Here is a 287,627-nt window from a genome sequence, read left to right on the forward strand (position 1 = left end):
CTTAAGTAACATCGAAAACTATTTTGATCGGAAGGTGATTACGTCAAAAAGCAATTCGACTGGTAAATAAATTTAAAAATGGGATGTGATCCTATATTCGGACAGTATAAAGGGTGTCCACGATGAAATTGCCACACTATGAAATTGCTCTAACTTTTTAACCGTTGGGTAGAATTTAATGAAAATTTGGGTGGATTTAGTTCATAGTGCATTATTTACATCCTGCAAGTTTTAAAGTCCTGTGATCAAAACTCGCGGAAATGGAGTCGAAAGAACAGCTCGTGCGTGATAAAATCTTGCGCATTCATCACGAGAACAAGGATCTCTCGCATCGTTCCATCGCTAAAACGTTGGGAATCGCGAATTCCACGGTGTCGCGAGTGATTAAGCGGTTCGAGGAACGGTTGACCACCGATCGGAAGCCCAGAAGTGAAGGAAAAAGTATTCCGTACAACACCAAAAATCACAACCGCGTAGTTGGGGCCTTCAACCGAAATCCGAACGCCTCCGTTAGGGATGTGGCTAAGAAGCTGCACCTAAGCCGAAGTTTTGTCCAGAAGGCCAAAACTAAGGCTGGGCTTCGAACGTTCAAGGTACAAAAGGCCCCTAATCACGACGAGAAGCAGAACAAGTCCGCCAAAACCCGTGCCAGGAAGTTGTACCTCAACATGCTGACGAAAGTTGAATGCTGCATCATGGACGACGAAACATATGTGAAGGCTGACTTCAAACAGATCCCCGGCAACCTGTTTTTCACGGTCAAGGATAACTTCAGCGTTCCGGAGCATGTCCGCACTCAGAAGATGTCAAAATTTGCGAAGAAATTCCTGGTTTGGCAAGCCATCTGCACGTGCGGGAAGCGGAGTGCACCTTTCGTGACCCAGGACACGATGAACGGACGGCTGCTTCCTCTCCTGAAGGCCCACAACGTCCCAACAATCTTCTGGCCGGATTTGGCCTCATGCCACTACTCCAAGGACGTGCTGAAGTGGTATGCGGACAATAAGGTCAATTTCGTGCCGAAAATGTTCAACCCTCCCAACACTCCGGAGCTCCGCCCCATCGAGAAGTACTGGGCGATTATGAAGCAGCACCTTCTTAAACTACCTAAGGTATTGAAGACAGTCGAGGAACTGAAGAAAGTATGGGTTTACATGCAAAAAACGGTTGATTCACAGGTTGTGCAGAATCTTATGGCTGGGGTTAAGGCCAAGGTGCGGGCAATTGCGTATGGACTGTAAATAAAATACGAGTAAAATGGTAAAATGAAGTTTAATAGTTATTTCTCAATCCCTGAAAATTTGATGGCAATCGAATGAAAACTCGAATTTTGCGAATCAATTTTGTGTGTGGCAATTTCATCGTGGACACCCTTTATAGTGTAATAGCAGGAGCATCGATTGACACTGATAGCTCGACTTTGTTTACCTTTGTTACATTCGACGTAATGAAAATTTGCTCTTGATATATACTTTCCATTATTGCATTTCCATCATTCTCATTCACGTACAAATTACATGAAAAACATTTTAAACATAACGGAATGTCACGCAAAAGTTACCAGATGTCCAGTAGTTTTCACCCCGATTTCACGTAAGCAGTACGTGAAAATCAGGTCTTACCTGACTAATCACGTAGATAATTGAAGCTGAATTTTTATCGGCTACTTGCAATTCCGGTAAAAGTTACGTGAAAAATTGGGTGGACGAAAACCACCTATGTTTTCACGTCAATCGGACGTGAAGATTTTTCAGAGTGTACCGACGCCAGAGAGGCAGCTCCCACACCTGGACCCTACCTATCGACCCATCAACTCATGAAACGGAGACCAACGGCTTTACTACGGCGTGATCAGAGATGTTATGCCTCAAAACATCCCAGCGGCGCCGACTGGGGTTGAACCCAGGCCTGCTGGGGTGAGGGGCAATCACGCTTACCACTACACCACCGGCGCCGCTTAGTCCTTGATACTTGATATGTCCTTGAACCTCCTTATCACTATCGTGGAGGCCAGTTAAGGTTCCGAGTTTCTCCGGCTTCAATATTTTAAGTCGACATCCTGAAGAACTGTCCGTGAAGCAAACAACCCGGTAAGACAAGCTGTCGCGTTATGAGTTAGGTTGAATTCCTCTCGAAGATTGCACGGCGAATGAGAACGACCCAAATTTGAGTTTAGTTCACTCATAATCGCCAAAAGTGCAGGAACTCAGCGATGAGTTAATTTGCCTCATGTTTTCCCAGGTTTTTCCAAGATTTTCCAGCGAAAAATTCCCGAATTTGAGAAAAGTAAAGATTGGATTCACTCAGTCTATTGGTACTACTCCGAGACTGAATAAAATTTTCGTCAATTTCCTCATTTTCCGGCAGATTTTTTAGGTTTTCCACAGGAAACCATGGGACGAATTTTACTCATCGCTGAGTTCCTGCACTTTTGGCGATTATGAGTGAACTAAACTCAAATTTGAGTCGTTCTCATTCGCCGTGTGTGACGATTGTGCACAGTGAACCGCTTCCCAGGTGCGCTGAACCGGTCGTACACTCAGATAATTTTCACGTTAATGCTACGTGAAAACATACGTAGATTTTTTCCATCGTACTTTTCACATAAGAGCTACGTGATTCTCATATAGGGGCACTCATTTCATGAAACTTAACCGTCATAGGATTATCACATAGAAGCAGGGATGGAAAATCATTTGCATTCATTTCGTGCATTCATTTACATTCATTTGCCTCTAACTTTTTTCATCAACAGAATTCAGTAAAATAGTGTTTGAAGCTTTTGTAGGCTTTGATATTAGCTACATCTTTGGTAAACAACTCAAACCTGTTTCTCTTCTGCATGATGAAGCAGAGCGATAAGAAGCCACCATTGTTTTTCAGTGAATGTAAATTGCATTCACTGAAAAACAATAACATGTTCTGCCAGCTCTATTTCGTCATGCATAAGAGATTCAGACTTTAGTTATTAACAAAAGTTGTAGTTAATATCAAAAGCTACAAAAGTTTCAGACATCATTTTACGGTATTCTTTTTATGAAAAAAGTTTGGGGCAAATGAATGTAAATGAATGCACGAAATGAATGTAAATGATTTTCCATCCCTGCATAGAAGTTACGTGATTTGGTCGGTGACATTCATTGGGGGATTCTAGTATCAATATTTTGTATATTTTGGAGCAGTGATGGAAAAAAAAAAAAAAAATCCAAAATCAGGAACGGCCGAAAATCACTGCTGATCTTGAGAGAAGCAAAATCACACAGCAGAAAATCAAGGCTGATTTTGAGGTAAAAAAAAACGAAACGAAAAATCAATAGCTTGGTATTACAATCAAAGTAAAAAACCGACATCCACCGCCATTTTGAAATCCAAGATGGCGGACCAAAATCCAATATGGTGGCCCCCGGACAGGGAATATTCATCTTAACCCATGCAATATGGATATCTGCGGAATGGGCTCGATGAGTGGAAGTGGAAAATTGACAACCGCCGCCATTTTGGAATTCAAGATGGCGGCCCAAAATCCAATATGATGGCCCCCGGACAGGAAATATTCATCTAAACCCATGTAATATGGGTATCTACGGAATGGGCTCGATGAGGCGAAGTGGAAAATTGACATCCGCCGCCATTTTGGAATCCAAGATGGCGGACCAAAATCCAACATGGCGGCCCCCGCACAGGGAATATTCATCTAAACCCATGCAATATGGATATCTGCGGAATGGGCTCGATGAGTGGAAGTGGAAGCGCCATTTTGGAATTCAAGATGACGGCCCAAAATCCAATATGGTGGCCCCGGACAGGAAATATTCATCTAAACCCATGCAATATGGGTATCTACGGAATGGGCTCGATGAGGCGAAGTGGAAAATTGACATCCGCCGCCATTTTGGAATCCAACATGGCGGCCCCCGCACAGGGAATATTCATCTAAACCCATGCAATGGGCTCGATGAGTGGAAGTGGAAAATTGACATCCGCCGTCATTTTGGAATCCAAGATGGCGGACCAAAATCCAATATGTCGGCCTCTGGACAGGGAATATGCATCTAAACCCATGCAATATGGGTATCTGCGGAATGGGCTCGATGAGTGGAAGTGGAAAATTGACATCCACCGCCATTTTGGAAACCAAGGCAAAACACGATATATCATTAAATGATAACTTTATGAACAGTTGAAACAAACTTTCAGCACACAAGTTAATAAATTCAAGCAAACAATTTAAATTAATTCGCTGGTGAAAAAATACGCAGCAAACAAAACACGTCAGCTTACTGCCACCCACATGCGACACATCAAATTACATGATAATTCAAAAATATGATCATTGGTGGCCACATTAAGTACTGAAGACCACGCTGGCCAGATCCGAACATGTTCAAGTGAAACTTGAACCTACATCCTCATGTGACACACCAAACTATATAATAATTCAACAATAAGAACATTGGTGACCATATTAAGTACTCAGGACCACACTGGCCATACATGTTCCGGGTGCTCCCGCGGGAGTTTCACAAATTTCCCGAAATTTTCCTGAAGCCAACGGAACTTCTCTGGAGTTCTCGGTACTTCCACGAAATTCTCTTCAAAACTACACTGAAGTTCTCCTCAGAACTACCTTGAAACTCTCCACAGAAATACTCTGAAGTTCTCAACAGAACTATTCTGAAATTCTCCTCAGAACTTATTTGAAGTTCTCGTCAGAACTACTTTGAAGTTTTCCGCAGAATTACTTTGAACTTCTCATCAGAACTACTCTGAAGCTCTCTTCAGAATTACTTTGAAATTCTCCTCAGAACTAATGTCTCGTCAGAACTACTCTGAAGTTCTTCTAAAAACTACTCTAGATCTTCGATGAAGTTTTCAACATTTTCCTGAAATGAACAAAGTTGTCCGAATATTCTCCTTGAAGATCATTAAACTTTCTCGCTAGTCGGGACTTCCCTAAAGATATCTTTACTCCCCAGAAGTTCTTTTAACTTCTCAATAAATTAGAGTTGTCTGGATTTCCCTAAGATTCACGGAACTTTCCTTAAGCTCCCGCAGTTTTCCTGATATTCATAATTCTTCTCCGAAGCGCTTGATATTTCTCCACGGTTCAAGGTACTTCTTCAAAGTGCTCCCACATTTTGACGTAGGATTACGTCTTTAATTTTTATACCGGGGTTCACATTGAAAAAAAAAAAATCAAACTTCAGATATGTAACGAAAAATCCCAAACACGGACGCAACGATAGAGCGCAAATTGAACACACGACACATTGCGCATGCTTACATGAGCGAGCTCAATGCTCGGTTGACCACTCATCTTTTCACCAATCAAAGGAAGGGAGAAGAAAAGCAGCGGTAATTAAACCGCTTGCCAAATCGTTTTCTTCCTAATTCTTTGTTCGACTGTCGAGCTGTTCAGTCCGTATTTTCGCTCGAGTTCTCGATTCGATTTTGTTTCGTTTTGTGCTGTCGCGTTGCGCCGTGGAAGTGTCGCCACCTTCTCGCGTTCTGGCAAGTTTAATTGAACTTGCAAACACGAAACAAATGGTGCGTAAACGTGCCAATGAGCCAGCAGCGGGCCCTTCAAAGAAGGTGCTAATCAAGCCCAGCGCGTCGCAGGATGACGCCGCAAAACGAGTACTGCAAGCCAACCAGTATGCAGTACTTCCGGAAGAAAATGGCGATGGTGACGCTGTTCCCATTGCAAGACGTGAGCGGATTCCCCCGCTTTTCACGCCGGTGAAGGATGTTGCCAAGCTGGGTGCCGAACTGGCAAAACACAAGCTGCTGCCTCGCTTCAAGCTTTGCAGCATCGGTACAAAAATCATGTGCTCCAGCTTGGAGGAGTACAAACAAATAGGAAGTTTCCTGAAGAACAACAACGTGGACTTCTTCACGCATGATCTGCCATCGAGCAAGCCACTGAAGGTGGTTTTGCGTGGATTACCGTCATTCGAGGCTGCTGCGGTGAAGTCCGAGCTGGAGCGGCTTGGGCTCCAACCTGAGGCCGTGTTCCAGATGAACCGGCGTCCCAACCAAAACACCAGCTTCCGGGATCAGTTGTTCCTGGTGCATTTCACGAAGGGATCCACCAGTCTTGCGGCTCTGAGATCCAAAATCCGGGACCTGTTTCAGGTCATCATCAGTTGGGAGCATTACAAACCCCAACATCGTGATGTAACGCAGTGTATGAACTGCCTCTCATATGGCCATGGCACCAAAAACTGCCACATGAAGACAAACTGCGGCAAGTGTGCTGGAACTCACTCAACTGCGACCTGTGAGCAGTTCGATGACATCGAGCCAACGTGTGTCAACTGCGGTGGAAACCACCAAGCCTCCAATCGCGGATGTCCCAAGCGAGTGGAGTTCAATAATATCTGTCGGAAGGCCACAATCAACAACCAGCTCGGTCGCCTTCGTAATCATCGTTCGCCTCCTGTACTAACGGAAGTCCAGTACCGAGCTCTCCAGCCCCGTCGACATGTTCCGAACCTAGCCCCGCTTCCGCTCAACAACCAACAAGCCAATCCCGCGAGTATCCAAATGGTTCCCAACAGTCGGACAGTTCAGCATCGTCTCGCTGTTGCTGCGGCCCAGCCAATTCCAGGTTCATCCACCGCCCCTGGTTTATCATACGCTGGTGCTGTCTCAGGTGAATCTGTTGACGATTCTCCGTTCACTTCGGAGGAACTTGTGACGCTCGTGGCCGAGGTCATCATCATCATGCGTACCTGCAAGACTCGATCTGAACAGCTTCATGCTGCCTTGTCACTCGTCACCAAGTATGGACCGTGAAGCTATAAAAATTGCAAATTGGAACGCTTGCTCACTGACGAACAAGCATAGAGAGCTACTCGATTTCCTCAACGCCAAGGAGGTCGACATTGCTATCATCACCGAGACGCATCTGAAGCCCGAACTGAACGTATTCCTTGCCGACTTCCGGCTCGTCAGACTTGATCGCACCTGCTCTTGAGGTGGAGGAGTGGCCATCGCTGCAAGACGGAACATCAGTTGCCGGCTGCTACCAAACTTCCAGCTGAAAACAATAAAAGCCATCGGAGAGGAGGTGAGCACATCACTTGGCCCAATCACCATCATCGCGGCCTACTGCCCCAAGCAAACCAACATCAGGGACGGGTCGTCAGTGGCCCTCCGCAATGACATGATCAAACTCACCCGGAGGAGCGGGAACTTTATCATCGCTGGCGATCTGAACGCAAAACACCAAGCTTGGGGCAACGGTCGGAGCAATAGAAACGGCATCATCCTCAATGAAGACCTGCAAGAGGACCACTATACCATCTTGGCCCCGGACTCTCCCACCCGGTTGAGTCGGTCTGGGGTCCATGCGACCATCGACATCTTCGTAAGCAACATGGGACACAACGTCTCGCAACCGGTGGCATTCCAGGAGCTGAGCTCGGACCACTACCCGGTGGTGGCCGAAGTTGGATCCTCGGTAAACCGATTCGAAGCTTCCCGGCGCAACTACCATCGAGTCAACTGGGCGCAATATCAACACTGCGTCGACACAACCATCGACTACGATGTCCAACCGGGGACGTCGGAAGATGTTGACCGGTGTCTACAAACCATCGAGGAGGCGATTTCCCGGGCCAGGGAACAACACGTGCCAGTATCCAGACAGGTGAGTAACACTCTGAGCCTTGACAGCCCTACCAAAGAACTCATTAGACTCCGTAACACCATTCGTAGGCAGTACCAGCGTACTGGCCTGCCTAACTTGAAGACCAATTGTAATCGATTAACAAAGATCATTCAGGCCAGGATGGTGGATCTCAGAAATAACGATTTTGCTAGTAAGATCCGCTCTCTCCCAGATTGTGCTAAGCCGTTCTGGAAACTTACAAAAATTCTTAAAAACAAGCCTAGGCCCATTCCCCCACTGACCCCACTGGATCGTCCCGGCGATCCAGTGGTTCATCTGATAACTCCTGAAGAGAAGCCTGCCGCGATAGGTCAACACTTCGTCAGCTCCCATAATCTCGGACAAAACATCGTCAGCCCTCATGAATCTGAGGTTGCTGAAAATGAACCAATCTTCTTCAGATTCCTAACATTTTTCCAGAGGAATCCGAGATTACGGCTGACGAACTGTTGGCCTATATCAAATCATCTAAAAACATGAAGGCCCCAGGTTTCGACAACATCCTGAATCTGGAACTCAAACACTTGAGTTCCAGATTCTACAACCATCTGGCACTGATTTTTAATCAGTGCCTCAGACTTGGCTACTTCCCCTCGTGTTGGAAGTCAGCTAAAGTCATACCCATCCGGAAACCTGGGAAGGATCCGTCCTCTCCTTCAAGTTATCGACCAATCAGTTTTCTCTCAGGGTTATCAAAACTGTTCGAAAGAGCACTGTACCACCGGCTCCTAACATCTGCCGATGAAAACAACTTGTTACTCGAGGAACAGTTTGGTTTTCGGAAAGGTCGTTCGACCGTCCACCAGCTGACTCGAGTAACAAACATTCTCAGACAGAATAAGTCTGTTTCGAAAACATCTGCCATGGCGTTGTTGGACGTTGAAAAAGCATTCGACGATGTCTGGCATGATGGCCTGGTGTTCAAATTACAGCAGTACGGTCTTCCAATCTTCCTAGTGAAGATCATAAACAACTATCTATCAGACAGAACGTTCCGAGTCTCTCTGAATGGCATCTCATCGGATGCTTTCAACATCGGTGCCGGGGTTCCACAAGGAAGCATTCTTGGCCCCATCCTATTCAACCTATTCACCTCCGATATGCTGGCTCTCCCTGATGGTGGATCGTTGTCTCTGTTCGCAGATGACACATCCATCGTCTACAAGGGTTGGGTCATCGGAGCTCTGACTGCCAAACTTCAGAGAGGCCTAGACGTCCTGTCTGAATACTTCAACAGCTGGAAGATCCGTATCAACGCGGCAAAGACCCAGGTCATTATTTTTCCACACTCTAAATCTCTCAGACTTGTTCCGTCGGAGAATAACAAGATCTGCCTGAACGGCACAGTGGTGGAATGGTCCAAAGCGGTCGTGTACCTCGGGCTAACACTAGACATCAAGCTTCTTTGCGAAAACCAAGTGCATCATCTTGACAAGATCGTTGTATCCACTTATCAACAGGAAGTCAAGCCTGTCCCTGAAAAATAAGCTTGCTGTCTACAAACAAATCATCCTTCCTGTAATCGAGTACGGTATGCCAATCTGGGAGAGTTGCGCAAAATGCCATCACCTTAAACTCCAAAGGATCCAGAACAAGATCCTAAGGATGGTCCTAAACAGTCCCCCGCGAACTGGAAATTCTGAGATTCACCTCCTGGCTGGAATTCAGACATTAGAAGAACGGAGAGTATTCATCCTGGAAAGGTTCAGAGCCACCTGTCTGAGATAAAATCATCAGATCATACGTGTTCTAGCATGTTAGGTTAAGTTATACTCGTAGTTAGGTAGGTTATCACTTTTTTCAATTCAAATAAAACAAATCCCCAAAGGGGTATTCTGTAAACTAGTTGAAACCGAACGCAAATATTAAATTAGAATATCAAATTAAACAAAGATGAAGAGCCAAGTAGGCTAATCAATTAAAATGATACATCAATGTACTACCATAATCAACAGAAATAAACATAATTTTACTGAAGTAATGAAATTTCAATTTAATTCCACTTAATTATTTTTGGTATCCATGACAGATACGTATTTCGACTACAATGTGCAGTCTTCATCAGTGTCATTCCCACTAAAGAACTTATCAAAATCTAACCCCCTTAAGTACTCATCCCCTAGGTAAAAAAGTCAAGATCATAGGTATAAAAATGAAACTACAATGTGTTGAATCGGAACCTACCTAACTAATAAAAACCAAAGATTTAAGTAAGCTAAAGGACTTTTTTACCTAGGGGATGAGTACTTAAGGGGGTTAGATTTTGATAAGTTCTTTAGTGGGAATGACACTGATGAAGACTGCACATTGTAGTCGAAATACGTATCTGTCATGGATACCAAAATTAATTAAGTGGAATTAAATGGAAGATAACCTTTTTTGCTGTTTTATTTTACTACTAAGTTTTCTTCCTCATTTACCATCGAACTACAGACGGATAAGCGTCAGACACGACGTATGTATGAGTGGAACAGCACACATCGCACCAATAGGAAGACGACGGACGACGACGAAAACACCCACATCGACCGGAGGAAAGGCTTCCCGCAATAAGGCAGCATGACTAGGCCGCCGTCATACACTCGGCATCGACTTGCACTGGTGTGGCCACCATTTGAAAAACAACCGGCCCTTTTTAGGGCCACCAATTCAAAAAAGGAAAGAGTTATAGTACGTTCAGACCTGGCACAGACCCTTCTACTTTTTTTAAGTTAATGCAAATTCAGAGACGATCACTGAACTTCGGAGAATTTCAAAGCCCCTTGGATATGTTTACAAGATTTCAGATTGATTAATTATTCAGAAGACCTTCTGCTGATCTTTCAGAGATTATTCAAATAACAAATAATTCAAAACTGTTATCAGGGTTAGGTGATTGTCGCTCCCAAGACGGGTGGTCATCATTAGTTACAAAGAATTATATTCTTACAGTTATTGATTATTGAAGAATCAAAGTGTCGATTGACTCACAGATGGCGAGTGGGTGAAAATGGTAATGATGTTTTGATATCTGTCAAATTGCATGACATTTTTTTAAGTACGTCATCATCGTTTGTATTTACAGATTTGAAAACTAGGAGTCGCATGACCAGTTTTGGCTTTGCTTTGGTTAGCTAATAGCAAATTCTTATTACAAAGAGGGGATTTTTTTCATTCGGCATACTCTCATCGGTAGTTATTGAATGTTTCTTAATCATCTTTAGAATGTTCCATCTTAGGATCATTTTTTAAGGGTACGTATGTGTAGTCTTCAAAAATATAGGCAATTGAAGGGTGCTCCTCTTGCCCCGTTCTACCCTATTGTTTTATAATTTAAATGCCAATACATTATTATACAGATATCATCAAACGTGTTACCAGTTTCGAAGGAGTTTGAAATGTTAACCATACAGCATAAAAAAAAACACATATTACACATATAGTATCAACAATCAACAAATTTTGAAAAGCTGGGGGAGGACATATGTTTTGTTCCTGCCGGGTATTAAATTTCATGATATAATCTCACTTTCAAGCTGAGCTAGTTTCAAAGGTCAATATGATTTTATTAATTTTTTCGTGTGGTATTTTACACAACGCGAGTGCTCGAGGGTTAAGAATGTTTTTCAAAACTTTCCTCATAAATATCTCCTGTCCAGTTCAATGAATTTTTGATTATCACCATACCACCATAGAATCAATAAATACGCAACTTTCCGCTAATCAATTTTCGCAACTTAGTAGGCACTGAGTGAGTAATTGCAGCCGAAGCGAACTGAATGAATGAACCTGCCTGCTGCTGCTCTGCTATCGCCTCGTACCACGAGGGCGAACGAATAACGCATGGACTACTACTGTGCGCCGGTGCCGGTGAGTGCGAGCACGGTTCATCATCAGTATCATTCGAGCCGGTAGCGCGGTCGGTCGGATACGCACCGTTCTCCTTCATCCACCAACAACAAAGCTTGACCGGTTAATCGGTTCCGGAACGTGACCACGGTTCGCGCCCGCGTGTGTTCGTATTTGCATCATCGAATGATTAGGAATGGGGGAACACATGTGCCTCTAGACCACCCCGTCAAGTCCAGCGTGGTCAAAGTACGTATATCTGCGAGTGATTAGATTTTTTATGTATTAGCTGGGTCTGTTGTTTTTGCTCATGAGCAGTGTCATAATCGTGTGGTAGCCTCAGTTTTTGGGGGTAGAGTTTTCGCAATTACATCGGCGAAAAAGAAAAGAAGACAAAAATTGCAGAGTGAACTGTGATTGAAGTACGTACGTACATAAGCCTACAGATATGAAGCCCCATACAGAGTAAGGTACAAGCCGGTACGGTACCACTCTTCTTCTGCAACGTGAGTCATTTTTTGGCTTCGCGTAAATTATACGTGCTTTGCGAGTAAGGTCAGCTATCGATCCGCGACGTCGTCGTCGCGTTGACTTTCTGAGTTTGATTGAAGTGTTGAGAGTTGATTGAAACTTTTCGAGGAATAGTTTATCGCCGTGCTGATAAGGGGAACATTGAATCATCACCGGTCGGCGACCACCCATGTTCAGCGTAAAAATCGAAGTTCACATCGCGATTCTAATTGCGCCAGAGTAATTACACATGGTTGCTGCAGCAACGGTCAGGCATACTGAAAAGAGGGGGATTCGCGTGCCGAGAGCACAACGGGTCACAAACAAAACAATGAAGCCATTTGTTGTTCGGATTCTATTGGAAGGCGTGAAGATAGGCAATTATGTATGTGGAACACACTGCACTGCATTGGCGGAGACTTGAAATGGTGCAAATTGGTCTCAATTGGTCCAGCCGTGTCGCGACGTACGCAGATATGGATAGATAGCAGATGCAAAGGAAACATTTATGTAGCAATTCAAATCGCTACAAATGGATACTTGCTTGGTGGCAAACGCAGTGCAATTGTATCGCTTTCTCACCATGAAGAAAAACAGAACAAAACTAGTGTTCACAGATTAATCGTATCAGATAGTCGTAAATTTGTTTACCATCGTTTAGAATTTCCCATTCTCTGTTTTCGTTACAGATAATCGCCAATAATCCCATTTATTAGGAACCAAAGTGAGAACACATGCGAAACCCGCTTCGTGGGTTATCGCGAGTGACTGGAACAAGAAAAACACACGCAAATCGCTGCCTAGAAGAGAGATTAGTCCCGCTTTAAAACATAGCGCCTCACACATGGCCTTGCTTCCGGCCGGAGGCAACCAGCGGGGCGTACTGCGAAGCACTATCAGTCAGTCAGTCAGTTAGAAAGCACGATGAAAATATTCTTCCGCAAAAAGTGCGGCTTCCTGCTGATCCTGGTGTTCGGGTTGCTGTTCATCTTTTGGAACAACGTGTATCTGTTTCACGAGCCGCAGATCAAGCGAAAGGTGGACGACCTAAATCAAACCGGCAGTTTGGCGCTGATCTACAGCAATTGGAACGACCTGAGCAGGGATGCCACAGGCATCGGAAGGGGTGGCAATTCCAGTTCTCATACCGAGTCGCCTTTGCCGATCAACAACAAAAGCAGCACCTACCAGCGGCATTACTTCAATGTGGAGCTGAGCAATCGAATTGGCGTCGATCGAGCACTGCCCGACACGCGACACGCAAAGTAAGTAGCTGTATATGCCAATCGCTAGTGCCTTTGTCCGTGGTTTGATTTTTGACCAATTATACCGCTTCTACTTTAATCTCAGTCCTGAAAAAAAAAAAAAAAAAGTGATGAAGCAACTCATGATGGAGCTATTTCTGCCGTAGTAAAGAAAAACGTTTTCGTGCGAATTAGGTGCCTGCAAAGAAAAATTTGAATCAATAAGCTAAGACTGCATGCTTTTGTGAGATTGAACAAGGTCGGCACAGTCGTATAAATGGAGCTTACGCTAAGAAGTAAAGGGTGTATTCGTAAAAAAAAGTGCCACACAAATATGTCTTTATCTCCTGAACCACGATAGGTAGAAATCTATAAAATTAAGGGAAATTTGTCCTGTGTATTGTTTGCATGTGCCAAGTTCGTTTCCATACATTGAGCACATATCATTTTATAATCGAAATAAGAAAAAGTGCTCGAGCCGATTTTGTACAATAACAATAAAAATTGTATTGTTGCCCACAGATGGATCGCTAGAAAGCCTAGAATCGTTAACTGCTACGTATCGCGATTTTCATGTCTTTGAATTTGTCCTCATTTAGGATGAGTACAGAAACTTCAATACCGCCATATTTTTCTTTGATTTTTTAGCTAGTGAAGGTACCATGTGCAGTTAAGATTTTTCTTCTTCAGATAGTTGTACTAATTTAACTTAAAATCAGGTGAAAAAAAATTATTTTATTTCACCGATGCGGGGTGCCTAACTCTACGAACTATCTTGCGCAAGTTCCCAATTCTGCGCAGTTTTATTCCTAATTCTAGGCTCCTAAAAATAGAGATAAATGTTTGTGTCACGACGAGACCCCCCATCGCAATTCATCTGTGGCCGGCAGAGACAGATCGATCTACAGTGGCCGTGACGGACGATCTTCTGTCAACGACGGCACAAACAGAGAAAAACACTGAAGAGGCTGAATTTATAAAGAGACTTACTTACCTTACCAATCACGGCTTTGTTGTCCTCCTCTGCTGTCCGAAGAAGTCGTCTCCACTCTACTCGATCCATGGCCACAGTTCGCCAGCCTCGTAGTCTGCGAAGGGTCCGCAGGTCACCTTCTGCTTGGTCGATCCACCTTGCCTGCGCGCCTCTTCTTCTTTTTTCTGTTGGGTCGCTTTCTAGAACCATTTTCACTGGGTCGTCGTGCGGCATTCTTACGACGTGCCCAGCCCACCGTAGTTGCCCAATTTTTGCAATGTGGACAATGGATGGTTCTCCCAGCAGCTGGTGCAATTCGTGGTTCATTCGCCTCCTCCACGTTCCGTCATCCATCAGCACTCCACCGTAGATGGTACGCAACACCTTCCGTTCGAAAACACCAAGGGCGCGTTGGTCCTCCACGAGCATAGTCCAGGTCTCGTGGCCGTAGAGGACCACCGGTCTAATCAGCGTCTTGTAGCCAGTCAACTTCGTGCGGCGGCGAATTTTTTTTCGACCGGAGCGTCCTCCAGAGTCCAAAGTAGGCACGATTCCCTGCCATAATGCGTCTTTGAATTTCTCTGCTGGTATCATTTTCGGTGGTCACCAGTGAGCCCAAATACACGAACTCATCGACCACCTCGATTTCGTCACCGTCAATCTGAACTCGGGGTGGGAGGCTAACATTGTCTTCCCTAGAACCTCTTCCTTTCATGTATTTTGTCTTTGATGCGTTGATGGCAATTCCAATCCGCCTAGCTTCAGCCTTCAGTCTGATGTACGTTTCCGCCATCATCTCAAAGTTCCGTGCCATAATGTCAATGTCATCGGCGAAGCCAAGGAGCTGGATGGACTTCCTGAATATCGTGCCACTCGTGTCTATCCCAGCTCTTCTGATCACACCTTCTAACGCGATGTTGAACAGCAGACACGAGATTCAAAGGGACTCAAGAGTGTCCCCGATACTCGAACAACGCACATCACTCGATCCATCGCCGCCTTGACCAATCGCGTCAGTTTATCCGGAAATCCGTACTCGTGCATAATCTGCCATAGCTGATCTCGATCGATTGTGTCGTATGCGGATTTGAAATCGATGAACAAATGATGTGTGGGCACGTTGTATTCGCGGAATTTCTGCAGAACCTGCCGAATCGCGAAAATTTGGTCCGTGGTAGCGTGGGCACCCATGAATCCCGCCTGGTATTGCCCCACGAGCTCTCTTGCAAATGGTGGCAGACGGCGGCATAGAATTTGGGAGAGTACCTTGTAGGCGGCGCTCAGCAGTGTGATCGCGCGGTAGTTGCAGCAATCCAACTTGTCGCCCTTTTTGTAGATTGGGCATACGACACCTTCCATCCACTCCTCCGGTAATATCTCCTCCTCCCAAATCTTGGCAATTACCCAGTGCAGCGCTCTAGCCAGTGCTTCACCACCGTATTTTAATAGCTCACTTGGTAGTTGATCTACACCAGTTGCTTTGTTGTTCTTCAGCCGACCGATCTCCTCCTCAACTTCTTGAAGATCAGGGGCCAGTAGCCTGTCGTCTTCTGCGCGTTCTCCAAGGTCTGTTGCCGTGCCACCTTCGTTTTCTGCTGCTTCACCGTTGAGGTGCTCGCCATAGTGGCTCAATCACCTCACACTCGTTCGTGAGAAGGTTACCGTCCAAGACCTTGCTTATATCGGCTTGCGGCACATAGCCTTTGCGCGAACTATTTAGCTTCTCATGGAGCTTCCGTGTGTCGTTTACGCGGTACAGATTTTCTATCGTCTCGCGATCTCGGTCTTCCTGCTGATGCTTCTTCCTTCGGAAAACCGAGTTTTGTCTGTTCCGCGCTTGTCTGTATCGCTCCACATTCAATCTCGTGCGGTGTTGCAGCATTCTCGCCCGTGCTGCATTCTTCTCCTCTACTAACAGTTTGCATTCGCCGTCAAACCAGTCATTTCTTCGGTCCGGGATTGCAGTACCTAGTGCCGCTGCAGCAGTACTACCTATGGCTGAACGGATGTCCCTCCAGCCATCTTCAAAAGAAGCTGCGCCAAGCTGCGCCAAGCTGCTCTTCCGTGGGTAGTGCAACTTCCAGCTGCTGCGCGTAGTCCTGGGCAACTCCGGCGTCCCGTAGTTGCTCAATGTTGGGTCGCGGCGTTCGACTTCGACGTGTGTTATGCACCGTCGAGAGTTTTGAGCGCATGCATACTGCAACTAGGTAGTGGTCCGAATCTATGTTCGCACTGCGGTACGTGTGGTCGTTGATAATGTCGGAAAAGAATTTCCCGTCGATTAGAACGTGATCGATTTGGTTTTCTGTGTGTTGGTCAGGTGATCTCCAGGTGGCTTTGTGGATATCCTTGCGGGGGAAAAAGGTACTTCGAACTACCATACCCCGAGAGGCTGCAAAGTTCACGCATCGTTAGCCTTGTCGTTCGATACGGCATGCAGGCTGTTTGGCCCGATTGCCGATCTATACATTGCCTCCCGTCCTACCTGAGCGTTAATGTCGCCGATGACGATTTTGACGTCCCGTTGCGTCCTCAACTTGCACATCCTCGCGTTGATTGGCTGCCAACCAATCACGCGTTGGCGCATCTTACCCAGCACTACAAAGCCGGTTCCCAGCTCGTTGGTGGTGCCACAGCTCTGGTAGAAAGTAGAAACTCGATGCCCGCTTTTCCATACCTTTTGTCCCGTCCAGCAAAGTTCCTGCAGTGCTACGACTTCGAAGAGACGACATGTCAAAATTAGAGCAATCGATTATCTGTCAAAGTCATAGGAAAAGTTATTCCAATCGAGCAGAAGACCTGTCAAATGGATAAGATGTCGCCTCCTTACAAAATTCAGCCTCTTAAAGAAAAACCTAAACATCTACGTGGTGCGGAATCACTTTAAATGGTTGTCAAAAAATACAACGCTCAGGAACAACACGAAGGCTTACGTCCCTCAAACAGATTCGTTCGAAAGATAAAGTATTAGGATCGATTAGCAGGCAGCTATTAGCGGGCAGGAAAACGAACCGATCTGTTCAAGAGTACGAAAACTAATGACATATATTTCTTATCTATCTACATACAGCCTACTGTGATCGAATGATAGGTGCAGCTTCAATCATGGGTTGCTTGTACTCCTTCACTCCTCCTCTAGCTGTATCGATTGAAGTCCCATCTCTTTCCGGCAGGTCTCTAGCTTCACTCTCGCCAGTGGTTTGGTCTAGGCGTAGGCGATCATGGACCTTACCAAGTCTCGGATGAAGTTGAACCGCGTGTCGATGTGCTTGGTTCTTCGACTTTCTCCTTCAGCTCGCAGCATTGCTATGCAGCTCGGATTATCTTCGCAGACAACGATCGGCCCGGCAGCTTTCTCACCAACATCCTTCATTAGCTTCTGCAACCAGCGCAACTCCCGGCAGGCCTTGGCTAGGGCAACGTATTCCGCCTCGGTAAACGAAAGGGTTACACACTGTTGCTTCCGAGCAACCCAGGAAATCGATCCACCTAGATGGAAAACAAAGCCCGAGTTTGATTTGCGCATCAGCATCCACGTATGCTTGCAGTTGGCGAGGTCCACCGAGCTCCAGTTTCAAATCCGCAGTCGACATCAGGTACCGCAGAGTCCGCTTGGCTTCGGTTCAGTCAGCCTGGCTAGGGTTGCTTTCCTTGCACCCCAGAATGGTCGCACTGATGGCAATATTGGGCCACGTGTTTGCTTTGGGTAACCTGGGTCCATTGGTATACGGGATGGTTTGGCGTTTGCTTGTCCAAATCTTGCAGCGATTCTACGGATATACGAGTCCATCCTGTCCTCGCTCAATACGAAAACCAAGGTAGTTGCTAACATCTCCGAGGGTGGTTATCTTGAAGTGCTTCTTCAGTATCGCTTCGATTCTTCTGTACTCCGCTTCATCCCGGCAAGCTATAAACATGTCGTCCACGTTAAGCAGAACAAATGACGAACGACCATGCTTCGTCCTCACGAACAGACAAGGATCTGCTTCCGATGGCACGTACCCCAAGCTTTGCAGTACTTTGGTGATTCGTGGATTCCATAATCGTCCTGCCTGCTTCAGCCCGTACAAACTTTTTCACAGCAGGCACACGTCGCTCTTCGTACCGGTCGAGAATACAGGCGGCTGCCTCATGTAGATGGTTTCGGCTAGGTCCCCGTACAGGTAGGCCGATTTTACGTCCACGTGCTTCACGAGTAGCTTCCTCCTAGCGGCAATCAACAGCAGCGTGCGAAAGGTAGTCTGCTTCGCGACGGGGGCAAAAATGAGCGACAAGTCTTGCCTTGTATTGGGTGACATTACCGTCACCGCCCATCTTCCTTTTATACACCCATTTACAGCCAACAGGTTTGCGATCGTTGGGCAAAGGAACGACCTTCCAAGTGCCATTTTCGTGCAAGGATTGGATCTCCTCCTCCATAGCGCACTTCCACAAATCTCGCTCCGGGCACTTCATCGCCTCTTCGAACGAACGGGGCTCGCAGTACTCCTGGACAGTCAAGAACCTCTGTGGCGCGACGCGACTCCTTTGTTCGCGCGGCTGGATCGGCGAACGTTTGTGGTAGTGCCAAACTCCTCCTGTCCCTCGGTAGCGTGCTCGGTAGCCTGTGGTACTGCGTCACCTGGACGGATTGTGTCGTCCCGGTCATCTTCGTCGTTGGATGTGGCAGTTTCTAAACCGTTGAAGTCGCTGTATGCACCGTCGTCTTGATCATCATCGACCTCGGAGTCCGTTGCTACGGGAGCATCAGCATCGTCTTCCAACGGCTGTGCCACGAATGAATCGTCGCAGAAATTTCAGTAAAAGGATATGAAACGACACTTCCCTTGCGAAGGTTCGGTTTCCCGAACCTCCCGATGTGTCAGAAAGCGACAATATCTACTCGTGAGCATCTTGTGCGCTGAAACGGCAGAACTTATGGTGCAGCGAGTAGCCCACAAACAGCATCTTCTTGGATTTCGCCTCCAACTTCGAACGCTTCTCGGATGGAATCCACACGTAAGCCCACGAGCCGAAAATCTTGAGGTGACTGAGATCAGGCTTCTCTGCAGTCCAGAGCTCGTACAGTGTCTGCGATATGGGCTTGAACGATTTTGAAGGTATGTGGCCGTATTCACTGCTTCAGCCCAAAACTTGTACGGCAGCTGCGCGTCCAGAATCATGCAGCGGGCCATCTCCACCAAAGAACGATTCTTACGCTTCGAGACCCCGTTCTGCTGCTGTGGTAAACTGCTGGCTTATACCTTCTTGGTGGCAGAAACGGTCTAGGGCTTCATTCTGGTACTCACCGCCATTGTCTGACCGAATCACTTTGGGCGTTCTTCCGAAAAAAATCTTGACAAACTTCACGTACTCCTTGATCCGCTCAGTAACTTCCAACTTTTGAACGTAGACAGAACGCTGCAGAAGACATCTTCTTTTTTTCGTGCTGCTGCAGTCCTTCACAATGTACTCGTAGTTATGACACTCCTTACACACTTCGGTCCTTTCGAAACTAGCTTCAATTGGTTGCCGTAGTTCTGACTGCCGTTTTGCTGGTTACCTTGGTACTTGTTGCCAGATTACTATTACCTTTCGATAACACCGCCGCATCCATCGACGGAATTTGCACTTCTTGCAGCAGCTTCGTCTTTATGGCGTCGCCAGTGATTTTGATTCCGGAATTTTCCAGGGCCAGCAAGCAGGTCACCAATCCATTCATTCGAAATTTTAAGTCCCATTCCGTTGAGTTGATGAGCCGTGGAAATCACTCGATTTACGTACTCGCACATCGACGAACAGCTCATCAAATTGGTTTTCACCGGCTTGTAAAGGCGACCAACAATCCACCTAGATAGGCAGGAATCCTCCAACGCCTTCACCAAATTACTCCACACTTACTGCGCCTGCACATTCAATTGATGGCAATCGATGTCCGTCGGTGATTGGCACTAGATTGCGGAACAGAGACCGACGTTAAATAAAGGAAAAGAAAGAAATTCCTGCCGAGCAAAATCTAATCTCCTCTCTATCCCTTCACCTTCCAGCTGTAAGACCCGCGAGTTCCTAGTCTCACCAGGGCGCACCACATCTGTGATAATAACGTTCCACAACGAGGCCACCTCGACGCTGCTCCGGACCATCGCCAGCGTCCTGAAGCAAACTCCGGCCGACCTGCTGCGTGAAATCATCGTCATCGACGACTGCAGCACCGCGTTGGAGGACAATCTGGACTTCCTGAACCGAGTTCCGTTGGTGCGGTTCCATCGGAACTACGTACGGGAAGGTAAGAAGCATGCTGGGATGCCCCGGGGAGAACTTAGCCCCTCGATCACTGAAGCCAGGTTTGATTCGTTCCAGGAACATCGGAGTGGCCTACGCCACCGGAGATTACGTAATCTTTATGGACAGCCACTGCGAGGTGAACCGAGGTTGGTTGGAACCGCTGGTCGACCGGTTAGCGGTAGATTCGACGGTGGTGCTAAGCCCGATCATCGACATAATCGACGCGGACACTTTTGAGTATCGACCGAACTCGGCACGGTTGAGGGGCGGGTTCGATTGGAGTTTGCGGTTCCGTTGGCTTCCGGTTGCAGAGGAGGAATTGGAGCACCGAAAGCATGACGAATCGTTACCGTTCTTCAGTCCGGCTATCTCCGGCGGGGTGTTTATCGTTTCGAAGGCGCTCTTCCAACAGCTGGGTGGCTTCGATGGAGGACTGGAGATTTGGGGCGGCGAATCTTTGGAATTTTCGCTGAAATCGTGGCTTTGCGGTGCACACGTGGAAGTTGTTCCCTGCTCCCGGATAGGTCACGTGTTTCGACAAAAGCATCCGTACCGATTTCCTCAGGGGAGTGCAACTACTTATTTACGGTAAAGTATTAATTTGGTATTGCATGTTAGTGAAGTGAGTTTTACTTACATTGGGATTTTATTCAAACAGAAATACCAAGCGGATTGCGTCCGTGTGGATGGACGAGTTCCAGAACTTTTTCTACGAGACCCGACCGGAGGCGAATGCTCTGTCAGTGGGCTCTCTGCAGGACATGAAGGATCTGAAGCGGCGGTTGAACTGTCGCAAATTTAGCTGGTACCTACAGAATGTGTTCCTCGATCTGAAGCTGCCAAATGAGAACAACGCGGCCTTTGGACATCTGCGGCATGGCGAGCGGTGTCTGGACGTGAAACCAAAGTACAAGCGATCCCGGAAGCGTAGTCACCGTCAACAGTCGGCCAGGGGGAACGACGTCGTGCTGGTCGAGTGTAGCCGGGATGACGCGGACAGTGCCTCGAAGTGGTCGTTGAACAAGAAGAGCGGTCAACTGAGTACTGATTCGGGGGCCTGTTTGAGCGTGCGAGACGAGCTAGTGCAGTTGGAGCAGTGCGAGGATGCTGACGGGGATCAGCAGTCACAACGATGGGAACGGATAGGTGGGACGCTGGTACACAGTGAGACTGAAATGTGCCTAGAGAATCTGGTCAGGGCCGACGTGGGTGCGAGTGAGTGCAGGAGGGGGGCTCCTAGTCAGTTGTGGAATTTTTCCGTGGAAATACAGCATATGAGATGATATTTTTTAGGTAGAGTAATAAATTGTTTGAACTGTGAGTGTTTTGCGAATCTGTTCCGAAAAATATATATGTTTACATGAAGGACGGGGACTGGTGAGATTATTCAGCAGTTTATTATTAGATTAGCAGTTAAGTTATTCAAAAGTTTATTATTAGAGTTACACATTAAAATGAGCTGATAGCTCACGTTTGTCATTCATATTCAGTGCAGTGCAAGTTTTCCCGGTACTTACCCTTTACGCATTCACGAAGCATCACCATCGTCATCCAATGCCTCCTTCTTCCACTTCTGTACGTCTTTCTTCGAGGGCAACCGAAACCGGAACTCGTCGCTAAAATGGTCGTACACATTTTCGCCCAGGTTGTTCAGCTCTACAGCGAGTGTTTTCTCGTCTGCCTTCCACTGTCGTTCCGCCGAACCAGCAAACAATTCCATCCGCAGCATTGCCACCATCGTTGGATTGAGATACCGCTTGATGCCGTTGAACAATTGAACTTTGTTCATGTGAGGTCCCTTCTCCGCTTTTGGAGAGCTGTTACCGGAGGGTTCGGCTTGTGGTGCCGGTGTCGGCACCGGAACTGTTATAATTTGCGGTTCTGGGGGAGGCTTATTCAGAACATCTATGAGGATTTTTTTCAGCTCCTCGATTCCGGTCGATGCTTGTTCCAACTTTTCGACGTAGGATGGATCCGTAACGATTTGGACCACCGGAGACGCAGGTGGAGGTGGTAACTTCGGGGAAGCTGGTGGTTCTTTCATTTCCGGCTCAGATTTTTCCACTGAAACATCCGTCGACGAGGAAGGTGTAGCCACCGATGGGATTTCCTCTGCTACAGTTTCCTCTCTGTGTACCTCTGCTTTGGTGGGAGAATTCTTCGGTATTCGGTGAATCGAAAGCACCTGCATTTTCGATGGCCGGAGTGAATTGTTCCCGGATGGATTTTTACGTTTGATGACCACTTTACGAAGAACGGCATTGGACGGGGGCGTCATTGGAACAGTCTTTTTAGGCTTTTCGGCCAGTGACAGTTTAATCGGCACTGGACTCGAAGCTTTGTTCAGAATTTCCGGTGGCTCTTCGCAAACGGGAGTTATACTGAATTCTTCTTGATCCGAGTCGAGAAATTGAATCTACGCAAAAGAAAAGACGTTTATAAATTGTAGCAAATCATCTTCGCCTTTAGACCAAATTACCTCCATTCGAGTGGTCTGAGACTCCGATGGAGCAGAACCCGCATCACCATCGATGGAATCCTTGCCCGGCACCACCCACTCTTCCCGGTCGGTTATGGCGTTTGTTTCGATATTCCACACACGGCCATCGTCCAGGGTCTCCAACGTCGGAATGGCCGTTTTGACTAGCCCTTCCATGAGGTAGTTCATGAACATTCTATTCTCAAAATGGTCCTGACAAATGACTTTGTTCTTCAGTTTGCTCAGTGGGAGATTCTTGAACTCCAACTTATCGGCGTTGGATGCCCATATTTCCAGCCGATCCCAGTCTCGTATGGGGAAGTGGAAAAAGTGCATACCCGGTCGCGAACTGGTACTGTTCTCACAGTTCCGGAACGTGCACCGGCAGCCACCCATTTTTGCCGGATCAATTTTAAACACGGAATAACGCGAATTGGCACATGAAAACCGAAGAAAACAAGGTTTTTTTCTCCGTTGGAACGAAGAACGCAAACAACGCCAGTGCAAAGCAAATCGACTACTGTTTGTTTTTTTTTTTAAATATTTTTTGACAGTTCCACAACGCGCGGGTGCTTCCCATTACAGGGTGTATCTAAAGTTGTTGTTGGTAGCATTGAGTTTACGTTAGGAACGGTTTTGGTAGCAATTTTAAATTTATAATGCATCACTTGATGCTCCACGTGTAGGCACATTTTTTGACGATGAAGTGCATCTGCTGTTTGGAGAAATTTCGATAATTTATTTAGTCACTTCATTCGAGCAGTGTTAAATTACATATTCCGGGTAGAACAAATACCATAAGACCTTGTTCCACCTAGAAATAAATGACCTGATGAGATAATTTCACAGCTGAAATTTGCTCGTTGGTGCTTGCCCAAACAGTGCCAATGGGTGTGCCCAAGCTTGCCCTTGGTTTAGACCCAAGATTATCGCTATTTTACTTCGTGATTTTGAAAGTTTTCCAAGCCTAAGATGTCAAAAAAAGTGGTCTAGGAATATTTTCAAGCTCGACATTTTTTCAAAGGCCAGAAATTTCAAAAATATTTGATACCCGGTATCTTTCTGAGGAAGGCGACACATCTAAATCTCAATTCTAGATGCTCAAAAACTCTCACACTGGCGAATCAATATTCGAAAAATCTTCTTTCATTTCTCGCATCTACTTGCATCCCGCATCATCGTTTTGCAGGAAATCTTCATAATCGTCATCAATCTTCTTTCCACACCAAAACACAATCTTTTCTGCATCGTAGATAGAGTCGCCCCCTCGGTATCTTTAGTATTTGTCCAAACATCGAGACAAAATTCATATCACAGAATCTTGAGTTCCTTTATACCCCGTACAGACTATGGCTTATATCATGTAATATAGGCTGTCTTGCAATGAGCACTCATACATCTAGTTTTCACTGGAAATCCTATGTATGAGTGCTCATTGCAAGCCAGCCTATATTACATGATATAAGCCATAGTCTGTCCGGGGTATTAAATTGTATCGTTTTTTTTCGGACTTGTAATCCGGAATCAAAAAAATTCCAACTCCGGATTTTAGAAAAAAAAAAGTTATGTGACGTTTGATTCTTATGTCGTTAAATGCCGTCTTCAAACAGTCTCATGTAAAGAGCAGCTTGAATTGTTTTTTTTTTGGATCATGATCGATCCCATGCATTGTTTTTCTAGTAATCCATGATTTCAAACGATCCCACTCCTTGTGCAGAAGCATTGAATCAGTCATTAAATCCCAGTTTTGCGTTGCTATGCATGCCAAACAATCCTGTTTTCTGCATTTGTTATTTGTTAGTGGGTGGAGCTGGTGGAATTTTAAGTTCAACTGATTTATTCCACTGAAATTAGCTAGCCAGTTGATGTCTTTATTAATTCACCTAGACCTCGGCCAGGCCTCAGTAGGTTCGAAACCGAGCTCGAATCAAATAGAGGGAAACAGTCGAAAATGCATCCTGGGATAAAACGTCCCAAGCGGTTTTTCACAGGTATTTCATTCCAAATTCGTGAATTTGACAAACAGCAATTTGAACTTCTAGTAACCCACGGTGGGAGTTTGAGTTTCTATAATTATACCAACCCAGCGGTGGGAAATCGGGTTTTTCGGGTTGCTAAACTAAATAGAGCCCGATACGGGGCGTAATTTAACGACCGAAATGAGAACCAGCGGTGGAGATGCTTTGAGCAGCAGAAATCTTAAGAGGAAGAGGAGACCATACGGGGGCGATAACGAACCACTTTTCTATCAAACGCGAACCAGCTCGTGATTGGCCGATTTGAGCATGAGCATGATTGACCGCCCACGGTTGCTACTCTGTTATTGCCAGACCAGCTGTAATTACACAAAATAGACGATGCTTGGGACTAGTAATCATCCTCAATGTGTAAAAACTGGTGATCTAAAACTAGGCAATACCAGCGCCGGCCGCGCCCGAACACAGGTCAAGAAAGGAAGGGGTAGGAATGTGTTGACGTGACACTTGCTTTGATGGAAGCCGAGAACACCTCTGCACTTCCACGAGGAATCACTGGGATATTGGGTAATAGGGTTGGGTTTGCAGCAGGGTTCGTCTTGGTAAACGATAAGCTGAATTGATGTCCTAACAATCATATAACGCGAAGGAACTTGGGATTGAAACCACGGTCTTCTGCTCAGTAAGCAAAAACGTTTGCCACTAGGCAGACGAGCTCCTTTTTAATCATCGAGTTGCTGTTATTACCATGTAGTCATGTTAACAAATAAAACGATTGACGAATCTTGAATGTGGATGGGCTTGATATTAGACTCATGATGTTCTGCTCAGTAAGCAAAACCGGTTGCTCTAAGGCCACCGAGCCCCTCATATCCTATTATAGCGTTACTCAGGTTTTTATAACTATTCAAACCCGGCACCGACGACAACGAAAATTTTTACAAAATACACGATAAACAAGCGGTCTTACCATACATTTTTAATATGAAAGGACCTGGGACCGCGTTTTTCTGCTCAGTAAGCAAGCCACTGCAATCGACAATCTTTGAAATCCTAAAACTAAAAGCTACGAAAGAGTACTTAGGCCTTCATTAAGAACCACTTTCACGCGACGTTCAATGTTTCGATTTTCTCTTTGCGCATGGTTCAGGCAATTATAAGAAGCTATTTATGACCGACGTGAAGATTGTTTAAGACCTGGTTAAACAAGCTATTCAAATGAAATTACGTTCTCGAATTTCACTTGGCATGTATTGAACAACAGAAATACGCGATAATCCATATTTTCAGCGGTTGATGGTTAATTTTAAATATACTAACGGTACTGCCTACGACTACGACGGCGATTACGACAGCGACTACGATGGCGCCTACGACAACGACAACAGCGAATTTGTAACTTACCATTTGTCTAGGATAAACACCTTTGCCCGGCATCTTCACTGGTTCTTCATGTCCGCTATCTGTCACTGTTTTCAAAATATCTAATAGCAATCACCTTTGTTGTAATACTTAATGTATTTCCATGGTCATCTGGGATGAGGGTCGCATCTAGTGCTTTCCCTAGGAACGGTTCACGGCCACCAGCTACCGCCCGTTCAGTCTTGGGCGTATCCAGCTAGACATCCTTCAGCTTACTCACAATCTCCGACACTCAATCACAACAAACTGTACCGAAATCAGAACAGCTAAACTACTCGGTAAGTTTTTGGCATTTCTATTTAATTGTATTAAGCTATCTCACAGAGACCAGACGTCCAAGTTCGATCAGAAACTGTAAAGTTAAGTGGAAACGTTGCCGTTTAGTAGCGCTAGCATCTCCTGATTTCCTCTATAAATTTATCACTTTCGACCAATTTGGCGCTAGTATTGATAAATTATCTGCTGAAAATTTCCACTTGGCGCTACCAGCACTTAGTGTCTAGTGTAAGTTTTGCAACGCCAGCACCATCATGTTGTCAAAGAGGGTTTTTAAGTGGGGAAGTCGCAGTTAGTGGCGCTTAAGTCGAATAGGAATCTTTACAAAAGTTTTTAGAGAAATTCAACGTCTGTTCTCTGTGGCTATCTTATATCGAGCTCTTTTCAATAATTGCAACATGTGAATAATGCAGAGCAAGTTTAAAATTGTTCTAGAGCCAAATTGGTTTTGAATGAAGGTCAAACTACAAACAAACAGTTCAGCCGCTCTGAACCCTATGAAAATTATGCTTTCCTAATATGGTACATTCTCTCACTATAAACCTGTCATTCCTAACCTATCTGAACTATTTAATAAATGGAAACCATAACATGGGTTACGCTCCTCCTAAGCGGGCCCTCCGCATCCTATCTCTGTCTTATCTCAAATGCCAATGGTTTGAATGTATCAACACATTCCATGTGCTAGATGACGTTTCAGTAATAAATTTGTAATTTCCACAGCGTGCAGATTAACGGTTAACGGGGTTCAACTTAAAAACGATCAGATAACTGGGGGTCTACGGTATATAGTCAAGCAGCTTTAGTTTGTGAAGGATTGGATTTATGTTTGAATCCATGGAGAAAATCATGCATGCTGATATTGGAAAAATGCATCTTGGAGCAAAGGCATGCTCTTTGAAGACTGATCGAACGTTATGATATTTATCCGTACTGATTTTCAGAGCGACATGACGTTTGATTCTAATGTCATCGGATGTGATCCGATGTAAAATGTAACATTGTAATGACGTTTGATTCTAATGCAACGTTTAAAACTGATTTAGTTTTATGTACTTGAACGTCACACTGAGGTCTGAGTACATTAAGGATATACACGTTAAAATTTAACGTTTCGAAGATGTCTGCTAATGTTTTCAACGCTAGAATTTCTATTCGGGTGGGTAGCTACATTTTTCTAGAAAAAAAATCCGGAGAACTACAAGAGCAACAATTCTTAATTAATTCCCTACCAACTTTCTTAGACCATCAGTTTTTGACCAATTTCCCATCAACGGTCTACCAGTTCTCGTCCAATTTCCAACTAATTCTAAACTTATTTTTATTTGACGTTGCGAAAAGGCTTAGCAAAGGGCCTACCATTTCTGATGACAAGCACAACGGCTTAACAAAAAGGGCCTATCCATTGAAAGATTCACAAAAAAGGTTTATTAATTTATGAAATTATATTGTTATCGATTTTCATATATTTTTGAAAGATTTTCGCAAATTTTGGATGTTGTATACTGATACAGTTACTATTGTTATTGTGAACAATATAAATGCCTAAAATACTTCCATTTTCTTAAAAATGAATTGAATAGTGGCGGTCAAAATTTAAAATTCATTTTCTGGTTTGTTTACGTTTTGGACATAGGCTGTAAGTTGCGGCTTACTTGCCAGCCTATAGCTGGCCCGATTTACCCCGGCGGGGCGGCTACGAGCAGAGTACTTCCCCCAAAGATGTTCGGATTTGGATGGATTGTTAAAAAAGAAAGAAAAAATGCAATTTTAGACGTCTATTATAATCTGACCTTTCCCTATTTCTCCTCGTTTTCCTCGGTGTCACTCGGTGGGGCCCTTCGACGATAGCGGCGGCGGTTGCGGCTTGTTCACGTCGGCTCCAGACACGGACTGTGCCGAGCGTCTCCTACTTCACTTTAGCTGCGTAGCAGCGGTCCTTGGTGTTTAGCGGGGGGGATGAGCAAGGCTCCTTTATCGGAACCCCCTCGGCGACGATGGTGACGAATCACCGGACCAACTACTCGCCGTAGATGGTCCCGGTAGTCACCGCAGCGCACTACCCAGGCGAACGCTCCTTCGGTTCTGCCTGCTTCGTCCCTCCTTGGCTCTTACCTGCGGTGGCGAGACTGGCTCTACTGGCTGAGCCACCGCAGTGAGGACGGTGGGTGTTCGGGGATCCTTGGGGTTTAGCCGGGAAGCGGAAAAATCCTCGAAATTTAGCTTCCCTTGGCGGCGATCCGACACCCTTCACATCAGCTCACGAACCACGGCACTTTTCCAGGAAACGACGACACTTTCACGCGACGATGCTGGGAATTATCCCTCCAGCTGACACACGCCACGAAAACGGCACTCCAACTCTCGTTTTTACTGAAACGGACCGGGCAAAAAACCGCGTCGACTTCCAACCGTGGCTCGTAACTTTCTCTTCGCTGTACTACTTGACAATCACCGACAATACAACAACCGCCATCGTTCTCCTGCAACCGCGCTCGAATGTTGTGCTGGTTATGTTTTTCGCCTTATTTTGCAGCGGGAGGAGAAACGGGACCTAACTTCATTCTACACGCGAGACAATTTCAAACGATAATTTTTACACTATATTCTAATCCTAAAAACATGCCTACACGAATAAAATCTACGATGAAAATAACAAATTAAAATATTTACAAATAAAGCAGTGGTGAGTATGTTGCCGAGCGTGCGACCAAAACAAAAACAAATCATAACAGACAAGGCACACGCTCATGGCAAACACGTTAAAATGGTGGGTTATAAATTGTCACCCTAGACGAGGGTTACAAGGCCCATTTGAAATGTTACTCTAGAAATGCAGTAAATAGCATCATTATATTATAGAAATGTGCATGAGCTGCGAATTGAAAAAGCGAAATGGCTAATATTCTAATATTCTATAAAGGGGAAATGTCGGCTTCGGCAATACCTTAACCTATTATCGTCAGGGGGTAAACAAAGTCCTAGATCACTCAAATTTTGCCAATAGATGCTCTGAAACACAATGTATCCGATGTATCCACATGCCAAAATTAAGCTCGTATAAGGATGGGGGCGACCCCGGCGTAGTGGTTAACATCCATACCTCTCACGCCAAAGTCACGAGTTCAAATCTCACTCCCGGACAAGCCACGCATTCGTCTGTTAAAGTGACTATAATAATAAAAAAAGCTCGCAAGGACGTTGTTTACCCCCATGACGGTAATAGGTTAAGGTATTGCCGAAGCCGTGATTTACCCTAAATGAAAAACTGTTCAATATCCAGTTTTGGGAGCAACTTTTTCGAAATTTCAATCACAACGGCATGGTTTTCAATAGCATTTCTATCGATTATTAACGCTTTCGTGGTTCAATTGATTTATCGCTTTAAACATTTAAACCCCTTTTTAGTCAGAATTTTGTTTATTAGCCATATAAGCCAAATCTTTTATTTATGAGGTGTGTAAGCCCGTGAAAGCAAATCAAGCTGAACAATGCTTAGGTCCTCAGTAACGTTGATCGATCCTCTTCATCAACTTTCTCTTTCGTTAATAACTTTGATACTGAACCACCGACGAACCGACGTGACAGCTTCGTGCCCAAGACGCCATATTTAAAATACGTTAAACTCTACCGACATCTACTCATCGGATCGCGTCTCACCTCGTTTGACAGATCTGATCGCCCGTTTGAAAGTTCGAATCGTTCGTTTGACAATTCGAATTGTGGACAAACGAAATGCTCCTGTGGCATGTCGGTTCGTCGGTGACTGAACCGTGTCTTGTCGTGTTTGTCGTATAAAATGCTAGATGATAGCATGTTTGATTGAACGATCTGAGTGTATAAATTAGCTGGGAATGTCTTAACATGGCCGAGAGGATGCAAAGAGAAAGTCGACGACGAGAATCCGGCAATGTTACTTGGGACCTAATGCATTGTTCAGCTTGTAATGCCTACACTCTACGAGAACAGCGGTATGCTATTTCTTGCTGTATTGGTAAAGTTCCATGTGGAACAGAATGCTTGTCATCCTAAATGATTAGCCATAGTTTAAAACAATGTTAGCATTATTTGTGTTTATATTGTAGAAAATTCAATCTCTGCAGGAAACCTTGAACTTCTCTATCAATTTTGCTGCGACTGAGCCAAGAACTCCTTAAATACCGGGCTTATTTTTTCAATCACATCCTTATAGCCAACCAGTTCCTTCTTGCATGTGTCATACCAAGCCGCCACCTTCACATACTTGACCCGGTCAAAGCTGCAAAAGTCCAACGAGGTCACGCTGACGAAAACCGATATATCCGCAATGGTAAGATAGTCTGCTGCCACATATCGGGTTTTGGTCAAAAATGCTTCCAAAATTCCCAAGGCTTCCTGGACCTTCTCGCGATTTTTCTCTGTCCTGTCCAGGGATTCGCTATCCCACAGGGGAGAACAGTAGGTGTAGAATCGCGAGTAGAGCATTCCCAAGTCGAAATCCAACCGACTGTGAATGAGCCCACGCATCTTGGCATCTTTTGGGTACAGCGGATGTTCGCCACAAATGTTGGCAGCCTTCAACTCCATCAAGTAGACCATGATGGCACGTGATTCAGGCAGTGAGTAGTCGTCGCCATCTACCAACGTGGGAACCGCGTGTGCTGGGTTAATCTGTCAGAGATTCGTTGAAAAATTATAAGTTATTTGTTTAACTGATAAATATTATGCAAACATACCTTTAGGAAATCCTCCTTCAGGTGTTCTCCGGCATCGTAGTCGATTTCCTTCAAGTTCAAGGTTATACCGAGTTGAAGGCTTAACAGCTGCACCGTCCAGCATGGCGGAGAAATCGGTATGTAATATAGATTCATGATGGGTCAACGACGTCTGAACTGCTGAAACTGGTTGCGTGGCTAGTTGGTATTGTGTGGCTTTTATATTTATATCGTAAAGCGATAACGATGAGATAAGACAATTTCGGTCTGCATGAAATGATAAACGTAATATTTATTGTTCAGAAGTACGGTGCTAATTTTGGGTATTAAACAATTACAATGACATATATTTTTGAAGGAAATGTTAATCACTTTAAACCGAAAACTAAATTTCTAACGTAAATGCATTTGAGCGACAAAATTGAGTATGCAACATTGCAACAATCCTTGGATTCCCATAATACCCATCAAAATCATGATTGATTACTTGTTATCACACTTATTGGTGAAAGGGGGCACTTGATTAGGTGTTTCCACAGACAAACGTACTAGCACCAAGTTTAAGTAATAATCGGGAAGCACCAGATAATCAAACTCATCTCCTTTTATCACTGTCAATATATATTGGATATGTTCGACAAGACGTGCCCTTAAAACGGTCTGTTAGATCGTATATAAGCTGTATCCACCTCGCGATTACCAACGAGTCTACTTCGATCAGTCAAAATGGATCTCTACTACCACATCATTCCTCCGCCGAGCCGTGCAGTTCTAGTTTTGGCCAAAATGTTAAACATTAAGTTGAACCTGATTTCCATCGATACGAGAGATCCCAGCGAAATGGACATCTTGACCAAGGTAATTGTAATTTCAAATCAACAAGTCTTCAACATTGAACAACTTTCCAACTTCCAGGTCAATCCCCTGCAATCGCTCCCGACTTTGATCGACGATGGACAAATCGTGGGTGAGTCCCACACTGTTCTCATCCACCTGACTACCCAGTTTGACAAGAAAGGTACCCTCTACCCACCCGATCTCAAGATCCGCTCGGCCATCAACGAGTGTCTCTTCTTCGACACCAACATGTACAAATGTTTCGTGTCCTATTCGATGCCAACGGTGATCAAACGTCAGGAACCGAACCAGGAACTGCTGGAAAAACTTCTCGTTTGCATCAGAGCGCTGGATGTCTACCTGAAGGGTCGCACCTACGCCGCCGGCAATAGGTTCACCCTAGCCGACCTGTCCCTGGCCCACACCATAGCATCGCTCGAGGTAATCAAGGTCAAATTGGCTGACTTTCCAAACATCGAACGCTGGCTGCAAAAGGCACTTTCCGAGATGCCCGAATTCGGAGAATTGCATACACGTGCCGAGGAAGCTTTGCATACGTTCCTCGCTAAGCAATATGGAGCCAACCGTGCTTAAGCTTCAAGCGCTTTTCCCTTAGTGTGTATGGGATGACGTCAACCAGCAGCAAGGCAGTGACATGATTTGCTCTTTTTTTAATAATTTTATCTACAAACGATGCGGAATGAAGCTGAACATTGCATTAGGTCCTAAGTAACATTGATCGATTCTCTTCGTCGACTTTCTCTTTCGTTAATAACTTGATCACATATCCGTTTCTTAATGTGTTTGTCGTATTAGATGCTAGATAAAAGCTTCTTTTATCGATCTGTGCTGAAAATACCTGGGAATGTCTTTACATAGCCGTGGGGATGCAAAGAGAAAGTCGACGAAAAGAGTCTGTCAATGTTACTTAGGACCTAACGCAATGTTCAGCTTGAAATTTCAATTTTGGTGTTTCAATAGAGTTCTCCAGATGCACAAAAGTGATCGTGAGACCGCGTGCTACCTTTTTAAGCGTTGTGATATCGCGATACCTTTTTGATTATTCTTCTTCTTCATTTTTATACATGGATGTTCGTGGGATTGCGCTTGGAGATCTCTATAATAAATGTATTCGATGATTTTCTCCTAACAATATTAACTTCAGTAAATGTTAATATGTTTTTCAAGAATTATTCTCCCGTCACTTTTCATGTATACCACGATTCTCTCTTTCGTTAATAACCGTAATGGCTGTAATAACCCGACTCCAAGCCCGAAATATGAATGCAGCCAAATTATTAATGAAAGAGACAGTCGTTGAAGAGAATCGATTAATGTAGATTGGTCTAATGAAAGGTGACGCGAGAATTTCACAATGTTGCTGTATTTGTATTAACTAGCTGTAAGACGGAATATTAATACACATTAGTATACATATAATTTGTTAATTAATACCAATAAGTCCATAGACATTGCCACACAATTTAAAAGTACAATAAATGGTACATGCTTATTAAGCTTTCACTTAAGGTGATTCCTTGTAGAGCCCACAAATGGCCGCCACGTAGTAGGCTATACATGCACCTCCACTTCGAATTTTCAAGTACATACACAAATCTCGGAAATCAGTGCCCCATTTTTTCATTTGAAATTGCTACTTCATGCATGCTGCATTTGCTCGAGACGAGGGCGAGGCAAAGAAGAAGAGGGACAAACAAACAAAACCGATCGAATCCGCTTATTGTACGGATCCAAGCTAATTTTTTTCAAATAAATTTGAGCAACATCGTCTGCAATTTCGAGCTGCACCAACACCACTTTCGTCTCGATGATAACCTTGAAGCCAACCTTTATTGATTATTTCCAAAAATAATTCGATCCCAAATTTTAACACCACGAGTTTTTACGCAAATGGATTTGATTTGATTTAGTCTTGTACATACTTGGTCTGCATACGTTTTTCTTCTACATGTAGAAACTGAACAGGAATGAACAGGACCATTTGCGAAATATGTGACGGTTGGTAATTTTATTGGATTGATTAAATGACACTAATTTAAATTGATTAAACGACACACATACACACACACACATGAAACTTGAGCCCCGGAATATCTTTTTTGGATCAGATCGGAATTTTGCCTGTTCCTGGAGTTAGGACAAATTTTAACAGCAATGCCATAGCCGAAAAAAAATATTCTCATATTTTGGCAATCCGGAAGCCGCCATATTAGCAAGCACATAGAATATTTCACTCAGAAAAAGTAAATAGCATTGCAACTAACAACCGCAGCATGCTGTTAACAGTTGCTGTTTTTGTGTAATGTTACACTTATTTTTTCTCTTGATTGGTAACAATAAATCATAAACATAAAAAGAAAAGCACGTATTGAAACTCACCCTCGAAGCCTTTAAGATATGAATGGTTGGCCGGCTCGCTTGCCGGGCCGGGTGAAGGTCAACAATATTGACGTTGCCACCGGTGCTATTACTCTTTACTCCTATAGGAAAATTCAATTAACTGCTGTCATTCTCTGTGTGAAACATGCCGGTCTGTTCCTTACCCTTTCGCTCCACTGAAAAATCCTATTAGCAGCTACCAACACAACGGCTACCACTCTGCAATGAGTACAGAGAAAGGTGGAGCAGAATCGTCCAATGCAGTTGTATACACTGTACCAAAACATCTTTCGTTATTTTTTTTCTTTTCCCACAAGAAAAAGTGGCTGGATGGCGATTTGTTTATTCGACTCAGCTAAGAAAACAGTTTCTTCGGTTAAAATCTCTGTCGCGAAGTAGAACTGACGTGGCGCGTTTGACGTTAAGAATATTTAAAGAATATTCGGTTAAGTTTACCGAGTTTTCTCAGTTTTCACCTCGGTTTTCACCCTGGGTGCCCTAATAAAAATAACCATAAAAGAGAGCTTAACGACGTGTTCGGGGTATCATCCAAACCATTTGTGCGATAGTTTACCCATCCGGGATACAGTTCGTTTATTTTATTTATTTATTAGGGTGGCTACACACAAAAAACAAAATTGTTTCAATAAAAACCATGCATTTTCAAAATAAAAGTTTCTCAGCTTTGATAGTTTTAAGCACGAAAATTCTCAAAATGAAAGTATTCACTAGATAAACATTTCAAAAGGTCCTATCTGCATTGATCGATTCTCTTCATCGACTTTCTCTTTCGTCAATAACTCAGTTGCAAAACCTTTCCCTGTTGTATTTGATGTTTTGGACGCTAGATAAGAACCTCCTTTATCAATGGGATGGTCCATTAATTATCTCACGCAAATTTGGCTCATTTTCATACCCCACCTCCCCTATTTGTCACATTTTTTGTATGGACCTTAATTTTTTTTTGTATTGCTCGTCACAGTTTTCAAACCCCCCCCCCCCTGCCCCCTAAATGTGTGACATAATTAATGGACGACCCAATGTAGTAGAATGAACGCGAAATCTATTTGCATAGCAGTGGTTATGAAAAGAGAAAGTCGATTAAGAGAATCGATCAAAGCAGATAGGACCAGGGGGTGGAAACTAACGATTTTAAACTGATTCACTGCTTGAGTAGCCTATTGGTCCCAAGTACTTCTATGGCGTACCCCATTCTAGTTGAAATTCTATTACTACACTATGTTTGTTTTGATTCGCTATGAAAGTTTGACAGATAACATCAGGGGTGTGTGGATTCATGCAGAACATGCAGGGGTGAGTGAAATAGCTTGGGACTGCTTGGGACCGTTGTTCTGGTACTGAGTGAGCCAAAAATAATAATGATTTTCTTCGGGACCCAGTGGTCTTAGAGTTACCTCTATGATAGGACCATGTTATTTCAACTATAACAAACTTTCATGACAAAAGTTTGATTCGTTACAAAAATAATCCACTTTTAATTATATAACACTATCATGCTTTTCATTTGAAAGTTTCAACTTTTAAAAGTAGCATGCGTGCAACTTTTGAATGACAGCTAAGCCGAGTTAAGCTGACTTTTGTTTTGAAAGCTTCAGGCTTTCTACCAAAAAGAACCAACCAAAACTTTTAATTCTACCAAAGGTTTTTTTCATTTTTACTAACGATAATTTTGTGTGTGTATGAAGTTCGCTCATCCATCATCACAAAAACCACGCAGGAACGAAAATCGATAGAGCTGATAATGAGGTAAATTCTACACAGTGTTTTAAAGGAGCCAACTCTACGAGCACCCACACCAATGCGTTGCTATTCGGGCTGCTAGTTTGACAACTTCACCCATTGCTATTTTAGTTAGCAACTTGTTTACGCACCGGTCGTTGGTATCACGATTGTGAATTTACGTTTTCGGGTTTCGCACCGATAATTGCTAAAGTTATCGTCGAACTTCGAACTGAAATTGATCACAGAGTTTCGTGACTGTTTTTTTTCTCGATAATATTGATATACCTAACTACGAAGACTGAAGATTGAAAGGTAAGATTCAACTACTGACCCAGGTACTCAAGAAAAGGTCCACCGGAAGATCCGAATAAGACAGCGATTTTTTTTAAATCACTTGTTGTGATGCTACATGAATAAATTTGAATCTAGGACCAGAATGCGCACACTGGTGGTCACGAAACTGTCCTCTGGGAGATCCGAAACATCCATAAAAGCGGTCAATTCGTAAAAATGATCGAAATATCGATCTTCGTGTGCTCATCTTATAAAGGTTGCGCACCAAAATGCATGAAGGCATTTTTGGATGTCCACATTACTACACACAAAGAAAATTCATTAGCTAAATTAAAAAAGTCGTTGGTGAAATTAAAAGTTTGCATTGGTTCTTTTTGGTAGAAAGCAGAAACATTTTAAAGTAAAAGCTTCCACGTTCTTAAATCAAAAACGTCACTTATTCATATTTTTAAAAGTCGGAACTTTTAAACCGAATTGTAGAAATGTCAAACTCAAAATGTAGGACTGTCGAGGTAATTCTTGAAAGATTTTAATTCAAAAACAAGTATGTCTAATATTAAAGCTTCCATTTTCATTTTATAATCGATTTTATATGCTTTTAAATATTTCTTGAAAGTTTTTAACAACAGATTGAAAGATCCATAAACATGTTTATTAACATCAATAGCTGTTATTTTACATTTAATATCGTAGCTATGCTATGATGCTATTCCAGAGCTGTCTGCCAGTAAGAGTCAGAGAGTCAACGTCGGCGGATTATCTCTGGAAATGGAATGGGTTTCCGCTCCGGCCAATTAACATCCGTCACCCATGACATTTGAGTTGAGCAGTTTCTGTCTATCTCGGCAGCGGCACGGTTGACTTTCTTGACATGGTTAGTTAGCAAAAAACGAAGGATGAAGCACCGAAGACGGTCGTCATCCCGAAAAACCCTTTTTGGTCAGAACCGAGGGGGGCGACACATCTAAATCTCAAGTTAAGATGGTCAACAAATCTCACACTAGCGAATCAATCTTCGAGCAATCTTCTTTCATTTGTCGCATCTACTTGCATCGCTCATCAATTTTTTGCAGGAAATCTTCAGAATCGTCATCAATCTTCTTTCTATCTACTCAGCGTGCGCGCAGCTAGCCACAGCAAAACACAATCATTTTTGCATCGTAGATAGAGTCGTCCCCCTCGGTCAGAACAGAACAGCAAGAAAGTACTCCCGCAGAGAGAACCTGTGTATTATGAAAATCCTAGCAGGTGGTCGACATGACGATGCCCGGGCGTTGTACAAAGGGGAGCAATCTGCGCCTTCAAAATAGAATATTCCAAGCTTATACGTAGTACCAGTGCTATGATATCATTTTTTTTTTGAATATGCTTATATTTGTCGTACCTGGAAGTGAATAATTACAGTGAATTTAGTATTTTAGTACTATCAAAATGTTCAGAAACATACCTTGTTGACATTAACTAGGAGTAAACTATGGAAACGGTATGTTCATTAGCATTCCCGGGTGATGTGAAAACTGAGCTCATCCTTTGGGTTTCCTCATCTTTGCATCGTCATCCTCAGACCTAAAAGCAGAAAGCATATTTGTATGGTTGGTGCTGTGGTGTTTACTTTCATTTCGATTTGGAGGTCTTAACACTTACTGTAATGGTTGAATCCGGGTACATTATAGGCTCGTGGTCCCTTGGCAACGTTGGGCGTTCGTATATAACGGATAAGCTGGGTATATTTCACCATTTCACGAGAGGCAACTTCTGCACACTCGGATGAAGTACAGATCCCATTTAACACTTGATTTAACTATAATCTTATTAACTGCCCTGCTTGAGAGCTCTGTCAAATGTTTGAACAGAGTCGGGTAATATCACTCCATCATCCGAAATCATAAATTAAGACAAGCTTGAACGGATTCTAATCCAATGATAATATCGCTTGGAGCAAATCAAATACAGGAATGTCATACAAAGCTCGATACAAAGTTAATTTTGGCGCGAAACTGTCGGATGAAAGAAAACATACAGAGGTTATTTTGACAGTACAACCACAAACGAAGTGACAGACGACTTACTGGCGAAGAAATCCATTTAAATAATGTGGTTCACTGTAATAGAATTTTCTTGGAAGCTTGTGCCATCATCCACTAGATGGGTTAGTTTTTTTGTTTTGATTTGAACAAAGTTGATTTTGTGTACAATGATTCTTTGACAGTGTGCAAAGAGTGCGTATCATTTTGTCATTTTTTTATGCATTTCAGTTTTGAGTAGAGTGAATGAGATAGAACCAAAACATTCTAGTACATTTGGTGAAAATGCTAGTTCAATCTAATAGTAGTGTTGCCATGTGGTACAATCCAGTAGTAGTGGTGTTGCCGTGTGGTACACTGAAAAATTGCAATAGCAGGTTAGTCACCAAAGTTTTCGAGCCGCTCCGTCTGTCACTTCGTTTGTGGTACAACAACTTTTCTTTTGAAAGATCACACTTTTAAAAATAGCAAGTAGAATGTGAAAGATCAACTTTTAAACTAAAAGAACAACATTTGTGGTAAATATTTTCGTAGTTAATATCACGAAATTCGGGAAACTTTTAACTTAAAAATGTGATATTTTTACTAAAACAATTTTTATTTTTTGTGTGTAGATTACATATTTTAGTTTGTGAATTTATCAAGCTCGGTTGGTCGAATTTAATACGGTAGATCTAATCTCGGATCTAATAACATCAGAAAAAATTTGAAACCTTTAAGAAGTTCTGATTGATAGAAGTGTGAAGATCAAGAGCTTCAGGGCAGTTCCATTAAATTCAGGATGATTTAAACTTAAAGACCTATAAGTAAGTTACGTGAACTTCGGGTAAGTTCTGAAAATGTTAGGAAGTTCTATGAATATCAGGAAAACTGTGAGAACTTGAGGTACGTTCCTAAAACTTTAGGTTTGCTTCGAGAACTTTATTGCAAATCCATTTATTTCAGTAAAATAAAGGAAACCATCAAGTAGTTCCGAAAATTTAAGAATAGTATAAAAACTTCAGGGAATGAACTTTAAAACATTAAGAAAGCTACACAGAAGATCCATGTTTAAAGGGAAATTTAAAGATCTTCTTCCTGAGTTTAGTGCGTGGTTCTGAGTCGGCAGTGGATGCGTGAAACAAGTGACAATATCGAGAAGCAGCTGCATGAGCTGGAGGAGCTTTTCGATAAGCTGGCCTGTGCCGGTCAGGAAAGGGAAATGTAGCTCAAAATCGCCATGATCTACCAGAGCTCTTGGCACCTTGAGGTAGACCGATAAGAAGAAAGCGACAGTGAGCATTCATAAGGGCGAATACGCGATGATCGATTCTCTTCATCGATTTTCTCTTTGCATTGCTACAGCTAGGCGAAACAATTTTCTAGAATTTGTTCAATGCAGAGTAGTAACAGGTTGTATTGGCTATCAAAAGCAACAGCAAACGCACCGAGAAACGTTAAATCTAGTGAGTTATTAACAAAAGAGAAAATCGACGAAGAGAATCGATCATCGCGTATAGGCCCTTATCAAAGAAAGGAATAGCAACTTCATACAAACGCTGATTCAGAAAGTGTTTACTCTGACGATTGAAAAATCAACATCGATTTTTTCTTCCTTCAATCATTTTATATTTAGCGTGTTCGTTTATGCCAGCTTAATCTGACATAAAACGGTATAATTTCTGACTACGTTTTGAAATGACCGTTAGCGTAACAGTTCATCCTGCTTAATACGAACTGTTGTTTTAAAGCTCACAAAAATTTGTACAAACAAGTTTTTGTATTTATGCATATGCTGGCCATATCTAGATTAACATTTCAAGAGGTCCTGTCTGCATTTATCTATTAATTTCAGGATTCATTCGATATTCTAATTGAGTAACCACAGTTTTGCAAACATGCTTCATGCTATTTGTGCCAAATGGTTTAAAGAAAAAAAATGTAATCTTCTTCTTTTTCTTCTTTGGCTATTATGCCCCAACTAGAAGTTTACGCTTGCTCTCAAATGAGGGGATTAGAGGCAACGGGGTGCAAGTGATTTTGATTTATTCTCTTCATCGACTTCGTCTTTCGTTAATAATTCAGTGGCATACATATTACTTGATGCGGTTGCTATTCTCCATAAGCTCCTTTATCAAACTATGTAGCAGAAATAGTATGAATACATCTAAGGGAGGCTCTAAAAGATGTAATGTATTACATATCTACCACATATAATAACAATCACAACAGTGAATGTTTTTGCAACGATATAAAAAAATTGTGAAGACGACGAGAGCTGACAAAATCGAATTATGCAATATGTTGAATGTAAATTTATTTGTTAGTTTTCTGCACTCAAGAATTTGTGAAAAATTACATTAATGACCCGATTTTGTCAGCTCTTCCGCTCATACAACTTTCAACACTTTCAGTTAACCAATTCCTAGCAAACATAGAGTTACAATCTCGTCAATGTATGTTTTTCGGAAGTTGAGATTGGTGCTTTTGAAATTCTGAGGTTTAATTCCCGCATAAACGCGAACCATATCTTGACCTTACCGAAAATGGTTACAAATTGTTTATAATCCCTGCTAAACTTTAACTGAAATGGTTATGGAACTTTACATGAACGTTTGTGTGATAAAGTTTTAACCTTATGTATTATGGTTTTTTGGAAGTGAACCTTACAAATAATGGGTTGTTAAGAACCATTACCATTCTAAATTCTTGTTTTCTCCATACATTTTCTGAAAAAAAACTATATTAGAACCTTTTTACTTATGGTTTGAGAATTTTAATGGTAATGGTTATGGTAGTCAGTAAGGTCCATGGATGGTTTTGTATTGTCGGTCAGCTTTACGTGGAATATATCGCGAATAGGTTCCCTAATAAAAAATAACCATAAACGAACGATAACCCTAATCATTGAACTATTCCACAAATGGTTTGGATGATACCCAGAACACGTCGTTAAGCAAATTAACCATACAATTTTTATTAGGGTTGCCTGTAAATTAATGATTACCACTCAAACTAAGAATTATGTTGCATCTTGTTTTTGTTATTTACAAGAGAAAATAATAAACTTTTAGAACCGAGACTAGAAATAGGATCGTTTTCTTTGTGTAGTTAGACTTTTGTTTTCATAGTGCTTTCTTTTCGTCGATGGACTGTCAACTGCAGGATCAGGATCCAAAACAATATGCTCAGTTATTTGTGTTCTCGCAGCAAACCAGATTAATCCAGAGTAACTATGAGAAATCTGAATTCAAGAGGTACTCTAAGGAAAGCTGACTTCCCCTCGGTAAGATCCATTAAAAATTTCACACGGAAGTGGGAAGTTGTCAAGCCAGAAAATGTTGTATGCATCGTCACAGTTTCCAGACCCCCTCCCTCCTCCTTAAAATTTGAACATAAATAATGTTCTTTTTCAAACGTAATAATTAAATTTTATCGCATTGTAAAAAAATGTTTCCATGAATATTTTTCCATAAACTGGAAATAAAGATACCGTCAGACTTTTGGAACAAATATATTTTCTTCAAAGCTAGCTAACAGATTCCAAATTGGTAACCATGATCTCAAACTTGGTATGAGCAGAAGCGAGAGAAGATCCCAATTCTACATTAATGGCGGCAAACTCCAACTCGTATTAACTTTTAATACCGGCCCTGTTAGGAAAATCTGCTAAATGTTTGCTTATGATTGTATTGATTTACACCAATGTCGATACCAAATCAAACTGACGTTGACCACTTGAAAGCTGGTAAATCCGAAAGGCGATTCACTTGTGTATTTTGGATTAATTTTGCGTAATAATGTATTATATTATATTTTAATAGGAAAAGTTATTTTGTCTACATTAAAAAAACAAAAGTGTATTTTTCTTGAATGAATGTTTTGAAATCAGTTATGGCGGTAAACTCCAACCGGTACTATCCTCGGATTAAATCCCGATCCAGAGTGTAAGGTTGATTTGGTGTTGACGTCGGTGTTGATCAGTTCTATCTTAAACCAAAATTTGACAGATCTTCCAAACAGGGACGATATTAAAAGTTAAGCCGAAACATATACTGGAACCGAGGACAACAACTCAAATATGTTGTTGTTTTGATATTATTTGACGTTTTGTCTCGCGTTCTGTTTGACAAATGCATTAATCACACGCTAACTATAAAATACTCAGTGATGAGTAAAATTACATGCAGTTTGATAAATTCTTGTATCACACATATTCCATTAATAAGCTCGTGAACGAGCTCATGAATTAGTATGTGTTATGCACTCGGTTATCCATCGATGAACAATTTTTACTCATTTGTGGATTACAGTTACTGATTAATAGGCAATTTATTAATCATTTGTGGTGGTGAGCTCCAACCGTTATTATCCTCGGATAAAATCCCGATCAAGAATGTCTGGCTGCTTTGATGTTGACATCAGAATTGATCAACACGACTCTTAGAAGAAAAAAATTGCAAATCATCCACACAGGGACGGTATTAAAAGTTAATCCGAGTTGGAGCTTACCGTCATAATAGTGTTTTTCACAAAATGATAGAAATCCTACACATGAATGGGTACTATAAAGTTGCCAGGCAGTGAAAGAACGTCATTAATATATTTTAATGCATTTTTTTTGTGATTTGAGCTCGCATTTGTCTGTGTTTGGCAGTTTTATCGCATTTTTAGTATTTTTCTGTCAGTAGCGAATATTTGTGTATTTATTTTATTCGTCAAATATTTATGTATTTTTTTTTCGAATTTTACATTTTTATTGTTTTTTATTTATTTTGTACTGAGTAATGATGAATTTTTGTGTTTTTTTTTCACTTTCGTATTTTCGATTCAATAATCAAGAGCAGGGAATAGCCCTTCGGGAAAATCAGACTTGTGAAAATCGATTTGTTTTTTTCTTGTTTGTAATCACCCAATGATGCGTTTAACGTATAAAACAAAAGAAATAATTTTTTTTCGCGAGTCTTATCTTACAGCTTCCAAGTGGAATGACAATACTCGTTGAGGGTTACCGCCATAAGCATATTTCAATTCGACAGATTGTACAAATACAACGTTGTGCGAATACAGCGCATTTTGTCCGACGTTATGTTTTACATACAAATCGAGAGTAAAATCAATTGACCACTTTGTCAAGCAGTTTTTGTGTGACTTTCTACCAGCAATTTCACAAAACAGGACCAACAAATTACTATTTTTTTATGAAACACACAAATTTCGGCTACTTTTCTCGTTATTCTAGAAGAATTTTTTTTTTATTCTTCTATTACGAAGTTCAAGTGGTAGTAAACGTCATTTTAACTGCTCGAATGAAGTGGTTAATTGGCCCGTGTTGGAATTTTCGGTTTTCTACTTTGCCGTATACGTTACTATACGAATGAATTGTATTGGTAGAAAAATATTTCGTTTGTTATAAAACCGCTTTAAAGCAGTCAAGCTGTACTTATACCTGTCATTAAAACTGGTATAATGCTAACTATATTTTCCGTGTAAAAAGCGTACTATCCACCGCTAGGTGGCTTTCTAAAATACATTGATTTTTTTTCACTTTTCGAAGCAGAGATGAGCTTCCTTTCTTTGCTTGATGGTAAATTATCTAGAACTCCATTTCCTAAAACCGCGAGCAATCGGACCCAACGTGTTCTGGCAAACGTAACGAACGTGTAAACCTTGTCATTCAAGTGAGTTGATCAATTGATTTGAACTGAAAAAAAATGAATCGGGCTCAACTTTTCAAGCTAGTTGAATTCAAGTGAGTTGATCAATTCTAGAGTAACATATTAAAAGGGCGGAATTCCGAAATCACCAACATCATGGATCACTAAAAATAAAAAAAAAGTGTTTTTTGTCGTGATATTGTGAAGAAAGCTAAACTAACATTTGAAAACGGCGGAGTTTCAAAATCACCACATCGAGAAAATCGCTGCCAACACTGGTGATACGCCGTGGAAAAACATCCTCGGGATTTTTGTTTGTTGTTCTACCTTGGTTCTTCGTTCGCAAATTTTGTGAGAGTGGAATTACGCCCGGAGAGTTTTTTGTTCGTTGTTTACACGTGGAATTAATATCAATCGGATGCATTTCAGATGAATCGGGCGTGACTAAATACTACTGAATCAGTAAGTTTTGCATATTAAAACAATATAATTCGTTGTTCTGGTGCAAGGCGTAACAACCAGATGCATCATAGAGTTGAAAATTGCGTAACAAGGGCCCATGTCAAAAAAGTAAACAAACCTGGAAATGAATTGTAATGTTCACAATAACAATAATGCGAAAAGTTTTAATTCTAATGCGAGTTCTTATGGTTTGCTTAAGTAATTATCTCGACTAGATAGGAGGTTGTCGTCTTTAGTAAAATTGTTCAGATGATCAGTTCAGAATTCTCACACCAGGCAGCGGGAGTATACAATTTGAAATCTAATTACTTGCTTTAACTTGACAGCTCAACAAGATAGAAGGTTGCTGTTTTTGGCAAAGTTATTTTGAGGCATAAAACCTATTGTATATTGGGCAGTTTAGTTCGGAATTTCCTTACTAAGCGACGCTAGTGTACCAAGTGACTTGCTGCCTTTGGCAAATTTGTTCGGATAGACAAGACCTATTGTATATGCTGAACAGTTTAGATCAGAATTCTGTCACCAGGGATGTAAATATGCCTTTGATTTAATTATTCTTCAGTTCGAAATTTTGATTAGCTCTTCCTTCATATAGTTATTACGGCCCAACTGGAACATTGCGTTTTGGGACTGCATACGATATGCAACATTCATGGCATTCATCAGAAAAGTAAAGGTGAACAAGGAATAGTAATAGGTATCAATCAACATGGTAGCACAATGTTGGCAAATTTAAATATTGCCCTATGCCTTGTGTAAACGGGGATAGATCAGTTCTGTTGTGAGTTTAAATTATATTTCTATGAAACAATTGTGTGTGTGTGTGTGTGTGTATTCCCTCTAACCCCCACTGGCCGGCAGTGTTATTATGGAAGAACTCTCTCTACAATGTCGCATTTATGGTCATTGTAGACAGCTTTAGTCCGGGAGTTAGAAGGTGATAGCTCTATTGCAGATCCAGCAACCCATTTCAGAATGTCTGGAGAGTCACGCCCATTCCGAGGTTACTTTCACTCACAATAAGCCCCGCATGTATGCATCACCGTTATCAAATGGATATTGGTGATACATACACACTTCCAGGTTCGAAAATATTCTTTTCAACCCTGGCATGTATTTAGTGTAATTTTGATATTTTTTTTTTTTTTTTTTTTTTTTTATTAATAAATGGAAAGCTCTCACCATATTCTGCTCTTCCGCCGTCATTATTTGCTTCTTTTGGAATCCCTTGGACTTTTTCTCTAACGCTTCGTATTTCATTCCGTGCTTCACCGGCAATTTCCTTCCGTAGACCGTCCTTGGTTGGTTGGTTCTAATATGATTCCGCATTTTTTGGTCGGTTTGATGTCCACCATATGTTATTGAATTGCCATGGTGATCTGGGACGAGGCTCACGTCCAAAGTCACTGGTCCATCGAGCGCTCCGTTTGCGAAAGGAGAATGAAAGAAATACGAAAGGGATCAGTTTCAAGAAGTGACAGTTTCATCAGATTCCCCAACTAACCATACTCAAGCAAAGTAAGAATATACAAGCTATATTGCGACTATATGGTTACTTGGGTACTCATATGGCCGTCAGAATGGTTCATCGGTTGCGAAGTGAAGTATTTCTGAAAGTGATGCGTAATATTTCTCAATGTTTTGAATTTATCCTAACGTTACCTCAATGTTATTTCACAGACAAGCATACACAACACATTGAAAATTTATAATTATAAACCCTACCGCCATCTGTCGTATATACTTTAATGGGCAATACACTCAACAGATGGTTGTAGTGTGTAAACGTCAAACGCTAGGGAATTGATTATGTGCACCACAAATGGCAGTACTACCAACTAAGAAACATTTAAATTGACCGTTAAAAACGATTTTTATGAACGTTTTAAGAGTGTTATGTCTGCTTTTCTGTGATCATACCTTCACTATCGCAACTTCGGGTAATCTGCGGAAGTACTTGCATTTTTCTCAGGCACTTTTGAGCTAACTGCAATTACTCTCTCATACTCGAAATGTGCCACGACCAAATTGGCACAACGACGCCCTATACGCTCTCTGACCGAAGCGCAGGGTTATATTTCTATGAAACAATTACATTGAATTTCAATTGGTTAAACTACAGTGTTCGCTATTGGCATTCCCTTGACATTATGCTAAAGGGAAATCCTGTAAAGTTTTGTGCGAATTTTCATAAACAATTTGTGATGACTTCGAACGTGTGTCGCAGAATAAAATTCGAGATCCAGGAAAGATGCTGCTGTCTTAGAAATGACCCATTTAACCTAGTGATCTCATCGGTTCAATCGCATTCAGTTTTATGCTTACATAATTCAAATGTAAATCAAATTAACCAGGAAAATTTTCAAAATTCTGGGAAAAAAATGGAGAAATGACCGGTATATTTGCTAATCGAGAATTGCTGATCACCATGAAGATGTAGGAGAAGTTTAGGATTTTTTCCCCTAGGGCAAAGTCCTGAAACAGTCAGAAAAGAACTTTTAAGGGTGAATTGCCATGACAAAGACCCCTTTTCTCGTATCATGCAGTAGTTTGAGGTAAGATACGGATCATGAACTTGCTGAAAACTTTAAACCCTTTTTTGTAGAATTATATCGAGATGGCTGTAGTTTCGTTCACACGTCGCCATGAATATTTTTTTTAATTGGGGTTTAGGACTTTTCATCTACTGAGATACTGAGAGGCATGCACATATCATCGATAAGAGACATGTGTGAGTGAGTCTAATCTAAGGGCACCGGTGATCTTAATCATGGTGGGTATATAAATGGTGATACAGCTTTGTCACTATATAGGCGAGGAGGTCGCGGGGGGGAAGTGCGGTTTTAGTGCAAATTGTAAACAAACTCTGTCGCTGTCCCATACAAAAATCCAACATGGCTGAATCATGAATTTGACACATTAGAACACCTATATGTAGTCACCTTGATCTTAATTTTCATCACACACACACACGTACCTCTCAGTATCTTCTAACTTTGTCATAAAGCTATATCAATCATTGTAACATCACGGTCACTGCTTAAACTGATTACCTGGCGTTTGCCACTTTTTAAAATGGGTGTAGTCTCAAGAGGGGCATAGTGAACAGATGGGGCATGATGAGCATCAGTCCCAAACATCTAATTGTTCGTAACAAATTAATTGGTAGCAGGTTAAACCACAAACGAAGTGACAGACGGAGCGGCTCGAAAACTTTGGTGACTAACCTGCTATTGCAATTTTTCAGTGTACCACATGGCAACACCACTACTACTGGATTGTACCACATGGCAACACTACTATTGGATTGAACTAGCATTTTCACCAAATGTACTAGAATATTTTGGTTCTATCTCTTTCACTCTACTCAAAACTGAAATGCATAAAAAAATGACAAAATGATACGCACTCTTTGCACACTGTCAAAGAATCATTGTACACAAATCAACTTTGTTCAAATCAAAACAAAAAAAAAACTAACCCATCTGGTGGATGATGGCACAAGCTTCCAAGAAAATTCTATTACAGTGAACCACATTATTTAAGTGGATTTCTTCGCCAGTGAGTCGTCTGTCACTTCGTTTGTGGTTAAACATCACCATTTCCAATGAGTATTGATGAATTAATTTGTTTTGAACCATAAAGTGAACCCTACACGATTGCTTTTATTGACAATAATCGTATTGTCAATACATGCTATATTGACGTCAATATATCGAGATTGACAATATTTCTGAATTCACATCATCAATTTATTGTCAATAATTCCCCTTCGCGTCAATATATTGATGCGTGTGGGGTTTGCTTAAGAAATTCAAAGCTTAAGCACGGGCAACTCACTACGCCCCTCCTTCCCCTATTTAGAAAAGTGCGGTACCTTCCCGTTTTTGGCAACACGTAATTGTCTTTTTTGCATTCTATAAAATGTGTCGAACGCTTTATTCAATTTGAAATTGTACTGGACCAGTTTTCACGGGTTAGAAGTCCATGGTGTATGTCATGAGAAACTGTCCAGAAAGCACTAGTAATATCGGAGGAAAGTTATTGCTGATGGGGTCATATTGCCAAAAACGGGTAAGCACTGCAACTGGTATTTTTTTTTATTGAAAATGACTGGAAAATCAGGGAACATCAGGGATTTTTGATTTTATTGCGTCGACACCCTGTAAAAGACAAACTCAAATGAGATTCAGTTTATCTGTCATAATTCTACAACATCGAAATGTAAAATGGTGAATAGTTTTAAAACGTGTTTTTATGAAATGCATTCTAATTAACAAAATGCCGCTAATTTTGGATGGAAAAGGAACTTAATTTTAAATTTTTAACCCCCGTAATGCATTACCAAACATTAACATAGTGTTTCCAGGTCACAATTGACCATAATGCACTAGGAAGGTTAAAATTGAATCTTCAATTAAGGATGCTGAATGTCGTCTATTTTTATAACTTTGAGTATTGAATTGAATGTTTGTTTATTCTAGAATAATTAAGAATTGAGCAACAAAAACAATCTTGTTTCATTAATTCCTTTAGTTAACGTCGGTCTCTGTTCTGCAATCTAATGCCAATCACCGACGGACATCGATTGCCATCCATTGACGGCAATCGAATGTGCAGGAAGACAGCTTCCACACTTGGGTAGGATGTCGCACGCATTCAACACACATGGGCCGGGACCAACGGCTTAACTTCCCTTCCGAAGGAAGACGTGACCAACGTTTCATGCCTCAGAAAAATCCCACCGACCTCGGCTGGGCTTGAACCCAGACCCATTGGGGCTAGAAAGCAGTTACGCTTCCCACTACACCACCGGCGCCGTCTTGTAGTCCTACGTCAATAATTCAGTCGTGTTTAGGACACACTCCAGTACTTTTATTTTTATTTAAACTACGTGTAATTCTGAGAAACGATAACAATTTCGTTATTTCATAACAATTGTTTAACAAACAGCAAAGATACAATGTTTTTATTTTATGACAATACAATGTAATGTGGCTCTATTATCCTGATCGTTCCAGGAAGATTACCCACTTCAAATGACGATGCATATGGCTCCCTTGCTGCAGTCAACAGTGAATGCATATTATAATGCTATAATAGCCGGTAAGTACACAAACACTCATCGATGACTTTGCAAAAATTAACTGGATCGCAGTAAGCCTGATAAGACAGCTTTGATAACGTGCTAACGCGAACGCTCACATGTCAGCAGCCGTGCCACACCGCTCGCTCGGATCTTCTGAATTTGCAAGGCATTTCTTTCACTCCAATTAAACGCACACACAAACACACTGCCTCACATGTTCCGTCAAGATGAATCCGGACCCGGTGGCTTAGGCATTTCCCTGCTACAGCACGCCTCCTTTGGACCATTTATTTGCTCTAATTTGTACTGCCTTAAAGCTGCCAGTAGCTCCTTGGATTTGTCGTTCGCACCCTGTGTAATATCTCCGAAACTTTTGAATTCTTTCTTGCATTGCTGATACCAGCGGTGAACGTGCTCGTATCCGGTCAGATCGAATTTTAACACTCCTTCAAGGGCTGCCACGCTGATTACCACACTGAAATCCGCAATGGTTAGATGCTCTCCCGCCAACCACTTGTTACCATCTAGGAATTTGTTCAAAACGCATACGGCATCCTGAATTTTCCGGAAATCCTCCGGCTTACCCTCACCGAGTTCGGCTAGGATTGGATAGTAATAGGTAGACAGCGTTCGATGTAACGTGCCAAGTTGGAAAAACAGCAATCGATTCACTTTGGCACGCTCGCCAATATCGGTCGGGTAGTACCTTTTGTCGTCCTTGGCGTACTTTTCCGCCAAGTATATCAGTATAGCATTCGATTCCCAGACTACGATGTCACCGTCGACCAGCGTTGGAATACAATGCTGTGGATTGAGCTGCGACAGCAAAAGTCAACATCAGTTGGATATACCACACATCTATAGATCTTCAACAGTTCAAACAATCGCAGCAACCCGATTGTGACTCACCGCCACCGTCATCATTTGTCATCGTAGCACATGCCTGCTGCGATGATCAGTGCTTACTGATCGCTTGAAGCGTCCCACAAAAAACTCACCGCTAGAAATTCTGGTTTGAATTGTTCCTTTTTAAGCACGTTTACCTCGATGAAATTTAATTCCACTTCGAGAGCCTCCGCCAAAAGGACCACGGACCGACAGAACGGTACCACTATGTGGCAGTAAAGATCCAGTGGCATCGCAAATTATGGCAGCAAAATTGCTCGACTTTCGCTTTCAGAAACAGCTCCCACTGAACTGACGAGAGTAAATATTTTCGTCACAACTCACATTACGCTCGAGTACGGCCACAGGGAAACGTGCGCGATAACGAAGACTTATTCGAGGCAGAAAACGACGTTGGTCAGACCCTGTTAGACCGATGGTAATCACTTTTTTTTCGAAGCGATAAAACAAAACACGTTGGTCGGGTGATCCCTACATATGTAAAGGTAAGTTCCGTATCAATTGAAATACACACTCATCACACCTCGCTTATCTTATCACGAAAAAACCCCTCTGGGGTAACTTTATTTCAGCTAAACTCTATTCTTGCTCCTCGGCCGCCTTCTTGGCAGCTTGGAAGTGTGGCTGGAATCCCAGGGCCCCTTGGACGCAAACGTCATCATGATCGGCCACTTCTTCGGCGAGTTGCGCATACCAACGTTCGATGTTGCCGTACTTGGAAAAGTCTATCTCGGCACAGACCTTCATAGTGGTAATCGACGCCAAGATGCTGAAATCGGCAATGGTAATCTTGTCGCCCGCAACGTACGTATTTTGTCCCAGGTAGATTTCGAGAAAACCGAAAGCTTCCTCTAGCTTTTTGAAGTTTTCTTCATCGAATTTCTGACCTTCGAACACTAGCGGATAGTAGCAGTCAGCGAACCGGTCATACAGAGTTCCCAAGTCGAAGTACAACCGTTGGTTGATGACGGCTCGCTTCTTCGGGTCACGTGGGTAGAACTTGTCATTCTTGCCGTATTTTTCGCACAGGTAGATTAGGATGGCACGCGATTCCCACAGGACAAAGTCGTTGTCGACCAACGTTGGAATCACATGTTGTGGATTGAGCTGGACGTAGAGGAACAATCAAAGGTCACACGGGTGGTACAAATCGACGCTGAACGGGACACTTACCTTGAGAAACTGTGGTTTCATGTGTTCTTCTTTGGACAGATCCAAGTGGATCAGGTTGAGCTGCAATTTCATGGCCTTTGCCAGCAGGCGAACCGATTGGCAAGGTGCCGAAGCGGGCATATGATACAGGTCCAGTGCCATTGCTGTTCGATTGTGTAGATAAGTTGTGCGTCCGCTTGCTATCCCGACCAGTATTCGACTGATGGGCGCTTGCGATAAGATTGTTCCGAAAACGAACAATCTCCTACTTTATCAACATACACAGGTGGAGGATTTGGTGGTGCATAAGTTTCGTAACCACCAGATAGTGACGGATAGTCTAAATTGACTTCGATTTAAGGATGGATTGGAATTAGATAAATCAGTGGAACATTTTCTTCTTGAAAATAGGTATTTCTAACGTTGTCTGATCTGAATACGTTACTTCAAATTCATCTGGAGTTATTGTAGAAAAGTGAATAGGAACAAAATGCAGACCGAACACAAGCAAAAAGTTATTCAAGAAACACTCTTTTCCGACACTGATGTGCCGTGCCTAAAGTATACAAAGTTTATATATATTGCATTGTTTGGCAGATCACCCAAAAGCGTGAATCAATTGAAACACACTCGCTTATCTTATCTCTCGGGTAACTTTATTTCACACATTTCACATCAGTTAAACTCAACTATTGCTCCTCGGTTGCCTTACGGGCGGCTTGGAAAAATGGCAGAAATTCCTGTGCTCCCTGGACGCAAACCTCATCATGACCAGCCACTTCTTCAGCCAGTAGCGCATACCAACGTTCGATGTTGCCGTACTTGGAAAAGTCGATGCCAGCGGAGACTTTCATAGTGGTGATCGACGCCAAGCAGCAGAAATCGGCAATGGTGACCTTATCGCCCGCAACGTACGTATTCTGTCCGAGGTAGATTTCGAGAAAATCGAAAGCTTCCTCCAGTTTTTGGAACTTTTCCTCTTCGAACTTCTGACCCTCGAAAATTGCCGGATAGTAGTACTGGGAGAATCGCTGATACAGGGTTCCCATGTCGAAGTACAACCGCTGGTTGACGACGGCCCGCTTCTTCGGGTCACGCGGGTAGAACTTGTCATTCTTGCCGTACTTTTCGCACAGATAGATTAGGATGGCACGCGATTCCCACAGGACAAAGTCGTTGTCGACCAACGTTGGAATCACATGTTGTGGATTGATCTGAACGTAGAGGAACACCCAAACGTCACTATATTGACACTAATAGGTTGTGAAACACGACACTTACCTTGAGGAACTCCGGCTTCATGTGTTCGCCCTTGAAGAGATCCAAGAAGACCAAGTTCAGGTGCAAATTCATGCCCTTGGCCAAAAGGCGAATCGATTGGCAGGGAGCCGAAAGTGGCATGTAATACAAATCCAGTGCCATTGCTGTAGAGAATCTTTCCGTCCGCTTGTAAACCCAATCAGTACTCGACTGAGGACCGCTTTCGATAAGATTGTTCCCAACCATCCACATACACATAGGTTGTAGGTTTAGTGGTGCATAAGTTTCGTAATTATGAGATAGCGACCGGTCGATTGGTTGAATTGCTTTCGATTAAGGGGTGCCTTTGCGTGTGAATACAGAGACGATTTACTTGACAGCAGAGGTAATATCAGCCGAAAAGGTGTTTTTCGCTGCGCATCTGTAGTAGATTGTCTCTCAGCAGCGTTGTCATAATCTTTAAATATTTGTTTTGGCAATTGACCACCGAAGATGGCTGGTAAATAAATCCACCACAGCTTGCTTATAGCCAGGGTTGCCAATAGTTTTTCAAACATAACTGGTAAAATCTTGGGAACATGCACCCAAAAAACTGGACGAATTTTTTGAACTTTTTAAGATTTTTTATACTTAAGGTTTTTTGGTAAGACTCCACTGTTAAAAGAAAAAAAAAATAACTTTACGGAGTCGATAGTCTTTAAACCGATATTGACAGACAAAATTATGTTGTATTTCTCAACTAAACACAAAACAAATTTCTCTTATGGGGGAGAGGTAGCTCATCGATTTTTCCGGTTCGCCTCCTAGCATCGTGCTATAAGGTACCAGGCGATAACCAGGGTAGTTGATCGATAGCTCGATGACGTCATTTCGTTGGCGTCTGCAATGGGAAATTATCATAGCAGGCGTTGACGATGGGACGTTGTCGATGTTGAGAAACAAACTGCGGTGATATTATCACCATCGTCTTGTGGAGTAAACAATAACAATTTACCATTCAACTGATAGATCGGTACTGACACATCGGATGACAATTGTCAGTGTAAACATGAGAGATGCGAGCCGTAACTGTTATTCGCATATGGTATTGTATGCAATATTGAATGGAGAAGCTTTAGTGGTCAGCTAGAAGCTTTGCCTCTTGCATACAAACTTGCTAGTAGTATTTGAATGTGTGCTATCTCATATATAGGCAATAGGGAGATAGGGAGTGTGAGAATGTGAAGCAGAAATGAACTATTTAAATAATGAACTATCGATATTGTACCATGTCTTCGTAAGATAACCTGACGTATTGAGTTTCAATAAAATCAACCTTAAAACCAAAAGTATTCTCGAAGTGTTTATTGCAATTCTTGAATCACAACAGTCGAGTTGTTGAATAGCAACTATCGTGGTAACTCACCGATTACCTGTCGATCTGCCAAATTTGGAAAGACGTCTGCATTGAATTGTCTCATATAATAATATTCCGCCCACTATATCACAAGAAATTGCGAGTAGCTAAGTGGAATGGAGATAAGTTAAGCATTGGGTACAGGACCAAGTCTCCCCTGGGTGGTGCCAAAAGATGAGCGCAATAGAATCATCAAGTTGCCATAAGGCACGGAATGAGACTATTGCATGGCTGGGTAGTCAAAGTCTTCCATTCGTTAGTCATTTCAGGTGGATTAGAACAGGTTTAGGTGGGCGTTGGCCAGATTTGGATTTTTCAGATGTAATCCTGGATAGGACCCTGTCATTGAACGTCGCGTGAAAGTGGAACTTAATGAAGGCCTAAGTACTTTTTCGTAGTTTTTAGTTTTCGGATTTGAAAGATCGTCGGTTACAGTGGCCTGCTTACTGAGCAGAAAAACGCGGTCCCAGGTCCTTACATATCAAAGAGATTTATGGTAAAATCGCTTGTGTATCGTGTATTTTGCGAAACTCGTTGTTGTCGTTGGTTCCGGGTTTGAATGGATACACAAATTTGAGCACGGTATTATGTGATATGAGGGGCTCGGTGGCCTTAGAGCAACCGTTTTTGCTTACTGAGCAGAACATCATGAGTCTAATCTCAGGCCCATCCACATTCAAGATTCGTCAATCGTTTTATTTGTTAATATGACAGCAACTCGGTGATTAAAAAGGTGCTCGTCTGCCTAGTGGCAAACGTTTTTGCTTACTGAGCAGAAGACCTTGGGTTTAGTCCCAAGCTCCTTCGCGATATATGATCGTTAGGACATCAATTCAGCTTATCGTTTACCAAAACGAACCCTGCTGCAAACCCAACCCTCTTATCCAACATCCCAGTGATTCCTCGTGGAAGTGCAGAGGTGTTCTCGGCTTCCATCAAAGCGAGTGTCATGTCAACACAATCCTTCCCATTCCTTTCTTGACCTGTGTTCGGGCGCGGCCGGCGCTGGTATTGCCTAATTTAAGATCACCAGTTTTTACACATTGAGGATGATTGCTAGTCCCAAGCATCGTCTATTGGTTCTCTGCGTAATTACAGCTGATCTGGCAGTAACAGAGTAGCAACCGTGGGCGGTCAATCAAGCTCAAGCTCAAGCTCAAGCTCACAAAACAAATTTCTCTTACGTCCAATGGAAGGTTGGATTTATTACATCCTCTGCATAAGTTTCATTAAACAAATGTAATGGCAATTCTTGCATTGAATTGAAACCTTCACGAGATGATTTTCTAGACGAGATGACTTTGGAGAAACAAACTTTGTTCGAAAAATAAAAACTTAAAAATTACACAATTTTTTTTCGTGAGAACATAACGAGAATGCAGCCGGTGAATAACAATAATATTCCCTATCCAATTTCACTTTTAATACGCAAACTTAATTATAATTATTTAAATCTCAACAGTTAACCAGAGTCTGGCTGAAAATCGCCTTAATAAAGACAACCAACCTCAACAATTAAATTCAACCCCAATCTCAATACTTCTCACGCTTTTCTTCGTGAAGCGCTCGTGTTTATTTACATTGCTCAATTGGAACCGCGTTTGACGGTTCGATTGGAACTTTTGGCTTCAGTCTTCGCGCGTCTCTTATTTAACATCGTCGCTGCCCTCACCTACCAATCTTCCGTCCAGTTGGCAGCCGATCAGCTACTGGAAACATCCAACTTCTGGAATAATTCTTTAAGAACAGAACTAGAATTCACCCCCGGGGTCAAGTCAGCAAATCTGAATTCTCCTTTCCATTCCCAAATAGATCCGGCTTAAATACTCGTCCCCTCCCTCCTCTGTTTCTGGTCCATGACCATCGTCCCATTCTCTGACCCACACACTCCAATCGCTCTAATCTGCCTGAATATCAGCGACCTCGCAAATCCCCCTAACCACTCGCCGCACTCCGGTACTCCTCCTATACCGCTCCCAACCAACAAACTCTTTTCTCTTCCAAGCACCTCAGTCTCCCACCCGGAACCCAAGTAGCACAATTCTGTCCCAAAAAGTTGCAGTGATTCCCATTTGATTTACACGGTAATCACTTCACCGTGAGTGACAATTGCTCACTTCACTTCGTTTTCACCGTGAGGTGAAACCCGTAATAAGAACCCTTGTTTATAACTGAAATAAGTCGTATATAAGTTTCCAAGACCAATTTATAACAAGGGTGCTACTAGGGAAGATGCTCAATTTAATGATTCTCATCCGTGCAAGTATCCAAGCAAGTACCGCAAACCTGCTGCTGCTCGATCCGAAAGAACCCGTTATCCTGATTGTTATCGGTGTTCTCGAAGCACCCACATTCCTGATCGCACTCAACATCTCAGAGCGTTCATAAGGACCAATGTCGCAAACGTAAACAATGTCTTCTTTCGTAAAATTTCCCTATTTTAAAGTCTACCAATGTGAGCCACTAATTCTATCACAATCTACATAATCGTGTGGTAGTTTACTTGAGCGAGTTTGCATCTTCGAGAAATTCACAGAAGACGTAAATGTTTACGTTTGCGACATTGGTCCTTAGAAAGAACAGAAGAGAGTTTGTTAGTTGTTATGCGGTAAATAATCTTTCATGTGATAAATAGAATAGAGGATTCACTGGTGACCGCCGATAATGATACCAGCAGAGAAATTCAAAGACGCATTATGGCAGGGAATCGTGCCTACTTTGGACTCCGGAGGACGCTCCGGTCGAATAAAATTCGCCGCCGCACGAAGTTGACTGTCTACAAGACGCTGATTAGACCGGTGGTCCTCTACGGCCACGAGACCTGGACTATGCTCGTGGAGGACCAACGCGCCCTTGGTGTTTTCGAACGGAAGGTGTTGCGTACCATCTACGGTGGAGTGCCGATGGATGACGGATCGTGGAGGAGGCGGATGAACCACGAATTGCACCAGCTGCTGGGAGAACCAGGCAGGGGCCTCATAGCCTAGTCAGTAAAGGCACGGTATTACCAAACCGGAGGCGGAGGGTTCGATTCCCGGTCCGGTCGAGGGAATCTTTCGGGTTGGACATTTTCTCGACTTCCCTGGGCATAAAGTATAATTGTGCTTGCCACACAATTTTCGATCTCATTGGAGGATCTATAGATTGCCCTGAACTTCTCGCACAGATCCCGCTCAACATTCCTCCTCGACGGTTTCGGAGCTCAGCTTTAATAGCAGTCCCATACCACAGAACAAACTACGGCTACAACAACCCTTTCGATTCGTGTCTTCGCTTGTTCAATGTTGTCTGTGACGAATTCGATTTTAACTTGACTAAAAACGTTTTTAGAAATAGGATTAGTAGTAATTTCTAGTTTATAAGTAAAATAGTTCAGTCTGTACAACTAGTCGAAGACGGTGATAAAAACCGTATTATTCATCCCACATTTACTCAAAAATAATTATTTAAAGGGACGTATATGTTTTCACATATGAATTTTTCAATAAATTCTAGCTTTTAAACCGTTTATTGTATCAAAATTGTATCTAAAAAAAAGTTGTAGAGAATTGATTGGACTAGAGAATTGAGAAGTTGTAGAGAATTGATCGGAGAATTGATCGGGTGTTTGGTGACTTCAATCTCCCGGTGCTTTTATGAAAAAAAAAACATTACAACGGCTTCCTCTATACTGATATGGATCACTCTGTCATCCATTCCAACGCTTCGCTCCTTCTGGACAATTGCAGCTCGGCAACTGTTTCTCAAATCAATCATGATATTAACCAGAACAACCGCTGTTTGGATCTTTGTTTTGTACCCGCACAGGACATAGCCCCTTTCTTATGCGAGGCGCCCACTACTCTGGTGAGATTGGATCGGCACCACCCGCCGCTACTGGTGACGTTAAGTACTAAGCTGATGCATGATTTTAATATTTCACCTGCCACCTTTTCCTACGATTTTCGCAACGCCTACCATGGTGGTATCATAGAGGTAACTCTAAAGTGCACCCCACACGACAGAAGTTTTGTCAATGTTTCCATCAATACTTTCATGTCAATATTTTCTACAATATTTTCTGGGGTTCATCAATACAGGGTCGCTCCTCACTAACATTTATGTATCCGATGGAATATTGCGAGTCAAATCACAACCACCTTGACAAAAGTTGCCAAGAAACAGGCACCATCTGCTGCTGTAGTCAAACAGAAGGAGAAAATGAGGGGAAATATTGAAACATGAAATCAAACTTTTCTAATTTTACGTCAATATGTTCATCAATATTTCCGTCGTCAATATTTGTATCAATATGATTGTCAATACTTTTGAGTATTGACAATATTTTTGCCCGTGTGGTGCTTGCTTAAGACTAGAAGGTCCCGAAATAAGGTGCTCAACTTTTTGGCTCAGCTCTGGTACTCTCTTCGGTCCCAAGCTAATCGATTCACCCCTCGAAACATAGGAAAATCCACTAACCCCTCATTTTATCTGTCAAACTTTCATAGCGAATCAAAACAAACATTGCGTAGTACTAGAATTTTGACTAGAATGGGATACGTTAATCGTTTGCTTGGGACCAATAGGCTAGTCAAGTAGTGAGCCAATTTAAAATCGTTAGTTTCGTATTGATTGTTGGTAGTATCGCCGAGTTACTCTCCAGTTTAGATTGGGACGACTTATTAGACACCGTTGACAGTGAGTCCGCCGCTCAAACTATTTCCAATTTCTTGGCATATATCATTGATAGACACGTTCCGAAAAAGATTCATCATCATACGACCCATCCACCATGGCATACGAGCGAATTTCGTCAACAACTCTCTGGCCAAACCATGAGCAGAATTGACATCAATCCCGAGATGTTTTCCAGTGCTTCCTCGAAACTCAATTCGTCGTACAATCCTTAAAACGCACTTGGACAGTTTGCTGTCTCCTGCTGTCGTTGTTATGGAAACGTTACTCGCTCACTGTAAGCCGTATATTAGTATCGACCAGCATGGTTTCATGGCTGGTCGCTCCACTGCCACTAACTTGCTGTGCCTTACTTCCTACATCTCTAACAGTATGTTGGATCGTGCTCGGACGGATGTCATTTATACTAACTTATCTGCAGCCTTCGATAAATTGAATAAACGCATATCAATCGCAAAACTGGACAGGCTTGGTATCCATGACTGCCTTTTGCTATGGTTTCAGTAGTACCTCACCGATCGCTATCTTACTGTTGTCATTGGTGATCACCAGTCCCGTATGTTCGCTGCCACGTCCGGCATACCCCAAGGTAGTCACCTGGGACGACTGATTTTCCTGATTTACTTCAACGACGTGAATCTAGTAATTGAGGAACCACGATTACCTTACGTAGATGACCGTAAACTTTTCCTTAGAATTCACTCAAAAGAAGACTGTTACTTCCTTCCATGTCAGTTGAATGCTGTTGGTGATTGGTGTATTCTAAATCATATGGAGGTTAACCCTCGAGTTAACCCGTCCAAATGCTCGGTTATCTCTTTTTCGCACAAGAAAGAGACTATTATGTTTAAGTATGTTTTGATATGCACTGAAATTGAGCGCGTCAGCCAAATGAAGGACCTAGGTGTGATATAACGTCGATAGGTGTGATATAACGTCGATAGGATTAAGTACGAGATTAAGTATATGTTTTAGAAATAGTGAAATTTTTTAATCATAAATCATATTCCAAATCTCCTTTTCCCTCTCCCGATCCAAACAATTGTCATCCACTAACCTCGAGAAGACCGCGAGTAATCGGTCAAATTCTTTAATTTTAGATTGAAGACATTTATAATGCATAAAGAAAATGATAACTTGGCTCTGTAAAGTTTATTCGATGGAGCCTGTACCAATAAAATAATTAACAAAAAAAAAACAACTCTCTTTCAAGCAGCACATCTCGTATGCCGTCGACAAAGCTTCCAAGAAGTCTAGGATTTATCTTCAGGATTGCCAAAATATCTACTGCCTTAAATCGTTGTCTCGCTCCATATTAGAATACTGCTCGGTTATCTGGACTCCTCACTACAACAACGGTGTCGAAAGAGTTGAGTCTGTTCAGCGATGGTTCCTGAGATATGCGCTACGTAAACTGCCGTGGACGATTGCCTAGCTACGAAAGTCGTTTGCAACTTATCCATCTGGAGCCCCTGTCAGTCCGAAGAGATACAGCAAGGGCATTGCTAATTGCAGATATTTTGCAAGGACGCACCGATTGCCCTGTTCTCCTTGAGCAAATTGACATCAATGGTCAACCCAAAGCTCTACGGAATAATTCAATGCTGCGCAAACGGTGGTTTACAGCTCGGTTTACAGAGACTCTTCAATAGGGTCTCCGCACTATTTGACTTTGACCTGACTCGCCAGCTGCTTCGTCGGAGGTTTAGTTCGTTTTTTTTCTAGATCAGTTTAGTTTTAGTACTTTTCATGTTTAGTTTAGGTTACATCATTGGGGTCAATAACGCCTGTTGATGCTTAGTCATAAATAAATAAAGTGATTATGTTAAATTTTTCATTCCATAAATTAAATATTAAATGTAAATTTGTTAAATTTTAATCTGTTAAAAGAATAAAATGTAAGTTTGAAGTACATACGTACATTTTAACAATTAACATTAAAATATTAATTTATTTAGAATTAAATAAAAATAAGTTTTTCCAGTACAGTCCAGTGCGGTCGAACTCGGCGGTCGCAACAACTGCAGTCCCGTTCAAATTTATTATTTTAACCGCAATATACTGATTTGTGACCCCTAAAAAAATCGGCTGAGTATGGCTCAGTATGAGCTCAAGGAGTGGGTTTCAGCGAAACTGATGCTGTGTTCCATTTGGAGAGTTTTCACTTAAATTTGAAAGATGGAAAACTTTCAAATAATCCTACTACTCCACTAGACTTATTTCTGACCGACAAGAAATTCATTTTCACGAATACCTACTCGAAAAGTGGTCGATCAACAACAGAGGGATTTTTGAACCTTTATGGCTCCATAGGGATGACGCATTCATAATCTGGCTTCTCCTCTGCAGTTTGAGTATGGTCTTCTAATTACCACGTTTGATAGGGTTCCGGGGCCTTTCTCGTTTATTGAACTAAGCACACGTGTCGTACGGTTAAATACTCAGTACGCGAAACACATTTATTTACTACTACTTAACTCTAGTCCTTAGTGTAAAAAACTGCGTATGGTTCCCCCGATCGAACCGTTTTCACCGGCGCATCGATAGCCATTAGCTACATCTCCCCGCGACGATCAGGTTGAGCTGACGTGCGATGAATTTGGGATTCGCTAGTTCCATCCCGCTCCAACAGATCGATCACTCGGCCACGATCTCGATAAGAGATAACGGCTGATTATCCTCTCCCGCAGGCCGATCGTAGCTCACCACCACGTAGCCTATGTGTGTTTGGTAGATGTTGCTGAGATCACCACGCCGTAAACAACGAGCTCCTGCCTATCTGTTCTGGATATAGTGCAGTTGTAGTGTAGTCAACGACACAAGGAATAATGGACTGTATGCAAAGATGATGACCATTCCAGGGTTGTAGTGCGAGGGATTCAAGGTGATTTCCAACATTTCCAACAACAGTATCATTTTAAAGTAAATATTGATCAAATGGAACCAAGCCTGGGTAAGCGGAACTCAAATTGGAGTTAGATTTTATGGGCGTGTAGTGATCTTCGACTCTCATTCATAAGACGCAAATCGCCTTTAGTTATGCAAGCGCATTGCACGCATCAAGCTAATAAATATACTAATACAAAACGAAAGGAAATACGAGATGTCTGCGGTATCGTGCAAACCATACGTCGAATCGTTTAAATATTCTAGCGATCGTTCGCTTATGACATTCGGTTATCAGAGCTTGCATTTCATAATGATATTGAAACTATTCACCATTGCAGCATTGCTTTGGATTGTTTTACTTTTACAATTGAGCCACCCTATTCTGCGAGTCGGGTGATTCTCTGTCACTAGTGAGGTGACAAAAGTCACGTCGTATGAGGTGATTTGATTCGCACGGAGAGCAGAACCGTACTCAGGATTTTTATTTAGGTGGCGTACTCTCAGTTTACCGCCCTGACTCTATCATTTCTATGATACTCTCATGCTCTCATCATCCATAACGGTAGCATAAAAGAGAAAAAGGGACTTTCTTAGAAGTCAAGGGCAATTCGTGAAAGTTACGAGAACATTAATTTACGTCATACAACTTTGTAGATGCTAGAAGCTCAGAGAACTTCTTAAAAGTAAAGGAAGCGTTGTAGCACAAACGAAGTGACAGACGGAGCGGCTCGAAAACTTTGGTGACTAACCTGCTATTGCAATTTTTCAGTGTACCACATGGCAACACCACTACTACTGGATTGTACCACATGGCAACACTACTATTGGATTGAACTAGCATTTTCACCAAATGTACTAGAATGTTTTGGTTCTATCTCTTTCACTCTACTCAAAACTGGAATGCATAAAAAAATGACAAAATGATATACACTCTTTGCACACTGTCAAAGAATCATTGTACACAAAATCAACTTTGTGCAAAACCAAAACAAAAATACTATCCCACCTGGTGGATGATGGCACAAGCTTCTAAGAAAATTCTATTACAGCAAACCATAATATTTGAATTGATTTCTTCGCCAGTTAGTCGTCTGTCACTTGTGGTTGTAGTCTCCGTAACGTGGGTAGATCACCTTTTCGTGGTACGTTACGGGATGTAAGATCTACCACCGATTCCTAGTCCTGACTACTTCAACCTAGGGGAACAGGATTTTTCAGTAATCCAAGGAACACATCTTAGTCCTTGTTACTTTTTATGCTTTGTTGATAGTGACAAGGCTCGGCTTTGCCCACCGAGAATGATCTTGAAACATTCTTCATCTAGGGTTAAATACCCCATTTCCGGCCTATTAAGCATAAGACGCACTTAGTCTTTCTTAATCTAGATCAGTTTAGCACCAAACGGAATGTTATTATTACTGATGGCTTCCAAATTTATTTGCCTTTCCGTACGTACTATAAGATTTGAAAACGAGAAACCAAACGTTGAGATATTGTCAAAAGTCCAACACTGCTTCTTGTCGCCAAACTCGGCCTACGAATTTTAAACTCGGCCTAACGCATTGAAACGCAATTGAAACGCCAATGAATGCACTTCGGCCTATCGTATGAAAATAAAAATTGATTCGGTGGGAGCGCTTCTTTTGTTTTTGGGAATAATGGGTGCAAACTTTCATACCACACGTTCTCATTGACTTCGTTCGGTAGCTTATTAACTAAAGTATCGTACCAAACGCATAATTGACTTGTTAACTCTGAAATCATGGATTTATTTGAAGTTTTCTGCTCGATAGGCCCAAAATGGGCGATTAGGCCGAAGTAGTGCTCTACCCTATGTGATTCCTAATCTTCTATTCGTTGTTCCCTAGTTTGAAGTGGTTAAGACTAGGGTTCTGATGCATGGTCATTATCGGTGTCATTCCTTAATTTTGTTGCTATGGAATCCAATTTTGACTGACAAAGGGGCGTGCCTTTGGAGGGTGTTTCAACACTCCGAAGGGTAAAAAGAGCGGGACCTTTCAATTAGAGTCGGATCCTTGCGATAAATGCGAGAATGACAACTGTAAAAAAATCGAATAGTGATGGAGTAATACGACATGCACTAAACTAAGGACACGGGATGTATTACAATAGATCAAATTACTGGTTGCAGTGGTGTTAGGTCCCGAACAGAGGAAAAAAAGCGTTGTAGAATTTCAAGAATCTAGCAAAACAAACTTGTGTAACGTCGATCAACGTAATTCAAGCTGGTGTGTAAAATATTGATGTAGGGTAATTTGTCAGTTGTTGCATAAAGGATGATACGGTCAAAATTTGGTCAAGGGAAAACGCGTGTAAATCGGTGAAATCGTTTATTTAAAAAAATCAAATTAAATTTCTTTTTCAAGTTCAATTAGTATAAAATTCAGGAAAAATATTCAGTTAGGCTTCCGCTTTTCCAAATCCGAATTGCCGGGCCTTACGCTTGATCCCTGCCATCAGATTTTGTACAGCCACCTTGTCCACCTTCTTCGCCGCAGAAAGCCAGTTTGCCTTGAACTGCTGCTCGCCCTTAGCAGTTTTTTTGGTCTTCTTTAGGTTCCGCTTGACAATAGCCCAGTATTTCTCAATTGGGCGGAGCTCTGGCGTGTTGGGAGGGTTCTTGTCCTTGGGAACCACCTGCACGTTGTTGGCGGCGTACCACTCCATGGCTTTTTTACCGTAATGGCAAGATGCCAAATCCGGCCAAAACAGTACGGAACAACCGTGTTTCTTCAGGAAAGGCAGCAGACGTTTATTCAAACACTCTTTCACGTAAATTTCTTGGTTGACAGTCCCGGAAGCTATGAAAATGCTGCTTTTCAAGCCACAGGTACAGATGGCTTGCCAAACCAGATATTTCTTTGCGAACTTTGACAGTTTCATGTGCTTGAAAACATCTGCTACCTTTCCCCTTCCTTTTGCCGTATAAAACTCCTGTCCCGGAAGCTGCTTGTAGTCGGCTTTGACGTAGGTTTCGTCGTCCATTACCACGCAGTCAAACTTCGTCAGCATCGTCGTGTACAGCCTCCGGGATCGCGCTTTGGCCGTCGTATTTAGTTTATCATCGCGATTTGGAGTCACTACCTTCTTGTAAGTCGATAGTCCGGCTCGTTTTTTGGCTCGATGCACGGTTGTAGACGATACACCCAGCTTATTTGCGGCATCTCGGAGAGAGAGGTTAGGGTTTCGCTTGAAACTACCGGCAACTCTCTTTGTCGTCTTAGCGGCTTCCGGTTTTTGATTTCCCCCCGATCCAGACTTCCTGGCTGTCGACAAACGTTCTCCAAACACTTTAATTACATTTGTAACGGTTGATTTGGCAACTTTTAGCGATTTTGCCAATTTTGCGTGCGAGTAGCTCGGATTTTCGCGATGCGCGAGCTAAATTTTGATACGCTGCTCTTCTTGCTTGGACGGCATTTTGACAACTGAAGAGTGAATTCCAAAATCAAAATAGGAGCAACATTCTACACACACACACCTTCAAAATGAGGGGTGTTCAGGTTTTTTAAATGCAAAATTGAAAGAAATACGTCAAGTTGATATTGACCAAATTTTGACCGTATCACCCTTTAGCTAAGCAGGTGCTTTTTGTTATTTTGCATTTTTACGAGTTTGAAACCGTTTTTGAAGTAGGAATTCTCCAAGCAACCTTTGAATATGATTCATGAAGTATTTTTAGCGCTCATCAGTAATTTATATTGGTAAAACCCATTATGTATGTCCCTCAGAGCCAAATTGTTGTCCCTCGAAAGATGGCATCGCAGAACTCTCGCTGAGGTGTCGTCAAAGTTCCATCGAGATCGACAGCAATCTGAATTTAATCTAATCTAACACAAACGCAGCCAGTACGTGAAAGCATTCTGGAAAATGATTAGGTTAGATAACGCGTTAGGTTAGAAAAATGCGTGGACATACCGTACTAAACGCTTCGAGTTATGTAAGAGTGAATTTAACAATCATATGTAATGATTTATATAATACTAGCTGAGTGTGCCCGGTCTTGCTCGGGATTCAATATTAGCTTGAGTTTATGCGCCGATTTAAAAAAAAGCATGCTATATTGTACGTAGCCCCCCTCCCCTATTATCTAAGGGGCTACCCCCTATGATTATCTCCTTATACCCCCACACTCGCCCCACATGCCTAATTTGGTTCCATTTGCTTGATTAGTTCTGTTATTTAGTTATGCAGAAGGGGGAGGGGTCGCGAACCATCATAAGAACCTTCCACGGCCCAAAAACCCCTGTATACAAATTTTCACGCCAATCGGTTCAGTAGTTTCCGTAATAGTAATAGTAGTTTCTACAAGGGTCAGACAGACAGACAGACAGACAGACAGACAGACAGACAGACAGACAGACAGACAGACAGACAGACAGACAGACAGACAGACAGACAGACAGACAGACAGACAGACAGACAGACAGACAGACAGACAGACAGACAGACAGACAGACAGACAGACAGACAGACAGACAGACAGACAGACAGACAGACAGACAGACAGACAGACAGACAGACAGACAGACAGACAGACAGACAGACAGACAGACAGACAGACAGACAGACAGACAGACAGACAGACAGACAGACAGACAGACAGACAGACAGACAGACAGACAGACAGACAGACAGACAGACAGACAGACAGACAGACAGACAGACAGACAGACAGACAGACAGACAGACAGACAGACAGACAGACAGACAGACAGACAGACAGACAGACAGACAGACAGACAGACAGACAGACAGACAGACAGACAGACAGACAGACAGACAGACAGACAGACAGACAGACAGACAGACAGACAGACAGACAGACAGACAGACAGACAGACAGACAGACAGACAGACAGACAGACAGACAGACAGACAGACAGACAGACAGACAGACAGACAGACAGACAGACAGACAGACAGACAGACAGACAGACAGACAGACAGACAGACAGACAGACAGACAGACAGACAGACAGACAGACAGACAGACAGACAGACAGACAGACAGACAGACAGACAGACAGACAGACAGACAGACAGACAGACAGACAGACAGACAGACAGACAGACAGACAGACAGACAGACAGACAGACAGACAGACAGACAGACAGACAGACAGACAGACAGACAGACAGACAGACAGACAGACAGACAGACAGACAGACAGACAGACAGACAGACAGACAGACAGACAGACAGACAGACAGACAGACAGACAGACAGACAGACAGACAGACAGACAGACAGACAGACAGACAGACAGACAGACAGACAGACAGACAGACAGACAGACAGACAGACAGACAGACAGACAGACAGACAGACAGACAGACAGACAGACAGACAGACAGACAGACAGACAGACAGACAGACAGACAGACAGACAGACAGACAGACAGACAGACAGACAGACAGACAGACAGACAGACAGACAGACAGACAGACAGACAGACAGACAGACAGACAGACAGACAGACAGACAGACAGACAGACAGACAGACAGACAGACAGACAGACAGACAGACAGACAGACAGACAGACAGACAGACAGACAGACAGACAGACAGACAGACAGACAGACAGACAGACAGACAGACAGACAGACAGACAGACAGACAGACAGACAGACAGACAGACAGACAGACAGACAGACAGACAGACAGACAGACAGACAGACAGACAGACAGACAGACAGACAGACAGACAGACAGACAGACAGACAGACAGACAGACAGACAGACAGACAGACAGACAGACAGACAGACAGACAGACAGACAGACAGACAGACAGACAGACAGACAGACAGACAGACAGACAGACAGACAGACAGACAGACAGACAGACAGACAGACAGACAGACAGACAGACAGACAGACAGACAGACAGACAGACAGACAGACAGACAGACAGACAGACAGACAGACAGACAGACAGACAGACAGACAGACAGACAGACAGACAGACAGACAGACAGACAGACAGACAGACAGACAGACAGACAGACAGACAGACAGACAGACAGACAGACAGACAGACAGACAGACAGACAGACAGACAGACAGACAGACAGACAGACAGACAGACAGACAGACAGACAGACAGACAGACAGACAGACAGACAGACAGACAGACAGACAGACAGACAGACAGACAGACAGACAGACAGACAGACAGACAGACAGACAGACAGACAGACAGACAGACAGACAGACAGACAGACAGACAGACAGACAGACAGACAGACAGACGTGGATGTAAATTTGTTCGCTATTTTGCTATTTCACAATCGAGAGCGTGATCTGGTTGCAGCAGTTTGGATGTAATATTCATCAACTTTTTTTTTGTTTTGTAGATTTTCAAGAAACATCGTAGAACTTTCGAAAACATTCGTTGAAGTTTGGAAAGTTTCTAGAAGTGCAGCACATTTTACATAAGTTCAGCTGACTTGGTACAAGCTAATTGAACCTTCAGAAAACTTCAGAGAATTTTGTAGAACTTCATCGAAGATTGTTGAAAACTAGCAAACCTAAGAGAAATTTGATTTGTAGTAGAAATTAGGTGAACGATTTTTGAGTTCACGGATTTTTTTAAACTTCATTGAATTTTTAAAATTTCAGGGACTTGGTAGATGCTCAGAGGACCTCGAAACAATTAAGAAAATTTAATAAAAATTCGACGAATTTCGTAGAATTTCAGAGAATTTAAAAAAATCAGGGTTCTTTGTAAACATTTGGGAAAATTTCGTAGCATTGGGAAACTTCGTTGAAGTTAAGGGAACTTTGTTTAATTTTAGAAGCTTCATAAATGTTCTTGTTTTAGTTTCACGGTGCTTCGTTAAAGTTTAATGGACTTAAAATAGATCAGGAAATTCCGTATATATTCAGGAAACTTAGAAGAACTTCAGGGAACTTTGCAGAAAATCAAGGAAATTCTAAAACTTTCAGGGAACATTGTAGAAGTGCAGTGATCTTCATAGGAATTCTGAAAATATTGTAGAAGTCAAGTATATTACGTAGCAGTTCGTGGAACTTCGTTATTCTTCATATAAGTGCTGGGAACTTCTTTTTTTTTAAAGTTCAAGGAACTTCGTAGAAGTTTAGCCAAAATTGTAGAAGCTCAGCGAAATTTCGTAGAAGTTCAGGGAATTCCGCAGAAACTTAGGGAGTATTGTAAAAGTTTAGCATACTTCTTAGAACTTAATTTGGGATTTTTGTTTGGCCAAGTTTTTAAGGAAAATTCGTAGCAAAGGTTCAAGGTCTTTCTTGAAGTTTGAAGAAGATCATGGATGTATTAAGATCTTGGTCGAATTGAGTTAACTTGGAATACCAACTATTATGGAACTTAACTTGAAAGAGGTTGGTGGAACTTGGTAGAAGTTGAGAAAAATCAAACTGAACATTGCATTAGGTCCTAAGTAACATTGATCGATTCTCTTCGTCGACTTTCTCTTTCGTTAATAACTCGAGCACAAAATCGTTTCTTGTTGTGTTTGTCGTATTAGATGCTACACAGAAATTCAAAACAAGCCCAAAATTAAGTTCTTTTCACTCATCTCCCATGTTCCGTACAATAAGCCAAATTTGGGTAAACCGACTCAAAGTAGTTTGCATTTAAGCACGGCAAAAAAAATTACCCATCGCTAAGTAATTTTCAATTTTTTCTACCCAAAATTAAGTTCAATTAACTCAAATTTGGGTAGATCGCATATTACTCAATTTTGGCTTCTCGTACGGAACTAGACGGTTGAGTCGAATCTTTCGTTCTATTTTTGACAACAATAGCGAGAGGAAATGAAACGGGCAGAGGTCAAATAACTCAAATTTGAGTTTAAAAAACCCAAGCGGTGGGTAGTTTTGTTTTTCTGTGTAGATAAAAGCATCATTTATCGTTCTGTGTGCTGAAAATTCATGGGAATGTCTTTAAATGGCCGTGGGGATACAAAAAGAAAGTCGACGAAGAGAATCTGTCAATGTTACTTAGGACCCAATGCAATGTTCAGCTTGAAATGTTAAGAAGTAAAGATAAGGGAACTTTGTAGAAGCAATTGAAGCAATTTTTCCGCCCTCTGGAATTTTTTGATGGTTAATGCTGCTGAGCTCACACTACGGGACTTTTGTCACCTCACTAGTGACAGAGAGTCACACGACTCGCAGAATAAGGGGGTGTAGCTTAGAACGTCCAGTCTGAAAGATTTGCGAAGCTCTGCATAGCTGCTTAAAATACAGACGAATATTTACTTCGGAATCTATTCAACTTCAATTCGTTCATGAGTTTACACAAAACTTAAACAAATGTCCACCCTCTGTTTTGATTTGCCTCCACGTTGTGACAGTTAAATACTACATTGGGATTTTCGAAATTAGCATCTAGGGTAGATGTACCAGCTATGGCTATCCGTTCCTATTACGGTCCATGGGAATTCCACTTTTCATTCATACGACCCACATTGTCTAGCTTGAGGGAGAAGGCTTTCGAAGTTTCACTACCTATGCAAAACACCGTATTTCAGTTTTAAATAAAAAAATTGTTTAACACCTAATTTGACTACAACCTAAGATAACACAGATGAGAGTTGCTAACAATAATAAATACGAGGACTGTGACTGTACAAGTAGCGTGCTGCTGGCTCCGGAGCCGGGCACGCCGGGTTTCGCCGTCGGTTGCGGCTGCTGCTTCGGTTGCTGATTCGTGACCGTATACTGGGTGTTGCTTCGTCCGGTGGTGACCACTGGCGACGACGGGGTCGAGTTGGCCACCACGGACGGCGAGGAACTTTGCTGATCATTTCGATTGTTGTTGCTATTGTTGCTGTTATAACTCGACGTGGACGATCGTATCGTCGAGACTTCTGAGTACTTGTGTGTCGGCCGGCTGGACGGTTTGAACGTTTCCGGCACACTGCAGTGTGCGACCTTGTTCAGCTCCATGCCGAACCGGTGCGGATTGACGTCCCGTTGGCAGTGTTCGCCGGCTTCTTTGATGAAGATCTGCCGATCGGAGAGCATGGTACCTACGAAGCATTCGTAGGTACCGACGTCCCGTCGCTGGGTGTACGTGTAGACGATATTCCGATGGGTCCACTGTCCCAGGCATCGGTATTCCCGTTCTGTGAAAACAAAGGATAAGATTAGTTTGGCATCAAGTAAGCGGGGCCTTTGAATCTGCGCGCGTACCTTCGTAGACTTCATCGAACTCGCATGCTGAGATCTGATAGTACATAATGTCTGGCGAGCCGCACTCGGAAGAAAGTTTGGCGCACAGTCCTTCATCATCCGGAATAACGCCGGAGAATTCGCCAACAATCGGGCAGGGCGAAACGATGCTGTTGCTGTCCAATCGACCCTGGGTCAGCCACCGGTCGTCGTTGAAGTAGAATTCGTTGCAAATCGTACTGGTAAAGTTCGGCTCCGAGCGGGAGCTGATCTGGAACTCGAACACATTTTCGTCCCGTCGTTGGATCTTGAGGCATTGGTACTTTTCCTCACCGCTGAAATTGGGCAGGAAATTAAACTCCGATGAGTACATTACGTAAGGGTACTGCGCGTGCGAAAATGGGCGTTTGATTAATTTGACTTCCGAATCAATCAGCCACCAGCTTTCACCGCGGTAATTATTTTTTGTGAAAGAAAATAGTCTGCGGAAAAACGAAGATGGAAGAAAACAAAAAGCGATAATTACCACTGCGTTTGGCTGTAGACGATGTACTTGTCCGAATCGTGGTTGGTGTTGTTTTTGACGCACTTCATCGTGTACGTCTTGAACGAGGTGTGATCTTTGTAGATGAGTTGGTTCTGGCTGACGATCACGTGCTCCCATTTTCCGATCAACCAGTTCGGGAAGCTGCGCAGAGGAAGAAGTGAGAGTGAGGTTGTGGTATTGCGTGCGATTGGGATGGTGACGGAAAGAGGGACCTACCTGCAATGCTGGCTGATCTGTCCAAACTCCTGTGGAACTGGTTTCAGCGAGATGACTTCGCTGTGGTAGTCGCTGTTGATGTTATTGCCATAGGAGTTCGGACTGCGATGGTATTTGTTGATCGACCGGCAGGTCGAATCCTTGCTGAATGAGATCTCGATTTCTCCGGTCTTTGGGTTTTCGACCCAGGTGGCGCATCGGTATTTTGGCCCCAGCCGGGCATCGTTGTTCGTGTTGACCAGTGCGAGGAAGTTCTGCTGACGTAGACCTCGCCAATGGCCAAGGCATTCGAACGTGACTTCCTGATCGTGGAAGGCACAATTTCGGAAGCGGAGATTCAAGGCCGAACCGGACGGGCAGTTATCCACCTCGGATTCTTGCGACTCGCATTCAACTCGATCCTCGGTACCGTTGTCGATGTTGTAGGTCAGCTTATACCGACCGTGGATCGGGCAGTACTCCTGACGGACTTCGTCGTTGTTCCATTCACGGAATTCTGAAAATGGGGAAGAATGCTGTCAGCTCGTGTTTGGAAAATATGTACGCTCGTCGGAACTTACTGTATAGAATGATTTCGGTGCTCTTTTCTTCGTCCTGCAGGGCGTCGTCCTTCAGACAGGAAGCTAGGGCCTTCTCCTCGTTGGTGTGACACTTGGAGATGTAGTCGTTATCGGCCGTCAGTACCCGGAGGACATTTTTCGAGACCAGCTTTAGATGGAAGCACCGAAAGCAGTAGGCTTCTTCGGTGCCCGTCACCAGGACAACATTGTTGTCGTGCCGTTTGTGGCACATGCCCCAGATGGGGATCGCACTCTCGGTGATGTTGATCCGGCTGTACCGGACCGACCCGTCGGTCACTGTGTTCTGGGTTATGTATTCGCCCTGGTACTCGATCGGGAAGTAACAGGCAGCCGCTGGAAAGATTAGAAGAGAGCAAACGGTGTCGATTAAAGGTAATTGTTTCTAATTTTTGAAGAGTGAAATTTAATCTGTTTTGCTTGGAGGGAAGGTCGCGAAGGTGTAACCTCCTAGAAGATTACAGCTGCTTGTAGGTATTATGATGGGTAGCAAACAATGGACCCAGCAGGAAGGAATTTCATGCCTCACGGCGCCCAGTAGTGAGTAGTGTCAGATGGCTTAACCCGATGCGGTCTGCTAGAGGTGTTTTACCGTTTAGGAAAGGAAATTGCATTGCATCGATGATGCTCTTCGCGGTAGGGTGGCTACGAGGTACATAGTTGAATGAAAAGTTGCGGTAATCAAAGTAGGCGACGTCACGGCGCGCACTATGAGACACAAGAAATTAGTCACGGAACGTAGGTCGGTGTGTTAATTTCTTCACCACTCGGAAGGTGTGAACGAACCCTGGTTGGTCCGGGGCGGACTCCGGGACAGAAGGTGACAGGTGCTAACGAGTCAACTGAAAAGTGTTTCAGTTTCACAGCTTCCATGCTGCGAGCGGCAAAAGTCGTATTCCGTGTGGCAACTATGCGATGCAAGGAATTTGGATCGATCGCAGCTTTCTGACGGAGCGAGTGAGCAAAACACAAATATGAACTTTTGAAAGATCCATGTAGCGTGATTATTTCGAAACATCACATTATTTTTTTTTTTCGGTCGCCGGTCGGCTGGCTGGCCGCGGCCGTAAATGTTGGGCTCGTTTCTTGGAAAACAAACATGGTTTAGTCTGAACTTTTGAAGCCTTGTCAAAGGAATTGCGGCAAGGAGATGGAATGGGGAAAGACGTCTAGCGCGAGTGCCGACCGACCCTACAGCAGCAGGCCGCAGACCTCCAATCGTATGTCTCTGTGTGCTTTTTTCTGATTGTTATTCTCGGCGCGACTTCATGTATGGTGGTGATGGAGAGATACACCTCTGTGTTTTTATTTTCTGGCTCCGTCGTTGCTGGGTAGGTATTTTTTTGTTGTAGCTACATTACTCTCGAGGAGCGCCCACGCGAGAAATTCCATCCTCCAAAACGCGGGCGGTACTTGCTCATTTGTGTGTGCGTGTGTTACTTCAATTGAATTGCTCTTCCAAAATACGATCTACCGATCGAAGAAGGCCGAGTCCGGGGAGTAGGCTTACGATCCCTAGAAGTGTCTCCGCGATCAGTAGATGGCGACCCTGCCGGGTGGATAACTCCCGACAGCAAGATTGTTCCTTTTGTTGTTTTGCAAAACCTACGCGCATCTGACTCAAGAAAGACGAGTGCATACTTGAGTCACTGCGAGCGACGACCATCATGGCTCTTTCCCATCCATGTGGTGAAATATTGCCTCCCGGGCCAGACCGGTTCATTGTGAATCCCTCACGCACGGAGTAGGCCTTTGAGTGCGTTAGTCATCGCGTCGTCCCTCCTCGCCGCCGTCGCCGTTTTCGCTCCATGATGTGTGTATAATTAAATCTTCCGTCCGATGGGAATTTAATTAAAATCAAATCTACAGCTGCTTAGCAAGTTGCGCATCCATATAGTTAGAGCTGACCACCGGCCTAGATACGAGCCAAGTACGCAGCCCTGCGCCTTTTCTAATTACTGTGATTTTCGAATCTTCCTTCATCGCTCCGCTCGCGGGGAGCGGCTTGCTTAGATCAGGTGCTGCTGCTGCTGCTTGCCGCAGGGATCCCGTTACAACAGAAACTGCATCACGATCGCAGTAGCCTATTGGTGTAGAGTCGTTACCGTTTTCACTGTTTTGTAAAACAGTGCACTTTACACGGTCGTTACATCCCCTCCATCGCATCGCTAGGACCTGGCGCGGCGGCGCTTTCGCGCGCAGCGCAGAAGCTCAACTCATCAGCGATGTTGAACAGAGCGTTTTGCATGTAGCGATGTATGGTGTGCCAGTTCCTTGTGATTACACGGTTGCATGCAACTAGATCGCTGACTTTTTTTTTTAGTTTTGCTACTCTCCTGCTACATACTAGAGTAAAGAAGACGATAATGTGCACTCCATGAAGCATTTTGGGCGTCGTTTCCAGCTCGATGCACCGCGTTGAAGATGAAGATTGGCGCTGGAAGACAATCGCCGAGCTGCCTTATTGAAGGGCTAATTAGGAGAAAGAGATACTCTGTTGCGACTGCTGGCTATGGTCTCCGGTGCCGTGCACATTTGATGTGCTTATGATAATTGCGGCGGTTTCCTTTCACTAGTGCCGTGTGCGCTCAGAAGAAAAGGAGCACCTTGACTAGCAGGCAGAGATGCCAGATGGTTTTAGGAAAAGTATTCAACACGCCTACCGTCACTTTTTATCTTGGTGAGTGGGAGCCAGATGTGACAAGGAGAGGTGAATTCTCCCCTTCCCACCCTAAGTCCCGCTCCCGAAATATTTAGGATTATGAAAATTTCACAAGATCCGGAAGGGGACGAAAATAATGTACGGCTACAGATCGTATAGTAAAAAACAGACTGCGAAATACGAATCCAACATAGCCAAACGGACATATGTTTCGATTGTGGAGAGTATTGAAATCACTACACATTATTTCAACAATAACAAAATCAGAGATTTGTGTATTATGTTTTCAGAAGGTTTATTCAATAAATAACTTAAAAGCAATCTTTTGAATAAACGCGTAATTGTAAGACAATCGATTTTAGCTTGTTTTATGTTAAAAAGACAACGAGAAAGAAGTGCAGAAGTTCATGGAAGTTTAAACATTGTTGGGACAGCTCAATCAAATTTAGGGCAGTACAACAAGCTTCATGAGATGAGAACTGCATAAACTGTAGAGAAGTTTTGAGAACTTTAGGGAAGAAAAAAGAGCCTCACTGCAGTTCCATTAAAATTGGTGAATTTACATAAATTTTTCAGAAGTTTCGAGAACTTCAGCGAATTGTTAAAACTTTAGAGAAGTTCCATGATCTTACGAAAAATTGAAGAAATTTTAGGAAGTTCAAACAAGTTCAGGGAAGTTTAAAATTATGATGAGAAGTACTGGGAGGATCAAACTAGTTTTTCAAACTAAAAAAGAACTTTAAGGGGGGAGTACACTTTGATTTTTCAAAAAAAAAGCATTTTTTTGGCTTAAAATGTTCTTTGGGATGTATACTTTAATTTAGATCCAAGATTAGAATCCAAGTCCGCCAGAATATTCCTTACCGCTTTACGATGCGATTTCCTAAAGCATGTACCGGCGCGCTGAGAGAGCATTTTTTTTTATCTTTAAACGCGTTTATCTCGAAACGGAGTTTTTCAATCTGGCGTGGGAAATAACTCTAACCAGTTATCATCAAATTTGGATATCGCCTGGTTTTCTTATTCAGAATTAAATTCTGCTTAAAAATACGTATCCACATTTGCGATTTTGTCAAAAATGGATTTTTAATCCACGATTTTGTAAGCATTTTTAGGGTGAAAAAATGGACTTTTAATTCCTAAGGCCACAACTTTTGAAAAAAATAATTGAAAAAAAATCGGAATACGTATTTCTAACCCAAATTTCATTACTTATCAGGATTTTTGTTCGATTTATTTTGCAGGATCACATGAAAAGGAGTATTTTCCCACGCCGTTTTCCGACTTCCGCGCGAGGACGCCCGCGCGACCTGGTGCACCGGCCACGGGGAGACGCCAATCGAGTTCAAAAAAATACAAATTGTAGTTCGAAGGATGACTAATAAATGGGTTATAACATATTTGCCCTCCCTGAGTGTTTTATTGCTTAAAAAAATAACGAAAATGCCTTACTTTTTGAACGTTCAAAGTGTACTACCCCCTTAAGGCAGTTTCATTGACTTCAGAAAAAAATTCTGAAGATCTCAGAACAGTCCATTCCATATGCAACGGAGATTTCTCATGAAAATTTGCTTGAAGTTCTCCTCAGCATTCGCTTTGTATTCTCCCGAATTTCTCATGGAGTTATTCTAGAAATTCACTTGGAACGCTTCTCTGAATTTTCTTAAAAAATATAAACAGAATATACATAGAATAGTTTTTGCAATTCCATTGAAATATTCCACAAAATTTTGTTGGAACTATCCTCCGACTTCAATTTCCTTTGAATTTTCCTCGGACTTACCGTAAAATTCTTCTCAGCAAAAAATCCTTTGGAAAGATTTTCAGAATTTTCATTGAATTCATTTCATATTGCCTTTTGAATGTCTTTCCTTCCTACTCACATTGAAAGTCTCCTAAGAATTAATTTGCATTTCTCCTAACAAATTCCTTGGATTTCTCCAGATTTGTTTGGCAAACTCTCCTGAAATGCTTTTCCGAATTGCTTTGAAGATCTCCTGGATGGTTGGTTGTATTTGATTTAAAGCCAGACGCTGGTTCATCTCCGGCGATCTCTTGGAGTCATTCTCAGATTCAATTGTAATCCTCCTTTCAGCACTCCCCCTATTCTCCAAAAATACCAAGGACTTATGCTCCGGATTAGTTGTCTCCCAAACTCTTCAGAATTCCCTTGAAATTTTCCTCTGAAGTTCACAGGAGTACTTCTCCTCATAAATTCCTATGAGTTTTCATTAAAATTAACTTCGAATTCAATTCATGGTTTTCTTGAAATGTTAGTCAAATCTATCTCTGCTTACATGACATCCGAAATTCCTCAGAACTACATTGAAAGCAGATTGCATTTGATATTTTCTTAGATTATTTTTCCCAGAACTCCCTTGGAATGAGGTCCTTAGACATTATCTGAATCTGGATTTTTTTTAGATTATTTGTCACTGAAGATTTATCCACTCTGTATCTATAAAATTATTGAATTCTCTGAATAATGATGAGATTCCCTGAGACTTCCAGGTATTTTCAAGAAAAATCTAGGTTTTCCAGGTAGTAGACACTTTGCCTAATACCGTGGGTTTGATCATGAACTTTGTATTGAATCTTTCCCTTTAAAGGTTCATGTCGTACATAGAGTGTGGTCCACTTAGAATCCGGACACTTTATTTATTCTATAACAGCGCCTCTAGTGGTCCGATTTGGAATGTTTTGACAGCGATTTGTTCTGAAAGTATGTGAAAGCCGTCTCGTTACGTGCAGTATTAAACAAGTTGTACTAGATGGAAGACTAGAACATAAACTTGATCCTGCTCACCCAGTGCGGTAAAAACCGATAGAACCATAGAGGTAACTCTAAGACCACTGGGTCCCGAAGAAAATCATTATTATTTTTGGCTCACTCAGTACCAGAACAACGGTCCCAAGCAGTCCCAAGCTATTTCACTCACCCCTGCATGTTCTGCATGAATCCACACACCCCTGATGTTATCTGTCAAACTTTCATAGCGAATCAAAACAAACATAGTGTAGTAATAGAATTTCAACTAGAATAGGGTACGTTAATCGTTTGCTTGGGACCAATAGGCTACTAAAGTGGTGAGCCAATTTAAAATCGTTAGTTTCGTATTGATTGTTGATAGAACTGTTTCAAACACATCGTCGGTACATGACCGAGTCGGCGATCATCTCCTTTTGCCAGTGGTGGCGGGGGGAAATACCCCTCACCAACCCTCTCCAACGGGGGAGTTTGGTAAAGAGAGATGATCAAACCGATTTGTACCTTCCTAAAGTTGTCCTTGCTCGCTTTCTACTCTCTATTTGCAATTTTCACACTGCCGTACTCTAACGGAACTATCAATTCTATACTTTCATCTCCTCATCTATCGTATACAAATTTAGTCTGTTATTTGAAATTAGCATCTTCAACTAAGACACTAGATTGTTTTGTCGCAACAATAACAGAGGTAGCTCAAATAAACCTTAATTATTGCGACACTGCACAGCTGTATCGAGTCCCTCCCGATAAAGGTAATGAGGTGGCGGATAGAGCTGGGATGGCTGGAATACAAGTTATGGGCAGATACCCCATTCAAGAAGAAGGTTTCGCGATCGCCAAAATTAACGGAATATTCATATGCAGTTGCTACGCACCCGATGGACGATGGAGCAGTTCCACGAGACGCTGGATGGACCGGTAGTCGTCGGAGGAGACTTCCATACTTAGGCAGTGGAGCGGGGAAACCAGATGTACCAACGCAAGAAGGCACATTCTGGTGGAAGGTCTGGCAAAGCTGGAAATTAGGCTGTTCAATAAAGGCACCACCAGCACTTTTCACAGAGATGGTCGGGAATCCATTATCGACGTCACTTTATGCGGACTGCCGTCCGTCGCTGGTGGAAAACATGAATTTGAGAGTGTGTGAAGGATATACCCATAGTGACCATCAGGCAATCCGCTATGGCATCGGCCAACGGAATCCTGTGACAGTACAGAGGACGAGAACTTGCGACCTGAAGTGGAAGACAAGTTGACAGAATCGTTAGGGAGACGACGCATCAGATGTCAAGTCTTACCCGCTGAAATATGCTTAAAGAACCTAAAAGTCATCGTGGAAGGAATTTTATCGAAGCACGACCTGGCCACCTACATCGTACGGAGACGGAGAGGGAGATAACGACGAAGTCACCAACGAGCAACTCGTAGCAGTGCCTGCTGGATACACTCGGAAAACTCCTGGAGAGGATCATCCTGAACAGGCTGACGAAATGCACGGAGAGTGAGCAAGGATTGTCGGAGAGGCAGTTCGGATTTCGAAAAGGAAGAGCAAAAGTGGATGCAATTCGGACAGTTGTCGAGAGAGCCGAGAAGGCGTCGAAACAGAAGTGGAGAGGAGATCGATATTACGCCGTGATAACGATCGACGTCAAGAATGCGTTTAACAGCTCCAGCTGGGAGGTCGAAGCTACTTCCAGAACCGGGTTCTGATCTACGAGCCAAATATGGGACAGAGATCGATTAGGATCACGGTGGGCATTCCACAAGGCTCCATCCTTGGTCCAACGCTGTGGAACGTGATTTAAAACGGTGGTCTAACGCTGAAGCTACCCAAACGAGTTTAGATCGTTGGCTTTGCGGGCGACGTCGTCTTAAGGCCGGGGCACAATAGATACGTTTTCAGGTTTTTTGACAGTTAGCCCATGCATTATCTGTCAAAAAACCCGAAAACGTATCTATTGTGCGCCGGCCTTTACGGTAACAGGCAAGACGCTGGAATAGATGGAAATGTTGGCGACCGAGGTGGTCGACATGATTGGAAACCTAATGCATGGAGCGAAGCTGCAGATAGCCCACAACAAAAGCGAGGTGCGGTCAGAAATTACCATTGGGGAGCACGCAATAAACTAGAAGTGCGCGTTGAAATGCCTGGGAGTGATGATCGACGACCGTTTGGCTTCAATAGCCAAGTAGAATACGCCTACGAGAAGGCAGCGAAGGCCATCAACGCGGTAGCCAGAATCATACCGAACATCTCGGGACCAAGCAGTAGCAAGAGACGGCTCCTGGCTAGTGTATTTAAGTTGATACTGAGACATGGAGGTTCAGACTTGGTTGCAGCGCTGTAAACCAAGCAGGATTTACGGAAACCGAACAGTATGTACCGGCTCAACAAACCGTACGCAAACTTTTCGAGACATTTGGTGTACCCTTTGTTGTAAGAATAGTAAACGTTTATCAGTAATTCCATCAATAGTTGATAAATATTGGTTAAACTTGATTTCAAAATCATTTTGATGGTTTTTGAAAAAGAAAATTTCCCGGGATTTTGTCAGCCTAAAATTTTAGATTGTGCTGACAAAAACGGGAAAGTACTGTACTACCTTTCATTAAGTGACGTTCTGGCCAGATTTGGCAAGCTGCTACTACAGCCGGGAGCTGCTACAGTGGTACCGCGACAATAAGGTGGATTTCGTCGACAAGGATATCAATCCACCCAACTGCCCGCAATTCTGCCCAATCGAAAAGTATTGGGCAATTATCAAGCGGAAGTTTAAGCAAACTGGAAAGACGACTCAGGACGCATAATCAGTGTGTGGCAGATGATGGCGGGAACGCCGTCGGAGTAATATTGCAATTTTTTTTTCATCATAAAATACCTTCATTTTGACTAAATTACATTTTTCTCACTTCAAATCAATACCGAGGAATACCTGATTTCAGGTGTCCGGATTCTAAGTGGACCAAACTTTAAGTGTTTATGCGACCCGAATAGAATAAGCCTAAAACATCAAACATTCATTTGGTGTGCATCAGAACGACTACTTTTCATGTCTTAGGTCACTTTTTAGTCGCTATTTGGTCATTAAAATCACTATTTTTGACAGCATTGACCGCTACCAGCTCTGTTGAAAAACTTCAATTGTGTGCACCAAAAATTTGTTTTCTAAGTATCTTCCTACACTCAAAAAATTCTCCACGTCATCATCATGTGTCTCACACTTGATTTTGCGCTTATTGTGAAACACATCCATTTCATGTGTGAATCTTATGCTATGAATCATGCCTAAACATTATAGATTTGAATTGTGACACACTTGGATTATACGTGTCTCATATGGTGATATCAATAGCTTTGCACATCAAAGTTCAATATTCTACACTATTCTACTTTATCGACTTCTACTTTGCCGACCCTAAAAATGAATCGATAAATATATACTCAAAACTGCCAGAGGCAAGAGCTTTCACTTATCTTTTTAATGGGTCTGATTCGAGATTCGATCATGGACTGTTGGGGTGTGCTGCTGCCGGAGTCTTCGTTCGATCTCACTGTGCCATACGGTTGTTCTGATATATAAGGCGGGTTGATAGCATAAAGTCACAACTCTTGTTTTCGATGTTTACCTTTCAGAGCAAGCAATTCACATCGCATTGAAATGCAAAACACTTTAAATCCATCTGTTTTGAACAGTAGTGTGATTCAATGTGCAATACAATACACAAAGATTTTCAACATTTCAAAGTTTAAAACACTAGAAATTAACGTGTATAACACATTGAACCAAGGTGAAATACACTTAAAGTAAATGTGATTGTGCATTTAGAAAATCAAGTGCTTAAACATTTCGATCAAACGTGTGGAATTTTTTGAGTGTATGTCTTCAAAAGCCAAACATGAAATGTCTAAAAATCTGGCATCCCTGCTGTCAGGGTTGAACGCCTCTGGGAGTCATAGTAGGCCAGTTGATTTTGACGTGTAGTCAAGGAGCACTTGATTATGTTAATCAACATGAACATCCAGAGATTGTGCAAACAATCTTCATTTTAGAGTCTTTTATGATCACACCGGATTGCTCTCTCCCGGTCGGTGTAAAACAATTTGTACCGTAACGACCGGTACCAAGTGGTCGTTTGGATGGTACCGAAGAACATGCGAAAATTCCTGAGCGAAACCTCAGACACGGCCACTGCTGCTCAGCAACCAACAAGTGAACGACACCTAGTTATAACCGTTTACGACCGGATCGCGGCGGCCCAACCAACGAACGAACGGACGACGCTGCATCCCTTCGGGCGAGATCATCTACTCCAATTTCCTCCGCGCGCAATGTTTGCGTATCGTATGACAGGTTCTAGAAAAAAAACCAACCCGAGAGCATGTGTATCGGGAATTGCAACAAAAACCGCAAATTCCGAACCTTGATGAGTTGCTGTAAAACCTCGCAAGGTAGCCATAGCAATGACGGAGGGTCTCGTTTTTCGCCTTCCGAGCTTCTTCGATTCAGAATAAAACCGGCCTGCTATGGGTCGTAAAAAAAAAAAAATACACAGGAAAAAGAGCCATTCGACGGCGAGCACAAACTCTGATGATGGGAAAAGCAAACTCGGCTCTTAAATTATATGGAACCACCATCAGCATCGTCGTCGTCATCAAGAGCAACAGCATCCAATTCGAAATGAGCCGCTCGCTCTGAATTAGACCGGCCGATGATGCTCCTCCTGTTTCTTTGGCATGGCTTCCTTGAGAACAACGACACGACGAGCAGACGAAAGACACACACGCACAGCAAGAAGAGCAAAATATTAAAATATTATAAATCAACCGGAAATAAGTGCATATTTTCGTTAATGAGTCGATTTTTATATTGTTTTCCAAGTGGTTCTTTCCCGTTCCCGGTGTGTGTTGCACCGTTAGTTAAACAGACCCGTGCGTCGGCCGGACCAATTTAAACTGGTTTCTGATTGGGGCTCTTTGTTCCCCAGCCGAACCAACGAACTTCTCCAATAAGGCGCGAAAATTGCCGAAAGTGTTTAAAACGTAAAACTAACACGCTTGAGATGGTGCAGATGCTCTAACCGGGTGTGACTAAACTGCATACTCGCGTGCGCGCCTACTGCGATTAATTGGATTTGTTGAAAAAAAAAACCAAACTTTCGCTCCCATTCGGAATCACAGGACCGACGAACCTTACCGTAGGTACTCAGCAGGTAGTGTTTGCTTTTGAAAATGGGCTAATTTTTAGGCTATTTTCCTTCCATTTTTTTTCCCCTTGTTAATTGGTAATTGCCGTAGAGAGCTGTTGCCGCTGCTGGGCGCACACAATTGGCATGATGATTTGGCAACACGCAAACAAAGCGTCGGATTTGAAAGATCGACCGATCGATCAATCGATCGATCGATCGATCGTTAAGATCTGCGTAGAAAGGAGGTAGCAATTTTCGGTTGGCGGCCTGTGTTTTGACGTAAGTTCGTGGCTAATTGCAACGACGGTTTCGAGGTTTTTGCTGGACCGATCCCAGCTCGCGTGGGAAACGCTTGGCTCACGACCGCAAATCGGTGCAATTGTTTACGAGTTGAGATTAAAAGATCTAGTTGCTAAATTTGAAGTGGCACTTTCCAGTAATTGAAAGCGATTTGAATCGAGTCATATTATGCTGTCGTAATTGAAAACCCAGCGGGAGATCTTGTAAATTTCAAGTGTTTGCGATGGAAGCTAATTTATCTGTCAGATCTGCAAAACAGAAAATCAGATAACTTTCAAATTATCACTTTCGTCTACTCACATTCTTTTAACCTTCCCGATACATAAAAAACAAAATTGAAGGCAAACAGCGCGAAAAAAAATGGAGCAATTTACAGTTATAAATTATTATACAACAACCTTGCACAAGATTCGCATAAAAAGGTGGGAAACAAGCGTGGCACTCCGCATGACAATTGGGCGCTAAATACTAGCCTGCTACTGAGATAAACACATTTCGATGACCGTAATCCACTTTCACCTTGCAGAGTGCAAATTTGACGAGCTTTTGTTTTATTCCGAGCCAAATTCCACGGACGGGGCATGTAATTTTCCCAGATTTGTGTTTTTTTTTTGCGACCTACGCACCAAAAACAACAACAGCAACACTAACGGGGGCACGTGGGTCGATGTTTTTGTAACGATCTTACGCCCGGTCTCGATCGGTGGTAGAGGTTATAGGGTTATACACCTCTCGCTCACCCGCTCGCGTGCCCTCTTGTTTTTTTTCCCCGATCTATCAAGGAATGGAATTTTTTCGGGAAAAAAATTCCCGAAAAATATTCGGAAAGGAAATTAAAATTCAGTTCCCAGCTGTATAATCACCCGGCCGAATTTATACCCCCTGATTTCGGGAGGTTCCTCTGCAACCATTGAGCGGTAGCAGTGTGGCGGCAGCAGCAGCAACCACAACAGGGGTATCCAATGGTCCGAAAATGGAATCTACAATTATTCCCTCACCTCAATCTTGGGGCACTCGCGGCGCGAGTTGGATAACTGTTCTTATCGTTTCCCTCGCTCTCGCTCTCTCATGGTTGGTTCGGTCGGTAGCTTATTATTTGAAATTCGGCACAGCCAGGCCCGGGTATTCAATTCTAATTGTCCAATCTGTTGCGCGAGAAGAAGAGGGCGGGGGAGGGGGTAGTCGTAATGATGATTGAGAAGAACTCGCAGAGGCAAAAAATCGGTTCAACTGTGTGCGCAATAATTTCCTAATTTATGACCCGTGGGCTGGAAAACAATTCGGGGCGCTTGAGGGTCGCAGAATGTGCCTTAGCCGGTTCTATTGGCGTTGACGGCACCGTCGAAGAATCGTCTCTTCTAGCCAAGATTGACAGTTTCTTATGGGAATTTTCGATGGAGTGAAAGGGTAGTACGAAGGCTGCCATGATTCACGCACACTCTGACGTTTGCTTATGGATTTTACCATAGGAGTAAAGAGCACAGAGTTACCGTCAACGCCAATACGAAAAGTGTATAGATCATTTGAATTTTCCGACAGATCGTACACGCTAAGATGCACATACCTTAAAGTCGGTAAAAAATACCTAGATATAGGTAAACATTACCGATCATCTAAGAAAGTGCACATACCTAAATTATCGGTAATCATGGATTACCAATAACAGGGTGGCCGGAGAATCGGGAAAACCGGGAAATAACCGGGAGTTTGAAAAGAAACCGGGAAAACCGGGAAAAAGCCGAGAATTTGACAGTAGAACCGGAAAAAAATCAATAAACCTTAAACAATAAGAATGAAAATTGAAAGTTGAATGACAGCTTGAGCTTAATCAAGCAAACATATGTTTCTTCAGCTCATTTTTTTTATTCAGCTCTTAATCACCTTAAACCTTTAGCCTTAGGCAAAAAATCTCTAAAATAAAGATAAAAAAACTTAAGCCTTTGAAATTATTTGACCTTTCGCAAAACTCTCCGCACAGAAATACTTTGAAATTCACCTCAGAATACCTTGGAATTATATGCTGAATTTTCTTGCGACTTTCTTAAGAATGTAATTAAAATTCTTCAGCATTTTTCTTAATTTACCTCAGATCACGATTCCTTTGGCATTTTTCTCAGATCTTGCTTAACATTATCTTGTAATTCTTTCTCGGTATTCCTTTGACATTATTATCAGAAAACCCTTTAAATTCTGTTTATTTTTCTATTTAAATTCGCCTCACAATCCGCATACAATTCTCTTCAGAATCAACTAGGAACTCTCCTTGAAGTTCCCCCTTAAACTCCCTTGTAATTCTTCTAAGAGTACGTTTGGGATTCTTGTCAGAGTTCCGTTGAATTTTTCTTCTATCTATTCTCTGAATTTTTAATTTTAAAAATTCTATAAATTGTTCTTCAAATTATTAGAACCCTGAAAATTTTCAAAACCCAAGCGAACAAAATTGTCTAGGGACTGTATTTTTTCAAATCTGGAATCTCGAAAAAAAAAAAATCAGGGATCTGGAAACATTTTCAAAATCCCGCGTTTTGAGTATTTTTCTCAGATTCATATTGGTGGAAAAAATTCAATCCTGTTTTTTCTTCTTAATCTTGGATAGATTTTCATAAGCCACAAATTTCTAAAAAATGGCATATTCTAAGACCCTAAACACATGTCAAAGCCTCGGAATCTTAGAAATTAAAATTGTTCTTAAGATTACATTTGTTTTTAAGATTTATATTCGTACAGATCACGATACTTTACAAAAATGTCTTGCGCTGTATTGAGCTCAAAATTAAAAAAAAAAAAATTATCTCTTCTTCTAAAATTTGGTAAATTGACCTTATTCAGCCTGATAGTCTGATTGATTTTAAGTACATAGAAAATTACGTGATATTGCAATCATTATTTTTTATTGAATATTAAAAACTGGTAATATTTTGAGATTTGAACCGGAATTGTTTTTGAAGGAATTTTAAATTGAAAATTCACTGGCCACCCTGCAATAATTACCGTTGAAAATTACCTAATTTATAGTAAAAAATAGCCTATTTAAAGTAAAAAGTCACGAGTTTTATCGGTAAAAAATACCGATATTTTTTTACCGATAATTTTAGGTAATCGTAGCTAAGAGTACATACATACATTTATTTGTACAACATCACATTTAAGATAAGACATAATCAACAATAGTACGCCACAATACTCGGTTTGCGGCTGCCGCTCTCCATCCTCGGTCATGCCCAATGCTCGCTAGATCACGCTCTACCTGGTCCGCCCATCGTGCTCTCTGCGCTCCACGCCTTCTTGTGCCAACCGGATCAGTAGCGAACACCAACTTTGCAGGGTTGTTGTCCGGCATTCTTGCAACATGCCCTGCCCACCGCATCCTTCCGGCTTTGGCCACCTTCTGGATGCTGGGTGCGCCGTAGAGTGCAGCGAGCTCGTGGTTCATTCTTCGCCGCCACTCACCGATCTCCTGCACACCGCCGAAGATCGTCCTTAGCACACGTCGCTCGAAAACTCCGAGTGCTTGCAGGTCCTCCTCGAGCATAATCCATGTCTCGTGTCCATAGAGGACCACCGGTCTTATTAGCGTTCTGTACATGGTACATTTGGTGCGGGGGTGAATCTTTTTTGATCGTAGTTTCTTCTGGAGCCCGTAGTAGGCACGACTTTCACTGATGATGCGCCTTCGTATTTCACGACTCACATTGTTGTCAGCCGTCATTAAGGATCCAAGGTAAACGAATTCCTCCACTACCTCGAAAGTATCCCCGTCTATCGTGACATTACTTCCTAGACGAATCCTGTCATGTTCCGTTCCGCCTACTAGCATGTACTTTGTTTTTGACGCACTCACCACCAGTCCGACCTTTGCTGCTTCGTGTTTCAGGCGGGTGTATAGTTCTGCCACCGTTCCAAATGTTCTTGCGATAATGTCCATGTCGTCCGCAAAGCACACAAATTGACCGAATTTCGTGAAAATCGTACCCCGGCTGTTGAGCCCGGCTCGTCGCATTACACCTTCTAGAGCAATGTTGAAGAGTAGGCATGAGAGTCCGTCACCTTGTCGCAGTCCCCGGCGAGATTCAAATAAACTGGATAGTTCACCCGAAACCCTTACGCAGTTTTGCACACCGTCCATCGTTGCTTTGATCAGTCTGATCAGCTTCCCAGGAAAGCCGTTCTCGTCCATGATTTTCCATAGCTCTGCGCGGTCGATACTGTCGTTTGCCGCCTTAAAGTCGATGAACAAATGATGCCGTACGGTGAAGATCTGGTCCGTTGTCGATCGGCCGTCAATGAAGCCGGCTTGATAACTTCCCACGAACTCGGTCATTTTAGGTGATAGACGACGGAAGATGACTTGGGTTAGCACTTTGTAGGCGGCATTCAAAATGGTGATCGCTCTGAAGTTCTCACATTCCAAATGGTCGCCTTTCTTGTGAATGGGGCAGATTACCCCCTCCTTCCACTCGGTAGCTGTTCTGTTTCCCAGATCCTGACTATCATCCGGTGCAGGCAGGTGGCCAATTTTTCTGGGCCCATCTTGATGAGTTCGGCTGCGATACCATCCTTACCAGCTGCTTTGTTGTTTTTGAGCTGCTGAATGGAGTCCTTAACTTCCCTCAGCGTGGGAGTTGGGTCAGTACCGTCCTCTGTTGCACTGACGTAGTCGTTTCCTCCATTGCGCTGGTCTCCCGTGCCTACGTTCTCCTCGCCATTCAGGTGCGCATCGAAGTGCTGCTTCCACCTTTCAATCACCTCACGTCCGTCCGTCAAGAGGCTCCCGTCCTTATCCTTGCACATTTCGGCTCGCGGCACGAAGCCGTTGCGGGATGCGTTGAGCTTCTGGTAGAACTTCCGTGTTTCTTGGGAACGGCACAGCAGTTCCATTTCCTCGCACTCCGTTTCTTCCAGGCGGCGTTTTTTCTCCCGAAAAATGCGGGTCTGCTGTTTCCGCTTCTGTTTATACCGTTCCACGTTCTGTCGGGTTCCATGCTGCAGCATTACCGCCCACGCTGCGTTCTTCTCCTCCAAAATCGCTCTGCACTCCTCGTCGAACCATTCATTCCGTCGACTTCTTTCCACGTACCCGATGGTGCTCTCGGCTGCGTCGGTGATGACTGCTTTTACTGTACTCTAGCAGTCCTCTAGAGGGGGCACATCAAGCTCGTCCTCCTCTGACAACGCTGCCTCGAGATTCTGCGCGTATGCTAAGGCGACATCCGGTTGCTTCAGTCGCTCTAGGTTGTACCGTGGCGGGCGTCGGTACCGTACATTGTTGATGACGGAAAGTTTTGGGCGCAGTTTGACCATCACCAGGTAGTGGTCAGAGTCGATGTTAGTGCCACGATAGGTCCTGACGTCGATAATGTCGGAGAAGTGCCGTCCATCAATCAGAACGTGGTCGATTTGCGATTCCGTCTGCTGTGGTGATCTCCAGGTGTAACGATAGGGGAGGTGGTGTTGGAAGAAGGTGCGGCGAAATCGATGAGTCGTAGGCCGTTCCCGTTCGTCAGCTGGTGGGCGCTGAACTTTCCAATCGTCGGTCTGAATTCCTCCTCCTGGCCTACCTGAGCGTTTAGGTCTCCTATGATGATCTTGACGTCGTGGCTTGGGCAGCGATCGTACTCGCGGTCGAGCTGCGCGTAAAATGCGTCCTTGTCATCATCAGTGCTTCCGGAGTGAGGGCTGTGCACGTTGATTATGCTAAAGTTGAAGAATCGGCCCTTGATCCTCAACCTGCACATTATTTCGTCGATCGGCCACCAACCGATTACGCGCTTCTGCATTTCGCCCATCACGATGAAAGCTGTGCCCAGCTCGCGTGTGTTGCCGCAACTCTGGTAGATGGTATGATTACCTCTGAACGATCGCACCATGGATCCTGTCCAACACACCTCCTGCAGATTGGCGAGTATTCGGGTGCTCCCAATGAAATTGAGGGATCGACAGTTCCACGTGCCGAGTTTCCAATCGCAAGTCCTATTTCGTCGCTGGGGTCGTTGCCGTTGGTCTCGGTTCGTATTCCTCTGTTGCTGATTTTCCGTTGCAATGCTTTTTTACGGCTGGCTCGCAGGGTCTGACACCAACCCCCTAACTTTCCGGAGGACCAGGGTGCACAGTTGTGCTTAGAGTCCTTCACTGGCACTCGGACGTAGATCAGCCGCCCCTAACATGGGAACAGACGCTGTTGTGAGCCACTCCTCCTGGAGAACAGACGCTCAGGCTTGCCGAAGCAAACCCCCCCTTCCCTGTCAGCCTATGACCAAAGTTCCCACCGGGGTTGGTTACCCGATCTTCCCTAAGGTTGCTCACAGTTCTCGGCCGGTACCATGGGGAGATAGGGATAGGAGTTGCTGGGAAGAGGCTAGTGATCTCAATGGGATCTGTATTGCGCATTACCCAGCATTAACCGGCTCGTAGCTAAGAGTGTAGAAGGCATACATTTTGTGATTTTTAACTTTCGACGGTTGTCGCGGTTTGTGCAAGGGGTGGGAATTCTTCGTCAGAGTATCTTAATCACAGAAAACAGACGTAGAGGCTCGAACAAAATTTCTATGAAGACTACACACTTAGAAATAACGGTAGAGAATAATTGTACACAAAATTGACGCTCGTATATATCAGTCTCAGAGCACCTTAATTTACATGAATGCTTCTAAGTGTGTACTGTATTGATTCACATTGTACCAAATATATAATACAGTACAGGACAGTACAATATAGTCCACTTTGTTTATTTATTTCGGAGACACGATTTTCGGCCAATACGCGCTTGTGTCAGAAAAGGCAATGTATAATCATTATGAGAAATGCTTCAAAGCTACAACCGAACTTTCAAAACTTGTTTAAATATTTTTTCCGTGTTCCCATAGGTATCTACAGGCCTATGCAATGGGTGCAACTTTTTCCGTGATTGTAATTAATGTAATTGAATTGTTTTTCTTGTGTTTTACTTGTAACTCACTGACCCCTTAACTGCAATCAAACGCATGTTGGTTGCCTTTTCTGACGTTAGGTGATGTGTCGAACATAAATTTTCTGTGATGTATTGAAAATCGAAGAATAAACTTTATTGTTAATGTGGCGAATTTCACACCAACTCGACAAATGGTTGGCAGCACCCTCTCAGATTTAAATGAAACTTTGTGGATGCAAAAATAAGTTTTACTTAAGAAACTTTGCATACTTAGGGGAAATGGGTGTAATGTCGGTCTAAATGCCCCTAATTCGGGCCCATACATAAATTCAGCAATCGACTAGCGACCAAAAATAGCCATTAGTACCGTCCCAATGCACAGTGGGGCAAAAATCGACCCACTTAATTAGACGGTGCACGGTAGGAGTCTTGCAAAATAGCCAAAATATCTTTTGTGAAAAAAATCGGAGAATCGATTGGTGATGGTCCCGTTTAGGGTTGACTTCGGGAAGTGGTCCGTTTTGCCCGATTTACTCCTAGTTTTGGAAGAAAAATATAATTATCATCCAGAAACTGAACTTGGTGCGCTTAGATTGAGCCAACGTGAATTTTATCCTTGTAAAAAGAGCTGGGAAGTTGAATGGAGCTACTTTGATCAGACGTCAATAAGTGGTCCATTTTACCCGATTTCCCCTTGGCATATAAAAACAAGATTAAACACTCGGAAAGCAGAATTTGACGACAAAATATTGAACTTTATGCACTTAACTATTGTACAATAATCCAAGGAATCGAATGCTGCGAAGTTCGCCATGTGGCGACCACCGTAAAACCCCTATATTCCCCTCAAACTTGAACAAACTAATATATCATGGGGTTTATAGATTAGCGTCTTGCTCAGACTTGAGAAAATGGTCTATTTTATCCGATCTCCCCTCAAATAAAAAAAAAAAAAAAACCTATATAAATCAAGTGGAAATTTAAATTGGTACTATAATGTATAAACCTATATACCAAGGTTGCAAAGACTCATTTCAGCTAAAATAATGTTTTTCGGAATAATAAAACCAAAAGATGGTATGATGGCATGTTTTACTTGTAACTTACAAGAAGAGGTTACAAAGTATGCGTTGGAAATATAAAACCTGTAAATTTTGCTTTCTATGAGTCACAATCAGCGATTTGCTGATCGCTGAGTGAGTGAGTGAGTGAGTGAGTGAGTTTGTGAAAAATCTCTGATTGTGACTCTCATGAAGTGAAATAAACAGGTTTAATATGTCAAACACATTCTTTGCAACCTCTTCTTGTATCCTACCAATTCAAAATTTGATCATGGCATCTAATTATTTCATAATTTAGAAAAACATTGTTTTAGCTGAAATGAGTCTTTGCAACCTTGCTATATACACTAAATTCTCGTAGAATTATCGAAAGAATCGAATGATGTGAGCCCTGTCTTATGGTTATGGTACACGCACTTGCACTATAGTTCCAATGGTGCGTTCATCTAGATAAAATTGATAAACAGCAGATTTTTAGCGATGGGCCCAATCTTAGATCCAAAGGCCAACATTAGAGCCATTTCCCCTATTTTATAAAAAAAATCTTGTCCACCATTTGAAAGCAGCCGAACTTTTTTTCGAATATTTTCTACAAACAATTATAACTCAAACTTGATGAGTCCTACAAAAATGTTGTCAAAGGATGATTTGTAAGAAATTGTATGAGCTTTTAATAAAAAATATATAATACTACACAAAGAGATGAACTAGCCATATGGCTAAAAATCTCTATAATAAAGAAAAAAAGATCCTACACTGAAAAAAAAACTTCAAATGTTTAAATTGAGTTTTTTTTCCAAAACTGTTATTTTTAATCAGATTTTTTTCTATGGAAAGACAGATCATTTATCTACAAGGCGTCCCTACATTCTAATTTGGGCACTATTATAGGAAAAAAGTTATTTTACAAAAACTTATTCGTGTTTGTACTGAATGATATCTAAGCAGATGAATATTTATTTATTTATTTATTGTTTTAATCCATTCATCTGACAATAAGTCTTAATGAACTAGGAGCCAGAATAAATACTAAATGTATCTGTAATTGATGCGCAGGTTCCCCAAACTCAAACTACTCTTCTACTGTAGTGAACGTGCGAATCATACACGTAATAGGTTCATGTTGTTCAAAAGAAGAGCGGTGTGAGTCCTGACGCAATAGAAAGTTATGCCAAGAGAGTAAGTGGGTGGAATCAATTTCACCACGTAATAGCTTCGCGACGAATGTTGCCTGTTGAATTTGTCGCCGTCGTTCTAAAGTATCCATGCTCAGCAAGCGATAGCTCTCAGCATACGCTCAACGAATGAATGCTTTTTTTGAATACGTTCTATTCTAATGCTAAAAGAAAGTTGGCAAGGAATCCAAACAACAGATGCAGTCTCAAGAATCGGGTGCACAAGTGAACAGTACAGTGCCTTTAAACAGTACGGATCCGAAAAATCTCTTAAGATTTTTGATAAGAACTCAAGCTGACGATTTGCCTTAGTGACTACCATTGAACGATGTAAGTCAAACGTAAGCTTACTTATTCAACTCTTTCGAGTACAAATCCATCAATTGCGTAATCGAATTCGATTGGCGTCCTTGTGCGATGAAATATCACGACTACACATTTTGATATACTGAGGGAGAGCTTGTTTAAGTGGAACTGACGGCAATCTTCGGCGTCCTTGAGAACGATGCATAGTTTGAGATCATATGAGCACACAACAACTCTGCAGGATGAGGGTCACATCGTTGAAGGAGATTGTGAACAGCAATGGTTCTGAATTGCTGCCTTGGGCAACAAAAGGTGACGAAGTGCACGAATCCAGCTTGCATGGAGAATACTATTGGGAAGGTACGATTTCAGTAAAATCAACCAAACCGTCCGAAACTCCCAGACGAGACATTTATGACTCCCAGACGAGACGGTATCAACCTGAGCCCTATTTTCCAAGTGAATACGAAAAAAAAAACAGAACTGAAGTGGCGGGAGAAGAGATCACAAGACTCGAGTATAGAAGCAGACTCTGAATCGCCAAGAAATCCGGATGATGGAATATTCGACGATTTTAGCTCGGAGTTCACAAAGTTTCAGAAGTTCTTGGGATTTCTACGTTAATTGGTCAGGACACGTAAGACATCCGACTTGTATAGGGTCGAATTAAGCTTACGATAGGCATAGCAAGCGCGGTGAAAGTTGCGTTTCGTTTCAGTGGTTCGATGCCGACGAAGTTTACGCTGGCAGGAATTTTAATCGCGTTTCAAATGCCGCAGGAGATGTTCTCGTCTTGGAGTGTTACTGTGCTGCCATATCGTTAATGCCATTTGTTGCCAGAAAACTGCTCCAAACACAGTTTAACATGAACTCGTTGAGCATGACAAAAACGAGTTTTGAGTAGTCGAGTGGTTGTTGATCTGCATCAAGAGATTCCACACGGACATCACAATCAGATTGAGTTGGTAAGGAGAATAGAAGCGGAGGATGATGCAAATCAATAGTTAGCAAAAACCAGATCCAGGAGACCCCCCAGGTGGTTGCGAATAGAGTTGTGTTGCCGTAAATTCAGGAATATTCTCCCAAAGTGGATTAATTCCATCCAGACCCTTGTCAGATTAGGAAAAAGCACACTGAAAATATATTTTCGTTAATACTTTTACGCTCATTTCGTAAATATGGGTTTCGTAGATAAAACATTCGTATTGCATGGTTTAAGCTACAATGCCAACATTACGCATAATTCATAAAATATACGAACTATATTTCGTACATTCGCTCCGACGTGAACTAATACAAACAAGCCAAACAAAAGTAGTGTAAAGTTTCCTTAGTGCGTGAACACAAAAGTGCAACCAAGTGGAAATGTCGATGGTTCCAATTATATTCTGTGACTGGTGGGATGATATCAAGGATACTGTAATACGTACTTCTTGAATTCAAGACCAGCACTTTGGTAACGGAATCAACTCGGATAAGCTGATAACGGTAATTTATCAAGATATTTGTCGAATATTGCACTTCAGTGACACTTAAGCTTCATTGTTTTATTTCCTCTGCCAGATATTGGTGCTCCATCAGGACATTGGCAAAAATTGATGGGCAACCTATTCCATCAAATTCGGTCAAGGGAAGGCGATACAATTCCGCATCGACAGGAACCAAACTTCACGCTCGGCCCTTCAGAACCTTAGGCGGACCATTTTTATTCGAAGGAGGCTCAATTTCAGCATCAGCGCAACAGGAAATCGGTCGTCGGTCGTCGGTCAATAAGGACCTATGAAGGCTATAAATAGGATGTTGTGTGTGCAGTTTACAGCTAACAGAAATGTCGATAAAGGCTACCTAAAACAGCATCATCAGCATCGAGAAGAAACAGGACGAGCAAGGTTGCATTTCGAGTTATCACATTCGGTGCAACATCCTTCGGTTAAGCCACAACGCCTTTAAGATCAAATCACTGAATTCTATTTTAATTACCTTGCCCTAAGAATAATAATTGTAACTGTTGTTTTTAAGAAGAATAAATAATTTTCGTTTGTGTTTACTGTAAACATTGTTTTGACAGGCAAATTTGATTTGAGTCAAACGAATTTGAAAAAAAAAAATACGAATTGATTTCGTTCTCCGAAATCTTTTCGTATATAACACGAAAGCCAGAGAGACGATTTTATTCATCTACGAAATGTTCGTATAATGTATGCATGATGTTTTATTGGTAAACGAATATTTCGTGCTATTTACAATGCTTGTACTTCTTGTCACGAATAATTCGTATTTATTTTATGATACATTCGTAAAATACAAGAATGTTACGAAGTGAATGATTTTTATATTTAAACAAAACTAGATTCATATATAGTACGAGTCTATTTCGTTGCAGATAACAACGAAAAGATTCGTGGAATTAACGGGGGCTTTTGTTGTATGTACTAAATTTTATTTTCATTGCATTTATTTTTGCAGCATTGAAGCCTTTGATTAATAAAGCAAGTTAAGCTAAGTGTACAGTGTTTTTTTTAGTGCAGGAATAAGCAATTATAAACTATTGAGAGACGTCTTACTTGACAACCACTGCATCGAATTGTACTCAACATTATCCAAACGAAAGGTAACATGATCTCTACCGGAATAAAACATGGTAGCCTTTTTGAATGGGGGTCTCATAGTCTAGCCAGTATAGGCACGGTATTACCAAGCCGGAGGCGCCGGGTTCGATTCCCGGTCCGGTTGAGGGAATCTTTTCGAGTTGAAATTTTTTTCGACTTCCCTGGGCATAGAGTATCATTGTGCTTGCCACTCAACATAAAAATTCATGGATTGGTATTGGCATCGAAATCTCTCAATTAATAACTGTGGCAGTGCATTTAGAACACTAAGTTGGCATCACGCAATAAGCTAATATGTTCTAAGCAATAAGCTTGAAATGCGAATAAGAAGAAAAAGAAGACTTTTTAAATCCTAAAGTGAATGATTTACGAAATACAATTTGAATATTATGTTTAATTGATGTAGAGCAGCGTCTCTCTAAGGAAGCCTTAGCGTGAAACTTTAAAGGCACAAATGTCAGCTTCCACAAGACATACAAATTTGAAATTTCTACTCCTTGTTTGCTGTACGTCCAACCCATCAATATTGAATACAAATGTTGTCTTTGTATATAATACTAGCTGAGTGTGCCCGGCCTTGCTCGCGATTCAATATTAACTTGAGTTTATGTGCCGATAAAAAAAAGCATTCTATATTGTACGTAGCATCCCCCCTCTTATCTAAGCGGCTACCCCCTATTATATTACCATCTCCTTATACCCTCACATGCCAAATTTGGTTCCATTAGCTTGATTAGTTCTCGAGTTATGGAGAAATTTCTGTTTCATTTGTATGGGAGCCTCCCTTCCAGAAGTAGGAGGGGTCTCAAACCATCATAAGAACCTTTCCCGGCCACAAAAACCCCTGCATACAAATTATCACACCGATCGGTTCAGTAGTTTCCGAGTGTATAAGGGTCAGACAGACAGACAGAAATTCATTTGCGCGGTGAAACAGATCTTCTAGATCCTCTGACATTTCTTCGTATTGCTCAGTAGATTTATAACAGAAATTCGATTTTGTTATGCTTTTCTATGATTGTTTAACTGCCAAATCCAAGAGCTCTCTTGGGTTTTTTTAAATTATAGTCCTGATGAATGTGGGCGTCTTAGTGGAATACCTGTATAATGAGGGAGAGAAGGATTAGTATTTTCCATTTAAATCCACTACTTTATTTGCTTATCCTTGATTGATTGTCAAGGATAAGCAAATAAAGTAGTGGAATTAAATGGAAAATACTAATCCTTCTCTCTCTCATTATAAATTATAGCCACTTTAACACTCTTGGGTCATTCGTGACTTGTCCGGGGGTGAGATTTGAACTCATGACTTTGGTGTGAGAGGTATGGATGTTAACCACTCCGTCGGGGTCGCCCCCGTCCCTTGTAATGGTCTGTCTTTCTGTAGAAAAATTTCATATTAACAAAAAAAGGTTTTTTTTTAGAAAATTCATTGTAAAATTGTAAAGAGTGTTTTTTTTTTCAGTGTAGTAATATTTTTTTTTTCATTTTTTAAAATATTTTATTATGACAGCTTGCACATTTTTTTTTCTTGTGACAACATTTTTGTAGGACTTATCATCTTTGAGATATAATTGTTTTCCAAATGGTGGTAATGATTTTTATAATAAAATATGTGCAATGTTTCTTAAGTAGAAGATATCTTTACACCCACAAAGTTTCATTGAAATCTGAGAGGGTGCTGCAAACGCCATAGTGGAGTTGGCGTGAAATTCGTCATATCATCCAGCAAAACGATATAGTGGTTCTCAGAATTTCGTATAAATAGCTAGTTTTGTTCCTTATCGCAAAATATTAGACCCGATTTTTTTTTTATTTTGTCATTAGGGTGACCATTTCCATGTTAAGATGGTCGAAAAAATAGTTTTTTTTAATTTTTCAAAAATGACTTTTTTCAAAAAATTATAGTTGGTTGGAAAAGATCAAAATATCAAATGAATAGTAACTACAAATAATTTTTAGAAAAATATAATGATATCAACCAATTGGGATTTTGTATTGAAAAATATTGATTGTATTTTTTTAGGTTTTTATGGTTTTTAGACAGAGGGCGTTATGTGTTTTTATATTTTTCCTTGCAAATTTAGGCTTTTTTACACAATGTATAAAAAAATCAGTGATGTTTTTTTTTCGTTTGTGAGTTATATTTTTGGACCATGGTCGATTTTTTGGACCTACGTACAATATAGTATGCTTTTTTTAATCTGCGCATAAACTCAAGCTAATATTGAATAGCAAACAAGGCCGGGCATACTCAGCTAGTGACAAAAAAAAACGGGTCTAATATTTTGCCATAAGGAACTAAACTACCAATGTTAACGAGATTCTGATAACCACTATATCGTTTTGCTATGGAATGGCTGATATAGTATATTATCTTTAACTTTAAGTAGTGCGAGAAGTGAATAAAAGTGCAGCATTACCACATTACAGTGTGTCGTGTAAAACTTGGAAAAATATATAGTGTTAAAGCGGCTGAGTTGCTGTCGAGTAGAACATTAGTTTTATGATTTTGGACCATTAGGCAGAATGCGATTAAGTCTAAGCGGTCACTAGGCCAAATGAGTCACTTTCCAAAATCTTCAAAATGTGTATATATCTGATTAACCTTGATGACTCGTTTGAAACTATTAGCAGGATTTTTTTTCGACTGTTCTAAAAAAAATCTTCAGAATCATTCCACTTCTCGGATTTATTCGTTTTGTTTAAAATCTTTCCAATAATGTAGAGATTCTTTCGTGAAATTTTCTCCATAACCGTCCAGACATTTTCTGCAAGACACTCCAGGAACACTCTGTAAAAGAAAACTTTGATTTTTTTTTTGATAATCCTGTTGAAAATTAATTGAAGATTATTTTAAAAATCCTTTTATATTTATGTTGAGTTCTGAATTCTTTTAAAAATGCTCTCCAGAAATTCACCTCGGAATAAGTTTCTTTCGGAAATGTCATTGAAACTCTCCACAGAATTTGATGAATTTTGATAGATTTAATTCCAATAATCTCTATACTCTTTCGATTGCCAATTAAATACTCCCATTATTTATATTTTCCACAGAATTCATTCGAATGCTTCAAATTTTCATAAAATTTAAATCTGTTCAAATTTCCTCACAATTTATTTCAAATACTCTTTTGAATTGGACCTGGAAGAGTTCCACAAGTTCTTCGGAATGACAAGAAAATTGTACTCAGAACTCTCCTTAGAATTCTCCTCTCCTCTTCTCAACCATTTTCTTGGAATTCTTTTTTATAATTACTATGGATTACTAGTCAGAACTAGATCAGTGCACCGAGTGTCTGTCCAGCGAGCAGAAGGTCATGGGAACAATCCGCTGTACAATGTTGTAACTTGCGACTTTGTAATTTACGACTTATGAGGGCTCGTAGAGTTCTCCGCATCTCTGTTAAGTAAGTGTCCACCTAACAATCTTTGCCCCGTAACGTGTGTAGATCACCTTTTCGTGGTACGTTACGGGATGTAAGATCTACCACCGATTCCTAGTCTTGACTACTTCAAACTAGGGAAACAGGATTTTTCAGTAATCCAAGGAACACATCTTAGTCCTTGTTACTTTTTATGTCTTGTTGATAGTGATAAGACTCGGCTTTGTCCACCGAGGATGATCTTGAAACAAGGAAAACATGAGTTAGTATTCATCTATCTGATTCCTAATATTCTATTCGTTGTTCCCTAGTTTTAAGCGGTTAAACTGAGGTTCTGATGCATGGTCATTATCGGTGTCATTGTTTGTTTTTGTTGCTAAGGAATCCAGTTTTGACTGACAAAGGGGCGCACCTTTGGAGGGTGTTTCAACACTCCGAAGGGTGTAAATAGCGGGACCTTTCAATTAGAATCGATTCCTCGCGATGAAGGCGAGAATGACAACTGTATGAAAACCGAATACTTCATCATTTCTCAATTGTGATGGAGTAAAACGACATGCACTAAACTAAGGACACGGTGTACTACAATAGATCAAATGACTGGTCGCAGTGGTGTTATGTCCCGAACAGAGGGAAAAACAATCTTTCCGATTCCCACTAGTTGCTAGAACGTGACCAGAGGTCAGTTCTCAATCGTACGAGGCAAGGTTAGAGGTTATATCACTTCCATCTAAGATGCAATGATTAATACCAAATTGCTGCCTATGCGGCATATATTACTTGTACAATAACAATACGAATGCGAATGCGAACTACCGTAGCATAGCTAGCATATTGTACAAAATGTGGGTGACCAAATCTATGAACTCTTTGTGAGTTCTATTCAAAACGCCGTTGTAATTCTCCTCCAAATTGTCAAGGAATTATTCTCAGAAATCCCTAAAAATCTTTTTGAGTTCTCCTTTATACCTGTCTGTAATGGACAGTGGTCCAGAATGGGAATTTAGCAGGTAAGATGCCTTTAGAGCCTGCAATTTAAACTTTAGAAAAATATTCTACAAAGTTGTTCCTAACAGTTAAGCCTTCATTTTGTTGTCGATTAATAACTAGGGTGGTTCTTACTGCCATAAAAAAAAAACTTTTTTATTTGCTGAAATAAAGGTATACATTAGACTGATGCAAAATTTGAAATTCTAACTCCACAGTGTTTAAACGGTTCCAAATTTGGTCCTGATTAGCCTCCCAAAATTTGAACTCATTTAGTAAAAAACTGATTTGGCACAAACCATTTGGAGTTTACATGTTAATTACTATGGGAATTCCAAACTTTGTGTTCATTGTCATCTAGCTTTTTTTCCATATTGCAGTACTAAAAAGTTCTATAGCTATCAGCTACAACTTTGCGCAAGATCGTTTTTAGAGTCAAACATCAATTTTAATAGTTATTAAATGTTAAGGAGATGGATAATCTTATGACATGATCAAGCGGCTGATTTGTAGGCAACACTGTATTCTAAAGTGTGACATAGTAGCCATGATTTTTCATCTATATTCTACCCGCCAGTAACACCAATGTAACATAAAACATTAGTGACTTGCAGGCTTGCTTTCACTCACTTCGCTATAATAAAATGATTTTTGAAATTATGGAATCATTGGAAGCTATAATGATATTTTGTACTTGTAAGCTACAAGAAGAGGTTGAAAAGTATATGTTTGACACATAAAACCTGTCAATTTAGATTTCAGAGAGTCACAATCAGCGATGTTATGACTCGTGAGCGTTCACTCAGAGTGAGCGCTCACGAATCATAAAATCGCAGATTGTGACCCTCTGAATGCGAAAACGACAGGATTTTTGAGTTAAACGCATGCTTTACAATCTCTTTTTGTAACATACAAGTACTAAGTATCATTATAACATCTAATGATTTCATAATTCCGAAAAACATTTGTTTATAGCAAGTGAGTAGAAGCAACCCTGGTGACTTGAAGAATTAATAACTTTTGTTATTAATAGTTGTAGCGGAGAAAATTTTCTACGAAGACAGCTATCATTTAATCGATATGATGAACTGTTAAAGTCTGTTCCAGTAAGTATTTGGCCGCTTCTTTTTAATTACTGTAGCGCCTGTCTAGTTGTCGTAGCAAGAAACTATCAGCGTTTTGATCCGGAAGGATTGTTTATTTACTATTATTGCATCAGGATTCATATACTTGTTCAAAAGTTATCGAAGATGGAACGTTACAAACGTGAAAAAATTCTGCACACTCACGTGCAAAATCCAACGTGGTCAGGAGAAATGATTGCAAAGGCTCTCAAATTTCCAAAATCGATTGTAAATACCATGCTTAAACGTTACCGGGAGACACTAACGTTGGATCGTGCAAAACAAATCAAAAGTAGAAGTGGAACATATGACCGAAAACTACGAGCAAAGGGGAATCCTGGGATCTCCGGTCGTGATTCGGCGAATCTGTATGCGAGAAGGTTTCGGGGGCGTACCATGTCAGCAAACATCCCAACAGTACGAGCAAGTTCTGACCAAGTATAACGGATGTATTTTGATGAAACTCAAATCCTGGACCAAAATTTTTACTTTGCTAAACGTAAAGGGGATGCTCCGGATAAATTCAAATTTTCTTTACAGATTAATTCGCTCGCAAGTTGATGATTTGACAAGGCATCTGCAGTTGCGAAAAGAAAACAAAGGTTTTCATCACTGGAGCGACTATGAATGGACAACTTTACAAGGAAAAGTGTCTCCAGAACATAATTTTGCCGTTCTTTCAATCACACGAAGGTTTTTTGAAAATTTTTGGGCAATTATCAAGCGCAAATTGAAGAAATGTGGCAAAAGAATCAAAACACCATCTGATTTGAAGAAGTGGTGGAAAAGGATGGTAGATGAGGTTGACAGTACTACTGTGCAAGACATGATGAGAGATATTCCGCGAAAAATTCGAAAATTCATCCGAAAAGCTGACGAATAATTTTTGTTGTATTCTTCCCTCAAAGCTAAATAAAAATCCTACAAAATGATACATTTAGCGTTTTTGTACTTTATTTCCCCTTGGAGAAATGACCTATTTTGTGCGGCCAAATTTTAAATGGAACAGACTTTAGATAAATATGAACAACAAATTTGAATTTCCCATCGTAATTTCTATATTAACTTCAAATGTTTTGTGCCAAGTTAGTATCTTGCCAAATGAGTCCACATTTTCGGAGGATAATTTAAAACCGTTTGGAAACTGCGAAAATTTTAAATTTTCTATCAGTCTAGTATAAATGCCTCGGGAAAGTTGTAGCACAGCTAATTTTAAACAACTTTGTTTAAACAAACTATTTTGTATCTCTTGAATTGGCGGATTTAGAGCAATTTTCTTCAATTGACTTAGGCATTTTGTTTTGTTTTTTTTCTTTTCTTCAGAAAAATAATATTTCCACAATTCAAAATTTTTTATATTCGTTTCTGTGCAATAATTTTCTGAAAATTTCAGCGACGCCATTTTGAAAATTTTACATGATCCAAATTCGTGGAATTTTAACAAAAATGTTATTCATTGGACATAACCAACAATTGTGCAAAGTTTCATGCAAATCGGAAAAGGCCGAGTTTTTTCGATTCGTAATTGGGCGTGGAACTCCTCAGCAATAGAATGAATCAGGCGAGAAACTGAAAGAATATGAATAACATTCTAACCGAGTGCAATCCCGTAAATGACAGATTCAAGATTGATCGGCATAGATCTAAAATAAGCGAGTCAGTCGTTTTTGGCTCAGAGTCTAGTCATTTGGAATGATTTTTTTTGGCTAAAACGTAGTGCTTCTGTACTTCGAATGAGCAATTAGTCATGGCATGCAGAGCGTTCAATTTTCGCTAGGTTCTGCGATCAATGAAGCACGTCACTATCATCGCCGAATTTGATTCGAAGAATTTCATGAAAATAACGTTATGCAAAACATTTACATAACCCTGACTCAAGCAAACAATTATGCAAAATTTCATGCAAATCGAATTTTACCCATTCGTCATTTGGCGTGGAACAGCTGATTTGTTTCAAACAAAATTAGATATTTAAATTTTGTAGTTAGAGCTTCACCCATAAGTTTGGCTGTTTCAAACTATAGTCTCATTTCTCTCCGTGATATTCTAATCGAACGCATCATTCCACGCCGGTAAAGCGCTGCATATAATTAATAGTAAAATTTATCAGTATTTTACGTCCCGCCTCGGCATCCTCCTGGCTCATCGCGGTGGTCTCCCTGTGCGTTTTGGGATCGGATTTCCGCGCCTAATTACAAGCCGATCGCACTCATCGCGCACCGGGACAACCCCGGATAGAGAAGGAGAATGACCAATCGATTATATAATTGCCAGGTCTGCTGCTACACGCCGTGCCACGCCGGCCGGGTCGGCACATTTTTGTTCGGGTAATAATTTTATTTTGAACAGAACAATTTGGAATCCATTTCCTCTACGGTTCGCTCTAATCCACTCTAGCACGGCACACGGGTGCTATGGAACCTTTTCCATATTTCTTCCATTCCTCCAGCGAGCAACGCTCCGGGGACCGATCCAAAGACACAGGCAGACTGCCGAGCGGAGGGGTGGAACACACGCCCCGGGAAAAAGATCTTAATTGAGGTGCGGAATGGTCGGTTGGTTGTTGGTGCGTTTCAGGCTCAACGAAATCCATTACCTGCTATTTTCGGTCAAATTGAGATATTCTCCATCCAAGTTACGAAACATTATGGTTTTAATGGCCCCTTTCTACCCTGGACGGCGTGTGTGGGTTGCCCGAAGTGCTCACCACCATCGGAGTGTACTGAATCAAGGCCTACTATGTGAAGCGCTGCAACAGATGTTGCCGGCGAAATCACAGGTGGCGTTGCAAAACAGGAAATTCCGGGAAGTAAATCAACCTTAGCCGAAACTGACAACTGTAGGAGGGAACAGCATGAGAACTATGGTCGGTTGGCCAAGTGCCAGCCAAGGCCTTTGTGGAAATCCATCCGACTGTGACATCTACCGTCGTCGCGCTGGGGACGGGAACCGCCCGAGTAGAGACACTAATGTGTTGAAAATTAGTTCCGTCTCGCCGGCGTTCGCGTTAGGTGGTGAGATACCGAGGGGCAAAAGGGCCCAAGGTTCATAAAATTGAAATTGAAATAGAAACATACGGAATAAGCAGACGGACGCCAGGGACCACAGCGATGACTCTACACGACGAGGAGGTCAACGGCTGTTGAAGCGAAACGAAGGCAATATTTTACACCATTTCCGATATGATTGGGTTTATGTACTCCTGACGGAGGCCCTCCACCGAGATGATGCGACGTGACACTCCAAAGCTATCGACTTACAACGGAGCAGCAGCAGCAGAGAGAGAGAGAGAGGAAAAAAGGAAAAGAGAGCGCGTGAAATCCTCAGATGATGATATCGTGCTTTTTTGTTTTTATGAATGAAACATTTTCTCTCGCCTGCTCGATTGAGCTTCGGTGGTGGCGAGGCGAAGCGCCACTCTCTCGCGCTCTTTACGGCGGACGCTTCACCCTGCAGAGCCAACTGTGTGGCGGTGATATATGTTATGATTTTTAATTCAAACTTCAAACAGAGCATAAAATTAAAACCCCTTTCGCGTGTGGCTTTCCAAGAGTAGGCATAGCTTTTTTTTTGTGGAGTTGTGGCGGAGAAAAAAAAAGTAGGCTGTGCAAGATTCGTTTTATGGTCGTGAAGCGATGCTGCATAACTTTACCATTTTTATTTCTGGTGGTGGCGTGCATTTGTCTCGGTGTGCAGATTGTTGCGATCCAGAGCGAGAGGAGAAAATTGCAATGTGACTACATTGTTACCCGAGGACCGCGAGCACCGGTCCATACTGGCAGATTTGCCGTTTAGCTTGGGAAGTGGTCGCACCTGTTGCGTCTATCAATTGCTTGGTAGAAATTCAATTCAATTCGGGTTCGTTGCCAAGCCAAGATAAATGGAATTTCGAAACTTTCGGGTGCAAAATATTGATATGTATTTTAGCGTGTGATTAGGTATACCAAACTGTTGCCATGGTAAATATTGTTTGCTTTGCTTCAGTGTTGCTAAGTGTCGATAAAGTTTACAAGCTGTGGGTGAACCATTTGCTGCTCAAATACGATCGCGAGGAGGTACCAAGGTTGAAAACACCCGAGACAAATTGCAGGTCAAGTACACCCTTGATGCGACTCCAATCAACCGTCGCTAATTCAAACAGGAATCACCGGAATCCACTCAAATTAATAACAACTCTTGCCGAGGGCACTTCCTACTTTCCCTTTCCTGACCTGATCTGACCTCCTCTGCGCATCATCGTTCGCCTCCTCCACACATACACATTCGCTCAAGATGATTAGGTTGCTCCTTCTTGGCTTCGTAATTCCTCATCTAATTCCCATCAACTGCCCGTTGGAATTCCTGCACGTCCGCCGTGTTGCCTTCACCCACCGACCGTCAAATCGAAGAGAGTTCCCATAAACACATTAAAACGTTAACATTTAGACTAGAGAGCCTAATCTTTCTGATTCTCTTTCTGTTTCTCCGTTGGTACGTAGGTAGGTAGGTATGTCTACCTTTTCCCTTCGACCCATTCGGAGCAACCGCAGACTTTAAATTTCCAATCTCCCCAGTCAGTCAGACAGACAGTCTCTCTCTCACACACACAAAACGACTTACACAAATTCAAACCGAAATTAATCCGTAATGAAACAGAAATCAAAACACCACACAGCTCAAATCGGTCCGCCGTGTGGCAAAGTTCACATTTCGCGTGGCCCTGGTTGATCTATCTATGTGCCATACAGACACGGACAAGCCGAAAGCCGGATGATGCCCGCTCCTCTTTGCTCCGCATCTCCTCGGTTCGGTTAGTAAGCGTGCATCCAAGAAGGCTTAGTGCGAGAAGGAGTAAACGAGCGAGCGAGCGAGCGTTAGCGTGTGTACTTCGAACTTCAATATTTTTAATTATATGCTTCGATAGGCTTTAATAGAATTAAATTGGACGGACGCTACATGGGACGGAGGGAATGAGGGGGGGGAGGAGGAAAAAGAGCCATTTACCTCTCCGCTTATGCTGGACACAGGGAGAAAGCGCGGTGTGGTCAAGGAGGTTGCGAAGGAGGAAAATCGTAAAATGCAAACGGACGCAAAGTGGAGATAGAGAAAAGTCGGTGGTATAACAAAATAGTTTCGTCGGATTCTGATTCGATTTTTTTTTGCTTCGAATTTGGGAATCCGATTTGCTTGCTTTTACGTGCAGCGGAGGTCATCCATCGTCACAGTAGGCGCGACGCGCGGGCGGGGAAAGACAATATGGGATTTTCGCTAACAACAACAGGCACGGTGATCTCTGCTGCTGCGACTCGAGAGAGCGAAGGAGGAAATGAAGAAACAAAGCTTCTTAAGAGGAGCAATCATCCCACTGCGACCTAGCAAGAAGTACAGTCGACTTGTTTCGCGCTCCGGTATTTCGGAAGTTTTCTCGGTATTCGGTTGGTTTAAATTATCAGTTTTTTCTCGCTTAGTGATTACTGGCATAGTACCCGGCTAAACAATTATCTGAAAGTGAGTTTTTCTGAGAAGAAAGTGGTTTTCGGCGCCATCGGAAAGAAAATTGTTCACTTGCAATTGCATATTCGCAAACCAATTTGCGCTTCATCGGTGCGTGATCACGCATACCTGCACACAGATCATCGTCATCGAGTGTCAGCATCTGCCTCCGCATTTATACCGGTCATCCATCATCGTGTGTCCAGCTGAGTGCCGAGCCTAATACAAGCACACCACTACAAAGATCGCCCGCACACGCGCATCGAAGGTCACCCACGCTGCGCTTCGCTCCGCTGCTGCTGTGTAATCACTCGGTGGTAGTAGTATAGCAGATAAGTTTTTTTTTCCTGTTTCTTTCTTTCTCTCGCCCATCAGTTAAATTTAATTTTGTGTTTCTGTGTTTGTAGTTTTTTTCTGTTTATTGTGTCTGTGTGGTTTTAAGCATCGTTTCAGTGGTAGAGCGTTTACCGCTCCCACTAGTACGGCAAAATGGACGTCTCGTCAGAAGACGATATGGACATTTTGTCGGAAGATGACACCAGTTTGCCACTCGATGGCAAGAAAAGACGAAAACGTCCTGTCATTCATGGTTCGTCTCAGAAAAGCCCCCGATCGCGAGCCTATCCAGATGACTCGACTGGGCCATGGGTTGTCTACTTTCAGCCCAAAAACAAACCTTTGAACTTGATGCAAATTTCCACTGATCTGACGAAGCGATACTCAGCCGTGACCGAAATCACGAAGGTTAGGCATAATAAACTTCGTGTTGTCGTTTCTAACCTGAAGCAGGCTAACGAGATTGCTGCCTCCCAGCTCTTTACGATTGAGTACAGGGTTTACATACCAGCTCGTGATGTGGAGATCGAAGGTGTGGTCACCGAAGCGAGTCTGACCCCCGAGATCTTGGAGAAGCAGGCGGTTGGCCGTTTCAAGAACCCCTTGCTCCCCCCGGTGAAGATACTGGATGTCCAAAAACTGGGCTCAGTATCTGTCAGCGAGGGTAAAAAGAGTTTTACCCCCACAGACTCGTTCCGTGTGACCTTTTCTGGTTCAGCCCTTCCTCACTACATCGAGCTGGGAAAACTTCGACTACCTGTGCGCTTGTTCGTTCCCCGGGTCATGAACTGCCAAAACTGTAAGCAGTTGGGACATACGGCGTCCCACTGTGGCAGCAAGGCACGCTGTTCCAAATGCGGGGAGAAGCACGAGGATGGCGCCTGCACAGTCACTGCACCAAAATGCGTGTACTGTAAGGGAACTCCTCATGGTCTCTCGTCATGCCCGGTGTACAAACAACGCGGGGAAAAACTAGAGCGCTCTCTTAAAGAACGTTCCAGGCGGTCTTTTGCAGAAATGCTTAAGACAGCCAAGCCATCGACCAACGAAACAAATCCCTTCGCTCTTTTGTCAGATGACGAGTCTGGCTCTGACTTGGCTGAGGAGGGAGTTTCTTTCAGTTTTCCGGAAGGTTCTGCCCGGAAACGAAAACGCATCCGTTCGCGGAAAGTTGCAGATCAAGAACCCCAAATCAGCTTGCCCAAATCAAGGAGTGGTGGAAAAAAGGAGACTTCTACTCCTCCTGGATTCCGCAGAACTGATTATACCCAGGATTTTCCACCTCTCCCGGGGACATCCAAAACCCCCGATGCCCCAATTTTCAGAACACAAGCCCCTTCTTCATCTGGGTTGTTCTCATTTGATAACATTGTGGACAGTATCCTCAATTACCTCGATATTTCTGATCCTCTGAAAAGCATTGTTCTGGCAATGCTTCCTACTGTGAAAACCCTCTTGAAGCAGTTGACATTGAAGTGGCCCCTCCTTGCAGCAATCATCTCCTTCGATGGATAATTTTCCAAACGAGGTCGGGGATTTGATCACTGTTCTACAGTGGAATTGTCGAAGTCTTATTCCTAAGATAGAATCGTTTAAGTTTTTGGTTCACAATAATGATTGTGATGCATTTGCTCTATGTGAAACTTGGCTCTCTTCAGATATCGATCTTCCTTTTCATGATTTTAACATTATTCGACTGGATCGTGAGGATTCGCGTGGAGGAGGAGTACTTTTGGGGATCAAAAAGTGCCATTCCTTCTATAGAGTGAATCTTCCACAATTTCCAGGTATTGAAGTTGTCGCATGTCAGGCTTTTGTTAAAGGCAAGAGCCTTTGTATTGCTTCTGTGTATATTCCTTCCCGAGTTTCGATTAGTCAAAAACAACTTTCAGATATCTGTTCAGTTCTTCCTACTCCACGGTTGATTATGGGAGATTTTAATTCCCACGGTACAGGCTGGGGGGAACTGTATGATGACAACCGTTCTACTTTGATATATGACCTCTGTGATAACTTCAATATGACAATTCTTAACAATGGAGAAGTAACACGTCTGGCTGGTCCATCCTCAAATGGAAGTAGATTAGACCTCACACTTTGCTCTAATTCATTATCGTTGGATTGCACGTGGAATGTGATCCAGGATCCCCACGGTAGTGATCACTTGCCGATCAAAATTTCGATTGCCAGTGGGTTCAATTCGTCGGAATCCGTTAACGTCGCGTATGACCTCACCCGTAATATCGATTGGACAACGTTCAAGACCGCGATAGATGAAGCCGTGTCGTCGGTAGAAGAGCTTCCACCGTTGGAGGAATATAACTTCCTCTCCAATCTGATCTTGGACAGCGCGCTTCGAGCTCAAACTCGGCCGGTTCCAGGAACGTCTTTTCGTAGGAAACCTCCTACCCCTTGGTGGGACCAGCAATGCACTGAGGTTTATCGTAAAAAGTCCGACGCGTTTAAGCTTTTCCGGAAACGCGGAACACCCGAGTATTTCGAAGCGTACTCGACTCTTGAACACGAACTCAAGAGCCTCATCAAAGCCAAGAAACGCGGATACTGGCGGCAATTCGTGGACGGTTTATCGCGCGAAACGTCGATGAATACGCTTTGGAACACGGCGCGAAGGATGCGTAACCGGTCTTCAAACAACGAGAGCGAGGAGTACTCGGATCGGTGGATTCTCAAGTTCGCGCGAAAAGTATGTCCTGATTCCGTGCCGGCACAGATGATTCCTCGCGAAACGACGAATTCGGTAGACGAGATCAGCCAGCCTTTTTCAATGCTAGAGCTCTCACTCGCGCTCCTTTCGTGTCGCAATTCGGCTCCGGGGGCTGATAGGATCAAGTTCGACTTGTTGAAGAACCTCCCAGACGTCGCTAAGAGGCGCATGTTGAACTTGTTTTGTCAGTTCCTGGAGTTTAATATTGTTCCAGATGATTGGAGGCGAGTGAGAGTTATAGCCATTAAAAAGCCTGGAAAACCCGCGTCAGATCATAACTCGTATCGTCCCATCGCGATGTTATCGTGCATTCGAAAATTGTTGGAGAAAATGATCCTTTTTCGCCTCGACAAATGGGTTGAGACGAACCACCTACTCTCAGATACTCAATTTGGTTTCCGTAGGGGTAAGGGAACGAACGACTGTCTCGCGTTGCTTTCCACAGAAATCCAGTTGGCTTTTGCTAAAAAAGAGCAAATGGCTTCTGTGTTCTTGGATATTAAGGGGGCTTTTGATTCAGTATCGGTTGAAGTCCTTTCAGACAAACTCCACGCTTGTGGCCTTTCCCCATTAATTAATAACTTTTTGTACAATTTGCTGTTAGAGAAACACATGAGCTTTTCTCATGGAAACTCTACAGCTTCTCGATTTAGTTACATGGGTCTCCCCCAGGGCTCATGTTTAAGCCCCCTTTTGTACAATTTCTATGTCAGAGAAATTGACAATTGTCTAAGTGACAACTGCACGTTGAGACAACTTGCAGATGATGGCGTAGTGTCTATGACAGGGCCCAAAGGGGTCAACCTGCAAGGACCCTTACAGGATACCTTAGACAATTTGTCTACTTGGGCTATCCAGCTAGGTATCGAATTCTCCACGGAGAAAACTGAGTTGGTCGTTTTTTCTAGGAAGCATAGCCCAGCACAACCAAAGCTTCAACTTTTGGGTAAACCGATCACTCATTCCATGTCTTTCAAATATCTTGGGGTCTGGTTCGATTCCAAATGCACCTGGAGATCCCACATTGAGTATCCGAGACGAAAATGCCAACAAAGGATCAATTTTCTCCGAACAATTACCGGAACGTGGTGGGGAGCTCATCCGCAAGATCTTCTAACGTTGTACCGGACAACGATTTTATCGGTTTTAGAGTACGGTAGTTTTTGCTTCCAGTCGGCGGCTAAAACTCACATCATCAAACTGGAACGTATCCAGTATCGTTGTCTTCGTATCGCGTTAGGATGCATGCACTCGACTCATACGATGAGTCTCGAAGTGTTGGCGGGCATGTTGCCACTATCGGATCGGTTTTCGGAATTGTCCCTCAGGCTCCTCACCCGTTGTGAAGTTATGAACCCACTGGTAATCGAAAACTTTGAGAAGCTTCTTGAGCTAAACCCTCAAACTCGTTTTATGTCATTGTACTACGTGTACATAACTCAGGATGTCAGCCCTTCACAGCATAATCCTCATCGTGTATGCTTCTCCGACTTCGGCAATTCAGTTAGTTTTGATCTATCCATGACGCGGGAGATTCGTGGGATCCCAGAACATCATCGTTCCATGATTGTTCCGTCAATTTACGCTGCAAAGTTTGGCCAAGTTGATTCCGCAAGATCGTTCTTCACAGATGGATCATTAATAGAGGCGTCCGCTGGTTTTGGTATTTATAACGAATTTCATAGCGCCTCTCGAATGCTTCAAGCTCCTTGTTCCGTATATGTTGCTGAGCTGGCGGCAATACATTATACGCTAGAAACGATCGCCTCACTTGCACCAGATCATTATTTTATTTTTACGGATAGTCTCAGTTCTGTCGAGGCTATTCGATCCATGAGGCCGGTAAAGCACTCCTCGTATTTTCTCATGAAAATACGAGAGCTTCTGAGTGCTTTATCTTTAAGATCTTTTGTCATCACCTTTGCATGGGTCCCATCTCATTGCTCGATTCCGGGCAATGAGAAGGCGGACTCACTTGCTAAGGTGGGCGCTATGCAAGGCGATATTTACGATCGACAAATCGCCTACAATGAATTTTTCTTCATTTATCGTCAACAGTCGCTCGCCAGCTGGCAAAATAAATGGAGTGAAGGAAGTTTGGGACGATGGCTATTCTCGATCATCCCTAAGGTGTCGAAGAGTCCTTGGTTCAAGGGGTTGGATGTGGGTCGAGACTTCATTCGTCTGATGTCTCGCCTCATGTCCAATCACTATTCGTTAAACGCTCACTTGTTTCGTGTTGGGCTGGGAGACAGCAATCTCTGTGAATGTGGACAAGGTTACCAAGACGCCGATCACATCCTTTGGTCTTGTGCTGAGCATCGTGGAGTCAGATCTGAGCTATGCGATTCCCTTCGGGCTCGAGGTAGACAACCTAATGTTCCAGTTCGGGATATTTTGGCTAGACGTGATCTGGAGTTTATGAAACTCATATATGTTTACTTTAAGAATACTAACCTTAGATTGTAAGTTTGATTAACCTTGTGTTTAGTTTGTGTATTGTGCGTGTAGTTTTTTTTTTATGTTTGTCTTCAAGATGAATAGAAATAAGTTCATGTTTTAGGATTAATTAAATATTTGTATAATAAATCATATTTCAAACCTCCTTCTCCCTTTCCCCATCCAAAAAATTGTAAATCTCCACTAACCTCGAGACGACCGCGAGTAATCGGTTCAATTCCTTTAACTCTAGATTTAAGACATGAATCATGTATAATGCAAATGATAACTCGGCTCTGTAAAGTTTATTCGATTGAGCCTGTACAAATAAATTAATTAATAAAAAAAAAATAAGAGGAGCAATTTCGATCGCAGCCCAGCAGGGCCTCCCAAACACAGGCTGCTGCGGGAGCGGGACGACCGGCGGGGCTTCAGACCGGATTTGGCGAATTAGATTAGATGAGTTGTGTGTTTTGTGCATTGAACCATGTATTTCTGAGGGTGGATTAAAGTTTTCTTAAGAGAGCTATCTTGCTGCTGGGTCGTTTGCTTTTCGGGGCATTGCGGCAATGTTTCCCATACACACATTTGCCGGGGATCCCGTGCAAGACATGGGACTCGATTGTTAGTGCCGCGCGCGCGGCACAGGAACAACATGTCTACCGAAAGACGGTAACAAACGTGTACCCCACCAAGCAATGCTATAAATGTATGCTACTATTTTGTGTGGCTCCCTCTATATGCTAGGAGAGTGATCTTTCTTTTTTTCCTAGCCAAGGAGAGGCAGAAGCAGCAACGGCAGCCTGCTTGGACTCGATTTGGTCGGTTGTGCTGTTACATGTTTATTTATGTTGCCATTATTGTGTACATGTTGCTATTTCTTTTTCGGTCCAAGTAGGCAATGGGAAACGCGTGTGCTCACATATTCGCGCGCCCAGCGAGGGGTCTGTGTGCTGCTCGGTGTGTTGCGCGCTGCTTTCGCAGTTCCCGGGAAGAGGAAGGAAAACATTTAAAGTAAAATTCTAACATCTTAGCTATACAAATAGTGTAATGGCATATATTTTTTTCCTTTCATACGGTTACTCCTATTTGTTTGCTGGTTGTACTGTAGTGCAGTTTTTCTTTTTCCTAATTCCAGTTCATCTGCAGTATGTAGATCAGGGTGAAAAAGGTTTGGAATTTTGTACAGGTGAACTTCTACTTGTGCGGTTTATTTTTGTGTTTAAAGGTTTTGTAGAGTATCTTAAATTATGTCAGACGCATTTAGGTGTAACGCACAAGACGCACAAGACGCACATTCCCACCACGTCTAGCGTCTATGGAAATGGATTTTTACACCAGTTCAACTCAGGAATGTGACAACACCCAGTGGGAGCTGACTTTATAATAAGCTCAAAATCATCGAAAAAAGGTAACTTGCTCAATTTGGAAAAATGCAACGTTCAAGCATGGAACAACCACAAGTTCGCAACTCTATTTAAAATATGAAATGAAAAACCATCCTCAAATTACACTGAGTAATTAAGTTGTTTGAAACTAGCGAAGTCAACCATACTTATTGATAAGTTTCTGTTGTAAAGACATAGGGGAAATGGATGTAATGTCGGCCTAAATGCCTCTAATTTGGGAAATCGATTAAAATTTCAATTGCGACCAAAAATATCCATTAGTACCGTCCCAATAACGCGTTCATCTAGATAAAATTGATAAATATCAGATTTTTAGCGATGGTCCCAATCTTAGATCCATAGGCCAACATTAGAGCCATTTAACCTATTTCCTTGACTTTGAATGAAATTTCTAAGATTCCTTTATTTTCCAGCTCCAAAAATGAATTCGCTGATATTTCCTGATTTTCCAGGGTTTTCCAGGTAGTTGAGACAAGGACAGTGTTTTACAATCTTGAATTTGCAAGATTTTTGACTACAAGAATGGTCTATTTAAAAAAAAAGAATCATGGCTCTTGGACTAGGATAAGATTTTGGAATTCTAACACTTCAAAGCGTTAGCTAGAGAATTATGATGAGAATACCAAATGAGTTGAGGAGAAATGTAGAGGAATTCTAGGGATAATTATAAAATATTCCTGGGGGAATTTTCAATGCAATTTGATTAGAAATTTCAGGTAATTTTGAGAAATATTTAAAGACAATACTTGAAGGGAGAACTACAGGTGGTTTCTAAAGTAGTTCTGAAGAGACTATTATGAGGATTATGAGTTGAATTAAGGGTAACTGTAAGGCAAATGGGAAAGTATTTCAAGGAGCATTCAAAGGGAATCCGTATGAGAAATCAATTCACATCATCGCCACACATTTTGCAAGTTCGGTATTATGACTGTTAATGATGATATGACTACAATCCTAAAGGGTCATAGCCCTCCAGGAAGTCAACAAGGTGACGGTGGACCAGATGAACCGCTCGTTTGGCGGAAAATATGCATGGGTCTTAAAAAGAGGAAGGAACTTTCGGCATTCTGTGGCCATCGGAGTCTTGAAGAGTATACCGTTCAGCGAAATCCACCTAGGGGACGATCTTCCAATCGTCGCCGTTCAACTGGAAGAGCCAGCGAACATTGCGATGGCTTGTGCGTATCTGCCATGCGGGAGAACGTATGTGTCAAATCTAGCCAACAAAATTACGGACGTTTTTAGGAAGTTGCCCGAACCGAGGATGTTCGTTGGTGACCTCAATGGGCACCATCCGTCCTGGGGCTGTCCTCGTTCGGATTCCAGAGGAAGCCTCCTCATGGATGCTTTCGAACAGACGGACATGACGGTCCTTAATCATGGAAACCCGACGTTCTTCAATGGGAGACACGCCACCGCTATCGATGTTTCTTCGGTCAGCCGTTCCATGGCTGGAAAGGTTACGTGGTGTACAAACGCTGATCTGTACGGCAGTGATCACTACCCGATTCAGATTCAACTCTCATCCGCCACAGCCCCAGAAGTCACACGTAGGCCTCGCTGGCGGTATGATGACGCTGATTGTGTTAGTTATCAAGAGACCGTGCAGTCGCTGATTCTGGAACGCCACCCGTTATGCATCTCCGACTTTTCCGCCCTGATACACGATGCTGCATCTGCAGCTATCCCGAAAACAAGTAGCATGCCCGGACGGAAAGCCCTTCGCTGGTGGAATGACACCACCAAAAAAGCTGTCAAAGCTCGTCGAAAAGCTCTGCGTAAACTCAAGCGTACGCCGAAGAACGACCCATGCTGGGAAGAGGCACTCACCCGATACCGATCGCTACACCTCCAATGTAGGAAGGAAATTAGAAGCACGAAGCAAGACTGCTGGTCGAGCTTTCTTGAGAGCATGAACGCTTCCCAGTCCTCAGCTGACCTCTGGAGCAGGGTCAACGCGCTTAACGGGAAGCGACATTCGGCACCGATACACCTTCAGGTGGATGGGGCCACTATCGCCGAACCGGCCGCTGTTGCAGACAAGCTAGGGACGTACTTCGCCGAAATTTCGGCCATCTCCGGGTACGACAGCCACTTTCAACGTTCTGCCAAGCCCACACGTTCATCAGTTGCAGATTTCTGCATCCAGCCCGACACGGTTGAACTCAAGATCAACGATTCGTTTTCCTGGGAAGAGTTACAGTACTCCTTGAGCCGCAGTAACGGCAAATCGGCAGGTCCCGACGACATCGGCTACCCACACCTTACCTTAAAAATCTACCTTTGGAGGGTAAGGTTAAAATGTTCGCACTCTTTAACCAACTCTGGTCCACAGATTCTTACCCGGCGCACTGGAAGGAGAGTCTCGTGGTACCAATTTCTAAGGCCAGTGAGAAGACCAGGGACGTATCCAAGTTCCGTCCGATTGCCCTCATGTCCTGTATGGCGAAGGTGTTCGAACGCATGGTCAATCGTCGACTCAAGGAATTCCTCGAATCCAACAGCCTGCTCGACCACCGACAACACGCCTTCCGTCACGGATTCGGAACGTCCACCTATTTTGCAACTTTGGGGGACGTACTCAAGGAAGCCTACGATCTAGGGCACCACATCGAAATGGTTTCGCTGGACATTTCCAAAGCGTTCAACCGTACTTGGACGCCAGCTGTGCTGAGCAAGTTGGCTGGATGGGGTTTAAATGGCCACATCCTACACTTCATTAGGAACTTCCTAACAGACCGGTCTTTCCGAGTCACCGTAGGAAACACGGAATCGAGAAGGTTTGGCGAGGAAACCGGGGTCCCGCAAGGGTCCGTGATAGCCGTCTCCCTTTTTCTGGTAGCGATGAACGGGGTTTTCGAGCGATTGCCCAGGCACATTCGCATATTCGTCTATGCTGCCGACGTGTTGATTGTGACAACAGGTCCCACACCGAGGAGAACCAAACGGCAGGCGCAACTGGCGGTCAACGCTGTCGTCAAATGGACGGATGCAATGGGCTTCCAGCTATCCGCTAAAAAGAGCATTCGATGTCACATTTGCTCATCGAACCACGCCAATAACGATCCACGATCAGCCTATACCGACCAGGAAATCGGTACGTATTCTCGGGGTTTTGATTGATCGAAAGCTTTCCTTTGATCAGCACTTCCAGCAAGTGAAAAAGGACTGTCGCAGCAGATTAAACCTGATTAAGACCATCTCCCGTCCTCACCGCTCGAATAACCGCGATGTCCGTTTTCGCGTGGCACGAGCCATCATAGACAGCAGGCTACTCTATGGAACCGAAATTACCAGTATCGCCTCGGAGAAGCTGGTTAAAATCCTGGCACCAGTCTTCAACAATTATGTCCGTACCGTATTTGGGCTCCTGCCTTCCACTGCAGCAGACGCTGCTTGTGTCGAAGCGGGCATTCTCCCCTTCCGGTACCGTCTACACGTCAGCATCGTCACGAAAGCCGCTTCATTTTCCGCAAAGACCTCCGGGAATCAAAGGGTCTTTCTCCTCGAGGAGGGGAACAGAGTCCTCCGTACTGTCGCCAACGTTGACCTCCCCCCAGTGGCCAAAGTACACTGGCATGGAGAACTTAGTTGGCACCTTCCACGTACAATTTTTGACAGTCGGATTAAAGATCGCTTCAAAGCTGGAGACGCGTCGGCAGTACTCCGTCGATCAGTGGCGGAGCTACTTGGAAACAAATACACGAACCATACTCACCGATATACCGATGGCTCACTGTCGAGGAACGGGGTCGGGAGCTGAATTTCAAGATTTCTTTTAAAATCTTTTTTAGGGAAATTTTTAGTCATTGATCTCCGAGAGTTTCAAGAGAATTCCATGTAAATTCCAAGAGATCGCATTTTGAGAAGCATTTCCATGAAATTCTAAGGAAGGTTTTTATGGAATTCTGAGGCGAACTCCAAGAAAATTTTTGGGACAGTACTTTTCCAAATTCTAAATGGCATACCAAGAGATTTCTAGGAATATTTCAAGTGATATATAATTGAGAGAAATTAAAGCACATTCTCGTGAAAATTTATAAGAATTCAAAGATAAATTTCAAGATTTTTTTTCTGGAGAGAATTTCTAAAGTGAATTCCGAGACTTTTATGAAGAATATTGAACTAAATCATTAGATTATTGAGGGGAATCCTGAAAGCAACAGTAATTCTGATGACATTTTGAAATTATTGTAAGAAAATCCTTGAGAAATTTGTAAAAATATTCTGAGATAAGTTCCAAAGAAATAATTCAGCCAAGTATTAGATTCCGTGTACAGAAATTCAAGATCCTGGATTAACATAAATTGTAAATATTGAAAGACATCGTTTGAGAAAAAAATTCCAGATTCTGGAGAAACTGTTCAAGATTATGGAGCTTGATTCGAGATTATAAGTGATATCGAACTTTGAATACTTATTAAAAAAAAATATGTTAAAATTCAAATCAAATTCACGGTTATTGACTGTTTTTTTTTCCGGTTCCCAGACTTACCTGAACTTATTCTGCTTATTTCTTGCACTTGTTCAGTTAAATTAACAAACCAGAGAAGCTTTAAGTGCCGAAGAATTAGTACAATTTTGTCATCAGTACGCTCGTACGCACGCATCGACCAACCGCCAAGTCAAAATACTCCACCGCAAAAGGCCTTTTGCAAGGCGACGCTGCAAACGAACGCAACGAGAGAGCGAAAAGATTGCACTCACACGGACGCATCAAACAGACAAAAGCGAGCAAGGGCAGCAGCGAGATCGGATGCTTTTGCTTCGTCATTCTTATTCTCCAGTGTACGGTGGATTCACGCGCTTGGTGTGCTTTGTGAAAAGTGACGGGAAGTTGACCAGCAGCCATACTCGTAGAAGAGCTAGTCTGGCGTTTTGGATTTCGGCTTACGGGGAAGCGAAAGAACCGCCAAACGTTGGAAATCACACGCCACAGTCAACCTTGCTTTTAAGAGCAGTTCGGCCAGAGGAAAAAAAAAGGACCGGTGACTCGGATTGCAACGTGGGTGGTGGCAACCCGGTCCACAGGTGAGTTCCGCTCGAATTCCACCTCCACCTGCTCAGCAGTAACGTTCCGGTACATTCCATAGAGGCAAGCGGAAGTACCGTCACCGGACGAAGTCAAACGATCGGCGTTCTACCAACCGCACTTGGAGGAATTGCACGACAGCCGAACACGCCAAGAACGGACTCGAAGCGCACACGTGTGGAAGCAGTACGATCCGTAAGTGAGCTAGGGGTAAACTCCATTCTTCATTCATTTGACGCTAATGTCATGATGCATTCCATAGGAACGCACCAATGCATCGTCACTGGACGAAATCATACGACCGACATTACCCGTGTTAGATCGCCGGCTAGCAGCCTTGCTTGGTGGTCATAACCGGAAAGGCTACACGGACACAAAGAAGATCCCATCAAAGGGTAAGCATCATCGATCTGGACGGCTAGTTGTCAGGAACTAATCAGCTGTTCCATCGCAGGGTCTTATTGCAGCATTTTCAGGTAGGGACGAGTTTCAAGGGCCCGCAGACGTCGTCGGCCAACATCGCCGAAGCAGGGAGTCAACTGCTCGCCAAGGCGGTGATTGACGGAAGCAGAGTGCTCATTGGGTTCCATAGGCAAGCGCCAACTTCGCGTGGCCGCACGGACGGCGTAGCCAGGAAGCACTCACGTGCGGCAGGTGCCAGTAGGAGCAGGCCGACAAGTGAACGAGCGTCGACGGGATGCTTGATCGGGTGACATTCTTGGTCGGTCGATGACGTAGCCGAAACAACAACGAGTCATGGGTCTGTGTGCGTGAGTAGACGTATTTAGCCATTAAGCAAACCCAAAATCTGTTAGTCGCATAAGCACAAGGGAACCAGATAGGAGAATGATTTAGACTCTGGGATGCCCGTGTGGGAAGGCACGATGAGAATATAGCAATGATTCGCAAGTAAATCGAATGGTTTAGTTTGTTTCTTTGGTTGGAGCTTAGCCCTCCAGTGATAGTCACTTTCGCCAATGGTAGTCCGCTCTTCTGGCTAGCAGGATAAATGCAACACATTTTAAAAGTTTCCTAAATTTTCCCGAAAGTAATTGAATTGCTTTGAAGTTCTATGATCTATTCCGAAGTTCCCGTTATTTCCCTGAAGTTTTCGAATCTTCCTTATGGAATTTTCCTTAACAACTTTAAACTTCGTTCAACCTTGTCTCTAGACGTACCTGAAGTTTTCATTACTTCATGAAGATCTCTGAAAATTCGAAAAGCTCTTTTGAATTTTTTTCTTAATATGCATTCATGGAACTTCCCTAAGAACCAACAATTTTCCTGAACTCATCGGAACATTTCTGAAATTATTGGAATGTCCCTTTAATTCCTTAGAGCTTCTTGAAAGCTAATGGAACTGGTCTGAAATTCTTTGATCTTTGATTTCAGACACGACCTTCTCCGATTTGCATGAAACTTTGCATAATTGTTTGTTATGGTCAATCAATCACACTTGAGCTAAAATGCGTTCATTTTAAATCTTGCATTTCGACCATTTCGATTGGAAGTAGAGAGATATGCCATTTTGATTTTTTTTTTGTAGGATTGAATGGCTGAATTTCAGCACAAATTTGCATAATTGACCATGACAAACAGTATGCAATGTTTCACCTAAATCGGTAATAGGTCGAGTCAGATCGATTCGTCATTTGGTGTGGAACTGCTCCATATCAACCGAGTACTCATAACAATAAGACATCCTTGAAGTTTTCGAAAATACCTTGGTTTGTTCAGAACTTCTGAAAGATCATTTTCTTGAAGTTAATTGAACTGCCCTGAGGTTCTTTGGTCTTCTATGATTATTATTATTATTCTATATTATAGAGGTTTTAACATAACATTGTCATTCACCTCTACAGGTCTTCTATAATGTTCTTGAAGTTAGTCTGAAGTTTCGCAGTTGTTCTTAAGTTATTGGTAGTGCCATTTAAATAAATTGAACTGTCCAAAAGATCTACAACCTTTCCAGAAATTCTTAGGACGACTTCCATACAGTTCCCAAAATACGTCTGAAGTTTTCTAAACTTTTCAGAAGTTCTCTGGGCTTCCCGGAAGTTTCTCGAAAAGCTACCCTAAATTTGTCGAAACTAACCTTTACAGTTCTTTAAACATCCCAGAAATTCTCGACTTTCCCTGAATTTATTAGGTCTCCGCATAAGATCTGTGAGATTCCAAGAAGATCTTTAGACCTAGCTTCCCTAAGTTTCTTAGAACTTATTTAAAGTTTTTTACGATTACGGCGGATTCAATTGGAAAATTCTCGACTTCCCTGCGCATAGAGTATCATTTTGCCTACCACACTTGCCACGATTCATGCATTGGTTAACACAGGAAGCTCTCATTTAATAACTGTGGAAGTGCATCAAGAACACTAAGTTGAGAGCCGGCAAACCACTCGCAAAATAAGTGTAAACATCCTAGAATAAGACGAATCATGAGGATTGTGATAAGGAAATTAAAAGGAGAATTTCAAGGTAATTCTAAGGAGGATTCCGAAGAGGGCTCCAAGGGAATTTTGAGAAGATTTCCAAGGAATCTAATTCTGATGATACACACTTAGAAATAACTAATTTTACACGTAACGGAATCCATCTTTGACATAATAGATGAGACGTAAACAAACATGTCATGTAATATTAAGTGCTCCAAGACTGAAAAGTTCGTTTCTCGACGAAAAGTACGTTTGATTGAGCTATATTTCGCGTCTGTTATGACTCAAATTTATGTCAAAATTGACGCTCGTATATGTCACTCTCAGAGCACCTAAATTTACATTAATTTTTCTAAGTGTGTAGCTTCAAAGGAATTCTAAGGATGATTCCAAATAAATGTATGAGGAGTATTTCGTAGGAACTAACAGGAGAGTCTCAATGGATTCCGAGAAGAATTCGAACGTAATTCCAGTGACAGTTCTAAAGGAATTCTGAGGAGAAGTCCGAGAAATTGCTGAGGGAAATTTCAAGGAAATTCTATCATAATTACTATGGAAGGCTTTCTAGATAATTTCTAGAGGAATTTTGAGAAGAATTAAAAACAAAATCTGATAAAAATTCCTACGAAATGATGAAGTGAATTCCAGTGGAAGTCTGTAAAAGATACCAAGGTTCTTATTCTGAGAGATTTACCAATGGTTCTTTGCGGATTTTGTTTGGGATTTTAAAAGTGAATCATATATAGAAAACTTAGCGAATTCTTGTGAGAACTTTTAGGGATTTTAAGAGAATTTTAGAACGAATTCTAGAGTGTTTCTGAATTATTAGAGTTTTATGAGAACAATCCTTTTTAAATACTAGTCTTTACAATATAGAAAATCCCAAGATTATTGCTTGAGCTTGAGCTTGAGCTTGATTGACCGCCCACGGTAGCTACTCTGTTACTGCCAGATCAGGTGTAATTACACAAAGAACCAATAGACGATGCTTGGGACTAGCAATCATCCTCAATGTGTAAAAACTGGTGATCTTAAATTAGGCAATACCAGCGCCCGAACACAGGTCAAGAAAGGAATGGGAAGGATTGTGTTGACATGACACTCGCTTTGATGGAAGCCGAGAACACCTCTGCACTTCCACGAGGAATCACTGGGATGTTGGATAAGAGGGTTGGGTTTGCAGCAGGGTTCGTTTTGGTAAACGATAAGCTGAATTGATGTCCTAACGATCATATAACGCGAAGGAGCTTGGGACTAAAGCCACAGTCTTCTGCTCAGTAAGCAAAAACGTTTGCCACTAGGCAGACGAGCACCTTTTTAATCACCGAGTTGCTGTTATTACCATGTAGTCATATTAACAAATAAAACGATTGAGGAATCTTGAATGTGGATGGGCCTGAGATTAGACTCATGATGTTCTACTCAGTATGCAAAAACGGTTGCTCTAAGACCACCGAGCCCCTCATATCACATAATACCGTTGCTCAAATTTGTGTATCCATTCAAACCCGGAACCAACGACAACAACGAGTTTCGCAAAATACACGATACACAAGCGATTTTACCATAAATCTCTTTAATATGTAAGGACCTGGGACCGCGTTTTTCTGCTCAGTAAGCAGGTCACTGTAACCGACGATCTTTCAAATCCGAAAACTAAAAACTACGAAAAAGTACTTAGGCCTTCATTAAGTTCCACTTTCACGCGACGTTCAATGACAGAATTTCCCATTGCAGACGCCAACGAAATGACGTCATCGAGCTATCGATCAACTACCCTGGTTATCGCATGGTACCTTATAGCACAATGCTAGGAGGCGAACCGGAAGAATCGATGAGCTACCTCTCCCCTAATATAGAAAATCCCAAGTTTATTTCAGGTAAAGTCTGCACAGAAATGTGTGGGAATTCCAGGATGATTCTGAGGAAGTTATTGAGAAAATATTATGTTAGAATTTGAAACAAAAGAATGAACTTAGAATTACAGTATTTCAGGTTCCTACTTGAGGATTTCCTGCAGCTGTTATCCTGCAATCCTGATCCTTTTAGAGCACAAATACTTAAAGCGAAGTAACCGAAAAAGTAAACTCTCTGAACCGTCAAAATTGTGCTGCCGACGACATCGTGCAATAATCTATTCGTAATCCAATAGCGATATTGGCTCTTGTCAGAAACTTTAAAACACAATTGAGTAAACCTGAAAGCAATAAGAAACCCAGCATAGTTTGAACTTTCAATCAGCATACGTTAACCCAAATTAATTAGGCTATTCATCGCAAAAAAGCAACTATAGTAGCCGCAACTTACCACCCAGGAATAACTGAATCGAATAAAAACCTGCCCAAATGAGTCATAAAAGATAAGTCGGCAAAACCGCACTCTGCTTTGTGAAATCGCGCGCTGCAGAGTTTGCCGGATTTTACGACTCATCCAAATATGTCCGCAAATGTTCGTACTGCGTCCCATCAAAAGCCCGATGACACGCGGTCACTGCAAATTAAAATGACTCAATTTTCACCGACCGACTGACTGCTGAGCGCGGAAACCAGAGCCTACCGAAACTGAGTCGCCATACACTTGATTCGATTCCTTCTCATCTGCGTTAACCGACGAGAAAAAAAAAACAGTTTTGGTTCATTTTATTGTGATACGATTAATTTTAATTTGATGTTAGATTTAAGTGAGCAGATTAGAATCATCAATCACGGACAAAAGGTTGACTCCGCTTGGGCTTCGGACCTAATCCAGACCGTCTAGCTTCGCTATTCGCAACGCACTCTTGGATGGAGGCTCACTTGCCCGAACGTAGATTAGATCTCGACAATCTCACCGGTTGCTGCGCGCTGGTTGAGATGCCAGTGCTCTACAGCAGGCCCCCGTTCCAGAAATCTGGTCCACATGGTCAATAGCCTTCTATGGATTTTGATCCATCGTCGTCATGTATACGAAGTGGAATGCTCGCGCGGAGATAGATTGACAAACCATAGCGAATGTCATGATTAGTATAATTGATGTTTTTCTCCGTTTGCCTCGCTCGTCTCACGTTCGATCCGATCCGGGGTGGTGGTGTGATTTCCAACCAGCTCGCCGCTTCATCGGTGGAAGGAATCGGACGCGGACGCCTTTGCGGACGGAGATGAGAACGATAATTTCATAATTCGACAGGTTTCGAATGTGTCGCTCGCGGTGAGTTCCCCCGGTTTGCAAACTCGGTGGCGGAGACCCGGGAATGTGACCTCGAAAAAAAATATAAATATACAGAGAAGTAAACGGAAAGCAACGGTCCCTTTCGCGCTTCGCATTGATCCTAATCTATAATTTTCTGGCTTAAAAAGGAAACCAGAAATCAATACGTATCTCGACGCAAGCAAACTCTCTCAAGTGGTCGGACGGGGATGGGTAGCCCATAAGTCAGTCCGTTCGAAATCCGACGCAGTTGGGGAAACCGTGTTCTACTTTGATGCTCTTATGGAGCTGGAATTGAACAATTAAATCATTCGTCGGGCAGTTGCTTTTTACCAATAAAGGGTACATCCATGCGAGGTAAGAAATCTGGCCTAAATTAGTCCAGTATGGTTCGGTTGAGCTGCCGAGTTGTGAGGGAAATTGGAAAGCATAATTATATCGTTTCTTATTGCGATGATCCTGTTGAGTCTTCAGTGTCCAGAATCCGGTTGGAAGAAGGAAAGCAAGGAATCTGGAACGAATTCCATCACACACGCGCAATCTGTGTCCAATCGAAAGAATCACGTTTTCTGTGCAAATTTGTTCGTTGGTCTCGCTCATCAGAGTTTGACAGCTCTCTACGATGGTTGCTTTGATTGCTTCACAAAATATTAAAGTTCTCCAAATCCTAGAAATGGTATCGCTTACCCTCTACCTTCAGCTTCCAAGCATTGAAATGATCGGTGTTTAAAGTTTGTTCGCTTACCTGAAAAAGAGACAGAATAAAACAATTAGCGTATGTTTATAGAAATTCAGTAGTACGGATTGAAAGCAGGTGACCTAACCGGAGTTCCACTGTATGCCAGGTACCACATGCATCCCGTATCGCGGGAATAAAGCCAACTTAATGCGAACGAATTTCCCTATTCAGAGAGCAAAAAAAAAAAAGAGTGCTAAACCCGTTCTTCGCAGTCCTCCACGGACCAGATGCGAGCCAGAAAGAAAGAAGAAATGTGTAGATTTATTATCATTTTTATAGAGTTGCTCCAACTGCTGCTGCACCACTGCCAAACGGATGCTAAATGGAAAAAAGTAGATGTTTGTGTATCTCTGTATACACATTTGTGCAGCAGCGCGGCCGTTTAACAGGTTTCTTGAAAATAGTTTCAATTCTTCGCTGTTTGCTTCTGCCGTGCACCCATCATCATCATCGGTCTAATATATACTGCTCGATGATAAGAACCACTGGATGCTTGGTTTTTTTTGGTTTGCCTATAGAGTTCTTGACCACAACATCCAGGTAGGCTGCGCCGCCCGCCGCAGCTCGCGCTCACAGGAAAGATTGAAACAGGTTGCTGCGATCTGTTCGTTTTATGCGCTCCGGAAGCACTTATAGCAAGATTAACGATTTTAATGACCCGCTCTGCGCCAACGACGACGTCCCGGACCTACCCGTTCTCGGCGTTCCACGGATAAGAGAGATGGCATGGCGTCGCGGGTGTCGAGGGTGGAAGAAGAATGGGTAAGGTTAGGTACAATTTAAATTTAAACGCTCCGGGATTCAGTATCCATTCTGGATAGATGAATCGTCGAAACTGACTTGCGGGAAAACAAACAATTATTGCCTTCTCCTCCCTCCTGTTTGCCGTTGGTTTTAAGTTTTAGGGAAAATTGACCATTAGGGTAATTTGCGTACGTACGTTTTGAAACTTTTCGAGGGCGTTGGCTTGCACCATGTGGGTGGGCGAATGGGAGTCACATTCTTTCTCAAGAGTTATGAGTAAGTTCTGCTTGGCAAAGCAACGGTTGTCTTGTTAAAATATGACGAAAATTACATTTTTGGCCAAATTGCATTCCGCAATCTCTTCAAAGCACCTGTTCATGTTCGTTACAAAACCACATGCGTGTACCATAACAGCAATCGCATCCTGCATTCCTATTCGTAACCGGTTCTGCTGACATGCCCGCACAATCCAGATGCATAAAAGAAAATTCATGGCCAATTGCGTTGCGCGCACATCTTGCTCTTCGACAAGAAGCAGATTAGACATTGGCGTTGGTAGAAAATTTTACTGGGGGGTGGAGTCAGGGGTTGTTTAGTTAAATGGAATCAAAGCAACTTGTTGCTTTATTTTCCTATTGGGTGAATAGCCACTGCGCCCAATAATATGACCTTTTATGGTAAACAGGCATGTACAATCATTTACATTAATTTCAAATAACTCAAATCTGTATCTCTCCTGCATGATGAACCAGAGCGAACCTACCATTGTTTTTCAGTGTATGTAAATTTAGGTGCTTTGAGGGCCGATTTATTCACCTCCGCTTAAATCTTAACCCTGGCTTATCCACATAGTTAAAACTGGTTTAAGGCTTAAGCGGAGGTGAAGAAAACGACGCCGAGACTGACCCATACGAGCGTCACTTTTGATATTAATTGATTAAAATCGCAAAATTCAGCTACAAAACAATTTTTGGAAGAGTTCCAAGATAATTGAGAGACGAGCTCCAGGTGCATTTTAAAGAGAGTTCTGAGAAGAACTCTATGGCGACTGCATGAGGATTCTTGGTACAAATTTTAATAAGTATTTAAAATAAGTTTTGATATATTTTTAAGAGAGCTCTGATGAGAATTCCATGGAAATCCTGTTAACTCCAAACTCAGCGGATAGTTGTAAAGGATTATAATTATTATTATTATCTCTATTTAGGAGATTTTCAGCCGCAGGCTGGTTCATCTCCGGGAGCCCCAGAAGGGGGCTTCCCTAATTACATAGTTGAGATTTTGGAGAACCCAGAAGGGGTTCTCCTAGAGGTTGGTGGAGCTCCAGAAGGGAGTCCCCTTAGTACAGAGTATAAAACAGAGTTCATTATAGTTCCTGTCTTGGTTCTTAGCGTGGTTGGCGGATCATGGTGTGAATGGCGGTGGTCGTTGTCGAAGGCAGTCAGGTAATCGTCATGTGATATCCAGGCCTACTCCAGTGGTGTCCATGTTCGAAGTGTAGTCATTTTGTATATATTGATTATATTTTATAGAACAGTCCAGCATCTTTTAGGAAAACTATTCGGGCTGCTTCCGTGGGCGTTACGTATGCTGCTAGAGAGGGCGTAGACGTATGCTGTTCGGTATTCCATAGAGGAGCCGGATGTTATGGAAGCAGGGACAGTTAACAATCAGGTGTTCGACTGTCATAATCGTGTTGCAGGAGTCGCAAAACTTCCGAAAAGAGGCAGCACTACCCATGTTGTGGGTCACTCGGGTGTGTCCGGATCGAAGCCGGGATAAGACCTGTTGTTCCCATCGGCTCGTAATGTCATTCCATTTGGAGGTGTCGCCCTTTATTTTTCTCAGGAACGGTCCCCTTTTTGCGAACCACTCCCGGGCCCAGGCGTCTCGGAGGGATGCTTTCACCATTTTTTTTACGTCCTGACTGGGTACAACTGTGGTGGCCATCCGGCCGGAGCGACCTGTGGCAGCGAGATGATCTGCTTCACAGTTGCCCCGGATACCGCAATGGCCGGGTACCCAAACAAATGAGGTGTTCGGCGGCGCGGCCTTTTGGATCCCTTGTATCCAGGGGTGTCTGGATGTTGCTGAATTCAAGGCGTATAAAACGCTGGCGGAGTCTGTTAGGACACATATGGGTTTATTGGCGGGTGTCGTGGTGGCGAAGTGGATGGCCGCAGCCTCCGCCGAGAAGACGGAGCACTGATCGGGTAGTCGAAAGAAGTAGCTATTGGATACATCCGCTATTCCGAATCCTACCTTCCCCACGGCCTTAGAGCCGTTCGTGTAACGGTGTTGAAAGAGTGGTGTCCATATTTAGTTCTTGTAAAGGAATATTGTGGCTATTTCTGACGCTTATTCTAAGAAAATCCTAAAGAATTCGAAAGAAATTCCAAGAAGAATTGCAATGTAATCGAATTTTACGGATACAAGCGCTCAATTGGCAATTGTGAGAAGAGTTTCAAGAGTATTCTGAGATGTATTTTGGTTTTGAGAATTCTGAATAAATAGCATATAAATTCCAAGAAAGAGAATATGAATTCAGGGTCCAAGATCATTCATAGAAAAAGTTTAAGACATTTCTGAGGTTAATAGCATGGGAGTTCTAAAGGAAATTCAAGTAAATTTAAAATGGATTTATGGAATAAAACTTCAGTGAATTCCTGGAAGAAACATTAAAGATTCGAAGATACACAATTTACTTTTTGATTCTGGTTTTCTAGCAGTCGTCGCACGTTCTCTAAACACTTTAATAACGTCTGTCACAGTCGATTTGGCCACTTTCAGCGATTTTGCCAAGTCTGCGTAGCAAAAATTGGGATTTTGCTTATGCACGAGCAAAATTTTGATACGATGTTCATCTTGATTCGTTGCCATTTTGACAACTGAAAAGTAAATGGCAATAACAAAATAGAGGCAACATTCCTTGCGTACACACCTACAAAATGAGGGGTGTTCAAGTTTGTTAATACATCAAATTTTTGTCGACCAATTTTTGACCGTTTCACCCTTTACTTTGTATGTATGAAGATCGCTGAAGATCGCGTGTAACCCTCGTTTAGCGACATATATGTGTATTCAAACTATTGTTTGCTTGTGGACATTTCTAAAGACGTGTTATTGCTACTATTTATGACACTTAACTTTATAGCACTATGAAAAATAAAACAGATGGTTAATGTTATCTACACTTTACTACAAACATATTCTAGTCATCAATTTCTGTTTATTCAAAAATGTTGCATCAATGCACATTTTTAAATTTTGGCCCAATGTCACGCCCTAGGCCCAGGTTCACCCGTCTTACGGTATATTAAATATATCATTTAAAAAAATCATGGCTCTTGTACTTTAATTAAATTTAAGGATTGAGACACTATTAGTTGTAAAGGAAATCTAGGGATAATTCTAAAGGAACTCTGAGGAAAAGGGCAATGGAATTGAACTAGAAATGTCAGGTCGTTTTTAGAAGTATCTCATGAAAATTATAAGGAGAAGTAAAGATGAGTTTTAGGGTATTATGGGGATTATGATTATAATTTCAGGGAAGTCTAAAGCAAATCGAATGGAGTTTTAGGAACCACGCTAAGGGACCTCTGAGCAGTGATGCAAAATATCCTGACACTCACGTGACACTCGTCTTCGCATCAACCGACAATCGCTGACAGATCGTTTTGTGTTAGTTTGAGCCATGGCAAACAACACTCACCATTAATGGTCGCTGCTCACAAGCAAAACGTTACACTCGCTGTTGATGATGAAAAGCACAACGAAAACAGTGAAGACTTCTGCAGTACGATCATGAGAAAAAGCGAAACGACAGAAGCAAATGAAAACAATGCCTACGCATTCCAAGTTCGACTCGGCAGGCGCGACTGTGTGAGTTACAAACAAAGCAGGCAACATGAAACGGAAGCTGTTGGGCACACTCACATAAGCAAGCAAAGCAGCAACTGCTTCAAAACGAGCACAGATGAGTGTCGTGATTGTCGGGAATGACCAGATCGGTGATGGATCACAATAGAAGACGACATTCACCAGTTGCTTTTTACTTCTTTCGTCAACTTGATGGATGGTCATGGAGAGAGCTTCGACGAGCACATTGATAGGAATGTACAAAGCGTTACTACCATCAGCTGTTTGGCGATCGTGATTGTGATAGGTCGCAACTCTACCTCTGAGAGTCTCTTTCCTTCAAAGTGATCAGTGTTGGCAAAATCATCAATCAATTGATATTTTCCGCTCTCATACGCTCTCAATATCACGCGTGACATTGAAACAAATTATCATGTTTGATATTGATTTTACAAGCTCCTTTGATATTGCGAGACTATTCACAACGTGCAAAGATCAAGCTAAGAGTTGACTCAACCCAACAATGATTCCTTTGCACACCGTTTTCTTAGAAAGAGGAAGTATAGCTTGCTATCTCTTTTTACTCTTCACCGATGGCAGACACGAAGTGACTGCTGCCAGCCGTTATTGGTTATGGAAGCTTCGGTAGCGTTTGGGTGTAAAGCAAAAAATCACGAAACTCAATCTCACCACTGTTTGTTGAGATTTGCAGCTGGTGAGTTTTGTTAGCTTGATATTCCGAGCTGCGATATCACAGCTTGCAAAATCAACCGCAGTTGTATGTTTGTTGATTTTTGTCTACGAAAATCAAGCGTAATCTTGGGCATTGGTGTGATTTGATTTTTTGATATTTTCCCAACACTGCCTACGACTGAGAATCTCTTAAATGTTGATCAATCAATCAATCAATCAAAGAGAAATTTTGAGGAGAGCTGCAAGGAAATATGGATAATAATTCCAAGGAAATCTAATTCTTAAAATAGCTAAAAAAAATATTAGCAGAATTTCATGCTAGATTGAAGATAGTTTCAAGAGAATTTGTAAGAATTTTAGGAGAATATCAATGTTTTTTTTCCGGGAGAGTTTGGCAAAAAATGTTGGGCATATTTCCAAACAATTCCAAGAGAATCTGAAGAAATTTCCAAAGGAATACTAAGAAGAGTTTCAAGAGAATTTCAAGTTAATGAATCCTGAATTTCAAGTTATATCCTAAGATTTTTTTGGAGAAATCATTTCTTAATTCTAAATGGCATCCCAAGAGATTTCCGAGGAGTATTTCAATCGAATTCTATAGCAAGTATAGAGAGGAATTAAACAAATTCTTGCGAGAGGTTAATCACCCTTTGTCTGTATATTGGAACTTAAGAACGATTTTTTCTCTGACATTTTTTCAAGCTGAAGTCTTCTTGCATTTGAGACATATTTCTAATTTTATTTAATAGGCCCGTTTTTAAGGATTTTCGCAATGAACTAAGCTTTATTTTAAAGGTACATACAAAGGGTTAAGAGTGTGAAGATAAATTAGGAATACATTTCAAGAGATTTCTTTAAGGAATTTCTAAAGTGTTCTGCATATAATTCTGAGACTATTCTGTAAGAAATTTGATGGGAATACCAGACAGAATCATAAGATTATTGATGCAAATCGTGAAAGCGAAAAAAATTCCGAAGACTTCTTGGAATGATCTTAAGTAATTCCTTGATAAATAGCAAAAATACACTGAGATGAGTTCCTAAGAAACAAGTTAGTAAATTAAAACATTTTAAATATTTCAAGATTCCATGCATAGAAATTCAAGACCATGGTCTTTATTCATTGTATTTGTGTGTATTTGTCGACCGAAATGCTCTCAGCGTTCTAAACTGTTTTAAGTAGTGTAAAACTTAATTATTTTGTCTAAGTTACATACCGGTATGCCCGCCGCGATACGTGCGTGTCAACTATAATCGTCGTTTGTTAAAACTTGGCTACATAGCTCGGTTATATCGAAAAATTAAATCACATCATTTGTTCATCAGGCTGCAAAATAAATCTTCTACTGCTGTTATTGTTCTCCCACAAAAGCCCGTTGGGGCAGCTGTAGATACGGACTGAATTTGTTATGACTTCGGTATTGTGCAGCGTTAGCTCGTTTTGTATTGCTTCTGAAAATGACCGTGTGTACTGCTATGGTGGATTTGAAAACATTTACCACACCAAATGTTCCGATCTGAGTGCTGCTGGCAAAAGTGCCTTAAAGGAAAATGTTGCTCTCAGGTACATGTGCTTTGGGTGCCGCAAGGAACAACTCTGCCTGAATGATATTAAGCAGAAATGCACAGAGCTATGCGAGAAAGTAAACAAGATGTGTGATGTCATGAATGCTGCTGAAGAACGTATCAAAAATGCCGCTGCGGATCAGTTGGATGAGTTCCAGAAGAATATTCTGCCATCGAAGTTGCAATCAGCAGTGCAATTCAAGCTGCAGTGCTGAAAACCGCCTCGCTTGAACATAGTGCAGCGTCCGAAACTTCATCTGTAAGGAACTCGGCAAAGTCCTTTGCAGATGTTGTTAATTCCAATCCAAAAAAATCCGAAAAACAAAAACAGCCAGCGTGCAGGAACACCTATCAGTGGTCAAACTGGAAACAACGAGAACGAAGGCGGTCTACTTAGATCGGGTAGAAAGCGCAATACTGCTGCAAGCACGAATTCGACTAATGTTGCATCGAAGCCTGCTGACAACGCCAAGGACAAATCCGAGGACAACGCCAAGGACAAATCCGAGGACAAAGCCGAGGACAAGGCCGAGGTCATAGCTAAGGACAAGGCCGAGGTCAAATCCAAGGACAATGCTCCTGCTTGGACTCCTAAAACTAAAGCAGTGAAACGAATGGAGCAGACGGTGCTATTCAAACCGAAAATTGGTCAAGCAGCAGAGATTACAAAGAGAGATATCCGGGAGAAGCTTGATCCTTCTCAGTTTGCTGTCAGTGACATTCGTTGCCGTGACAATGGTGAAGTGGTGATCAAATGCGATTCTAGCGAGGAAGCTACAAATAAGCTTGCTGAAAAGTATGACGTTGATCTACAGAAAGCCCTCCGACCGCGTGTTAAAATTTTCGGTTTCTCCGAGCATTTATGTGAAACGGAGATCATCGACAAATTGAGGAAGCAGAATCGGATACCTGAATCGGCGTTTCTGAAAGTTGTACGGATAACGAAAAACGAAAAACGAAAAAGCGAAATTCAACGCCATGTCCATGGTCGTTGAAGTCGATGCGAGTTCATATGACATACTGATCAAACTCAAACGCGTCATTATTGAATGGGATCATTGCAAGGTTGTCGAGTTAGTTGACGTTAATAGATGCTATAACTGCTCAGAATACGGTCACAAATCATCAACGTGCAGCAAACCAGTATGTTGCCCAAAATGTGCGGAACCGCATGACGCACGTGAGTACGTATCTGACTATGTGAAATGCATTAACTGCCACCAGATGAATAGACAACAGAAAGCTTCTCCTGAGGAACAATTGGACGTTTGTCACGCTGCGTGGAGCACGGAATGCCCGCTCTATTTGAAACGGCTTAAGCGTGCGCGACAACGGATCGACTACTCAACATAGCAATCAGCTTCAATTGGAGGATACATTTCGTCAGTAGCAGAAGCGCACCCTGCTCTGTCAGGTAATTTAGAATCTAGTATATGTCCTGCCGAGGCACCTGATACTGCACAACACTTAAATGAGATTGCATTCCAGAACGCCCTGTATCAGTCACCTATTGCCGAGATTACCGATGATGTAGACATATCTTCAAAAGCAGTTGGGAACCCTGCTTCGCCAGGTAAATTACATAGTATATGGCTACCGAATACTTGTGATACCGCACACCACTCAAGTAACTCCGTATTCCAGAACTGCTCGGACGTCGACTACCTCAGCATATATTATCAGAACGTCAGAGGTCTTCGTACTAAAGTCGATAGCCTCTTTACCTCGGTTTGCGATCCGGTAATGGACGTTCTGATTTTCACCGAGACTTGGTTAAACGATCAGTTTCATTCATCGCAGCTGTTCGGAAATGGATACAATGTGTACCGCAATGACCGTGATCCTATTAGAACGGGCAGAGAGAGAGGTGGTGGTGTGTTGATTGCTATCTAAAAACGGTACAGTTCATCAAAATCTGTTATCGAAGATGACAGCGGCATAGAACAGCTCTGGGTTAATGTGAATGGAGGCTCTCGGACAATCTGCCTAGGTGTCGTATACATCCCTCCTGATTATTCTACATCTGCGGCCTACATTGATAAACATATCGGATCCGCGTTAGCCATGTCTGAGAAACTGCAACATCAAGACTTTCACCTGCTGTTTGGCGATTATAACCTCTGTGGGCTCTACGTTTACTGCTGCAAGTGCTTCACTCGTGGATGGAATGGCGTTACTCGACATGAAGCAGATAAACCCTACTGTGAATTACCTGAACCGAACCTTGGACTTGATATTTGCTAATTCCGATGCAGTTAAACACTGTGATGTAATTGAAACACCTGAAGCTCTTATTGATGCTGACCCGTTCCATCCTCCAGTTTTGGTCAACCTTGGCTGTCCGCCTCTGGTTCGGTACAATGACATACCTGAGGAAAGGGAGTTCGACTTCTATCGTGCTGATTATGCTGGCTTAAGTCCGACATCTAAATATGAGACATTTTTAATTTTATTTAGATGTCGGACTTAATTGTTGATATCCTGCAGCTGAACTTGAGGCGTACATTTCATTGAAGAGAAAGAAATTTCTACATATACCTGATATGTAGAAATTTTTTTTTCGATGAAATTTATGCCCGGATTTAAACTCCTGTACTATGGAAAAGTGAAAAAAAAATATTCAGGATTTTAAGAGAAATATTCAAGAGATCAGACATAGAATGCTTATTAACTGCACCCTGTATCTTCGTCTATCTGGATATTTGAAGGGAGGATATTCTGTAGCTTTTGCAACGTTCCCTGAACATCTACAAAACTCAATAAAGTTTTCCAAAATTTCCTCAACTTCTACGAAGTTCCCTGAATTTTTAAAATATTTCGGAACATCTTTCAACTTTTGGAAAAACCCTCCGCAAATACTCTTGAACATCTGATAAGTTCTATGATATTTAACAAAGTTCCCAAAACTTCCAATAAGTTCATTGGGCTTTTTGGAAGTAAGATCTCTGACAAACTACAACGAAGCTTCCTAAGCTAAAGCGACGATCGTTGAAGTTCTTGTTTCGTTCTTCGGCGGTTGTTCTTCGGCATGACGATGACGCGCTTGATGAAAATGACCCACAGTGATGTTTCTCACGATAAGCAACTGTACCCGAACAGTGGCGGTGTGGCTTCTTCACTACTTCTCTGACTAGAGCAGACAGCCTTGGTAGCAAGGTGCTTGCAGGGAGCCTATCCATCGGTCCACATGTCGTGTGTTGGGCGACACGTCCGAAGTTCCAAACGAAATCCGGATTCGGCTTGTTTCGTTTGGGACCAACTATGTGATGGCTGTGCTAGGAAAGACACCTTGTGGTCTAAGCATATGTATGGGAAATTTTGATGCTACCAATTTTAGTTAAATTTCTTAGCTGTTTAACTATTTTCATTATTTGTACTATATGCCACAAAATTGCTGAATGAAGCCTCCGTCGAATGTCATATTGCATGACATATTTCACATTAATGCTTTGGAGAAATATGCGTTCAAAATCTTTCATAATTTCGTTGCATGTTCCATTTTCGGTGTTCACAAAGTGTACTCCCATGTAGAAATCACAGACGTAGTCCTACGTCAAAAAAACACCCAACATTCTATAGGGACCCCCCTTGGCACCCCCATTAGCTACGCCAATGAGATCAGACAGATCACAACCTCACGCACAGTAGGCCTTTTTTGTCGCACAAACTCGCAGGCTGATATTCCTGATCGGTTCCACGACATCATTATTCGAGTAACCGGCATGCAATTTGCAACCAACTCAGAACTTGGAAACTCCTGCAGGCTCTGTAGGCTCTCAAACTGCAACTAGACCATGGCGGACGACGCCGGGGTTGTAACTTTTTAACTGTCATCTTTCCCAGCTCAGTAAGTTATACATACACACACACATCTCGGCCACAAAACCGCCAATAAAGTCGGCTAAAGTTTACACCGTGTAATTATGTTTACGTTCTCGGGCACTGATCGGGTGCAGTTTTTCTCTGGTTGGCCGCATTGTTGTGTTTGGTGCGAACGTTGCAATTTGATTTGGTGGTCGCGACCCAACCGACAAAAAACCGCAAAAGTAATATTCACTGAATTGAGCACAGAGAAGAGGAGCCGTCAGCTCAGCACAGCTTTTTTCGGGCTTTTTTTTCATTTATCGAAGCAAGCGGCGCGGTGTTTGTGAGTCGTGGAAGCCCTGTCCGTCAGTCAATCAGTCAGTCAGTCAGTGGTAGCAAATCAAACAGAAATTTATTTATGATTGGCTTTGGGTTGCTTCGGTCAATTTAGAGGCAAAAATGAGCTTACTTTGGATGACAGAAGAATGTGTGGGGGAAAAATGGGGGTCAAGAAATTACTACATCCTCTCGCGAGAGTGAGATTTTTTATGCGCCCAACGGGCGACAGCGACGACGACGACGGCGAAGAACACCAATCGGCAGTTTGATGTGGTTTTTTTTGGGACCACATTTTCCGCTGTGTTGTTTTGTTGAGGCCTTTTTTATCTCCGACCGACAATTGCGGTTGATGATTGCTTGATCGTTTCGGGCTATAATTGGAAGATGCACCGAGTATACATTCAAATTCGTGTTGCATGGTAACGCTTATTCCAGCTTGATGAAAAATAGAGGTCATAAGCGCCTACTTGATGTGCTGTGCTCGGAACGCAAACTGTCATTTGCTTTTATTCATCTCTCTTAATCCGAGCCGTAATTCAGCGCCTAAATCCGTTGTTTACTGCAGATGAGCTCGAATGCCCGAACCTCAATGAGCTTTATCAGTGCCACTAAACCGTCCGTAAACGATGCTTTGATACAGATCTGGAAGCCTCGCATCTCGGAACGAAAACAAAAACATCAACAAAATTGTTGGTTAACTGGCGAGTCATCAAAACAGACGGTGAGGGCCCAAAAACTATTTGCTGTGTGCGAAAAACCGGCCGAAGGAGCGTGGAGGAGGAGGGTCTGTTTGGCAGTCCGAGAGATAAGTATTTATGTAAATTTCATTATGCTGTAAACTCTCTCATGCTTGATCGTCGTCGTCGTCGTCGTCGCAGACGGTGGCTGGTGGTGGTCACCGTCGCAGTAGGCCGTTCAGAAGCAGTGAGAGAGACGGATTAAATTACCGAAAGTCCAGTTTCTTCATCTCTCCTGTTGATCACCCTCCTCACTCATCCCGTTTTCCACTCGATTTGGATTGTGTCGTCAAAGAACACGATGGCCGCGTGGTGGTTGCTCAGCTCGCTCGCCGGATCCGATCCATGTAGGCTGGTTGTTGTTGTTCATGATGATGATGATGATGATGATGATGATGTTATTTTGCTCTCCTAAATTTATTTGATGTGTTTATATTATGACCATCAAAATAAGAGACCGCTCGCGCTATTACCGATGCTCACATTATTGTTGTTGGTGCTTCATTATCGTTTTTGTTCTTCTAGGTATATGGGTGAGTGATTGGCGAATTGGTTCTCTTCCGCGGCTGCTACAGAGATAGGGGTGATCCACAAATGATGTAAGGAATTAGGGGGAGGGGAAGAGCAGCCAAATAACCTGAGAATACATTAAATCAGCATATGATAAACCGAGTTTTTTTTATATAAAAAATTCCAAACTCAATATTCAATGATTTTTTTTTTAATTTTAAAATCCTACCAAGGTGGTGTCAAATAATCACAGAATTTGTGGATGCCCCCCTAGACGTAAGACGAATATTTACGTGGGGGTTGGATTTCTCCGAAAAGAAAAGAAAAATGAGCTGTTCTAAGACGTTTGCCCTGTCCGGCTCTAGGTCAAACACGGAAGACGTGGAATTACTAGAATGATTGCCTTCTAAAACAGGTTTAAATGTTCATTTTTAATGCTGGACAGATCAGAACGATGAGGAATTGTTACATCTTAGGGGACAGAACGATGAGATCTGTGAAGGAAGGGTCTGAGAGGAAAGGGCGACGGAAGGAAGCTGACGGATGAAATACTCCTACTGACTACTAATTCTCGTCCGTTGGTAGCCCATTTATCTTAATTTTTAGAGGTTTAGTGTCCTCTAAACTTTTTCAGCTTTAAAATCTCCTTTTTTGGATCGTTTTTAAAATTAGGGTAGTCCTCAAATTATTGTTATAAAGTTGTAGCTGAGATGATTTTAATCTACTTTGCTGAAGAAACTTTTTTTTTCTCTTACCGTTCTCATTTTGGAGCAATGTTTCTTAATTGACTTAGGGTGGTCTTGAAAAATTCAATTTTCAGCTCCAACTTTTTAATTTGATTTTTCTTTGAATGTCACCTTCAGATGATTTTTAAAGCTTGTAGAAATAAACATTTTTATCGAGAAAAGGAAATCGATGAAAAAATGTAATTTACGAGATACCAACCATTCACTGAAGGCACAAGATAGAAATTTAGTAAGCCAGGTGGTCCTCAAATTATTGATATAAAAAACGAATTTTTAATTTTTTTTTTTTTAAACACACTTGGGTGATAGATGTTCTTCAGCAAATTGTAGCTGAGATCCACTTCCAGTTGAGTTACATGGTGAGCTGACAGATTCATAATTATTATTAGCTGGCCCATAATTCAAGAACAACATGTGAAAAGGGCATACAAGCTTTTTGTAAACAAACATTCTTATGCCCTTTTCTCGCCACCCATATGACACCAACGCAAACCATTAACATCGCCGGATAGGGAAAGGTTTCCCCTTCCCGATGATGTTGTTAGTTTGCGTGGGCGCCCCTCGGAAAAATGCAGGAACTTTAAAGAAGTTCCTAGAATTTTAGGGAACTTCACTGGTAAGAACACTTCAGAAATATACAGAATTTAAGAAAAAGTGTGGAAACTTTAAAGAAGCTCTATGTACCTCAAAAAAGTTCAAACTAGAGATCTTTGGGGAAATTCAGAGATCCTAAGGGCAGTTTCCGTTACTTTAGTTCAGACTTTTGAAGCAGTTTAAAGGTCTATTAGCGTGAGCTTAGAAAAATTCAGGAAGTTGTATGATATGCTGAAGACAAACAAATCGCGCACCCTTAAGATGTTCCAAGTATTTCAGGGAAGTACAAAGACCTTCACAGAATTTATGAAAACTTCCAAAATATGTCAGGAACTTCCTAGAAGTGCAGAGAATTTTAGGGAAGTTTAAAGGAGTTCCATTTAATTCAGAGTAGAACCGAGGCCTTCAATATAATTGAGAGTTTCAGGGAAACTCCGAGAACATCAAGTCCGATCAGAGAATCAAAGGGCAGTTCAAGTAATTTCAAGAAAATTGCAGAAACCTTAAATAAGTTTCGAGAAACTCGGGGAATTTTCGAAAACTTCAGAAAAGCTCCGAAAGAATTTCTGGAACTCAGTAAAAATTATATGAACATTTGGAAAATGTGAAAGTATTTTAAGAGTAATACATCATGGAAATTTCAAGAGTTTCAATTAACTGCAAAAATTTAGCTAAGTTTGTTTTTATTTATTTGATAAGGCTCAATCAAATTCACTTTATAGAGCCAAGGATTCTTGTTCATTATACAAAACATCGTAAAACTATATTCAAAACAGCACAATAAACGCTGTATCTTCCGCAATCTAATAAGCCTCCTCCATCAGAGCGGGATCCGCTTCCAGCGGTTTTATTGTATGGCAACAGCTTCCATTGAAGCAATGGACGCAAAACCGTGGTAGTCACTCACACACTCATCACGAAAGGGTTCCTTTCCAAAGTCGACGACGCATCGAACTGCCGATAAAGTACAATGAGGAAGACCACGCAATGGTTGCTGCCGAGTAAACAGACGAGCGCGTGACACACATTGAGAGTGGCCTGCTTCTGTTGACAGCCGAGTGAACAGTCGAGTTTACCTAAGTTGATTAGAGAACATCAACGAAGTTAGATTAATTAAAATAAATTGCGAGATCTTTTAGCAAGCACCAATATTTTCAACAAACTCCAGAGAACATCTAAGAAATTTAGATATTTATAGATAGTTTCATGCTGTTCAGCGAAGTTCCGAGTTTTTTCTGAGCGATCAGATATCTTCAAAGCAATCCCATTAACTTAAGAAATTCGCAGTGGCTTACCAAGAGTTTTATGATCCGAAAACTTCAGAAGCGCCAAGGAATTATGAATTAGTCCGAAAATTTGCCGGAACATTAAGCAAATTTAGAGAATTTCAGGAAAGCATAGAAAACTTCAGGAATGTCCAGTGTTAGTGATTTAAGGCAAAGTTTATGAAACTTAAGGAATTGTGGAAGCGGCGCCGGTATTGCAGTGGTAAGCGTGGTTGCCTCAAACCCCAAAGGGCCTAAATTCAATCCCAGTCGGCACCGCCGGGATTTTCTGAGGCATAAAATCTCTGATCGCGCCTTTCTTCGGGAAGTAAAGCCGTTGGTCCCCGGTCTACGAGTTCATGGGTCGATAGGTAGGGTTCAGGTATGGAAGCTGCTCCCTGGTGTCATTTACATTCATTTCATGCATTCATTTACAATCATTTGCCTCTAACCTTTTTCATCAACAGCATTCCGCAAAATAATTTACACAGCTTTAGTAGGTTTTGTTATTAGCTACAACTTTTGCTCATAACTCAAATCTGTATCTCTTATACATCACGAGTTAGAGCGGGCAGAACTTGTTACTGTTTTTCAGTGAATGTAAGATACATTCACTGAAAAACAGTAGTGGCTTCTGTTCGCTCTGGTTTGTTATGCATAAGAGATACGGATTGGAAATGTTAACAATAGTTGTAGTTAATAACAAAACCTACAAAAGCTCCACACATCATTTTGCGGAATTCTGTTGATGAAAAAAGTTAGGGGCAAATGAATGTAAATGAATGCACGAAATGAATGCAAATGATTTTACATGCCTGGTTGTAGCTGTGATGAAATTCAATCTACTTTGCTCAAGCAACATTTATTTCTATCTCTTACCGTTCTTATTTTGGAGCAATGTTTCTTAATTGACTTAGGGTGGTCCTGACAAATTCAATTTTTCAGCTCCAACTTTTTTATTTTTATTTTTCCGTGAAAGTCACCTTGAGATGGATTTTAAAGCTTGTAGAAATACACATTTTTGTCGAGAAAAAGAAATTGATAATTTTTATAATTTACGAGATACCAACCATTCACTGAAGTACAAGATAGAAATTTAGCAAAACAAAAAACCTAGTAGGGGAAACGTCTCTAATGTTGGCCTATGGATCTAAGATTGGGCCCATCGCTAAAAATCAGCTATTTATCAATTTTATCTAGATGAACGCGTTATTGGGACGTTACTAATGGATATTTTTGGTTGCTATTGAAAAGTTAGTCGATTGCTGAATTTATGTATGGGCCCAAATTAGGGACACTTAGGCCGATATTACCTGCATTTCCCCTAGTTTTGTTTTAAATTTTAGAGAATCTGTGTGTTCTGTGATCTTTTTCAGCAAATAAAGTTTCTTCTTTTGGCCAGTTTTATAATTTTGGTGGTCCTCAAATTATTGATATAAAAAGAAAGCGAACATGGGTGATAGATGTTTTTCAGCAAAGTTGTAGCTGAGATTATTGACTTTGCTTAAAACATATTTCTTCTATCTCTTAACGTTTTCATTTTAAAACATTTTTTATGAATTGACTTTGGGTGTTTCTAAAATTTTAGAGCAATTTGAGAAATGATAACGTTAAGAGATAGAACAAACGTTTCTTCCGCAAAGTAGTTTAAACAAAAAAGTTTATCAGATACAGCCATTCCATTGCAAAACGATCTAGTGGATCACGGAATTTCGTGGAAATTTGTAGTTTTGTTCCTTATCGCAAAATATTAGACCCGTATTTTTTTTATGTTGTCATTAGGATGGTCCAAAATATAGATTTTTTTTCAAAATATACTTTTTTAAATTCATAAATTTTGAACCACTAGCCGATTTCGAAGATAACATCAAGTTAAAGGCAATTAAATACCCTTTTTAGAAAAATATAATGATATTATAAAATCAGTATTTCATATTGATTTATTGTATTCGTTTTTATGGTTTTCAAGGTTTGTAGACAGAGGGTGCAATATGTTTTTATATGTGGTGGCCAGTGAACCGGCAAAACCTCGAAATCCGGGAAATAACCGGAAATTTTGAAAGTAATCGGGAAAAGCCCGGGAATTCGTCAGGGGAACCGGTAAAATCAATAAACCTTAATATAGGATCATTTTTTTTATTGTTTATAAATGAACAAGTTTATAAAGCTTGTGGAAAATAAATTTCTGAAATTGTCATAATCTCTGAGTCATGCAGATTTCAACTTTATCAATTTAATATGAACCTATTTCAAATCAACATACAATTTTGTTTTCTTATAATTACCTTGGAATCAGTGTTGGAAAAGTTCGCGATATTTCACGAAGTTCACCAAGGGAAAAGTTCGCGAGTCATAGTGAGTTTTCGCGAACTTTTCCATCACTGCTTGGAATTATGGTTAAAATAATCATGAGATCCTCCTGAAAACTCACAAGAAAATACTTGTATAACTCTTTTTGTACCTTGGAATTCTCTTTGAAATCCCCTAACAAGTTTCAAACCCTATTCTACCTAGAATCAAAGGTTTACCAAAGATTCACAAACCAGGGAACGAAATGAAGGAGATTATTTTGGCTGAAGGATCCCCCACTCATAGGTTTGCCAAATGGCTAGTAAAGGAATTTCAAAATATGCCTAAACCCTTTACCACTCGCTCAGTTAACAGCACACAGGAATTCGCAAATCAACTTCAGGCATCAGGAGAGATTCGGGAAGATTAAGTCATGGTTTCATTTGATGTCACAACACTTTTTCCGAGTGTACCAGTAAAGGAAGCCATCAGCCTTTTAGAGGACTGGCTTCTGAAGCAACGTGAGGATTCTACTTGAAAAAACAAAGTTCGGTCATATCTCAAGCTTACTCGTCTTTGCATGGAGGAAATTTATTTCATTTTCAGAGGAAATTTTTATAAACAAACTAAAGGTGCTCCTATGGGTAATCCGCTTTCTTCATTTTTATGTGAATTGTTCATGGCTTACCTAGAAAATACTCTGGAGGATAGGAATTTGTTGCCCAAGTGTTGGTATAGGTACGTGGATGACATTTTTAGCATTGTCAAAAGGGAAGGTTTATCAAAAAAATTGGAGGCCATAAGCAACGTTCATAAGGACATCAAATTTACTCAGGAAGAATAGGGAGGCGGCAAACTCCCCTTCTTAGATCTTCTCATCATCAAGGAAACGTCTTCGTTCAATTTCGAAATCTATAGGAAACCTACAAATACAAGAAGAGTAATACAAAACACTTCAAACCATTCCCATCAACACAAAATGGCCGCTTTTCACCAGATGGTTCACAGGATGCAAACTCTTTCTCTTAGCGATACAGGCAAATCAAAGGAAATAGCTCACATTTTTGAAATCGCTTGACTTAATGGGTATCAAGAAAAAAACAATTCAAGCAGTACTCGATAAAAGCACAAGGGATCATTTTAGGCGTACTTCGACAACTCTTACACCAGTAACTGATGGTTTAAACGGGTAGCGGTGAATTTCGAAAAAAAAAAAACATTACCAAACTATTGATTTCGAAGTTTAGAAGTTTTGGTCTAGATTTAGCTCAAATCAGCTGAAGTCACTGTTAGAATCAACAAAAGATTCAATAAATGTCTTAGGGAAAGCCGGATTCTACAAAATCTCTTATCCAGATTGCAGTAAAATCTACATTCTTCAGACAAAAAGGACTTTGGAAACAAGGTTTCAGGAACACATCGCTGAGGTAAAAAAGGCTAACAAAGAGATGGATAAATGAGGTTGAATTTAAATCCAAGGTTACAGAACATATCTTTACAGAGAGGCACAACTTGACAAAGGATAACATTAATATCCTGCAGAGTGTATCTTCGCCTTGGAAACTAGACGTAGCAGAAAGTAATCCATCAATATTGCTTAATTAATAGAGATCAAGGAAACGGATACTCGAGACTTTTTAGCATGGTACCTTAAACCACGCATCGTAGCTTGCCTCTACCTGTTGAAAAATAAATTTAGGTTGCTGGTTAGGTCAATTGTAACATGGCAGTGGATACCTGCTAACTTTTAGTACCTATTGATTAGTATATAACTCGTAGATAAAGGATGGATTCTTCAGTGGTGTTGAATACTTGGCACTGATGACGTCTGCAAGTAGTATTATTATTATTTAGCTTTATTAAGGAGGCTTTCAGCCTTGGGCTGGTTCGCCTCCAACCCCTCTGCAAGTAGTAGACGAAATACGCGTATCTGTCAAAAGATAAGCAATTATAACGGAATTAAAACGAAATAAATCAACACACTCACAGCACTTCATAAAGGGATACCGTTAAGAGGTCCGAAAAATTTAAAGATTGATCATTAAGATGTTTATCAGAATTTTGTAGTTATTCTGCTGAGCATTTCTCTTTAATTAATACTTTAAATTCTCGTAAAAAAATCATATTAAATATCCTCAGAATTCTATTATAAATATTTTTAATTACTGGAACACTGAACCTTCTTCCAATTCGTAGAGCCTTGAAAACTTTACAGGACCATTCTGTGAATTTTCCATTGTTCCATATTTTGAGTATTTTTCACAATCCCATATTTAAAAAAAATCCACTTCTTTTTGTTTTATAAATCGAAGACCTTACTGTTTTAATAAATGTTTAACAAATAAAAAAAACGCAGTTTAATACTCTCCGCAAATTTTAAGATTTCTGTTAGTTCACATTTGAAATGTTAAAGATTTTTTAAACAATGTCTTAATTCGATGCATCAGTTTACCAAACTTGAGGCCTCTTATGTTTGCAAACATCGAGAAATTATTAAGCAACAGTGTCATAGAATTTTTATGGTCACTAGGCCGAATGCTATTGAGCTGATTGGGTGATTAGACCGAAAATTTCAGTTATGAGCTAGGCAGGTAGAAGATCGTCCCAAATCTGCTCGACTATGTGATAAATTCTCTTAAACCTCTTCTGACCAGGGCTGGCAAATGTTATTCTCAATTAAAGATCTCACGCGATATTTACAGAGATACTTCTGTCACTATCATTGGATGAGAAAACGATGATAGAGATTTTCTTCAAAATCTCATCGAATTTTTTGTCATGACAGAACGTGATAGTGTTATGATCATCGTAATTACTAGCTCATTTAATGCTACTAAAGTTACTTGTACCGAGGAAATCTTAAAAAATATATTAACTCTACCGATTACATGCGGTTGCTTGCTTAAATTCATCTAAATCAGTTAGAAATGTTGATGTAAAAACCGCTTGTGCTTGATCATTGTAAAATGAAAAGAAATCTCGTGATGGTAGTTTCGTCTCGTGATAGTGAGAGGACCTGTTTTCTCATCGTCACATTACAGCCGTAATATTTACCAGCTCTGCTTCTGACAACTTATTGGGAAATGTTCATTCAAAATTCGATTCCCTTGATAATTTTCATGAAATCCTCTTCACCAGGGATCTATATACCTCAGAGCAGAAAATAAAAGAAAAGTAAAATCCTAACTTAACATTTTCTTCCTCTGCTATCTAGAATAAACCATTAAAACAGAGTGATTCTTTACCAAATGAATGTTTTGCTCTATTTGATGCATAATTTTCTTCAGTTTTCCGTCTTATTGTTTTTAAAATTTTATCACTCAGCAATATTTCAAATTGATTTTTGTCGCTTCAATTTCAGAGGCTTTAAAAGAAATATTAAAGATGCTGGACTTTGGAAACAGATAATTGTAAAAACCAAAACTGAACTATTATTTTCCAGAGTTTTAATTTTTCGTTATTCAAAATTCTCATGATATGAATTCCATAACTAATTTGGAATTCTGCTCTGAATTATCATGGAATTCTTCTGAAATTAACCAGAAAACTCTCCGCTTAACACTAACCGTTGAATAATTCTTTTTGAAATTTCCTTGAAACTCCTTCTTAGAATTTGATTGAAATCCTTCTTAGAATTCCATTGAGCCTATTCGGAGATTTTGATTCATGTGAAATTCTTTTCAAAATTTTCTTTTAACTCTATTCAAAACAGCATAAATCTGTCGAAATTTTATTTAGAAACGCCCTCTTGTTTAGATTTTTTTTTTGCAATAAATTTTGTTGGAGCTCTGTGATGAGTCTTTCGCACTTGGGTTGAAATTATCGCCAGAACACTCTTAAAACTCTGTGTCTTGTTGAATTCTCATCATAATTCTTCTTCATCTGTCATTTTCCTCACGATCCTCATACAAATCTCCTCAGAATCACGTAGGAATTTTCCTTATAGTTTTTTTTTTACAACTCCTTTTCAAATCTTACAAAAATTACCAAAGAATTTAATTTAGAACTTGCATTCTTCTCCACAGAAATCCCTTCAAATTCATCACAATTTCTAAGGACTTCATGTCAGAATAATTCTAGAATTCTGTTCAGAACTTCTCCTTCGAAAATATCCTCAATATTTGTTTGAAATCAACACTTTGAACACTTTCAAATTTGACTAAAAAATTCTATCAATTGTTCTGTAATTTGTTATAACCCTTCAAATGCTGCCAAGTCTCAGAGCCTTGCCAATTCTGACTCCACGACTCATAAGTATGATATTTTTTCAAATCTGTGATCTTGAATTTTTTTTTTCAAAATCACACAATTTAATATTTTTTTCTCCAAATCTTGCATCACGAAGATTGTTATTAATCACTAATTTTAAAGAAACGTTCTAGTTTCAGACTTAACACAATTTTCAAAGCCCCAGAATCGTGGGAATCTTAGTAATTCACGTTTATTTTTTATGCTTGAAGCAATTTCCTTTTAGTAAATAACCTTTCAGTAATATTGTTCAGGTATTGGTCTAATTGACGTGGGTATTAAATTGTATGGACCATGTTTAGTTTCACGTTGAGCGAGTTCCAACGTCAGTAGGTTTTACATATTTTTTAGTGCTTAACTTTGTACATCAGCGTGAGTACTGTTAGGTTAATATTTATGTTAGTTTAGGCAACGATATACCTAAAAATTTTCTCTAATTCTCATTTGTATTGTATTTCAATGAAACATTTTTTTTAATTAAATATCTTATTTTTCACAATTCTGTCTTATAACATATTCATCCAGATAGAATTTGGCCTAGTCATCTTAATCAGAGATAAAAATCATAAGATGTATCGAGCATAGAAAGTGGTAGAAATTGATTTTACAAAGCATCTCGAAAGACCAATGATTTGTTTTGAATACATTAAGTGACTCATAGAGGTGAATGTATACTTTCAGCTTTAAAATATACTTTCTGTAATTTTGCTTTTATTTTTTCCCACAAATAACCTCAGAAAATTTACAGTTGAACAGGTTTTTAAAAATGCGTACAATTTCGTTTTTTGATGAAAATTAACAACCGAGAAATTTTTAAGATTTGATTCGGGAAAACCGGGAATTTCAAAATGAAAATTCACTGGCCATCCTGCAAAACGTTGTTGAGTTGCGAGTTGTTCCCAAATCACCCTTTGCAATTTTCTCATTCTGAAATCTTCTCAAAAGTGCTTAATCTTATCCTAAAAATCCAGTACAATCCAAGACTCTCGAAATTTTTTCATGGTTCAAAATCTTATTTTCCGGGTTTCTGTCTGTTTTTACCGACCTCCTGATTCACTGGTCTCCCTGTAGTAACTGTCCTTTTAAAATGAATATCAACTCTTAAATCGATTAATTTAGATCCGCTCAATCCACGCATCGTGTTCTAAAGGTGTAGCATAAGTGTGGGTCAGAATAAAAAGGAAATGCTTACTTTTAAGAATGTAAACCACTTAAAAAATATTATGAAATTAATAAGAGACCATAATGACTGTAAAAGTGAACTGAAATCTGGAATCCTTGAGCTTGGCAGTAATCAATTTGAAATGAAATAAGATTGCCACTGGGATTTGCACTGACATCTAAATACGATTCAAGGAAAATGCACTCTACATTTTCCAAGATGGAACTAACCAGAATTCAAATTAGATTGAAATAAGCTCAGAATCGCATTCAAGCTCAATTGAACCCGAATCGAATCAAGAATCAACCAGACCGGGTAAACCCAACTTTCCGAAAAGTAAATTACCAACCATCCCGAGCAAAAAAAAAAAAAAGGAAAAATGCTGCATCTCGCAACCGCCACACAGAAATCGTCGGGTAGAAGCAAATTAAAACGTACAAAACCGGGAGTGCGCGCGCGAGCATTACCCCCCACCCCCTCACTTCCCCTTGCGGAATTCTGCCACTGCCCACCTGAGTCTCCGGCGAAGAAAAGTCCGAAGTGAATATCATTATGATAATTAGTTCGCTTTCGTTCTCCGCCATTCTGCCATTTCCAGTCGTCGACGATCGGTTTTATGCGTTTTTTGGTCCATTTCGGTCCGGACGGGAGGCTGGCTGGCCTGAACCCGGGCCCGGGACCGGGAAGGTTGAATGTATCCTTTACTACTTCGTTTTAATAACAGTAATTACAGACGGTCGAAAAATTTTATATTCATACTACTTCTCGGCCGAATCGGCCGAAGCTGCTGCTGATGCTGCTGGTTGTTCGAAAATTGGCCATCTAGTGAGTCTGACTGACTATAAGAAGAAAAAAAAAAAAACAAAACACGAAAGTCGACTACAAGACACGGGCCGGGCGAGAAACAACAGTCCGTTGGTTGCTTCTTATAAATTTTCGAGGAATTCATCATCATTCGGCAGCAGCAGCAGCTTGGTCCCGGGCCTCATCATTATTACCTTGATTTTGTTTTGCTCTTCCGTTCATCTCCACGAGCGATTTCTGGCGATCGTTCGTTCGTTTGGACCAACTGGACCTCGACCGGCACGATTGGCAATAATTTCGCCAGTTTCCCTTCCCTCGAATCTAACCCCCCTCCCCCCCATCGTCAATTTGGACGCCGTTTCCTGTCTGAAATTTAAAGTTCTTCTTTTTATTCTTCGTCGATGAAAGCGTATATTTTTTTCGAGCAAAAACGTCACTTGTGACGCACCGAACGACGCTTCCATTCGGGCCAGAAATTCCATCAACTTCGAAAGAGACTGGTGCATAAAGTGCAAGCAAGCGACGAACCTGTTGCCGGACGGAGTCGTCGGACACCTTGCGATCCGATGATCGCCGGCGCAGTTATCTTGGCCAACGAGATCACGAACTTGACTCACCGCAGCACCGGCAGAATGTCGATACCTATCACGCACTTTTCCTGCTCCATTCCTGGTGGAGTCGGAGAGGACTCGTCGTCGTGTCCCGGTGCAGAAGGGTTTTTGCAAATGAAATTCAAGAAGTAGGAGGAGGTGCACGGTGCGGCAAGGCAGCATGATTTATTTAAACTCGTTCTTCCTTTGCAGCTGGCGTGCGCGCGAGCGAAAACAAGAACATCGGGTTCGGGGCCGAGGAAATTGGAATGTTATTAATTGCGGTTCTTCTACTCCACACTACAGCGGGTTCGGCCGGTAGTAGGTAGTCGGTGTAGCCCCGGGGGCCAGCCGCACCGGCCATCAGGACGTTGACCAGATCTCCCTCCCTATCATCGCCGCGCACTGGATGGCATTTCAATTCGGAGAGCAGATGGTTCTTTTTTCAGGGTCCGTTTTCGATGGGATGAAAGCCCAGTTTATAACCGACGAAAATTGGAATTCTAAAGCACAGCGAGGGGTCCTGCGAAATGGAACCGTCGATCGTTGTCACAAGTGACGTCTTCGCGCCAGACACCGTGAGAACGAGGAAGCTCAAATTGGGGCCACTAATTAACGAAGCCGCACATACCTACATATCACCGGGGCCGGGCCGAGTCAAGAGGTCCAAGTCAAACGATGATAAAGTGCCGTTTCCGGTCGCGTTTCTATCTCCCGTTCACCGGGCTAACGAGAGAGGAAGGGCTCGGTTGTCGCCATCCATTCATTCATCCTATGCGTCACGGAGAGTCACCCAAATTTACATAAGCAAATGCGACAAGTTGAAAAAGTAAACAGATTATTGTTCGCTTGCAGGGTGACGTTTGGAGCAGCGCATGGGGGGTTAAAAAACGAGAGCTCATAAAACCGTTTTGTCGCTTTTTCGGCACGTTGGAAAGCAGTAGGTACCACAACTCTGTCAGACAACGATGGCGACAAAGACACACGACGATGAAAGGCGTTTTCTGAAGCAAATGTTGTGTGTCTATTATATTATATATGGGGAAATGATAGAGTGTGGCTGATATCATTTGCATAAATAAATACGCAAACAGACACCGCGTATGGGAGGGTAAATGAACGGCTCTTCGCTGGTATACTATGCGTACTTAGTCACTTTCGTCAGGGTTGTAGCCACGAAAGGATGCGATACCTACTAAAGGCGTCTTGCAGAAATTCTTCGAGTTTTTGGCAATTGAGTGCATCGGAACTTTGTGTTAATTTTCATCCCGATTGGACAATAGGTTCCGCAGGGTGTAAGGCCATTAGGCCGAATGGGTCATTGTAACGAATTTTGAAAGGTGAAAGATGGAACTTAGGGTCTTCTTTCGAACAATTTTCACATTCTGGGATGACAAATTTTCAGATCTCAGATCTGAGAAGGAATATTACAATTACAATATCTTGAACTTCGAATTTTTTTCAAGATTTTTGATCATTGAAAAAATATCAAAATCCAAAATTTAATGGAAGCTTTTGTGACTTGGAAAAATCATCATACTAAAATTTTTTAAAGATCTTATTCTAAGACAAATTAATAGTATACTTAGTTCTAATTTTAACTCGCCAACTTGGAACACAACAACATTAAGAAACTAATAAGATTGAAGAATGTTTAAGAAGTAAGACTAAGAAAAAAATTGGGATCTCGCATATACGGCAATTCTATATACACTGATAGGCAAAATAAAGTGCCCACCCCATCATTTTTTGAATTTCTCTCATTTATTTGGTTCAAATTAAAGTAAATACACTGTAGTATTTTTTTATATCTTATTCTTTATATTCTTTTTAAGTTTCACTTATAGAATACCAGATAAAAAGAAGAGACTGACTCGAAGAAAAAAAAATCAAAATGGGTGTAAAAAAGAACAGTGACAAAAAAAAGTGCCCACTGCATTTTAACTCCAGAAAACATAAAATAAAGTAAAAGAATACCAGCCTAATAGTTAATGTGTCCTCCTTTGGCCTTCAGGACCAGCTGCAGGCGCTTCGGCATGCTCTCCACTAGATTCTTCAGGTGCTGTGGATCTAGTTCTTCCCAGGCGCGCTCCAGGGCTTCAAAATAGTTATTTTTATTGGTAACACCAGTTTTGTCAACCCTGGCATCGAGAATCGCCCACAAATTCTCGATGGGGTTGAGGTCCGGGCTTTGTGGAGGCCATTCCAGTGGTTTAATTCGACATGACCGGAAGAAAGACTTAGTCTTCTTGGCAGTATGCTTCGGATCGTTGTCCTGCTGGAATACGAATTTCTCCTCAAGGCCCGTCTGGATCAGCGAAACTTCCAGATTTTCCCGCAGGATGTCGATGTAGGAATCTGCCGTCATTATCCCGTCGATTTTCACCAGGCTTCCCACTCCACCCCACGAAAAGCACCCCCAGACCATCACATTTCCTCCTCCATGCTTCACCGTGCCTTGTATGTGGCGCTCCTGAAGCTCCTCACCCGATCTACACCACACACGAACCCGTCGCTTCCGGTTGAACAGTTCGAATTTTGATTCGTCCGTCCAGAGAACCGTTTTCCAGAACTCTAGGGGCTTATCAGCATGCTCCTTAGCAAACTTAAGCCGTTTGACTTTGTTTGCCTTGCTGATAAATGGGCGCTTCCGAGCAACTTTGCTGTTCAACCCCTGTGCTACGAGACGGCGACGAACAGTTCGACTGGAAACTGTTAGCTGAAGAGCCTCCTGGATCTCGCGGACAGTTACCTTCGGGTTCTTCTTCACTTCACGCATGATCTTGGTGTCCGTTCTCGCATCCGTTTTGCGCATCCTGCCTCTGCCAGGGCGATCCACCACTGATCCGAACGATTTCATTTTCTGCAGAATTTTCCCGACCGCTGTTTTGCTGATATTGTACTTCCTAGCGACAGACCGGTGCGATTCACCGTTTTGCACATCACGAACAACCAATTTTCGGATACACACGGGAATTGCTTTCGAAATCACTACGTCCTCCATTTTTTTCAACTGATTCAAATGCGATCACGTGTACAAATGCACCAGTTCCACCCGTTTGCTTCAATACATGTCAAACTTTCAAAACAAAAACAATCGAGGGGTTTTCCGATGGAAACTTATCGAAAACATACCGATTTTTGAAGTGGGCACTTTTTTTTGTCACTGTTTTCTTTTTCAATCCAAATTGATTTTCTTTTACTTCAAGTAAAACTTTATATTTTCAGTATTCCATAGGTGTAACTTTAAAAGAATAATAAAGGTAAGACATCGAAACAGACTACGGTGTGTTTATTTGAATTTGAACCAAATAAATGAGAGAAATTTCAAAAATGATGGGGTGGGCACTTTATTTTGCCTATCAGTGTATATAAAACGTTAGAATAGATCTTAGATTTTCGTAACAATTGGTAATTTTATTCCGTTTGAAAAACATTAGACCCATATGAAGCGAGCAAGGGTGCTATACGGCTAAGACAAGAGGTAGTGCTCACGTACCGACCACTAGAGGAAAATGGAGCATTATTTAACCTTTTCAGACTAGATGCTCCCAACGACCAATCATTTATATACGGTAGAGAACTACTTCGGCCTAATCGCCCATTTTGGGCCTATCGAGAAGAAAATTTCAAATAAATCCTTGATTTCAGAGTTAACAAGTCAATTATGCCATATGTACTAAGTCAATGAGAATTTTTATCTTCATCCGATAGGCCGAAGTGAATTCATTGGCGTTTCAATGCGTTAGGCCGAGTTTGGCGCCAAGAAGCAATGTTAGACTTTTGACAATATTACACAAAGGTAAATGAACTTGGAAGCCATCAGTAATAATAACATTCCGTTTTGTGCTAAACTGCGCTAGATTAAGAAAGACTAAGTGCGGGTTGTGCTTAATAGGGCGGAAATGGGGTAGTTAACCAAATAACAATACACGTTTCATCCATCTATTGGATTCTGAAGCATCGTGTTTAAATCTTTGATGTTTCTGAATCATCTTACCCCTTAAATTCTGCACAGTAGGTCTGGGTTTGATATATTTTACACAGCTCTGATTTGCAACATTGATATATGCCAATGTTATATGGTCTCGGGACCAAACACACTAATGCATGTCATATTTTTTTTCTAGAAAATTTGAACTTTTCTACACAATATATTTTAAATTCAGCAATCTATGTTTTTTTTTCGTTTCAGAGCTAAAATTTTTCAAAAATATTAAGTTTGAATAATGGAGGCTCATGGCAGTTTATGAGCAAAAACTGAAACCCTAATATTTTTGAAACATTGTAGCTCAAAAACGAAAAAAAAAACATACATCGCTGAATGTTTGAGATGTTGCGTAAAAAAGTTCGAATTTTCCAGAAAAAATATAACATGCAATAGTGTCTTTAACCACGATTAAAGTCCATCTTTGTATTTTTCCTAAAAAGTGAGGTTTAATAATCTTTCTAGTTCGTTTATTTGTAAGGCTCAATCGCGTTAGCTTTACGGAGCCGATAATTCATTGTTCTTTGTTTGCAACAAAATTCACTTTATTCTATGTCTAGTAGGAGTTGGGCCGAATACTCGCGGCTTACTCGAGGTTAGAGGGGTACATTGTCATCATCATTTTGATAAAACAATGGTACAGCTGCTGTTCAAATGTTATGATTAAACAAATAAAAATTAGGCAAAATGTTGATTTTTCCGAACACCCTTACACGGAAAGGCTGGAATGGCTTATGATTTTTCATATCAGATTTCTCCTTCTTTCAAACGTGAGCAGTTTTTTCGAGCTTAAAAATTAAAATCTGAGGGCATTTCTAGTTTGAGCTTTTTCATACAAGATATAGAGCAGTTCCACGCCAAATGACGCATCGATCAGACTAGACCTTCTTTGATTTGCAAATGTTCATCTTTACTTATTGAAAATTTTCTCTACTTCTACTTCTTCTAATTGGTATTTGAGCGAGGTTCTCTCTGTTTATACTCTTTAGTATGACGCGCTTGACATAGATGGCCCACAGAAACTCACGAAGAACTACTGATGCTCATGTGGACTGCAGCTCGCTGCTTGCAAGCAGCTTTTCGTTGTGTACTGGAGAACAATGTTCAACGCCACGTGCCGAAAGCACTACTGCTGCTGCTGATGCCGACGACCGGACATCACCACACACGATAATTGGAACTGAATCCGATCAGCGGTTGAGGTCAGCCTTGATCGCTAGCAGCTTGCGGGTAGCCTTTCGTTGTGTACCGGAGAACACGACCACTCACCACGCGGTGATCGAATAAACACTGTGTTAGGGAAATCTCTTTTCGCAGGCAATCGGTGATAATTTTAATTATCATAACAACAGTTGCACATCCGTGAATTTTTCAATAGTGACATTCTAAAAATGATAAAGTCTTAAATTTAGCAGATGCGTAGGAATATTTCTGATCGATTGGTGATAAAATTATTGAATTTGGTCCAGGGGCAGCTGAATTGTTAACGTTCAAAATCTTGCACAATTTTGTTACATGTTCCATTTTCGGTTTTCACAAAGTGTACCCGCATACAGAAATCAAAGACGTAGTCCTACGTCAAAAGTGTTTTATTTCTTACAGGCCACCCTACAGTTAGATTCATAACCCCAACGTGCAAAAACTGGTAACGATTGATGAAGGCCGAAAAAATGTTTTGAAAAAAAATTCACTTATATCGCTCTAACTTTAGTTCTAAATGTCCAAATGGTGATTAAAAATTAGGTTGCTATGACAATGACCAACAAGCTTGTTGTTACGGTTAGTTTGGCAGTTCAAGTAAGATATAAATGTGAAAAAAAAAAATACAAAGTAGTGTAAATTTATAGTTGAATATGAGCCTTGTTTTGGCTCATACAGGAAGCTTGTTAATCATTGTCATGGCAACCACATATTACATTTAAGCATTTGGACTACTAGGACCAAAGTTAGAGCGATGTTAGTGAAATTCAATAATTTCCCATAGTAATTTACCAAAATCTCCATACAAACTTCAAACCATTTCCGGAACCTATAAACCTTTATCTATGTATCTTTACCATTATTTGCAGACTCATATTTTGGGGTCATTAATCAAACTGAAGGGTGGCCTATAAAAAATCTAACTTTTTTTTTTAAATGAAGCACCCTATTGGACATAGATGTTCTGAGATCTTGGTTGGATTGAGAGAACTTGGAAGAAGCAAGTTGGGACGTAATAGCCAGAGAAGATCATAGATAGCACTAACTAGCGGAGGAATTCCGAATTGTTCTGTCCATCATCCAACAGTCCTTGACCCCTTGATCAACTTTGCCGAAGAAATCATCCGTCTAAATAGTCAGGATCTTGAGATACAGCAGCACAAATAGATTCACTTTCAATTATCACTAGCGCCACCTAGTGGAGGAATTCCGAATTGTTCTGTCCATCATCCAACATTCCTTGACCCCCTGATCAACTTTGACGAAGAAATCATCCGTCAGGATCTTGAGATACAGATGCTCACTAGCGCCGCCTAGCGGAAAAATTCCGAATTGTTCTGTCCATCATCCAACAGTCCTTGACCTCCTGATCAATTTTGCTCAAGAAATCATCCGTCTAAATAGTCAGGATCTTGAGATACAGCAGCACAAACATATACACTTCGAATGCTCACTAGCGCCGCCTAGCGGAAGAATTCCGAATTGTTCTGTCCATCATCCAACATTCTTTGACCACTCCAATCGATTCCTGAGACTTTTTTATATAAGAATGACTATTTTTTAGTCTCTTGTTCCAGCGAGCACCGAAGTGATTGAATTTTAACACATTGTTTCGATTTTGTCCCCAGTGTGCAATGGCAGAGTAGACAACGTGCACCGCACATGCCTGATGTAACAGGAAACAAAATTCCAAATGTTTCAGTAACTTCATATCTTAGTCGAAATTTGACCCGGACTACCTCCCTGCACCACCGCAATAGTGATAATGCTCACACCGTTGAGGAACATTTCTTTCCGTTTAAACAGGTGTTGAACGGCCCCCCTTGCCGGCCTCACCGCCTGCTGTTGCCATTTGATCCGATAAAACAACATATGCGTAAATAGTGCCCCAGCCATTCATTCATTCATCCGCCCGCTTAGCCGTCATTCAAACTTAATTCCTCACCTGGCTGTGATAGCAGCAGCGGCAGAAAGTGCGAGCGGCACTGTCTATCTTCTCCAATTTCCATTACCGCCACGCCATCGTCGTAGGACTTAAGCGGGGGGGTAACAAATTGTTTCGACATACACGCGTGGCTGTTCACATGGATGCCGCCGTCGCTGCCAAGGTGGGGTCAAATGCACGCGAGCTAATTTGACAGGGCTTGGGCACGAGGTTTTCCGGTTGTTCAGCGGAAAAGGCTCCTAAGGTTTCGCGCTCGCGCCCCCGCACTCTCAAGCAAGCGAAGGGGGGGTGAGAACATATGTTACTCAAAAACGATTCAAGACGATTGATAAACTGCTTGCTTGGATGCGGGCGGAGGGCTCATCCATCATTCGCCCCGTTCTCGTAGCTGAAATTTACCGGCGGGGGAGTAAGTGCAGCGCTGAGCGGCGGGAAATTAGTGCAATTTTATACTTTTATTTTGGTTCAATTTTTGCCCGGCTGTTAGCAGCAGCAGCAGCAGCAGTGTGGAGCTTCTTTTGGGGTGGTGGCTCGCGTTGTAGAAACATAAAAGCACTCATTGGGGTGCAATTTGCTCATTTCCGATGTACGCGCGCAGAGAAGGAAATGAAGATTGGTTTGGTAGCCGATATGCTCCTGTACACGACTCTCCGGGCCTCACCTCTTGGCCCCCGTTGGTGCTTTCAGGTTAATGCCTCACGTGTAGAACGCCAGCGGAAATTGTATTACACTTGGGTTTTTATCGAATTTAGTTACCACTTTGTAGCGCCCAGAGTGGCACACGTTTTTTTTTGGGGAATGATTCATGAACTTTGGATTTTGCTTTCGAGGAACGTGGCTGTTTCCGTGTGAGTCTGTGCTACTTGGATCTTCTTTTGGACCGGAGGAGTGTTGGCTGGGATTGCATTATTGCATGGACGATATAGTAGGCGCTTGAAATAATTTTTCAGTTTTATGATTTTTCTTATTCCTGGACAATGTTTCTTTGGTTATTATACAAAACACAAGGTATGGATAAAACTTGTGTAGAACTATGCTTTTACATATTTTTATAATTTCCTCCTTTATACTGATCTTGAATTAAAAAAAAAATTCTGATATTGTTAAATTTGAGTGTGTAATTGACGTTTGAGAGATGACAGTTATGGATTTGGTGGACAGCACTGGTAGCAGGTCACTTTTTAGTGCCTTTGTCACTATTTTGAAGTCACTAAAAAGTCACTTTTCACACCAAAAAGTCACTTAAGTTTCCCTAAAAATAGTCACTAAAGTCAACATCAAAATCATTTTTAAATTGAGTACTTGGCACTAAGGAGTCTACAGCAGTAGTTATGACAAAATTTGCATACCTGTTGAAAAATTAACAATTTTAACCAGGTTGACCGGTGAACCGCAAACATTCAAGGACCTTTGAAACACCAGGATAAACACTGGGAAATGCCAGCAATTTCGATAAAAAATCGAAGAAAATATACCTCCTATCTCCAAAAATAAATTCTAAACCTAGGAAACTTTTCAAGGGTATTTATCTGTGCTAGATTTTCAGAAGTCTTTGAAGAATTATCAAGAACTTAAAAAAATATCAAAAGACATTTTAAGATAATTTTAAATGAACTCTTGGAATGACACCAAGACATTTGAGAAAAGAATACCAAAATGAAGAGTTCGAAAGTCTCATGTAAAATTAAGTGCTCTGAGGGCTGATCCATATAGTTAAACCTGGTTTAAGGTAAGCGGATTTGAAAAACCCAACCCTGAGACTGACACATACGAGCGTTGCTTTTGATTATTGTTTAAATTATTAAAGATGCAAAATTCAGCTCCGAAACAATTCTGGAAATAATTCCAATATAATTGAGTGAATTCTATGATTATTGGATGAGGATTCTCGATCCAATTGTAATAAAAATTCAAAACTAGTTCCGACATTTTTTTTAAGAGAGCTCCGATGAGAATTCCATGTAAATCCCGCAAACTCCAAAGATGATCTCTGCGGATAGTTATAAAAGAATTCTGGAATGATTTCTGAGGATACTTTCAAGAGAATTCTAAAGAGTTCGAAATAAATTCCGAGTAGAATTCCAATGGAATCGGCTTCTGAGGGTTCAATCTCAAAGGAATTCTTCGAAGAGTTTCTAGGGTATTCTGAGATGAATTTTTGTTTTGAATATTCTGAGCAAATACCATGGAAATTCTGAGGAGGATACGAATTGAATTTCCAATAGAATTCAGGGGAGAAGTCAAAGATTATTCTAAGCAGAAATTTTTGTAACGCTCAACCAGTAACATTAAAAAAAAAAACTCTGGGAAAATCCGCTGGCTGGGATTAACGTAATCGAAAGGAAATTATTCAAATCACTTCAAGTGCTCTTCATAGGAGATTCCGTTGAGAGTATCGATATAATTAGAGGAATCGATGAAATGTAATTTTAAGTTTCATGACAAAAACAGTTTATTCCAATATTAAACCTTAATTGAGTTTCTGATTCATCATATAAATGTCACTATTGGTTACTTATTTATTGTTTTTTTTTATATCTTTATTAAGGAGACTTTCAGCCGTTGGCTGGCTCGTCTCCGAATACCCCAGAGGGGGGTATTCCTAGGGGAAAAGGGGGTTTACAGAGTTTTTAGAATGTACAGAGTTTTGGTTTTTGAAACTTATGTTTCCTGTCTCAGCTAGCGGTCAAATTTTCATTTCAAAGGCTGTCTAAAGGACCCCGGTAGAGCCCCACCGGCAGAGGCTGCCAGGTGAACCTGGCAGCTGCTACCGGCAGGGGTTGCCGGGCCTGCTATCAAATTAGTATTTTTCGTGTTATAGTGACTAAATTCAGGACAGCAACCAAGAGCTTTTCACTAGAAAGGTCAAAGGGGAAACGGCCCCATGGACGGACACCAAAAGTTACGCGGAACAGAGAATACTCTCCAGACTTCGAACCGGTCACACCCGGATTACTCACAACATGGGAAGCAGCAGCGGTGGAGGCTTCCGGAGGTGACCCTGGCAGCCGCTGCCGGCAGGGTTGCCGGGCCTGCTATCAATATCGTATTTTAAATGTTTTTGTAGATTCCTGCTTCCTTCGTAAAGCAGATGAGTTGGATTTCCGCTACCGGGTCGTTTTGGAGGACGTCCCGAATGTTGTCGGCCAGACCGTACAACTCCCGTGATCCGTGGAAACACGGGCAGTTGATAAAGATGTGCTCAACCGTCATCGTTGTTCGGCACGCGTCGCATCTCCTCCGGAAGGCTCCACCGCTGCTGCTTCCCATGTTGTGAGTAATCCGGGTGTGACCGGTTCGAAGTCTGGAGAGTATTCTCTGTTCCGCGTAACTTTTGGTGTCCGTCCATGGGGCCGTTTCCCCTTTGACCTTTCTAGTGAAAAGCTCTTGGTTGCTGTTCCATTCGTTGCCCCATGCTGACCTGATAGTAGATTTTATCCAGACTTTCAGGTTTTGTCTGGGGACCGACTTGTGGGCAAGACGGCCGCTTCGTCCGGTGGCCGCGAGGTGGTCGGCTTCAATGTTACCGGCGATTCCGCAGTGGCCCGGTATCCACATGAAGGTGGTGCCGGGTTGTGTGTGCTTCTGGATGGCCTGAATCCACGGGTGGCGTGCAGTGGAAGATTCCAATGCAGCCAGAGCGCTGGCGGAGTCCGTGAGTATGCATAGAGGGGAGGAGGATGGTAGGGAGGCCGCGTAATGTAGGGCTGCTGCTTCTGCTGAGAAGACCGAGCATTGGTCCGGGAGTTTCCAGAAATGGGATGTTCGGCCATCAGTTACTCCAAAACCTACTCGGCCCCTAGCCTTCGATCCGTCGGTGTATCGGAGTTGGTGGTTATGGTACATAGTTCTCAGTCGCTCGGTGAGGCAGGTTCTCATTTCCGCCGAGTTGTCCCCTGCTCTGAATCGGTTGGCCATGGGTCTATCTGATCGGATGGGGGAGGCATCCCACTCCCTGGCTCCGACCCAGTGGAGTTTAGACACCGGAGGGAGCTCCTGGTGGGCGGTCTCTTGGAGAATTCGTTTCCCCTCCGAGAGGAGATAGAAATCTCCGTCTCCGCTGAGTTGCTCGTCGAGTCCCACGGCTCTCGTACAAACCGACTCCGCAATGAAAAACCGGAACGGTAGTGTTCCGGTCTCAATGCATGCGGCGTCGGCTGGTGTTGATGGCAGTAGACCGGCTGCAATCCGAGCAGCCTGGTTGTATATCGGTGCAAGACGGGAGATGATGGAGTCGCTGGACGCGCATAGAAGTTCGATTCCATATGTCAGTCGGCTGTGGACGATGGATCTGGCGGTGTTCATCACAATACCTCGGTTGTTCACCTTGTGTGGACCGGATAGGGAGCGAAGGATGTTTAGTCTTGTTCGACAGTTGGCCTTGACCTCGTTGAGGTGGGGGCCGAACCGGAAGTTTCGGTCAATCGTGACTCCTAGTATGGAGATGGATTTCCTCCTGGGGATTGCCTGCTTGTCGATCCTAATCGGGGTTGGTAGTGGCCGGTGACCATGCCGGCAGACATGGGAAACCGAGCTTTTCTCGGCTGATATCGCAAAACCTGTCTTGGCGGCCCATCTACCAACCGCAGAGACCGCCGCCTGCAATTTTACCTTCATTGCTTTTAGAGTTTTCCCGACTACTAGGAGCAAGATGTCGTCCGCATACACCAGGATGTATATTTCCTTTGGCAGTCCCACAAAGATTCCGTTCATTGCCACCAAGAAGATGGTGACAGCAATTACGGAACCCTGTGGAACTCCAGTCTCCTCTCGCCTGGTGTTGGATCGATGATTACCGATGGTCACCTGGAATGTCCTGTCCTGTAGGTAATTCCTCAGGAAGTAGAGAATATTTCCTCCAATACCCCATTTGGACAGTTGGTGTAGGACTTGGGGTGTCCATGCCCTGTTGTAAGCCTTAGCCAGATCGAGGGAGGCCAACTCTACGTGTTGGTCCTTACGGAGTGCCTCCTGGACGATCTGGCCGAGGCTATTAAAATAGGTGCCGGTTCCGTGGCCAGGTCGAAAAGCGTGTTGCCGGTGGTCCAACAGGCTGTTCCCTTCGAGGAAGCCCGTCAGTCTTCGGTTAACCAAGCGCTCCATAATTTTGCTGCAACAGCTGGTCAGGGAGATCGGTCGGAAGTCCTTAGGCAGTAATGCCGGTCCGGGGTTTTTCGGAATGGGTACGATTAGACTGTGTTTCCAGGTGTTCGGCATCTGGCGGTCAGTCCAGGCCTTATTTATTGTTTAAAAGTCACTATTTGGTCACTATTTCTGTAATTTTAGTCACAAAAGTCACTACTATCATATCGCATCAGCACTACCAGCTCTGGGTGGATTTCAAAATATCCGGATAATCAGAGTCCCAGAAATTATGCAGAGGATTGCTTTCAAGGTGTTTGTGATGAACACCAGATTCTAAGAAACCTAAGGGAAATTCCAAAACGATTCTGTGTAGAATTCCAAGGAAATCCTTCATATGTATTCTGAAGCAGTTTCTGAGATAAATCTGTCTCTTGGATAGTTAAAGAAAAATTGTCAGAAGAGTTATTTCATAGGACTGCAGAGAAGAACTTCATAAAATTCCAAACAAATTTTGAGGACAATTCTAAGGATGTTGTGAGGAGAACTGTAAGTCAATTTTAAGGAGAATCCCAAGGTATTTGTGAAAATAATTACAAAGCAAGCTGAAGAATTCAAAAGGAATTTTGAAAAGGATTCATTGAAAATTGTGAAGATATTTTCGAAGGACTGCTGCGAAAAGTTTCAAAGGAATTCCGATTCTTCGAGGAAATCGCGGGGAGTGCAGTGAAAATGATTAAGAATGTGAAAATAATTTCAACGTGAATCCAAGGAGTATTGTGCAGATATTTCCTATAATATTATGGAGCAAATTTTATGAGAATACTAGAGAGAGTTCACACTTAGTAATTTTTACAGAAATCTGTAAAATGGTACCGAAATCTCAACAGCTGAACGTTCGGTAAACAGTTTCGGAGATTTCCTGTAATTTTTCACAAATATCTGTGAATTTTTCACAGATAAAAATGGTTAACCGAACGTTCAGTTGTTGAGATTTCGGTAAAAATTTACAGAAATCTGTAAAATAATCTTAGTGTGTTTGTAGTTGAACTCTGAGTAAAGTCTAGTTCTGATGAACTTCTCGAGAAAGTTATAAAAACAATCCTGTGAAGAATTCCAAAGGCATCAGATCATTCAATTACAGAAAATTTTCAGATGATGATGATGATGATTGAGACTACCACTCATGTAGCAAGCCGCCTGCACACAGCAATGGGCAATCCAATCTGGACGGCTTGATCAAGTCCCACTGACAAATCATATTCAGCTTGGCACTGCATGAAGGGGTGGACCAGTAAGCAGAAACACCCACACGAAACCCACCGGGAATAGAATAAGAATCTCCTTCCAGCAACCAAGATCATATAATTCGCAATGGAACAAGCCCTCGTCCTGAAGAATGCCCCATGAGTGTGGAGAAGAGCCCGCCCTCTATCCACTAAATGTTAGCAACATGAAGTTGGCAATCCCACTCTCCCTATCCAAATCGCTTCAATCGGTTGCCCTGTTGGACCCTCCCTTTCCTTTTGTATATGTATTTAAATGTATATTGTAATTTATATGTTTGATATAATGATTCATCAATAACAGTCACTTACCTTGATATCACCATTTTAGAATGATCTTACCATGTATAGTTTTTTTTTTATTGAAACCATCTGGTTCGTTATCTCTCATAAGTAGTGTGCAGCCCAAGTCTTTGTTTATTTTTTGTTTTAACAGATATGAATTTCACATCTATTTGTTAATTTTACCTGTATCTCTACCTATTTTTACTTGAATTTAAATTTTGTGTTTATTGATTCAATTACAGAAAATTTTCAGAGATCTTAAACACAGAAAAAAATTATAACTGGTGACTCAGGAGAAATCAGTCTCATGCTAAGAAAAGTTGTCATGATTAAGAAAAGTCTTCAAGATTTTTAAAGTTCGATATTCGGGATTCAAAAAAATGTGAGTACTCAGATCAAAATTCCAGGTATGAATACATTTCCAAGAGTCTGAAATATAAAAAGTTTTGAAGCTTGACATCTTAGACTTACAGGGTGTCTACTCAATCCAAGGAATCAAATTCCCTGAGTTTTCCAGGTTTTTCCAGGTCGGATGAAAAAAAAATTTCCAGGTGCATACACATTATTATTTTATCTATTTATCCGTCTGGAATCCCTTTTATGTACTTATTGATTTATGTTATTTTCGATTGTTCCAACTTGGGCGTTGGTACTTATAAGTCGGCACAGCAAAAAAGTTTTTTGAATATTACAGCAGAACAGATGCACATAGGTTGTTTAATATTAATTTGTACAATTTATGTTCAGTAAATGCACCAATAGGGGAGGTACTTTAGTGCAATGTGTTCCTATGTTGGCTTATAGAGTCTCCCTAAGCCGCTATAGAAGTACATTGTACTAACGTAATGTACTTCTATAGCGGCTTAGGGAGACTCTATAAGCCACCATAGGAACACATTGCACTAAAGTACCTCCACTATTGGTGCATTTATTCTACACATAATTTGCGAAAAGAAATTATATCCAACGGTGTAATATTATATTTTGTTTTTGCAATCACATTAGTTATTCATACAGTAGCATGCATTACGTCAATCAATATTACATTCTTTTTTGGTATTTGTGTAGTATTTTTTAATTCAAGAATATAAATACAAGTAAGAAACCTATCTATACTATTTCGTTAAAACGATACATCAAAGATTGATAACAATATGCTTTCAAAAACAACATATCATTTTGATAATATGTTTGAGTTCAACTCTGTTTGGAAGATCAAGACAGAATAAATCATGGTTTCACATGTCTAAAATCTCTTAAGGTCCGTTTAGACTATCTGGTCTGATTTTTTTACTTTTTCCTTTATTTAACGTCGGTCTCTGTTCCGCAATTTAGTGCCAATCACCGACGGACATCGTTTGCCATCCATTGACGGCAATCGAATGTGCAGGAAGGCAGCTTCCACTCCTGCGTAGGATATCGCACCCATTCATCAACACACATGGGCCGGGACCAACGGCTTTACTTCCCTTCCGAAGGAAGACGTGACCAGAGATTTTTATGCCTCAGAAAAATCCCACCGACCTCGACTGGGATTGAACCCAGACCCATTGGGGTGAGAAAGTCACGCTTACCACTACACCACCGGTGCCGGCAAATGGTCTGATTTTGACCGCCGCCATAATGAAAAATCTGCTCGAATTTACTTTCGACACACTTTGTCGAACCCCCCTGTTTGCTGGTGTTCACACTGCTTGCACATGTTGAAAGAACTGCCAATTTAGATTTCAAAACAAAACTGTATCAGGAATCAAAAGTAAATACTTCCATCATGAATTACCGGAAAATTGCTCTAGTTTCGGCAGACGTATTTGCTTCTATTATTTTAAATGAAATGAGGAAGAGAAGGTGAACTTTGTGGAGTAGTAAATGGTTGCTCAGGAGGAACACCGGCAGGGATCTGGCTCATCTTGTCCATCAAGAGTTGCGATATGAAGATGAAAATGGATTTATAAACTTCGCCAGGATGTCGATACCAACTTTAGACAAGCTACTGGGAAAAGTTCTCACAAGATTCCTTGAGTTCTGAAAATTTCTGTTAACAACTCAATTCTGCAAGGTCTTCAAATCTTCTGACGTCCCTGAAGTTTTGTTTCTGTTCTCCGGTAAAATTTCTTTAAAGATCAGTTCTGCAAATTTTCCTAAAAATCTACAATGTTCCTGAATCTCTGAAGATTTAAGATCCTTGAAGATCAACAATTATCTCTGATGTTCACAAAATTTCTAATAATCTACAAACTTCTTGACAGTTCTGTAATTTTCTCTGCAGATTTTCATGATTCAATCAATATCTGCAAATATCTCTGAACATCTATACAATTTTCTAAAGAATTAAAAGAAATTTTTGAGCTTTCCGGAAGTTTTAGGAAGTATTCTGAAGTTTTTCTAATTTTTCTGAAGCTGTGCAAATATCTCCAAGGATCAGCGAACTTACCTGAAGTTCTGTGAATGTCTTTCAAAATCCAAGAACCACAGTAACATTCTGAAAATTTATTTAAACATCTGCTAATTTTTCAGTAGATTTACGATCTATCCTCTGAACTTTTCTGAAGATCCTAAAATTTATTTCAAATTCTGTAAAGTTTTCTGAAGTACTGTATTTCTGCTCTAAAGATCTACGAACTGCCCTGAAGTTCCATAAATTTCACAGTAGATCTCCGAACTTTTCTAAAGTTCTTTAAATTTCTTTGTGGATTCTTGATCTAAAGATCGGTGAACTTTCCCGAAAATCTGTGAGTTTTGCTGAAGTTTTGCAATTTTTTTTCTAAAAACGTGCAAACTTTCTGACGTTCTACAGACTTCTCTTAAGGTCTACGGACTTCTTTTAAGCTCTACGGACTTCTCTAAAGTTCTTTAGATCTACACAGCTAAAAAAAAGTAGTGTAAATTTCCGTTACTATGATGCACATAAATGGAGCGTCATATATCATACAAGTTTAGATTATAGATCGTGTAAATTTATGAGACATGTCATGTAATATCCCATATATTGCATGCAACTGTCCACTTTTGTTTGCAACATTTCTTGCAAGTTGGAAAGGAAGTTTACATGCATGAATGTTTGCATGCATGGATGTTTACATCGCCAGTAAAATTCAGAATTTCTTGGTGTGTATCTATTTCCGACTTCCATGGAGTTCTGCAAAATATGGTACTTTTGTACTTCCCTGCGATTTGTTTTTGGAATTGAGGTGCTTTTCTGACAATTAAGTTTTAAATGTCTTACTCAAGATCTAAAAGTTTTCCTGAAATCGTGTAAATATTTTATTTTAACCGCCAATTTTTACTTAAGAGCCATTAACATTTCGGAGATTCTTGTGATTTTTTTCAGAAATCCTGTAATTTTTTTCAAAGTTCTATAACTTTGTTCTGAAGATCTACGAACTTTTCTGGTGTTGAATAATGTTTCGAGGATCTCCAAACTTCTGTGAAATACTTTATATTTCACTGTAGATTCTTGGACTTGTCTGAAGTTATGCAAATTTTCCTGAAGATTTGCAAAATTTCGCTTATAGTTTTACAAATTGATTTGAAATTATTTTTGCTTGCTTGAAGTTTTGAAAATTTCTTTGAACATTTATCTGAAGATCTACGACCTCTCTTGTGATGTTGTTTTTTTATGAATTTCTGTTAATTACTTTTAATTTGTTTGTAGTTCTGTTCTCAAGATCTACGAGCTACCCTGAAGCTCAACAAATTTCTCAGTAGATCTCCGATGTAGGCTCTCAGACCTGCTGTCTGGCATGCTTATTCTTATACAATACATGCTTCGTATGCTTCCTTTTGCCAGTCTCTCTTTTTCGGCTGTTTCCTTTTTACGACGATTTTGATCCTCCACATACAAATCAGTGAAGAGCGAGCGTGACAAGGCTCTCTGAATGAACATGTCTTGTTCGCACACGGTGTCTTAGATGTCAGATGCTTGTCAAATCCAGTGTCCTTAAGAAACGTTTCGAGAAACTGAACGAAAAACTTCTTTTGAATTACGAATGAAGTGATAATTGGAAAATTCCCTGAGTGGAACCAAAATTCCCTAAATATCCAGGTTTTTCCAGAAAAAATAAAATTCCCTGTAAATTCCCGGTTTTCCAGGTTTTTCCAGGTAGTAGACACCCTGACTTAGTAAAAATTTAGGTAAGCTTTGATATCCTTGATCATTCGAGCTACATTTCTCTTTATTTGAAATATAACCAGTACCAGTTTTTTTTCACAGAAAATTATTTAAAATGTTTAAAACGTTTCTTTCTGAGCACATGAAAAAAACATTTTAACAAAAAGCTAAAAAATTAGACCAATTATTCTTGTCCTACGAATTTTGTCAATTTATATGTGTCCATAATTTTAAACATTTCAAAATTTTATATTGTTCATGATGTTTAAAAAAATAAACAAAACATCGGACAAGCACATTTTGAGATATTAAAGGTTTAAATTACTAAAAATAGTTGTCCCAGAAAAACATTATTTTCTCTACTACTTTGTCTCAGACGTCAGCCAGCAGTGTCGTTTCCGTGCTTTTTTCAATAATTGAAAAGACACAATTTTGAAAATAATACAAGATCCAAAATAGCCGAATTTTAGCAAAAATGTGAATCAATGCTCATAACAAACAATTATTCCATGTTTTATGCAAATCGTAGAAGCACAGACAAACAGACATAACACATTGAATATTTCTCACTGTAAAACATCGTCACTAAAACATTACCGCCATCTGTTGAGTACACTGTGGTGGGCACTACGCAGAACAGATGGCGGTAGTGTGTAAACGTCAAACGCAAGGGAATCGACTATGAGCGCCACAGGTGGCGGTGCTACCAACTACTATACTCTTAAATTGTCCATTAAATGCATGTTCGATGAACAAATTGTGAGTGTTATGTCTGTTTGTCTGTGGTAGAAGGTTGAGTTTTTCCAATCCGTGGAACTGCTCACCTATGAAAAAATCCCCGGCTTTCCACAGCATGTAGTATTTATTCACTTGAGTTGTTGTGATACAAAAAGTAACATTTTCAAAGGCATTTAAAAACAGGTCTCTTAAAAAATCGAAAAATTTACCTGCAAAAGCTGGAAAACGCAGGTAATTCTATTAAGCAAAACGAGTAGACATCCTGATCTCTGGTACCCGGATAAAAAATATTTCCCTATTCTCAGAAATACCCGACGCATTTGCAATATTAATGCATATAATCAAAAATTAATCGAGTAATCTTGACAGCAAACGTCACAAATATGTTTTCTAGTGTAAACTTGATGTATACACACTAAAATTATTTGATTAGAGCCGTTAAGGTTTTTTTAATTACTGAAAAAGTCGGTTCAATTGACAGTTATTCGCTGGTAAACAATCGTCACGCCGGTCATAGCTTGTAAAATAGCTTGAACAATGCGCAAAGAGCAAATCGAAACATTGAACGTCGCGTGAAAGTGGAACTTAAGTGCCTTAAGCCTAAGTGCTTTTTCGTAACTTTTAGTTTTCGAATGTTTTTTTTTCTTCTTCATAATAAAGAGATTTATGGTCAAATCGCTTGTTTGGCAAAACTTGTCGTCGTCATCGTAGCCGGGTTTGAATGCTTACAACAACTCGAGTAACGATATGATGTGATATGAGGGGCTCGTTGGCCTTAGGGCGACCGTTTTTGCTTACAGAGCAGAACATCGTGAGTCTAATCTCAGGCCCCTCCACATTCAAGATTCGTCAATCGTTTTACCTTTGTTAATATGACTACATGGTAAAAACAGCAACTTGATGATTAAAAAGGAGCTCGTTTGTCTAGTGGCAAACCTTTTGGCTTACTGAGCAGAATACCGTGGGTTCAATCCCTAGCTTCTTCACGTTATATGGTCGTTAGGACATCAATTCAGCTTATGGTTTCCGAAAACGAACCCTGCTGCAATCCCAACCCTCTTACTCAACATCCCAGTGATTTCTGGTGGAAGTGCAGAGGACTCCTCGGCATCTATCAAAGCGAGTGTCAGGGCAACACATTCCTACCCATTCCTTTCTTGACCTGCTGCCGGGCGCGACCGGCGCTGGTATTGCCTAGTTTGAGATCACCAGTTTTTACACATTGAGGATGAATTCTAGTCCCAAGCATCGTCTATTGGTTCTTTGTGTAATTACAGCTGGTCTGGCAATAACAGAGTAGCAACCGTGGGCGGCCAATCATAGTCATGCTCAAGTATCGATAAATACCAATTTTTAAAGCTTGAAAATAATCTGGCAACGCTGGTTTCAACCTTCTGATCCATCTTTCCTTCTACTAATCGACAGAAACGTACTTGCAGCACATGTAGCTACGACAACGAAGGGGATAAAGGCAGTCAGCACTGATTATTCAATATCCTTTTCCTTTTATTTATTACCATGTCGTCGTAGACGGATCGAACAGAAGCCATGCCATCGGGGACACGACGTCCAACTACCCAGTTCCGGAGCTATTGTCCGGCAGCTTTTTTCGATTCTCCGTAGCTACCGCAAAAAAAAAACGAAGGGATTCCTTTTCTTCTATTTTGGGCAAGCAGCGTGCTTGGGTCGAGTGTGCGAGTGGGTGTCATCCCCCTCATCGGTCCGGAAAGTGGCATCGAACGAGCGCTCGTGGAACTTGATTTATCGAGTTGCAGCGGACGCAAACAATATCCAGGCCAGGGCGGCCAGGGACACAAAGTTGACCGGTAAACCACAAGAATGAAACTAGAACCGAAACCACTACCAGAATGGAGCAAAAAAGGGGGAAATTTTGGGTTGTGTGCAAAAGGTTTCGGGTTTCATATTTTTTGAAGGAAGTTGTTCGTCTTTTTTTTCTTCTTTCTCGTCGCCGATTGAATCAGGAAAGGCTTCACAAAGGGGGTTAATTTAAAAGTTGATTTATTTCGTCAGACCCGGGCGGGTAACATGACACAGATTTTGACGCGCGAGCAATTTAAATTACCCCAAATGTGTCGAAACGGGTTCGAAAGTTGCGTCAGATGGTAAAGAAGATTTCCATGATTGAATTACGCTTTCCGCTGTTGTTGGGGAAAAGGATTGAGGTTGATTTGAAATTTTCTTAAAAACTCGTACCTATTTCTTCTGTGAGACCCACCGTGCACCTCTTTGACACTTATGCCTCCCACGAGGCACGGGTTGCTTGGATGGAGCAACGACACCGCAGCTCCCCGCATAAAGCCTCCAACGAGATTAGGTTCGGTTGGTACCGGGGGGCTTCGCGATGAGGGCGGTGCGCGAAAAGTGCAACGCCAACGTTCGTTTTTTTTTCCCAGGAATAAATGGGAAGAGAAATACAACATTGTTATCTTAAAATAAACAACCGTAATGGGTAAGGAATTTTTATGTTATTGCACGCCGCCATTGCGTCGCGTCTCGCCCCGCGAAACGGAACCAGATTAAGGCAAAACTTAAGCCAACAACACAATACGGATGGTGATTCGTACCGCCAACAATAGCGGCACACCCAGTTTCAAGTGAATCGTCGTTCGTTGTTCGTTTGGGGACTTGCTTTTTCTTGATATCTGTGTGAAACTTAATGTCATACTTGATTTTTTTTGGGAACCACAGATTGACGGTAAAACCGGTAACGATGTTTTGTAATTTATAATCAAGATCACGAGCTTTGCTCCAAATTGACCGTATTGTCGATTAGTCATAAATTCACTCCCTTTCTGAGTGGCCGTGTAATTAAAAGCCGCTTGTATCTTATCTTTCCCGAACAATCGACACGCTAATCAGAAGTGACTTTTTAGAAGCGTGCGCGCGCACGACTTGTCCGTTCAGCCACCGTTGCCTTTGAAATCCAATCCAATTAGGATGCTCTAACTACGGCGGGCAGGAGGCTGAAAATTTCAAGCCAAAAACCGCAAAGAACCAGAACTCCCGATAATGATATGCAAATTACTCAGCTGCTCAAGCTTTATGGCTGTTTGGTTCCGCAGCACATGTATTCACATATCTTCATTTCTCGTCCCCAGTTTTTTTTTTTGATTTTGAGACGCCCCGCTGAGACGGCAGCCGCGCTCGGTCTCCCGATCACGATCTGCGTAAATTTTTCGAATGACTGTTGTTGACCTACCCCCCTGGCTGGATGGCAGGTTTACTTTGTGCGATATGTCGAGTGCCACTTGACGACTTTTGGGTTGGGTTGGGGCGATTTTATCCGGGCAGTAAGCGTGAGATCACATACTGGAATTAGATTTTCGTTTCCCGTTGGACATGTTTAAGATATTTCTACCAATTTGGCTTTGAATGCCTTGGAGCTTCCTACCATGTAACATATCTTGGTATGAGTTAAAGCTTCCATCTCGGGTTTATAAATTTATAAATCTTGGCATCCCGTGCATCCCGGGATCTTTAATTTGAGACACTGTTACTCCTTTAAATGTTTCTTGGAATATCTGTACTAGGATTTGAATCCGGAAATTTCACGTCCTTTGAAATATATCTCTTCTCTTCGGTTGGCATTTGTTCTGATTTATTGAAAGTATTGCACATAGACAACACTTTTTGTATATGATCGTTGTACAAGAAGCACTCATGATCAAATTTTATAATCGCGTATCTCTATATGGTACATAGACAAAAATCAGGTTGAGCGTCGTTAGATGTCCATCATTCATAGTTGATTCGGCAAACATTTGAAATGCATTGTTCAGACGGTTGGAAATACTTTATTAAGCTAGTATCGAGTGATGAAATGTTGTAAAATGCCTATTCCTTCCGGTGGAATTTCTATCTGTCGCCGACTTCTATCTTGGCTTCCATAGTTCTCCCTCTCTGTTATTTCCTAACCATTCCTTAAGTTCACAGGTGAGCATTATTCTTACCAGGGCCCCACAAAGTCTACTTCAATCGAAAATCATCAAGTGACGATGAAGCTGTAAACCATCACTTTCAATTGAAACCCATTCTGTCTTCTCTTAGAGCAGATCCCCGTCAACATCAACAGAACCACTTTCGATCAGTTTTCATGCTGTTTGTTTTGGCTTGACTTGTGTTCATTTCTTCTTTCATTGTCAAATGAACTTACTTTTGCATTGAAGCGAAGCTTTTCGATCCTAATTCGCGCAGTTTTTATGACTTTTGTTGATTGTTCACTCGGTTCATTTAAGCGTATGCGCATAGATCTGTGCAAGTGGATGTCAAATTTGGTTTGTTTACCCATCAATATGGGTATTTTTTAACCGGGTGACGTCTAGAGATTGAAAACTTGATATGCGACACCATTTTGAAATCCAAGATGGCGCCTTCCAGTTTAATAAAAAGTGAGAAATACTGTCAAATACCTATCAATAATGGTATTTTTAGAATCGGGATGATGTCTAGAGGATGAAAATCGATATACGACGCTATTTTGAAATCGAAGATAGCGGCTTCCGACTCAATAAAAAGTGGAAATACAGTCAAATACACATCATTATTGATATTTTTGTAATCAGTATGAAATCTACAGATCAAAAATTAATATTTGACTCCATTTAAAAATCCAAGATGGCGGCTTCCGATTTCAGAAGAAATGGGAAATATTGTCAAATACCCATCAATATAGGTATTTTTGAAATCGGCATGGCGTCTAGAGACCGTAAATCCATATCCGACGCCATTTTAAAATCTAAGACGGCGGAAAAGTGTCAAATCCCCTAAAATATGGTTATAGGGGTTCAGAATGGGATGAACGTAAATGCCTAAAATGTCACACCGTCTTTAAATCCAAGATGGCGGCTTTGGTTCAGAGAAACTGTGAAATACTGTCAAATACCGGTCAATGTGGGTTTTTTTTTGGAATCGGGGTGACATCTAGAAGCCAGAAATCGATGTCCGACGCCATCTTGAAATTCAAGATGGTGGCATCCGATTTCAGAAGAAGTGTCAAATGGCCTGCAAATGGCATCAAATATCGATTTTCAGCATCTACGCGTCGTTACCGTTCCGAAATACCCATATTGCAGGGTATTTGACGCTTTCTGAACCCTTATAGCCGCCGTATTGGATTCCAAAATGGTATCTGATACCGATTTTTGGCATCTACGCTTTGTCACCGTTCCGAGAATAACCATAATGACACTTTTTCTGACCCCGATGGCCGCTATCTTGGACTCCAGAATGGCCTCGTTAATTTAATTTTCGTTTAATATAAAATAATATATTATTACTATATATAATCCGGATGCCATCCCTACCGGCAACCGATATTGTGCGAATACTATATTTTGATGCTTGACGCCGCGATGCGTGACAAGTCGAATGAGCCCGAATTGAGGTGAAAGTGGAAAAAAACGAAGGAAGCAGTTTTCTAGTCATTCATTGCGTCAATTGAAACAAGTCTTTGCTTCAAATTAAATGAACTGAAGCACTTGACGAACGAAACAAGCGATAGTCAAGTCATGTTTGAAAGGAGGAATGTTCATCGTGACTCGATAACAAGAAACACAAAGTTCAGGGAACTCATGCCGAAGTTCAGGAAAGGCCTGCCGAACCTCAGGGAAGTCCTGTCCTACACACTTAGTTTTTTTCTACCGAGCTCGGCTGTGCAATTCTCGGCAAAATTTTTTTTACTGAGATCTCAGCAAACATTTCATTTGTTTGCTGAGATTCAGCTAAGCATTATCCGATACTCAGCAATCAAATGTCACTTTTGCTGAGATCTCAGTGAAACTTTTTTTGCCGAGAATTGCACAGCCGAGCTCGGTAGAAAAAAACTAAGTGTGTAGGACAGGACTTCCCTGAGGTTCGGCAGGCCTTTCCTGAACTTCGGCATGAGTTCCCTGAACTTCATCAGGACTTCCCTGATTTACAAGAATTGTAATCAAAGGACTTCCCTGAACTTCAGCAGCACTTCCCTGAACTTCGGTAGAACTTCTATGAAATTCTGCAGGAGTTCTCTGAACATTGGTAGGACTTCCCTATAGCATGAGCATGAGCATGAGCATGATTGACCGCCCGAAGAAACAGAAGCTGAATGTTGAAGAATTTCAACATTCGTTACCGCAGGGCGAAGCAGAATCCTCTCCAGGACCTTCTGAGACAAACCAGCCAATAGATGAATGTTTCGTAGCTGAGGAAGAGCAGCAAAACAGCTCCTTTGGATCGTTCGTAACGATTTCGAATGATGGCGAAAGGTAAGTCCAAAGCATTAATTTTCCATTATTATTATTTATGTTTAAAATAATTAGAGATAATTAGGTAAATTGAACTATTTTATAAATTCGAAAGATTTTTAAGGGTAATTAGATAAGTGGCGGATGTGGTGTAGTGGAAAACGTAATTACCTCTAACCCGAGCAAGATTGACGAAAAACAAATCAAGGAACAAAAAACAAGAATAATTATATAAATTGAACTATATCTTCAACTATTTTAGACAACTGATCCACTATATTTACCCTTGATAAATAAATTATTTGAAAATTTTTAAACCAAATTGGGGCGTATGTTATTCTCAATAATATGAAAAAACTTGAGGTATATTATTTTTTAAACTCGTATAAAATCAATTTGAATTTATTCATCTTTTTTACTATATTTGGGCATATCTTTTTTATTAGAAGAGATACAGGCAACAAATTCAGCTATAAAACATTCGTCTTAAAGAGTTTTAAAAGTCTCTAGCAGATGACTTTCATGATAAATTTCAAATAGGCCCTCGCTTTACTAACGTTAGTTTTAAGTAATTTTGTCATCTAAACAATGAATATCGGCTCCGCAAAGCTACTGCAAATGAGCCTAGAAAAATAAACGCATTAAAAAAAGTGAACTTTGTAGAAGGAAATTTTGTTAAAGATCAAGGAACTTCGAAAAACTTTCCAGAAGTTCGGCAACATTTATAGAAGTTCAGTAAACTTTGTAGAAGTTCAAAAAAAATTCTAGAAGCTCAGAACATTGCTTAGATTGTCAATAAATATTGTAGAAATTCATCAAACTACTTAGAACTTTACGGATCTTTGTATCAGTTTAGGGAGCTTCGTTTCGCCAAAATGTTCAGGAAAATTCCTAGAAAAGGATCAGGTTCTTTCCGGAAGTTTGAAGAAGTTGATGGATGTTATGAGACCGAATCTTAAATAATGGATCTTAAGAAGTTAAGATTTATTTTAGAAGTTAAGGGAACTAGATGATCACAGATCATTGAAGGAATTATAGGAAATTCATACAAGTTCAGCAAGCATGGCAGAAATTCAGTTGTAGCCAGGCATGGAAAATCATTTGCATTCATTTGCCCCTAACTTTTTTCATCAACATCACTCAGCAAAATGTTGTTTAGAGCTTTAGTAGGTTTTGTTATTAGCTACAACTTTTGCCCATAACATAAATCTGTATCTCTTATGCATCACGAATTAGAGCGAACAGAACTTGTTACTGTTTTTTTTAGTGAATGTAAGATACATTCACTGAAAAACAGTAGTGGCTTCTGTTCGCACTGGTTCGTCATGCATAAGTGATACGGATTTGAGTTGTTAACAAAAGTTGTAGGTAATAGCAAAACCAACAAAAGTTCGACATATCATTTTGAGGAATTCTGTTGATGAAATTAATGTAAATGAATGCACGAAATGAATGCAAATGTTAAAAGTTGTAAGCTATGGAAACATCTTTGAAGTGCTGGGAACTTCGTAGACGAAAAATCTCAGGAGTTCGTCAAACATTCCACATATTTGAGGAACTTCATAGAGGCTTTGAGTCCATGGAACTAAGTTTAAGATCAGGAAACTTTTTGATAGTACATGAATTTTCGTAGAATGTTAGATGACTTTGTTGATTTTCACGGATTTTCGATGAGATAGGGGAAATGGCTCTAATGTTGGCCTATGGATCTAAGATTGGGCCCATTGCTAAAAATCTGCTATTTATCAATTGTATCTAGATGAACGCGTCCTTGGGACGGTACTAATGGATATTTTTGGTTGCATTTGAAAATTTAGTCGATTGCTGAATTTATGTATGGGCCCATATTAGGGACACTTAAGCCGACATTACATACATTTCCCCTATCAATAAAATTATCGACCTACTTTTCATGATGATCAAGTAATGTTCTGAAGACTGTTCAAAAATCAAATGACGTCTTTATGATATCCTTCCGAAACGGAAGATTGATTAAAGAGTATTTAAAGGATATACAGCTAATCAGAGATTTAAAGCCCTCTGGATATGTTTCAAGCTTTCAGGGGGATCAATTATTATTTATTTATTTATTTATTTATTACTAAAATCATCTGACAAACATGGTCTACATGATTTAAACGTACAAAAACTTAAACAACTATACTAAATTGCGATTACGTAAACGACATTTAAATGTTTCACAGCTAACGTTAAAGTCAAACAAGTGGAAAACAGAGTTAAAAATGTTACACATAGCACATATTGGTTCGTTTTGACCGTAAACTGTCCGGTGAAAAGGAAGACGGAAGAAGTTCGTGGAACGAAGAACTCTCGAGGTCACGTTCAAATTCAACTTAGCCAAAATGTTAGGGGAATCAATTATTCCGCAAAGTAATTTTCCAACAAATACAGCACGCATGTCATCTCTCCTTTTAGCCAGTGTGTCCAATCCTACAAGCTTGCATCGGTTTTCGTATGGGGGAAGTACCACCGGATCTATCCAGGGAAGAGTTCGAAGCGCAAACCTAATGAACTTCCTCTGTATAGATTCAATCCGTGCTGACCAGATGTCGGTGTAGGGGCTCCAAACTACCGCCGCCGTCTCCAGGATGGTGCGTACAAGCGCATAATAAAGAGATCTCAAACAATACGGGTCACGAAACTCCTTTCCAACTCTCATGATGAAACCAAGGTTTTTGTTCGCTTTAGCAATAATACTACTGTAGTGGTTATGGAATGAGAGTCCTGTGTCCAGCAGAACTCCAAGATCCTTCACAACTGTCACACGCTGAACTTGCTGGCAATTTATGGAATAAAGATATTCTATAGTGCTCTTCTTTCGGCTGAAACTGATTACAGAGCACTTCGGTACGCTGATATTGAGCAAGTTGCAAGCACACCATTCATAAAACATGTCAATCAATTTCTGCATCTTAATGCAGTCATCAACTGTACGAACCTCAAGGTATATTTTAAGGTCATCAGCGTACACGATTTTGCATCCTGGAGGAAGTAATAAGCACACATCGTTGAAATAAAGCGAAAAGAGTAACGGCCCGACGTTGCTGCCCTGAAGGACACCTGATGTACAGTGGAAGACTCGCGACTCAGCGTTTCCAATTTCACAGAAAGTGAGCGATTTGCTAGGAACGATTCTAACCAGCACACAAAAGCATCGGAAGCACCTAAGTGCCTTAGTTTAGCCAACAATATAGCATGATCAACACGGTCAAATGCTGCTTCGATGTCCGTGTACACCGTATCGACTTGTGCTCCTTTCTCCATGTGTTGCAGACAAAAGGAGCAGAACTCCACTAGATTTGTGTTAATCGACCGTCCAGGGAAGAAGCCGTGCTGATCAGTTGAGATATACTGCGCAACACTACGCTGCAATAAGCCTCCAATTAAAATCTCACGATAGTTCGTAACATCTGCTCTGTTTCCTTTTTTGAACACGGGAAAGATGAATGACTTCTTCCAGCATTCGGGAAAAGTTTCCTGACGAAGCGACTGATTGATGATCATCTGTAACGGTTTTGATAGCGAAGTAGAACAATTCTTCAGAACAATTGAGGGTATTCCATCTGGACCAGGAGACGATTTCAACTGTTTCATAGCATCTTCAACTTCGTTTTGTGTGAAGCTAGTTATGGTTATATCACAAACGTTCTCAGGAACGAATTGCAAGGCTTTCTGGACCTCTTGAGCTGATGCCCTGCCAGAGGCGAAAACACCAGAGAACTGCTGAGCGAAAAGGTTACAAATATCTTCAGGTGTGCTGGCTGAATGGTCACCTAGAACCATTTGCGCAGGAAGATCACTTTCTTTAAGTTTATCGTTGACGAAAGACCAGAAACGTTTTGGATTTTGTTTCAGCTCATTTTGCTTTCGCAAAACATATGTCGAATATAGATGACGGTTATAGTTTCTATACCGGTTGCTGGCTTTAGAAAAGTTGCGTTTGGTGATCACATCTCGCGCACGAGAGTATTTCTTCAAAGCAGCACACCTGGACCCTACCTATCGACCCATCAACTCATGAACCGGGGACCAACGCCTTTACATCCCATCCGAAGGAAGGCGTGATCAGAGATGTTATGCCTCAGAACATCCCGGCGGCGCCGACTGGGATTGAACCCAGGCCTGCTGGGGTGAGAGGTAATCACGCTTACCACTACACTACCAGCGCCGTTAGTCCAAATGTTGTAAAAATTGAATAAGATCTTACTATGACATTGGCCAAAAAGCCTGCTATTGTTCGGTTTTACAGCATATCAAAAAAGATAGAAATTACGAAAAAAATCAAATAAGGAAAGATGACAATGTGCAAGACAACAGCACCAATTTCATCACAATAGTAACAGGCTTGTTCAACATTGTCATGACAACGACATATCAAAAAAATATATCGTTTGAACAACTACAGCCTAAGTTAGAGCAATGTAAGTGAAATTTAATAATCTCCCAATATAGAAAATCACCGAAATGTGCCCTGGCGTAGTGGTTAACATCCAAACCTCACACGCCAAAGTCACGAGTTCAAAACTTATTCCCGAACAATTCACGAATAACCCAGGAATATTAAAGTGACCCTAATATAAAAATAAATAACTCCACACAAACTTCAATCCATTGGCGCGACCTCTAAACCTTAATCAATCTTTACCATTTTTTGCATAAACTCATTATTTGGGAAATTTAATCGAATCAGAGAGCGGCCTATAGGAAATGTATAACTTTTTTCAAAATGAAGCACCCTACCCAAGTAACAAATCTAGAGCTGCTTGGCTATATTCAAAATTTATAAAGGTTTTATTGCAGCTGCAACCATTACCTACAGCTTTATGACGGTCATATACAATGCAAGTCATGAAACATTCTTATAGCTATCTACAAAACCCCTATAAAGCTAATTAAAAAACCAACTGATGCTTATGCTATTTTCACTTATGAAAGGTTTTATGATTGCTTTGAAGTATACAAAAAAGTAATATAAATTGCCCTTTTAAAACCAAAAAAATAATCCTTTCGTTGCTTTATAAATAAGCGCAATAAAACTAGTTGGCCATGAAACAGTTATTTTAAAACAATTATAAGCATTCAGTTGCGACTTGTCAGAAATGTAAATAGGTGGTTTATTTTTACAACATAGAAAAGAATCAAAACTTTCCGGTACTTCCAAGCGGAGCGCAAAGAAAATCAACAAAATTGTTAGCATGAGCATGAAAACATTTCGTGTATACGTCTCGCTCGCATATACATGGGGTGACACGGTCGAATCTTGGTCGAAATGGTGACAGTCCTAGGGCAAAAAGGTTGAAATCACGCATAACTTTTCATAAAGGTTAATGTACCATTCAAAACTTTTCTAAATGTTTGTAAAATTCATCGGTTGTACCCGTAGAATAGGAATATACATTTGCCCTCAAATAAAAAAATGAATTCAAGCTGAACATTGCATTAGGTTCTAAGTAATATTGACAGATTCGCTTCGTCAACTTTCTCTTTGCATCCCCACGGTCATGTAAAGACATTCCCAGGTATTTTCAGCACATAAATCGATAAAAGAAGCTTTTATCTAGCATCCAATACGACAAACACATCAAGAAACGGTTCTGTGAATAAGTTATCAACGAAAGAGAAAGTTGCCATTTTTTGCGCTTTGGGAGATATTAATGTTCAAAAATTGTGTTTTTTTCTCGTTTTTTCAACAATATCTTTGAAATTTGATGCTTAATCCAGTATGTTTCTTCACAAAAGCTATTTATTTAGTGTATTTGCATAAGAGAATAATAAAACATTATAAAGCTGTAAGCAAAAAAAAACCGAAACAGAAAAAAACCATATTTTCGACATTTTTTTCTTTAACTCCATATAACTTGGAACCAGTAGACAGTGGAAATTTAACGTCTTTGAAATAGCTGTTTATTTTGTCAAGATAAACAACTTTGCCCAAAACATCAAGTCTCCAAAACGTCAGAGAAAGAAGTTAGATTGTGGCACCATCTTTGCGGAAGAGTTTTGAACTATTTGTTTATGTCAATAGATGGTCCTTATTATGACGAGAAATTTTGCCCAAGACACCAAGTCGCGGAAATGCTTCGTTTCGGAGTTATTAATTTTGATCCGCTAGGTTGCATTCCTGACCCAGTGTGCAATGTAAGCATTAGACATTATAAGAAATTGCGCTTGGAATTTCTCTTGCCTGCTGTCCTCTTTCGCCATATTGTCATTATGAAAATGCCATTAGCCTTGGAATAAAATCCAAGAAATTTCAACAAAATAATGGCTAAATAAGAGATCCGAAATTATTTTCAGTGTGCATTGGTATGAATTTATGTATTGAGATCTATTTTCTGTAAAATTAAGGTGATTCCATCAAATTCATTTGATTTCTGAAACAATCTTCTTTGTTAACTTGAATGATTTTGGAGGCGCATTTATTTGACGCTTATATTATCTCAATATACACGATAACATTTCAAGCGCATATGTTTTGGAACTTCTAAAAAGTCATATATTTTCTTTAAAATTTTCACTAATGTCGCCATGAAACAAAATTGATGGCATGGTGATCTTGACACCAACACTCAAACATATTTTTACCGCTAAAGATTTCCATTTGGAAAAAAAGTTTACAGAACAACAACAAGCTAATTTATGGCGGTTGCTTTGAAGCCAATAAAAATTAAATTGGCTTTATAACTGATTTTCACCAAAGCGTAATAAAACTGCTTGGATACAATATTACTCTTATAGAGGCTATGAGAACCTTTTTTAGAGTATGAGGCTTCCTGACAAAAGGTTTTAAGACAGCTTTATTGTGATTCTCAAACATGCTTTATAAACCTTATCAAGAGTGGTCCACTAAGCTGTATGACGATCTTATAGCGGTTATCAAAAGGTTGTGCTGGAGCTATTAATTTTATTGGCGGTTTTATGAAATTGATCTCAATAACCACTAATAGAGTGCAATAAAACAAGAAATGCTACTTGGGTACCCAAGTAACATTGCAAGCTTTATTGAGGTTTTATAGCATTCTACAAGTCCAAAACATGGTTTACAGAACCCTCATAAAACCAAAATTGTTACTTGGGTAGTGCGTATATACAGGCCCAAGTAACAATCCAGTAACCATTTAGCATCCACTCTGATTTATGATGGTTTTATAACGACAATGAACAATCCAATTAGTTTAAATATAGCATTTCAAAGTGTAAAACATTCCTGCTTAGTAATTCAGCTTTTTGTTGTTGTAAAAACCTTTTATAGTCTTGCAAGAAAGTCAAAAACTGTCTTGCTTTAAAAATGAATTTAAAACAGTTATCAATCCCTCCTTAAAACTGTTCTGTAATTCAAGCATAAACGTCATTAGCAATTGTTTATTAATGTCTTGATAAAATACTTTATAAACGTGTTCTATCATTATAAAAGCAACCATAAAATCATTTGGTTTTGCATTAGAGCAAAAAGCATTTATTGTTGCTTTTTAGGCTTTTTAAAGTGCATCATTAACTCCCCAATTACTCTGTTTACAAATTGAGCTTAAAAGATGGTTCCTCATAATTAATAAATGCCAATTTTATGACAAGGAAATCTCATAGAATAGACGAAGTAGGATGAAAAATTCAAGTCGATTTCAGAAAAATTTACTTCCTTAGAAGAATCAGCACACCATCAACGACTGACCATCTGGCGGAGAAGAGTAAACTGAGCGGTGCCATAAAACATTGTCGAAAGTTAAAACACATACCAGCCTTCTCCAGATCTTGCGAAGTATCAACCGACAGCAAACCACTGAAACTGTTCGTAAGCGGAGATTAGCTGGTTTCCGATCCATAGCAGCGATTTTAGAATCAAATCTTCGAAAATTTCATTCAAGCGTACATCCCTGCATCGTTCGATGGTGCACTTCTGTAACCATCCGGAAGAAGGGGATCTTTTTCGGGAACGATTGCACTTCCAGCTGTTCGACATGCGAAATGTTGTAAAACAGTATCGCAAACTATCTGAGTAACTGCTTCCAATCCATCGGGAGAAAACCGCCTGGAAGAATCCTGGATCTCACAGCGCAACTATCGAAAGATAAACAAACTTTGACGTTTAACTTTTTGCAGGCAACTTTGCCTCCATAAATGCTGCCATAAATCGGAACGGGTTAGGATCAAGCAAAATGGCTTTAGATAAATACAATTCAGCCTGCAAGTTTTCTTCATAAAAGCCATTTTAAACCCTTATTAATTTGTCAAGGAATTCTTGAAAGCAAAACAACTTTTTCACAAATGACCCATGAAAATCAACTTTTATGCCCCCGCCATGTTACAATTAGTTTGCTTGTTATTTACAATCTTCGATTTTCAATCAATATTTTCTTAGATATAACTATATTTTGGTAAATTTAGCAATGAGCAAACATTTAAATGCGAAAATAATAAAAAGAAAGTCTCGGCCAAGCTCGATCTGAAGAATATTTTTTTTTTCTATGTTAAATAATTAGTCAAATCGACGTTTTACGAGGGTGGACTTATTTTTTTTCGATGTTTTCACGTACATTTCACATAAAATTTAATATGGCACTTAAAACTAGGCCACTTAATGAGAACTATTGTAATAAATTTGGATACAACAAGATTTTTATACCATCAGTTTCTATTTTCATTATTTTGATAAGATCGGATTCATAAATCCTTTTCTATCTTGATTGATGCTTTCCTAGTGGATTCAGCATGCGGCTAGGGGAAATGGCTCGGAAAGGGTTTTTATTGTTGCTAAATAGCTTTTATTGTAGCTTTCAAATGGTTATCAATGCGTTCGTCATACAACCTTTTGCAGTAGATCAATCTTGAAGAGCTTCGAGAATACACCCTTCAGAACCTTCTGCAGGGTGGGCCAACTAGACATATTCTAGTCCTAATGAGGTTTTGGTGGATGCATTAATGACAAAATAGCCTTGACCAGGGTTTTATGAATGTTGTTTTATAGTTGCTTTGTAGTATTTCATAAAACTTAAAATGTTACTTGGGGGGTGTTCAATTGCTTAGTGCAAATATTTTAAGGAGTGATAGAAGATCATATTTGGGTATGGTATGGTATGGTAGTTCGAAGATCCTTTTTCCCCCGCTTCGAACGGAAGGTGTTGCGTACCATCTACGGGGGAGTGCAGATGGATGAAGGAACGTGGAGGATGCGAATGAACCATGAATTGCACCAGCCAGAACCATCCATCGACCACATTGCAAAAATTGGGCGACTACGGTGGGCTGGGCACGTCGTAAGAATGCCGCACGACGACCCAGTGAAAATTGTTGTAGAAAGCGACCCAACAGGAACAAGAAGAAGAGGCGCGCAGCGGGCAAGGTGGATCGACCAAGTAGAAGGCGACCTGCGGACCCTTCGCAGACTACGAGGCTGGCGAAGTGTGGCCATGGATCGAGTAGAGTGGAGACAGCAGAGGACAACAAGGCCTTAGCCTGATTGGTAAGGTAAGTAGAAGATCATATTTGATCGAAAAAACTGTTCTACACATTTGATCAAATCTCAAAGATTACTGAGTTATTGAACTTTTTCTGTATTGTTCTATACTTGCCATAAATTGGCTCTAACTAAAAATAAATATGCTACTAAACTAAACCAAAATTTGGATAAATCAAGTTTACCTAAATAGGGGTGAATATTTCCTCATTAATTTCATTCCAACTATAGCAATTCAGTGAGACGAACTCAAATTGAGAACATTTAGGGTGATTCTAAATGGTTTTCTCGCCCCGGAATCTAATTTTATCGTAAACAAAATTACCCCAATCTGCGAAATGATAAAATCTAAAGCAAGTTGACGATAGCGAACAAATCGATCGTAAAACAGTGTCATTTTTAAATAATACGATTAATCTTGGGATCTATTTAAAATTAAATGGAAATTTGCTTAAATCGCTAACTTGGTTCCTTTGCCCTTCAACTTCAAACGGTTAATTTCCTCAATTTACTAGCACCGAACTTAAATGAATTCACTATTCCAGCATCGCTAATTACGAAAAAACTTATGGTTACGTAATTCCCCGCATACTATATTATGCTCTGCTTGGAAAGATGTTGATCCACAAAGGATCATCCTCCCCAGACCTTCCGCTAACGGTTCCCGTGGGTTCAAACCTTGACGAATGCACGCATCTCTCTCCCTCCATCCATAACTGCTCACTTTCATTCATCATTGATCGCACGCAAGAAATTTCGGATTTACTCCCCGTACTGGAGAAGGTACTTTCCAAATTCCGCATTCCCCATACAGAGCTCTTTCCACTCACTTGACTGACTGTGCTGCCGTTGTGATCGAAAAGGCACAAATGAACGCGGATTACCGACGATCACCATGGAAACGGTTGAAAGATTGTAACATTTTTCTCACACAAAGCCTACTACTGTTGTTTGTTGTCGGTAGACGTACTCGGCGGAGCATCCCACGGTGGCTGGGCCATCTGAATCGACTCAAATCTTCGCATTAGTCATGGACCTGGGGAACGCCAGCCAGCCGTGGGTTAGGGCCAGGAGAGTACTTCCGAATTTTATTTTCGGGCAAAGCCCCAATCCAATCAGCAATTAGTTTCGAATGGGATGGCTCAAATACCGAGAGCGATCGAACCGGTGTCCATTTTGCAGCCGTTGCGTGCCTCGGTTTTCGTTGTTGCTCCGGTTCAGTTGCTAGAGGCAGCAGCACAACGAAACTCGATCACTCGCAACCGGACCGGGGGATTTCTAAGACAATTCGCGCATTTTCGGTCGGTTCCCTACTAATTTTCGCTCCGCTCGCTACACGCGATTTCCGCGATCGATCGCTCCAGACCCGTAGAATTCCATTCGGGATGGACAAATAGACTACGGTGATTAAATATCATTATGATCAATTCGCTCATTATTTTAGCAGCATGGATTATTTTTTTCTCGGTGTGATCGAAGATGGCCAATTGCGCGAGTTTCTCGTGTTTTGAAGCAATCATGGCCTACTTCTTCCTTCACGAGAGCGTAACGCTCTCGTGCGTTGACAGTTGTCATGATGAGATGGGGTTGGCGATTAACCTCACACGTGTCTGATCCCCACCGCCCTCCTGCCGGCGCTGATGACGTGCCCCCTGTTGTTGCTGCGGCGGTATCATCGCCAAGATCTCTTTCATTTACAAAGTTGTGTTGGTGAGTGTTTGCCTTTTTTTTTTTGGGAGGTAGGTATTTTTTAATAACGATAATTTTCTTCCACGAAAAGCTCAAATTAGCCTCACGTTCGCATCGCGAAGCTCCCTGCTGCTTCTGGTTACTTGATGCTTCTCCGTTCTCCGATTTCCAACCCGAAAAGATCATGATTGTCTGCTTTGATGATGATGATGATGATGATGGCAGTGGTGATGGCTGGTTTCGTTCAGTCTGAGTGGCTACAGGAGCATTGATCTGGAACACCTCGCTCACTTTTTTTTTCTTTCTCGGGAGGGCGGCCATGAGGTAACATTTTTTCGGGTTCTTTTGCCGGTGACCGCTCGCGAGGTGACTTTGGCCCCTCTCGTCACAGAGTGCAAGTACTGGGTCCCGAACTTCAGTCGGGGCGCGAACGGGCATCATTAGCCATTGAAGATTGATTAAATTTCATCTTTTCGCCGCTCTCAGCGCCTTTAACTGTGGGGCATACTGGCAGTGGTAGCAGGCCACGAAGAGAGATGAGAAATTCCTGGCTTCCATTCCCTCGCGGGTAACAAAAGACGGCTATCTAAATTGAGCATTAAGGAGAAGCATTACCAATGCGCGAGAAGCGAGAAGGTCTGAAACTCTCCAGAGCCGCCGTTGTGGTTGTTGTTGTTCGGAGGTCGGAATTTGAACCATATGTTTCACCCGAGCAATCTACCTGTCCCGACGACGACGATGGCGACAGGTGGTCAGTCAATTAAAACGCAATTAAACGACAGTCACAGGCAGCCCATAACAGGATTCTTATCATTTTCCCATTCTCTCCAGACAAGCCGAAGACAGGCAATTAAGCCACGCGTGCGTCCAACGTCGTTCTTCTGAGTTCAATCTGTCACCGAAGCTGGTATCGTAATTCAAGGATTTTATGAAGGTTACATTTCTCCCCCGCCTACTGGGCATGGTGTTTGTAAAAGTCATCATAGCATGCGCTTTGAGGTAGCAGTCAGTCGCTAGGCAACGCGCCGATTGCTACGAAGGTGGTCGCCGTCGCCGAGTCAAATTCCAGTGTCGTCGTGGAAGAAAGATAACACATGGCAGATAAGGAAAAGGGTCTCCGTCCGGCGCGGAAGTCTTAGAAGAAGTCTACGCTGCATTTACCTTACACCTTCGGTATTTGGAAACCAAGTAACCGATTGGAATTGGAAGTGGTTTTGTAAACAGGGTGACTTTATGGTTTCACCTTATTGGAAGAAAGTTTCCTCTGTTTGATTTCATTATGGCGCTATAAGAGATTCAAAATAGTAACCAGTTCTCAAACCTTCTTTGTTAATAGATCCAACCGAGCTGCATTTGTCAACCCAAGCAACGAGCCCCGGAAACCGCTCAGAGCGGATGATTAATTCCTCGAGCCGGCTAAATGACACATTCGAAACGCTATAACGATTTAATAAGCGAACTTAAATTGCTACCTCTAGGGGGTTGCCGTTTCTCGATCATTACGATGACAAACAGCCGCGGTAATAATCTTGGACCAAGGGGGATGAAACCGCAAGATTATGACCAAACCGCGACTACCGCTCTTGTCACCGCACTCCCAATGCCAACCGTCGGCTCCCGGAGGTCGACAGCGGATCGCTAATGATCACTCCTGGATCGAAGGCAGCAGAGAACCCGTTCCCATCATCAAAAGACAATCTTGAGAAATAAGAGGAAAAAAATCTACAAGACCATCGACTTTGGAACATTTTCAAATAAAGGCAATTTTTTACCGATTCCTTTTCACCCGGAATCGCACAAGAGGACGACTCGGAGTGGCTTTTTGATCGTCGTCGTCGTCATCGCAACTTCTCGATCTTGAGCGGAGCGTGTTGTGACACCTACGCGCGCACTCACATGAAGATCGCAGTCGGCGGCGACGACGACGACGACGACGACGACGACGACAACAACCAGGAAGAAAATGCCAAGGTGTGTTGCTTTGGTTTAGGTATTTTGCTCGCTCTCACCCGTTCGGTGCCTGCATCCAGGATGGCGTGTGATAAATGAGATTGGTATTAAGAAAAAGTGTCATGTTAGGTGCACTCCGCTCGCGCGGGTTTCGATTTTTCATCCCCGACCACGAAAGACTGCAGGCTGCTCTGCGGTGGCGGACTGCATTCCTCACCGATTTTTAACGCTTTGAAAAAGGCAGTCTGCTTGGATTTCCTCTGCAAAGGAAGTAATTTCATTTGGGAAGTGTGCCGAACATTTTTGGTAGTCGACCGTATTATATTTAGCCCGACGACGACGTTGGCTGTCTTGAGTGCGTCTGTCATTTATTATTTTTAACGAGCTTTCGCGAAAGAAAGGACATTCTCTTGCTGTCCTCGCACGGTGAGGTGGCGCGCGAGCGAGCGAGCGCGTGGGAATTTGAAACTGAGTAGGCGGCGAACTCGAGCTCGGTTATTTAATTGCATTCCACCACCTTTATCGAGCAGAGATAACTGGTGCACTTTGAGGAGCAAAATTAATGCCATTTTCGTTTCGGGATCTGTCTTCATTTTGGCGAAGAAACCGTCGTCGTCGACGAGTAACGGCGCCAATCTAATTAGCAGACGACTTCGCTTCGGAGAGCAACTGACGTGGCGCATTCCGGAGAGCAGCGACACGGCCGGAGATCGACCGGCAATAATTAGCGCACCAAATTTATGTTAAAACATTATTTCTACAAATAATTAGATTACCATCCGCTCACTGCAAGTGCAAGTGCAGGCGCAAGTACACCGAACACGTGGCGAGATAGCGAGAGAGGGTGAGAGAGAGAGATAGAGACGTAGAAGCACTCAGTAGGCGAACGTAAATGAGCGTTGAGTTAAATTAAACATACACTGGAAGGTAGTGCTGGGAACAAGGCTCTGTCTTCTGTGCGTTCGATCCAAGATAGCCGTGAGCCGGACATGGGGAAGTGTAAATATTGACCGATTCGTGAAAGGCTAATTGATTAAGAGCTGGCACTGACATGATAGGTCTACCTAGGCAGTCGACGGCTACTCATTGATGAGAGGGAAACACGCGGTTTTACACATCAATTATGACTAACCAGAAGACAATTTAGTGTGATGGCGATGATGTTGATGAGGAATCTGGCAACGAACATCAGGTATGATAGGTAAATTCGATGGAACTCGATTAGTTGTCATCGTTCATCGAAGTGAATCATTTCGGGTGGCCGGCTTCTGAGAACGAGTCAGTGAGCTTTCTTCAGGATTGTGTTATTTAGGTTGTGATGCAAAGACCGGACGCCAGCAGTGAATTTACTACGGAGTGTCATAAATAATTTAATTGGTACTGTAACGCTAGGAACGCTTCATGTACGCTGATGATGATTTATACATCTACAAGTAGTTTATCCCTTAATCGACCAATACTGAAAGCAGACATTGCAAGCTCTCCAACTTCAACTTAAATATTGCAAGGCTAAAATTCAGAGGGCCATTACCAAAGGGGAAATACAACTTAGAGTTGTTTGAAAATATCATAAAATATTTCTAAATGCCACGAAAATAAGCATTTAAGTAAAACTATAACTAATGTTGTGCTGCATGTACTTTGGATACTTTTGTTTTAAAATCTAAGTCAAGAAAATTTGAATATCAAACATATTTTGAATATTCAGGCAAGGTGTTGTACCCAGGCTTGAAAATGCTCATTACAGATAAAATGCTACTTTTTAGAAATTATGCAAATATGAGATATTATAATAATAATTTTTATATTTAAGATGGAAGAAGAGGAGGTAAAGTTTGTGTATGACATGTAAAACCTATCAATTTTGCTTTCAAAGTGTCACAATTCGCGATTTTACCTGTAAATGAGCAATTGCGATGAGTTAGCGCTCATCTTTATACAAATAAAAAATATCGTTATAACATCTCATAATTCCGAATAATAACACTTAAGCAGTAATGAGCTATCGGAAGCCTGGTTCTACCCCGTGACCATTACTGAAACTAGCATTAAAATGGAATATCTGAGCAACCTGTTAATCCTCCCATTGGTTGGAGCTAAGACAAAACAGGTTCTTCATTCGCTCCTGAAGTCCCTGTTGAACATTATCCGTGCTAAATTAATACCAACCCTCCCGACGGTAATTGTATACACATCAAAAAACAATCTCGGCCAATCAGCGACTGGATCAAAAACTGGAATTAATTCTAAACCCCAGTTGTCATCTCCTAGGCTTAGAATAGACATCATCGAAGATATGTTTTTTTCAAAAAGAAGCTTCTTAAATAAGCTTCTGAAGAGATTCTGGAGATGAACCAGCCTGCGGCTAAAAATCTCCTATATAAAGTAAAAAAATGGCTTCTGAAGAAGATTCTAAAACAAGCTTCTGAAGAAGATTCTAAAAGATGCTTCTGAAAAAGATTCTAAAATAAGCTTCTGAAGAAGATTTTAAAAGAAGCTTCAGAAGAAGATTCTAAAACAATCTTCTGAAGAAGATTATAAAAAGAGCTTCTGAAGAAGATTCTAAAACAAGCTTCTAAAGAAGATTCTAAAACAAGATTCTGAAGAAGATTCTAAAAAGAGCTTCGGAAGACGATTCTAAAACAAGCTTCTGAAGAAGATTCCAAAAGGAGCTTCGGAAGGAGATTCTAAAAGAAGCTTCTAAAGAAGATTTTAAAACAAGCTTCTGAAGAATATTATAAAAAGAGCTTCTGAAGAAGATTCTAAAACCAGCTTCTAAAGAAGATTCAAAAAAGAGCTTCGGAAGAAGATTCTAAAACAAACTTCTGAAGAAGATTCTAAAACAAGCTTCTGAAGAAGATTCTAAAAGGAGCTTCGGAAGAAGATGTTAAAACAAGCTTCTGAAGAAGATTCCAAAAGGAGCTTCTGAAGAAGATGTTAAAACAAGCTTCTGAAGAAGATTTTAAAACAAGCTTCGAAAGAAGATTCTAAAACCAGCTTCTGAAGAAGATTCTAAAACAAGCTTCTGAAGAAGATTCTAAAAAGAGCTTCGAAAGAAGATTCTAAAAGGAGCTTCGAAAGAAGATTCTATAAGATGCTTCTGAAAAAGATTCTAAAATAAGCTTCTGAAGAAGATTCTAAAAGATGCTTCTGAAGAAGATTCTAAGATAAACTTCTGAAGAAGATTTTAAATGAAGCTTCAAAAGAAGATTCTAAATCAAGCTTCTGAAGAAGATTCTAAAAGGAGCTTCGGAAGAAGATTCTAAAAGAAGCTTCTGAAGAAGATTCTAAAACAAGCTTCTGAAAAAGATTCTAAAACAAGCTTCTGAAGAAGATTCTAAAAAGAGCTTCGGAAGAAGATTCTAAAACAAGCTTCTGAAGAAGATTCTAAAAGATGCTTCTGAAGAAGATTCTAAGATAAGCTTCTGAAGAAGATTTTAAAAGAAGCTTCTGAAGAAGATTCTAAAAGGAGCTTCGGAAGAAGATTCTATAAGATGCTTCTGAAGAAGATTCTAAAAAGAGTTTCGGAAGAAGATTCTAAAACAAGCTTCTGGAGAAGATTCTAAAAGGAGCTTCGTAAGGAGATTCTAAAAGAAGCTTCTGAAGAAGATTTTACAACAAGCTTCTGAAGAAGATTCTAAAACAAGCTTCTGAAGAAGATTCTAAAACAAGCTTCTGAAGAAGATTCCAAAAGGAGCTTCGGAAGCAGATTCTGAAAGAAGCTTCTGAAGAAGATTTTAAAACAAGCTTCTGAAGAAGATTCTAAAAAGAGCTTCGGAAGAAGATTCTAAAACAAGCTTCTTAAGAAGATTCTAAAACAAGCTTCTGAAGAAGATTCTAAAAAGAGCTTCGGAAGAAGATTCTAAAACAAGCTTCTTAAGAAGATTCTAATACAAGCTTCTGAAGAAAATTATAAAAGAAGCTTCTGAAGAGGATTCTAAAAAAGCTTCTGAAGAAGATTCTAAAACAAGCTTCTGGAGAAGATTCTAAAAGGAGCTTCGTAAGGAGATTCTAAAAGAAGCTTCTGAAGAAGATTTTACAACAAGCTTCTGAAAAGATTCTAAAATAAGCTTCTGAAGAAGATTTTAAAACAAGCTTCTGAAGAAGATTCTAAAAGAAGCTTCGGAAGAAGATTTTAAAACAAGCTTCTGAAGAAGATTATAAAAAGAGCTTCGAAAGAAGATTCTAAAACCAGCTTCTGAAGAAGATTCTAAAACAAGCTTCTGAAGAAGATTCTAAAAAGAGCTTCCGAAGAAGATTCTAAAACAAGCTTCTGAAGAAGATTCTAAAAGGAGCTTCGGAAGAAGATTCTAAGATAAGCTTCTGAAGAAGATTTTACAACAAGCTTCTGAAGAAGATTCTAATATAAGCTTCTGAAGAAGATTCTAATAGAAGCTACTGAAGAAGATTCTGAAACAAGCTTCTGAAGAAGATTATAAAAAGAGCTTCGGAAGAAGATTCTAAAACCAGCTTCTGAAGAAGATTCTAAAACAAGCTTCTGAAGAAGATTCTACAAAAGAGCTTCTGAAGAAGATTCTAAAAGAAGCTTCTGAAGAAGATTCTAAAACAAGCTTCTGAAGAAAATTATAAAAGCAGCTTCTGAAGAGGATTCTAAAAAAAGTTTCTGAAGAAGATTCTAAAACAAGCTTCTGAAGAAAATTATAAAAGGAGCTTCTGAAGAAGATTCTAAAAGGAGCTTCGGAAGAAGATTCTAAGATAAGCTTCTGAAGAAGATTTTACAACAAGCTTCTGAAGAAGATTCTAATATAAGCTTCTGAAGAAGATTCTAATAGAAGCTACTGAAGAAGATTCTGAAACAAGCTTCTGAAGAAGATTATAAAAAGAGCTTCGGAAGAAGATTCTAAAACAAGCTTCTGCAGAAGATTCTAAAAAGAGCTTCGGAAGAAGATTCTAAAACAAGCTTCTGAAGAAGATTCTAAAAGGAGCTTCGGAAGAAGACTCTAAGGTAAGCTTCTGAAGAAGATTCTAAAACAAGCTTCTGAAGAAGATTCTAAAGAAGATTGTAAAAGAAGCTTCTTAAAAAATTCGCCTAATTTCAATTATTAGGATCTTGAAAATAGTAGAACGACAAAGAACAGTTCATGTTTAAATGAAGGAAAAACTTCTTAAAATTTTCAAATGTTGAATAGAACCAGCTCCTCTCAGATGAAGAAAAACAAAATCTGACTGCATGCTACACTCAAAAGGCAAAAATAACAAGGATTATAATTTCAGCTTGATCCAATAAATTTTAGGAAAATAACGGGCATCTTTTCGAAGAAGTAAAATAATCTCATCGAAGTTTGGAATTTCGACCTCCGAACGAACTTTTGTAAAGCTTCCCAAAACTCCGGCTACCTGTATACAAACCTATGATCTGAAAGTCGTTGACCCGAATGGCCTATAGACCCATCAGACAAAAATTGCACAACTCGGATCTAATCTCCATCTTGCGACATGCCGTCTACTAGGTGTACTAAATCCTAGACTAAATCATAGGGGTGCGACACATCTAAATTTCAATTATAGATGGTCGGGAAATCACACGTATCTTTTGTATCTCTTTATTAGTTTTTGTTTGTCTTGTCCCCCGTCTCGATGAGTCTCATCGTCGCCCACTGGTCACCATAGTCGGTCGAACTCCAGACGAATCTAGAACCACACTACCGTTCATACTGGCGACATCGCTCTGATGAGACAACGAAACCCTACCCCAAGCTCCTCCCCCTTTTCCTATCCTTCGACAATGTACCCCTCTAACCTCGAGTAAGACCATTGACACCGTCTTCAACCAGAGGTTGTACAGACTGAATACTTAACACTAGACAATGGACAACACACAACACCCAGTAGACCAGTAGGGAAATTTCCGGGTTGCAAAAAGTTCCACCGGCTGGAGCGGGAATCGAACCCTCACTTCGTGGCACTCACAATACGCCTGAACGACGGGTGACACCGCTAACCGCACGACAACGAAGCCCACCGAAGCCGCGAGTATTCGGCCCAACTCCTACTAGACATAGAATTAAGTGAATTTTGTTACAAACAAAGAACAATGAATTATCGGCTCCGTACAGCTAGCGCGATTGAGCCTTACAAATAAACGAACTAGATAAAAAAAATCACACCTTAGCGAATCAATCTAAGAAAATTTGCATCTCTTGCATCTAGATCTATCTACTCGCATCGCTGTCCATCTTTTTGCTGGAAATCTGCAAAATCTTCATCAATCGTCTTTCTATCTACTAAGCGTGCGGATTATCCTGAAATTTTGCATTTGAGGCAAAAATCTATCTAAGATTCTGTAAAAATATTATAAAAAATAATAATGCATGAACCAAAAATCAATTACGGCTTGCTTCGCCCCCTGGAGTGGTTTGGAAATTGCCTACGGTCCATACAAATTTCCCAAAAAATGATGTCTACGGGAGGGTGGGGGTTCTGAATGGGGCTGGGAGTAGCCGTCCATTCTGTTACTCCATAAATTAAAGATCAATAACACGTCCTAGCAATCAAGTAGGGGTGGAGAAAAAATATTAAAGTTACTTTTTTGGTGTTGACCTCTGTGTCGCCACAAAAGTCACCGGATGGGAGATATTGTTCGTAGGTAAGCTTCTTTTTTGAGTTCATTGTATCATGATTCACCTAAGTGATGTGATCATAGTTTTGATAAAATATACTGCTCAAGGCTTGAGAAGCAACTCAGTAATGTAAGCAAAAATGGTCACCACTAGGTCACTGAGTACCTTAAATAACAACCCACGTTTTAGCTGTGGTTATGATTAGAAAATAAATAAATAGAAAGCACATCTTTGATGTGAAAGAGTCTGGAATTAAGCAATGATGTTCTGCTCTATGACCAAATCGGTTGCCATTGGGCCACCGAGGTCTTCAACGAATATTAGATCGTGTGTTAAAATCACTATGTAAATCCAATGACGACGACTTTCGCGTACAAAATGACCTCCTCGGAAGAGTTAACCATGATTTTCGATCGACACGACCGTTCGAGCGTTCGAACATAAAGGTAACTCTAAGACTAGAAGGTCCCGAAATAACGTGCTCAACTTTTTGGCTCAGCTCTGGTACTCTCTTCAGTCCCAAGCTAATCGATTCACCCCTCGAAACATAGGAAAAACCAATAACCCCTCATTTTATCTGTCAAAATTTCATAGCGAATCAAAACAAACATTGCGTAGTACTAGAATTTCGACTAGAATGGGATACGTTAATCGTTTGCTTGGGGCCAATAGGCTAGTCAAGTAGTGAGCCAATTTAAAATCGTTAGTTTCGTATTGATTGTTGGTTCGAACGAGTCAGTTGTGATATTTAGTTGGCCTTCAGTGAGTCGTGTACAAACGCTTAAATGGCTATTAAAAACACTCAAATAGCTTTTCGAAATCCTAACATCTCGGAACGCCATTCTTAGAACTCCAAAATTAGTTAGAAAGCGTCAACATGACAGTGATGACCAACTGGATTGAAAACCAATATGATTAAGAAATTTTTGAACTCGGAAATGATCTTTAAAACACCAACAAAATCAACCTTAAAACTCAAAAACGTCTCTAAAGCTGATATAAAATGCCAAAACAATAACTTCAAAATTATCGACAATGACCGTTATTTTTAAAACTGCAAATGAAGTTGAAAAATATTTGAGCATAAGGATTCAAATGTATAGCATGGTAGATTTTAGTCTCTCGTTTTTTTGCAACCTCCAATGGAATCTGCCATGAGATTATGATCCCGTTTGGAAAATTTGATAATTTTAAGATTTTTAAAAGGGGCAAGATAAGTTTGATATTTTTGAAAATATCATCAATTATTTCTAAATATCAACGAAAGAATTTTTAAATCGAATACAAGTAAAAGCTAGAGTTTTTTTTTGTGATGAACAATATTTGTTCTACGGATACTTTTGTTTTTAAGTATAAATCCATGGATGGACCACCACATTTTGGGAAATGGTCACCCTAATGATAAAAATCGGGTCTAATATTTTGCATAAGGAACAGAACTACCAATTTGTAGGAAATTCTGATAACCACTATATCGCTTTGCTATGGAATGGCTGTACAGTTAGCACTCGTGAGAAGTTCTTTCGAAATGAACAGTATTCGATCAAAAGGCGTTCGGCCAAATGCGGCATTCAGCCAAGTCATTAAAATAGCATCAGAAGTCTTAAAATATATTGAATTTAAACACCAATACATTAATGGCTAGTTAGGGGAAAGGTCCTATGAAACGTAAATATGATCATATGCCTTAAAACGCATAATTAGCTTTGAAAAAGTAGTTTTTAAATCAAATGATTAAGCAGCCAAACGTCAAAGATAAAAAAAATGCCCATCATTAATCGCAACACTGGCATTGAAGCTCCAAAATGGTTTGTAAACACGGATATTTTGAATGGTTTTCAAGGGAAAACCATTACTCAACCTTTTCCAAAAGCTCTTAATGAAGGATTTGATTTGATTTGAAATTTGATTTATCTTAAGAAAATTTATTGGACTCTAAAACAACTTGGTTATTAATTTAAGTTTTGAATAAGTTTTAATTCTAGTAAAAATACGAACACATAATTAAAACAAAATAGGTTCGTATTCTAGCTCAACTATGATTCACTGTAGTTTACACCCAACAAACGAATTGCTATGAATAACTTTATAACGTAACCATAGAAACCATCTACACGCAGATGAAGATTTACTCACCTACAGGTTGTTTATACCACAAGCTGTCAAATCATTGAAACTCCATTTCCTATTTCAAAAATCCATTATCAAAGCTAGGAAAAAAAATAAATAAGCCTGTGTGCACAAATTCCGCCCAATAGCTCCGAAAAACAATGAACCCGTTAATTATCGCCGCTATTCTGAGAAATAAACCACCCAGCTCCGCGCAGTTATAGTGCTATATATAGTCACACGTTCACTTTTACTGATGCGGAAAAATGCCTTCTTCCACTCTCGTCGCAACTATGATTACCTATTATGAAAAGTAATACTTAAAGCGGCGAAAATTGAAACGCAAAGAAAAACGTCAACACCGCCCGCCACTCATCATTGGGCTGTGCATCGCAATCGCATTGTTCCAAAGCATAACCAAAAGGGTGAACGATGGAAAATTGAGGTGGAAAACAATACCGTGTCATTTACGCGCGGTGCTATTTCGAAAGAAATGCTTTTTTTTCAGTAAGGATTTCTGAGCTGAGGCCCCCCCCTAATTGGTTTCAGTGGTCTTCTTTTTCGATCACCGATTGCCGTTTGCCGATTGCCGCAGAATAAAAACAGCGTGCGACTAATCAGAATGACGCAACCCGCCTGCTTGGATTGGAAATCCCTTGTATTACTTTTTTTCTTGCTGGAAACAGTCAGACACGGATCAGATATTGGTGATGACGACACATGGCCAACTTGCATGCACGGACGGAGTGCAGAAGTGAAAACGTCAAAATCACGCTACCCCCAAACGGAGTAGTTCTCCGAACTGAGGCTGCCGTTGCTCCGTAGATGATTGAATCTAATTTCGTACCCTGCCGACCGGCATAGCCTACCTGATGAATCACGCAACTTCATATTGCATGCTATGATTTGTGCCTTACGGGCACGGTGCCCTAGGAGAAAATGCAGCCGGAGTCGTTTAAGAAAGGGTCTCGAGTTGACGTGCAGGAAATGGACAATTTGTTTTTCGGTTGACAGAATCGGAGCTTCTCGGTTCGGTGTCTCTAGGTCACCTGGTTGCGTTTGCAAGGGAAAGGTGGTGCAGTGGATGGTAGGTACTCACATTGTTTGATTACTATCAGCACTAGCAGCAGCAGAAGCGGCGGCACAGGTGGCAATACGGTAGACCTTCTACGGATCCCACCGGCGACGGTGCAAGCCATCATGATGACGAAGTAGAGTGACGAACGACGACGACGACGACGACGACGATGATGATGATGGGCTTTTATCTGCTTCTTCCGATGAACGGTTGCTGTGGTTGCTCGTTACCGGAGCTTTTGTTTCGGTTTTTTTTTGAGGTTTTTATGACTTTTTCACAATTTTTATTGCGGCATTCACTTCACTAACTCTTTTTCTCGGGCCTCTCCCGGGATTTAGAAAATTAATGTTTCCACTAGTTTTCGAACAAAAACCAGTGCGCAAACGAATAATTAAGAAGGCAGCAAATAAAAACAACCGCACACACACACACACTGGGCTCTTCCCAAAGGCTCTTCTCTCTTCTTTTCCGACCCGTAGGAAAAATATTTATGACCGGCTCTAACAATCAGCTTTCTTAATACATAAATTAAGTAAATCTCATTAAGTGATACATTTTTTCTTCCTCACCATTCGCCGCGCCGATGATGAGCCAATATTTCTCTCAAACGTTCCCTCTGTTTATTTATTTGTTTTTTATCTTTTCCCGCATTGATCGTACGGCGATCGCAACGTCCAGAAGCGCCGTTTCCCGTTAATTAAGATAAATGAAAAATCTCTCGGATGCAAAACAATCGCTAATCTTATCCGTTAGGCTAATTAATAACCTGACTGCTCGCGGCAAGTGGCAGCCTCCGGCCCTAAAGTGATTGCACAACTGCAACTGTGAGTCCAAGTCTCTTGGAGCACGCGATCGCGATCCACACGACGATTAGATTCCACGCTCTTCAGCTTACATTCTCTTGAAACGTAAACGCTCAAAGTCCTTCAGTTTACACACGATCACAGTAGGCGCATCTCCAAGCACACCAAGCACGGGGTGACGACTCTCGATGGGTCAAAAGTCAAACGATGGTTAATGAATGAGCGCAAGCGTCCGAATCGACTGCTCTTCGTACTGGCGAATCGATGAATGAAACTTCACTTCACTACCGAAAAACGTTGAGGCCGGTACCGCCTCCCCCCTGCGCTGGTGGTGTTGTTTTCACACCACACGATCTCTTCTTCCTCTCTTCCTGCTTCCGATTCCGCAGAGTGCACACACTCTCTCCCGTCTTACTCGCGGCGGCCAAACAACGTGCTTCGCTCAAGACAAGTATCCACACGATCCTTCTTGTTTTGCAAGATTCCGTCGCGCAACAGTGTAACCACGCGAACGATCCACCTCGTAAGACCGACTACTTGGAACTAAACTATATCGGAGTTCATCAAAGTCGCTCGTTCGTACGAGAACGACACCTCCGGAGGTGGTAGCAGGCTCCTTCATTCTCTCTCCTTCGCGCCGAAACCTGAGGAGGCTCTCTCGTTCGCTTTTCTTCCTCACACAGCACTCGCTCGTAGTAGTTGGCCATGCAATGTGTTTTAAGAATGAAAAAGTTCCACAAAAATGAATGAAAAGTGATTTTCTTGATGTGTGTTGAGGTGTACTCTTCCATCACGTAGTTTACGTCGTGGACGCGACGGGTGGTGCCGTGCCGGTGGGTCAAGTTCTGTGTATGTATATTTACACGCTCTTTTGCAGTTCTCCCTGTATGTGCCTCTGAACTCGCTCTCTGGTATCTATTGCTTACTCCGTTTCTTAGAAAGGTGTAGAGGGTACCTAGCTCATTCAATTCGCATATTACTATACATATTTTTGGGTTTGGGCTTTATCGTCATTGCATTGGGTAAGCTATGCAGGTAGGTACCTTGAGAGCCAGGTGAGTTGGGGTACGGCAGGATGGAGGAAAAGGTGAGTGATGAACGCATACCGGCAGGTTGTGTGGTTGCGCTGCTACAGTGCAGGCCTTCTGCGATGGGATGGTTAGGTTGGACATCAATGTTTCAACAAATTGTGAAATATGCATTTATCCCTAAATATTAATACAAGCTATTCTAATCATTTACAGCTGTAATGATTTAAAATTTCACAATAATTCTCGCGTAACATTTGAATAGGGCCTATGATCTAAATGTAAACAAATCGATTTTTTATACCATTCTGTAGCACTGGTAATTAGCTACCAGTCGTATAGGAATGTTCCGCATTATCGATAAAAATCATTAAAAATAACTTGATTTTAAAAACGGCCGATCCACGAAATTTTTCCAATCATTCATGCTAAAACGGCCTAACCTCGGGCCTAACATATATTTTTTTTCGTTCGATGAGGTTCCATTCATAAGCCTAGCGACGTAGAAGGGCCGATGATTGAAAAGTTTCAAATCAAAGCTAGGCCCTACTGCTTGAGGCAGGGCCGATGATTTTTTTGACGTTAAGAAAAGGCTTAGCAAAGGGCCTACAATTTATGATGACAAGCACAACGGTTTAACAAAAAGGGCCTAACCATTTAAAGATTCACAAAAAGGCTTATTACTGTGATATTAAATTTTTATCGATTTTCATGTATTTTTGAAAACGTTTCGCATGTTTTGGATGTTGTGTACTGAGATATAGTTAATATTGTTATTGTGAACAATATAAATGCCTAAAATACTTCAATTTATTTATATAGGAATTAAATACTGGCGGAAAAATTTACAATTCATTTTCTGGATTGTTTACATTTTGGACATAGGCTCTTTTCAAATGTTACGCGAGAATTCACAATGTTTGTCAAGAGAATCAATTTAATTCTCTTTTAGCAGAATGGGATAGCTTTTCAAAGGAACCAAGAAACGCAAGTAGGGTAGAGAACTAATACGGCCTAAGCGCCCATTTTGGGCCTATCAAGCAGAAAACATTAAATAAATCCATGATTTCGTCGTTAACAGGTAAATTATGCGTTTGGTACGATACTTTAGTTCAAATGCTACCAAACGAAGTCAATAAAAACAAATGAAGAGCTCCGACTAAATCAATTTTTATCTTCATCCGATAGGCCGAAGTGAACTCATTGGCGTTTCAATAACGTTTCAATGCGTTAGGCCGAGTTTAGAAGTAGACCGAGTTTGGCGTCAAGAAGCAGTGTTGAGCGCCCATTACATATGTCTATATATTGACAAACATCGTATTGTCAATTTTCCTTACAATATAATCAATATATAAATATTGACAACATTAATGACAATTCACTAAAGTGTTTGTTACACAGGTCAATATATTGACAATAAATTGACATACTGACAATATTATTGAAAAGGTAATATTGATGACGATGGTTTTATGACGAGTATTGTTGAAAACTGATTTTAATTCCACTTTCTCAATATTCTTCACCTACTCAAGAGGAGGGAGAACGTACGTCATTTAGACCAACTGACTCACGCATGCAGTGTTGCCATTTTGTTTAAATCTTCGTGTGTGATATAAAATGGATATCAAACTAAATAAAAAAAGTATCCTTTTACAGTCACCAATCACTACCCAGGCTTCGTCTATATGGATGTTGATTTGCTACAAAATCACAAACATAATCATTTTAAAATAAAATAAATACTGTCTGCGTTTCACATGCCTACACGTAACGCAAATTAAATAATATATGCAAGTTTTTCCTTTAGGGATGTTTACCAAAACATCAGCATAATAGTTTATATATCTCCTTCTTCTTTTTCGCATTTCAAGCTTATTGCATATCGCATATTAGCTTATGGCGTACTCTCAACTTAGTGTTCTAGATGCACTTCCACAGTTATTAATTGAGAGCTTTCGATGCCTGTACCATTTTTGCATTGGTATAATTGTGTGGCAAGTCCAATCATACTTCTATGCCCAGGGAAGTCGAGAAATTTTCCAACCCGAAAAATTCCTAGACCGGACCGGGCATTGAACCCAGCCACCTCCAGCATGGTCTTGCTTTGTAGCTGCGCCTTTACCGACTGAGCTAAGGGAGGCCCCAAGTTTATATATAGGAAACTCCATACCATGAACACAGACAAACTTTTAGTTGGGAATGTGCTTGCATTTGTCATGGTGGCGCCACTGAAGCATTGAGCAAGCCACCACATTTCAAACTTATCAGTGATGCCAGTTCTTTTTCACGTCTAGTTAGTAGATGTCAGCTCTTGAAAATGATAAGTGGTCAAGGCATCCCACTGGAGACACATACCACACCTGACGAATACAAAAAAAAAGTGGTTGAATATTACATCAAAACTGCTGCACATTAGTCATTCCGTTCCTAATATTACGTTGTACGATTTTAGGGATGAATGACCTTAATACCCCGTTCACATTACAGTCTATATCACGTAATATAGGCTGTCTTGCAATGAGCATTCATACATCTATTTTTCACTGGAAATCCTATGTATGAGTGCTCATTGCAAGACAGCGTATATCACGTGATATACGCTGTAATGTGAACGGGGTATAAGGTTGATGTTTCGACAGTTTCATAATTATAATTCTTAATTTGATTTCAGTAGGTGGCAATACCTTTACTTGTGGTTGAAGCAGTAACTATCCACTAGAAATACTCAGAGGGAGAGATGGGCGGAGAAAACAAAATACAATTCGACAGCAAGGATTTGTACCTAAATAATCTTGCAACCCTTGCTAGAAGCTAGCATTTCACATGACTGTTACTTTTGATTCGATTTACGTGCAAAGTAATAATTGATTACATCGCAATATTTTGCACATTTCCTTGTGCCATTAATTAACCAACTAAGATCAATTAATCAATAGAGTTAGAATATTGTTTTTAATTAAAAAATCTAGTTGAATTTGAGAAACACACGAAACATAAAGGTGCTTGAATTTCTGTTCGATTACAATACTCTCAAATTTAATCTAGTAAGAATAAGAAATCCTCGGAAAAATTCCAATGGGAATGTTCGATTGGCTCAGATTTTGACAGTTCATTTGGCTCAAAACATTCTCTCCGCCCATCTCTCCCTCTGAGTATTTCTAGTACCAACCAATCCAACAATTTTGAAATTTATTACGAAATTGTAAGGACCTATTTAAAATTATTCAATGATAATGTGTCGATTTTATTGATTTCTTACGAGTTATGGTAATTTGAAATTTTACCGACTTTTTCAGTAAATCAAAAACCGGGTAAAATTTTACCGACTTAGGTTATCCGAATTCAGTGTGTAGTTAGTATTTTCCATAGGTCCAGCAACGACGTTTCTCTTTTGACCCGCTGATCCACGTTTCTTGTGTGGGGAAATTGAGACAAGTAATATTGACTTTAATACATTGAGGTTAAAAGGCTTCAAACGTATTGCCATTGATGTTGTCAATATTCGTAAATTTGATATTGATAGAATTGACCAGGGAATTGATTGTTTTTTTTGTCAATATATTCTGACAAAGTTAAATGAAAATCAGCTTTCCGTCAATACTTGTCATGAATCATCATCATCAATATCACCTTTTCAATAATATTGTCAGTATGTCAATTTATTGTCAATAAATGTAATGTGTAATGGGCGCTTTATACTTTTAACAATATCCCAACAATTTGTTTCTCTTTATCAAATGTTACGGTACGTACGGAAATTTGAAAGCCATCGGTAATAATAACATTCCATTTGGTGCTAAACTACGCAAGATTCAGAAAGACTAAGTGTGGGTACGGCTTAAAAGGCCGGAAATGGGGTAGTTAACCCTAGTGGAAACGAGCTGATGCTTATTTTTATGGAGAGGATACAAAATGACATGTTATGACATAATCCCACAATGGTTTGATAATATTCAGTAGAAATCAAAATGAACGCACAGCACCTTTTCAAGAGGGTCAACTAGGTAAAAAGTTTGACATGCTAAATGAGCAATAGAATATGTATAGTTGGATCATGTTTTCGTAATTCGTATCTCATCATCGTTCATCGTTCTACATTGTTCACTCGTGAGTCCATACCAACTACGAGTGACCATGTATATAGTTAAGGGGGTACGCCTACCTGCAAGACCGAAAAAAGCGAAAGTTTGGATTTTTTTTTCTCGAAAACGACGCAACATATTGAAAATCAGTTTTCTGCCGTTTATTGAACACACATTAAATGGTACATTTATCAGTCGATGTTGTAAAAACGAGGTCCTGGTGCCCCGCACGGCTGCTTCCCGTGGACGATGTTCTAAAAAACGCTTTTTGCGGTGCCAACTGCGGTTTGCGATGTAATCATCTGAAATAAAAAAAAACCATGCCAAATCGTTAAGCATGTGTTAAACTAGTCCTTGATCGTTCGGTTTTTTTTTTAATTTTTTTGACAAAATGGCGGCCTTGCAAAGTTGAAGTGCCGATTTTTGATCCTTAAAATTTGTCTTTGGTCGGCTGCAAAAAATCGAAACTAAATGATAGACGAAATCCGAACGATCGTGGACTGCACAAAATAGTACTGAACAGAAATCAAAACGAATCGGACGAATCGAATGTATACATTTCGAGAAATTTTTGGCACCGGTTTTGAAAATATGATTCCGAGATAATCGTGTTTAAAGTTTCAAGTTGGGTTTAGTTCACTATAAGTGAATATTTTTGTATTCGGAGCTGGCAGGATCCTCTCAGATTTTAATAAAACTTTCGGGATGTGTGAACCGTGACTAAATAGCCACTTTGCATACTTAATTTTTCCAATATTTATCTAGACTTTCATTTGAGAAGGGCCAGGTTAATTTTACTGATATTATTAATCCAACTATTTAACGCGGGGCGTTTTTTGTAGAGAAGTTCGCTAGTGCATACTTTTATAGCCGAGCTAAGGATAATTCCAGGTCGGTATCATCGATACTGTAGTCGGGGCCGTGTAATTTTACTTTTGAGCGTCTTCACTATTCTAAGTGAAGCAGTGGTGTGAAATTCGTTTTTTTTTCATTTTGGGAGTATTTCCCAAGCAATCAAGAAGTGACCGCAATGGGCCAGCGCGTGTCCTGGACGGATTTCGAGTGGTGTTACACCGAGGAACCGCACGCCAGTCGAAGGAAGATTATCCTGCAAAAGTATCCGCAGATCAAGAAGTTTTCGGTTTGTGGCTGGTGCCATGGTGCTAACGCAGTTTGCTATGTTGTTCATAATGAAGGACCAATCGTGGAAGATGATTTTCCTGGTGGCATATTTCTTTGGAGGGGTGATTAATCATTCGCTAGAGCTCGCCTGTCACGAGATTGCTCAAAATCTGGCTTTTGGACGTGCAAGACCGATGGCAAACCGGCTGTTTGGATTTTTCTGCAACCTCTCGATCGGAGGAGCAGATGCATCCAACGAAATTTATAAACGCAAAAGAATCATTACCAACATAGGAGAAAACTCGGTAAGATCCTTCCATTGCATTATTTTATGATACTTCAATATTGTACAAATATTTACACATTATACACAACTACACATAGTAACTCGGAGCGTTTGGTACGGTATGTCCACGCATCCTTCCACCCCTGTAGATGAAAGAAATGTTCCCATTCATTTCCAAGAATCATCTTTGCGGTAAATACAACGCAGTAGACCTGGCCGTATTGATGTTTATATCATATCTCAGATATACTGTACACATCAATTAGACAAGAAATATGATTAGACCTCATCTAACCTAATCATTTTCCAGGATGCTTTCTCGTACTGGCTGCGTTTGTATTAGATTAGATTAGATTAGATTAATCCAAATATTTAACGCGGATCCATGGTTGTCACTGAAGTTTTTTTTTTTAATTTTATTGAAATTCATGGAACTAGCCTAAATTTATAGGTACTAATTCTTCAAGATCTTTAAGAAGAGACTTTCAAAATAAAAATCTGAGCTTCAATGAAGTTATTGTAATTACCCTAAAAATCTGACCTTCCCTTTCATCATCTTCTTTCTTCAAAATCTCTAAACTAAAGGGTGATACGGTCAAAATTTGGTCAATATCAACTTGACGTATTTCTTTCAATTTTGCATTTAAAAAACCTGAACACCCCTCATTTTGAAGGTGTGTGTCTGTAGAATGTTGCTCCTATTTTGATTTTGGAACTCACTCTTCAGTTGTCAAAATGCCGTCCAAGCAAGAAGAGCAGCGTATCAAAATTTTGCTCGCGCATCGCGAAAATCCGAGCTACTCGCACGCAAAGTTGGCAAAATCGCTAAAAGTTGCCAAATCAACCGTTACAAATGTAATTAAAGTGTTTGGGGAACGTTTGTCGACAGCCAGGAAGTCTGGATCGGGGGGAAATCAAAAACCGGAAGCCGCTGAGACGACAAAGAGAGTTGCCGGTAGTTTCAAGCGAAACCCTAACCTCTCTCTCCGAGATGCCGCAAATAAGCTGGGTGTATCGTCTACAACCGTGCATCGAGCCAAAAAACGAGCCGGACTATCGACTTACAAGAAGGTAGTGACTCCAAATCGCGATGATAAACAAAATACGACGGCCAAAGCGCGATCCCGGAGGCTGTACACGACGATGCTGACGAAGTTTGACTGCGTGGTAATGGACGACGAAACCTACGTCAAAGCCGACTACAAGCAGCTTCCGGGACAGGAGTTTTATACGGCAAAAGGAAGGGGAAAGGTAGCAGATGTTTTCAAGCACATGAAACTGTCAAAGTTCGCAAAGAAATATCTGGTTTGGCAAGCCATCTGTACCTGTGGCTTGAAAAGCAGCATTTTCATAGCTTCCGGGACTGTCAACCAAGAAATTTACGTGAAAGAGTGTTTGAATAAACGTCTGCTGCCTTTCCTGAAGAAACACGGTTGTTCCGTACTGTTTTGGCCGGATTTGGCATCTTGCCATTACGGTAAAAAGGCCATGGAGTGGTACGCCGCCAACAACGTGCAGGTGGTTCCCAAGGACAAGAACCCTCCCAACACGCCAGAGCTCCGCCCAATTGAGAAATACTGGGCTATTGTCAAACGGAACCTAAAGAAGACCAAAAAAACTGCTAAGGGCGAGCAGCAGTTCAAGGCAAACTGGCTTTCTGCGGCGAAGAAGGTGGACAAGGTGGCTGTACAAAATCTGATGGCAGGGGTCAAGCGTAAGGCCCGGCAATTCGGATTTGGAAAAGCGGAAGCCTAACTGAATATTTTTCCTGAATTTTATACTAATTGAACTTGAAAAAGAAATTTAATTTGATTTTTTAAATAAACGATTTCACCGATTTACACGCGTTTTCCCTTGACCAAATTTTGACCGTATCACCCTTTACCCTGAAGTTTTTGGAACTTGCCTAATGTCCCGGCTATCATTCTAGATTGTATGGAACTTTCCTGAAGATCATGCAATTTTACTGTTTTCGGAACATCACTGAAATTATCGGAATTTTCCGTAGTTTAAATGTAAACTTCTCAGTCTGAACTACCCTGAATTACTCGGAACTTTTTAAACGTTTATGCAGTTGTCTGTAACTAATGGAACTGTCTTGAAGTTCTCTGATCTTTGCTGAAGTCTTGTAAGTTATTTTACGAAATTTTACTCAATCTGTTCCCGCATTTTCTTGATGTTCCGCTAATTTACTGATGCTCTCGGAACTTTGCTGAAGTTTTCGAAAATTTGTTGAGATTCTCATAACTAGTTTAAATTTCTTACATTTTTTCTAAAGTTAATAAAACTGCCCTGAGTTTTTTCCTATGTTCCATGATGCTCTTCGAGCTTTCCAGTGGGGGTGACCCCGGCGTAGTGGTTAACATCGATACCTCTCACGCCAAAGTCACGAGTTCAAATCTCACCCCGGACAAGTCACGAATGACCTACGAGTGTTAAAGTGACTATAATGAAAAATAAAAATAAAAAAAGAGCTTTCCTGAAGATCTCGCAATTCTTCTACCCGAAAATTACTTGAAAATCTTCCATTTAGTTACCTGGTCTTCTATTAAATTCCTGATATATTTATGAAGATTTTTAAAATTCCCAACACCCCCCTTACAGGTCTTTAAACCACCCCAAAAGTCTGGACTTTCCCTAAGTCTCATAACTTCCCTGAAGTTATCGGAACTGTCCTAACGATCTGTAAGCTTCATGAAGCTCTTTTAAGTTTTTTGTAATGTTCTCACAATTATCCTCAAGTTATCTGGACTCCTGCGACGTTGTCTGGACTTCCTTTAAATTCTCTAGATATCCTTGATATTCTGAGAACTTGTCATCTTCGCTGAAGTTAATGAATCCGCCTTGAAGTTTTCGAAACTTCTCTGATGTTTCTTAAGTATTACATAAGTTTCCTGAACTTCCCCAATGTTCTCTAAAATTATCGGAATTTACCTCCAATCCTCGTGACTTCTACTAGGTTCCTACATTTTACATAAAGATAATGGAACTGAAGTCTTATATGCTTCACTGAGAACCTCACTTAAGTTTTAGCAATTCTCCTGATGGTGTTCTTGAAACTACCCTGAACACCAGAGTTGGTTGGAAATGCTATCTAACATGAAGCTTTAGTGTGATAATTTATTAGCTAGAGAATGGTATTCAGGAGAGGGTAGGTAGATAGTTCCGTTAGAGTACGGCAGTATGAAAATGGAATAGGAGTTGAAAATGAGCGAAGGGCCATTAATGCGACAGTACAAAGTCAAACGCACACCTTTTGCCTAACCTGTACGATGTACGCGGAGATTTGAAGTATGTCTTCAAATCTACAGGCAAAAAGTGTGCGCCCACCTTTTCTCATTACTGTCTGCGGCTGTGGAATAGTTCTAGCGACGTTTCATCACTACCTAAAGCCCCACGTTGCTGAAAGAATTTCCAGTCGATGGTGTGTTATAATGCAATTGTTCTTTACCCAACTATTGTGTTGCTTAATAGAAGTGTAATAAAGATCCCTGAAGTTCTCTGGACTTGCGTGCATCTCTTGGAACTTCTGCGATGTTTTCGTTTTTTTTCCAAAGTTCACTGAACTTCCCTGGACTTCTTTAGGCTTCTCTAAAATTTTCGGCACTTTTTGGAGGTTTCCACTATTTTGCTAAAAATAATTGATCTGTCCTAAACTTTTCGAGACCTTCTTACAATTTTTCGTAACTTTCCTAAAGATCTCTGATTGTAACTGATTATTTGTGGTTGTTGGGAATTAAATTATATCCGAGACCAGAACAAATCAGCTATTTTTCGTTACAGTGGGCTTCCCTGATTTTCTAGGATCTTCTATTAAGTTCCTGCAATGTTCCTGTTATTGTAACGCCTTCTAAGTCTCATGTGGCCTACATTTACAGGAGAAAGTAACTTAGAAGACCTAAAAAAGAATTTCACCAATTTTAAAAGATTTAAGAATGAATTATATATAAAGTACCTAGTTCAGAGTAAATTTTCGCGAAGAAACTGTACGAGAGTTTCGACTAGAACCCAAGGTTGCAAAGACTCATTTCAGCTAAAATAATGTTTTTCTGAATAATAAAACCAAAAGATGGTATGATGGCATGTTTTACTTGTAACTTACAAGAAGAGGTTACAAAGTATACGTTGGAAACATAAAACCTGTAAATTTTGCTTTCTATGAGTCACAATCAGCGATTTGCTGATCGCTGAGTGAGTGAGTGAGTGAGTGAGTGAGTTTGTGAAAAATCGCTGATTGTGACTCTCATGAAGTGAAATAAACAGGTTTAATATGTCAAACACATTCTTTGCAACCTCTTCTTGTATCCTACCAATTCAAAATTTAATCATGGCATCTAATTATTTCATAATTTAGAAAAACATTGTTTTAGCTGAAATGAGTCTTTGCAACCTTGCTAGAACCCCAACTCAATTGTGAAGGTTTCAGAGTAAAATCAGTGGAAAATTCCATTAGGATTGTGACGAGCATTCGAGGATTTTTGAAAAATACTAAGTCCATATAATATTGAGGTTAAATAATTCCAAGTGAATTTGCAGAGGAATTTAGAGGAGGGCTTCCATATTATTCTGATAATGATTTTAAAACAATTCTATGATGAATGAAACAGCGACGCCGGTGGTGTAGTGGTAAGCGTAATTACCTCTCACCCTAGCAGGCCTGGTTTCAATCCCAGTCGGCGCCGCCGGGATGTTTTGAGACCTAACATCTCTGATCACGCCTTCCTTCGGAAGGGACGTAAAGCCGTTGGTCCCTGGTTCATGAGTTGATGGGTTGATATGTAGGGTCCAGGTGTGGGAGCTGCCTCCTTGGCGTCGGTAGCAATGGTGCTCAGCACGGAAACAAGATCGACGGAAAACAAATCAAGGAAAAAAAAAGTGAATTACATTCCAATTCTAAGCAGAATTCAAGCGAATTAAAAAATAATTGAATGAAGCTTGACTGAATTCTTAGTGAAAAGAAAATTAAATTTAATAAAGAATCTAAGGACGAATTGCATGAATTTTTGGAAGTGTTCTCCAGAGAATGTCTGGATTGGTATGAAGAAATCTTTAAAGGATTCCCATAGAGAATTTCTAATTTATTTTAGAAGAATTCGGGTAACTTTATGAATGTAACTGGTTCTAAAGGAAATGTTTGCGATCATTCCAATAAATCTTAATTGAATTTTCGAGGTAGTTTGATACATTTTATGCACGCAAAATAAAATTCAAAATCCGGAAAAAAAATCTATTAACCTATTTTATCTATATCTATATCTATTAACGTAATTTTTTTCTAAATGCATTAGGAAGATTAATGTCTTAGCAATGACCCATTTAACCTAGTACTCTTTTCCGCTCACTCACACTTCAAAAAATTTTAATCGGCCTTATCCGATTTGCATACAACTTTATATATTTGTTTGTTATGATTGAATTTTTGATAAAGTTTGGCTATTTTGAATCTTGTTTAAAAAAAAAACGGCCTTGAAATTTTTCAAAAAAATGTGTCTCGGAAATGGAATTTTTTATCGAAATGACGTCTGAGATAAAGTTGTCGAGAAAAATAATATATGTCTGGATAAAAATAAACAAAAAATATTTTTTTAATTTATTTTAAGTAAAAATTAAAAAAAAAAAACAAATGTTCGATATCCGAATAACTTGAAATGTCCTTGCCCGATTAAAAAAATGCAAACTTTTGGAATTTTTAATGGACACATGAAAACTAACAAAATTTTTTTTGGTCAAATATTTGAACATTGTTTATATTTTTGCACGGAAAATGATTTTATATGTTTCAAACATTGTTTTCAGAGCATAAATTACATGAAACAACGTTTTAACAAAGAGTTCTAAAAATTGTCCAAAAGTTCTTCTCTTTTAATTTTGTCGAACCTCTTAACGGAAGCCCTTTATGAACTGCTTTTTGAGTGTGTTGATTTATTTCAGCTGTTAAACGCTTACAAATGTTGAACTTGTACTTATAGAAACTGGCAAAACCTATACCATGCGTTTAAAAGTAAGGTTTACATTGTGCTGGTATCCCTTTTATTCAGCCTCTACTGTGCATCTGAAAGCGCTTAGCCCATCAATTCCAAGGTGTGCTTAGCGCATTTTACTCGCCTCTGACCGTCCACCTTATTTCGATCATTTTCCCATTTCTCCTCTACCCACATTCGCTTCCTCTTCTGCGTTGTGACGACTTTAAACTCTCTCTCTCATTTCCCACATCTCTCGCTCATGTTCCATCTCTTCCCAATCTCCGGGATTTGTTTCCTCTCCTGAATCTCCTGTTGAGCTTGGGCATCATCAAATTTTAATCACGTTTCGGTCAACATTTGGTAAGCGCTTGCTCTCTCTCTGTTGTCTTCAATCCGAATTTCATTCTTCCCTCATCAGATTGCCAATAATGTTTATCCCCGAGGGGTTATAACTACGCAGCTCAGCATCAACACCGTCGTCAGCAGTATTTCCTTTCCCGGGCTTTCTGGAGTATGTTTGAGATGTTTTATTGCCTTTCAAAATACCAGGAATTATGTATCAGAGCACCTATCAGATGCTGATGAACCTTTCTTGCCATCCGATAAACGAAGTGGTTGCTTTGATTGGCTCGGAAACACAATACCTACCCTTCTAGCAAGCAACGAAAACAAAGTTCTTTGGCGCAAGGCAAAGTGAAGAACCTCCAAAAACGAAGAAATGCCTCGCGGAGAGAAAGATCGCTGCAGCGCCTTATGCCCGGGTCGGGTTGAATTACTTTCCGGGCCGGAGAAGTGAGATGGATTTTTTAATGTGTTTCTAAAATGCATCCAATTTCGCAAACTCATTTTCATGGTTGTATATTTTCTTCGATCATCATGCTTCCAATCAATTGGGACGGGGATGAGAGTGAGAGGAAGTGAAGGCAGCAACCGGGAATAGCTGAGCGGTGATTGAGGAATCGTTTTCTTTTCTTGAATGAACTGCGCGCTACTCGATTGCTTCTGCCGGAAAACAAGAGAAAGAAGTGGTGCGTGATAAATGTGTAATAGCTGAAGGAACTTATCACTTTACACACGGTGTGGAGCATGATGGAGCGATGAGAATGATGATGGCAAGCTCCAATCTAGCAGTGTAAATATCAGAGACTCAATTAAGGCACTAATCGATGGCAGTGTGTGAGTCTAGTAGCGGGAATGTGTATGCAAATTGAATGAATGAATGCAGTGCCGGTTTGTCGGCCTCGGTGCTGATGCCGATATGGCACCGGAATTCGATTCTTTAGATAGCATCGTAGCCCCGAGCAGTGTGCTTACTTCGATCATCAACTTTTCAGAGTACACACATTTGTGTCTATCCGCCTGAAACTGTTGATCGAGTCAGCCTTGGGTAAACACGACAGATAGGCAATTGTGGAATGGCTTTCTAGCTCACCTTGTATGATTTGCCAGAACTATATGAGTGTATAGAGAGAGAGAGATGCACTTCCTCTTTTGATGGCTCACCTCAGCCGACGGCGACGACGACCGACGACCGGTTCTATGCAGGGAGTAGAGTGGCTCTGATTAGATAAGATGTTACAATTCATTCCGGTGTAACAACCTGACCTAAACCTGTATAATAGGGTGGACGGGATGATGATGCATTGCCTTCCATTGTTCGTCTGTGTATGTGTCAGATTTACCTTTTTCCTCTCACACAGCAAGTGCCCTATCTTTCGTTCAACACCGGGGGTTGAGTTCAAGGAATTCGATCAATTAAGCTTAAGTGGCTATCGAGAACCGTGTGGTGTGGCCAAACGACAACGACGATTGGATTGGAATGTGACCGGGTCTTGACAGAAACTCTGCACAAACCGGTGCCAAACGTAAATATCGCAATCGCACATCGAGTCCGGGTGTTTGGATTTGGACGGCTCTTCTCTTTGCTGATTTTCATTACTGGAGCTCGCCTACTGTGGCGAGCTACTTGCTGCACACATGGGTTGAGGACACTGCTAAAATTCAAACCTTGCCTCCCTGTTCTTGCGTTTTCTTGTGGCTTTTTGAATACCCCGTGCACAGTCACATTTAGGTGGCTCGTTCGTTCCTCGCTTTGATTGCGAAGACGACGACGACGACGACGGGGTTGGAGGGTATCGGAAACCACACACCAAGTGATCGGATATCTGATGGTTGTGTCTTTGCTCTTTCTCTTTATTGCCCGGTGCCTCATAATACCATATAACCTACCTACCTACCTACCTACCTGCCTATTTGACGATGCGAATGGCTTCAGTAGCGGAACGAGTGATTCTACTGGGAAGAGTTATCTGTGTGGTGTCTACTCATTTGACTAAACAAAATTTTCCAGGTTTTTCCAGGACTTCATCGGAAAATTTTCATGCTTTCAAAAAACATTTTTCAATATGCTATTTTGGGTAAAACCTGGATAGTGCGGGCTCACTCAATATGCTTGTCACCTGGGAGCCAATATGAATTGGCAAATGGGAGCCAAACATTCAGAAGTCAATTGTGTAGTTATTCTTCTTATACATCGTCAAGTATTGGCATCTTATAGAAATAAGCCTTATTTTGTTCTGTGTATAACAGTTTATTAGTTGTAAGCGCAACGGCTGAAACTAACAGGCTCAGTGAAGGAACCTTAATTAACAGCACAATTTTAAGGACTCAGCTGGATTTCAATTCTAATGAAACATACACAGCAAAAAAATAATTTTGATATCACATCAAAGTGGATGCACTACAATCATGTCGAAAATTTCATGTAATTTTGTGTATGCAAAACGAGAAGGTAAACCTACTTTATTGGGGTCATGGGAGCTTGTACACTCCGAGCTCAAACATTTTGGCGGGATTCAACTGAAAGAAGAGCAAAACAATTCGATACTTGGACAAAATTTCAAGCAATTTTTCGGAAATCTTGACTCAGATTCACAAACTTCAGTTTAGTGGAGACGCGACAATAATAGGGTGACCAGTTAACACTCCGAATACGGTGGATAAAAAAAAATTACGCCGACTACGAAGCCTCAGAAAAACGTGTAACGACAAGTTCGCTAAGGCATAACTTAGCCATTTCTTAATCAATTTCAAAAAATTGTGATACCTTTAGAATTCCTATGGTCTGTAGATTATTTTGATTCTAGAAAGATTGAAAATAGAGTCTTAAAAAGCGAAAAGAGTCGTTACACGTTTTTTTGAAAGGTGTGTTTATAGGGTTTTGCAAGTGGCGCAAGATCTGTAATTTAGATTAATGGGCACAAATCTAAGCAATTATCCAGAATACAGTCATGATTCCTATATACGGATTCTGGAGACAACGGAACGGTCCTCGAAAAATCCGGATTTCGGATCATCCGAAAACACTTTGCACTGTGATATATGAAAGAATTTAGGGTCGAGACATCAACATGAACCTGGATGGCCATTGGACCGTCCTCCAGAAGATCCGGATCATCCGTAAAAGTGGATCATCCGTAAAAGTGGATCATCCATTAAACTGTGAAAAAACCGTGTTTTTTTTTTCGAAAACTCTTGGAACTGCGATTTAAGATAGAATTTAGGGTCGTGACATAAACATGGATCCGGATGGCCATGGGACTGTCCTCCAAACGATCCGGAGCTTCCGTAAATTTGTCAATCTGTGGAACTGATCCTAGAGCTCTGCAGTTCTTTTTTAAACACTTGAAACTGTGATGTAAGAAACCACTGGACCACTTTTACGGATTTTCCGTATCTTCCGGAGGCCCGTTCCGGTGTCTCCAGGATCCATGTATAGGAGCCATGAAGGTATTCTAACTAATTATGAACATTTGTGACCAATAACGTAGATTATAGATCATAAATCATTTGCAAAACCCATGAACACACTTTTAGAAAAAAACGTGTAATGACCATTTGCGCATTTTGAAAAAGTAGACGACTCTATTTTCAATGTTTTTAGAATTAAAATAATCTACAGACCTTAGGCATTCTAGGGACACCTCAATTTTTGAAATTCATCAAGAGATGGCTAAGCTATTCTATTGCAAACTTGCCGTTACACGTTTTTCGGAGGCATCGTATTCGAGGTTTTAAAGAACGCCTAGTTAGCGAACAAGTTCTTGCTCCTCATTGTGTTCTTAATAACTTGATTAGTATCTCTCTCTATCTGAGAGAACTAAATGAGAATTTAGGATAATGGACTTGCTTGGATGTTTTTTTTTTATTACTTGCAGTACCACTTCTATGGTTGAATAATGATTCAAAGATACATAGACAAGCATTACCTTGACTGCACTGAGTGGCTTTATTGAGTATTCTAGGTTCTCAGTGAAGTTTTAATGTTGTGATGATGCGTCTATTGCAATTGAAATGGAATTAACTTACAGAATTTTCAAGGTGAAAGCGCTGTTCCCGAAACCGCTCGCGAATTAGTTTTTGGTTACGTGTATTATCCGGAATTATTTTCTAGCGGAGCTGGGTCTCAAAATGTGGTCAAGGCATAATGGGATTAATTAAAAGTGTTTCATATGTAAAATGCAGGGTGACCAGTAAACTGATGCAAAAATTGAAATTTCCGCTACACAGTGTTCAAACGGTTTCAAATCGGGTCCTGATTAGCATCCGAAAGTTTAAGCTCATTTGATAAGAAACTGGCTTGGCACAAACCATTTAAAGTTTATACGGAAATTACTATGAGAAAACAAAACTTTTTGTTCATTGTCTTCTAGCCTTTTTACATATTGTACTGTTAGCAAATTCTAATACTATTCTTATGGGAATTTTTATCAGCTACAACTTTGCAAAAAATCGTTTTTCAGCCAAACGTCAAATTGAATAGTTGTTAATTGTTTAAGCGATTGATAATCTTATGGCATGATCAAGCAGTTGTTTTGTGGGCAACACTGTATTCTGCAGTGTGACATAGTAGCCATGACTTTTGTTCTTTATTCTACGCGCCATAAACACTAATGTTGCCTGCTGAACAGTTGATTGAGCATAATCATAAGACATCAGTGACTTGAATTATTAATAATTTTTGTTCCTAACATTTGATAGAAAGGTGGTCTTGAAAAAAGTTGTAGCTGAGAAAATTTTCAACAAGCTCAGCTATCATTTTCTTAAGTAGAGTTAACTGGTGAATTTTGAGATCGATATGAACCGAAATTATGGTTTCTCCATAGTAATTCCCATATAAACTTCAAATGGTTTGTGATAAGTAAGTTTCTCACTAAATGAGTTCAAATTTTGGGAAACTAATCAGGGCCCAAATTGGAACCGTTTGAGCACTGTGGGGCGAAAATTTCAAATTTTGTATCAGTGTAGTGACCAGTGATCCGGGAAATCGAGAAAACCGGATTGAAGCCGAGCATTTGAAGTCACCGGGAAGTTCGCGTGAATTTCTATGACTAATCTGGAAAGATATAATTCGTCCTCTCTTCGAAAAAAAAAATTAAGACCCTTGCACTGGACTACATTTTCAGGACACAGTCACTTCAAAGAACTATTGGGAGAATTTTGGATTTTTTTTTCCTAAAACAAATTTGAACAGATTTTAGAATAAGTTCTAAAGATAACTCCAAGGTATTTCAGAGAACAGTTTTAGGGAGTTTTAGGAAACTCTTTACGAGAGTTTCGACTAGAACTCCCGAGTCAATTTGAGTGAGTTCAGAGTAAAAATTTAAGCATCTCTCTTGAAAATTCCATGACGATTGTGAAGAGGATTCGAGGATTCGTAAAAAATACCAAAGGCATCGATTTTTGAGGGAACAAATCCAAAGAAAATTTTGAGGATAACTCCATGCCCATATAGAAGGGAGTTTCTAGATAATTTTAAGGAGAGTTTCAATTTCCCGGAGAATTTAGAGGAGAACTCCAAAATGATTTTGAGCATTGCCCGATTCTGCCCGATGGTGTTGGCAGGGAAAGGGAATTACATATCAAAAGCTAATAGGCCCTTTTCAATCGTTGGTCGAGAATGCTGAGGTAAATTTCATGGAAGTTCTACGGAAAATTCCGATAATTGAACTGAATTAAAAAAAAAATAAGCTTCAGTGATTCCAGTAAAAGAGTTTTAAATTCGAAGAGAATCTATGGACGGCTTTCCGGAATTTTTTGGAGTGATCTTCAACAATTTTCAAGGGACTTTCAGAGAGAATTTCAAATTGAGACGAACTTTAAAAATGGGCTCTGTGAAAGGAAATGCTTAAGAACAAATAGATAAAATCCTGTTTAGTTTTGATTGAATTTTCTTGAATACTTGGAGCGTGTCGCAGAACCAAATTCAAGATCCCCAGGAAAGTAGATTTATGTCGAGATGGTTGCAGTTTCTTTCACACATCCGGAACATCCCGGATTGTATAAGTAAAAAAAAACTTTTGGTAGGAAATGGGGACTAAGACCTAAAATGATCCACTGGATTTATTTGACGATTGTAGGACCCAGAATAGCCTATGCATCATTGGTTTGGTGGCCTAAAACCAATGAAAAATCAGCTCAGAAGAAGCTGGATCCTGGTCCAATGAGCAGCACACCAAGTATGGCACTAGATGCTCTACTTTATCTGCTTCCGTTGCATCAATTTATTCAATTAGAAGCCGAAAGAAGTGCATTTTGGATCAGATGGTCACAGAACTTCCTTGAAGGTGATCTTAGAGGACATATGAGCATCCTAAAAATGTAAAAATGTTCAATATTGATTCTCTTGTGATACAAAATGAAGATTGGATGAAGAAAAAATATCACTTCGATCGTCTTTACAATGTAGCAGATGTGGATCGCGATTTGTGGGACAATGGGGGACCAAACATTCGTCCAGGATCAATTGTCTTTTGTACAGACGGCTCTAGATTGGATAATCGTGTAGGAGCAGGGGTGACAAGTCCAGGAATAAATATCTCAATATCTATGGGCTACTAACCAACTGTGTTCCAAGCAGAATTCCAAGAATTTCTTGAATGTTCTAAAATTTACATGCGTAGAAATTATAGACATTCCAATATACTTCAGTAGATTCTGTTGATTCTGTAGTGCTTCCTTCCTCAGTGGTCGATTCTTCTGCAGGAGTTTCACTTGTGACTTCAGTAGATTCTGTTGATTCTGTAGTACTTCCTTCTTCAGTGGTCGATTCTTCTGCAGGAGTTTCACTTGTGACTTCAGTAGATTCTGTTGACTCTGTAGTATTTCCTTCTTCAGTGGTGTGTATCTAAATCAGCAACATGTAATTCTAAAGTTGTATAGGAATGTGCAATGTCACTCTAAAAATTGGCCTGCCAAAACCAAATGAACCTATTTTGGGTTCCTGGTCACTGCGGAATACAAGGGAATGAGAAAGCCGACACACTAGCTAGGCTTGGATCATCTCAACAATTTGTAGGACCAGAACCATTCTGTGGAGTTTCTGCTTGCTCTCTTAGAATGAAGTTCAAGAAATGGGAAAAAATGAAATTGGAGACCAATTGGAACAACACTCTCATTGGCAGTCGAAACGGTTTATTAATCCGAGCATTTCAATGACTAGCAAAATTATTGAACTATCAAAGAAAGGTCTCAGTATGTACACTGGTTTAATAACAGGACACTGTCCATGTCCAATATCACTTGACGCTAATAGGAAAACTTCAAGAGGACATGTGTCGATTATGTGGCATAGAAAAAGAAGACTCTGAACACCTGCTGTGCTCTTGTACAGCAATCTTCAATAAGAGGCGTATTTTTCTGGGAAAATGCTTTCGGTCAGTCTATGTCGGTCGCTTCATAAAATGGTGATACGACATGCTGATAAAGCAATATTAAAGCGGGGAATATATCACAATAGATCTAAGTAGTGGTCGCAGTGATCAAAATACCCAACACGAGAAAAAAAAAAACATCCCGGATCAAGTATGATTACCTTGCGTTTACCTCGTTTAAAATTTGTGTAGGTATTTAGAAAATGTGCTGCCTTTCTGTTTTTGGCAACACGCGATTTATGTCTTAGTTGCATTCTATAAAATGTATCGAACGCTTTATTCAACTTGAAATTGTATAAGATCACTCTTCATCTTCATGGGATATAGGTCCATGTCCAGAAGCACTAGTATAGTACTGAGGAAAGTAAAAGCAAATTGGGTTACCAAAAACGGGTAGGCACTGCACCTGATCTTTTCTTTTTTTTGAAAATCAGGGAATTTGTTTTCTTCATTGAGTCGACACCCTGTAAGATTACCAATCTCTTAAATAATTAACAACAATTTCATTTGTTGTTTGCCTAGTTTGCAAAGAAAATTTCCTATAGCTTTCTCTCAGGTTCAGTTTTTGGATTTCCCATAGTAATTTCCATATAAATTTCAAATGGTTTGTGCACTTAATTTCTAACCAAAAAAGCTCAAATTTTGGGAGGCTTCTCAGGCCAAGATTTACAGGGTGTCGACTACCTGAAAAAAATCTGGAAAATCAGGCAATATCAGGGAATTCAATTTTGGACCTCGAAAATTAGGGATTGTCATTGTTATTTCTTAATTACTCGCTGTAGTTTGAGGATGATTTTCAATTTCATTCGCTCGATCCAGCTACGTTCAACATATACTCAATTCCTTGAGCGCATTGGAGCGCTTTTGAGTAAATTTAATTGGTTTGAAAAGTTGAACCTCGTTCTACTTTTTTTCAATTCAAGTCAGTTAACTGGCATTGTTTACACGTTCAAGTCAGTTGAATTCATCTGAGTTGATCAATTGACTTGCCTTTTCTAAACCCAGCTTTAAGAAAAGATAATGATTTTTTTTTCTGAATACTTCTAGTTTTTGTTCCTTATTGTGTTCTTAACAGCTTGATTAGCACAGAGAACTAACTAAATGAGAATTTAGGATAACGGTCTTGCTTAGGAGGTTTTTTTTATTGCTTGGAGTAGCTCTTGCATGATTTTGAATGATGATTCAAAGATGCGTAGACAAGCATTGCTTTGACAGCATAGAGTGGTTGTATTAAGTATACATTGTAAACCTGGTTAGCTCGTAAAATTAGTTTCACAGTAAAATTTTAGTATGTTAATGTTGCTGCTATTGCAATTTAGATAGAATTAACTTACAGAATTTTGGAGATGAAAGCGTTGTTGTTAATATTTCCTACCGGAGAAATCCACCCGCGAAATAGATATTATCCAGAATAATTTTCTTACGGAGCTGGGTCTCAAAATGTGCTCAAGGCAAAACAAATATAATGGGATTAAAAACAAGTGTTTCATATGTAGAATGCAGATTAGACTGGCCCACATTTATATGGGGGAAATTTTTTTATGATTTTTTTCAACGGGCCAACCCCTATATTTGTGCAATTAGGTGAGAAACCACTCTCTGAAAATTTCAGCTCATTAGGATGTAGCACGAGCTGGCGCTGGGGATATTGGTTGAAATGTATTGCGGAATAACATCACTTCACTTTTTCATGCATAGAACTGATTGAGCAAACTCGATTAAGCTCAGATTTTCAGCACACGTAGTTAAACTATAAGGAACAACTTTGCTATAGACAGCATCACGTTTCAAGTTAGTATTATGGAAATATTAATTAATTATAATATGTGTATTCTGCTCGTACATTGTAACAAAATACAGGCAGCTTATGCAACGTATCAACTAAATTACCACTAAAATAAAAGTTCATATTTTCCACAGGCCAACATCCAGCCTCGTGTCTTTTGGTGCGATAACCACTCTCTGAATGTTTCAGCACTTGTTGACGTTACACGGGCTGGCGATTTTGGTTTAATGTTCGTATAGGAGAATTGGTTGAAATTTTCATATACAAAATGCTCATCTACATTCAAAAGCGAATATCTCAATAAAACTAACTGGATTCATGATGCAATCTTCAGCAAAGTTGTTACTCATTGATTGAACTACAAGTTTTGAAAATCTGAAGCAAATCAATAATAAAGAAACTTTTTTTTCATGATCGATAGAGTAATGTATTTTATCCAAATTCCCCATACAAAATTCAAACTACAAGCGCCAGATCGTGTTACATCCGAATGAGCTGAAATTCTCCGAGAGTTGTTTTCTCACCTATGGCACAAATCTAGGGGTTGGCCCGTGGAAAATAGGAACTTTTATTTTTGTGGGCCAGTCTAATGCAGAGTGAACCGGGAAAATTGGAAAAGCTGGAATTTGAAGTCACCGTGAAAATACCATAAATTTAGTTGACAAATCTGGAGAAGTATACCTCGTCCTCTCTTTGAAAACAATACGATTTCAAGACCCTTAGACTGGTTTAGATCTTCAGGATAACTACAGTCACTTTGAAGAACTATTAAGAGAATTTTTCCAAAGAAAATTTGAGCAGATTTTATAATGAATTCATCATTTAAAAAACCCATATTGATCCACCGGGCAGGTGAATAGAACCTTTGTTACCCAGTAAAATCTCGTTTTTGATATTATCCATAGATATACGAGGCCTTAATGGATATTTTTGGTTTTTATTGGTCTCAGTTTTTGCACTGCTCAATTGAACAGCAATTTCTAGTTTGAATTGGAGTCCAAATCATAATTCAATAATCAATTGATTTATGTCTTCACGTTAATTTCCTAACATGACAATAATTTTAAGATATAATTGATCATTTTGTCAAGCTTCTGCATTCATGTTCCATCAGATGTCACAGCTGTTGTTTGCAGTGACATCTTTCGGAAACTAGACACAATCTGTTTTCCTATAATTGTTCACAGAGGACACTGCAGTGCAAAACATGTCTGGTTCCTCTATATATGCATTTAGATTATTATTCGAAATCCCTCCTTTTTTACACATTCTGCACACAAAATAGCTCACCCCCCACAAAATTTCCCGCCGAATTTTATGTATGGGGCGGGGCATAAAGTATCTTTTGCGCAGAATATTTAAAAAAGGAGGGACTTCAAATGTTAAAGCAAATGCATATATAGAGGTACCAGACATGTTTTGTAGTGTCAGGTACTCTATTTTGTAATCTGTGGAAGGGAAATCACAAATCGAGTGCCAACAAAATACATGGCATTTTGAGAGATTGAGCTCGTGAGAGAGAATTTCTCTCTCAAATTTGAATTTTTTTGGCTCTCTGGGGACTGGTAGTAAAGCGGGTAAAATTGTATGAGGAAAAATCATTTTTAATTAAGTGTAGCTTGATTAACTATAATTTCCGGGAAAAAACTGAACGACAAAGTTCCTAATAAATTTCTTTAGGTTGTCGTTCACTTTTTTCACCTGAATATGCACCGAAAGCGAATTATTCTCACTTCTCTAAATTTCTATATGGGGATTTTAATCACTTCCTACCAGAGAAACAGCGCCATCTCTGTGGAAAATGGTCGAACAAAATGTTTAATTGTGGCTTATCTAGTAAATTAATTTCCCAATCAGTGTGTTGATTCAGGCGCAAGCTAACTATAGTCGCTATATTTATAGTTGGCGGATAGAATCCCGATCGATTAAAAAGCGGAACCAATTCAATATATTGTACACTAACAATTGGAATGGTACCATCAAATTTTATAAACAAATCGTTGATTATTCTTTCCTCGCCAATCGAACGCAAATTACCGGCATCATCCGATAGGGAAAATTTTCTCCAAAGATGCTGTTGTTTGCGTAGGCGTGCCTTATCACGAGAAAATAGCAATAGCTGATGTGCTCTTTTCTGTTGTTGGTCGTGATTTGACAGCTCAATTGGTCAATGCATAGCGACTATGCATCATCTTCTGTCGAAATGTCCTGTGAGCAGTGTTGCCACATTTTTTCAATCTGTATTTTCACCGTAAAAAATCTTTTCAATCTGTATCTGGCTGACAAAAATCTTTTTTTGTTTATTTATTTATTGTGGTATTAGTGCAGGTTTTCGTAAACCTCCTTTTGAAAGCCCAGAAAAAGTTTTTGTATAGTTTAGAATCTTGACAAATGATTTAAGTTTGTTTCCTAAAGAATTAATCTATTCAAATAGCTTCAAATCCTTAATCTTAGAGAAAAAAATATGATTTGTATCTTTTCTACAAGTCTAAAAATTCAAAAAATCTAGTCTCAGTAGTAAGAAACGAACCAAATGAAGTAACAATCACATTTCCTTCAATTTGATTTTTTATGACCGAGATTACGAACATCTCTATCAAATCATTTGTATTTATTAATTCAACAATTTGGGGATATGAAAAATCAGGCATTAAAGTTTTATGATTTATATATTACTTATAAAATTTTAATGTTCGATGTTTAGTTTTATCAAATTTTTCTATAGCTTTATTTAAGGTTCAATTTACTTTGATGCTTTTTGGAAAATTTCAATAGCAGTTTTTTTCCGAGGCATTATTTTAGATTGCAGAAAGCTCGCACTATTCGATTCCTTTTGATATTTTATACAAAATGACGCGAGTTTTTTGCAATCTAAAATAATGCGCCGAAAAAAAAAAAACTGCCTTTGAATTTTTAAAAAATGCACAAAGTAAATTGAGCCTTAAGCATTTGGTAGATTGAAATGATATTGAATTCACTTGTTGTTGCTCGAACCTAAATAGCAAATTTTACTCAGTATTTATTGTTATTAAATGCCTTTAAAACACTTTGGGATAGTTCCATGTATATTTCTCTGTTTATAATCGTGTTCATATGTTTCAATTTTTTTTTGTATTTTGTCACAACACAAAACTTTAAGTTGAATGTTTACTCGAATTGCATATAATATTCTTTTTTTTTCTTATGTTCAAATATCAAAATAATCAGTTCACTCTTCGAGTCACAAACTGTAATCAATCAGTTTGTGGGTTGTTAAACTGGCTTGCTTGCTGATTTGATAAATCCAAAAATTGAATTTACTTTATAGCACCTGTCACTACTTGAATGAAAATCTAACATCCCTTCAACCAGAATTAGTAATCAGAACAGCGTAATCAGAATTCCGTTCAAATAATTTAATTTAAACGGAATTCTGATATTAGATTTAGTGAAAAATGCGATTTGTGTTTGTTAGCTGCTCAAAACTAAGATACAATTATTTATCAGAATGTATGAATGTAATCAAGACTTAAAAATATATTCCGCTTATTTGAAAAAATCCTTATATCTTATTTGGAGGATTTCAATAATTATTTCGTTTTTGTATTGATTCGATTGGTACTGAATAATCGTAATTACATCAACTATTCATCGATAATCTTGAATGTGTTAGAATTATCGAGCATTGTGCTGATATAATTTTTGAGGTGTATATCTTAACTGCCACTATTTTAAGCATCTGAATCTGAACCAAGCATAGTTTGTGTTGTTTCATGTTTCTAGTTATTGAAATAATATCTTAAATTTTATTAAAATAAGTCCAAAATAATATGTACGCGGAGGGTGGGCTTCCAGTATTGACGACCGAACCATTGACGCTGATTTTCACCGGATGCCTGAGCTACTGTGCAAATCTGTTGAGTAGGTGTTTGAAATGTTCGGTTATGTACTGGAGATTTCCGAAAATTTTGATTCGGGACTGGCTAAAGAAGATTGATTGCTCTTGGTTGCAAATTGTATCAAACAAATGGCATTAAGTAGAAATAATGTTTGCACAACGTTTTTCTATAGTCGCTATATTCATAGTCTGGCGGTTAGAATTTCGATCTATCAAAAAGCGGAACCAATTCAATATATAGTAGACCAACAATTGAAAAGGTACTATCAACTTTTTAAAACAAAACGTTGATTATTCTTTCCTCGCCAATCGAACGCAAATTACCGGCATCATCGGATAGGTGAAACTTTCCCCAACCCAAAGATGGTGAGCCTTGAGCCACGAGAAAAGGGTTTCCGAAGTTTTGTTCGCAATAGCTAATGTGCTCTTTTCCGTTGTTGGTCGTGATTTGTTCGATTGGTTCCGCTATTTGACAGATAAATTGGTTCCCAAGATTCTATCCGCCAGACTATGAATATAGCGACTATACGTTTTTCGAGAAGATTTTGCCATGTTCCTATTGTTTCTATGATCAAAAAGTGGCCATATTGTTTTCCAATGTCATATAGAACATGTCCAGAGTGTGACGTTAACTCATCCTTACTTCAGAACTGCGGGAGAATTAAAGAGATAACTAATTCGCGTTCCTAGTCCAGTTCTCCAAGACATTGAGTATTTGCAACTGTCAACAGCGTCAGTTAGTTGTTCTTGTTACATGATAATAATTGAGATGTTACCCGATATCCGATATGTGAACAATAATAAACTATATTATTCATTTTTAGAGATCCAAGCTCGATTATATCGGATAAAATCGATAAAATGGATATACTATAATAAAAATCAATGCATCACACTTCAGTGTATTTTTTGGAAATAATTATTAAATTATTATTTAGATGTTTAGGTGTTTAGAAATATGGGCAAAAACAGCGCAGGGTGCAAGCTATTTCTTAACAACCCAAATTTGAGTAGGATCTACTCATATCCACCAAAATTGAGTAAACAAAGTTGGGACTGACAAGATGACGAATGAACAACATCGACCTTAATCCGAATGTTAATTTGTTATCTTGTCAGTTACAATCTAGTTTGCTCAATATTGGGTAGCCATACTGCTGCTGGAACTGAGTAGATCTTACTGAAATTTGGATTGTTTAGAAATAACGTGTGCAGAAAGGTGGAAAAACTCGCTGTACACGGCCAACGAGATCAACCCAAATTTGATTTTACTTTACTCATAAATCGCAAAAAGTGCAGAAATTCAGAAAAATTTACTTCATGTTTTCCAGTTTTTTCGCGCATTTTCAAGGAAGAAATGCCAAAATATGATTACACTAACTATTGAATTTTCTCGGTCTATTGATACTACTACTAGACTATGTAAAATTTTCGTAAATTTTCCTCATTTTCCAGCAGATTATTGAGGTTTCTATTTGGGTTGATCTCATCGGTCGTGCACAAATTTGAAGGGACAACATCTGATTGGTTTTATAGAGCTTTTCGACGTCTAATCGGTACACACTACTGTACCTTTTAAATCCAACGAGTGCGAGCAAGAGGGAAATACACCGTCGATTTATACATGTGTGATAGATAGAGAACGACCCATTTAACCTTCGGCTGCATCGCTTTCAGTTTTGTGCTTCATTAAAATACCTAAACCACGATAATTTCCAAAACTCCGGAAGAAAAACGGGAAAGTTGCTAATCGAGATTTGCTGTTCACCATGAAGATTATTCGGAGATTTGGATGAATTTATGCCTTTCGGGTTCCTGTTTTTGGCAACACGAGATTTCTGTCTGTTTTGCATTCTATCAAATGTATGGAACGCTTAATTTAATTTGAAAATGTACTGGACCTCTCTTCATGGGTTAGAGGTCCGTGGTGTATTTCATGAACAAATGTCCATAAAGCACCAATATATTCTGAGGAAAGTCACAGCTGATGGGGTTGTGTTGCCAAAACCGGGTAGTGACAGCACCTGGATTTTTTTTAAATTACTGGAAAATCAGCTTTCTGAGCACTGTAGAGCGAAAGTATTAAATTTTTTATCGTCTATTGACCCACCCTAGTGCACATGCTACACTCAAAATTTTAACAAGTTGCGTAATGAAACATCGCAACTGAGAAGTCTTTATTCTGTGGTTAACTGGCAAGTCTGAAATTCTATGCAGTATTAATTTTTTTTTTTATTATATGCACATAAACCATAAAATGCTTTTAAAGATTGGTGCAAAAATGCACCAATTTACTTGGCGGATCAAATAGTATTGCACCAATTTGACACTAAGCTATCACGGAAATGATTTTTAAGTCTCGTAATCGACGAATAACCTTATCGAAAGTGTTTGTTTTATTTATTTTTTATCACCGATGCGATAAGCTTCGAACATTTATCAATGGCACCTCGGTGTGGAATTTTTCCAAATGCCAGCACTTCGTAAATAAAGCAACATTTTATCAACTTTATTATCTATATCCTAGTTTTTTTTTCTGAATCCAGGCTTCTATGTTTTTTTCCATTAAATAAATTACGAAACAAAATAAGATTACCTTGACCTAAATAAGTCAGTTAACTGATTAGGAACAATGATGTTCTTGTTGCTATTGGCTCAGAAGTCTATCAATTATGTTGAATGTGAAATAATGTACTTTGAATAATTAGTGTGGCATTCAAACAATTATTCATAAAAAGAACACGTTTTCTGATACACGAAAGAAAATTGCAAAAAAATCCCCCTTTCTTATCACTTATCGACACGTTTCCCGGCGCACACTGCTGGTGGGTCACCCCAAACCCAAAAAACTTCGCACACACACAACACAATCTGTGATGACTTTATCGCCTTTCTTCATGTGCACCTCGCTTGGTTCGCTGGCCCTGATGTCTTCTCACGGTTTCCCGGCCCTGTCGTCGATTGGGATCCCACTGCATCAGGGGAAGCAGCCACGGGAAACTTCCTCTGTTGTCGTTTGCAAAGATTGCTCTCGTTCGGAGAATCGCTCGCCGTCCGCGTCGTCGTCGTCGTCGTCGTCGTCGTCGTCGCAGTAACCCGGCGATCGATTCTGAAAACTCATGGCTTGCTTTGCTGTTGTTGCTTTGAGGCAGTTTTATGAGAGTGAGCTTAATCGTTGCTCTGTGTGTGTCTCAAAGAACTCGAAAGTCCGGGCAAGGTGTGTACGGTGGGTTTGGCGTTCTCCGGCTCGATTCGATTGGATGTGCATAAGAATTTAATTGTTTCTTTCGTCCTCCCATTGTGTTATGATGGCGTGTTTCGATTGCCGGAGAGACGGAGCGAAGAAATTGAGGAGGGAATTCCGGGGTGGATGAAGCGCGTCGAACTGGAAAAGAGGATTAATGTCACATTCGAAGTTTTGAACAATCTTTGGTTGGAGTGTAGGCGAACAGCTCCGGGAAGTTCATGATCTCGGCCTCAGTCCCTGGGTGTGTGTGTGTATGTATGTTTGCCGTTAACTAGCGATAGTCTGAGTTGTAATCGCTTTCCTAAGCTTATTAGACGAATGTACACACGGGGGAAAGATCAAACGATACGGCGAACGAGAAAACAATGACAAGATCAAGAAGAACGACAAAGTAAGCTGCGGTTTAGGTAAAATGGGTAAAATGTTTATCAACCGGTCGTGTTGATGTTGGTAACCTAGGAGACGGACAAGACGAGACACGAAAAGATAGATGATGGTTCGTGGCTTGCTGGGATGTCGTTCCACCAACAGTCGTTGACGAATGGGTTTGCTTTTCGCATGGATTGCTTGAGAGAGCTCCTGATGGCGATGAGGAATGCGAGATGACGGCATGTAGATATTCGGTTTTATCCGCTGCGCAAAGCATGGAAGAACGGATTTTTTGTGGGTGATAATAAATTAAGTTTGTATGGGATTTGTGGATTATTATGGGTAAATTTCAAGCCTGTTGAAATATTGATCGTATTCCCTTTTCAGGATCGTGTCACATTCAGTCATTGCATGGTTGTCTTAACAGTTGAAAGTACTGTTTTCGGCAGTAAGATTTTTTAGGGTAAGTAGTTAAGAAGGGCTGCATTTTTTGGGATCCTTTTGTTCATGGATTATCCTCTTCTTGTGTATTTTGCGTTAATGTGAGATCGATTTTTTTTTCTATGCTTCTGTATTTACGTTCACTCAAATCAAACAAAAATGTCAAGAAGAATCCTCATACCTAGATCAGGAATTTTAATCAATCTCAATTCTCAAACAAGTCTGCCTCAACCACGTGAATACCTCCCTCAAAGCCATAAACCCATAATTCAGTCCACTTCTTTGAATTTGGGAGAGCGACAGAAAAGAAATGCATCGAGATCAGTCCAGGTTTAATCTCTTTAGCACTTCCTTCCAACAGTAGTGCACGTCCGTATCCTATCCCTGCATTTCTCGTAACACTTGAAGGATAGGAAGAAAAAAAAAACTTCCACAAGTGTCGTACGGTTTGTCGAAAGAAACGTAAACAAAGCGAGGTAAAGCGGTAGAAATAAACAGAAATATGAAAATTAAAAAATAACACCAACTACCTACCTACCTGGCTGAACAAATCAACAGGTCGTTGCGTTCGTCCGTCCGTCCGTCCTTTCGGGGACAGAGAGCGGGAAAAAGGAAGACCAACGGGTAAAAGGGTCTCGCAAACAGAGATATTTGTGTATTCGTTGTCTCGATTACAGCGCGACGGAGGAAGACAGGAACCCGGAAGCAGCAATGCCAATATTCCATTTTTTTTCTTGAAAATTCATCCAATTTTTTCTACTTTTTTCCAGGATTGTTATAAAAAATAGGTGGAAGTATGATTTTCAATACAATTGGAGTTCAAATTTGGAAGGGTGATATTTTATCGCGTTTAAAAACTTCAACTCTTTGGTAAAATTATTTTAATTTTAGCTAATGATCTATAACAATTTGTTCAATACAATATATCTTGCTTATTACCTTCTAAGACACATAATCATAAGACCGTTGTAGAATTTTGCATTGTTCAGTCTATATAATTCTAAACATTTTTCCCTAGACCTGAAGTTAACCCATAAGCATTTCCAGCTCAACACGCAAAAAAAGCCCAATTTTGGTCCAACCCTTTCCGATTTGACCAAAATCGACCGCGTTACGAAAAGTGGTCAGGTTTTGACCCCTTATAACTCTGTCAATAGCGGATGTATTTTAATTCTAAACAAACCAATCGATTGGACATTTTTCTACTAAAATGATCACTTTATCAATTTACAATGGGTCACTATTGAAAATTACACAAATGTCTAACTGTTGTAATGGTGATCAAAAGTATCTCCAATTGCTTGCAAAAAGCGCTTTCCCTAACACAGATTTCAAAATCGAATTCCATCTGGTCTCGCCGAACGGTGTTTATTCAATCACCAGCTATCAAGGCAGCCCTCAATAGCCTTAGATTCACCGAAGAAGGAGGAAGAAGCCGTACAGCTACTGATCGGATTCAGTTGCTCGTCGTGAGCTGTAGTGGGTCATCTATGCCAAGCGCGTCACCCTCGTTCCAAACAACATACAGCTCGCCAGCCTCATCCGTGTTGAACACCCTAATAGGTCAGCATTACTCAACCATCACGACAAAACGGTTCTTTTCAGGATCACTATAAATTATTATTCTTTAATAGTAAATTTTGATTGAACGTTCGCTCGCCTTGCTGCCAGCCACATCACCCCTAAAGCTCTTTGATAATGTACCCAGCAACCAAACATTTGTGGTCAAATGCGTAACAGTATTAAAGGGGTACATACAAATTCTCGCAATGACCGAACTTCGAATCAAGGTAAGGTTTTCTTCAGGACGCTAGAAAAAAAAAAGCAAATCTCGAATTTATAGGTTGATCGCGAATAAATCACGATTTGAAAATTTTAGCAAGATATTAATCTAATCAATTTTCACTTTTTCATTATCCTTTGAATAAACCAAAAATACCATATGGCCATCATAAAACCAGTTCTAGATATTCCGGATCATGGTTCCACATGATCAAATTTGATATCTTACTTACCTTACCAATCAGGCTAAGGCCTTGTTGTCCTCTGCTGTCCGAAGAAGTCGTCTCCACTCTACTCGATCCATGGCCACAGTTCGCCAGCCTCGTAGTCTGCGAAGGGTCCGCAGGTCACCTTCTACTTGGTCGATCCACCTTGCCCGCTGCGCGCCTCTTCTTCTTGTTCCTGTTGGGTCGCTTTCTAGAACCATTTTCACTGGGTCGTCGTGCGGCATTCTTACGACGTGCCCAGCCCACCGTAGTCGCCCAATTTTTGCAATGTCGATGATGGATGCTTCTCCCAGCAGCTGGTGCAATTCGTGGTTCATTCGCCTCCTCCACGTTCCGTCATCCATCTGCACTCCACCGTAGATGGTACGCAACACCTTCCGTTAAAAAACACCAAGGGCGCGTTGGTCCTCTACGGGCATAGTCCAGGTCTCGTGGCCGTAAAGGACCACCGGTCTAATCAGCGTCTTGTAGACAGTCAACTTCGTGCGGCGGCAAATTTTATTCGACCGGAGCGTCCTCCGGAGTCCAAAGTAGACACGATTCCCTGCCATAATGCGTCTTTGAATTTCTCTGCTGGTATCATTTTCGGCGGTCACCAGTGAGCCCAAATACACGAACTCATCGACCACCTAGATTTCGTCACCGTCAATCTGAACTCGGGGTGGGAGGCTAACATTTTCTTGCCTAGAACCTCTTCCTTTCATGTATTTTGTCTTTGATGCGTTGATGGCAAGTCCAATCCGTCTAGCTTCAGCCTTCAGTCTGATGTACGTTTCCGCCATCATCTCAAAGTTCCTTGCCATAATGTCAATGTCATCGGCGAAGCCAAGGAGCTGGATGGACTTCCTGAATATCGTGCCACTCGTGTCTATCCCAGCTCTTCTGATCACACCTTCTAACGCGATGTTGAACAGCAGACACGAAAGTCCATCACCCTGCCGTAACCTCCTTCGAGATTCAAAGGGACTCGAGAGTGTCCCCGATACTCGAATAACGCACATCACTCGATCCATCGTCGCCTTGACCAATCGCGTCAGTTTATCCGGAAGTCCGTACTCGTGCATAATCTGCCATAGCTGATCTCGATCGATTGTGTCGTATGCGGATTTGAAATCGATGAACAAATGATGTGTGTAGTAGCGCGGGCACCCATGAATCCCACCTGGTATTGCCCCACGAACTCTCTTGCATATGGTGACAGACGGCGGCATAGAATTTGGGAGAGTACCTTGTAGGTGGCGCTCAGCAGTGTGATCGCTCGGTAGTTGCAGCAATCCAACTTGTCGCCCTTTTTGTAGATTGGGCATACGACACCTTCCATCCACTCCTCCGGTAATATCTCCTCCTCCCAAATCTTGGCAATTACCCAGTGCAGCGCTCTAGCCAGTGCTTCACCACCGTATTTTGATAGCTCACTTGGTAGTTGATCTACACAGATAAAAATTCTGAATTTCAATTGTGATGTAAACATTCATTCACGTAAACTTGTATTTCATTTCACGCAACCGAGCAACTTGCAAACAATGTTGTTTACAAAGATGGGCTTTTGTATACAATATTTGATACATTGCATGAAATGTGTTCGAACTTTACATGATATATAATGTAAACGTATATTATATGTGACGCTCCATTTATGTGCATCATATTGAACAGAAATTTACACTACTTTTTCGAACTGTGTATACCAGTTGCTTTGTTGTTCTTCAGCCGACCGATCACCTCCTCAACTTCTTGAAGATCAGGGGCCGGTAGCCTGTCGCCTTCTGCACGTGCTCCAAGGTCTGTTGCCGTGCCACCTTCGTTTTCTGCTGCTTCACCGTTGAGGTGCTCGTCATAGTACTGCTTCCACCTCTCAATCACCTCACACTCGTTCGTGAGAAGGTTACCGTCCAAGTCCTTGCACATATCGGCTTGCGGCACGTAGCCTTTGCGCGAACTATTTAGCTTCTCGTAGAACTTCCGTGTGTCGTTTACGCGGTACAGATTTTCCAGCGTCTCGCGATCTCGGTCTTCCTGCTGACGCTTCTTCCTTCGGAGAACCGAGTTTTGTCTGTTCCGCGCTTGTCTGTATCGCTCCACATTCAATCTCGTGCGGCGTTGCAGCATTCTCGCCCGTGCTGCATTCTTCTCCTCTACTAACAGTTTGCATTCGCCGTCAAACCAGTCATTTCTTCGGTCCGGGATTGCAGTACCTAGTGCCGCTGCAGCAGTACTACCTATGGCTGAACGGATGTCCCTCCAGCCATCTTCAAGAGAATGGCACTCAATATAATAACCATAGAGCCATATGACCTTCTTCAACATCTTAGAACAAACCCAAAAGTCTAGACATTCCTAATGTTTTACGTGCTTTCCTAATGTTATTCGAACTGCCCGAAAGATCTCTGAACTTCGTTGAAGTTCTCTAAACTTTCCAGACATTTTAAAGTATTTTATAAAAGTTCCCACTATTCTTCTGAAGCTAATTCAACTGCCATGAAGTTTGTAGATATTCCTGGAAGTTCCTTTAATTCTCTTGAAGTTTTGAAAACTTTGTTGAGGCTTGCGTAGCTTTAACTAACTAGAACCTATGTAAAATGTATTACATTCATTGCAGCGAATGAAATAAGTAGGCCATGCAGGCAATGCAGGCAATGCAATGATTTTTTTTTATTTCAACTATACCACCAAGCTTTTAATTTATTGCATTGTAGAACGAAGCACACCCAAAGTAATATTCCAAGCTTTATAGAGGTTTTATAGCATTCTACAAGTCTAAATCATGGTCTACAGAACCCTCATAAAACCAAAATTGTTACTTGGGACACTTGCTTCCATTCTCTCCAATTCTCGTTCAGCAGAAAAAGCCTGCGACATCAAACTATCGCACTATGAGCGCTTCTTATTCGTTTTTAACCTATGCATATTCCAAAGCATGGAGAGAGCAATGGAGAAAGCATAGTTCTGATAATCGCAACGTTCGTGGCTCGGGTCCACTGTCCAAAATGTAAACAATTTTATAGCTATCAATCGCATAGGAATGTTCTACATTCTCGATAAAAATCGTTGCAAATAACTTGATTTTTAAAACGGCCTATCAACGAAATTGATTCGAATCATTCATAGGCCCACACAGGCATATATTTTCTTCGTTCCATTGATAAGTCTAGTGACGTAGAAGGGCCGATGATTGAAATTGTTCTAAGGCCTAGTACGGCTTGAGGCAGGGCCGATGATTTGTTTTGCATTTATTTGCTGTTATAAAAAGACTTCGCACAGGGCCTACTATTTCTGATGACAAGCACAACGGCTTAACAAAAAGGACATAACCATTGAACAATTCACGAAAGGCTTATTGAAAGGTAGAATTAAATTATTATCGATTATCATGAATTTTTGAAATTTTTTCGCATATTGCAAATGTTGTGTACTGAGATACACACAATTAAAAATTCGGAATTTTACTGGTGATGTAAACATCCATGCATGCAAAAATTTTGCATGTAAACTTCCTTTTCACGTAAACTAGCAACTTGCAAGAAATGTTGCTTACAAAGAAGGACAGTTGCATACAATATATGGTATATTTCATGACATGTGTCATAAATTTACACGATCTGTAATGTAAACTTGTGTGATGTATGACGCTCCTTTTATGTGCATCATAGTAACGTAAATTTAAACTATTTTTTTAAACTGTGCAGTTACTATTGTTATTTTGTACAAAATGCATGCCTAAAATTCTTGAATTTCATTATATGAATTAAAGTAGCGGCGAAACAATTTACAATTCATTTTCCAGTTTGTTTAAATTTTTGACATAGGACATTTTCAAATGTTACGCGAGAATTCTCCAAAATTTCTTTCGGCGATTTCAGAACTTCTTAAAAACTCTCGCAAATTTTCTCTCAAATTAATGGAACTGTCTTGATGTTCTCTGATCTTCGCTGAAGTCCCCGTAATCTGCTTAAGTTCTCGAAACTTCTCACATTTTCCTTATGTTCATGTAACTTCCCTAATGGTCCCAAAATGTTAATTAGCCTTTCGGAACTTTACTGACGTTTTCCTTTAAAGTTCCAGCGAATTACATTAAATTAATTGAATTGCCATGAAGTTCTCTCAAATCTTCTGAAGTTATTGGGTTTTCTTCTTCTAGGTTTTTTTACGTTTATTTAGCGAGGGTTTGGCCCAAGGCGGGGGCTACAAAATGGTGAGTTGACAACCTGGAAGGAGCGAAATACCTAGCCCTGGTCCTCACAAGTTCCTACTTCACGCCTCCCCGAGTCATATGATAACAAAAGACTACCAGCTAAAACATGGACACAGCTGGGTGGCGTAGCCTGGGCAACGTTGCTAGTCCGGCAATAGCAAAGTGAAGAGGTGCGACGCGAACACTGGCGCGGTAACCATAGTACGGTGATAGAGGAAATGCTTCACCAAACCCGAGCGTCTGTTCACCATGGAGGTGCGGCTCAAAACGGCGTCTGTTCTCCATGTTAGGAGCGGCTGATCACCGTCCTAGTGCCAGAGCTGTGCTCGATGGTCCCCCGGCGAGACAGGGGGTTGGGGCAGGCCCAACAAGCCACCCTGGAAAAAACATAAAGTTGCAAATACTGAATAAAGAAATACGAACCATCCATCGTCCACATTGCGAAAATTGGGTGACTACGGTGGACTGGGCACGTCGTAAGAATGCCGCACGACGACCCAGTGAAAATGGTTGTAGAAAGCGACCCAACAGGAACAAGAAGAAGAGGCGCGCAGAGGGCAAGGTGGATCGACCAAGTAGAAGGCGACTTGCGGACCCTTCGCAGACTACGAGGTTGGTGAAGTTGGCCATGGATCGAGCATAGTGGAGACGACTTCTTCGGGAAGCAGAGGACAACAAGGCCTTAGTCTGATTGGTAAGGTAAGTAAGTTGGCCCAAGGCGGATAATCAAAGGTGCCACAGAAGAAGTGTTTGTTTGTTTACTAAAATGAACTAAGACGATTGTATATGTAAAGTTTTGCTATAATCAACATTCCTCGTATTTAGGGTCAATTTGGTCGTATGAAACAGGTCCAAATCTGTTTAAATCCACCCGTAAACATTTTTGTTTTAGCAGACCGTGAGTTCCAGTCCATCCGCCTTGGGTTTGGCCGGCTCTCAACTTAGTGTTCTAGTTGCACTTCCACAGTTATTAATTGAGCGCTTCCTATGCCAGCAAATGCATGAATATGTATATGTTGTGGCAATCACAATGATACCCAGGGAAGTCGAGAAAATGTCCAACCCGAAAGATTGTTTCACCCATACCGTGTATCGAACCAGCCACCTTCGTGTTGATAACACCACGCCTTTACTGACTAGGCTATCTGAGTCCCTTGAAGTTCTTGGTACTGCCCTGCAATGAATGGAATTGTTTTGAAGACCTGTAGAAACCGCTGAAGTTCTCTGAAGTACTGTGAAGTTTCCGTAATATTGCTGATATTTTTTAAGCTCTTAGGAGTTCTCTGGAATTTCCTGAATTTTTTCAGAAGTTAATGGAACTGTCTTGAATTTATCGGAACTTACCCTTACAGATTTTTAAGCTTACAAGAAAGTCTGAATTTTCATAATGATCCTGGAACATCACTGGAACTATTGGACCCCCTTAGGATCTCTGAAAATCCCTAAATATCTCAAGTCCTAGGTTTTCTGAGATACTTGGAACTTCTTTAAAGTTTTAAAATATTTCCTCAAGTTCTCTCTTCTCTGAAGTTCTTTTGATGTCACCGTAGTTCTCCTGATAACAATTCTTGGTGGTTCCCTGAAGTTCCCAAAAAATTTGGAACTTGTCTGATGTCTCCGCAGTTTGTTTATGAAACTTCTGTGAAATTTTGGGCATTTCCTTTTATTCCTCAGAACGTTTTTAAAGCTCCTGCATTTTTTGTGAATATAATGAGACTGTCCTGAAAATCTCTTATATATCCTGAATTTCTCGCAATTCGCCTGATCATATTCGTGGAAATGCCCTGAAATTAATGGCCAAAAGATTATTAAACTTCCACATCCTGCAATTTTTGTGAAGATAAAGGGACTTCCTTGAAGTTCTCGCAATGCTTCTAATCATGTTCCTGGAAATACCCTGAAATTAATGGAACTTCCCAAAAGATCCTTAAACTCCCGTGAAGTTCTCTGAACTTTCGTGGATATCTTGGATTTACTGTGAAGTTCTCGAAATTTTTCTTAAGTTGACTAAACCTTATCTTATCTTATCTTTCTTTTTTAAAGAGACTTTCGCTGGTTCATATCTGGAAACCCCAGAAGGGGATGCCTCAAATAACAAAGTTGAGTATTTAGGGCTCCAGAAGGGGGTCCCCGACAAGAAAGCGAACGTCGGAGGGAGGTTTCCCTAATACAGAGTTTTTTTTTACAGGGTAGGGGGTTCCTGAGGGAAGTTGAGGACCACAGAGTGGTTTAAGCAAGAGTACAAATATAATAGCTGAGTAGTGTCGTAGTTGCTGGCTTAGTTTACATAGTAGAAATTTTGTTGAGGGTGTCGGTAGTCAGTGTCAATAGCGTGTTGTTGGTGATCGTGTCAGTCTTCTTCTTCTTCTTATTCGCATTTTAAGCTTATTGCTTAGTGCATATTAGCTTATTGCGTGCTCTCAAGTTAGTGTTCTAAATGCACTTCCACAGTTATTAATTGAGAGCTTTCGATGCCAATACCAATGCATGAATTTGTATATTGCGTGGCAAGCACAATGAAACTCTATGCCCAGGGAAATCGAGAAAATTTCCAACCCGAAAAGATTCTCTTGATCGGACCGGGAATCGAACCCGCCGCCTCCGGCTTGGTAATACCGTGCCTTTACTGACTAGACTATGAGACCCCTTGGGGTTAAATACTTTTGTAAAGTTTGGCGTCTGTTGACGGGTCATTCGATAGGGCGTTCTATATGCTATTTGGTATACCGTAAAGACTTCTTAAACTGCTGAACACTGGACAATCCACCAATATGTGTTCCACTGTCATGGTAAGGTTGCAAGTGTCGCAAGTTTTCCAGAAGTTGATTAAACTTCCCTCAAGTTCGTTGGACTATCCTTAAATCATCCGAACTTCTTGAAGGCTCCCGATATTTTCCTAAAATCATATAACTGCCCTGAAGTTCACTGAAAAAAATCTTGCAGTTTTCCTAAAGTTGACGGAACTGCACTTAAGCTCGGTGGTCTACTGAAATGAATTTTCCCGAAATCTTTGGGAAGCTATCGGATCATCTTTGAAATTTTATCAACTTCAATGAAATTCTCTGGCTCCAGAATTTTGTCTGATGTCAATAGGACTATCGTTTGAAAACCTAGCAAACTCAAGTTTAAATGGTTTGATTATGTTTTCTCATGTAACTTTAATTAAGTTTTTCTCAAAAATTTGTGGCGGAGGAAAATTTCTTCACCTTAAGAGCGCCCAATCGAAAATTTGCATTCCAAAATTGTTTTTCAAATACATGATTTGAATGAAAGTCAAACGTGCGCTATGAATGACAGAAGATTTTCTTAAGTATCATGAAAACCGCGATATGTCCATTAATTCATATATTCGTAGCAAAATGCAAATTTCATGATTATCCAATTTTTCCCCACCTTTTTTTGGTGACATTTATTCAGTTATGTTTGGAAAACTGTTGGCAACGCTGCCCGGAAAACTGATGGATCGCCTGCTAGATTCCTTTCATCATTATCGTCATCTCACTAACACGCACGACGGCACTTGAAAAGCTAAGCAGGCCTTTGTTGACACGGCCGGTGCTTGGGATGATGGTAAGTTTCAATAGAAAAAGAAGCGAAAAAAAAAAACATCCGATCCATCCAAGCAGGCCTGCCGCATGTTCATGCCAGCTACGATCGGTAATAATCATGCTCCGAAATGCCAGAATGCATCAACTTTTCGGATTTATTCCACATAATCCGACACGTGTTTCTAATTTGAAATCCCATAAAACAGCCTCTTGGCTCTCGCCGGGATGGAATAATTATGAAAATGGTCTCAAATTAGTCCACAACCTCGTTGCCGCGGCTTGCCCACACATAATCGAGTGTGCGGCTAAAGCTAAATTATGATACTCATTCGAAGATTGTAAACACGATCGATTTTGACTGCCACCCTGAAGGAAGCAGCTGAGTGGACAAACTTTGAAGAATTTTATCGACCAATTATGATCTCTCGGGCTCTGCTTGTCGCTGCTCATGAATACGAGTAGAAACTTAGGACTGGGGTCCCAAAATCCGTGTGAGAGCGTTGTTATGTTTTTCTTCATTTCAATCCAAATAATCTGAAACGATTCATCATCAAAAGTGTGTGACACAGCACTGCGCTTGGAGATTAGGTTCAAGATGGTAACGGGTTCAAAATTGAATGCTTGTTCATGGCATTGAACTCCATGTTCTGTATGGGAATCAAAAACTATGGGAAAAACGATTGCTTCCAAAGTACTTACGTCACAATGAGACTACATCGCAGTAGTCCGGGATTTTACCAAGCCGCAACTTTTTCCCATAAAATCAAAGTTCTAATCTCATTCCCGTTGATGACTAACCAACAGTGAACAACGCATAAAAGGCGCTTCCAGTACAATTTCCTAATACCATCAAATCAAATTAAGAAGCTCAAAACCCTCCACGCCTAAATCGCTATCTAGCAGCACTAATTCGCCGCAATTTGGCATTCCTCCAAAACCGATCTGCACTGCTGCCATGCTCATCTTCTGCCACCGTCCGCCGACTACTTCGATCCCGCAGGTTTTTGATTACCTCCGGGGCACTCTCGATAAAACCATCATCACTCAATCTGCACACACATTCGCTCTGGCACGCGGGTTTTGGGAGGGAATAAATTGCTGGACCTCCCGATTCTGGTGTCCCAGCTCCCAGCCTTCCAGAACTTTCCCACGTGGAGCAATACATTCCGGAAGCAAATGGGCACGTACAACGACCAGAACGGAGCGAATTAGCACCGCGCGCCTCATTGAATCGATGGCGACGACCACAGCCTACCTACCTAGCTCAATCGAATTCGACTCTCTCACCACCAAACAACAATGCTACACCGGGAATACAGACAAAAAAAAAACGGCGCATATAATTGGGATCAGGTCTCTTCCAACTGATTCGATTCGAATATAGCAGTAGTCGGGAAACGAAGCTCCTCGCGATCATAATTAACCGTCACAAAATTGGATAATGTATTCTTCGGCTCGTTCTGAGTGCGCGCAATGTCTGTTCTCCGGGAGATTCTGCTGTCGAACTGCAGGAATGTGATTTAATTTTGGAAGAATGAATTCAAAGGAAAAAAAAAAAATCGCTCCATTGTTCCTCCTCTCGTAACGAGGGGAAACTGGGAAAATGATGGAGGAATTCCTCAACAACCGCATCGTTCCTAGTAGGTAGGTAGGTTGGGTCATAGCCGAAGGAATAAGCCGCCGGCGGCATAGTGTGACACCTTGAGCGCTGCATTGTTGCGAGGCACGTTCATGATTCGTTTGGGACAGTTTATTTTTGCCTTCGATTGCTTTGATGCATGAAAGGGAAAAGATTTTAGTTCTAATCTTAGGTGCCTGGTTGAGTGAACTTGGAAGGAATGGTCGATTTTTCGCACGCTGACGAATTATTATGGCTTGATTGGGCAGATAGAGGGGGGATTTTGAATTTAGATAATCAAATATAGAGGAAGTGTGCCCACAATGGTACTAGTGTTCCCCTAATACGACCTAAATCATGTTCAAAATCACAGGATTGTTGTGATCACGCAGATTTTGCAACTTTTACGGATTTGGTGCGAACTACATCTAATTATACTTAATTTTAATACTTCTTCTTCTTCACATTTCAAGCTTAATGCTTATCGCAATTTAGTTTATTGTGTGCTCTCAACTTAATGTTCTAGACGCACTACCACAGTTACTAATTAAGAGCTTACGATGCATGTGCCATTTTTACATTAGTATAATTGTGCGGCAAGTACAATCATGCTAGGGAAGTCGAGAAATTTTCCAACCCTAAAAATTCTTAGACTGGACCGGGAATTGAACCCAGCTACCTCCAGCATGGTGATGGTCTTGCTTTGTAGCTGCGCCTTTACTGACTGAGCTTAGGGAGGCCCCATTTGAATTTTACTAAGCGTCGTTTTTAATTATTTGACGAGTCGATTCCGATCATTTCACGGACAAATTTACAAATATACATAAGTGCTTTTATAGCCAATGCCATCAACATTTTTCTTAACTCTTTATTTGTTCCAAATTCAAAATAAATTACTTTTCATTTTCACCTAGGTGCTCCAGTTACTACAGTAACTTACCAGCCTTAATTGTTATGATATATATCTAAGTGTTTTTGCATTGTTCCTGTCTTGGCAATTCAGTATTTTAAACAGGTTTTTTAAACCTGCATGTCAGTATAACAATTGATATCTTAAAACTAAAAATTAAAACTAAATCTTATCTAAGTATAAAGAGAATTTTTGCTAAAGTCTCAACATTCGAGATTCTATGTACTTCGGTAGTACTGTACCAGGGAGGCAACTTCAAAATCATCTTCAGAACTTTGTTCTGAATCCTTTGAAGTGCTTTTTTCCTGGTAGTGCAACAACAAGACCATATTGGCACAGCGTAAAGCATGGCCGGTCTAAAAACTTGTTTAAATATTAGAAGTTTATTCGTCAGGCAAAGTTTGGATTTCCTGTTTATAAGAGGATACAAACATTTAATATATTTGTTACATTTAGCTTGAATGCCCTCAATGTGATCTTTAAAAGTTAATTTTTGGTCAAGTATTAATCCAAGATATTTCACTTGGTTTGACCAGGAAATTGGAACTCCGTTCATAGTGACTATGTGACTACTACTAGGTTTCAAAAACGAAGCTCTAGGCTTATGTGGAAATATTATAAGTTGAGTTTTGGAAGCGTTGGGAGAAATCTTCCATTTTTGTAAATAAGAAGAGAAAATATCTAAACTTTTCTGCAGTCTGCTGCAAATAACACGAAGACTTCTTCCTTTAGCGGAAATGCCTGTGTCATCAGCGAACAAAGATTTGTGGCAACCCTGAGGCAAATCAGGGAGGTCCGAAGTGAAAATGTTATACAATATAGGCCCAAGAATGCTACCCTGAGGAACTCCTGCCCTAACAGGTAGTCGATTAGATTTGGAATTTTGATAATTTACTTGAAGAGTTCTGTCAGTTAAATAATTTTGAACTAATTTCATAATATAAAGTGGAAAATTAAACTTTTTCAATTTAGCAATCAAACCTTCATGCCAAACACTGTCGAATGCTTTTTCTATGTCTAGAAGAGCAACTCCAGTTGAGTGGCCTTCCGATTTGTTTGAACGAATTAAATTGGTAACTCTTAAGAGTTGATGAGTAGTTGAATGCCCATGCCGAAATCCAAACTGCTCATCTGCAAAAATTGAGTTCGTATTGATGTGAAGCATCATTCTTCTATGGAGGAGTACTTTTAGGGATCAAAAAGTGCTACCCTTTCTACAAAATTTCCCTTCCTGCTCTATCAGGCGTCGAAATCGTCGCTTGCCAAATAAATGTGAAGAATAAAGACCTTTGCATAGCTTCAGTTTATGTTCCACCAAGAACCTCCATTAGCCGTAGTCAACTCTGGAATCTAGTTTCGATTCTTCCATCCCCAGTATTAATTCTTGGTGATATGAACTCCCATGGTACTGGGTGGGGCGATCTATACGATGACAATAGAGCGGTTATTTTTTACGATTTATGCGACGATTTCAACTTGACTATTTTCAAAACTGGTGAAGCGACACGTATAGCAAAACCTCCGGCTCGAGAAAGCCGACTCGACCTATCTTTGTGTTCAAGATCGCTATCATTGGATTGTCAGTGGAAGGTTATCAATGATCCCCATGGTAGCGATCATTTGTCAATCATCATTTCAATAAAGTGTGGCCCTCACTCTGCAGAACCATCTCGGGTTCCATTTGATCTTACAAGGAACATCGACTGGCAGAAATATGCAACGGCGGTGACAATCGGTGTCGAATCAATAGATGCGCTTCTACCATTGGAAGAATATCGATTCCTAGCCGATTTGATTTACAAAAGCTCACTGGAAGCACAAAAAAGAAAAGTTCCAAGTGCACCCTTTAAAAGGAGACCAACCACACCTGGTTGGGACGAAGAATGCACAAAATTGTATGTAGAAAAATCTGATGCTTTCAAAATTTTTCGTAGACACAAAACCTCCACATACTTCGAGGAATATTCAAAGCTTGAGACAAAGCTGAAACAATTAGTCAAAGAAAAGAAACGCGGTTATTGGCGCAATTTCGTCGAGGGACTCTCACGAGAAACCTCAATGAACACTTTGTGGAGGGTGGCTCGCAACATGCGTAACCGCTCATCTTCTAATGAGAGTGAAGAATACTCCAACCGATGGATATTCGATTTCGCTAAAAAGGTCTGTCCGGACTCAGTTCCAGCACAACATATTCTTCGAGAAGCGTCTCCGAGCGGCGGCTCTCTGGATAGACCATTCACAATGCTGGAATTCTCTATGGCTCTTCTTTCATCGAACAACTCCTCACCGGGAAGCGATATGATTAAATTCAATCTTCTGAAAAATCTCCCAGATATCGCTAAAAGACGCTTGCTAGATTTATTCAATTCCTTGCTAGAAAACAACATTGTACCGCCTGAATGGAGACAGGTCAAAGTAATAGCCATTAAAAAATCTGGCAAATCAGCGTCTGACCATAACTCATACCGTCCGATTGCTATGCTTTCGTGCATTAGGAAATTGTTGGAGAAAATGATCCTTCGGAGACTCGATCACTGGGTCGAATCAAATAACTTGCTATCAAATACACAGTTTGGGTTCCGCAAGAGCAAAGGAACAAACGATTGTCTAGCGCTGCTTTCCACAGATATTCAACTGGCCTTTGCGCACAAGGAGCAATTGGCTTCAGTATTCTTGGACATTAAGGGGGCTTTTGATTCAGTTTCCATTGAAATTCTGTCAGACAATCTGCACAGATGTGGACTTTCTGGAATTTTAAATAATTTCTTGTACAATTTGTTGTCAGAAAAGCAAATGAACTTTTCTCTTGGACAACTGACAACTTCCAGAATTAGTTACATGGGCCTGCCCCAAGGCTCATGTCTCAGCCCTCTTCTTTATAACTTTTATGTCAAAGATATCGACAACTGTTTGGCAGAACAATGCACGCTAAGACAACTTGCAGATGACGGTGTGGTTTCCGTAAGAGGTCCACATGCCGTGGACTTGCAAGGACCATTGCAAAGTTCCTTAGATAACTTGTCTTCTTGGGCTAGGAATCTAGGGATCGAATTCTCGCCGCAGAAAACTGAACTGGTAGTGTTTACTCGAAAGCGGTACCCAGCCCAAATGCATCTTAATCTTTTGGGCAGAAACATTACTCAATCATTGTCTTTCAAGTACCTTGGGGTCTGGTTTGATTCAAAGTGCACTTGGAATACCCATATTACGTATTTGAAGCAAAAATGTCAACAGAGGATCAACTTTCTCCGTTAAATTTGCAGCACATGGTGGGGTGCTCATCCGGGAGATCTCATAACGCTTTATAAAACAACTATTCTCTCTGTTCTAGAGTACGGCTCTTTCTGCTTTCTCTCGGCAAGAAAATGTCACCTAATAAAATTGGAACGAATTCAATATCGTTGTCTGCGTATTGCTCTTGGCTGTATGCACTCAACGCATAACATGAGTCTCGAGGTTCTGGCAGGAGTAACACCCCTCCAGAACCGTTTCTGGGAGCTCTCTCTCAGAATACTAATCAAATGCGGAGTGACGAACACACTTATAATTGAAAATTTTGAAGAAATTCTTGGGCTGAACACACAATCTTGATTTATGAGAATCTACCACCACTACATATCGTCAGATATGTGTCTTCCTTGTTACACTCCAGACCGTGCTCACTTCACCAATCGCAGTTCCTCAATTGAATATGATCTGACCATGAAACAAGCAACTCATGGGATTCCAGATCAAGTTCGAACTATTATTATCCCGCGTATTTTTACTGAAAAGTACCAACACGTCAATTGCGTGAAAAGATATTTTACAGACGGGTCACGTCTCAATGGATCCACTGGCTTCGGTGTCTTCAATGAAAACTCTAGCGCCTTCCGCAAACTTCAGGAACCTTGTTCCGTTTTTGTTGCTGAGCTGGCAGCAATCAACTTCGCATTGGGGATGATTTCCAATATGCCCACAGACCATTACTTCATCTTCTCGGATAGTCTCAGTTCGATTGAGGCTATTCGGTCGATGAAACAAGGTAGGCACTCATCTTATTTCCTTTCAAAGGTAAGGGAGCAGATGTGTGTGCTGGTCGAAAGATCATATATGATTACCTTTGTATGGGTCCCCTCACATTGCTCAATCCCAGGCAATGAGAAGGCGGACTCTCTCGCAAAGGTGGGCGCGCAGGAAGGCGAATTGTATGACAGGCAAATTTCACACGATGAATTTTACCAGTTAGTGCGTCAGAGTACCCTTTCGAGTTGGCAAACCGATTGGGACAATGGAAATCTTGGACGGTGGTTACATTCAATTATTCCTAATGTTTCTTCGAGAGCGTTGTTTAAAGGCTTAGGCTTAAGTCGTGACTTTATTCGCGTGATGAGTAGACTTATGTCCAACCACTACTCGCTAGATGCGCATCTCAATAGAATAAACCTCGTGGACAGCAAGATATGTCGGTGTGGAAACGGTTACGACGACATCGATCACGCAGTTTGGCAATGTACGGATAATGACGCCGCCAGAGAGCGACTTTTGAATACCCTCGAGGCCCAAGGAAGACAACCCTGTATCCCTATCAGAGACGTGTTGGGTACCCGCGATCTCTGCTATATGCAGTCGATTTATGTGTTTCTGCAAATGTCTAGTATAAGAATTTAATTCGTTTGTCTTTTGTATCTCTTTATTAGTTTTTGTTTGTCTTGTCCCCCGTCGCGATGAGCCTCATCGTCGCCCACTGGTCACCATAGCCGGTCGAACTCCAGACGAACCTAGAACCACACTACCGTTCACACTGGCGACAACGCTCTGATGAGGCAACGATACCCTACTCCCAAGCTCCCCCCCTTTTCCTATCCTTCGACAATGTACCCCTCTAACCTCGAGTAAGCCGCGAGTATCCGGCCCAACTCCTACTAGACATAGAATTAAGTGAATTTTGTTACAAACAAAGAACAATGAATTATCGGCTCCGTAAAGCTAACGCGATTGAGCCTTACAAATAAACGAAATAGATAAAAAAAAGCATCATTCTATTTAAAATTATCTTTTCAAAAAGTTTACTTATTGAAGAAATCAAACTTATTGGACGGTAGCTAAAGCTTCAGCTAGATTTTTATCCGGCTTCAAAATTGGAACAACTTTTGCATTTTTCCATTTATCAGGAAAGTATGCCAAATGGAAACATCTGTTAAATAATTTTACCAAGAAAGACAAGGTACTCTCTGGGAGTTTTTTGATGAGGATATAGAAAATTCCATCATCACCTGGAGCTTTCATATTTTTAAATTTTTTAGTTATAGACCTTACTTCGTCCAAATCAGTCCCCCAGGAATCATCAAAAATATTTTCCCGAGAGAAAATATTCAGAAAATCCCGAGCAACCTGATTCTCAATAGGACTAGTAAGACCCAAATTGAAATTATGGGAACTCTCGAATTGCTTAGCAAGTTTCTGAGCTTTTTCCAAATTTGTGATCAAAATTTTACCACCTTCTTTAGGCGCTGGAATAGGCTTTTGAGGTTTTTTTCAAATTTTTTGTGAGTTTCCAAAAGGGTTTGGAACGCGGGTCTAATTTAGAAACATTATGTTCAAAGTTTTTGTTCCTCAGGGCAGAGAATCGCTTTTTAATTTGTTTTTGCAAATCCCGCCAGATAACCTTCATGGCAGGATCGCGTGTTCTTTGATATTGTCTCCTACGGACATTTTTAAGACGGATCAAGAGCTGAAGATCGTCGTCTATTATAATTGAATCGAATTTAACCTCGCATTTTGGCACTGAGGCAGTTCTTGCTTCAACTATAGAAGTATTCAGAGATTCAAGAGCATAATTAATTTCATCTTTGGTTTGCAAAGGAATGTTTGGATCGAAGTTAGATTCCATAAATGTTCGATATTGCTCCCAATCAGCTCTATGGTAATTGAAAGTAGAGCTGTTAGGATTACAAATTATTTCTTGGGATATTTCAAAAGTTACTGGAAGGTGATCAGAACCGAAGTCAGCATGGGTAATCAATTGGCTACAAAGATGACATGAATCAGTTAAGACCAAATCAATAGTGGAGGGATTTCTTGCAGAAGAAAAGCATGTTGGGCTGTTTGGATATTGAATAGTGTAATAACCGGCAGAACAATCATCAAACAGAATATTACCATTGGAATTGCTTTGAGCATTATTCCATGAGCGGTGTTTTGCATTGAAATCACCAATAATGAAGAATTTAGACCTATGACGGGTAAGTTTCTGGAGGTCACCCTTGAGAAAATTCTTTTGCTGGCCTACGCATTGGAATGGCAAATAGGCAGTTATAAACGTAAGTTGTCCAAATTTTGTTTTAACAGAAACGATGGCAACGCCACCACAGGGTCCATCAAGACGATCATTTCTATAAATTAAATAATTTGAGTCCTTCTTAACTTTATGGTCAGGTTTAAGGAACGTTTCAGTTATAACGGCAATATGCACCTTATGAACTCTCAAAAAGTTAAATAGCTCGTCTTCATTATCTTTAAGAGATCGAGCATTCCAATTAAAAATATGTAATGCTTTAAAATCCAGGGACGAGAGAAGGGGCACGTTGCAAAAGACTGTACAAAGCAACCGAGGTGCATGCTCTGCAAAAAGGAGGACGGAAACGGCCATGTGACGGGAAGTCTCAGGTGCCCTGAGTTCAAGAAGGCGATGGTGGGCCAGCAATAATGAAGGTAACCCAAATAAATCTCAATCATTGCAACACAGCACAGCAACTGTTGTGGCAGTCAACAACGGAAACAAAGTGCGACGTTGCAATCATTGCAGAGCCATATCGAGTCCCTCTTGATAATGGTAACTGGGTGGCGGATAGAGCAGGAATGGTGGCCATACAAGTCATGGGCAGGTATCCTATTCAAGAAGTGGTGGCAAGCTCATAAGAAGGTTTCGTGATCGCCAAAATCAATGGAATCTATGTATGTAAAGGGTTATACGGTCAAAATTTGGTCAATATCAACTTGACGTATTTCTTTCAATTTTGCATTTAAAAAACCTGAACACCCCTCATTTTGAAGGTGTGTGTGTGTAGAATGTTGCTCCTATTTTGATTTTGGAATTCACTCTTCAGTTGTCAAAATGCCGTCCAAGCAAGAAGAGCAGCGTATCAAAATTTTGCTCGCGCATCGCGAAAATCCGAGCTACTCGCACGCAAAGTTGGCAAAATCGCTAAAAGTTGCCAAATCAACCGTTACAAATGTAATTAAAGTGTTTGGGGAACGTTTGTCGACAGCCAGGAAGTCTGGATCGGGCGGAAATCGAAAACCAGAAGCCGCTGAGACGACAAAGAGAGTTGCCGGTAGTTTCAAGCGAAACCCTAATCTCTCTCTCCAAGATGCCGCAAATAAGCTGGGTGTATCGTCTACAACCGTGCATCGAGCCAAAAAACGAGCCGGACTATCGACTTACAAGAAGGTAGTGACTCCAAATCGCGATGATAAACAGAATACGACGGCCAAAGCGCGATCCCGGAGGCTGTACACGACGATGCTGACGAAGTTTGACTGCGTGGTAATGGACGACGAAACCTACGTCAAAGCCGACTACAAGCAGCTTCCGGGACAGGAGTTTTATACGGCAAAAGGAAGGGGAAAGGTAGCAGATGTTTTCAAGCACATGAAACTGTCAAAGTTCGCAAAGAAATATCTGGTTTGGCAAGCCATCTGTACCTGTGGCTTGAAAAGCAGCATTTTCATAGCTTCCGGTGTCAACCAAGAAATTTACGTGAAAGAGTGTTTGAATAAACGTCTGCTGCCTTTCCTGAAGAAACACGGTTGTTCCGTACTGTTTTGGCCGGATTTGGCATCTTGCCATTACGGTGAAAAGGCCATGGAGTGGTACGCCGCCAACAACGTGCAGGTGGTTCCCAAGGACAAGAACCCTCCCAACACGCCAGAGCTCCGCCCAATTGAGAAATACTGGACTATTGTCAAGCGGAACCTAAAGAAGACCAAAAAAACTGCTAAGGGCGAGCAGCAGTTCAAGGCAAACTGGCTTTCTGCGGCGAAGAAGGTGGACAAGGTGGCTGTACAAAATCTGATGGCAGGGGTCAAGCGTAAGGCCCGGCAATTCGGATTTGGAAAAGCGGAAGCCTAACTGAATATTTTTCCTGAATTTTATACTAATTGAACTTGAAAAAGAAATTTAATTTGATTTTTTAAATAAACGATTTCACCGATTTACACGCGTTTTCCCTTGACCAAATTTTGACCGTATCACCCTTTAGTTGCTACGCACCCCCGAGATGGACAATTGAGCAGTTCCACCAGATGCTAGATGGGCTCACCGGAGAGCTCATTGGACGGAGACCAGTCGTCATCGCAGGAGATTTCAATGCTTGGGCAGTGGATTGGGGGAGCAGATGTACCAACGCAAGAGGGTATAGCCTGCTGGAAGCTCTGGCAAAGTTGGCCAACTTAGGAACCATCAGCACCTTCCGCAAAGATGGTAGGGAATCCATTATCGACGTCACTTTCTGTAGTACGTCGCTAATGGCGAATCTGAACTGGAGAGTATGCCAAGAGTACACCCATAGTGACCATCAGGCGATCCGGTACAGTATCGGCGAACGGACACCGGTGGAAATGCGGAGGACGAAAGTAAGCGAGCGGAAGTGGAAGACGAAGGCATTCAATAAGGATCTCTTCGTCGAAGCTCTAAGGGTAGACAGCAGCGTCCCGGGCCTAAGCGCGAACGAGTTGACCGAATCATTAGCAAGGGCATGTGACACAACTATGCCGAGAAAACTGGAGCCAACGAACTGGCTGCATCCAGCTTACTCGTGGAACGAGGAAATTAGCACCAGAAGACGTGCTCAGAGAGCAAGAACAGAAGCAGACAGAGAGGAGCGCAGGGTGGTGTTCCAAGAGGCCAGGGCTGCACTGAAACGAAAGATAAAGCTGAGCAAGTCGAATAGTTTCAAGGAGCTGTGTCGATACTGCGCCGTGATTACGATTGATGTGAAGAATACATTCAATAGCGCCAGCTGGGAGGCCATCGCCAAGGCGCTTCATAGAATGAGGGTTCCAGACTACCTCTGCAGGATTCTAAGTAGTTACTTCCAGAACCGAGTCCTGGTCTACGTGACAGACACGGGGCAGAAATCGCTTAAAATCACGGCGGGAGTTCCCCAAGCCTCCATTCTAGGTCCCACGCTGTGGAACGGAATGTGCAATGGCGTGCTGACGCTCAAGCTGCCCAAAGAAGTTGAGATCGTAACCGGCGAGACGCTGGAAGAAGTGGAAATGTTGGCGGCCGAGGCGATAGATACGATTGGTAACTGGATGCAAGGAGCGAAGCTGCAGATAGCCCACCACAAAACGGAAGTGTTATTGGTCAGTAACTGTAAAGCGGTATAGCGGGCAGAAATCACCGTCGGGGAGCACACCATAACCTCGAAGCGTGTGTTAAAATACCTGGGAGTGATGATCAATGACCGGCTAAACTTCAACAGCCACGTCGACTATGCCTGTGAGAAGGCTTCGAAGGCCATCAACGCGATAGCTAGAATCATGCCGAACAACGCTGGTCCCAGCAGTAGCAAGAGGCGTCTTCTGGCCAGCGTGTCATCATCGAAACTGAGATATGGAGGTCCAGCCTGGGTTTAGCGCTGGAAACGAAGCAGAACCAAAGGAAACTGAGCAGTACGTTCCGACTCATGGCCATGCGAGTCGTGAGTGCGTACAGAACCATTTCGATGGAGGCAGTATGCGTTATCGCCGGCATGATCCCTATCGGCATCACCCTGGCGGAGGACAGCGAGTACTACAGGCGGAGAGAAGCCGGAAGAGTACGGAAAGTTGTGTGAGTGGAGTCATTGACTAAGTGGCAACAGGAGTGGAGCACGGCGAAGAACGGTAGATGGACACATAGACTAATACCGATTCTTCCGACCTGGGTGAACAGGAAGCATGGAGAATTCAACTTCCACTTGACGCAGTTCCTGTCTGGTCATGGCTGCTTCAGGAAATACCTGCATCGCTTCGGACACGCAGCGTCACCCCTCTGTCTGGAGTGTGGGAACGTCGATGAAACGCCGGAGCATGTGGTCTTCGACTGTCCAAGGTTCGAGGCAGTGCGAACGGAGATGCCCGTCCTTAACGTGGAGAATGTCGTCGAAGAAATGTGTCGAGAGGAGGGCACTTGGAATGCCGTCAGCAGGGCAGTCACGCAGATTATGTCGGAGCACAGCCACCCCCCGAAGTAGTCGAATCACAGCGGTCCCGGGGGGATCCAGGCAGAGGAGAGCGTAAGGAAAGGCTTTTAGTGAAGTTGCACTAGGCAATTAGTGGATACTACACCGTGCCAACTTCACTACAGGCCAGGCTTCTTGAAGCTTTCCTAAACCTTACCATAAAAAAAAAACACACACACACACTCGGACATGGAGCTAGCTTTTTCTAAGGCCTTGTAGTAGCACAGCAAACAAGGAGTAGCAATTTCAAAATTGTATGTTTTGTGGAAGCTGACATTTGTGCCCTTAAAGTTTCACGCTAAGGCTTCCTTAGAGTATCAGTTCACTAGACTTGAAGTGAACTAAATAAAAATCATTAGAATTCCAGTTGCGCGAATCGCCAGGACGGGATTTCATTTTAATTTTGATTACTTGAAGTGGCACAACTCCAAGTAATTTTGCCAGATCATCTATGATCTGATCCAGGGATTCACCACTGGGCAGTCCTTTCATGACAACCTTGAACACTCGTTTTCAGTTTTGGTGCGTAAGTAAAAAAATTGTGCTGCTTCTCAGTAAGATACTTGAGAAGACATTTAAATCCGTCCAAGGTTTCAGCCAATACACGGTATTCAACCCGACGCCTAATTTGTAGTGAAAACTTAACTTTCAGACGTAGAAGATGGATTATTATCATCATCCGTGAGCAAATCAAATGCCCCGTAACTTGGGTAGGTTGAGCACTGAAAAGTGCTATTTAAATTTGTTGTAGCTTTAGGTTGTAGTAACACTTACTTCAGCAAAAAGTAAATAGATCCACACGGCAAGAGAGCACGAGGTTACGTGCATGCAAAGAAAACCAAGGCATTGTATGCACAGGTGAAACGGGAAACTTATTTGTACGATGGTGCAAACATTATTACGCAAGCGGTATAATGCCTTTGAATTTTTAGATTAGCCGTAAAGTTTGAAGGACATTCGAGTGGACCCATGAGATCCATGAAGAATCTAGACTGAAGTTGATCTTCCAGGCAATCATAGTAGTTTTTTAAGATTTCTGGAATTGACCTACTAAGTCCATGAAACTCTTATGCTCTCCGGAGTTATTCCGTGGGGCTTGCGCAGTTGGCGTATTAGATCTACATTATGGCCCAAAAGATGACTGAACTTGTTCCAAAATATCTTTTGATCAGCTCTTTAAGACCCATGCATCCTGGCAGCTGATAAATTCCATCAAGATCAAGATCAATTTCCATACTTTGCCATTTTTCAAGTGCTGAGCCATTCTACACAGCCGTTTCACGTATACTTTTAGCTTGAAAAGCTGCTCTAAATGTTCCAAACTACCTTCTCATTCTAATTGATCATACCCTTCCCCGTCGTCGTTCTCATCGAAGCGATTCCCATCCCCGTTCATACAGCAAACAGCGATAGGTAGGCATGTTGCCGTTCTTCACACAGTCCAAACTGAACAGGAATAGACTAATTTTCTTCGTTTGTTTGCCCGTCCGGCCGGGGCCACTTTTCGTTCAGTCAGAACATTCGACATTCCGTTCTCGCGGGACCGGCCAGTGACCATTCCAATCGGTGCACCGCGCGGCGTGATGGCAGAGCGAAGAGGCACCCCCTGAAAAAGCGCTTCTTCAAATGAATTTTATGACTGCTTTTATGAGATGAGACGACTACTACTACTATGATGATGATGATGATGATGATGATGATACTTATTTTAGTGGTAGCATTGTGTACAGTCATCATTGGGGGTTTTCTCGTCGGGCTTCGCTAATTGGGTGACGTCCCAACTAAAAAGCAGTTATCCAGTCAGAAAATTGTGACAAACATTTCATTGTTGTTACTTGGGCTCAATCTAGTGAGCTATTTCGCCTGAAAACCCGTCCCAACGAGCGAAAGGCATTCGGTAGATGGGATGAGGTTGCGTCCCAACCAGCGAACGATTACTGTACTCTTTTTCTACAAGGTTTTTTTTTGGGAGATTTTTGGAGCTTCTGCTGTTTGGTATTTAACGACAACAGATCAAGATCATGTTCCTTCCTACCATCGTTGGGAAGATCGAGGCGCTAAGCGGAATACCACAGCCAAGGAGGAGTGCTTTTTTGTCACTCTAATTTGATGGAGACATTAGATGGGAGGGAGTTAATTCACAAATTGCTTTAATGGGAGCAATTTCGGGGTAACATGATTACCTGCCCCATCCTTCTCCCACTCGCGGCTCCGTTCGGCAACAGGTGTAATTATTTTGTTCGGAAGAATGTACCGTGGTACATGTGTAAGTCGTTGGTCCGTGTGGATTGAGGAAGTGGCTTTGTCAGCTATTGAAGGAATAATTAGAGTTCGCACGACGACACCGCCCGTAACGAGATCGAGGGACCCGTGGGTGATGGAACCAGATAGAGCGCAGATAAAATTGACCACTTTGGCGGTTCTTGACCGTAACGGATCAGGCATGAGCGTAGAAGCAGGCATTGATAAAAATGGTGCATCATTCATGTGCAAGCGCTGAAGTCAAAGCCTATTGAGATCGGACGTGGAATCGCGTCCGTGAGATCTCTGACGTCGCGAGACCTGTTCCGCCATCAAAGTTGACTGTGATGAATGCGGTGCGGTGCGGTTTGCTCCAGCCAGCGCTGACTTTGATGCTGTCGGCCGGGACACCGAGAAGGGACAACTTTCGCATATATTATTCGGGAAAAATGGATGGAACATATTGCGTTTCTTCCGTTCGTTCGAAGGAGGACATGCCCGGCGGTCCTGATGAGAATAAGATGCATTTTGCTTGTGACATGAGGCGGTCAAAAAGTATTATTTTTCGTCGGTGAGAGGGCACACACACTTGATGAATAATAAATTTTTGCGGCGAAAAAAAAGTTTTCAGGCCGTTGAGCGAGGGGCGGAGCGGAGAGGTAAAAGAAAAAGCCGTTAAAAAGTGATTGAATCGTGAAGACTCGGCAGGGTGATTGCGAAGAACATTGTCCACCACGCTCGACGTTGCATTGGCAAGGAGGGGTCGATTGGCTGGCTCCAAAAAAAAGAAGAAAGGAAAAAAGTTTTGAAAATGTGTGCAGGAACAAGACAACATGGAGGGGCGCCGCTAAGGGGGGGAGGTTAAGGGGATACAATGTTGAGTGAAGAAAAGGCGAGGAGTCATGAATCTTATTAACATGAGAGACGCGTATCGGAACATAAAAAGTGCATATTTTCCTCTTTTGTGTGACCAATGACGGTACCTACTATCAACACGGTTGCTTGGATGGGGTAGTGACAGCGAGGAGCGAGTGCGGCTAAATCTGGAAGCATTTTTTTTGTTTACCTTTAACTCGTTTCGAGACACTTTTTATTGCGCTGCTTTGTCTTCGACTCTTTGGAGTGATCCCCTCGATTGATATTCTGGAATTTCTGACGTTGACATGTTGTGGAATTGAGTATGCTGATCAAGTTGAATTCGGAATGGGTTGTATTTCAAATTTAACTTTGTGTTTACATATGTTAATCGTTTTAGAATTTACATTAAATACATTTCCTTGTCTGCAATTGAACATTACAATTAAACTAAGATAATTCTGCAAAACTAAATTAACATTGAAAGCTTCCCCCTTTATTACTTACTTTTTCAATTGACCACGTAATCGAGCAGTTTTGAGTTGTCAAATTGGTGCATTTCAAAAGATCAAAATGAACCAAATGAACATTGATGCATTTCAAATGCATTTAACAACTAGTTTGTCACATGAAATGCATTTAAGTTAGTCGTTCGCTAGGTGAAACGTAAACATGTTTCAGATAGCGAACGTTTAGTGTACTACTCGGGTGATGCGAGTTTAGCGATAAGGATCTGGCGTGACTTTTGCAAGGATTAGTTCTACATAGTCTGAATGTTTTAATTATTTGAAGAACCCATTCCAATCATCTCAAGGACACATCTTCAAATAGACAGTAGTGCCTTTGAAAACAAAAATACTTTGATGGGTGTTTAGTTTTTCACTCTGTTTATCCTTAAGGAAGGATATGATTTCATTCTTAAACGTAACAAATGTTCGCCATTTTTAGCTTGTAAACCTTTTCAGATCCGAGTAGAAGAAATACAATACATTTACAAAATAATCAAGAAATCCCAGATCTGAGAGGACATAGTATATAAAGTCTAAAAATGCAAACTTACCCTTTCAAGGGCGGTTTGAATCCTAGCTAATAGAATAGGCTAAATTTCGGTATTGAAAGGTGTTGGTTAGCCGGTCCTTACCTCCTTCGATATTCGGCAGTGGAGATGATCCGCCAACTCCAACACTGATTGGGAAATACCGGTTGGCTTAGTACCGCCAGTGTGTTGCTGCTGACTACGGACTGGAGTGGTCGATCCTTGAGCCACGTATGGATTTGTCGGAACATCTTCTCGACGTCCGATACGAGGAGAATCTGCTTCATCCGACTGCGTAGGATAATTGACCTCAAATCTTCCTGCACAACTGGCCCTACCAGAAGCACATCGTTTAAGAACACTCCGGATGACGTTTACACGAGGCGTCGAAGACTTCTCTGATCTTGGTGGTGGTACCCGCCTCCTTGACCACCGGGTGATGGGGAAGATAACACCGTTTGACCGGTCCCTCCGTAGTTTCTTCGACCTTGCGCATGTGTCCCAGTTTCAGGTACTCGTCCATGAATCCGATGTATTGGTCCCGTAAGTTGGCGTCCCTTGCCAATCTCCGTTCCGTTCCGAGAAGACGTCGGAATGCGATGTCCCGTGACTCGCCCAGGTTTGGAAGAACGTCTTCGTTTTTGGGTAGGGGAACAGTATGACGACCTCTTTGAACTCCACGTTGAAATAATTCTTCACCTTCCACCTCCTCGCACGACCAGAAACGTGCCATCAACTTTTCTAAGTCCTCGGACGTTGAGAAATGGCAGTTGACTTGTAGAGAATTGATAGGAGTTGAACAGCCACCACATACTACCCATCCGAACACCGAGTCTGTAAGGCTTGGTAGATGTTTGCCGATTGTAATCCTTCGCCCCGATTCGAAGAATTCGAAGAAAGCCTCGATGCTTAGCACAATGTCAACTTCCTTGTACGTGAAGAATCCAGGATCCGCTAGCTCAATTCCATTCGGTAGAATCCACTCTTCCGTGTTGATTGAGGTTGTAGGGAGATTCGCAGTCACCTTGGGTAGCACCAAAAACCTCATATCTCGCGAGAAATCCGAGATTCGCGAACGTATGACCGCTTGGACTGTATGTTTGACCTTGGCATCCCCTTGTCCTATACCAAGGACCGAGACGTGGACCTTATTCCTGATTACCTTAATCCTTTGGGTTAACCGTTCCGAAACGAAGTTGCTCTCTAAACCGGAATCAAGAAGAGCACGGGCGTGGTACCTCGACGATGACTACCGTTGTCGCTAAAAGGACTTGCGACGTGAGTTGATTAAACGTACCGTATACCGAAACGTCAGTGGCTGCCACGTTAGCCAGTTCGATTGAATTGGAACCTGAGGAGCCTTGGGATTCCTTGGAATTTGAAGAATGATTGCCTCCAGCAATCGCTGCGACCGTTACAGTGTGATCCTTCTCCGACTTGAAGCAAACCAGGGTGTGATGACGGTTCTTGCAGATCCGACAGGAAAATTTGGATTGGCAATCCTTTGCCTGATGCCCCGATCGAAAGCAATTCCGGCAAAGTCCCTGAGATTTCAGAAGAGAATCCCGATTCGCCACAGAAAGTCTTTGGAATGCGGAACATTGGCATAGAAGGTGGTTGTCCTTACAAGCCACACATCTTCCTCCTGACGATTGAATCGAATTGTAGCTTGCCTTGATTGCTGAAGCTTTCGGTTTCGGTGGTGGTTGTTGCTGATGGACGATCTTGTTGTCCGTCTGCCTAGATGGAAGGGGTTCCAGTACTTTCATTCGCTGACGCAGAAATTCGGTGAGTCTGTCAGTAAATCCATTTCCTTGTTGGCCGAATATTCTTCCCATGCTCGACGAGTTGATGGATCCAGTCGCATCGTGAGCAGATTCACCAATAGGACATCCTTGTACTCAGCAGGTTCCACGATTTGATCAAGTGTTTGTACAACTCGGTCAAAACCTTCCACCAGATTTCGTAACTCAGTAACAGATTCCTTGGAGAGAGTCGGAAGTTTGAAGAAAGATTGGACCTGCTTCTTCTTCAACGGCTTGTTGTTGTTGTACCTCTTTACCAGAGTATCCCATGCTATCTGGTAATTTTCAGTGGATCGATTAGGCTTTTAGGATCACCTTGAAGACACCCTTTCAAATAATGAAATTTCTCCACCTCTGGTAAATAGTCTCCGCTTCGGCGGACATATACTGCTCGCTATTACTGACCTGGCAGAACAGGTAACGAACCAAAGTAGCAAAAGGTCCGATGACGTCACATCAATCTTGCCTCGGTAGGGATCACTCAATTTTAGGTTGAAGTTCACAGAAGAGGAGAATTTGGGGTGTAATATCCAGAAAAACCTAAGCCACGGCTGGGCATATACTGTGGCAACCTACCTGGAGGTACCAACAGGAGTACCAAGCCAAAGTTATCAAATTTCTTTTTTTTACTTAAATGATCTATATTTCTTGAATTTGTGTGGTTTACATGTATAACTTATCAAGTGACACAGATGCGTCTTTTCAACTTTAGTTCCTGTGAAATTTCAATTATTATTAATTACAGTTCCTAGTCCTATCAGGCCTGTTTTAGAGAATGACCACCTTGGTGGGCTTGGTTTGATTTGAATTGGAAAAAGAGACTACTTATAACTACTATTTACAACTATAACTCACCTACAACTACTATATTCACCTAATCTACTGTATACAAATTGCTTATCAAAGCATGTTCTGATAAATTACATTTTTGTGCAAATTTAGTCTTAATTTCGTTAATTCTGGAATCTATTTTGGCAATGCCTGCCTCTTCATGTAAATTTGTTATTCTAGTGTCAAAAGGACGATCAAGTACCATCCTCAGCACTCTATTCTGAGCGACCTGGATTTTGTTCCTGAAAGTCTGTGCACATGATTCCCACACCGGAGCAGCGTAGAGGATTGCAGGTGCTATTATTTGTTTGTAGACAGCCAGTTTGTTTACCCTTGAGAGGCGGGATCTGCGGCAAATCAGCGGATACAGACACCTAACCAAGGTAGAACACTTGACTACAGTTTTCTCTACATGCGAACGGAAGAGGAGCTTTTCATCGAACAACATCCCGAGATAGGTTACTTCGGCGGACCACTCCACCCTTGTGCCATCCATGATTACAGTACAAGATGGAGCCGGTTTTAGTTTGGGTGATTGCCGATGGAGGAACATGATTGTTTGTGTTTTGGAGGCATTGATTTTGATTTTCCATGTGGTGGCATAATCAGCAAAGGCGTTAAGGCAACGTTGAAGTTTGTTCGTTATTTCGCGAGGCATCCTTCCTTTGACGGCTATTGCGGTATCGAAGGAATTGCGGGAGGAATGTCGGAAGTAGAAATGCTGTAAAGCAAGGGGCCCAGCAAACTGCCTTGCGGGACTCCTGCTGGGATGGAAAACGTGTCGGAAAGACAACCATTCAACGATACCTTAAACGACCTTTGCTGGAGGTAGTTACGGGTGATTTTAATAAGATGTAAAGGAAAGTTGAAGTTACAAAGCTTGTACACAAGTCCATCATGCCAAACATTGTCAAACGCCTTTTCAACGTCTAACAAGGCGATGGCTGTGGACTTGGATACAGCTTTGTTACTTCGGATGTTATTTAACACCCGTACTAGCTGATGATTGGTGGAGTGCCCCTTTCTGAATCCAAACTGTTCCGGAAGGAGAATGTTGCTTTCCTCGACAAACTTGAGCAAACGATTGAGAATGAGTTTCTCGAACAATTTGCTCAGTGCTGAAAGGAGGCTGATTGGTCTGTAGCTTGAAGACAATGTTGGATCCTTACCGGGTTTGCGGATCGGTATGATTTTTGCTACTTTCCAGATGCTTGGAAAGTAGTGCAGTTCCAAACATCTGTTGAAGATAGCAGTTAGAAGAGACTGCACTTTCATGCTGAGTCTCTTCAAGATCAAGTTGAATATACCGTCAAACCCGGGAGCCTTCATGTTCTTGGTGCATTTCAGCGCTGAGCAAATTTGTTGTACTGTAATCATATCCGCCGGAGGCACGACACAAGGGGAGGCATCTAGGTTTTGAACGCATTGCGCAACCTGATCATCGAGCGGACTTTGGATAGTCGAGCCAAGCAAATGCGATGAAGCGACATGCTCGCCGATCGCATTTGCTTTCTCCTGTGGGGTAATTAAAAGCCGATCGTCATCATTTTCGACTTTGAGAGGTGGAACGGGTTTGGGATGATTTTTCAGGACCTTGGCTACCTTCCAGAATGGTCTGGAGCGGTCGTCCAGATTCTGGACAACACGCCCGAAACTTTCATTTCGGAGTGAGTCCATTCTGGAAGCAATCTGCCTGTTCAGATCGGCCATTTCACGTTTTTTGCCCAGGACTCCAGTCCTCTGGAACTGGCGTCTACGCACATTTCTCAATCGAATCAATAATTGGGTGTGGGAATCAATAGCAACAAACTTACCCCTCACAGGAACTTGTCGAACGCATGTCTCGTCAGCCTCGGATATGGCCTGTTGGAGTCCTTCCAACGCCCGGTCGATGTCATCTACGGTGTCGAGCAGTGGATTTTCATCGATGTTGCTGTCCACCATTCGACCGTACTGCACCCAGTTGACATGGTGGTAGTCTTTACGCAGGCAGCCTCTAGCAGGAACCACGTTGACACCGACTTCAGTCACCACCGGTTGGTGGTCGGAGCTGAGATCGTTGTGCGCCTCCGGCTTGGATAGTCCGATGTTTGACAGGAAAAAGTCTAGCGTGGAGGGATTTCCCGCCGGAGAGATGAAAGTTGGTTCGTCCGGAAATTGCACTGTGTACAGTCCACGTTGTGCGTGGTCGAACAATAGACATCCGTTTCGGTTCCTCTGGTAGTTCCGCCAAGCTTCATGGCGGGCGTTCAGGTCGCCCCCAACGATGAATCGGGAGCTAGTACGGGTGATGGCGGTCAGGTCTTTCTTGAATTGGATTCCTAATCCGTTGCTTGCGGTACACTGGCGTGGGCAGTAAACAGCGATGAACCGGACGTTTCCAGTTGGTGATTCCACCTCCACACTAATGGCCTCGATGATAGAAGTGCGGATGTGGGGCAGAGTGCAAAACTTGATTCCCTTTCTGACGATGACCGCTACACCACCCCCCCTGGAGCTGGTGCGATCAAGCCGGATAATGTTGTGGTTAGGCAACCAGAAGCTGTCACCGAACTTTAGGTGGGTTTCGGTTAGAAGACCCACGTCGATGCTATGCTTGCGGAGGAAGTCGGCAAGCTCAATCTGTTTAGCTCTTACAGAGCAAGCGTTCCAGGTAGCGATGGTTAGCGGTTTAGACACCATATTGGATGATGAACTTACCGAGCACTTGGATTTGTTCGGGTTTATTGCGGCACTTACGTAGAGCACCGGTCATGTTGATAAAAATCTCCATCAGTTCGTCTGCTGAGAACAGATCGGGATTGTTTGTTTGAGCTGTTGGTTGCCTCCAGAATCCAGGGGGGGATGGAGAGCTTTGTCCAGCAGAGGATCCAGACGTTTCTTGAGGGGGCGCGGATCGCACCCTGGGATTCGCTTGTCCACGAAGAGGTGGAAAGTCCTCTGTCCTGAAAGCCGGGGCCTTATCCTTCCTTCGTGCTGGTTGATTGTTGGTGGACGCTTGATTTCGGATGCGCTTGAAATCCTCGCGTTTAGGGCACTGCTTGTTGGATCCTTGGTGAGCACCACCACAGTTGGCGCATTTGGACGCCACAGCTTCATCCGCAGCACATTCGGAGGTGGCATGGTCTTGAGCGCAATTTCCGCAGCGTGGCTTAATGTTGCAGTTGCGGGTACCGTGTCCGAAGTTCAGACACCGCTGGCACTGAGTCACATCGCGATGGCCGCCACGGTATGGCTCCCAGCGAACGATGATGGAATTGATGGACCGGATGGCTTTCAGTGCGTTGAGCGTCACCGTTCCCTTCTGGAAGTGTACCAGGAAAAGGCTATCCGGATACGCCTTCACATTCTCGTCTCTTCTTGTCATTCGATACACGGCACTTGGGGCCAGCTTGTACCGGTCCCTGATTTCTGATTCGATAAACTTCGGGTCGAAGTTTGGTAGGCCCCTGATGACGACCTTGAACGGCTTCTCACCGGGAATGTCGTGGGTAAAGAATTCCACCTTGGAACTCCTCAGGTGGGCGACGACCACGTCAAACTCCGTTTTGGTACGGAGCATCACTTTAGTGCCGACTCTGCCCAACTTGTATTCGGCTTTAACACCCAGCGTCGCTAGATCCGCAATGAGCACATTAAGATGGGCATTTTTCACTACCAATGGAGGTAGCTTCACTTTTGCCGAGCTCATTTCGTCAGTATTCACGGTTTCGGCAGCGTCACCGAAATCTCCAACATCGCTGTTGTTCGTCGCAGTGATATCGGACTGGCCTCGATTCTTCTTCCTCTTCTTACTGCGTTTTTCCAACACAGCTGGCTGGATATTCCCATCCATGGGGAGAACAGCAAACCTGTTCGAGGTAGGCACACCAGAGCTTCCTTCTCCGGGGTTCTGGACCTTCGCCGGGCTTCGCGACCGATGCTTCCCCATTACGGGGCACACACACACGCACGACAAACCGCGAAAGAGAGAGCGCGAACACTATCGCAATGAACTTTTCAAACAACTCGAGAAAGCGAGCTAACACCGAACTGAACTGCTTGACGATCAAGCAGAGAATGCTGAGTTGAGCTCATTCACGAATGGGCCGCTTTATTTACACTCATTCACCGATCGGACAACGTATAATGGGCGGAGCGTTGCGCGCTATTCTACGTTTTCTTCTTGTAGGTTGCCTTTGTTGGTGTGCGTCGTTTCTACTGCTGTCGCTGCTTCTGATGGTGTGCGTCGTTCGGTTTCATTTGACAGTCTTTCCCGAGCGAACGGTTCGGTCGCGAACATATTCCCCCCAGGCTGGGAAGAATTCACTGAATCGATGTTTTGGTCGTCATTGTCAGCAATCGGAAGGACGGATAATTTGGATACCGCTCGTCTATAGATGGAACCTTTAACGATGATGTCTACCGCTCGCACCAAATTGTCGGAACCTGGGTAAATCTGGATGACCTTTCCCATCTTCCAACATTGCGGTGGGATATCCTTCTGCTCAAGCAGCACGATCGTACCAGGGCGAATGTTTGGTTGTCTTTGGCGGTTTCTCCCCCTCAGTTGCAGGTTCAACAAGTAGTCCCGGCTCCATTGCCTCCAGAACTGCTCACGGAGGTACTGTAGATACTGCCATCTTGACAGGCGATTGGTTGGTATCTCATTGTAGCTAGGCTCCGGCGTGGCTATCAGAGGACGGCCAATCATAAAATGGCTCGAAGTCAAAATTTCGTCGTCTGGATCTGGTGTTGAACAGAGAGGCCGGGAATTCATTATAGCCTCCACTTGGCTAAAGACTGTAGCATACTCTTCAAAAGTCAATTTGGCGTTTTTTAGAGTCCTCTTCAGGTGATACTTAGCGGTCTTCACTACGCTCTCCCAGAGGCCGCCAAAGTTAGGAGCTTCCGGTGGGATAAATTTCCAGGAGATCTCTTTTGGCTGGCAGAAGGATACTATCTCGTCAACGGAATTGTGGCTGCGAAAGAGGAGATATAGATCATGTAATTCGGATTTGGCTCCCTTAAAGTTGGAGCCATTATCTGAAAAGATAGGTAGAGATGTCGGAGACTAATTCCAAATGGACACCGACAACGCGACTGGAATGGCTATTACATTACCCTTTTTCAACTCCGGAAGATCTTCATCTGCGATGTCTGCGAAGTTCCGACTAGTACTGGGCGGTGTTTAGAAATGTCGGCCAGTTCCACCAAAGTTCATTGGTGCTCAGGGCGTGTGGAAATTGACCTCTGGATACTAAATCTGCTGGGTTTTGTTTCGATTTGATGTACTTCCACGTGTAGCCTTCGGTGCTCTTCAAAATCTCTGCTACGCGGTTGCGCACAAACACTTCAAGGGATGATAACGGCTTCCGCAACCAGGCAAGCACCACCTGACTGTCGCACCACAGAACAACTTGCGATACATCTAGTTGAAGGGAGTCCAGCACTTTTACGAGTAGCCGGGCACCGAGTAATTATTTGCGTGGAATGCTCAATTCAGCTATCGGGGTGACATTGGACTTGCTGCACAGCATGTTGAGTCGAGCCTTACCATCCGGTAGGATACAGCGAATATAAATGACCGCCCCGTAAGCAGCCGCCGAGGCGTCGGAGAAGCCATGGATTTCGATGGTGGTGGCATCAGAAGAAATGGTGCATCGAGGAATCTTGATTTCGCTTACCAGGAGTAGGGCTTCACGGAATTGTTTCCAGGATTGTAGAAGTTCTCCTTCCAACGGGGTATCCCACGAGAGACTGGATCTCCAAATCCTCTGCATGATAATTTTGGCGATAATGGTTACCGGCGTCACAAGACCCAGTGGATCGAACAGTCTGCCAATTTCGGATAACCGTTCGCTTCGTAGGATGGCTTGCTTCTTGGTCGGTTTGATTGGTGCTGAACACAAATTCATCTCGTTGTGGGCTCCAGATCAATCCCAATGTCTTCATAACGTCAATTGAGGTGTTGTCCAGACGTACTAATTTCTCACGGTCGGCTTCTGGAACGTTTTCCAGAACTTCTGTTGTGTTAGAACTCCATTTATGGACCGGGAATCCACCTCGTGCGATGGCTTCCTCTACGGTGTTCGCACCTGAGATGACATCATCGACGAACAATCTAGGCGGACGAAGTCACTTTGCAGTGTTACTCCAACTAGAAGAACGTCGTTATGTGATTGTTTTGAACACATTAAATGACACATGAAGTTGAATTTTTCCTATAGCTTTAGAAAACACTTTCTGTAATTTGGCTTTTATTTTCCCACAAATAATCACTGAAAATTTACAGTAAGCCACGTTTTAAAAAATGCGTACAATTTCGTTTTTTGTTGAATATCAACAACCGGGAAATTTTAAAGATTTGAACCGGGAAAACCGGGAAAAACCGGAAATTTAAAAATGAAAAGTCACTGGCCACCCTGGTGGTATTCAAAGAAAGGCAGTGGCATTTGTAGAATCACAAGAAACATCATTGCAGTTTAGAAAATCTCAGAAATAAAAGAGATGTTTTTATGAATTTCAGAAGAGTTTAGTAAACTCTAGAGAAGTTTGGAAAATGTTGGAGAAACTTCCTGAATTTTAAATGGGATCAATGGACTTCGAGGAAATTTTACTACATGGCAGTCTGGGATAACTACAGAAATGTTTAGGAACCTTAGAACGACTCTTAGAAGACATTCAAAGGATCAAGAAATTCCTGGACTCTGGACTTAATTGAAGTTTTCGTTCCTTCATGACAATGTTCCCTAAACTATCAATAAGTTCTCAATAATTCTTTAGCGTTCCAGCAACTCTCCTGAAATTTTTGATACATTCCTGAGATTTTTGGGAATTATCTATAATATTTCGTAATAAAATCAAATCAATTAATTAAGGAAACTACTTTTAACATTTCTGATCATCCTTCAAATACCCTGAACATTTAATAAAAAAATGAAAGTGCCTAAAACGCTAAAATCTTCTCTTAAGCTCTCAGAAATAAGGAAATCCAAAAGGTGGTCTTGGAAGTTACAAAAAACTCTTTCGAAAGATCATACGACAGAACTTGGTGATCTTAAATGTCTTGATGGAGGTTTAACCAAATCTCCTTCTGAAACTTAAGATCTAATGATGGAAACACATTTTCCAGGATCAGTCTTGTGTGAGGAATCGCTTAACTCTGATTTTGTTGATGAAAGATGTTCTACGGAGACCTGTTCGGAGTCTCAAAGAACAGGAGACACCACATCAGATATAGCTGATGAAATCTTCACTGAGGCCAGAGCAGCAAATGCGGTGAGATCTTTTCAGCCCTTTAAATCTGCAATTACTTCAAAAAGGTTAAGCAGTGCTGATTCCGGCTCTGACTAAGATTTTTAAGGCAAGTATAAGGTTAAATTATCATCAGGCCCATCAGTCTTTCATCAATTTTGTTAAAGACTATGGAAAAGGTGTTGACTGATTTCATCAATTCAACTTACATGTTCACGCATCCACTATCTAATTTTCAGTTTGCGTATTAATCCGGAAAGTCAACAGTTACTGCTCTCCATACCTTAGTAATAAAAATTGGAAAATCTTTTTCAGTTAAAGAAATTGCTCTGTGCTCTTTCTTGGATATTGAAGGAGATTTTTATAACGCATCCTATTCCTCTATGGTTTACACCATGAAGGCACGAAACTTCGATCTTCTAAGACGCCTGGAAGCAAAAGGTTTCGAAGTTGTGGGCTTTGCTGATGACATAGTCATTATAGTAAGAGGAAAGTTTGACGTTATCATTTCTGAAAGAATGCAAGAGGCCCATTAAAGAGGGCCTAAGTATTAATCCATCAAAAGTCGTAATCATTGTTACCGTTTGTTACAAAACATGTAAGATTTTTAATTTGTGCATAGTTGTTAAATGTACCGTCACGTCTCTTAAAGTTATTTGGTGTTGGATTAGTAGGGTTAGTAGTCGTTGTAAGAAAATGTTAATTTGTTAGTAGGATTAATTGTTTTTAAATTTGAAAATTGTATAAAACCGTACAACAGTTCAGTGAGTATGAGTATTCTACCAGTGGGTAAATACAACAACATTCGGGCGAAACTATGAATTCAAAATGGGTGGAAAATAACGTCTTACGAGAAGAGCAATGGGATGGGAAAATCGCGAAGGAAAACCGCCATTCCTCAATCAGTATCTGGCGTTCGTGTGCTTCGGATCGTTAAAACCAAGTGTCCTTAAAGTAATTAAAGTGAGTGGTGAATCGCGGGAATACCTATCTGTTCAATCAGGTAATACGGCTAACATTAATCGAATGACCATAGACCAGTACGACAATTAATAAAAATAAACCCCGTTGCCCTCACAGGACCTTTTTGTGGTACCATTCGGTACAGCGCCATTTTGTGAACCAACCGACTAAGTCGGTCAGGAACCACACGAGTCGGATTATTGGTCCTTAGTGGCTATTAATCCTAACAGTAAAGGACATCATTTCGATTTGGCATTGCAAGGTCAATATCGCCGCATTCCTCGGGCCAAGGCGGCTCTAAACGCAAAAGAGGACCCCTCTCAGCAGAGTCACTCCGGCCTTGCCTGGACTCTGGTGATTCTCGTCAACGAGGGTAGACGCCAGGAGACCGCAGATCGCCATCAAGTTAAGTCGATCTGTTGTTCCAACATCATCACCCTGTCAGGCTTGATTCGCCCGACGTCAAGCTCATGGTACGTAGGATCATCGGCGAGGGCTCGCACATCGGCAGAGTAGTCTTCGGCGGAGCAGAATCAACGGCAGCAGTTCAGTACCGGTACGTCAAACCCCCATAGTAAAAACCCACTGTACACCCATAAAATTCAATAGAACTACTATTAGAAATCCAATCCACACCTGCTATAGCTTTTATTAATAAATAATTAGTATACACCCTTTGATTACTGTGTCACTTAAACTTTCCATAGCTTTTAGTCAGGTGACAGTACTGCACATTAGGATCGCGAAGCCCCTCCAGATTACCCAGTAGTAAGCCGACCTTGTGACACAGCTCGAGAGGTTTCTTGCTACTGAGCGTTTTTACCGGGATACAGACAGTAAAGTTACATCATCCCCTTTACTAGAAAGAGGAAGATTAACCTAAAAGAATTCAATCTTGGAGGAGAGCAGATTAAATACCTAGGAGTTATTTTGGACGCCAAGTTGAATTGGAATGCTCAGCTTGATTCTGTGATTAACAAAGCAACCAGTGCCCTGTGGTCATGCTACAAAACTATTGGAAGAAAGTGGGGCAATGTGACAATGTGGATTAACACATCAATAATCCGTCCGAAAATAGCATATGCATCGTTAGTGTGGTGGCCAAAGTCAAAAGAGGCCACTACACAGAGGAAACTAGCGTAGCACCCCATCAAAAGCATTAGAAGCAATCCTCAATCTGCTGCCCTTGCTTGAACATGTGCAACTAGAAGCGGAAAGAAGTGCTGTAAGGCTCAAAAGATCTAAAAAAAAGTCATGCCAGGTGATCTTGTTGGTCATCTAAGCATCTTACAATACTTCTAAAGAGGACCAGTTATGAGTATGAATGGAGACTGGATGAAACCAGAGGACAACTATGCAATTCCCTTCAACGTATGTGAAAAGGCACGTTCGGATCGGGAAACTGGTGGTCCTAACATTCGTCAAGGATCATTCATATTTTCACAGATGGCTCAAAAATTGGAATACGAACAGGTCAACGGATCTCAGTAAACTTATATTGGGTACCAGGACACTGTGGCATTGAAGGGAATGAAAGGGCAGACGACCTAGCAAAGTTTGGTTCCAATTCACAGTTTTTTGACCCAGAAGCATACTGTGGAATATCATACTGTACGGTAAAAATGGAACTCAAATGCTGGGAAGAGCAAAGGGTGATGGCCATTTGGATGACTGTCACAAACTGCAACCAGTCGAAAAGATTTAAAACTCATAATATAACATACACCAAAAAGCTTTTAGAGCTCAATAAAAGAGCTCTTAGTATATACAATGGCCTAGTAACTGGGCACTGTCCTAGTAGATATCACATGAAGAACATTGGTCGGGTTCAGAGTGACATCTTCTTCTTCTTCGTATTCGCATTTCAAGCTTATTGCATATCGCATATTAGCTTATTGCGTGCTCTCAACTTAGTGTTCTAAAACCACGGTTTTACCGCACTAATACATAAAATTACTCACTTTACCGCACCCACACTTAAGCATTCCGAGATCTCTGAATCTCATACTTCACAAATCAGATCGGCTATTACAATGCTACCGTTCAAACCACTTCAGTGCAAAGACACTTGTAAAACAACCGTTGAAACCCTCCCCATCAGCATTCTATAACAAAAGGCGGTAAAATGTGTTTTCTTCTCACAAAATACCCAACACGTAGCGCAACAGAAAACAAATTCTTTTGTTCATGAAGTTACCCCTTGCTTGAGAGAAAAAATCCTTCCTCCAACAATCACATTTCTCCGACTCGTGACTTCTCAACTCACCTCAATAATTGCCGTTCTTTTATCAACCCGATCATTTCTGTAGTTTATTCTTTTAATTCCTCATATATGCGAATTCCCATTATCCGCCCAGCTTTCTTCCGAGTAGGGTTGAAATTTGAATAGAAGAAAAAAAAACCGACAAATTTATTAAACAAACAAGTTTTTCCCCCGTCAAAAGTCCTATGTAAGATATTTCCACGATGAACGGGGACACGTCTTGAGTCACATAACGAAAAGCGGAAAACTTTTCAATTGAACCCTTCACCACACGAAAATAAAAATGAACGTCACACACCACCAACAAATACGCCACTCAGCAGGCTGGGCAACGCGTATCGAAATTACCCCCCCCCCCCACGTCGTCATCAAAGTTTTTCTTACATTTGTTTTGCCGTGTACTTTTCAGTTTGAACTTTTCTTCTATTTGAGCGTTATTATTGTTAACCTCACGTCGGAGGTTCTTCTTGTTTTTATTTTTCGAAATGAAAAAGTCAAATTTTTCCATCCCAATCCGACGGAGCCTCGAAAAAGTACACACACACACAGTGCAATGGAGCAAAAGTGGAAATAACAATCGCTAAATTATTCTTTTCCTGCCAGCTAGCAACGGCCACGGATCCGAATGTGGCAGTGTGGCCAGCTGAGGAATTTTTGAAATCATCGATTTGAACTCAGGACACCATGACAGGTTCGCATCTAAAAAAAAAGCAAACGCTACATATGTCAGTCAATAGCGAGGATCCTGAAAAGCTGGGAGCCCGGCCTATGCCAACGGTTGCTGCCTGCAAAGTGTCGGGCAAGATGTTTCGTGCGCAGGCAGCTTCGAAATGTTTCTATAATTTGACGTTTTTCCCCCCGGGGTCGGCGAGCTCCAGCCCTGAAGCTGAGAGGGAGGTTAATAGTTCGATCCTGAAGAGATCTGCGCATCTCATCAACGCAAATGAACTTGCGCGCGCGCCCCCGTGAATAAGCATCATTCGTAATCACCGGCAGTGGCAGCAATTTTCCATTAAGCCTCTGGTAGCTCCACAGATGTGTATCGTAGAATCCATCAACACCAACGCAATTTTCTGACCGTTGTTGGTGGGGGCTGCTGCCCGATGAGTCCAACCAAAACGCGATTGTTTAACTTTCCCATCGTGAACGACCGGGCAAAAGAAACGTGCCATCCAAGTAGGTAGTTCACGACGTCATCCAGAGGGAGCTAATCACGTGCGGGCTCATTTTGAAAAGGGCGAGCAGTGCTCTCGTACTGTGAAGATGAATTGCTGCCTACTTGGATCGTTGGACAAACACGACACCACCGTGGCTACTATGACAACGTAATGAGGCAAATTTAAATAACGTAAACCTGGCAGAGTCTGAACGAGTAGAAGTATCGCCATCACCGTGCGAAGGTTGTCTGTCCATAAATCAACAGCTCACGCGTCCCTTCCAGAAGCTGCCCCCGGGGGGGAGAGGCTGGAAGTGGCTCGGGACTAGTATCTAGATGGCACGTCTCTCAAACGAACACCGCACAAGGGTCTCAAAATCCACTTCTAACTTGTTCGTTTCGTCCAACGATGAGGACGCCGCCACCGCCGCCGCAGAGAGTCCATGTTTGTTGTGATGTTCTGTTTAATTATTTGTGTACCTACAAACGACTTCATTTAGGCATGTTTAGCCTGGGAGGTGGGCCATTTCAGTTTGGCCACAGCAAGAGATACCGAGCGAGAGTAATGATGACGATGATGGGTGGCTTTTGGCTGCGTTGCTCGCGTCGTACAACATAAAAGCCGATGAAAGGTAGGCTTGGCTCGTTTCCATGGTTTCCCTCTGCTCGGTTCAATCTGGGTCATGTCAAATGTTGCCCCGCGGTTGAACAATGTGTCCCATCATTGTTGACTAACATGCAAAATTATCGGGCATGTTGCGGCTATTTCGTCGAATCAAGGTCCGATACGAAAATTAATTTCAACTCCTACCCCAATTGACCCACAAAACATGCCACAACAGTACATGACTGGAATAGCGGAAAACTTCGTCCGAACTTTTCCACTACTTTTGACACCACCTTCACACCTCTCGATTGCAAAAGAAAAACCATTTCCTGTACTACTCGACATTTCCAATTCCAAATCCAACGCTCACTCCGACACTCGAGGAAGTTGGTTTTTTCATTAAACCGAACGGCGATGGTGGTGGTTCAAGGATGCCATGGAAAAGCCAAGAAACAAAGTCAATAAACGTTTTTCTCCGACTCGAGCAGCGAGAAGTTAAAACGGAAATTTTCTCTACCCCGGCTCTATAGACAGTTTTGGATTCTGTGTTTTCATTTCAATTTTCAAGATCAAGATTATTTATTTCGCGTCAATACACTTCATTGCACTTCCTCCGTCTGTCGTCGTCATCGCCGCGATCTCGCTTTTATCCAAGCAGGCCGTTTTCCGTCTGTCGAAGTTGGCCCATTATAGAAGCATCGCAACGGGTCACAGTAGCCCTTTCCAGTAGGAGGCAGTGGATCGATTGCGGCAGCGCAAGACGAAGAGAGAAAAGTAGATTGATGGAATTTACCAGTCGGTTGCATTTCCATCCAACCCTCTCACCACCGTAGTGTGCTCGCTATCCGGGCTTCCGTTGATTGACAATGACGAAATGCGGAGCTGGGGCCGTAAATTTCGTTAAGACCATTGTGTTTAGGCTATTATGGAAGGTATGGAAACACAAACAAACGGACCGACGACGACGACGACGACGACAACGACGGGGAACGGCTAAGCCGGCTGTTTTCTCCGCTTATTTTGTTTTGCTGGCTGCTGTTTGGCTCAAGAGACGATTATCCAAAAATGCAACGAACGAAAGAGAAACATGTGCTCGCAAATTTTTCGTTCGCACTTTTCACCCCGCCTGGCCGTCGTTGTTGGTTTTGTGTTGCCAAGGGAACACTTTTCAGCGAAGGAGTGTGACATGCATGATGGAAATAAACAAACGATAGCGACGGGAATGCAAGTGAAAACGAAAAGCACGATATTCGAAAGAAGAAAACGAAATTAGAGCAAAAGTGAAGAGAAAAACAGAGAAAATTACATTGACAAGTTACACTGCGCATACAGAGCAAATTATTCGGTCATTTTGGATGTTGTATTTTTTTTTACAAAATGGCGTCTGTAATTTTTTAATAAATTGTAGCACGAAAATGTCACTTCTTATCGAAATGACGTCTCGGACGTTGTAGCGAAACATAAAGTATTTCTAGGTATTTTTAGTAATTTTGAGTAAAAATTCCAAAAAAGTGTTAACATTTTTAACATGGCAAAAAGTATATCTTCAATGTTTTAATTTTTTTGAACCGTCAACAAGAAGAGCTTAGGGCCAGAGTTCGATGTGGTAGATCTTACATCCCGTAGCGTACCGCGAAAAGGTGATCTACGCACGCTACGGGTCAGTATTTAAAGTATTTAAAACCATGGACACTTGAAAATTTACAAAAATCGTTGAACAAGAACTTTCGGTCATCAATTTTATTATTTGCAAATTATTTTAATATTTTTTAAAGTAATGGAATAATAAAAATATAATTTTATTTATTTATTGATTTTATCAACTTTATTACCACACTTTTTCACTTTTGATTTCCGGGAGCAATAGAAGGATTAAATTAATAGCATTTTTTTTCAATTAATCATTCAAGTTGAATACTTATGGCTATAATGAATAATGGAGATCGCAGTAGGCCGCGCTTGAAAGCTGATGTGTTTTCTTTTGCTGCGTATTTTTCGTAAGTGAATTAAACACTTTGTTGCTTTAAATTTGTTAATTTAGGTGCTGAAATTTAGTTTCAAGTGTTCATTAAGTTATCATTTAGTGATATATCGTGTTTTGCCTGAGTTTGCCTTGAGTGACTCGGTAACTTTAATGTAACTTCCAAAATATAAGACGCAACTTCAGTTCCATTGTTTGGTGTCGATTTTCATTGCCTCCCGGGGGCCCGGTTCTCCGAGTTCGGATGCTACACTTTCGGTGTGTAGTTCTATTTAGAGATCGGTCCGGTTGGTGAATTAGCCCGGGAACGTGTTGAACGTGTGTCCGTCGCGAGTTTTGTTGGTGATTCGGTGGCCGACGTTGCCGTGAATCAGTAAGTTTTTCGTTTGCAAAAGTGTTCGGCTGCTGGTCTCTCACCGGTGTCGGAGATTGCGAGCAATATGAAAGATGCTTCGCTGGATACGCCCTAGACTGGACGGGTGGCAGTTGGTGACCGCAAACTGTTCTTGGTAAAGCACTAGGCGCGAACCTCCGCCCAGATGACCATGGTAATGCAAGAAAATTTGTGTTCGTTAAAGGAAGTATTACGACAAAGGTGCATCACGAAATGAGATACAAAGCTAGGAGAAAATCAAAATTACGGAACCCGTAGATTGGAGGATCAAATTAACATGGTGAGACCAGTCCAAATACATTTTACAATTTAAAAAAAAAAAACATAAGTTAAATACGTGCCAGGATTGAAAAGAATATTTTCGAACCTGGAAGCGTGTATGTAATACCAATATCCATTTGATAACGGTGATGCATCCATGCGGGGCTTATTGTAAGTGAAAGCAACCTCGGAATGGGCCTAACTCTTCAGACATTCTGAAATGGGTTGCTGGATCTGCAACAGAGCTATCACTTTCTAACTCCCGGACTAAAGCTGTCTACAATGACCATAAATTCGACATTGTAGATAGTTCTTCCATAATAATACTGCCGGCCAGTGGGGGTTAGAGGGAATATACACATACATACTTATGGCTATAATGAATAATGAATGATTATAATTTACTTATTTTATTCTATATTAATTTTTATCAAAAACAATTGTTCTAATATTTAATAAATTTAAATTATTTAATTGTAATAATTTGGATCTCCTATTTTTAGGATTTTTATCAAAATTAAAGGGTGATACGGTCAAAATTTGGTCAATATCAACTTGACGTATTTCTTTCAATTTTGCATTTAAAAAACCTGAACACCCCTCATTTTGAAGGTGTGTGTGTGTAGAATGTTGCTCCTATTTTGATTTTGGAATTCACTCTTCAGTTGTCAAAATGCCGTCCAAGCAAGAAGAGCAGCGTATCAAAATTTTGCTCGCGCATCGCGAAAATCCGAGCTACTCGCACGCAAAGTTGGCAAAATCGCTAAAAGTTGCCAAATCAACCGTTACAAATGTAATTGAAGTGTTTGGGGAACGTTTGTCGACAGCCAGGAAGTCTGGATCGGGGGGAAATCGAAAACCGGAAGCCGCTGAGACGACAAAGAGAGTTGCCGGTAGTTTCAAGCGAAACCCTAACCTCTTTCTCCGAGATGCCGCAAATAAGCTGGGTGTATCGTCTACAACCGTGCATCGAGCCAAAAAACGAGCCGGACTATCGACTTACAAGAAAGTTGTGACTCCAAATCGCGATGATAAACAAAATACGACGGCCAAAGCGCCATCCCGGAGGCTGTACACGACGATGCTGACGAAGTTTGACTGCGTGGTAATGGACGACGAAACCTACGTCAAAGCCGACTACAAGCAGCTTCCGGGACAGGAGTTTTATACGGCAGAAGGAAGGGGAAAGGTAACAGATGTTTTCAAGCACATGAAACTGTCAAAGTTCGCAAAGAAATATCTGGTTTGGCAAGCCATCTGTACCTGTGGCTTGAAAAGCAGCATTTTCATAGCTTCCGGGACTGTCAACCAAGAAATTTACGTGAAAGAGTGTTTGAATAAACGTCTGCTGCCTTTCCTGAAGAAACACGGTTGTTCCGTACTGTTTTGGCCGGATTTGGCATCTTGCCATTACGGTAAAAAGGCCATGGAGTGGTATGCCGCCAACAACGTGCAGGTGGTTCCCAAGGACAAGAACCCTCCCAACACGCCAGAGCTCCGCCCAATTGAGAAATACTGGGCTATTGTCAAGCGGAACCTAAAGAAGACCAAAAAAACTGCTAAGGGCGAGCAGCAGTTCAAGGCAAACTGGCTTTCTGCGGCGAAGAAGGTGAACAAGGTGGCTGTACAAAATCTGATGGCAGGGGTCAAGCGTAAGGCCCGGCAATTCGGATTTGGAAAAGCGGAAGCCTAACTGAATATTTTTCCTGAATTTTATACTAATTGAACTTGAAAAAGAAATTTAATTTGATTTTTTAAATAAACGATTTCACCGATTAACACGCGTTTTCCCTTGACCAAATTTTGACCGTATCACCCTTTATAAGTAATCCAAAATAACGTTGAATTAGTTTTATTTTTTGTTAGTATTGTTTATTGCACTCTGTTGAACATCAATTAACTTATATTACTATTTATACAGTGCTTTCCCGATTTTGTCAGCCCCATCTCAAATTTTAGGCTGTCAAAAACGGGAAACTGAAAAAAATCGGGAACAAATTTCCCATTATTTTTTTGATCAACATTATTATTTAAATATTAAAATTAAAAATATTATTAAAATATAATTATTAAAATATAAATAATATTACAATATACAAACTAATGAAATTCTTATAGGGTAAGGGGTGCTATGGGATAATATGACCAACAGCGCTTAATTACGTGTTTTGAAAAAAAAAAATAGCCATAATCACTAGAAGTGTAGCAAAGAACAGTAATCTGGGAAATTGTTTATATCAATTAGTCTTTAAAATAGTACGAGAAAAAACGCAGTTGGTCATTAGAGTGATGCAAAATTTGAAATTTTCGCTCCACAATACTTAAACGATTCCAAATCGGATCCTGACTAACCTCTCAAAATTTGAAACCATTTGGTGAGAAACTGAGATGGCACAAACCATTTGAAGTTTGTATGGGAATTACTATGGTAAAACCAAGATTTTTGTTCATGTCTATCTAATAATTCACCATATCGGTCTGCTTCAAAAACTTTCAATTTTACTTGTAGGAAATTTTTCCAGCTACAGCTTTGCTGAAGACCACTTTTTGATTAAATGCAAGGATCGAAAGTTATTAATGGTTCAATGCACTGATGTCTTATGATCATGCTCAATCAACTACTCAGCAGGCAACATTGGTGTTTCTGGGGCGTTGACTAGGACACAAAAATTATGGCTACTATGTCACACTGCAAAATACAGTGTTGCCTACAAAGCAGCTGCTTGATCATGTCATAAGTTTACCAATCTCTTAAATAATTAATAACTATTTCCTGTCTCGTTTTACATAGAAACGATCTTGAGCAAAGTTGTAGCTGAGAAAATTTTCTATAAGAATAGCTATCGAGCTGTCTCGCAGCTCAATATGGAAAAAGACTAGAAGGCAATGAACAAAAAGTTGAGATTTCCCATAGTAATTTACATGTAAACTTCAAATGGTTTGTGCGAAGTCTGTTTCTAACCAAATGAGTTGTAACTTTTGGAGGCTAATCACGACCCGATTTGAAGCCATTTAAGCACTGTGGAGCGAAAAAGTCAAATTTTGCATCAGTCTATTGGTCATATAACACCGGGGTGCGTTTTACTCCACCTTGTCCTACATATATCTATTATGATTTTAAACTCTTCTAATCCTTCATTGGACGATAATGAAATATGTATCAACTTTCAAAACAGAGAAAGTGGGGGGATCAAAAAGCCAATTCCTTACTCTCTCCTCTACCTCGATCCCCCCGGGACCACGGTGAAGCGACTACTTCAACGGGGCTGTGCTCATGCACTTCTCATACTCTCAGTGCTAGCATTAGCTAGCACGACATTCTCCACGTCAAGGACAGGCATCTCCCTTCACATTGTCTCGCATCTTGGACAGTCGAAGACCACATGCTCCGGCGTTTCATCCACGTTGCCACACTCCGGACAGAGGGGTGATGCTGCGTATCCGAACCGATGCAGGTATTTCCTGAGGCAGCCGTGGACAGACAGGAACTGCGTCAGGTGGTGGTTGACTTCTCCGCGATTCCTGTTTACCTAGGTCGAAAGAATCGGTAATAACCGATGTGTCCATCTACCGTTATCCACCGTGTTCCGGAATCCAAATCATAACCGAATCGTATATATGTGACTTTGTGGATCATGCACGACTTATTTCTATGTATACCGGATATTCTAGGTTCTCCAAATCGTCCTGGAGTTCAGTTGATTTGTTCTACTATATCAACCAAGACTACAATAATGTCTGTAGTATCGAAATATGTCCAAACAGATTCAAAGTACCTATGTGGATCGTGCCCGACCTATTGTTACGTATACAAGATTTTTTTTTTTTTTTTTTTTTTTATAATCCATTTATTTGTCAAGGCTCAAATGCGTTAGCTTTGCGGAGCCGAATATTTTTACATAATTGTGTGTGAATATCATTTTCTTACAACTAATGTTAGTAGAACGGGGGCCGATTACTCGCGGTTTACTCGAGATTAGGGATTACATTTATTTATCATTTGGAGGGAGGACAAGGGAAAGCATTTTGAACTAATTTAAAACTTAAACGTAAAGGATGACTAAAACACAAAACACTAAACACATAAATCAACAGCTTTAAGAAAGTCGTAAATAAGCTTCATAAAGTCGATATCACGGCAAGCCAAGACGTCTCTAATTGGCTTAAAGGGTTGTTTTCCTCGGACCCTAAGGGAATCACAAAAAACGGATCTCGCCTCATGATGCAAGGAGCAGGACCAAACAACATGCTCGATGTCGTGATAACCGTTTCCACAGGTGCACAAGTTGCTGTCGGCAAGCGTAATACGGAAGAGGTGGGCGTTTAACGAACAGTGATTGGACATGAGCCTGGACATTACACGAATAAAATCACGACTCATATCCAACCCTTTGAACCAGGGTTTGATCGACACCTGTGGGACAATAGAATGTAGCCATCTTCCCAGATCACCATCATTCCACTTTTGTTGCCAGTTGGCGAGGACTTGCTGACGAGAAATCGTGAAAAATTCGTGGTAGGCGATTTGTCGCTCATAAATATCGCCTTCCATAGCGCCCACCTTGGCCAGCGAGTCCGCTTTCTCATTGCCCGGGATAGAGCAATGAGAAGGGACCCATACCAAGGTGATGACATGTGAGCTGTTTGATAAAGCACTCAATGACGATCGTATTTCCTGGAGGAAATACGCCGAGTGCTTCATCGGCCTCATTGAACGCATAGCCTCCAGGGAGCTTAGGCTATCCGTAAAAATGAAATATTGGTCAGGTGGAAGTGAGGCAATACGCTCTAACGTGTACGATATAGCTGCTAGTTCAGCAACGTATACCGAACACGGCTTTTGAAGCTTGTATGAGGCGCTATGAAGATCGTGGAATACTCCAAAACCAGTGGACGCATTTATCACCGACCCATCTGTGAAAAATCTCTTCTCGGTGGGGACGTGGCGGTATTTGTTCGCAAAAATAGTTGGGACAATCAGGGCACGGTGAGGCTCTGGAATTCCTTGAATCTCCTGCCTCATTGTGAGATCGAATCTCACGGAAGAACCACTGAAATGATGGGAGACAGCGCGATTGGGGTTAAACGAGGAGGGGCCGATGTCCAGAGTCATGTACTCGTAGTACAAGCTCATGAATCGTGTTTGAGGATTCCGCTCTAGCAGCTTCTCAAAGTTTTCGATCACCAGCGGGTTCATGACTTCACAGCGGATGAGGAACCGGAACGATAAATCCGCAAAACGATTTGTTAAGGGGAGGACGCCCGCAAGAACTTCAAGACTCATGGTATGCGTCGATTGCATACAACCTAGCGCGATTCGAATGCAACGATATTGAATCCTTTGGAGCTTCAATATGTGCGTCCCCGCCGCCGATTGAAAGCAAAAGCTACCGTACTCCAAAATCGAGAGAATGGTGGTCTTGTAGAGTCTTATCAGATCTTCCGGATGGGCTCCCCATGAAGTGCCGGTAATGGAACGAAGGAAATTGATTCGCTGTTGGCATCTCTGCCTCAGATACGCTATGTGTTTTCCCCAAGTGCACTTGGAATCGAACCAGACACCTAAATACTTAAACGACATGCTGTGAGTGATTGTTCTACCCATAAGTTGAAGCTGAAACTGTGCTGGATAAAGCTTCCTAGAAAAAACAACCATCTCTGTTTTCTCCGGAGAGAATTCGATACCCAGATTCATTGCCCAAGTAGACAAATTATCCAAGGTATCTTGCAATGGTCCTTGCAGGTCCGGTGCTGTTGGTCCAACCATGGAAACCACGCCGTCATCTGCAAGCTGCCTTAGCGTGCAATTTTCGGCCAGACATTCATCAATGTCTTTGACATAGAAGTTGTACAGGAGGGGACTTAAACATGAGCCTTGTGGAAGACCCATGTAGCTGATTCGTGCAATTTCCGTGTTGCCATGAGAGAAGCTCATTCGTTTCACGGACAACAAATTAAGCAGGAAATTGTTGATAATCGGAGAAAGCCCACTCGCATGGAGTTTGTCCGAAAGGATGTCGATGCAAACAGAATCAAACGCCCCTTTAATGTCCAAGAAAACTGAACCCATCTGCTGTTTTTCAGCATAGGCTAATTGGATTTCAGTTGAAAGCAACGCAAGGCAGTCGTTCGTCCTTTTGCCCCTACGGAATCCAAATTGCGTATCTGAGAGTAAGCCATTCACCTCGACCCACTTGTCCAGACGAAGAAGAATCATTTTTTCTAACAGCTTCCGAATACACGACAGCATCGCGATGGGACGGTACGAATTATGATCCGAAGCGGGTTTACCGGGCTTCTGGATGGCGATAACTCTCACTTGTCTCCAATCATCCGGAACAACGTTGAGCTCAAGGAATCGATTGAACAAGTTCAACAATCGCCTCTTTGTGACTTCTGGGAGGTTCTTGAGCAGGTTGAACTTGATTCGATCAATTCCCGGAGCTGAGTTATTGCATGAAAGAAGAGCAATTGAGAATTCTACCATCGAAAACGGGGAGTCCATGTCATCGTTTTCCAGCGGCGGATCGCGAGTGTTGCATACTCCTTGTCCTCGTTGACCGACGATGCCGCGTTACGCATTCTCCTGCCGACATTCCAGAGCGTTTGCATGGAAGTCTCTCGCGATAGCCCTTCGACGAACCGACGCCAGTAACCGCGTTTTTTGGCCCTGACCAAGCTCTTAAACTTTTCCTCTAGCTCCGTATACCGCTCAAAGTATTCGCGGGAACCGTATTTACGAAACTGTTTAAACGCGGTAGACTTCTCTTTATTCACGTCGGTGCATTCCTGGTCCCACCACACAGTGGGAGGACGTTTGCGAATGGTAGTGCCAGGAACAGGCTTCGTTTGTGCTTGAAGCGCGCAATCCACTATGAGCCGCGATAGGAAGGAGTACTCATCCAACGGAGAGAGAACGTCGACCGATTCTGAACCGTCACGGACCGCGTTCGCGTATTCTTCCCAATTGATGTTTCTCGTGAGATCGTACGCGATGTTGATTGGACACTGTGAAGATGAACCGTTGGAAATCGAAATTTTGATGGGCAAATGATCACTACCATAGGGGTCTTGGATTACCTCCCACATGCAATCCAATGATAGTGAGTTCGAACAGAGTGACAAGTCTAGTCTGCTCTCTCTTGCTGGAGGTTTGGCTATTCGAGTTACTTCACCGGTGTTTAGAATGGTCATATTGAAATCGTCGCATAGGTCATAGATGATGGTTGAGCGGTTGTCATCGTACAGCTCTCCCCAGCCTGTACCGTGGGAATTAAAATCCCCTAAGATCAACCGCGGCTCAGGTAGCACTGAGCAGATGTCAGATAGCGCTCGCCGAGAAACAGCCGTTCTCGGAGGGATGTATAACGAGGTAATACTGAAGGTTTTACCTCTAATATTCACCTGACATGCGACAATTTCAATACCTGACACTGGAGGAAGGTCGCTTCTGTAGAATGAGTGTTGTTTGTTGACCCCTAGGAGCACCCCACCGTACGAATCTGCACGATCGAGACGGATAATGTTGTAGTCGTGAAGAGAAAGGTTAACATCTGGAGAGAGCCATGTTTCGCAGAGAGCAAACGCATCACAGTGTATGTTATGCAGTAAAAATTTGAATATGTCTAGTTTTGGTAAAATGCTTCTACAATTCCATTGAAGGAGAGATACCGTATCATTTTTTGGAAAATTATCCATCGAAGGATACGAATGAAGCAAGGAGGGGCCACTTGGAAGCAAATTGCTTCAGAAAAGGTTTCACGATTGGAAGCATCATGTTAATGATGCTCCGAAGAGGGTCAGTGATGTTGAACAGATCGAGAATGCTGTCCACAATTCCAGAAAGCGTGAACATGGCGTTCTGCTGTTCTGGTTGCAAAACTGGGACATCTGGGGTTTTAGATGTTCCCGGAAGCCCCGGAAATTCTTTGTCATAATCGACAGGCTTAAAACCCGGTGGATTGGGTTTCGGTTTATTTCCGTGACCTCTTGATTTATCCAAGTGGGCTTGGGAGTCAGTTTTTTTAGTTTTCTGCGAGTCATTCTTGGATCGCTTCCTTGAAGGACCTTTGAAAACAAAAGGACTTCCGTCATTGCCCTCTGAGTCAGTGTCGTCCTCGTCAACTGGGAGAAGATTGAACGGATTATTGTTTTCTTTTTCCGGAGTGATTTTGGGAGGAGGATTGAAAGTCTTCAAGATCTCCGGAAAGGAACGCTGAGAGCGCGCCTTCAGAGACCGTTCAAGTTTTTTTCCTTGCTGTTTATACTTCGGGCAATCTGCGAGAGGATGCGGAGGTGCCAAACAATAAACACATTTAGGAGGAGCACCACAAGCACCCTCCGCATGCTTCTCGCCGCACTGATCGCATCGTGGCTTGTTGCCGCAGAAGGCGGCGGTGTGGCCTAATTGTTTGCACTTGGTGCAGTTCATCACCCTTGGTATAAACAACCGCACAGGAAGTCGAACCCTCCCAATTCGGACGTAATCTGGCAGAGTCGATCCGGAGAAAGTCACTCGAAACGAGTCAGTCAGCGAATAGATTTTTTTTGTCCCGTCGAGGGATGCTGACTGCATTTGGGTGCAGTCAAGAATCTTGACTTCTGGAAGAACGGGGTTCTTGAAGACACCAACCCCCCTCTTCAAGAAGTCATCGCAGGTCAAACTCGCTTCGGTGACCACTCCTTCGATTTCCACGTCACGACTGGGAATGTAAACGCGGTACTCTAACGTAAAAAGCTCGCAGGCAACAATCTCATTCGCCTGCTTGCGGTTACCAACAGTGACGCGCAGTTTGTCTGGCCTCACCTTCAAAATGTCGGTCACTGACGAGAAACGTTTGAATAGATCTTTTTCGATCTGGTTAACGTTAAGCGGTTTTTGTTTGGGTCGGAAAAAAACAACCCATGGGCCTGTCGAGGCGTCTGGGTATGACTTATGGCGGGGGGCAGTTTTTGTTTTCTTGGCGGGGTTAGGCGGAGTAGGGGGAGACGGTTTTGGCGGTGTGGGGGGAGAGGGATTAGGTGGGGTAGGGGGAAACGGGTTTGGTGGTGCGGGGGGTGACGGTGCTGGTGGTGTTGGTGGCGATGGATTAGGCGGGGTAGGAGGAGATGGGGTAGGCGGTACGGGCTCCGGTGCTCGTTTTCGCCTGGGCCACTTCGGGATGGTTCCGGTGTACTTCTTCACCGTGGCTGACGTTTCCACGTCGGACAGTTCGTCTTCAGTGGGAAGGGCAGGAAGGGTATTCCCCCCGCCATCACTATTACCATCCATTGCGGGGCAACTGCCACCGCAATAGATACAAAACAACTACACACAGGGAACACACAGGGACAAGAGAAAAAAGAAGAAGAAGAAGAAAATATTTGCGTGGGATGGGAGAAAGGGGAAACTAAAACAAAGGGGCAATAAATAAAACTTATTCGCTACTTAACTACACCGGCACAAAGCGTGTGTGTGGAAACGCTGTTATCACGTGGTGCGTTGGTGTTGGTCCACGCTGCTATCCGGTGGTGATGGTTGGTGTTGGTGGGTCAGCAAGCTGGTGATACGACACGCTTCACTATCACTTGCACACCCTCGCGACGGCGTGAAAAAATGATGAACTTGACGACGCCGTTAACTCCGGTGATGGATTACCGGGATGAATTAAAGCTGGATGGTAACTCCAAGGGGCTCGGCCGATGGAATTCCACTTCCTCTGTTGGACACTGGTCACTTGGGGCACCCAATGGGGGGTGAAAAAAACCGCTCGGGCGGAAAAAACACCGAAAAAAACTAGATGCCGCGCAACTGAAACCGGGACGTTGTTAACCGACTGAATGCTCAACTAGGAATGACGTATACAAGATGTTATAGGTTCTGAAATCATTTTGGAGATCAGATTATTTTTCTTCTAGATCACCCAAGACTAATTCAATATCTGTAGTATCGAAATATGTCCAAACAAATTTGCAGTGTCTATGTGGATCATGCCAACCTATTTTCGTGTATGCCAAATGTTTTAGGATTTTCCATATCGAGTCTATCGAAGCGATACATTCACACCTTGGGAATAACGGTCATGCTATTCTTCTTGGCGATTATAATCAATCGGGACTTGTCTGGAACACACCAAGCAACGATCGCCCTTCCGTAGATGCAGTGCAGTCTCACATCTCTGTTGCTTGCGCCTCGTTACTCGATGGCTTCAATCTGCATGGTCTGTATCAAGTTAACTATATTACTAATCAGAACATGCGAATCTTGGATTTCGCTTTGAAGCAGCTGTAGAACCACTCTCTGTTCTTGATGCAGATCATCCCGCTTTTGAAGTAACTATCAGTCTCGCACAGCCTACTGAATTTGACAGTTTCCCGGACGAACCTGGACTTGACTTTCACCGCGCTGATTATGGAGGATTACTTGAAGCGCTTCGCCAAACTGACTGGCACATCCTTGAATCCGCTGAAGATATTGACATTACTGTTGAGTACTTCACCAGTGTGTTGAAGAGTTACTTGGTTGATTTTGTTCCACTGCGCAGGTCATCTTCGAAACCACCTTGGGAAATGTACACTTACGACGACTCAAACGTCTAAGATCCAAAGCACTCCGAACCTACTGCCAGTCTCGTTGTCCTTTTTCCAAGTAACATTTCGCACGTGCTAGTAACAATTATTGCACGTATTACCGTTATCTGTACAAACGCTACTGCAAACGAACTCAGGAAATTTGTCGACTCTAAACGGAAGGAGAATGGGTTACCCGTTGAGATGTTTCTGGGCGATGAAGTCGCCACCTCCGCTTTGGAAAAGTGCAATTTGTCACTTTAGAAGGGCATTTAATGATTCTACGTCGTCTGCACGTCAAATCACAGAATCTTGTCGAGATACACCTAGTGAGGTCTGTTCTCTGAGAAGCTTTGCGATCACGTCGAATCAGGTGGACTCCGCAATAAACAAATTGAAATACTCTGTGTCCAGTCCAGATGGCATACCGTCATGCATCCTGAAAAAATGCGGCGAAGAGTTGATTTTCCCTCTTACGAAACTTTTCAACATATCATTACGGAAGCGTAGTTTTCCCACAAGCTGGAAAACATCGGTCATGTTCCCCGTGTTTAAAAAGGGTGATCGACATAACATCGAGAATTACAGAGGCATAACTTCGTTGTGTTTGTGCTTGTTCGAAGGTTTTAGAGATCATAATAAATGATGTACTTTTCGACTCCTGCAAGAATTATATTTATACGGATCAGCACGGTTTCTACCCCAAAAGATCAACATCTACCAATCTCGTCCAGTTTACTTCATTTTGCATACGCAACATTGATGCTGGTGCTCAGATCGACACCGCATACACTGATTTTAAAATCAGCTTTCGATAAAATTGACCACGGAATATTACTGAAACGTCTAGGAAGAATTGGTGTCTCTGCGGATCTTACTAGCTGGTTTGGATCATACCTTACGGATCGTAGCCTCACCGTTAATATCGGATTTAAATCTTCGGAACAATTTTCAAACTTATCTGGCGTGCCACAGGGTAGCAACCTGGGTCCTTTGTTATTCTCACTCTTCATCAACGAGCTTTCTCTCGTACAACCATCTGGCTGCCGTGTGTTTTACGCTGATGACGTCAAAATATACATGATCATTAAAGGTTTCGAGGACTGCTATGCTCTGCAATTGCTGCTCAATAGTTTTGCTGATTGGTGCACCCGGAACATGCTGACGTTGAGCATCCACAAATATAACGTTATATCGTTTCATCGCAAGCTCAACCCGATTACGTATGATTATTCAATTAATGGTCAGTCCCTTGAGCGTTGTCTTCAAGTTCGTGATCTTGGTGTCATCCTGGATTCAGCGCTGACCTTCCGATCGCACTACAACGATATACTCTGTAGAGCCAACCGACAGCTGGGATTTATGTTCAAAATATCCTGCGAATTTACCGATCCTCTCTGCCTCCGGTCTCTGTTCGATTCTGGAATCCAACTCTGTAGTATGGTGCCCGTGCCAGTCAACCTGGACTGGTAGGATCGAAGCAATTCGACGCCTTCCGTGGCGTGATCCGTTAAACCTACCACAATATGGAGATCGATGCAGATTATTGGGACTGCAGACGCTTGAGCAGAGACGGAATGATGCCCAAGCGGTGTTTGTAGCTAAACTTCTCATAGGAGAAACTGACGCACCGGAGTTACTAGGTCAACTTAACCTTTACGTTCCTGAACGATTACTTCGCCAACGGAACTTTTTGCTGCTTGAGCCCCGCAACTCCTTGTATGGCCTTCATGATCCTGTCCGCTTTATGTCGACTAAGTTCAACGAAGTCTACATCCTCTTCGACATCAACTCTACTGTGGTAACATTTAAGCGTAGACTGACTGAATTGCATTAATGGATCGAGCGAGATTCGTTATTGTGAAAGGTGAGTAATATCACATTGCTCCTAAATTGTAACAACTATGCTACATGTATCCCTTTTTCTTTTCTTTTTTTTCTTTTTTTTCTCTATTTACCACTGCCGACGAGGATTGCTTCGGATGATGGATGTCCAATGGAGCTGATAGAATTATATTTGTTTTATGTTTTTGACTACAGTTGATATTTGAAGCCATGTTCACTTTATGTTATGTTCACGGATGTGCTTGTTTTGTAATGTTTGTACTGTATTGTGAAAATATATGGGGTTTTTACGCCATTTAAATTGGCTTTTCCCCATCACATTCATTAAGACGACAAAAAGTCAGATGAATAAATAAATAAATAAATAAAAATAAAAATAAAAATAAATATCGATATTTCAATACTACAGATATTATCCCAGTCTTTGTTTATCTATTAAAACAAATCATCTAAACTGCAGCAAGATTTGGAGAACCTAGATCATCTGGTATACGTGGAAATAATTAAACTTTATCCATATAGATACTATGAATCTGTTTGGACATATTTCGATACTACAGACTTTATCCCAGTCATGGTTGATCTAGTAGAATAAATCATCTGAACTCCAGAACGAATTGGAGAACTTAAAACATCTGGTATACATGGTAATAGTTCATGCATGGTCCACATAGATACTGTGCTTCTGTCTGGAAATATTTCGTGACTAAATACATTGTCCCAATCTCGGTTTATCTAGTAGATCAAATTATCTGAACTCCAGGACGATTTGAAGAACCTACAACATCTGGATTACTCGAAAACAGATCCACATAGACACTTTGAATCTGATTGGACATTTTTCGATACTACAGACATTATTGTAGTCTTGGTTTATCTAGTAGAACAAATCAACTGATTTCCTGGACGATTTGGAAAACCTATAATTTTCGGTATACATAGTAATAAGGCCTGTACTCGAAAAAAAAAATGCACCAGTCTAAAGTGTTCGCCAAAAATTTATTTTAAGTCGGATTTTCTTGAAACTTTCAGGGAATGAACTTATACATACGGATTATGTTTCGGCATAATTAAGTTATTCAATTTCTTTTCCATCGCTGAAAGCCCGCACCTTTCCCTTAAGACCCCTCATTACATTTTGTACAATGGTGGAGCCGACCTTTTTGGTCACTTTCATCCATTCTTTCTTCAACTCCAGCTCGTTCTTAAATACCTTGGACGATTTTCGAACTTTGGCCTTCATTATGGCCCAAAATCTTTCCACCGGACGAATCTCTGGTGAATTTGGAGGGTTGGTGGTTTTTGGTACAAAAACAACGTTATTGTCTCTGTACCAATCCAACGTCGATTGCGCGTAATGGCATGATGCCAGGTCCGGCCAAAATAATGTCTCGCCTCCGTGGGACCGCAGGAAGGGCAACAGACGCTTCTGGAGGCACTCGGTGCGGTAAATTTCGCTGTTGATGGTACCCATTGTGATGTACGGTTTACTCAGTTTACCGCATGGGCATATGGCCTGCCAGAGCAAGTATTTTTTGGCGAATTTGTCCACTTTCTTCTTGCTTATGTCTTCCGGAACATCAAACCGTGATTTGGCAACGTATAACTCCAGCCTCCGTATCTTGATGTAGGTTTCGTCATCCACAACCACACACATTGGTTTCGTTAACCACTCTCGATACAGCTTCCTTGCGCGGGATTTGGCCGCCGTGTTTTGTTGATCACGCCGGTTCGGTGCCGTCCGGACCTTGAATACACGAAGCCCAGCTCGTTTCATGGTTTGCTGAACGAACCAGGCGGAACACTTTGCCTTCAGAGCCACGTGGCGAATCGAAAGGTTCGGATTACGCTTGAAATAATCCAACACCTTCCGGGCCTTCACAGGCTCAGCTGCCTTCAATTTCCTTCCACTTCCAGCCCGCCTCTCGGCCGTCTGGGACTCCTTAAACGATTTTACCACCCGAGACACAGTTGTATGGGTGATTCCTAGTCGTATTCCGATCCATATCATGGTCGCAGTCGGATTTTCCATGACGGCGAGCAAAATTCTCCGGCGATTTTCTTCTTGTTTCGATGACATCTCAATAACCACTGAACCGATTGTTATGAAATTTTGCACATGTAAACAATTCACTCCAAACTAGTTATACCCAGATTTTCATCAATTTTTACCCACGGATAAAAAAGTTACACACGGATAAAAATAGTGCATTTTTTTCGAGTACAAGCCGTGCATGATCCACAATGTCACATATATGCGATTCGTTTATGATTTGACAACAAAAAGGTTCACATTAGAAAAAAAAAAAAAAAAAACATAAAAATGTCTAACCATTGGACAGACCCCATGGAATATCCGTGTAAATACAGAACCGCGACGTGACCAACAAGATTGACTTATGAAACTCTGGTAATTTCTCGATTATGTGCAGGGTGTTTGATTTGAATCGGTCAAAAATTGAGAAAACTAGAGTCAAATTAACTGTAACATTCAGGACATCAAAATACGTCAGAGACGCAAAGGTTAACTTTGAAGAAAATTTGCATTTCAAATGAAAATGCATTAATTTTTTTTAAATAATGTTTCATCACATCTAGGCCGGTATTATTCAATGGAATCTCATAATGTAAGGGTGTTTTATTATGTTCACTAATTACTCAGAATTTATACTATACATAAATAACTGAAGATGATACATTGTTATTTTTTATTTTTTTTTCAAAGGTTACAAAAGATACGCCTTTAGCTCAGTCGGTAAAGGCGCAGACACAAAGCAAGTCCATGCTGGAGGTGACTGAGTTCGTTTCCCTTCCGGTCTATTAATTTTTCGGAGTGGAAAATGTCACTACTTCCTTGGACATAGGATGGTACAGGGAACAGAACATAGGATGAGCATGAGCATGGAGCATGATTGACCGCCCACGGTTGCTACTCTGTTATTGCCAGACCAGCTGTAATTACACAGAGAACCAATAGACGATGCTTGGGACTAGCAATCATCCTCAATGTGTAAAAACTGGTGATCTCCAATAAGGCAATACCAGCGCCAGCTGCGCCTGAACGCAGGTCAAGAAAGGAATGGGTAGGAATGTGTTGACGTGACACTCGCTTTAATGGAAGCCGAGGAGTCCTCTGCACTTCCACGAGGAATCACAGGGATGTTGGGTAAGAGGGTTGGGTTAGCAGCAGGGTTCGTTATGGTAAACGATAAGCTGAATTGATGTCCTAACAATCATATAATGCAAAGGAGCTTGGGATTGAACCCACGGTTTTCTGCTCAGTAAGCAAAAACGTTTGCCACTAGGCAGACGAGCTCCTTTTTAATCATCGAGTTGCTGTTATTACCATGTAGTCATGTTAACAAATAAAATGATTGACGAATCTTGAATGTTGATGGGCTTGAGATTAGACTCATCATGTTCTGCTCAGTAAGCAAAAACGGTTGCTCTAAGGCCACCGAGCCCCTCATATCACATTATAGCGTTACTCAAGTTTTTATAACTATTCAAACCCGGCACCGACGACAACGAAAAGTTTTACAACATACACGATAAACAAGCGATCTTACCATACATTTTTAATATGAAAGGACCTGGGACCGCGTTTTTCTGCTCAGTAAGCAAGCCAGTGCAACCGACGATCTTTGAAATCCTAAAACTAAAAGCTACGAAGGACAACGTAGGCCTTCATTAAGATCCACTTTCACGCGACGTTCAATGTTTCGATTTTCTCTTTACGCATGGTTCAGTAGACTGATGCAAATTTTGACATTTTCGCTCCACAGTGCTCAAACGGTTCCAAATCGGGTCCTGATTAGTCTCCCA

General features: G+C 41.4%; 9 protein-coding genes across 11 annotated transcripts; 2 read left to right on the forward strand and 7 right to left on the reverse strand.

Annotated features, from left to right (window-relative positions):
- Positions 1-11,663: 11,663 nt before the first annotated feature.
- On the forward strand, positions 11,664-21,815 carry LOC135697455 (polypeptide N-acetylgalactosaminyltransferase 16-like). Of its 2 annotated transcripts, none has more exons than XM_065217193.1 (5): positions 11,664-11,752; positions 12,703-13,278; positions 20,257-20,495; positions 20,554-21,082; positions 21,153-21,815. In XM_065217193.1, exons 2-5 carry the CDS (start codon positions 12,938-12,940, stop codon positions 21,775-21,777), a joined length of 1,734 nt encoding a protein of 577 aa, XP_065073265.1. In that variant the 5' UTR covers positions 11,664-11,752; positions 12,703-12,937; the 3' UTR covers positions 21,778-21,815. The 2 variants fall into 2 exon arrangements, with proteins under 2 accessions (XP_065073265.1, XP_065073266.1); XM_065217194.1 differs by lacking the exon at positions 11,664-11,752 and adding an exon at positions 12,214-12,398.
- On the reverse strand, positions 11,705-23,481 carry LOC135697473 (titin). 2 transcript variants are annotated; one of them, XM_065217219.1, is made up of 3 exons: positions 22,974-23,481; positions 22,012-22,910; positions 11,705-11,762 (listed from the first exon to the last, which is right to left on the reverse strand). In XM_065217219.1, exons 1-2 carry the CDS (start codon positions 23,367-23,369, stop codon positions 22,023-22,025), a joined length of 1,284 nt encoding a protein of 427 aa, XP_065073291.1. In that variant the 5' UTR covers positions 23,370-23,481; the 3' UTR covers positions 11,705-11,762; positions 22,012-22,022. The 2 variants fall into 2 exon arrangements, with proteins under 2 accessions (XP_065073291.1, XP_065073290.1); XM_065217218.1 differs by lacking the exon at positions 11,705-11,762 and having other exon boundaries at positions 21,887-22,910.
- A 7,255-nt stretch (positions 23,482-30,736) lies between these two features.
- On the reverse strand, positions 30,737-31,599 carry LOC135697279 (glutathione S-transferase 1-like). The gene is made up of 2 exons (XM_065216903.1): positions 31,363-31,599; positions 30,737-31,297 (listed from the first exon to the last, which is right to left on the reverse strand). The coding sequence occupies exons 1-2, from the start codon at positions 31,495-31,497 to the stop codon at positions 30,770-30,772; spliced, it is 663 nt and encodes a 220-aa protein (XP_065072975.1). The 5' UTR covers positions 31,498-31,599; the 3' UTR covers positions 30,737-30,769.
- A 462-nt stretch (positions 31,600-32,061) lies between these two features.
- Positions 32,062-32,809, forward strand: LOC135697281 (glutathione S-transferase 1-like). The gene is made up of 2 exons (XM_065216904.1): positions 32,062-32,199; positions 32,257-32,809. Exons 1-2 carry the CDS (start codon positions 32,068-32,070, stop codon positions 32,770-32,772), a joined length of 648 nt encoding a protein of 215 aa, XP_065072976.1. The 5' UTR covers positions 32,062-32,067; the 3' UTR covers positions 32,773-32,809.
- A 17,217-nt stretch (positions 32,810-50,026) lies between these two features.
- Positions 50,027-51,078, reverse strand: LOC135697387 (glutathione S-transferase 1-like). The gene is made up of 2 exons (XM_065217002.1): positions 50,825-51,078; positions 50,027-50,642 (listed from the first exon to the last, which is right to left on the reverse strand). The coding sequence occupies exons 1-2, from the start codon at positions 50,963-50,965 to the stop codon at positions 50,049-50,051; spliced, it is 735 nt and encodes a 244-aa protein (XP_065073074.1). The 5' UTR covers positions 50,966-51,078; the 3' UTR covers positions 50,027-50,048.
- Positions 51,079-51,260: 182 nt separating this feature from the next.
- Positions 51,261-52,114, reverse strand: LOC135697388 (glutathione S-transferase 1-1-like). The gene is made up of 2 exons (XM_065217003.1): positions 51,906-52,114; positions 51,261-51,839 (listed from the first exon to the last, which is right to left on the reverse strand). Exons 1-2 carry the CDS (start codon positions 52,044-52,046, stop codon positions 51,312-51,314), a joined length of 669 nt encoding a protein of 222 aa, XP_065073075.1. The 5' UTR covers positions 52,047-52,114; the 3' UTR covers positions 51,261-51,311.
- Positions 52,115-52,546: 432 nt separating this feature from the next.
- On the reverse strand, positions 52,547-53,335 carry LOC135697386 (glutathione S-transferase 1-1-like). Its single transcript, XM_065217001.1, has 2 exons — positions 53,166-53,335; positions 52,547-53,098 (listed from the first exon to the last, which is right to left on the reverse strand). Exons 1-2 carry the CDS (start codon positions 53,304-53,306, stop codon positions 52,574-52,576), a joined length of 666 nt encoding a protein of 221 aa, XP_065073073.1. The 5' UTR covers positions 53,307-53,335; the 3' UTR covers positions 52,547-52,573.
- Positions 53,336-70,635: 17,300 nt separating this feature from the next.
- Positions 70,636-197,904, reverse strand: LOC135697444 (uncharacterized). Its single transcript, XM_065217178.1, has 6 exons — positions 196,595-197,904; positions 72,608-72,961; positions 72,048-72,543; positions 71,811-71,972; positions 71,306-71,619; positions 70,636-71,238 (listed from the first exon to the last, which is right to left on the reverse strand). Exons 1-6 carry the CDS (start codon positions 196,695-196,697, stop codon positions 70,661-70,663), a joined length of 2,007 nt encoding a protein of 668 aa, XP_065073250.1. The 5' UTR covers positions 196,698-197,904; the 3' UTR covers positions 70,636-70,660.
- Positions 197,905-216,467: 18,563 nt separating this feature from the next.
- On the reverse strand, positions 216,468-255,681 carry LOC135697347 (uncharacterized). Its single transcript, XM_065216962.1, has 5 exons — positions 255,210-255,681; positions 254,291-255,034; positions 254,018-254,246; positions 216,815-217,046; positions 216,468-216,512 (listed from the first exon to the last, which is right to left on the reverse strand). Exons 1-5 carry the CDS (start codon positions 255,679-255,681, stop codon positions 216,468-216,470), a joined length of 1,722 nt encoding a protein of 573 aa, XP_065073034.1.
- Positions 255,682-287,627: the final 31,946 nt, after the last annotated feature.

The sequence above is a fragment of the Ochlerotatus camptorhynchus genome, unplaced genomic scaffold (assembly GCF_037179485.1).
Source record: "Ochlerotatus camptorhynchus isolate MF236.1 unplaced genomic scaffold, CSIRO-AGI_Acam_v1.1 ptg000070l, whole genome shotgun sequence".
Classification (NCBI taxonomy): Eukaryota; Metazoa; Arthropoda; class Insecta; order Diptera; family Culicidae; genus Ochlerotatus; species Ochlerotatus camptorhynchus.

What these genes read in the sequence shown, in the direction of transcription:
- LOC135697455 (XM_065217193.1), top strand. Translation starts at nt 12,938, where the DNA reads ATGAAAATATTCTTCCGCAAAAAGTGCGGCTTCCTGCTGATCCTGGTG. An exon ending in TCGGAACTACGTACGGGAAG is followed by an intron (nt 20,496 to 20,553) that starts GTAAGAAGCATG and finishes CACTGAAGCCAG; the next exon opens with GTTTGATTCGTTCCAGGAAC. An exon ending in AGTGCAACTACTTATTTACG is followed by an intron (nt 21,083 to 21,152) that starts GTAAAGTATTAA and finishes TTATTCAAACAG; the next exon opens with AAATACCAAGCGGATTGCGT.
- LOC135697473 (XM_065217219.1), bottom strand. Translation starts at nt 23,369, where the DNA reads ATGGGTGGCTGCCGGTGCACGTTCCGGAACTGTGAGAACAGTACCAGT. An exon ending in CTCAGACCACTCGAATGGAG is followed by an intron (nt 22,911 to 22,973) that starts GTAATTTGGTCT and finishes TCTTTTGCGTAG; the next exon opens with ATTCAATTTCTCGACTCGGA.
- LOC135697279 (XM_065216903.1), bottom strand. Translation starts at nt 31,497, where the DNA reads ATGAATCTATATTACATACCGATTTCTCCGCCATGCTGGACGGTGCAG. An exon ending in TGAAGGAGGATTTCCTAAAG is followed by an intron (nt 31,298 to 31,362) that starts GTATGTTTGCAT and finishes AATCTCTGACAG; the next exon opens with ATTAACCCAGCACACGCGGT.
- LOC135697281 (XM_065216904.1), top strand. Translation starts at nt 32,068, where the DNA reads ATGGATCTCTACTACCACATCATTCCTCCGCCGAGCCGTGCAGTTCTA. An exon ending in AAATGGACATCTTGACCAAG is followed by an intron (nt 32,200 to 32,256) that starts GTAATTGTAATT and finishes TCCAACTTCCAG; the next exon opens with GTCAATCCCCTGCAATCGCT.
- LOC135697387 (XM_065217002.1), bottom strand. Translation starts at nt 50,965, where the DNA reads ATGCCACTGGATCTTTACTGCCACATAGTGGTACCGTTCTGTCGGTCC. An exon ending in TCAAACCAGAATTTCTAGCG is followed by an intron (nt 50,643 to 50,824) that starts GTGAGTTTTTTG and finishes TTGCTGTCGCAG; the next exon opens with CTCAATCCACAGCATTGTAT.
- LOC135697388 (XM_065217003.1), bottom strand. Translation starts at nt 52,046, where the DNA reads ATGGCACTGGACCTGTATCATATGCCCGCTTCGGCACCTTGCCAATCG. An exon ending in TGAAACCACAGTTTCTCAAG is followed by an intron (nt 51,840 to 51,905) that starts GTAAGTGTCCCG and finishes CTCTACGTCCAG; the next exon opens with CTCAATCCACAACATGTGAT.
- LOC135697386 (XM_065217001.1), bottom strand. Translation starts at nt 53,306, where the DNA reads ATGGCACTGGATTTGTATTACATGCCACTTTCGGCTCCCTGCCAATCG. An exon ending in TGAAGCCGGAGTTCCTCAAG is followed by an intron (nt 53,099 to 53,165) that starts GTAAGTGTCGTG and finishes CTCTACGTTCAG; the next exon opens with ATCAATCCACAACATGTGAT.
- LOC135697444 (XM_065217178.1), bottom strand. Translation starts at nt 196,697, where the DNA reads ATGATGGCTTGCACCGTCGCCGGTGGGATCCGTAGAAGGTCTACCGTA. An exon ending in CACCGAAATCATTCTATACA is followed by an intron (nt 72,544 to 72,607) that starts GTAAGTTCCGAC and finishes CCCCATTTTCAG; the next exon opens with AATTCCGTGAATGGAACAAC. An exon ending in GTCTACAGCCAAACGCAGTG is followed by an intron (nt 71,620 to 71,810) that starts GTAATTATCGCT and finishes GCCCAATTTCAG; the next exon opens with CGGTGAGGAAAAGTACCAAT.
- LOC135697347 (XM_065216962.1), bottom strand. Translation starts at nt 255,681, where the DNA reads ATGAAAGTACTGGAACCCCTTCCATCTAGGCAGACGGACAACAAGATC. An exon ending in CACTGACGTTTCGGTATACG is followed by an intron (nt 255,035 to 255,209) that starts GTACGTTTAATC and finishes TCCTTGGTATAG; the next exon opens with GACAAGGGGATGCCAAGGTC. An exon ending in TGTCTATAATTTCTACGCAT is followed by an intron (nt 216,513 to 216,814) that starts GTAAATTTTAGA and finishes TTACATTTTTAG; the next exon opens with GATGCTCATATGTCCTCTAA.